Source organism: Muscardinus avellanarius (assembly GCF_963383645.1).
Source record: "Muscardinus avellanarius genome assembly, chromosome: 6".
Classification (NCBI taxonomy): Eukaryota; Metazoa; Chordata; class Mammalia; order Rodentia; family Gliridae; genus Muscardinus; species Muscardinus avellanarius.
The window spans coordinates 42,136,266-42,391,265 of NC_137791.1; the positions used below are offsets into that span (position 1 = coordinate 42,136,266).

General features: G+C 41.7%; 2 protein-coding genes and 1 pseudogene across 3 annotated transcripts in view; 2 read left to right on the forward strand and 1 right to left on the reverse strand.

Annotated features, from left to right (window-relative positions):
• Positions 1-29,467: 29,467 nt before the first annotated feature.
• Positions 29,468-146,997, forward strand: ELOVL6 (ELOVL fatty acid elongase 6; the record flags this gene model as incomplete). The annotated part of the gene is made up of 4 exons (XM_080697444.1): positions 29,468-29,556; positions 109,875-110,006; positions 139,794-139,945; positions 146,573-146,997. 4 exons carry the CDS (start codon positions 29,468-29,470, stop codon positions 146,995-146,997), a joined length of 798 nt encoding a protein of 265 aa, XP_080553570.1.
• A 38,964-nt stretch (positions 146,998-185,961) lies between these two features.
• Positions 185,962-255,000, reverse strand: part of EGF (epidermal growth factor) — a gene marked incomplete at both ends in the record, with an annotated part of 99,223 nt that continues 30,184 nt past the window's right edge. The window contains 14 exons of the mRNA XM_080697171.1: positions 185,962-186,000; positions 186,665-186,702; positions 210,567-210,672; positions 214,150-214,267; positions 215,534-215,701; positions 227,039-227,183; positions 228,659-228,781; positions 232,313-232,438; positions 233,796-233,912; positions 239,411-239,530; positions 242,898-243,047; positions 243,763-243,930; positions 246,817-247,040; positions 248,232-248,336. Coding sequence (XP_080553297.1) covers positions 185,962-186,000; positions 186,665-186,702; positions 210,567-210,672; positions 214,150-214,267; positions 215,534-215,701; positions 227,039-227,183; positions 228,659-228,781; positions 232,313-232,438; positions 233,796-233,912; positions 239,411-239,530; positions 242,898-243,047; positions 243,763-243,930; positions 246,817-247,040; positions 248,232-248,336 — 1,747 coding nt within the window. The remainder of the gene's footprint in view (positions 186,001-186,664; positions 186,703-210,566; positions 210,673-214,149; positions 214,268-215,533; positions 215,702-227,038; positions 227,184-228,658; positions 228,782-232,312; positions 232,439-233,795; positions 233,913-239,410; positions 239,531-242,897; positions 243,048-243,762; positions 243,931-246,816; positions 247,041-248,231; positions 248,337-255,000) is intronic.
• Positions 217,479-218,359, forward strand: LOC308264487 (small ribosomal subunit protein uS5-like; annotated as a pseudogene). The gene has a single exon. The product of its transcript is annotated as a small ribosomal subunit protein uS5-like (transcript).

Below are 255,000 nucleotides of genomic sequence, written 5' to 3' on the forward strand. Positions count from 1 at the left end.
AATTTAAAAAAAAAAAAGTTATAGCTGACTGCCTCAACAGCAGAAAGTTTCTGATCTTGAACACAGGTCCTTTGAAAGAATGCAATCAGGAAAAAAATGAATAAAAATGACAAAGGAAGGCTTTGAGACTTCTAGGTGCATTATGTTGCCTCAGAAGAAGGGGAGAGGTACAGCAAACATACCCAATCATCGCTCAAAAGCTTTCCAAATACTGGGAAGGACATGGCCGTTCAGAGGCAGGAAGCTCAAAGCAGCCCCAGTAGAGTTCACAACAACAACAACAACAAAATCTTCTCGGAGCATATTATAGGCAAACTGTCAAAAGTACGGGACAAAAAGAATTCTGAAGGCAGCAAGAGTAAAGCCAGTGCCGGCCACGGGCCAGGCGGCCCCGCTGCACTAACAGCAGACCTCTCAGCAGAGCCTCATAGGCCAGCACAGCGTTGGACGATGTATTCAAGTGAGGACTGCCAGATGATCTCTAAGATGAAAATTGCAAAACCTGCTGGAAGGAGCCAGAGAGGCCCCACACATGCACACACACAGAACCAGAAAGCCAAGATCGCATGCTCCTGGGCGGAAGAGCTAATACGGTGAAAATGTCCATCCTACCCAAAGTGAGCGGCATATCCAATGTAATGCCTGTCAAAGTACCAGTGAATTATTTGCAAAATAGAAAAAAATCCAATTTTGCATGGAACTTAAATAGCCAAATCTATCTATCTCTCTCTCTCTCTCTCTCTCTCTCTCTCTCTCTCTCTCTCTCTCTCTCTCTCTCTCTTTTCTTTGGGTCTGGAGATAGAATTCAGAGGCATTTCACCTCCAAGCTATACCCCCTGCCCTATTTTTTATTCTTTATTTTAAAACAGGGTCTCACAGCCGGGCGTGGTGGCGCACGCTTGTAATCCCCACACTTGGGAGGCAGAGACAGGAGGATCGCGCTGGTTTGAAGCCAGCACCGCTGACTTAAGAGACCCTGTTTCTTAAAAAAAAAAAAAAAAAGTATAAAATGGGTCTGGGAATGTATCCCGGAGGTAGAAGGGCTTCCAGGAACCCCAGTACCACCAAAAAAAAAAAAAAAAAACCAGAGTCTAAGTTGCAGAGGGCCTTACTAAGTAGCTGAGGCTGGCCGAATCAGTCTTAAGCAGAAAAAATAGAGCTGTAGGGTGTGTGTGTGTGTGTGTGTGTGTGTGTGTGTGTGTGTGTGTGTGTGTGTGTTACTGGGGATTGAACTCACCCAGCCCTTTTCTTACATTTTCTTTTCAAACAGGGTCTCACTAGGTTGCTGAGGACCTAAGTGTCTTAGGCTGGCCTCAAATCTGTGATCCTCCTGTCTCAAGCCTCCCAGAACTGGGATTACAGGCATGCATCACCATACCCAGATTCACTTCCTTTTTATATAGCCACGAGCGGTGAAGGGACTCCAGCTTGGTGACTTATGTAATCCCAATCACCTTTTAAAGGCCCCATCTCTAAACACCAGAGTCATATTAATTTATATCTTCATCATACCTACAATGTGCTACAGAATGGGGAGAAAACTGTAGATATTATATTATATGACAGATATTCATTAAATATCTAGATCATTTTCAAATAATATAGGTGTTATAGTTTGGATTTAATATGTCTCCTAATAAGCCAGGTGTGATAGCGCACGTTTGTAATCCCAGCATTTGGGAGGCTGAGACAGGAGGATCGCGGTTCGAGGACAGCCTCAGCTTGTTAGTGAGGCCCTTTGCAACTCAGTGAGACCCTGTTTCAAAATAAAGAATAAAAAATAGGACTGGGGGTGTAGGTTGGAGGTCGAATGCTTCTGGGTTCCATCCTCAGTACCATAATAAATAAAATAAAATAAAGTCTCCCAGGCCTCCTGTGGTAGACAAGGTTGCCTGTTGAAGGCAAGGCTTGGTTACTGGGGCCCTTGGGGCATGGCCCCCATGTTCCCGGGGCAGGCTGCTGAAGACTCCACCTTCTCTCTCCCGTGCTGCCACCATCTGTCCACCGTTCACCTCTCTCCCTGCTCCCTGTCAAGATGCTTCGAGGACTGGCAGCCCTGGTTCAGCCTAGCACTAGACTGAGCTCTCCAGAATCATGTGCTAATATATCTTCCTCTCTCTAGGTTTACTGTGTCAGCCGCTTGGATCTACGTAGTGAGAATGTTGACCAAAACAGTAATTTACTACACATTAATACCTGGACACAAGCTTAAGCCTATGCGTCTTGTGCCTCTTATTAAAGAGCGAGGAGAGATGGTTGGGTCCCGGGGCATTCCACCTCTGAGCTACACACCCAGGCCCATTTTATTTTTTACTTTGTAACAGGGTCTCCCTAAGTTTCTGAGGCCTCACTGAGTTGCCGAGGTTTCCTCAAACCTCTGGTCTTCCTGCCTCAGCTTCTCTAGTTCTGTGATTACAGAATATGCCACCACGCTCTGCTTATTTCTTTCATTAAGAGAAAAGGAGAGAGCCGGGCGTGGTGGCGCACGCTTGTAATCCGCGCGCTTGGGAGGCTGAGACGGGAGGATCGCACAGGTTCGAAGCCAGCCTCAGCTACTTAGTGAGGCTTTCAGCAACTTAGTGAGACCCTGTTTCCAAATAAATTATGAAATAGGGCTGAGGGTATAACCCAGAAGTAGAAAGCCCCTGGGTTCCACCCCTCCCCCCAGGTACCACACAATAAATAAATAAATAAATAAATAAACTAAAAAAAATAGAGCTGGGGGTACAATGGGGCTCGGAGGTACAATGCCTCTGGGTTCCATCCCCAGTACCACACACACAAAAAAAATTTAAACCTCTTAGCTGGGGATAGTGGTGTATGCCTGTAGTACTAGTAGTTGGGAGGTTGAAAGAGGAGGATCATAGATTCAAAGCCAAGCCACAGCAACTTAGTGAGAACTTGTTTTGAAATAAAAAGTACCCCTGCATTAAATTCCCCGTCACACACACACACACACACACACACACACACACACACACACCCATCTCAAAGGAATAGAGAAACAATGGCAAATTGCGTTCAAAGGGGAGTTTGGTAGCTATTTACATATTATCAGGAGTCGATCTTATTGATGTAGGAAGAATGTAGTCTCTTTTCAATTAGTCCTTTTCCTTTCCAGCCTTATAGAGTTGGTTTTATAAAGCTCGGAGTTGTGTGCGAGTGCAAAAGCTAAATACTGTGTGTGTGCACATGTGCACATGTGCGGAACTGGGATAGAACCCAGGGGCAGTCTATGTCTGAACTGCACACCCAATCCTAATTTTTATTCTTTTTTTTCTTTTTTTTTTTTTTGCAGTACTGGGGATGGAACCCAGGGGCATTCTACCTCCAAGCTACACTCCCAGCCCTATTTTTTATTCTTCATTTTGCAACAGAGTCCCACCGAATTGCAGAGGGCCTCACCAAGTAGCTGAGGCTGGCTGCGAACTGTGATCCTTCTGTCTCAGCCTCCCAAATGCTGCGATTACAAGCGTGCACCACCACGCCCGTCCCCTAGTTTTTATTCTTTCTTTCTTTATTTATTGTGGTACTGGGAGGTAGAACCCATGGACTTTCTACCTCTGGGCTACACCCCCAGCCCTATTTTTTGGAAACAGGGTCTCACTAAGTTGCTGAGAGCCTCACTCAGTAGTTGTGGCTGGCTTCGAACTTCTGCGATCCTCCTGTCTCAGCCTCCCAAGCGCGGGGATTACAAGTGTGCTCCGCCATGCCCGGCTATTCTTAATTTTGAAATAGCCTCACTAAGTTGCTGAGTGCCTCACTAAGTATCTGAGGCTGGCCACGAACTTGTGATGCTCCTGACTCAGTCTCCCAAGCGCTGGGATTAGAAGCGTGTACACCATGTCCAGCTCCAAAAGTTCAATTCAACTGAAGCAGATACTCTGGTTCCTTTGAGGATCAAAATTTTAAGGAAAGTTGGTATTAAAGAGATTCAGATGAAAAAGGCAAGAGGTCAAAGAGATTAGTAGAGTCAGAATAATTGTTATTAGCCCACTGTAGAGGGCACTTTGGAGGGTACCGAGATTGAGCCCAGGGGCATGCTAACATTGCACTACACCCCCAGCCTTTTTAGTTTTTATTTGGGACTTGCAAATTTATTGCTCTCTGGCCTTAAACTTGAGATCCTCCTTTCTCAGCCTCTCAAGCACTAGTATTACAGGTGTATGCCACCACAGCCCATTCCTTAGGAGGTTATTTTAATTTTTAAAAGTCATTTTGTGTTTAAGAAGTTTCTGTATACCAAGCAAAATGTATTTCATTGTTTCTGAGGTATTCCGATATCCAATCTCTCTCCTTCCCTTCCCTGTTCTACCTGTCATGGATGAATAACTTCATCTAAAACAAAACCTCGGCATTGTGGCCACTGTGGCTGAAAATCATTTCTAGTGAGGTGCAGCCATTCCTCTAGAAAGACACAGCTTCCATTGTTCATAGTTCTGAACATAAACTTAATAGGTGTTCCAGATGAAGGATTCTGACATATAGCACCTTGTCCTCAATTATTGTTTTGAATTTTTTTTAACCTGAGGCCACCAATTGAACCCAGTCCAGTTCCTCTCAAACACCCACTTTGACCTCTGGATCTAGTTGGAAATAAAATAACTTGGATAAACTAAGAGAGCTTAAGGTGCTGAATGTAGGATTCAAAATCAGAAAGGGATTTAGCCACAACCTCCAAAAGTAAGAGGAAACCAGTGAGAGCCAGAGACAGTGGCACACGCCTGTAATTCCAGTACTTGGGAGCTGAGATAGGAGGATCACAGGTTCGAGGCCAGCCTTAGCAATTTAGCAAGATTTTATTTCCAAATAAGAAGGGCTGGGGCCGGGCGTGGTGGCGCACACTTGTAATCCCTGCGCTCGGGAGGCAGAGACAAGAGGATCGCGCAGGTTCGGAGCCAGCCGCGCTGGCTTAAGAGACCCTGTTTCCAAATAAAAAAAGTATGAAATAGATCTGGGAGTGTAGCCCAGAGGTAGAAGGGTTTCCAGGAACCCCAGTACCACTAAAAATAAATAAATAATAATAAGCAGGGCTGTGGGTGTAGATCAGTAACTGAACAACCTGAGCTCAATCCCAGTACCAAAAGGAAATCAAAGATCAAATAAGAAGAAAAGAAAGAAAAAGAGATGGTTGAACCCATCCATGATTGGCTGCTTGTGGCTCCTGAGGGTGTTTGAGGTCTTATTCACATTCTACTTTCCTGACACCAAATTGTTCAAAAAAAAGCAAACTGATGCACAGTAAATTTTTAAAGAATTTAGCAAGAAACAACTTTTGAGATGCATGCCTGAGGTCCCAGTACCTTGGAGAATGAGATAGAAAGACCACAGGTCTAAGGTCTAAGGCCAGCCTCAGCAACTAAACAAACCCTGTTTCAAAATAAGGGATAGAATACCCCTGGGTTCAATCACCAGCACCAAAAAAAAAAAAAAAAAAAAAAAAAAAAAAAAAGGTCTGATCCTCTTTCTAACGTAATTCCCATCACTCTACCTCCTACTCCCAAAACTCAAGGGCAACTGAAATTCCCAAGCAGGCAAAAACTTTACTCAGACTTGGACCCACATGCTTGTCTCGCTTACATAACTACAGCCAGCTCTCCTCATCGACATCTGTGAGTTCCACAGGCTCAAATTCAAGCAACCTCAGATTGAAAAGCTTTTTTAATTGCACCTGGACTGAACATGTATAGACATTTTTCTTGTCAGTATACAACTACTAGTTACAATACGGTATAACAACACAATACAGTATAATAACTATTTACATAGTGATTATATTTTATTAGGTATTTTAAGTAATCTAGAGATAATGAAAAGTATATAAGAGGATGAGTGTAGCTTATATGCAAGGACTGTGCCATTTTACACAAGGAACTTGAACATCTACAAGCCCCCATGGATACCAAGGAATCACAGTTTATTTATTTTTTATTTTATTTTATCAGTGGTACTGAGGTTCCTGGAAGCCCTTCTACCTCCGGCCTACACTTCCCGACCTATTTTATATTTTTTTTATTTGGAAACAGGGTCTCTTAAGCCAGCGAGGCTGACTTCAAACCTGCGGGATCCTCCCGTCTCCGCCTCCCAAGCGCGGGGATTACAAGCGTGTGCCACCACGCCCGGCTGGAATCACAGTTTATAAGAGGATATTACTCTGCCTTAAAAAAGAAGAAGGATCTGCCATTCCTACAACATGGATGGACCTGGAAGACATTATGCTAATTAGTAAAATAAGCCACAGAAAGAAAAAAATATTTCATGATCTCACATGTGTAATATAAAAAGACAAAGAGCTTATATACACAGACAGAGGAAATGAACAGTATTTGCTTTGTGTGAGGCGGGAAGAAATGGGGAGGTGTAGATCAAAGGATATGAAGTAGCAGATAGTAGGATAAACAATTTAGAAATCTAACATACAACACAAGGATTAAAATTAACAAAATTTAGCTGCCAGGCATGGTGGCACACACTTGTAATCCCAGTACTTGGAAGCCTGAGACAGGAGGATTGTAGGTTCATAGCCAACCTTAGGTATTTAACGAGGCCCTCTGCAACTTAAGGAGACCCTGTTTCAAAATGAAGAATAAAAATAAGGTCAGGAGCATAGCTCAGAGGTGGAATGTCCCTGGGTTTAATACCCAGTACCACAAAAAAAAAAAAAAAAGAAAAATTGATTTAAAAACTCAGTAAAATGGGTGTGGTAGCACAGCCCTGTAATTCTAATACTTAGGAGAAAGAGATAAGATGGTATAATGGTATAATTGCAGGTTTGAAGCCAGCTCCAGTAATTTAGCAAGACTCCCAGAAACTTAGCAAGACCTGTTTCAAAATAAAAAATAAAGCTGGGCCTGGCAGTACACACTTGTAATCCCAGTACTTTGAGAGGCTGCGACAGGAAGGTCAATGGTTCAAAACCAGCCTCATTAACCTGAAGAGACCCTATTTCAAATTAAAAAAATAAAATAGGGCTGGGGATGTAGCTTGGAGGTAGAATATCCCTGAGTTCAATCTCCAAAACCACACAAACAAACGAACAAATAAGGCTCACAGGTAGAATACCCCTGGGTTCAATTCCTAGTACAAAAAAAAAAAAAAGGGAAACTGTATTAGGCATTTTTGTAGATTTGAAGCTGGACGTGGTGGTACATACCTATAATCCCAGTGCTTGGGAAACTGAGACTGGAGGATCACAGGTTGGTACCCAGCCTTAGCAACTTAGTGAGAGCCTCACCAACTTGGGGAGACCCTGTTTACAAATAAAAAATAAAATAGGGCTGGGGGTATAGCCCAGAGGTAGCATACCCGCTGGGTTCTATCTCAAGCATAACAAAATAATAATAATAAAGAGGAGGAGAAGGAAGAGGAGGAGGAGGAGGAAGAGGAGGAGGAGGGGGAGGAAGAGGAGGAGTAGGAAGAGGGGGAGGGGGAGAAGGAGAAGAAGAAGAAGAAGAAGAAGAAGAAGAAGAAGAAGAAGAAGAAGAAGAAGAAGAAGAAGAAGAAGAAGAAGAAGAAGATTTGAGCTGCTTTTATCACAAAAGAAGATGGCTATATAAGATGATAGATGCAAATTGCCCCGTTATGGTAACAATTTTACAGTGCATGTGTATTCCACAATAACGTGTTGGAAACTTACATTCACTGTGAAATTTATTTTAAGAAATATAAGGGAATGTGATAGGTGCTCAAAGTTCAGTTGCACCTCGGGGCTTTCAGGGCACTGTGAGCATGCGCCTTCCATGCAATGACGTTTCTGTCTGGAACCCTGAGCGCTGTCACAGCTCTCCCTCTGACAGGGAATGACAGGGAGCAATCGAGGTCACGAGAAGGGCTCTGTCCTGGCTCCCGGGACTCGGACCTTTCTGAGAAAGGGAGTCAGCTAGAGGATGGGCTTCCATCTGTCTTGTGCTTGCCTTATTTCAGATGTATTCTGACAACATTCTCTTCAACCCACAAAATTATCCAGAAGTATGAACATTTATTTGGGATATACATGAAACCTAAAGAGAATGTGCTGATAATGAAAGAGAGTTCTCATTGCTCTAGTACCGTGCCACCTGTGTTTTTTTTTCCAGTACTGGGGATGGAACTCAGGGGCATTCTACCTCAGAGCTACACTCCCAGCCCTATTTTTAAATTCTTTATTTTGAAACAGGGTCTCACTGAGTTGCAAAGGACCTCACTAAGTAGCTGAGACTGGCAGTGAACCACGGTCTTCCTGTCTCGGCCTCCCAAGGTGCAGTGTCGAGCCCTTGGCCTGATGTCAGAAGGTGCAGGCTCTGTCATCACTCTGTCATCAATCCACTGGTAATCTTGGTCTATTAGTTGGTTGGCTCCAAGGTAAGAGAACCAATAAAACCTAAAGTATTGGCTACATGATTATGGAAACAAAGTTCCACAACCTGCCTTCTGCAAGCAGGAAACCCAGGAAGAGGTATGGTATAGTTTGAGGCCCCAGGAGCAGAGGGTGGGACTCCAGCTGGAGTCTGAAGGGCTGAGGACCAGGACTACGGAGAATAGGAGAAACCACTGACTCCACCTTCTCATTCTATTCTGGTTTTGTTGTTGTTGTTTGGTGTGTGTGTGTGTGTGTGTGTGTGTGTGTGTGTGTGTGTGTTACTGGAGACTGAACCCAGAGACTGTACCTCTGAGCTATACTCTCAGCCCTTTTTGAATTTTCATTTTGAAACAGGGTTGCTGAGAATCTCACTAAGTAGTTGAAGTTGTCCTCGAACTTGTGGCCCTCCTGTCTCAGCCCCCCAAATACTGGGATTACAGGCATGCGCCACCACGCTCTTGGTTCTGTTCCACTGTCGTGCTGGGGTGGGCCATCTGTTTCACTCAGTTTACAGATTCAAATGCCAATCTCCTCCAGAAATACCCTCACAGATATACATTAGAAATGTTCAATTATTGCCAGGCATGGAAGCGCATGCTTTAATCCTAGTGCTTGGGAGGCTGAGACAGGAGGATCACACGGGTTCTAAGCGGCTACTTAGTGAGACCCTGTTTTCAAATAAAGTATGAAATAGGTCTGGGAGTATAGTCTGGGAGTATAAGTCTGGAGGTAGAAAAGCCCCTGGGTTCTAACCCCGGTACCACACACACACACAAAAAAAAGTTTAATTATTGCATGGGTATCCCATGGCCCAGATGTTGACACATAAAATTAACTATCAAACTTGAGCAAATTTCCTTCATCTTTTTAGGCCTCAGTTTCTACCTTAAGAAATTAAGAAATTAAGTAGGGATGGTCAGATACGCCTATAACCCCAGTCCCTGGGAGGCTGAGACAGGAAGATCACAGGTTTGAGGCCAGCCTCTGCAGTTTAGTAAGACCCTCAGCAACTTAGCGAGAGCCTGTTTCAAAATAAAAATAAGTAAAAAGGGCTGGAGTTGTAGCTCAGAGGTAGAATACCTCTGGGTTCCATCCCCAGTACAGAAGGAAGGAGGGAGGACAAGGTGTGCAAGGTCTCCCGCAGCTTGAATGTCCTATGGCTCTTAGCACACAGGTAAGGAGGGGATGATAACTTGACCAACTCCACCTGACCACTCTGCCTCCCGCTGAGCCCACGCTCCTCCCGGCCACTCAAGGCTGTCAGTTAGACTGTGTGAAGAACTCTTGTGATCGCTTATGTAGAGAAAGGGCTTTGGAAGAGATGATGGCTATAAAATGATTTATGAGCTGCCATGTATTTGAGCGTGCTAGTCATTTCAGTCTTCAAATCTAAAATATCAGTCAGGATGTTTAGGAAGAAAAACCTGAATTACTAGAGATAAGATGGTAGGCAGGAGATTAGACACAAGTAGCAGGTGCCGCGTAGCTTGAAAACTGACTTGTAGTGTTGTGGGAAGAACAAGTCTGCAAAGCGAGGGTGGAGATTTGGAGAGATAAGCGAATCCTTGACTTAGAGGATGCAGTGCAGTTGGCGGCTGGTCGTGGTGGTGCACACCTATGATCCCAGCTGCTCCTGGGCCTGAGGCAGGAGGATCCCAAGTTTGAGGCCAGCCTGGGCAACTTAATAAAGCCCTGTCACAAAATAAAAAAAAAAATAGCTGGGGATATAGCTCAATGGTAGAGCTCCGCTGAGTTCAACCCCCAGCACAGAGGGTGAGGGAGAAAGGATTTAATTTGTAAACACCTCTAGAAAAAAAAAAAAGAAAAAACAGCCTGTACTCGTATTTCTTGCTATAGCAAAGTGGACATTTGCTCTGTTGTCTTCTGACAGTTACTGGTCCCACTAGAGAAATTTCCTAGAGCACACAGGGACCTGTCAGTTATAGCCCAGCCTTCATTCTCTCCAGCCATGGAGGTCAGCGGGCCTGGTAGCACCCCCACCAGGGACCAGCTAGTGTTCTAGAGACCATCACATGGCCACAGCAGAGCCCCAGTTTTCCTTAGGGTCACCTTGTGAACCACATCCAGTGGACTGGCACTCTGTTGAAGATTTGCTTTAGAGAGCTGCGCATGGTGACCTGAATCTTCTGACTTCTACTGATGGACAATTCATTTCTGCTAAGACAGACAGCCATCAACCCGGCATTTCTTTCTTCTTTTCTTTTTCTTCTTCTTTCTTCTTTTTGGTACTGGGTGTTGTACCCAGGGGCATTCTACCTCTCAGCTACACCCCCAAGATTTTTTAAATCCATTCAGTTAATTTTCATACAGGGTAGGGTCACGATAAATTGCCTAGGCTGGCCTCGAACCTTCCATCCTCCCATCTCGGCCTCCCAAGTACCAGGATGACAGGCCTGCCCTGCCATAACCTGCTACTTGGCATTAAGTTCTTTTTTTTTTTTTTTTGTGGTACTACGGGTGGAACCCAGGGGCTTTTCTACCCCCAGGCTATATCCCAGACCTATATTATACTTTATTTGGAAACAGGGTCTCACTAAGTTACTGATAGCCTCACTAAGTAGCTGAGGCTGGCTTTGAACCTGTGCGATCCTCCTGTCTCACCCTCCCAAACGCTGGGATTACAAGCATGTGCCACCACACCCAGCTGGCATTAAGTTCTTTTTGTGTATGTATGTGTGGTACTAGAAATTGAGCCCAGAGGCATTCTACCTGTGAGCTACACCTCCAGCCCTATTTTATTTTTTATTTGGAAACAGGGCCTCGCTAAGTTGTGGAGTCTCAGCCTCCCAAGTACTGGGATTACAAGCATGTACCACCACACCTGGCTAGTATTAATTTCTAAACCACTTATCTAGGTCTCTGAAGAATTCCAAAATAAGTTAATGACTCCTACATTTTCAAATCAGGATAAAAGCCTTTTGAGTGTCTCAGAAATCACTCTGGGGGGGTCTAAGGATTGGGAGAGCTTTGAGAATGAAAGAAAGATAAGGTTTAAGTCTAGGAGAGAAGTGAAATCAAAGAATTCTCCTCCGCAAGACAGTGGAGGAAAAATGTTGCCAAAGAAAAAGGCACTTCTTTTATCAGTTATACTGATAACTGTGCCCACCCAACATGCTGACAGGCACCTCTAATTCCAGCAGTAGGGTAGCTGAGACAGGAGGATCACTGGGCCCAGGAGTGTGAAGCCAGTCTGGGCAACATAATGAGACCTTGTCAGGTCAAGGGAACAAGATACCTATCTCAATCCCAGTTAAGAACCATTCTCTCTCCAGGATAATGAACATGACATTACTCATGAATCTCTGGGTGGATGGAGAAATCTTTTCACAGACAATGTCAGGAAGAGTGAAAGAGGGATTAGGAGGTTCGGTGAAACAGAACTTGCCTGAACTGAGCTGCTCACCAAGGAAAGGGCCCAGGTTTCTGAGGGAGCATTATGACTTGCACCCCTCACCCCATCGTCAACACTTCAGTTTAATTTCCCCTTCGTTTAACCCTAACCACTTCCTAGATTTTACCTTCAAAGATCTGCTATGTTGAGGAAGGGAGAAAATGTAGATTAATATAATCACAAATAATTTGAATGATGTGGAAATGGTAGATATTGAAGCCAGGCACCATGGCATAAGATATTATCTCAGCTATTCAAGAAACTGAGACAGGAGTTTACAAATTCAAGGCCAGCCTGGGCTATTTAACAAACTCTGTCTCAGAACTACAAGGCCAGGCAGGTTGGTGCACACTGTAATCCCCGTCCTTGGAAGACTGAGATAGGAGGATTGCAGGTTCAAAACCAGACTCAACAATTTAGTGAAACTGTCAGCAACCTAGCAAGACTGTTTTAAGATAAAAAAATAAAATAAATCATAGGAGCCAGGTGTGGTGGCACACGCTTGTAATCCCAGCATTTGGTAGGCTGAGACAGGAGGATCACAGTTCGTGGACAGCGTCAGCTACTTAGTGAGGCCCTTTGCAAATTAGTGCGTCTCTATTTCAGAATAAAAATAGGGATGGGGGTATAGCTTGGAGGTAGATTGCCTCTGGAGTCCATCCCCAGTATCACAAAAATAAATAAATAATAAATAATGATAAAATAAAATAGACCTGGAGATGAAGCTCAGGCATAAAATGCCCCTGGGTTCAATCCCCAGCACCACAAATAAAATAAAATAAAATATGAAAAAAAATAAAGAAAGGAAGGAAAGAAGGGAAGAAGGAAGGAAGGAAGGGAAAAAAGGAAATAAAGAAAAAAGCCTGTAATCTCAATATTTGGGAGGCTGAGACCGGATGATCACGGTTCACGGACAGCCTCAGCTACTAAGTGAAACCATCTGCAACTTAGTGAGAACTTGTTTCAAAATAAAAAATAGGGCTAGTGTAGTTGGAGGTAGAATGCCCCTGTGTTCCATCCCCAGTACCACAAAAAAGCAAGCAAGCAAGAAAAGAAAAGAAAAGAAGAAAGGAAAGAAAGAAGGAAGGAAGAAAGAATACAAGATATAATCTCAGTCTCCCTGAATTTGTTAACCCTCGTTTTGTGATGTCTGAGCCAGCATTCTCACTGCCCTGACTCAATGAGCAGAACCACACACAGCTTAGAGGAGGGGAGAGGGAGCAAGAAGGCTCTGCTCTCAAGTCCCAGGAGCAAGAGAGACAGACAATGTACAACTCCCCAGGGCCGCAGCCCCAGGGACCCCTTCTGAGCAACCACGTCCCACCTCCAATAAGGCTGCCTGATTCCCTGGAGGGTTGGGGAGGCATTCTAATCCAAACCACAGCAGTGGCCTAACATATGGTTCATCCTGGAAAATGTCCCTTCTGTGCTAGATTGTACAGTTTTCGCTGCTGTCAGGTGGAAAGTTCTACAGACATCATTAGGTCCATTTGGTCTTAGTGCTGTTCAAGTCTTGTATTTTCTTGTTTACTTTCTGTCTGAGTGATCTATCCATCCTTAAAAGTGGGATACTGAAGTTCTTTACTATTGTTGATTTTTCTTTTCTAAAGCAATAAGTAAATTTCTATGAGTTTTAAAATTTGCAATATTAGCCGGGTATGGTGGCTCACGCTTGTAATCCCAGCGCTTGGGAGGCTGAGACAGGAGGATCGCACGGGTTCAAAGCCAGAGTCAGCTACTTAGTGAAGCTCTCAGCAACTTAGTGAGACCCTGTTTCCAAATAAAATATAAAACAGGTCTGGGAGTGTAGCCCAGAGGTAGAAGGACCCTGGGTTCCATCCCCTGTACTATGAATAAATAAATAAATAAATAAATTAATTAAATTTGCAATGTTAAGAACGCAAAAAGAATTTTCCTTTTACAAAACAATATGGTGAGCTGGGTGTGGTGGTGCATGCTTTTAATCCCACTTCTTGGGAGGGTGAGACAGGAGAATTATAGGTTTAAGGACAGTCTCATCAAGTAGTGAGACTTTCATCAATCTAGCGAGACCTTGTTTCAAAATAAAAATAAAATGGGGTGATGTAGCTCAGAGGTAGAATGCCCCTGGGTTCTATCCCCAGTACAACAAACAAACAAACAAACAAACAAAACAATATGATGTCAAACTTTTAAAACATTTCTGCAATTAGGTGGATAGCAACGTTCAGTGGGGACGGAGTGGGGAGGACAGATGTGGTCCCTGTGTTGCCACCTTCCTCAGCGAGGATTAGAATGAGGTTGCCACTTGCAGCTCATTCAGAGTCGCTTTCCCTTTCCACGTGCACCCCTTGTCCAGATCTAATGTCAGCTCGGTGACACCAAAGATATATGAAGAAATCATGACTTAGATCACTACATTTCCCATAGGGTAAACACAGATCATCTGAATTAGAATGCGAGGAAAAATGGGTATTTCAGTTTAAAATCTCTACAACCGTGGAAACTCAGCCATGCCAGCCTAAGGGGACTGTGGTAGTTCGAGTCAGAACTCTCCAGTACAGACTTTGGTAGGTGTCTGAGTTCTAGTTCTTAAAGAACAGGGGCCAAGTGTCCTTTGTGTAACTGGGCCAGTAGTGTACCTACATACTGAAGGAACTTAAGGCTGGCTCTGTGCTCATTGTCATGACCAAGGGTTGCTGAATTTAGATTAGGACTTCACCAAATGATCTATGGGCCTAAGGATTCTGAGATAGCTTCAAGGGGTCCCTATATTCTTGTCAGAGATACAATGAGTGACAGACATCATAAATATATGCAATGGCATCTTCTATATGTAAAAAGATACTGCTCTAATAAAGAAACTCCAGGAGTGCCCCTGTTATTGAATTCACAGTGGCTGCTTGACTGTACGGGGCCAGTCTTTGGGGTAAGACCAGGATTAGAAATCTAACCAGTTGATGAGTAAGTTGAACAGAATCCTTAAATTTTTCAAACATCTTTCCTTGCCTCTAGAATGTTGAAATAATAAGGCCTCATTAAATTATTATAAGGATTAAATGAGATAGTTCATGTAAAGGTGTGTGTGTGTGTGTGTGTGTGTGTGTATGTGTGTGTGTGTGTGTGTGTGTGTGTGTGTGTGTGTGTGTGTGTGTTACTGGAGACTAAACTCAGGGGCATTATATCTCCGAGCTACACCCCCAGCATTATTTTTTATTCTTTATTTTGAAACAGTCTTACTAAGTTGCGGAGGGCCTCACTAAGTAGCTGATGCTGGCTGTGAACCTGCGATCTTCCTGTCTCAGCCTCCCAAGTACTGGGATTGCAAGCGTGTGCCACTACAGCCAGCTTTGTAAAGTTTTAACACAATGCTTGGCCCATAGCAAATACTCAATAATTATATCAATTAGTATTCCTATTAACATGTATTTTCTTTATTAACTGATGGTCTCATGTAAAAATCAATTTAAATTATTTTCATTCACCTGTTGAGATGGATTTCTTATGTACTTGCAGATGCTTTCCATTTACTTAAGACATCAATACTTATTTTTGTGTGTTATAAATATCCTATTTTCTAGCAAAATTTGTGTAGCCTCTACTAAGTCTACTCTATAGATATTCCAGAGTTAGAATCAAATGTAAAGCTGGGTGTTGGTGGTGCATGCATGTAATTGCAGTACTTGGGAGGCTGAGACAGAGGATCCCAAGTTCATGGCCAGCCTCAGCAACTTAGGCCCTCTGCAACTTAGTGATACCCTGTTTCAAAATAAAAAATAAAATAGGGCTGGGGGTATAGCTCAGAGGTGTATAAGCTCCTGGGCTTGTATATATATTATATGTAATATATATGTATATATATATTACATATATATATTATATATATATGGGACTGATATATGTATCAGATGTATAAACTAGTTGAGGAAATATGTATATATATAATATATATATATATATTTCTATCTTTATATAAAGTGATAAAGAAAAGCTCTTTACAAATCTCTAGCTGGTCAGTGCTCCCTGAGAGTAAGGGGGGGATTAGTGGCACATGTCTGGGATCCTAGTTCTTGAAAGGCTGAGACAAGAGGATTGAAAGTTTGAGGCCAGCATGCAGTAACCTAGTGAGATCCTGTGATGAAATTAAAAATAAAAAGGGACAATGGTTTAACTCAATGGTAGAATGTTCCTCGGTTCAATTTCCGGTACCATTACAAAGGAAGGAAGAAAGGAAGGAAGGAAGGAAGGAAGGAAGGAAGGAAGGAAGGAAGGAAGGAAGGAAGGAAAAAGGTAAACTATGTTAATTTGATTCACCCTGTCAAGTAGTCAAAAACTACTAAAATTGTCTCTTTGGGGATTAAAATGAACCCCTTCTGGCTGAGGAGAGGAGAGTGGTAATAAAATGAATCCAAAGTGTCTGGGCTCAAATTCTTTACAAGTGGAGTGTTGTGAGATCTTGGGCAGACTGCTTCACATCACGAGCTTCTGCTTCTGCCTAGGACTTCCAAGTTAACAGAATCATCCTTAAGTGGTTATCTTAGGTCAGGGAGGCAGCTGGGTCAGTGCAGAGGATTGAATAGTGCCCCCCCCCCTTCATCTTTCCACAAGAAAATTCATATCCAGCTGGGCATGGTGGCGCACACTTGTAATCCCAGTACTTGGGAGGCTGAGACAGTAAGATGGTGCAGGTTCAAAGCCAGGCTCAGCTACTTAGTGAGACCCTGTTTCCAAATAAAACATAAAATAGGTCTGAGAGTGTAGCCCGGAGGTAGAAAGCCCCTGGGTTCCACCCCCAGTACCACACACACACACACACACACACACACACACACACACACACACTATATTCACCTGGAACTTCAGAACACGACCTTATTTTGAAAGAAGGGTCTTCGTAGATATAACTAAAGTAAGGATTGAAATGATACCATATTACATTCCATAGGCCCCAAATCCATTAAAAATGAGATTGTAAGAGACAGAGGTAGGACGCAGAAACCCAGAGAAGAACGTGTTGTAAAGATGGAAAGAGACTGGAGCAACATGTCTACAAGCCAAAAAACGTCAGGAGTTGCCAGCAACCTACAGAAGCCAGGAGGAAGCATTGGAACCTCAGAGGGCGCCAACCATCCTGACACCTGGCTCAGAGATGTCTAACCTCTGAAATGAGAGAAACTACATTTTTAAAAATCATTTTAATGACCAAGTTTGTGGTCTGAAAGTTGTCAGAATAGATATGCAGTCATTTGTGTCAACTCCTAACAAAAATAACTAAGCAAAGCAGACAAGTCTTGGGGGGAATGATAGGCACCAATGTCTGAGCTACACCCCTAGCCCTATTTTATGTTTTATTTTGAATTTGGCCTCCCTAAGTTGCTGCGGCTGATCTCAAACCTGTGATCCTTCTGTCTCAGCCTCCCAAGTACTGGGATTACAAGTGTGTTACATAATGCCCAGCTCAGTAGCAATGTCTGTCACCAACAATTAGCACAAGAGATTCTGCCAGACCATGACCTTGCACAAAAACCACCACATCTCATGCAAGAAATGTCTGTGAGGTCATCTGCTCAGCAACTATCTAGCCAACCTGGGCTGATACCACCCTTGTTATCGATCCTTGTAACCAAAGATGACTGTTCCAAAACAATTTATGTAACCCTCCTCACTTTCCCTTTACAACCCTCTGCCTTCTGAATATACCTGTAGTTTACTATGGCATGTTTATTACACATGGCCTCTTTTTTTTAAATTGAACTCATTATCTCCACAGAATCTCTCTCTCTCTGTTGTTGTTTAGGGTGACAGTGGCGATTTGTTACAGTCGCCCTAAGAAACTAATATATAATCAGAAAGTCATTACCCCTGTGCTTAAGGGCATTTTTAATTTCTTTTTTGTTGTTAAGTAAATTTTTATTGGTGCATTGTAGTCATACATCTTAATGGGATAAAAAACTTGTGGAGATATACATGCACACATCACCCAATCAGCCCCTACCCAATCCCTAACCCTTCCCTTCCCCTCCTTCCTTCCCATGCTTGGTTTCCTGATTACCTTTGATATGTTTGTGTTTTTTTCTTCCATATATGGTCAAGTTATTTTTTTTTTTTTTTTTTTTAATTTATTGTGGTACTGGGGATGGAACCTAGGGGCATTCTACCTCCAAGCTACACCCCCTGCCCTATTTTATTTTATTTATTTTTATTTTTTTTATTTTTATTTTTTTTATTTTTTTTTAATTTTATTTTATTGGTGCACTGTATTCATACATCATAGTGGGATACAGACTTTTGTAGACATACATGCACACATCGCCCAGTCAGCCCCCACCCGATCCCCATCCCATTCTCTCCCCATCCCTCCCTCCCATGCTTGGCTTAGTGGTTGACATCTAGTATTATAGCAATTTATCCAAAATTAAAAATGATAATCTCACATAACAGTTTCATTTGTCTGATACCAAGCTTTTGATGACTTAAAGATAACATTTCAATATTTCTTTTTGCTTTCTTTCTTACCAGAGAATATTTTTTTCTTTTTTTTAGGTGAAACTATCATATATTTATTTTTCAGAAAAAAATCTATCCTGATATGGAATATGGACTCTAGATACCCAAAACAATCTCGAAGCAAAAACAAAGCTAGAAGATGTATATTTTCTGATTTCAAACCATATAAAGCTACAATAATTGAAACAGTGTAGTACTGTTCTAAAGGCAGATATATAGACCATTGGAGTTAAATACAAGCCTAGAGCTAACTTCTTCCCTATATTGTCAAGTTATTTTTGACAAGGTTTCCACGAAGATTTGGTGGTGGAAATAATAATCTTTTAACTAAATATTGTTGAAAAATAATAATTACATGGAAAAGAATAAAATTGGACCCTTACCTAATCCCACATACAAGTATTAACTCAAACTAGATAAAAGACCTAAATATAAATCTTAAGACTATAAACTTTTAGGAGAAAATCTGGGTCATAACACCTCACAACATTGAAATTGGCAGTGATTTCTTGGATATGATTTCAATGGCACAGGCAACAGAAGAATATACAAACTCCCTAAAAAATAAAAGAAAATATTGTATATCCAAAGACAATGTAAACAGAGTTAAAAGTTACTAATAGAATTGGATAAAATATTTCCAAATGCTATATCTGAAGGTATATTAATATTCCAACTAGAAATCCTAAAAATTAACAACAATAAAGGCAAACAATACAATTTAGAGATAGGTAAAAGACTAACATAAATAATGAATCTCCACAGATAACCAATCTTAGTTGTCTGTTGGATGGAAACTCTTGTTTCTCTGGTTCTGGTGAGTGTTACCTATTTCTTCTTTGTAGTTAATCTCTTTGAGTATTTTCTCTAGCGCTGGTTTTGAAGACATAAATTCCTTCAGTTTCTGTTTGTCATGGAAGCTTCTTATTTCTCCATCTAATTTGATAGAAAGTTTTGCTGGATAGGAAATTTTTGGCTGGAAGTTGTTTTCTTTCAGAGTTTGGAATATGTTACTCCAAGCCCTTCTGGCTCTCATCACTTGGTTTGGGAAGTCTGGAGTGATTCTAATTGGTTTGCCTCTGAATGTCACTTGGCCCTTTGTTTTTGTTGCCTTTAAGATTCTCTGCTTGGCTTCCACATTGGTCATTTTGACAATTATATGGCGTGGGGATCCTCTTCTCGGATCCTGTCTAAAGGGAGTTCTATAAGTTTCCTGGATCTGTGTATCAACCTCTTGCTCTATATTTGGAAAATTTTCTGCTATTACTTCCTTGAAGAGATTGTTGATCCCTTTGGTATTACTTTCTTTTCCCTCCTCTATTCCAATTATTCTTAGGTTAGCTCTCTTAAGATGGGCCCATATTTCTTCAATGTCAGATTCCTGCTGTTGGATATCTTTTTCTAGATTAGAAACTATGCATTCATTTTTGGATTGCTCATCTTCTAAGAGCGAGATTCTGTTCTCCATGTGGTCTAATCGGTTGTTTGTGCTTTGAATTGAGGCCTTTACTTCATTAATTGCATCCTTTATCTCTTTTTGGCTCTCTCTGAGTTCTTTTCGAAGCACCTCTATTATTTCTACAGTTATTTTCCTGATTTGATCTTCTAGAAATCTCTGATTTTCTGTTTTATCAGGTTCTGATGTTGTGGGGTTGTGCACATTCATTACTTCAGTGTTATTCCTCTTTCCCATGATTTCGGAGGTTTGTGCCTTCTCTGGGTTCTTCCCTTGGGTCACTATGGCTTCACTTAAGGTGCTCTGGATCTCGAGTCTGTATTATCTCAGACCCTACTACTCCTTTACTGGGTTGTATCACAGAGTCTCCGACCCAGGGAGTCGATAGAGGCTGCTTTAAACTATGGGGGGTGCCAGGTTGCACGCTCTCCTATGGTGTGATATCTCTGCCACCACCACTCCCTCACTGGGTCAAGTCCCAGGAGGCACAATACTGGGATTTCTCCTCTGTGGCCCGCAATTTGACTCACTGTTCTTGAGTACGTAGATGTAGCTGTACTGGACTCGGTGAATTCACTGCTGCTGCCACCGCCGGTGGCAATATGGCGCCTCTGCCACGCCCTCGGCCATGAGGCTGGCATATTTTTTCTTCTCTGGTTTTGATTTCCACGCTGAATCCCTGCAGCGTGTGCTGAGCTCAGCCACTGGGGGCTTTAAATGCTGTCTGCGCCGAAAGATCCCGCCTGGCTGTTCCGCATCGGCTCACCTCGGCTTGCTGTAGCCGTCCGCTGAGTTCGCCGCTGCCGCCGGCAGTATGGCGCTGCTGCCGCGTCCTCGGGCGCGTGTGTCTCCTCTGTGGCCCTGAGCTCTGTTCTCAGTTCGCTTTCTCTCTGGAGCCTGGTGGTTTTTTTGTTTTTCTGGTGATGGTGTTTTCTGGCTATGAAAGGCACTCTTTTTGTGGTAATGGAGATTGGTTGCTAGCGGGACTCTTAAGCCCCGCTTTTCTCGGTCGCCATCTTCCCGGAAGTCCCTCTGGTCAAGTTATTTTTGACAAGGTTTCCAAGAACATTTGGTGAAGGGAATAATAATCTTTTCACTAAATATTGTTGAAAAATAATAACTACATGAAAAAGAATAAAATTGGGCCTTTACCTAATACCTTATACAAATATTAACTCAAAATAGATAAGAGACCTAAATGTAAATCTTAAGACTATAAACTTTTAGAAGAAAACCAGGGTCATAAAACTTCACAACATTGAAGCTGGCAGTGATTTCTTGGATATGATTCCAAAGGCACAAGCAACAAAAGAATAAACAAACAAACTTCATAAAAATAGAAAAATATTGTACATCCAAAGACAATGTAAACAGAATTAAAAGTTACTGACAGAACAGGTTAAAATATTTCTAAATGCTATATCTGAAGTATATTAATATTCCAAATATAAATCCTAAAAAATTAGCAACAATAAAAGCAAACAATACAATTTAGAAATAGGTAAAAGACTAAAATAGATAATGAATCTCCAAAGATTTTTATATGACCAATAAAGACATGAATATCACTCATCGTTATCATAATATAACTAATCATTAAGGAAATACAAATAAAAACTATAGTGAAATACTACGTCACATTTGTTAGTATGGCTACTTAACATGAATTACCTTGCTCCAACCCTTTACCTTGAGTTTGTTACTATCTTTACTTGTAAAGTGTGTTTCTTGTAAGCAGCAGACGGATGGAGTCTGTTTTTGATCCATTTTGCCACTTTATGTCTTTTTATTGGGGAATTGAGGCCATTTACATTTTTTTTTTTTTGGTGATACTGGGGTTCCTGGAAGCCGTTCTACCACCGGGCTACACTCCCAGACCTTTTTTTTTTTTTAAATATATTTTTGTTTGGAACCTGTGTGATCCTCCTGTTTCCGCCTCCCAAGCACAGGGATTGCAAGCGTGCACCACCACTCCTGGCCTTGAGAGATAACTTTTAATTCCTAACATGCTAAAATTTTATTTCTGTTTGAAATACTGTTTATTTTTCTTTGCTTAGTTGTCTGCTGGATGGAAAATCTTTTTTCTCTGGTTCTGGTGTGTATTACCTATTTCTTCTTTATAGTTAATCTCTTTGAGTATTTTCTCTAGCGCTGGTTTTGAAGACACAAATTCCTTCAGTTTCTGTTTGTCATGGAAGCTTCTTATTTCCCCATCTAATTTGATAGATAGTTTTGCTGGGTAGGAAATTTTTGGCTGGAAGTTGTTTCTTTCAGAGTTTGGAATATGTTAGTCCAAGCCCTTCTGGCTTTCATGACTTGGTTTGGGAAGTCTGGAGTGATTCTAATTGGTTTGCCCTGAATGTCACTTGGCCTTTTTTTTTTTAATCACCTTTAAGATTTTCTGCTTGGCTTCCACATTTTGGCAATTATGTGGCGTGGGGAACCTTTTCTCTGATCCTGTCTAAAGGTAGTTCTGTAAGTTTCCTTGACCTTTGCATCGACCTCTTGCTCTATGTTTGAAAAATTTTCTGCTATTATTTCTTTGAAGATATTATTGATCCCTTTGGTTTCACCTTCTTTTCCCTCCTCTATTCCGATTATTCTTAGGTTAGCTCTCTTAAAATGGGCCCATATTTCTTCAATGTCAGATTCCTGCTGTCTGATTTTTTTTCTAAGTTATAAATTATGCATTTGTTTTTGGAGTGATCATCTTTAAGTAGCGATATTCTATTCTCCATGTGGTCTAATCAATTGTTTATAGTTTGAATTGATGCCTTTACTTCAATGATTGCATCCTTTATTTCTTTTAGACTCTCTCTAAATTCTTTTCAAAAGTCCTGTATTATTTCTACAGTTACAGTTATATTCCTGATTTGATCTTCTGGAGATCTCTGAATTTCTGTGCTATCAGGTTCTGATATTATGGGGTTGTGGGCATTCATTGCTCCATTGTCCATTGTTATTCCTCTTTCCCATGATTTCAGAAGTTTGTGCCTTCTCTTGGTTCTTCCCCAGGTCACCATGACTTTACTTGGGGTGCTCTGGATCTCGAGTTTGTTGTAATCTCAGCTGCCACTACTCCTTTACTGGGTTGTATCGTAAAGTCTCAGACCCAGAGAGTTAGTTGAGGCTGCACGAGACCATGGGGGTGCTGGGCTGGGCATTTTCCCATGGGGAGCTGCGACTAGGTGTGGTATCTTTGCCACCACTACTCCTTCACTGTGTTGGATTGCAAAATCTCAGACCCAGGGAGATTATCAAAACTGCGCCAAGTCCCTGGGGGTGCAGTGCTGGGTATTCTCTTGTAGGGAATTTCACTTACAGTTATTGTGCGCGCTGATCTGGAGCCGTCACGGGTGTGGTGAACTCCCGCCACTGCTAGCAATATGGTGCTGCTGCTACACCTTCGGCCTGTAGGCTGGCGTATTTCTTTTCTATTTTCGAGCTCCGTTCTGAGTCCCTGGAAGGCCTGATGAGCTTGGCCACTGGGAGTTTTAGATGTTCTTTGTGGTGAAAGAACTGCTGAATTACACCCGAATGATCTGCACTCAACTCAGCTCCTTGTGTACCTTTCCTCTCTGGAGCCTGGTGCTGTGAGGCGTGATGGCACCAATGTGGCTCGGCAATGTGGGCTGGTTTCTTTTCTGGTCTCTGGTTGTTCTAGTCTTCTTTTTCTCTGTCTCTTGTGTTTATATTTTTAATTTCTCTGCTGATAGTTGTTTCTGGCTATGAAAAGCACTGATTTTGTGGCAATAGAGAGCGAGTGTTAGTAGGACTTGTAAATGCTGCTTTTCTTGGTCGCCATCTTCTATAATTTCTTTTATAGGAGAGGATTAGCTAAGAGCCTTGATGGCTCAGCTAGCTACACCCCCCCCCCCGCCCTATTTTATTTTTTTCAATCTTTATTTTGAAACAAGGTCTCACTAAGTTTCGGAGGGCCTCACTAGCTAAGGCTGGCTGCAAACCTGCGATCCTTCTGTCAAAGCCAGCCTCAGCTACTCAGTGAGGCTCTCAGCAACTTAGTGAGACCCTGTTTCCAAATAAAATAGGTCTGGGAATGTAGCCCAGAGGTAGAAGGTCCCCAAGTTCCTTCTCCAGTACCACCGAAGAAGAAGAAGAAGAAGAAGAAGAAGAAGAAGAAGAAGAAGAAGAAGAAGAAGAAGAAGAAGAAGAAGAAGGTCCCAGAAACAATATATGTATGTATCTTTTAACATTTATGTATGCTAGAGAAATTCTGAGCTAGTAGGAAGATCATCCAGCTCAGTACTATTTTATTTTTTATTTTGTTTTATTTATTATTATTATTATTAGTAGTAGTAGTAGTAGTAGTAGTAGTAGTAGTGTGTGTGTGTGTGTGTGTGTGTGTGTGTGTATTACTAGGATTGAAATCCAGGAGCATTATATTTCTGAGCTACACTCCTAGTTTTATTTCATTTTTAAAAATTTGAAAGAGGGTCTAAGTTGCCAAGGGTCTTACTAAATTTCTGAGGCTGGTCTCAAACCCCCATCCTCCTGTCTCAGCCTCCCAGGTGCTGGGATTGCAGGCATGTGCTACCTTGCCGGCTCTAGTAATGTTAGTTTATAGAAAGAGAAAGAAAAGGACCAGTGTACTTGCCCTAAGGTACAGCAGCTCGGGCTGTAATAGGGCCTGGACTCATCTCTGGATCTTTCGTTTACGTAGTGTTCTTTGCAATAAATCTTTCTGTCTTTCAAAATGCTTTTTTTTTCTTCTGGCATACATTTGAAAAATTTTACTACTGAATATAAGTTAAGTGTTACCTTTGAGCCTCACTTCTATACTCAGTATTAGATACCGATCTGGTTATGGCGTACAAACACACAAAATAAATCTTTTCATAAAAACTTTTAGTGGTGTTGCTGGGCTCTCTTCCAGCATTGCCTTCCATCTTTCCTAACTTTAGTGTGTATCTCACAGTTTAAAACTAGCCTAGGAAAATCACCATTTTTAGTGTTTTATTTCTAATATTATGTTACATATTATGCTTTTCCAAATAGAAAAGTGATCCTTTATTTTATTGCTCAGCCAACTCCTGTTGACTTTTGCTTTTTAATAAGAAGTTAATGGTAAGAAAATTCAACAGTAAAAATTCACTGCAGAAAAATCAACAGTGTGAACAGTTAGAAACTCCTCTTAGTTTGTTCCTCAGTTTTTCCTCAAATGTATACATCGCCCACAAATCTTTTCCTGTCTTTTCAGAAAAAAGTATAATGTTGCATTTTTCTTAATGTAATACTATATGCAATGTCTTGTGCCTTGCTTTTTAATTCCTTAAACTATAGGAAGCTCTGTGGTATGTGTGCGTGCGTGCATGCTTGTGTTAGTTACTGGGGACTAAACTCAGGGGCATTCTACCTCTGAGCTATACCTCTAGCTTTATTTATTTATTTAGCTTTATTATTTATTTATGTATTTATTATTTATTTATTTATTTTGTTGTTGAAACAGGGTCTTGCTAAGTTGCTGAGGAAGGTCTTCAACGTGCCATCCTCCTGTCTCAGCCTCCTAAGTACTGGGATAACTGGTGTGTGCCACCATACCTGGCTTATAGAACCTTTAAAAAAAAAGATTTCATAATTTCATGATTAAAGTGTAACACCATTTGTTCAACCAGTCCTCTCTAATTTCCTGATTTTTTTCATTACAAATAGTGCTAAATATTGTACAGTATACTGTATCAAGAATGTTTCTGTGAATTTATCCATGCATTCCTAGCAGAATTACTGGAAATTAGCATACTATTCTGTATTTTACTACCCATTAATCCCCCCTCCACACACACCTCACTGCGATTAGAATAAAGTCTAAATACCTTATTTTGGTTTACTTGGGGCTTAGACCTGGTCCTTGAAAACTCACCAACTGAATTTTCTACCAGTTACTCCTTTATTACCACCTGGCTCTGTCCTTCGCTGTTGCCCTCAACCTGCAGACTCCCTCTCTATCTCAGGGCCTTTGCGCTTGACTTTCTTCTTTGGGACACCTTCCTGGAGCTGGCTGGCACAGCAGTGAAGTTTCAGCTCCAGTCACTTTGATGGAGGCCTTCCCCATGGTTATGTGCATTCTTTGCATTTAATTTCTGGTTAACCTAAAATTTTTTTTGGGGGGGTACTGGAAATTAAACTTAGGGGCATTCTATCTTTGACTTATGTCATTCTACCTTTGACCTATACCCCCAAACCCTATTTTATTCTTGTATTTTGAAGCAGGGTCTCCCTAACTTGTGGAGGGCCTTGCTAAGTTGCTGAGGCTGACTGCTGCAAGCATGTGATTCTCCTGTCTCATTCTCCAAAGTACTGGAATTACAGGCGTGTGTCACCATGCCCAGCTCTGTTTAATTTTAATTTTAGCATTTTACTCTATAAGAAATCATCTCTCTTTCCTCTTGGGAATGTGAGCTTCAAGCTAGAAGGAGTCCTAGCTCTCCTCTTCTCCACTGCATGCCAAGAGTTTAGATGAATATGTACTCAAGTAATATCTGCAAAATGAGTGGTGTGTGTTTAAAATTATCACATTGGCTGCAGAATTGCTTTCCAGCTAGGCACTGATCTTGCCCTCTTGAAAGGTCAAATAATAGGTTGTTGTTGTTGTTGCTGTTATTGTTTTGGTACTGGGGTTTGAACCCAGGGACATTATACCTCTGACTTATACCCCCAGCCCTAACTTTTTTTTTTTTGGTACTGAGGGTGGAACCCAGGGGCTTTTCTACCTTTAGGCTATACTCCCTGACCTATTTTATATTTTATTTGGAAACAGAGTCTCATTTAGTTGCTGAGAGCCTCACTCAGTAGCTGGGCTGGCTTCGAACCTGTGCGGTCCTCCTGTCTCAGCCTCCCAGGCACTTGGGTTACAAAGTGTGCACCACCACTCCCGCTGCCTAATTTTTATTCTTTATTTTGAAATAGGGTCTCACTAAGTGTTGAGGGCCTCACTAAGTAGCTGAGAAATCCTCCTGTTTCAGGATTCCAAGTACTGGGATTATAAGCATGCACCACCATGCCCAGTTCATACCCAGCCATATATATATATTTTTTTTTTTAATTTTTTTTTGCAGTACTAGGAGTTGAACCCAGTTGAACTCTGAGCTACACTCCCAACTCTATTTTTTAATTCTTTGTTTCTGAAACAGGGTCTCACTAAGGAGCTGAGGCTGACCACGAGCCCGCATTCTCCTGTCTCAGCTTCTCAAGTACTGGATTACAAGCATGTGCCACCAAGCCTGGCTTCTTTTTATATTTTATTTTGAAACTGAGTCTCACTAAGTTGCTGAGGTTGGTCTTAAATGTGGAATCCTCCTGTTTTAGCCTCCCAAGTACTGGGATTAGGGGTGTGGGCCACCACACCAGGCATGTGAATAAGAAACAGAGTAACCAAATGTGAATTTCTCATGTACTTTGAAATTTATGAGATGACTGGTAAGAATAATGAATTTAGCCGGGCGTGGTGGCGCGCACTTGTGATCCCAGCATTCGGGAGGCTGAGACGGGAGGATCACAGTTTGTGGACAGCCTCAGCTGCTTAGTGAGGCCCTCCGCAACTCAGTGAGACCCTGTTTCAAAATAAAGAATAAAAATAGGGCAGCGGATGTAGCTTGGAGGTCAAATATCCCTGGGTACCATCCCCAGACCTGCAAAAAAAAAAAAAAAAAAAAAAAAAAATTTAAAAACTGAATCTGTTCTAGAAAAAGTAAGACTATCCTTGCAACATACAATAAGGCCTTTCCTGGATTTTCTCAATCATGACTCCTTTCTCATTTCTCTACTTGCTTTTATTTATTTAACTAATCATTCATTCACTTTACAAATATTTATTGACTGTTCACAGGCCGGCCATTGTGCTAAAATCTCTCTCATCTGGCCACACCCATCTTTGAACCTAATTTTGCCATACGTTTTGACCTGGATCTTACCTTGGGGTTACTCGGATTTGTATTGCAGATGCTTCCGGAAGGGCAACCCCAACCAGAGATAAGCAAAGTCTGTACATGGGATTTGGGGGGAATGTCAATTTATATATTAATTTGCTAATCATCAACCAGTCCTGCCCTTTGATTCATATAACATTGTATTGGATTTCTTTTATTTTTTCTTTAAGTTATTCTACCTTTTTCTCTGACAGAGAAGATACCTATCCCAGTTCCCACTTTTCAGAATTTAGAGGCAACGAAGTTTGAATGAAATAACCTCAGAGAAAAGGAATTTTCTTCCTAGTTGTAATGTATACTTAATTTTATTTTATTTTTATTTTATTTTTGTAGTACTGGAGATGGAACCCAGGGGCATTCTACCTCTGAGCTACATCCCCAGCCCTATATTTTTATTCTTTATTCTGAAACAGGGTCTCACTAAGTTGTGAAGGGCCTCACTAACTAGTAGCTGAGGCTTTCCTCAAACCGTGATCCTCCTGTCTCAGCCTCCCAAATGCTGGGATTACAAGCATGTGCCACCATACTCGGCTATTTCATTTTTAAATTTAATTTATTTTTATTTTATCATTTTTGTGGTACTGGGGGTGGAACCCAGCGAATTTTCTACCCGTGGGCTATACTCCCAGACCTATTTTATACTTTATTTGGAAACTGGGTCTCACTAAGTTGCTGAGAGCCTCACTAAGTAGTTGAGGCTGGCTTCGAACCTGTGCAATCCTCCGGTCTCAACCTCCCAAAGCCCAAGTTGCTTATTGTTACTATCTTTTTTGTTTGCAGTTACTTCCAAAACATTAATTAGATACATTCATTTCTCATAGTTTTTTTTTCTTAACTTTGGCAGAAGAAATGAATTAAAGGGACCGAAAAAAGAAAGAGGGGACGTATGTGGAAATGCAGCGATTCGGGGCAAAGCATTCAGCCCTCTCCTCACACATTCTGTTCTACCTACATGTACAGTATATAAAGCGAAATTGCTCATGCATACAAATAAAGTTTTTGCATTGGACTTGTTGGTCCAGTTCTCTATGCTAAGTTCCTTTCGTCCTTTGTTGGCTAATTATCCCCCTTCCCGTACCCAAACGCTGCACCTAACCCCCTGGCCCTGCCCTCCACTTCCGGCTCCTAGTCTCCCTCCACGCTCCGCGTCCTCGGCCTCAGCATCCCAGGTCTGCACGTGATTGAGGAGCTCGGAGCCTCGGGGCCGGGCGAAGTGAGTCCAGGCCTGGGCCCGGGCCGGGTGGTCCCGGGGGGGGGGGGGGCGCTGCGCGGGCCGGGAGGCGGCAGCGCCCCCTTCACGTGCGGGCTCCGCGGATTCCCTGGAGCGCTGGGGCAGGCTTCAGGATTTCCCAATTGTTTACTCTCCCGGCTCCGGGCTCCACGCGCCTCGGGGCTGCGCCTGCAAGCCAGAACCTGGCCGGGCGGCGGGGCCGGGTTAGGATGACCTCCGGGCGGCTGCCCCGCGCCCGGCCCTCCCCGCGGCTCCCCGCCCACCTCGGGCTCGCCAACAGTGCCCTCGGGTGGGGGAGGTCCCGCGCGCAGCCCGCCCTCGCCAAGGGTTAATTTTCCGATCGCATGAGGGGGAGGAGATTTCCCCGTAGACGAGTCAAAAGCGTGATGGACAAACGTGCGGGCGCTAAGACCGCCAGGCAGCGGCGGCGGGGGGCGCGGAGCGGCGGCGCAGGCATGCTCGGCCGGGCGCGGAGGCTGGGAGGCGCCGCGGCGCGGCGGGCGGGCGGGCGGGCGGGCGAGCGCGCGCCGCCGGACCTAGCGCTTTACACATTATTTTATTTTGTGTAGGGAACACGTAGCGACTCCGAAGATCAGCCCCAATGAACATGTCAGTGTTGACTCTACAGGAATATGAATTCGAGAAGCAGTTCAACGAGAATGAAGCCATCCAGTGGATGCAGGAGAACTGGTAGGTGGTGTCTGCGCGCGGCCGCCGTGCCCGGGCGGGCGCGCCTCCCTGCGGCGCGTCGGGCGCGATCGGGGTCCGGGCGCGAGTGGAGCCGGCGGTGTAGACCCCCGCCCGGCCGCCCAGGCCCGGGCTGCGGGGGCCGCGGCCGCCCAGGTACCTTTGTTTGGATTATATAACACGCAGCAGAAACGTGCGCCCAGAGTGATGTCCGCGCCGCGGGCGGCGGGAGGGATGCCGCTGCCCAGGCTCCCCACCTGAGCGGCCTCCGGTTCGTCCGGGTTGCTTTTCGGCTCGGCCTCCTGCAGCCCGAGCTCCGGGCGCTGGAGGGCGGCCGGCCGGCGCCCCACCCTCGGGCCCCGCGCCCTTCCTTTCTCCTTGCTCCCCGCGCGCCGCCCCTGCCGCCCCCCGGCCGGGCGCCGCCTGGCCCGCGCCTTCTCCCCACGAGGATCCCTTTCCGGTTTCCTCAAGACCCGGGGATGGGGAGGAGGGGACAATGAGAACTGTAATAAAAATGAATGAACCCGAGCGAGTGGAGCCACGCCATTATCAAGTTTCTGGTTTACGGAAACGCCTTTTGGGCACTCACTTCGGACTCAGTGCGAAGCTGCAGAGGGGAGTTCGGGCACAGACCAGAGCCCCCTCCCTCTGCAGCGTGCCTGGGGGCTCTTCCCCCCGAAAAACTCCCAGGGGGGGGGGACGTCTTTCTTGTTTACGGTGCTCTTCCCCCAGCCCCCTTGGAAATCCCGGTGCGGGAGGCGATCCTGTGTCACCTTGCAGTGTCTAAGAGGGGCGCTGTGCCGGGCGGTGCGGACCCCCCACGCCCGGCGGTCGGCGGAGGGCCAGCCGCCATCGGCCGGGGCGCCCCGGCCCTCCAGCCTCGGCCGGGCCTGCGGGGGCGCCGCCAGCTCTCCGGGGCCCCCGGCGCCTGCACTTCTCCTCCCGCGCCGGGTGGCGCCGGGGGAGGGGCGCACCGCAGCCGGCGGCGGCTGGGGTCTCCCCGCGGCCGTCTGCCCCCAGTCCCTGCTCCGCAGCTCCGGGGGCGGTTTCCGGCGTCCGCCGCCCGGGGTCAGCTTTCCTTCGTTCTGCCGCCGACTGCTTGCGGCGTGGGGCCCTTCCGACACCCTCTGGGGGTACCTACTTGTTTGTTGCCCTTTCTCCAAGGCCACTGCCTGTGCCTGCCCTGGACGGGTTCCCGCGACTTCTCTCCATTCACCCAGAAAGTATTTCTGAGCCAGACAGGTCCTGGCCCTCGCGGGACTGCTGATGGCAAAAATGCACCAACTTCTCTCCTGTCTCTCCCAGCTCTTTATTTGCACCTGTCTTCTGTCATTATCCTTTCCTGGCTTTTATTTGTATACGTGGATATTTACATACATGCCTGTGCCCCTACCAGACTGTCTGCTCTCCAGGGCATGGTTCCTTGGCTCATTGCATTCGTGTGTGTGTGTGTGTGTGTGTGTGTGTGTGTGTGTGTGTGTGTGTGTGTGTGTAGGGGTAATGGCGATTGAATTCTGAGGAATTCTTCATCTGAGCTCCATCCCCAGGCCTTTTTATTTTTAACAAGGCCCTAGTAAGTTATGCAGCCTGATCTTGAGCCTCTGACCCCCCTGCCTCAGCCTCCCCCTTCCTCGACCTCCCAAGTAGTGGGTTCACAGGCTTGCACCACTGTTACTGGCTTCCTTTGTAATGCAAAGCAGCAGGCAAGGTGCTCTGTAGGAGGCAGATGCTTGGGAAGACACCTTCCCACTGGCACCACCCAAGGTTTAACCTGCTTGGCTGACTTCTGCATTTCGAACCCACATTATAATCACTGGTAGGTAGGATATGCTTTTCTTCCTGCTCTTCTTGGATCCCATGTTGCAGAGAGCCCTGCTGGCAGTTATACCTTCCTTGAAACTGTTTCTCATCCTAATCATCTTGCTTTCTTCTTTTACCCCAGTGCATTGCTTCTCAGTATCTTAGCACAAATTTAAAATTGTCCTCAACCCTCCAAACAACCAAAAAGTCTTGTAACAAGTTTGTAAGAAAATGGAGATTTTCTTTCTTTTGTTAACAGGAGGGCTTAACCCTTTTGAGGGGGGAGGGGAGACATTAAGAAACCACAAAATCTTAATTTTTGCAGACCCATTTGCTTAAAATGGTTTGAAGTAGTTTCTGGAGGAAAAAGATGTAACAAAGCTTTTGCCCTGGTCCTTTGAGAATTTATTTGTAATTGTCCTTAAAAATTCCTTAGATATAGCCTCAAACAAAAGTTGCGAATTTAGAGAATTAGATTATTTCTCTCAGAAATGAGGTACGAAGGCTTTTGAAGAATTGTGAGGAGGGCCAGGAATGCTGCTTCTCCAGCAGGCTGTCTGCCAACTAACATCATTTAGGAGGACCTAGAAGAAGGAGAGTTGGGTAAACATGCCCTGTAATCCTTACATGCGCCCTTAGCGCATATCCTTGGAATGGGGCCCCAGTTTTTGGAGTGGTGTCTGTAAAAACTCTAAAGGGATGGACTGAGACAAGTTTATCAAGTTTATTGCTACATTAAAGTTTAACCTATTACTCATTGGCCTAGAGTAAATACTGTAGACATTTTCACTTTTGTAGCAAATAGTTTTATATGTAATAGATAATGTAGCAATTGAAATGTAAAGTGACAAGTATATTTCCTTATATCATTCTGAGCCACATCCTTAACTGCAGGATGGGTTAAAAATATCCTGGATAACATCTGGTAAATGAGTTTCTCTATGAGGTAGAGGGTAATGCCTTCTTTTAGCGCCAACTAGCTTCTTTGAGTTCCAATTTTACACTGAAAAGCCCTGGTGATTTTACAGCTTCAAAAATAGAGACATTTTGTTCTTTTATGAGATGTCTGGTCTTTACCTGTTATTCTCACTAATAGCTGACTTATTTTTTTTATAAGTGCTGCTTGCAAAGGAGCAGAATCACCTAGTGACTGGTAAGGTGACATGAAATTCATTGAGTGAGAAGGAAGCCGGGCTCTGCCTTCTCCTCTTTCAGCAGCCTGCCAGGTTTGTGCTAACAACACTGGATGCTAGTTGCTCCGGTTGTAATTCTCTGACCAATGATGGTTATCTTCTGATGTCGGCTGACACCGTGTTCACCAATAGGAAAGCAGGAGGCCTGTGCTGACTGCTGTAACATTAGTATGTGAGGTGACGTCATCAGAGGGTTTGCCTAGAACCTCATGGAGCCCTGCCCCCCTCCTGGCATCCTTCACACATCCAGCCTTTCAATGCTTTGTATATTTTTCTGATTTTCTCCTCTCTCCTGTGGTGATGATTATAAGGGGCTTATTGTTTTTACATTTTGTATTTTGTATTATAGGGCTATGAGATAGGAATTTCTAGAATTAAATACTGTCCAGCAAAGGACACCTTTTATTCACAAATCACAAATTGGTTTTTACCAAAGTGGGGAGGGAAATAGAAAGAATTTAAATATATGTAATTTTTTTTTTTTTTTTTGCAGAATTAGAGATTGAATCCAGGGGCATTCTCCAAGCTGCCCCCTCAGCCCTCTTTTTTATTTTTTATTTGGAAACAGGGTCTCACTAAGTTGTGGAGAGATTCATGCAGTAGCTGAGGCTGGGCGTGAACCAGCAATCCGCCTGTCTCAGTCTCCCAAGTCCTGGGATTACAAGCTTGCGCCATGCCCAGCTATGTGTTCTTTCTTATATGCGAGGTTTAGAAAGTGATGCAATCAATGTACAGCTTTAGGATTAAAGAACATAAACAGCATTATAAACCTACATTAATATTCTCAATGTTAATAAGATCAGCCAGTCTCAGTCAATGGATTTATATATATATTTTTTTCCATATGGGGAAACTAGAGAGAAAATGAGAGATATAAGGGACTGTAAATAATGTGGAGAGGAACCTGTAGAATAGTGGAAGGGAATTGGAGGAGGGCAGATGGGGAGATGGAAGAGGAAGATTGAAAAAGATATTCAAAATAGTATTCAAATAATACAAAAAATAATTGGACCTGTTCAAATGACAGTTCAAGTAATAATCTGGCAACATAAGGAATTACTACCAACTTCAGTAACATGGAAAGGGAGGGAGGTGGGGGAGCATTAGAAGGAAATACACCAAGAGCTGTGTCCATGTGTGTTTGTGTCACATTGTACCTAGCTATGATGTACAATTACAATGTGCTAATAAGTGTGTTATTATCTTTTTTTTAAGATGATGTGAGTTATACTCAAAAATAGCAGCATATGGTGATGGAACTTTTAAAAAGAAGGCGTAGGTTTAGGCTATTTTTCCCGTAGTGAGAATTGCTTTGAATTGTTTACGAAAACTCTTGTCACCTGCCGCATACGTCTGTGAGAAATATGGCTGGAAAACAGTGCAGTCTATGGGGATGGGACAGAATAGGACAGTTTCATTTAGTTATTATTAGCTTTATAGGAAAAAATTTAGGCTACTTGTCTAGGAAAATGCCTTGCCCATATTGAATTTGTTATATTGTCTCTTATTTTGGAAAACCTAAGCGTGAAGAATTTAAGGTGTCAATCAGTAAACTTTAGAGAGCACTGGGACACTGGTGTCATACATGCTAGGAGAAGACAGAACGTGCATAGGAAAGAAAGTGGGATCTAGGCTATAATCCTAGAAAATAAGAAGTTGTGTGGGAATTTTGATCTGAACTTTCATTTATCTTCCAAGAAATTATATTTATGTAATCCTTGTTTAGGATTCCCCAGGATGAAAGCCAGCTTAATGCGGATTATTTTGATCATATTATCCAGTTATGTATTTGCATTAGTGAGTATATGGTGATGTACTACAAAGTTCCTTGCGGGAATGTGGTACCGTATAGTGATAAAATAATTAATCTTTGTATCAGTGATCTGGAATGTTTTAGGTCTAAGTATTTTCTCGAATTACTATCGCGATGATTCACTGAACTTTACACATGTTAGCACAGGTAAGATGTGCTGCCATTTTATGTACCCCAGCCTTATAAAAATTTTTTTTATTTTGAAAACGGTCTTGCTAAGTTGCTGAGACTGGCTTGGACCCTGTGATCCTCCTGTATCTGTTTTGATTCACTTCTCTATTGAGCATTCATGCTTTCTTTTTTTAAGGTCTTTATTCCTAATATATTGGAGTGACAACTACTTTTAAGAAGCCTTTTGTTTGGTCAGTAACTCACTGTGGACTTTTAAAATGTTAACTTTAAGCCTTTTGTACAAAAAAGTACAAGTGGAAAAGGCTTATACTTAACAGTTTTCTAATTTAAAAGTATAGTAGTACAGAATTCTTTTAACTTTCGGTTTTCAAATTTTGTTTTTCTTTCTAAAGCTTTTATGGTAGAGTTCCTGACTGCAGTATGACAGGGAGAATATCACCGATACAATGTATTTTCTGTATAAAGTTTGTGATCTTGTATATTTGTGTTTTACTTGGGAGTGAACTCAGGGACAGTATACCACAAAGCTACAACTCTAGCCCTATTTTCATTTGACCTCTGAGTTATACCCCCTGCCCTACTTTTTATTTTTTATTTTGAAACTGGGTCTCACTGAGTTGCAGAGGGCCTCACCAGTAAAACTACGACCTCCAGTTTCAGCCTCCCAAGTGCTGGGATTACAAATGTGTGCCACCACTCCCAGCTTTCTTTGGAATTTATGTGTAAAAAAAAATATTGGCGGTTAAATACAATCAGAGCTGGCATGGTGGCACATGCCTATAATCTCACTTTTAGTATATGTTATGTACTTATACATGCATGTATGTACATGTTCTTCCAGTACTTTGGTCTCAACCAGGTTGTTGAGGCTGACCTCAAAAGTGATCCTCCTGTTTCAGATTCCCACGTGTGTACCAGCACTCTTACCTCCTATTTTATTTTGAAACAGAGTCTTGCTAAATTGTCGAGGGTCTCCCTGAGGATGACTTCAAACTTACCATTTTCCTGTCTTAGCTTCTCAAATATTGGAATTACAGGTGTGCAGCACCACAGCTCCTGGCTTGTGATTACTTATTTTATTTATTTTTTGAGGTGCTGGGGATTGAACCCCCCAGGGGCATTCTGTCTCTGAGCTACACCTCAGCCCTATTTGTATTTTTTATTTTGAGACAAGGTCTCACTAAGTTGTGAAGAGCTTCACTAAGTAGCTGATGCTGGCAGAGAACCGGATCCTCCTCTCTCTGCCTCCCAAGTACTGGGATTACAAGCGTGCACCACCACGCCCCACCCAGAATCTTTTTTTGAAGACTGAAAAGATCAATGAAATGGTTATTTGGTATTTATCTTTGTTAGAATATGGATGTTTGCCTGGAGGATTACATGTATATGAATGAATACATACATACACGTACAGATGTATAGCATACTATAAATATCTTGAAAATAATAAAACTAATACTTATGAATAATCATTTCTTAGGTACTTCTTGCTACCATAAGAACATCTTGCTGAGGTAAACATAGTTTTTATAATTTGCTGCAATATAGGTCCTAATAACATTGACTATATCATTTTAAAAAAAACTAATTCATACGACTTTTTTGTACTGGGTAGTAAACCTGGGGGGTATTATGCTCCAAGCTACACTCCAGTTTCATTTTTTTGTTTTGAAGCAAGGTCATGCTAGGTTGCTGAGAGTCGCACCAAGTTGCTGAGGCTATTTTCGAACCTGCGACACTCCTGTCTCAGCCTCCAAGTACCAGGATTATAGGTGTGTGCCACCATGCCCAACAAATAATGTGATTTTAAGAAGCATTTTAAAGATACAAAATGAACATTTAGCATTTGGGTTTACCCCAATTATTACTAATTTTTAACAAGTCTTCAATCGATTAATATTCCTGAGACCCTCATATTTTCTTTTCTTTTTTTTAATTTAAGGCTAATTCCATACAGAATGATGTTAAGTAAAAGGTTTGAAGCTGCCGGGCCACCTTAACTGGGGTAATCGACTCCTAGGTGAAGTGAGTTCAGTAGAATTGAAAGCTTTGAAGATGCGAATTTCATAATCCTGTTTCTGGAGGCTTAATGAAAAAAAAAATTTAAATCTGATAAAAAGATTTGCTCCTGAAACTTTTCTAAGTACTTGAAACTTCTCTCAAAGTCTGTGGATGCCTTCAGCATTTAAGAGCTGGGCTAGCAGTGGTTCTCATTATAGGTAGAGGATAGGAAGTGCAGTAAAATGCATTTTACGATAAAAAAAAGTACCCTCAATATCACCCTCTGTAGTTTCCTTTCAAGTTTACCAACTTAGGGTGGATTTTCTTCATTCTGGAGCAATGACATTAATAATTCATAGTCATTCATACTTACATGGTTAAGTGATAGGAAGAATTTTAAAGAAATGTTTTAGGTATGTTAACAAATCCCCAGAGCCACCCTTCATTACCCTTTCTTTTTTTATTTATATTTTTACTTTTTGTGGTACTGAGGATTGGAGCCAGGAGCATTCCAGCTCAGCGCTACACCCCCAGCCCTTTTTATTTTTATTTATTTTTTTCATTTTGGAATAGGGTCTCCCTAAGTTGTTGAGGCTGGCCTCCCATCTCAGCCTCCCAAGTACTGGGATTACAGTACCACCACACCCAGCTCCCTTCTTTATCTTTTCCACCAAGAAAGGCTGTCTGGGCCCTTTCTGGGATTTGCCTGTAGGTACAAGAGGAGGAGAAATGGCCTCCAGGCCTGACTAAAACTGGAATGGGGTGGAATCACTCAGCCCGGTTTCCCCTCTATTTGAATATTAATAAATATTCAATAAGTAAAACAATGCACTTGAAAACTTGGCTGCCCTGAAACATTCCTGTGGTTTTAGTCACGTGTGTTTTGTCTTATAATTTTCACTAAGTGGATGCTGAACACTTAGGGCCAGAATAGCTACAGAAAGCGCCTATTAGCTTTACTGTGTGTAACAAACATTAAACTGTGTAAATACTTTAATCATTAAGAATTACTACTTTCTGAATATCGCTTGTTCAGTGTCTGTCAACACTTTTATCATCGCAGAAGCTCATCACACCTTTAATGATGTTTCTACCTTAGAACATTCACAGTTTCATGGAACGCAAAGTGCCGGGCACTGATTCCGAATGTTTCTCGCAAAGCTTTGCCTTACAGGACGCTTTCTGTCTGTTCTCAGCGCCCTCAGCGTGGGTCTAGTCTCTGGGAGTTTGCATCCCACCCGTCCCCACCCGTGCTGTGTGGCCAGGCTCCCGGGCAGGGCTCAGTGGTTGCCAGAACAGCCGCCCACCCCTGTTGACAGAAAAACGTGTGGGTTGGGAATCTCCCTCTTTAAGCTCAGCTTTTACAGTGTGAAGGCTTAAAGACTACTATTTGAGATTTTTTTTTTTTTTTGCTTCTAGTTTTTGTTCTTTTTCCAGGTTCTAAAGTTAAAATATTTGTTATAGGAAAAATAAATGAAGACATTAAAAATATGAATGTCCACTGGGTGTGGTGGGGCATGCCTGTAATCTCAGTACTTGGAAGGCTGAGACAGGAGGAACGCAGGTTAGAGGACAGCCTCAGCAAATAGTGAGACTTAACCTAGTGATGAAACCCTGTTTCAAAATAAAAATAAAAATAGGCCTAGTGGTGTAGATTGGAGGTAGAATGTCCCTGGGCTCAATCCCCAGTACCACCAAAAAAACCACACACACACACACACACACACACATGCCTCTCTCTCTATATATATAGAGGCATGTGTGTGTGTGTGTGTGTGTGTGTATATATCTACATGTACATATATATGTATGTACATCTACATATAAATATATATGTATGTATATATGTATGTCCAGGAAAGAAAGCTACCCTCAGTTTTTATCCAGAGGCAAACCGCTATTTTGCCACATCTTCAGCTTTTCTTCCAAGGCTTTTAATCTAATTTAATCATGTGTATGACACTGTATGGAGACTGCACTGGGCGCTCAGCAGTTCATACTGTTTCCAACACCTTTCTAGGTTGCTTTTTCCTCTTTATATATAAAATACATATTGTTTGCATCATTAAAACTTTAAACGTCAGTAGTTACTTAATATTATATTATTTATTTATTTCCTTGGTACTGGGAATTAAAGCCAGGGGCATTCTACCTCCAAGCTACATTTCCAGCCTTTTTATTTATTTTTTTTATTCTGAAACAGTCTCCCTAAAGCTTAGTACTGACCTTGAAAATGTTGAAAAATCTGTTCCAGCCTCTCAAGTACTGGGATTCCAAGTGTGTCCCACCACACGGGGCTATTTAATATTTTATTGTTTGGGCTTATTAAGTTAACTTAGGTGACCATTTTCAATGATGAATATTGTAATATATTGTTTTTAGAAATAATCCTCTGACATATACTAATCTTATGCATTAATCATTTACCTGATAATTTTTTTGTGACTATATTGACTAGGAGAACCTTTTTTAAAGGCTATGATATCTACAGCTAGATTAATACCTAGAAAAGTTGAACCAAGGTACACTTTTGCAAGAAAGGGGAGTATTCGTGCCCTCTGCAACACTGAAGATGGTCACATTCAAAAATCTTTGGCTGGGCATGGTGAACCTCTTGAGAGGCTGAGACAGGAGGACCGCACGTTTGAAGCCAGCCTCATCAACTTTGTGAGACCCTGTTTTAAAATAAAATACAGCTAGGAGTATAGAACCAGAGGTAGAATGTCCCTGGATTCAATAAATCCCCAGTACCAAAAAAACAAAACAAAACAAAACAAAAAAATCTTTGATAAGCTGTTAAGGAAAAAGTTAGATTTTTTTTTTTTCTTTTTTAATTGTGGCGTTAGGGATTGAACCCAGGAGCATTCCACCTCCCAGCTACATGCCCAGCCCTCTTTTATTTTTTATTTTGACAGAGCTTTGCTAGGTTGCTGAAAATCTCAGTATGTTTCTGAGGCTGTCCTTGAACCTGTGATCTTCCTGTTTCAGCCTCCCAAGTACTGAGATTGTTGACATGCACCATATGCCAGGCTGAAATCTCATTTTACTTTGTATTTATATGATTCCTAGAGAGATTCAGGAATTCTCTTTGTGTTTATTTTCCATTTGCTCTTTAAAATTGTGCCCATCCGTTTCTACTTATACCACATTAAGGCCCCAGCCCTTTGTCTAACATGAGTAGTTGCAAACACCATGTTTCTTCTCCAGGCTGGTTTCTGGGGCCTCTAGTTGGGGGCAGATCTAGCAATTTGCTCAGCGTTTGAGATAGAAATGTATTTATATCAAATTGAGAGATGCAATTGTACCTATCTGGATAAGTAACCTGTAGGTCAGTAGATATGAAGACGCCCTCTGACAGTTGATTCCTCCTACACAGGGTAGACAGAGAGGACCTTTTGGCTCCTTTGATATCCTGTCTACTTTGGGACTAGTTATTTTATTAGTTGCACTTAATGTTCAGGTTCCCACGGGTGGGGTGATGAGTGTCAGCTGTGGTATGATAGTGTAGTGGTTAAGCCCATGGACCGCAGAGCCAGCGTGGCTGGGTTCAAGTCCTCCTTCCATCAGGTAGGAGCTGAGGGATCTCTGGCAGGTTAATTAGCCTCTCTGCTTTAGTTCTCATCTCTAAATTGGAGGCGATTACAATACTATTAGGGATGATGAAGATGATGATAAGGAGTCAATCAACCTACTCTGGCAAGTTGTAAGGATTAAAATAAGATATTGTAACATTAAAAGCCTTTGGAACAGTGCCCAACACATAGACGTTTAATTTTTAATTTTTTTTTTTTGTGGTACTAGGGATTGAACCCAGAGGCATTCAACCTCCCAGTTAAACCCCCAGCCCGATTTTATTTCTCATTTGGAAATAGGGTTTCACTAAATTGCCGAGGCTGGCTGCAAACCTGTGATCTTCCTGTCTCAGTCTCTCACTTGTAACTAGGATTACAAGTGTGGACCACTGCGCTGGTCTAATTTTTCAACATTTTAATTCACATCAATTAAAATTCAACATTTTAATTGATGTGATGACTTGTGTAACTCTGCCTTGAAGGAGTCTGTAATCCACCTTGAAATGTCTCCATAACAAAACATTGTTAAAATAAATGTAGTTTAATAAAAAGTGGGGCAGCATTATTGTGCATATTTTTTGCATGTGTGGTGCTGGGAATTGAACCCGGGAGTGTTCTACCACTGAACTATACCCCAAACATTTTTATTTTTTATTTTTAGACAGTGTCATACTAAGTTGCCGATGCTGGTCTCGAACCTGCAATCTTCCTGTTTCAGCCTCCCATGTACTGGGATTACTGGTGTGTGCCACTGTGTCCTGCTTATTGTGCAAAACTTGAGATGTGTTCAAAGGCTATGTTCTATCTTCAGTCAACATAACAATAGTTAAGTCCACCAGCTCTGGTAATAGACACTATGATTGCTAGCTAATTTATTTTCTATAAAACATCCAAGACTCTCCCAAAAATTTTGACTCAGCAGAAGTATGCAGTCTCTGTATATGTTATACACAATGAAAATTAAAAATCACTTTCAATCATTGAAATGACAGTGGCTGAAAATTTTGGTTTTAGAGTTTGTAATTGTTTATTTTTTTATGTATGTCCTTGGTCACTATTCAGGTATTTAAAATTTCAGTTATAGGGGTCTGGTTGTTTTGTATTTTAGTGAAGTAAAGTAAGAGACAATCTCTCTCTCTCATGCTCTTTCTCATTCTCTCTCTCTCTCTCTCTCTCTCTCTCTCTCTCTCTCTCTCTCTCTCAGTCCAAGCTATATATCCCAGTATCCCAGCCCATTTTTTTTTTTGGAGGGGGGTCTTGCTAAGTTGCTAAGGCTGGCCTTGAACCTGTGATATTCCTCCTTCAGCACACCAACATTCCTGGGTAGATGTCTCAGGGAGGTGTTGCCGTCAGCTTATTCATTTCTCTACTGGCTGCTGGTCCGGGCCTGGGGCTGGTGTTCCAGTGGGCAACCTTCATAAACTCAACTCCTCTTCCTCAGCTACCCTGCTCTGCCTACTAAGTTATCTTCATGGAATGAAGGCATTATTCAGCACCCAGGCTAAAATCTTCCCTCTTTCCCTCCCCACCTGGAATCCACAGCCAGGGCCAGGTCCCGTGGTTCTCAGTTGCATCTCTGTCCACCCTGATGGCCATTGCCTCCTTCCTCCACGGCCTTTTGTCTCCTCCATCCTATTCCTGCCTGTATCATCTTCAGTCTTCAGCATTATCTGAGTCACAGATCTGATCATGCCAGCCCAGTGGTTAAAAACCTGCAGTGGTTTTCCATCATCCATGGGACCAATCTAAATTGTTTTGAAAAGTTAGCAAGTTAGCCAGGCGCGGTGACGCACACTTGTAATTCTGGTACTTGGGAGGCTCTGACAGGATGTAGGTTCAAGGACAGTCTCAGCTACTTAGTGAGGCCCTCTGCAACTTAGTGAGACCCTGTTTCGATAAAGAATATAAATAGGGCTGGGGGTGTAGCTTGGAGGAAGAATGCCCGAATGGCCTTGGGTTCAATCCCCAGTACCACCAAGGTAAAAAAAGAAAAAGAAAAGTTTGTGAGGCCATTTGATACCTGGCTGCAGATAACTTTCCTGGTGATACCTGTTGAAACAGCTTCTCCCCACACCTACTTACTCAAATTTCAATTCCAAAGCCTTGTTCCTTGCCAACTGTCAGAACCCTTCCTTGTGGTTTGCTGACACTTGGTTCATAAACAGATTTTCTCTTCTGCGTTGAAATCAGTGCTTACCACAGAGTATAGCCTGCTGAGCACACTCAGAGTGTGATGATGCAGGAACGCATGCGGCGTCACTTTCAAATTCAAGTGGATCTGATTGTATTATCCTATACATTATTTCCTCCAGTGAATCTTTAAAACACTGTCTAGTATCTTAGAAATACTTATTCTCTTAGCTAATCTTTTTTTTTCCCCCCCGAGGAAAGGCATAAATTTAGCATGCCTAGTTCCTAGTGAACTCTTGCTATTTGTCAGTCTAGTAGTTCTTTTCTAGGTACTCAAGCCGTTGACTCCAATCAGAAAGATGAGAATTTTTTGTGTGTTTTTGTTTGTGATTCTGGGGATTGAATTCAAGGGCATTCTACCCTAACCTACACCCCTTTTTAGTTTTTATTTTGAAACAGGGTATCACTATATTGCCTTTGCTGTCAAACTTGGGATCCTCCTGACTTAGCCTCCCAACTACTGGAATTACAGGAGTGTGTCACCATGTCCAGCTAAATAGTAACATTTTTTAAAAAGATTTCCCTGAGTATGGTGAGGTAGGGTAAAAATGCAAGCAAAGGGAAGAAAAAGGACTAGAAGAAAATATCAAAATGGTAAAAAGTAGCTGTGTCAAAGTGGCAAAATGTCAGTTACTATTTCTCCTTCTGGTGTTCCTGTTTTCTATAATCTATTTACATTATATTCTGGTTATGCGGTGGTGTGATATGCATATGGTCTTATTTTTATTAATATGTGCTTACTGTTTTCATAATAAAGATAAGCTTCATTTTACAAAAGTTTATATAGATAGATAGATATAGATATAGTATCTAGTGTCCAGGAACAAAATATTTTTCAAATAAGTATATTTTATTTTTTTATTTTTTTAATTTTAAAATTTTTTTTATTTATTTTTTTCGGGTCTGAGGATGGAACCCAGGGGCATTTGACCTCCAAGCCACACCCCCTGCCCTATTTTTTATTCTTTATTTTGAAACCAGGTCTACTGAGTTGCAGAGGGCCTCACTAAGTAGCGGAGGCTGTCCATGAACCGTGATCTTCCAGGTCTCAGCCTCCCAAATGCTGGGATTACAAGCGTGCACCACCACGCCCGGCTAAGTGCATTTTAAAATTAACAATACTAGCTGGGCGTGGTGGCGCACACTTGTAATCCTAGCACTTGGGAGGCTGAGACAGGAGGATCATGCAGGTTTGAAGCCAGCCTCAGCTACTTAGTGAGGCTCTATAAAATATAAAATAGGTCTGGAAGTGTAGCCCCGGGGTAGAAAGCCCCTGGGTTCCATCCCTAGTAACACACACACACACACACACACACACACACACACACACACAAGAATTAACAGTACAGTTGAATGTGTAAAGGCACTGTACATTCTTATTCCAATAAGAATGTGCTTTCTCAGATTAAGGTAGAGATGAGCCATGCTATTGACAAGTATGTTAAACTTTCTTCTCTAGTAATAAATTGTGTTTGTTTGCTTTTTTTAAGTAAAAAAGGGCCATAATTCTTAAGGGAGGGTGATAAGAGATATAATACAACATTTACCTTAGGAGCTCAGGAATGTTTCTAATGGGATAAAGATTCCCTAGGGACAACAGTCATCTAATCAAATAGAGATAAAAGATTAAACATAAACCTATCCCTAGAGAGATACAGTGAGTAGGATAATTGGCTCAGGGACCTGGTGGAACCTGGAGACAGATGTTGCCCACATACCTGGAATCCATCATTAGCAGATCTCTCTATCTAGTGCTGCAGAATGCCTGGGAGATTGGGTCTGATCTGACTAGGGAGCTAGGAGGATCTTGTCACCATCTGAAATGGCTCTCAGGGGCTGGTCTGTCCAGAGCAGAGGCCAGGCCTGTGCTTCAGAGCAGAGGCCAGGCCTGTGCGGTCTGGTCAGAGTCCTGGGAGTGTGCTGGGGGCAGCGAGCAGGCATTCACAGGGTGGCTATGTGGAGCAATCGCATCTGCCCTGAGTCTTGCTTTAGACACTTGCGTCATCCAGACTTCTCCTGGGAGAGAAGAGAGATGGAGGATAGCCTTGGAGTTTACAGAAAGTAAAGAGATTCTGCTTTGATTAAACTTAGTGATCCTGTAGCTGGTAAAGTTAGCCAGGCTCTAGGAAGTTAGACTAAATCTGGGACTTCAGTGTTGGTCCTTTTCTATCTATTGCCCATGATGAAAAGTGATACAGGAGAGGGGAAAAGTAGGTTAAAGGATAAGGTTCAAAATCACATTTTTAAACACCTCTGTACATGATTCAGCAATGATCTTTTGTTTCTGTTCTTTTTCTAGATTAATCAAAATTGTATTCTTTAGCTATAGACGACTTTCTTCCTAGATGCAAGAAAACATACTATTTGAGAATACTAGAGTACTATTATTATAGATATTTTTATTATAGAAGATAAATATTATAGAAAATTAGTATTAGCATGGTTAATATGCTAATAATTAAATGCCACTTTAATTAGCACACTACTATTTTAGGCATATTAGACTGATTGTGTGTATGTGTGTGTGTGTGAGTGATATGGGGGATGGAACTCAGGGGCATTCTACCTCCGAGCTACACCCCCAGCCTTATTTTTTATTCTTTATTTTGAAACAGGGTCTCACTGAGTTGTGGAGGGCCTCACTAAGTAGCTGAGGCTGGCTGTGAACCTGAAATCCTGTTTCAGCCTCCCAAGAACTGGGATTACAAGTGTGTGCCACCACGCCCTGCTGACTGATTTTTCTTGAAGAGCATTAAGATACTATTTCCTCAGCCAAGCATGGTGGCACACACCTGTAATCCCAGTACTTGGCAGGTTCAGACAGGAGGATTACAGGTTCCCTGCTAGGCAACTTAGTGAGGCCCTCTGCAATTTAGTGAGACCCAGTTTCAAAATATAAAGTAAAATAGGGTTGGGTATGTAACTCAGAGATAGAACACTCCCGAGTTCAATCCCTATTAAAACACACACACACACACACACACACACACACACAACAACAACAACAACAACAACAATTTTCTCACAAGAAAATTTTCTTTCTACAAATTTAATAATTTAATCTGCTAAACACTTTTGTACTCAAGTACTGTTTTTAAGGGAAGCATTTTCTTATTATAGAAATTTATTTAAAAAATTTTTAAGTTCACTACCCCAAAATAAAGCATAACAAATTTATACATAGTTTTGTATTCTCCATCCACATATTTATAGCTAATATTAAAATTAGAATTTACAAAATTATTATTTTTGTGGCACTGGGGATGGAACCCAGGGGCATTGTACCTCAAAGCAACACCCCCAGCTCTGTTTTTATTTATTTATTTATTTATTTATTTTTTGCGGGTCTGGGGATGAGACCCAGGGGCATTCTATCTCCAGGTTACACCCTCTGACCTATTTTTTATTCTTTATTTTGAAACAGGGTCTCACTAAGTTGAGGAGGGTCTCACTAAGTAGCTGAGGCTGTCTGTGAACCGCGATCCTCTGGTCTCGGCCTCCGGAATCCTGGGATTTCAGATGTCCGCCTCCATGCCCGGCTTTTATTCTTAATTTTGAAACAGGGTCTCACTGAGTTGCAAAGGGCCTCATGAAGTAGCTGAGGGTGTCCTTGAACCACGATCCTCCTGTCTCAGCCTCAAATGCTGGTATTAAAAGCGTGCACCACCATGCCTGGCCCCTAGAGAATTTTGATAGAGATGCAGCTCCTTCTAATAGAATAAAGAGAAGGAAAAGGTATATAGTTATAAATTTGATTTAATAACACCTTAAATAAATATTTAAATTAAGTGTTTTCTGGGGTTAGGGGAGTTCGAGGGACTGAACCCAGGGACATTCAACCTTGGAGCTATACTCCCAGCCATTTTTGTTTTGTGTTTTGAAATAGAGTCTTTTAAGTTCCCGAGGCTGTCCTTGTGTCCTTGAACCAACAGTCCTCCTGTCTCAGCTTCCCAAGTAGTGGGATTACTGGTATATGCCACCATGTCCAGCCAAACTTAAGTCTTTTAAAAATTTTTTTATTTTATTTTATTTTTATTGGACACAACTCATTTTGAAATTAACTTCAGTTTAATAATATTTAATATGAATATTGTAGTAATTTAAAAATAAAACCTATACTGATGATTTGGCTTATTTTTCAATCGAATACATGTTTAAACCCTAACCTTCAGTTTTGTTGCTTGTAACGAGAAGACATCCACACAGTCACTACTGTCTGCGCTTCGATTTGGGTATAATTTCATAAGCCCAAGATTTTTGTTGTTTTATTTGTATTTTATGGATGAAATCACACTCACAATGGAGAACTACACCAATCAATCAAACTAAAAAAAAAAAAAACTACAGTGTTTGGGGGGATTGGCTACTGTGGATAAAGAACAGAGACCTCCGCCTGGAGTTCCCGAGGTCACAGCTGACTTGCAGATTGGTGAGAATACTTCCCGCAAGGCGTTTGCGGGGTGGAGGACCAGGCTCCGAGCTCAGAGAAAAAGGCTGGTGCGGCGCCCATCTGCAGGATTCGCGTTTACCCGGTTAAACTACGTGCGTCCTTCGGCTTGTAACTTTTCATACCTGGGTGTGCAGTGAAGGATCTAAACTGCTTTCCGTAGGTAACAGCTCCACCTGTCCTGTGGAGGTTCAGCGCCAGAGGAGCGGTGCAGTGGTGGCAGCTGGTGGTGTTCTAAAGTATTGTTATAAATTGTGTTTTCATTTATCTTTGGTCTTTGGCCAGAGCATCAGTAGCTTGTCAGTTGTTTTCTGTAGTTTAAAATGTTAGGGATTTTTTGTGTGTGTCAAGTTTTTTCATTTGAAAATGAAAAGGTTTTTTTCTTGTTTTCTTGTGAATTTAGCTGGGTTTAATATTTTTACGCAATTTTCTGAAAAATTATGTATGTGTATCGTTATGCTTTATCAAATCACATGCAACTGTAGGACTAGGATTATGGAGATATAGATATAATAATTTTAAAAGATTTTACAAAAGTTGGTACTGGACTGGGAATCATTTTGATAAAGCAAATATATATATATATATACTGTCCCAGAAATATATTTAAAGAAATAAGCTTCTGTCTGTTACAGTTTCTGCTTTCTGTGAATAGATCTGAAGCAAGAACTTTAACACACTGTAGAACATTTAGGAAACAAAATTACACACACACACACAAAATAAATGTTATCTTGAGATAAACCCTTGCATTTTGGTATAAATCTTTTAAAAATCTTTCTGTCCATCTTTATCTTTCCTTCTTTTCTCTTTCTTTTCTTTCTTTTTTTTTTAGTTTTTTGTTTTTGGTATTGAGTGTTGAATGCAGGGGCATTCTACATCCAAGCTGCACCCTCAGCCCTTTTTATTTTTTATTTTGAAAGAAGATCCTGCTAAATTCTGAGGCTGGCTGTGAACCTGCTATACTCCTCTCAGCCTCCCAAGTACTTTGATTGCTGGCATGCATCATATTTTTTCTATTTTTAATACAAATATCACATTATTCACATGTATTTTTCTATAGCCTGACTTTTCTCTTAAAGTAGAATGATTATTTTTTCATGTTAAATAATTCATTCACCAAACTGTAAATGAAGGATTTATGTTTAATGTTCTAGCTGACACATTAAAAACTTGAGGAATGTATGTTACTATTTTACTTTTGTAAAATAGCATATTATCTGTCTTTCTAAAAGGCAGAAAAAAAGAAAACTAATAGCTTTTATAGAATGCAAGAATAGTGCCAGCCGTGGTGGCGCACACTTGTAATCCCAGTACTTGGGAGGCTGAGACAGGAGGATTGCAGGTTCTCAGCCAGCCTCAGCAACTTTTGTGAGGCCCCGTTTCAAAATAAAGAAAAACTCAGGACTGGGGATGTAGCCTGGAGGTAGAGTGCCCCTGGATTCAATCCCCAGTGTCACACACACAAAAAGGAATGCAAGAATATATTGAATACCAACATTAAAAAATGCTTTTAGTATTGACCAGTAAATACAAAATGCAATAAATTTCAGATTGTCTCTTTCATGGATTATGTCCTCTTTGGTTAATAGTCCTATATTTGCTCTGCAGAATATACTTGCTAATCAAGGAACTCCGTTGAAATACTTTCCACTGTAAGTAACAGACCTTAATTAACTGAGGCTTAAAACATACAGACATTTATTTATTCTGCATAATGATAAGTCTGGTTGGCAGCCTTTGGTTATTTCATGGTTTAATCATGTCAAAGATCCAGGTTCTCTGATTTTTTGTTTTGCCGCCCCTGGTGTGTCAACAGTTTTTCCTTACGGTCACAAGATGGCTGCCACGTCACCAGGTTTCTCCCGCCTTTCTTACCAGGCAGAAGGGGAGGAGCAGTGGCAAAGGAGCTTTCTTTTCATCTCTTCCTTATCAACACAACCTGTTCGCAGTAAGCTTATGTAGGGAGCTGTCCATATTGTTGGGCCGTGATCTCTGGCCTGGTCCCACGTCTGACTCTTGTACCACTCACTGGTAGACAGCTGGAGTTTTGTCGTCCATCCTTAGACCGTCCCCTGACAAAGAGACTATTGCCTTGAGACCCTCTTGCTTCATCTTTTCAAGCCCGACCTATTGCTGTCTGCACAGCTTGAGGTAGTCTTCCTGTTAGCAGAGGAGGGGAAATGGGTTGGTGTAAGGTTATCCTCTGTGCTAACCTAAGAACGTACGCCCGAGAAGAGAGAAAGGATTTACATTGCAGCAAAATCCATCTTGGTGTTGGGCATAGTGGTGCACGCTTGTAACCTCCCACTTGGGAGGCTGAAACAGGAGGATCACAGGTTCAAGGCCAGCCTCAGCAACTTAGTGAGGCCTCTGCAACTTAGTGACACCCTGTTTCCAAATAAAAAATAAAATAGGGCTAGAGGTATATAGCTCAGAGTCAGAATGCCCCTGGATTCAATCCTAGTATCACAAAAAATAAAATAAAATAAAAAGTAGATTTCTTTATGTTGATTTATTCCGGGTGAGGTTAAATTGTTAAATGCAAATTACTGTTTGCATTACTTTTTTTTTTTTGGTGGTTCGCATGACATGAGATCTTTAAACCGTGACCCAACATTGACAAGACACTGGGACTGCTAAGGGATTGCTAATAGCAGAATCTATCTTTTAACTTTAGTTAATGTTCTACCTCTGACCCACACCTCCATCCCTATTTTATTATTTTTTATATTTGGAAATAGGGTCTTATAATTGTGGAGGCTGGCCTTGATCCTGCAGTCCTCCAGTATCAGTCTCCCAAGTACTGGGATTACTAAATCTTGCTAAGTTGCTGAGGCAGGCCTTAATTCTGCAGTCCTCCAGCCCAAGCCTTCCAAGTACTAGGACCACACGTGTGTACCACCATGCCCAGAGTAAATTACTCTTTGATCTCTAAAGGTAGAACTGTAAGTACTATCTGTCTAGTGGAAATGGAAAAATAATGGCTACAAACAGAGTACAAACAAATAATTAAGAAAGAATAGTTTTCCACAGTACATGGAATGGGATTCTTAAAACTGACCCAGGGTTGACAAGGCCCTGGGACTGCTGATAGCAGAATCTTTCAACCGTAGTTATACCAGGGAGTATCTTGCCAACCTCAGTTATTATGTACCTTCATACAGATGTACTGTTTAATGTGCCGGTCTCTGTTGGGCCACAGGATGTAGGGTGCTAATAACATGCAGAGGGACATGTGATAATATGTTAATAGGTGGCGTGTGAAGGGCCGCCTGGCTTCTAATCCTTGTGGGACCATTTGCTAGCTCTGTGAACCTTAGTTTTCTCTTCTATAAAATGAGGCGCTATTATTGACCCAGTAGCATTCTTGCATTGTTTAAATAAATGAACATGTATAAAGCATTTACTAACACTATATATGTTTTAGTTATGTCACTAACATTGATGTTAAAACTGTCATTATTTAAAACTTTACAAGTTGCATTCACATGATCTTTTGCTTTTTTTTTTTGGTGGTACTGGGGTTCCTGGAAGCCCTTCTACCTCCGGGCTACACTCCCAGACCTATTTTTACATTTTTATTTGGAAACAGGGTCTCCTAAGCCAGCGCGCGCAGCTGGCTTCGAACCTGCGCGATCCTCCTGTCTCCGCCTCCCAAGCGCGGGGATTCCAAGCGTGCGCCACCACGCCCGGCCGATCTTTTGCTTTTCTAACTGCAATCCTGTGAAGTAGAAATTTTCATTCTACTTCAGAATTCTACTTCAGAGCTACACACTCAGCCCTATTTTTTTTTTTTTTTTGAGACAGTCTTGCCAGGTTGATGAGAGTCTCACTACATGTGCCACCACATCCCACTTTTCTTCCATTTTTTAGGTGAGCACTTTATACTTTCATATCCTGATCATGTATGAGACAAAAGATCAACTGATTCAGTTTGCCTTTTTCTTTCTTTTATTTTGGTCCTGGGGAATCAAACTCAGGGCATTATACCTGCTAGGTGAGTGTTCTGTCAATGAATTTTATCCCAACCCCCTTGGATAGTCTTTTTAGTTATTTATAAATTTTATTTATAGTGTAAGTAGGAAATATGTGGACTTTATACTCTCTTAGATTATATGGTCCATGAAATCACATGAGGAAGAGCTAATAAGTAGTAAGTTTCCTGGGAGGTCATTTATTCAAGAATGATTATGTTGATGCACCTTGTTGCATTCTTGGAATGGGTTTCGAGGCATTGATACATCATCTTGGAAGAGTAAAACCATGGATAAAGATCATGGCAAGATGTATGACAGCCTCCTGGGCTTAATATTTATCCTGTGCCTATGGATTTTGCATCTGTGTCTGGTAGGCATAATAGGATGAGGTTTGAACCAGATTCATTCTGGAGAATAGTTGTTGATGCTCTGGAAACATTACGCTCAGTGCATCAGGGAACCAAAGACTGCAGAAAGCTTAGTAAGTCCAACCTGATTCAGTAGGACCACAGGCGAAACATCATGGGCCTCTTTTAAAATAGAAATTCGTGTTTGCCGGGCATGGTGGCACAAACTTGTAATCCCAGTACTTGGGAGGCTGAAACAGGAGGATCGCAGGCTCACTGCTAGCCTCCGCTACTTAGTGAAGGCCTCCACAACTTAGTGAGACCCTGTTTTAAAATAAAGAATAAAATATAGGACTGAGCCTGTAGCTCAGAGGTAGAATGTCCCTAGGTTCAATCCTCAGTACTACACACACACACACACACACACACACACACACACACACACACTTTATGTTTCAAAGTAACAGCATTTGCTGTTATGAAAATATTTACTTAAGATGGTTGACTGGCTTCCCATACTGATATTTTAATAAAAAAAATTTGGAAGCCGGGCTTGCTGGTGCATGCTTGTAATCCCAGAATTTGGGAGGCTGAGAAAGGAGGATCGTGGTTCGAGGACAGCCTTAGCTACTTAGTGAGGCCCTTTGCAACTCAGACCCTGTTTCAAAATAAAGAATTAAAAAAATAAAGTGGGGATGTAGCTCAGAGGTAGAATGCCCCTGGGTTCCATCCTCAGTACCACACACACACACACACACACACACACACACACACGCACACACAAATTGCATTAAAGTAATGCTACTTTGCCTATTTTTTTGCTAGAGCATCTAGAGGAAAGACCGATTAATGAAGACATTTGTTAGTTCATTTTGGCAGTGTGCAGCAGGCCGAGTGGCATGGACTATCTAATAAAAGGGGAGATTACATTTCCAGTGACCTCCTGCACAGATATAGAAATCAGATAAAGAATCCAATCTCATCAGGTCTAATAAAATTGTATGTGATGGTCTGCAGTCTTCAGATATGCCGCATGTGCATTCTCCAGGATAAGGCAGTGGCTGGCTGAGGATGTCATTAGGGCCATGAACAGAGCTGGGGAGAGTTGTTGCCGTCCTGGGAGTAATCCCCGAGAGCACTCTGGTCTGCTGGGATCACGTTGGCCTGCTTCCTAGCACTGCCTATTCCCTGTGTGGCAGCGGAGCACAGCAGTCTCCGTGTTCCTTTTCATGACTCAGTAGGCCATGCCAGCAAGCTGACCTGTGCAGATGGAGAAGCAGGTCAGAGGTGCTTTTGGGATATGCAAACCTGCAGAGGAAGTCAGTTGATGAAAGACTGTAGGATCGTGGTGGTATACCGTGTGCTCTTGGCCTTTCTCGTACAAACCCGTAGGTTCACTTAGCACGGCATATTGGAAGGTGTCACTCAGCATGTGTGTTTGTGAGAAGTTGGAGTGGCTTTAAATTCTGCTTTTCCCTGTGCTTAGGACTTAAGGAAAAGCAAATTTGGGAGACTCAGAAAATGTTGATTTTTCCCATGCTCTGTACAATATATGACTTAGATAAAAAGTACCTATATGGCCAGGCGTGGTGGCGCACGCTTGCAATCCCCGCGCTTGGGAGCCTGAGACAGGAGGATCGCACAGGTTCGAAGCCAGCCTCAGCTACTTAGTGAGGCTCTCAGCAACTTAGTGAGACCCTGTTTCCAAATAAAATAGAAAATGGGTCTGGGAGTATAACCCGGAAGTAGAAAGCCTCTGGGTTCCACCCCCAGTACCACCAAAAAAAAAAAAAGTACCTATATGTCTTTTGTCTCTCTATAATAATACACCTCTAAAACCCCTTGCAGAGTCCACTATAAAATAATAATAAAAAAAAAAAGCCAGGAGCGGTGGTACATGCCTATAATCCTAGTACTTGGGAGGCTGAGACAGCAGGATTGCAGGTTTGAGGCCAGCTTCAGCAAATTAGTGAGGCCCTCAGCAACTTAGTGAGACCCTGTTTCAAAATAAAATAGGACTGGGGGTGTAGCCCAGAGGTAAAATACCCCTGGGTTCAGTCCCTCAGTACCAAATAAGTAAGTACATAAATAATAGCACCAGTACAGAATTTTAAGTTCTTGATCTGATGCAGGTATTTACTTGTTTTTGCAAGCATTTATTTTAAACAGCGTACTCCGTTCACTTGTCTTAAGAAGAAAAGTATTCACTAAACTAAGCAGCCAGTATTTGGCATAGTCTATCTTCCAGAAGGTTCTTCCTTCCCAGAGTCTCACCCATGTACCTGGGATGGGTTAGTATCGTCCACTGATAATCCTTGTATACCTATAGGAGCTGAGAACATCAAAGTAGCGGGCACTGAACCATCGCTCCCAGGAGAAACAGGAGGCTAGTTGCCTTCGACTTTGAGTCTTTGGGTACAACATTCGACAACTAATCAATAATGTGTGCTTTTATTTATTGATTTATTGATTTATTTAATTTGTAGTACTGGGGATGGAACCCAGGAGCATTCTACCTCTGAGCTACACCTCTAGCCCTATTTTTTCTTTATTTTGAAACAGGGTCTCGCTGAGTTGCAAAGGGCCTCACTAAGTAGCTGAGGCTGTCGGCAAATTGCGATCCTCCTGTCTCAGCCTCCTAAATGCTGGGATTACAAGGGTGCGCCACCACGCCCGGCTGTTCCGTGTGCTTCTGTAAAGACTCCTTACTTAATATATATTATTGGCTCATTAACATTGAACTCCTTGTCCTCAGTACTGTAACGTACCTAAATGAAACTTATTTAACGCCTGTATTTCTCGGTAAGGCATGTCACAGTCTTGTGCTTAGAACACTGCACAACATTCTAACACTGGGGGCTATTTTAAAAGGGCAAAATTCCAACAAAAACATGCAAAAATCTTGGGACTAAGAAGACTATCAAAAAGGACACTTGTTTATAGCGTGAGACGCAAAACAAGAAGGCAGAGCATCATCTCCTTTGACCTCAGCTGGGAATGGGCAGTCCCTGACAACCCAAATTTACAATGGCAGCAACCATTCAAAACACTTCCCAACAGAGCGCTGAGAAGGCAAGTTCCCTTTCACACAGAGAACTTGGCTTTTCAAATTTAAATCACAAAGCACACTTTTTAAGACTCGATTTAAAAAATTATTAAAAGAATTAAGTCAAAAAGTTGTTCTCATTTTCTCTAAGAGCGTCCAGAGAGAACTGGGAAGAGAACACACAGTCAGCCCTTTGCTACTGTGTTAATGGAAGGAGGAGCCAGGCTCAGTGGGCACACCTGTCATTCTAGTCCTTGGGAGACCAAGGCAGGAAGATCACGGGTTTGAGGCCGGAGTATGCAGTCACTTAATAAGACCCTGTTTCAAAATGAAAAAACAAAAATGAAATAGGGCCAGGGATGGAGCTCAGAAGTAGAAGACTCCTGGGTTCAATACACAGTGCCATACAAAAAAAATAAATTAATTAAAAATAAATTTAAGAAAAGGAAGAAGATGGGAGTGTGTTAACGGGAAATTAAGAGTAATGCTGACCTGGAGACTTCTATTGGGTATTTTCTGAGGATGTTAACTAATTATGGAAAGCTTTCTATGTGCCTGCTTTGAGCTTATGAACACTAATTCGACACTCCGTGCTATGAATTAGACATTGGGATTGAGTGTATCTTTGAAGTGAGAAATCTCAGGTACTGAGAGGTTATAGCTCCCTGAGTCTTGGGAACTCAGCACCTACCTGGAAAATCACAAGAAACCCTTTTCAAAAACGGTATTTTTAGAAGGGTAGAGTGGATGCTGGTGTGGGGGTTATTTTGGTAATGAAGCCTCAGACCAATGGGAAAAATGTATGAAATATGAGTTTTTGAAAAATTTCTAATTGTATCTATTGAATTGGACTCTTACTCTATTAACTTATAGCAATATAGTGCTTAAACTAAAAATAGTAGGAAATACTGATTCACTTTTGAAGAGTTTTAATTTTATTTGAATAGTCCCTTTTATATTTACTTAAATTCTGGTTCTATTCATACAGTGATACTATGCTGGGTGTGGTGGTGCACATGTGCAATCCCAGTACTTGGGAATGGGAGGCTGAAACAGGAGGGTCACAATTAGAAGCTCTCCTTAGCAAATTCATTAGGCTCCAAGGCACTTAGTGGAACCCTTTTTCCAAGTAGAAAATAAAATAGGGTCAGGGCTATAGCTTAGAGGTATAGGGGTATACACACACACACACACACACACACACACACACACACACACAGTGATAGGAAGGCAGGATTCTACTAAAGTTTTAATTTTGACTAATAAATACTGCCTAATTTGATCACCTGACTGGAATAAAGCACTCACTAAATCGAGAATTTCATACTAAGAGACAAGGAAGAAGGTCCTTACATGACCAGACTGCTTGTCTACTCCTCAGGGCCTCACAGAGTCTTATACAAAGCATGAGGCTAGCCTTAGACCTGGAGGTAGGCATTCTGCTCTCTAAAAAGATAAGAGAACTCTACATAGCTTAAAATGACATCATATATGAGCTATTTGTATGTTCTTGACAAGGATCAATTGTAGTCAGGAGGATAGAAATTCCCCGTTTCTGCTTCTTTGCCCCCTCAAGTCCTTTAGTAGACCCTTGTGTAATCACTTCAATCTAATTACAAAGAATATATTTTGATAGGAAATGTACATTATTGTTATGAGGAAAAATCTGCTTACAAACCAGTGTAATAATTAATACAAGATCAATTTATAATATACACAAATATGTGCTTGTGAATGAAAACAAATATTTTTACAGCATGTACCAAAATTCTGTGATTAGATTTTGAGGATAAGATTAAGTTTTTCTTCTGGGGAACCACGGCTTGTTTTAGTGCACCTAATACCTTGGCTGGGGGAGAGCGTGGGAACCCTTTGGCTTTCCAGCAGTATGAGCTCAGGTGGCCTCGTCTATTATTGAGTGAGCTCAGCTGGTGACCACTGAGCAATCAGGATTAGCCTGTCATTATACGATGGGCAAGAAGACAAAGAAGTAGAAGGTAGTGTCCTTCCATTGGTAGACAGACGCTCTGTATGCTTTTTATTTTGGGGGGGGGGTGTTAATTGGTGCTGAGGATTGAACCCAGGGTCATTCTACCTCCAAGCTACACCCCAGCCCTTTTTATGCTCTGTTTTGAAACAAGGTCTCTCTAGGTTGCTGAGAGTCTAAGTTTTTTTTTTAAGTTTCTTTTTTTTCCTTTCTTTCTTTTTTGTGGTACTGGGGATCGAACCCTGGGGCCTTCCACATCCAAACTACAGCCCCAGCCCAATTTTTTAATCTTTATTTTGAAAGAGAGTCTCACTAAGTTGTGGAAGGTCTCACTAAATAGCTGAGGCTGGCCTTGAACCCACTGACTCAACCTCCCAAGTACTGGGATTACAAGTGTGCACCACCATGCCTGGCCCTCTTGCCAAATTTTTGAGGCTGGTCTTGAACCTTTGATCCTGTTGTCTCAGCCTTCCCAGTATAGGGATTATTACAGGTGTGCGCCACCACACCCGGCTTTCTGTAAGCATTTCAACTTGAAGTACAATCCATTCAGAAGGCAAATAGATATGCAAAATATATGTAGTGTATTAGTCAGTTTTTCATTGCTGTAACAAAGTTCCAGAGAAAAATAACCTAAAGAGGAAAGAGCTGGATGTGGTGGCACACACTTGTAATTCCAGCATTTGGGAGGCTGAGACAGGAAGATTGCAGTTTGTGGACAGCCTCAGGTACTACTTAGTGAGGCCCTTTGCAACTCAGTGAGACCTTGTTTCAAAATAAAGAGTAAAAAATAGGGCTGGGGTTGTAGCTCAGAGGTAGAATGTCCCTGGGTTCCATCCCCAGTACGCGCGCACACACACATACACACATACACACACACACAAAAAGGAAAGATTTATTTTGGCTCATGGTTTCAAAGGTTCCAGTCCATGGGCAGCCTGCTTCACTATTTCTGGACCCAAGAAGGAAAGGAACATCAGGGTGGAGAGGTGTGATGGAGGAAGCAGAGAAGGGAGGGTGCCAGAGCCAGCCGGCAAAAGTATGGGTTCCGAAGAGAGGCGTGAGGATGAAGAATTCAACTCTTAAGAATTTTATTCCAAGAATTTTAAAATTCTAACATGGGGGGACCGCCAGCCTACTATCTCTACTGGCCAACCCCTGCTCCTGGGTCAATATCTTTACTGGTCGATGAATACTCCTGGGTCAGTATTCTCTATTGGGCCGACCTATTGGCCGACACTGGGTTTATTTTTCTTGAGGTATTTGTAGAGTTACAGGTCAATCAATATCCTTTGCTATCACCACCGGAATACAATACAGACCAATCCAAAGCACATACAAGTTGGTCAGTCAATGCCCTCGTGCCATCACCACCTAATCTTCTCTCAGACCTTTTACTTTGAACTTTCCATAACCCCAACCCTTGTTGACTCTGGGTGAAGGACAGTCAGCTGAGTCAGAAATACTCTTTTAGGGGACCACCTTAATGGCTTCCTACAGGAGGAGGAGGGAGAGAGAGAAAGAGGAGAGAAGAGAGGAAGGGGCTGGGGACAAGCTATACATGTCATCACAGGTCAGAGAAGTTCCCAAAGACCTCTGCTCAGAACAAGTGGGGTGCTTGGTCTACACGAAGGAAAAGAATTACAGCACATTCAAGTAGGGACATAGGCAGAGATTTATTTAGGAAGCAGATAAACATTCAAGGGAGGATTTGGGCCATCTCAAGTGTGAGAGATGATTTGAGGGGTTTGTTTTTTTGTTTTGTTTTTTTGTTTTTTTGTTTTTTGTTTTCTTAACGGAAACTCCTCCGTGAGGGGCGGGTAGGGGAAGGTGCGTGGGGCCGGCCTCATCTGATCACAAGGCCATTTGTACCGGTTTCTTTAGCTGCCATGATCTCTATCTGATCAATGCACAATGCTGGAAAGCCTTCTAAGCTATGGGTTTCTTTAAATATATCTTTCTTTGCTTAATTGATTTTTTGATGTGCTCAATAACCATGCACAAGGTAATTATCATAAGTGGATTTTCAGTAACTTTTTTTTTTTTCGGGTCTGGGGATGGAACCCAGGGGCATTTGACCTCCAAGCTACACTCCCTACCCTACTTTTTATTCTTTATTTTGAAACAGGGTGTCACTGAGTTGCAGAGGGCCTCACTAAGTAGCTGAGGCTGTCTGCGAACCACGATCCTTCAGTCTCAGCCTCCTGAATGCTGGGATTACAAGTGTGCACCACCATGCCCGGCTTCAGTTAAGATTTACAAATTTTCCACAAGTTTAGGAGTGTAGGCCCCGGGAGAGAAACTGGCTTAGGTAGTGACAGACTTTGAAAGGTATGTGAAAGCTTAAATTAAACTGGTATTTCCTTGCCTTCCTTTTGAGTTCTCTCTGCCTATTTTACTTATTTCGTCCCACCTCATCCCCTCCCAGGGCACGCCCCAGTCACCCATTTCCTCCAGGTATGCCCGCCTCCTGCAGCTTCCACCACCTCCCCACAATGCCTTCAAGCTATAAATCTAAACAGGGCGTGGTAAGGCACGCCTGGAAATCCCAGGACTTGGGAGGCTGCTACTGGAGGATCACAGGTTTGAGGCCAACCTCAGCAAGATAGCAAGTTTGAAAGAGCAGCTGGTTCAAGATAAAAAATAAAAAGGTGTCTATTATGAGGCAGGGACCTTGAGCTCAATAGTTGGATTAACAGAAACAAGGGAAGGTCATTGAGGCAGGGGCAGGGGAATGTGCACGCCCCTGACGGCTGACCACGAGGGCTGACCACGAGGGCCAGCCCTGCTGAGATGAAGAGACAGCTTTCTCTGTTGCTTTCTGTACGCCAGGGCCAAAGCAGAGAGGAGTTCTTGTTATCTGAAAAGAAAGGCAATGTGTAATTATGGCTTAAGAGCCAGATTCCTCTTCTGGCAGTGAATTAAGGACAAACCAAGGTCTTAGACCAAAGGCTTAGAGCAACCTTTGGGGGAAAGTCGAAGATGTAATTAATGTCAAGGAACACTACAGTCCAGGGGCTAAATTAATGTGGCCCTGGGCAGCCTCCCAGCCATCTGATCTCTCTTGATAGCGGACTAGAACTTAGAGTGCCCAAGAGAATAGATAGTGCTGACAGTGTGTCCCTAAAGATCAGCCCTGAGCAGAGCTTTTGTTGATAAGCTGTCCCAGGAGAGCTGGATTTCTGTCACCAGTAGAGGGGGAGGCCAGGTGCATCACAGGTGGTTTTTTGTTTGTTTGTTTGTTTTATACTGGGAATTGAACCCAAAGGCATTCTACCTCCAAACTATACCCTAGCCCTTTTATTATGTTGAATCGGATCTAAGTTGAGTGTCTCACTGAGTTGCTGAGGGTGTAGCTGGGTTCTAAGCTTGATTTACTCTGTGATTGCACTTCCATCCAGTGGTTAAACTTTGATTACTGGGGGCTTTTCATCCTAACAAAGCAAATTTACCCCAGCTAGGCAGGGAAACTTAGCAGGTCTTGAGCAAAGGTATTTACTGTCCCCCTCTCCCCAAGCCCAGCCCTCTCCAGAGAGCTGCTTGGACAAGGCAAAGGCAGTGGAAGAAATTATGTGTTAAGTGAGCTAGGGAAACTGCTAGTAGATGTTTTCTTAACAAGAAAACATCTCTTAGCAAGAGAACAGGAGGAAAGTGGCAACTTCAGTTTCTAGGAGAAGAAACTATTCATATAGTCATCCAAAATAACTATATTCAGGAAAATGGTTCATTACAGTCCCTTGAAACAGCCACATCAAAATCTTACTGAATCTGAGAAGATTAAGGGGGAAAATTTGCTATTTGGTTGTCTATTTCCTATAATTCTCTTGTGGTCCATCTCTCAAAACTGTTCAGTATTCAACTGTAAAAATCCTTTTGGTTTATTTGTTTAATTTTTTGTGGTACAGGGGATTGAACCCAGGAGTGTTCTACCTTTGAGTTACACCCCCAGTCTTATTTTTTAGTTTGAAATAGGGTCATACTAAGTTGCTGAGGCCAGTGTCAAACCTGTGATCCTCCTGTCTCTGCCTCCCAAATGCTGGGACAGGCACGTGCCACCATACCTGACCACATCACGGTTTTTCTTGTGCTTAGGGTACAGGATGGATAGTACCTGAGCATGAAACTTATGGGCCATTATAAGTGGTGACTTTCCCACAAAGCTCAAAAATAAGGAAAACATGGCTCTAAGTAAGACCTTGGAATGACACCTGCTTGTTGTATGAGGAGCAGAGCCAGAGGCAGAGCGCTGCCTGATCCCTCAGCCAGAAACGCTGACCGCAGGAAGCTCCAGTTGTTTGAAACACTGCGGGTCTGACAATGACCACGAATGCACTGAATGGATTCAGCATTGACAAATTTAGTTAGGAGGACAATTTTCAAATACAGAATTGATGAATAATGAGGATCATTTGTGCTATTATTTTTCTTCTCATTTGAGCGCACGTGATAACAGGTAACATGTTTTTTACTGTGTTATATTCACCCTGCATCTTAAAAGATACATTATGCTGGGCGTGGTGGCGCACGCTTGTAATCCCAGCATTCTGGAGGCTGAGACCTGAGGATCGCGGTTCGTGACAGCCTCAGCTACTTAGTGAGGCCCTCTGCAACTCAGTGAGACCCTGTTTCAAAATAAAATATAAAACTGGGCCTGGTGTTCAAATGCCTCTGAGTTCCATCACCAGACTCACAAAAACAAACAAAAAAACCCAAAACAAGATTATGCATATTCACACATATTCTTTTTTTTTTTTTTTTTTTTTTTTGGTGGTACTGGGGTTCCTGGAAGCCCTTCTACCTCTGGGCTACACTCCCCGACCTCTTTTATATTTTTTATTTATTTGGAAACAGGGTCTCTTAAGCCAGTGAGGCTGACTACGAACCTGCGCGATCCTGCTGTCTCCACCTCTCAAGCGCTGGGATTACAAGCGTGCGTCACCACTCCCGGCTAACATATTCATTTCTATTTATTTACTGGGGATGGAACCCAGGGGCATTTACCTCTGAGCTATAACCCAGTCCTGTTTTTTATTCTTCATTTTGAAACAGGGTCTCACAGAGTTCCAAAGGGCCTCACTAAGTAGATGAGGCTGACTACCAACCGTGATCCTCCAGTCTCAACCTCCTGAATGCTGGGATTATAAGCATGCGCCACCACGCCCGGCTACACACATACTCATTTCAACCAAGTAGAGCTTCTGAATTCTGCTTAGTTCTTGAGGCTACATATTCCTTTACTTTGTTTCCAACCTTGTGTTACTGCAGATAGTACTTATGTATATTTGTAGATATTCATAGTGAACATTGCTTTGGGAATGTTAATAGAGACTGTCAGATTGTGGCTCTGATATATTATGCATTCCTCCCCTTGTCACACATCACACATCGCTGCTTATACTGAGTAACGCCTCAGTCTATCTTTAGTAGTCATCTGCCCTATTGAAGGAATCAATAGACACGAGAATCCAGTGAAGAGAAAACAAAAGTTAAAAGTGGAGGCAGAAGCTGGGCGTGGTGGCGCACACTTGTAATCCCAGTCCTTGGGAGGCTGAGACAGGAGGATCGTGCAGGTTCGAAGCCAGCCTCAGCCACTTAGTGAGGCTTTCAGCAACTTTATGAGGCCCTGTTTGCAAACCAAATATAACATAGATCTGGGAGTGTAGCCTGGAGATAGAAGGCCCCTGGGTTCCACCTCCAGTACCACAAAAAATAAAATAAAATAAAATAAAAGTGGGGCAGTTGGAAGGAAGGTATGGTTTGCAGGACTTTTAAGGAAGATAATATTTGAGTAAAAACTATATGATAGGATGATCTTTGGGGGTTTGGGAAGTAGAGGCTAAGAGTGGGCCGGTGGGCAGGGCCTGTCTGGAATGAGCATATCTGACCAAGGGGAACAGGTGGCAGGAGCAGACGAATGAGGGGACACGTAGGAGCAGAAAGACTAGGTAAGGACAGGAGCTAGTTCATTAGCACATGAGAGCGTTTTGAAATTTGGTCAGTATCAGGGTATGGAGGGTATGGGAGAATGAGCGTCATATGTATTATTGGTTCAATTAATGACTGCAGCCTTCTTGGGAAACTTAAAGCAGTACTTGTCTAGAGGCTTCCCTCAAGCTGGGAGTGGTGCGCACACCTGCGATCCTAGTACTTGGAAGGCTGAGAGGAGGATGGAGGATCACAGGTGCAAAGCTAGCCTCAGTAAATTATCCAGACCTAGTGAGACTCTGTATCAAAATAAGTAAATAAATAAAATAAAATAGGGCTGAGGTGTACCTCAGAGGTAGAATACCCCTGGGTTCAATCTCAAGTAGGGTACATGAGTGCATGTGCCCGTGCGCACACGGGCACACACACATACACACCCCTTTCCCTCTTATTTGTTTACAGAAAGTTGTGAGAATAAGAATGTCCCTTGCAGCAGCATAGTTTGTAACAGCAAATAAAGACAATCTAAACACGTCCCAGTAGAGAACTAGTGTAATAAAGTATATTACATTCAAGCCATGTAACAGGATGTTGCTGTGGGAAAAAACAAGGTCAAATAAGGGCTAGGTGCTATTACGGAAAGGCGCTCGGGATGCATGGTTAGAGTCCAGACACTCAGTGAGTGGGCCCTTGTGTGTGGTGTTTGTGTGGTGTGCGTCTCACATATTGACTTTTTTTCAACACTTGAATGTTATTTATATATTTTTCTTTAGGTGACATAGCCCCTAATGTTAAAAGAGGATCCACAAACCCATAAGAAAAAGGTATGGGCTTGACTAGAAAGTTCACAGCCAAGAGAATTTATTTCTTAGCCATTTTTTTTCCTGATGACATGTGAAAAAAATATTTAAATATAGTCATAACTGAAGAAATAGAAGAAAATAGTGTGTGAGATACCACTCTCATCTTTTAGATTGTGAGATATGAACATTTTCAGTGTTTGAGGGAAAGTCAGGTGGTGGAAGTGTGAATTTCTGCACATTTTAGAGTCTTTGGACAGTGATTTGGCATTCTATTGTTTACTGTTAAAAATAACAAAATCTCATGTTAATGTAGAAGGCTTTCAAAAATACATTGTTGTAAGTAAAAGACATCAAGATTCACAATAGCATTCCTTTTTGTTATTATTTGTGGTCCTAGGGATTGAACTCAGGGAAATTCTATCTCTGAGTCACACACCCCATTCCTGTTTTTATTCTTTATTTTGAGACAGGGTCTCACTGAATCTCAGAGGGCCTCGCTAAGAGTAGTGTTTGGGGCCAGCTCTCTCTTCTACTGTATTTTCGTTTGGCTCTATAGCAGCCAGCTTAGTATCCCTTCTCTAAGCCAGCGACAGACCAGAGGTGGGACCCATGGTTAAAAGGTCATAACAGAAGCATTGTCCTCTGTCATCCCCTCTCCTGGTCCTTACATTGTCCTTTTCCTTCCATGTGAAGCACCCAAGCCACCTTCTCAGCCCCATGGGGACAGCCGTGTAAGGGAGAAGTTACAGCTGGTAAGAAATGAGGACCGTTTGAGTTTGATAACAGAGGTAGCTTAAAAAACAACTATGGAGAATAAGAAATTAGTACCAGCAACAAAGCCTTTCAAATCTCTTAATTGGCTAAATAAAAGAAGAATTGCGGGCAGGGTGTGGTGGTGCACACCTGTAATCCCAGTACTTGCGAGGCTGAGACAATAGTATCACAGATACCAGCCTCAGCAGTTTAGTTAAGTCCCAGTTTCAACATGAAAAAATAAAAAGAGATGGTAGTGTACCCTGGAGGTAGAATGGCCCCTGGGTTCAATCTCCAGTACCAATTGTCATGTTTAATAGAAAAAGTCTAGCCTGGGCGCATCCTTGTAATCCCAGCATTTGGGAGGCTGAGACAGGAGGATCCTGTTTCGCAGACAGCCTGAACTACTTAGTGAGGCCCTCCGCAACTTAGTGAGATCCTGTTTCAAAATAAAGAATAAAAATTAGGCCAGAGGTATAGCTCTGGATTCCATCCCCAGAAAGGGGGAAAAAAAAAAAAAAAAAAAAAGGTCTGCTTTGGTATAAAATCAAAGAGAAAGACTTGTTTCCTTGCAAATGAGGTAAGGAATGCCGTTAGGTTGGTGGAGGCAGCTAAGCCTTGGAAAGCTGCTTACGGTTGCATAAAGAAGCTACGAAGTGAGAAACAGTGCCATTATTCCATCTCTAAAGTTATTTCAGGAATGGCATTGGAAAGTTCAGTGGCTCTGCCTTAAAGATCTGTGAGCTTTGTTTAAATCTGTAAAACCACTGTTGAGATTTTAAGATTATAATAACTTGCCCGCTTCCTTGTTTATACTGAGACATGTCGTTTAAAAGTATGATTTTTAGAATGCCAAGAAGAAAACTATTTGAAGAATGGGATTAACATGGAGGATAAAATGTGTCAATGGCTGTTGACTCTTAAAGGAGCATTTATTCTTTTTTTTTTTTTTTTTTTTTTTTTTGCGGGTCTGAGGATGGAACCCAGGGGCATTCGACCTCTGAGCTACACCCCCTGCGCTATTTTTTTATTCTTTATTTTGAAACAGGGTCTCACTAAGTTGCAGAGGGCCTCACTAAGTAGTAGCTGAGGCTGGAGGCTGTCCCCGAATTGCTATCTTCCAGTCTCAGCCTCCCCGAATGCCGGGATTACAAGTGTGCGCCACCACACCCAGCTTATTATTATTTTTTTTTAACATGGTCTTTTTTACCTGACTACCCTTGTGAATTTTATATATCAGTGAGTTAATTTCTCATCCTCTATTACTGGCAATTCTTCAGGTGATGCACTATCAATTTTATCCCAGTCTATACCTACTTATTAAATTATCCTACTATTAAACTTGTGGTGTTGTTTTGTTTGTTTTTATGGTACTGGGAATTTAACCCAGGGTCAGTCTACATCGGAGGTATACTCCCAGCACCTTTTTAATTTTGTTATTTAAAAACAGGGTCTTGCTAAGTTCCTGAAGCCAGTCTGGAGCCTGTGCTCCTCCTGTCTCAGCCTCCCAAGTATTGGAGTTACAGGTGTGAGTCATTGTGCCCATCTGCTATTTTTTTTTTTCCTAGTACTAGGGATGGAATCCAGAAGCATTCTACCTTTGAGCTACACCCTCAACCCTGTTTTTTATTCTTTACTTTGAAACAGGATCTCACTGAGTTGCAAAGGGCCTCACTAAGTAGCTGAGGCTGTCCACGAACCATGAACCTCCTGTCTCAGCCTCCCAAATGCCTGATCTACTATTAAAGTTGAAAGCATTGAAAAGAAATTGGCAGGTGGTAAACACTGTCACTGGACTGAGAAGATGAGTAAGTAGAGTAAGAGATTAAAGAATACATAAGGCTCCAAAGTGACATTAGCACCTGGTCTGCTTTCAATAATTTGACTAACTATAATAATTCATTTTCATTGTGATTATTATATGGGGGGGGTCTAGGGATGGAACCCAGGTCCATTTGATCTCCAAGCTACACCTCCTATCCTATTTTTAAATTTTTATCTTGAAACAGGGTCTCACTGATTTGCAGAGGGCCTCGCTAAGTAGCTGAGGCTGTCCACAAACCGTGATCCTCCGGTCTCAGCCTTCGGAATGCCGGGATTACAAGCGTGCGCCACCATGCCCGGCTTCATGGTGATTATTATTAAACTTGAGACGTCCTGCCCAGGATACAGGGATCATATCCTTCTCTACATCCTGGCTGTGTCTGTGTCCTGGCCAACTACCCTCCATCCAACACAGGCCCTGTTCCTGCTCGCGACAAGAGATGGTGGCTCATCAGTTTCATAAGGAAGGCACATCAAGACAAGGCAGTTCCTCAACTGCTGAATCACTCCTGCTCCCCAGCGGACCAGTCTTTATTCATGGATGGGTCACAGAGATTTGACATCCCCATTTGGAGAGGAAAAAAAGATTATCTTTGGCAAATTAAAACAGCAAAAGTTCAAAAAATCAAATGTTCATTTTAAAATAAGGTTTCTGGGACAGTGCAGTGAGGTGCCTTCCCCTTCGTCATCTAAAATTTTTTGAAATATTTTTAGCCTTTTAACATATGTGTGCACGAACACATACACACACTGGGTGACCTAGTTGTCTCAGCCCTCGTTACTTCTTAGTGCGATGAGTGCGTGGCGGCAGCAGCACGGGAAGGTGGACAGAAGTGCAGGCTTCAGGCAGGCAGGCCCCCAGCCCGCGAGCCTGCCAGCCGCTTCCAGGCTCACACTGCAGCAGCTGCAGGTAGCACCTGGCAGAGGCAAGGCGTGGCTCTACCTGTGTTCATGGAACAATCTCTTACTGCTTCTGAGGAACCTTTCCTCATTTATTTACTTTTGTGTTACTAGAGATTGAACCCATGGGTGCTCTACCACTGAGTTACACCCCCAGCCCTTGTATGTATGTATGTATGTATGTATGTATGTATATATATATATGTGTATGTATTTACTTATTTATGGTGCTGGGTATTGAACCCAGGGCCATTCTACCTCTGAGCCACACTCCGAGCCTTATCTTTTATTCTTTATTTTGAAAGAGGGTCTCACTAAGTTGTAGAGGGTCTCACTAAGTAGCTGAGGCTGACTTTGAACCTGTGATTCTCGTGTCTCAGCCTCCCAAGTACTAGGATTACAAGCATGTAACACCACGCCCAAATCTATTTTTTTATTTTTGAGACCAGATCTTGCTGAATGGCCCAGGCTGGCTTCAAACCTGTGATCCTCCTGTCTCAGCCTCCCACATATAGGTTACCTAGTAGTCTTCCTGTGGCCCAGCCGTAGTATCTCTTAGTCATGTGAAATCTTTCCATTTTCACCTAAACTTGAAACAATTTGTTATAGGTGCATTATAACTGTCTACAATACTGGGTTTCATTGTTCTCTATTTGTACACGTACATAGCTAAGTTGGTTGATTTCCCACCAGTACCTCCTCTCGCTTGCCTCCTCCTTCCTCCTGATCCCCTTCCTCTACTCCTCCACTCTTTTTTTATGGAACTCAGGGACATTCTAACTGCCAAATTATACCCCCAGTCCTATTTTTAAATTTTTTATTTTGAAACAAGATCTAGCTAGGTTGATGAGAGTCTACTGGCAGAGTTTGTCCTCGATCCTGCGATCCTCCTGTCTCAGCCTCCAAAGTACTAGGATTACAAGCATGCGCCACCATGCCTGGCTCCTCCACTCTTTTGAAAACCCTGTGAAATTTTAGCATCATTATTACTCTAATTAATTAGAAGCCTTTTGGTAAATAATTACATCTACCTTTGACATACCCACACACCTATTCTATCAGTCACAATGAAATACTGATCTTATTGCTTATGAATATGCCAGTGATAGTAGAAGGCCTTAAACTCTAGATATGTGGAATTTATGCAGTTATGAGATATAGGCATTCAAGCCAAGTGTGAAGGCTCACATCTGTTATCCCAGTACTTGGGAGGCTAAGTCAGGGAGGTCATAGGCTTGAGGCCAGCCTCAGCAACTTAATGAGGCCTTCAGAAACCTAGCAAGATCCTGTTTCCAAATAAATAATAAAATAGGGTAGGGATATAGCTTAGAGGTACAACGCCCCTGGGTTTAATCCTCAGAAACACACACACACACACACACACACACACACACACACACACACACACTTACTTACTTAAAGTAGGCATTCAGTTAAACATTTTTTTCCCCGAGTACTTGGGATGGATATCAAGGGCATTCTACCTCCGAGCCACACCCCAGCCCTATTTTTTATTCTTTATTTTGAAACCAGGTCTCACTGAGTTCCAAAGGCCCCACTAAGTAGCTGAAGCAGTCCGTAAACCTCGATCCTCTGGTCTCAGCCTCCCAAATGCTGGGATTACAAGTGTGTGCACCATGCCCGGCTCAGTTAAACATTTTAAACTCAGATTAAAGTTTAATTTTAAAGAGTCATGTTTATTTTTGAAATACCCATTATGTATTATCATCAAGTAATAGAATTGAAGGGTGGAAATGAAAGAATCAAACAATGTAAGAGGATCCAAAATCATTTAAATGTCAAAAATAATGTTTTAAATATTCTGCTATATTATTTATTTAATTAGTTAATTAATTAATTTTGTGGTACTGGGGGTGGAACCAAGGGGCATTCTATCTCCGAGTTATACCCCCAGCCCTATTTTTTATTCTTTCTTTGAAACAGAGTCTCACTGAGTTGCAATGGGCCTCACTAAGTAGTAGCTGAGGCTGTCTGCACACCGGGATCTTCCAGTCTCAGCCTCCCAAATGCTGGGATTACAAGTGTGCGCCACCATATTCAGCTAAATATTCTGCTATTTAAAATTTTAAGCATTTTTAGGTTTTGTTTTGTTTTGTGGTACTGGGGCTTGAATCCAGAGGCATTCTACCTCTGAGCTACATCCCCAGCCCTATTTTTTATTCTTTCTTTTTAAAAAGGGTCTCACTAGCCGGGCGTGGTGGCTCACACTTGTAATTCCCGCGCTTGGGAGGCTGAGACAGGAGGATCACACAGGTAGGAGCCAGCCTCAGCTACTTAGTGAGGCTCTCAGCAACTTAGTGAGACCCTGTTTCCAAATAAAATATAAAAAAGAGGGGGTCTCACTAAGTTGCATAGGGGGTTACTAAATAGCTGAGGCTGTCCATGAACCTTTAAACCTCCTGCCTCCGCTTCCTAAATACTGAGATTACAATCGTGTGCCACCATGTCCAGCTACAAGACTTTAATTCTTGTTTCTTAAAGTTTGGCACTTTAGATAAGGAGACTGTTGTATAAACTTGAACATGGAAAATAAGTAAAAAATGGATTAAGAAGGCATTTAAGTTTTCTGAAGTCTATAGGATATGGTCTTTGAAAAAGAATAAATTTATTCACATCAATTCTTGTTGGGGTGCTGAGAGTATAGCTTCAAGGTAGAATGCCCATGGGTTCCATCCCCAGTGTGTGTGTGTGTGTGTGTGTGTGTGTGTGTGTGTATGCAAAAAATTGATGCTAGGTGGTATTTTTTAGCACGTCTTCCTTTATTATTCCTTCAGATTACAATTCTAGGAATAACTTATTAGCTCCACTTTACAGATGAAGGCAGACTAATCCTCCAAGATCAAAGGTGCAAAAGTGGTTCAGATAGAATTCAAACTCACATCTATTTTATTTCTAAAACTTCACAATCTTTAATAATTATCTATTTTCTGTTGCAGATTTCTTTCTCCCTTTCTTTCCTTCTTTCTCCTCTCTTTTCCTCTATCCATCAGGGCTGAAGCTACACTTCCCAGCCTTTTGCCGTGGTATATAATTACCTAGGTGTAGGTAAACCAGTTGCCCTCTTCTAGTACTAAATCTGACACCCTTCCTATGGTCAGATGCTCATTCGAAGATCTGGTCTTGGAAATGTACGTCCTCCCTCGTCTCTTCTGCCTGAATACCATGTAAATTCGAGTTTGTTAGTTTATGGAGCGGAGTTTTGGAAAATATGGAAAGGAAACAGTTCTTATCTTGGCCCCAGGAATCTGATTTTCCTATTCAATTCCTGCCAGCCCTATTTGCCAGGGGGTCAAGGGCTGGGTTCACTGATTTGAATCACCGTACACAGCCTGCTTGTTCACTCTCTCTGCTGTATTTCTGCGGTCTGATCTGCTTCCCCCATCAGACCTTCCATTCTGCCCTAAGCCATCTCAGTCCTCCTCCAGCTGTGTTGGCCATGATACACATTAGTCACTTCAGGCCCTGATGAGGATTTTACCACACTTCTGGGAGCTTATTTATGCCAGGGATGAGAGTGTAGACCAGATCAAAAGAAGAGAAGGGACTGCTTGATAACAAGAAAGAAAGGTTTCAAAAGTCCACTGTCTAGAGCATCTAAAATAAGATCTTTTGAAGTGCTGGAATCGTTATCTTTAACAATGTATTTCTCAGCAGACATCTTCTTTGTAGTGATTACAGTTGTTCCATTTGGAAGTAGATCAGGTCTTCAAAGCAAGGAAAGTCTGTTTAAGGAATTAGTTATAAGTTGTATTTCTCTTGGCAGTGGTCACTTCTGTATAACACCCACCCAGGAGACACCAACTGCATTCATCCCAGTTTATTATATTACATGTCAGGTCCTTTCTGCAGATTAGGTGCCAAGGCAAGGTTGGAACAGAGGAGTGTCACAACTGACCACTGAGGTAGGACCTCATGAGTCATCTGTACCCTGATGGGCTCATCAGCTTGCTAATGGTTATTCACATCCTGTTAACAAAAATTATATGTATATAAAATGTTCATATCCCTCATCAAAAAAACTGTAAATAGAGGTAAACAGATTTGATTTTATGTCAGTAGAGTATTACATAAATACACTGTAAGCATTAGGCCAAGTTTATTGATTTGCATTGGAAAATTGCCTTTCCAATATCTAAAATAATCATAATTACTCCTTGTGGCTCCCCATTTCTTACAAAAATAGCTACGTAAACTTTATGGATTGAAGTGGAATAAAAATACAAGGAACTACCTAGTTTTGTGGATTATGTTGGCTGCAATAGAAACCAACAGATGTCATGATTACCCATTGAGAAATAGAAACTGCTCCTGTGTGACCAGTTCAGTATTTTGACATTGAAATTGATTTGGAATTTTGAATTGTTGTCAGTGTCAGGCGTGGTGGTGCACACTTGTAATCCCAGTACTTAGGAGGCAGAGACAGGAGGATCCGAGAGTTCACGGCCATCCTTAGATACTTAGTGAGGCCCTCCAAAACTTAGTGAGACTCTATTCAAAATAAAGAATAAAAAGTCGGGATGGCGGTATAGCTAGGAGGTATGATGCCCCAGGGTTCCATCCCCAGAACCACCCCCTCCCAATCGAGCTGGGAGAGGAAGAATGCCCGTGGGTCCAATCTGCAGCATCACAGGGGAAGACGGAAATTGTCAGTTCTATGGCTTTTATTTTGTGAAGACCACTCCTCTTATATTATGAAAACAACTTATGCTGTTATTATTTTTTTGATAGAAAACTAATTTTATAATGCACTATTGCTCAAACTTTGGTATCTGTCTCAATCTCCTGGCGAATCCTATGTAAAGTGGTCTCTCTCTCTCTCTCTCTCTCTCTCTCTCTCTCTCTCTGTCTCTCTCTCTCTCTTTGGTGGTACTGGGGATGGAACCCAAGGGCCTTCTACCTCCGGGCTACACTCCCAGACCTATTTTTTTATATTTTATTTGGAAATAGGGTCTCTTAAGTCAGCTAAGGCTGGCTTCGAACCTGCATGATTCTCCTGTCTCTGCCTCCCAAGCACGGGGATTACAAGTGTGCACCACCACACCTGCCTTTTTTATTTTGAGTGTGTGTGTGGTACTGGGGGTGGAACCCAGAGGCATTCTACCTTAGCAATTTTATTTCTTATTTGGAAACAAGGTCTTACTAGGTTGATGAGAGTCTTACTGCTTGCTAAGGCTGTCCTTGAACCTGCGATCCTCCTGTCTCACCCTCCCAAGTACTGGGATTACAGGCATGCACCACCATATCCAGTGTTGAAAAGTAGATTCTTGAGTCTCTGAAAAAATGCAGATTCCTTTTTAGATAATGATGATGCTGGTTGTCACTGTCCTTTGAGTGGGTTATCATCTTAAAATGTTTCTTAGGATGGGATAGTTCTATACAAATTAATTTTTTTAAACCTGATTTGCATTTACTCCATAAGTGCAAAGAAAAGTTTTAAAATTTGAACTAATGAAGCAACTTGAAGATATGTATTATGCATAAAATATCTTCAAAGTATTCATAGAAGAAAAGTTTATTGCAAAGATAGTGAAAGAAAGAGCACCAGAGCCTGGCTTGTGGATGCCTCCCTTCTGTCTGTTTGAGCTAACATTGATGGGATCAGTCATTGATATTTAGCAATTCAAAGAGGTTTATTTATTTTTTCTTATTGATGGGTCCTTGTCAGTCCCAAAATCAGGAGTTTGATGCTTTTGATGTTCCACATACAATTTTGTAAGAGATTAAATGTTAACATATATTCTAGCCCACAATTCCTACATGATGGAGAGATGCTTTAGCTTTATTTGGGGGAGGGTATACTGGAGATTGAACCCAGGGTTGTTCTACCACCCCCCACATCCAGCTTTTTTTATTTCTTTATTTTGAAACAGGGTCTTTTTAAGTTAACTGAGGCTCTCACTAAGTTGCTGAGGCAAGCCACTAACCTTCATTTCTTCTGTCTCAACCTCCTGACTACTGGGATTATCTGCATGCACCACTGAGCCCAGCTGTGTTATCTTTTTTTTTTTTTTTTTTTTTTTTTTTTTGTGGTACTGGGGACAGAGCCCAGGGGCCTTCTATAGCCGGGCTATACTCCCAGAACTATTTTATACTTTATTTGGAAACAGTTTCACTAAGTTGCTGAGAGCCTCACTAAGTAACTGAGGCAGGCTTCGAACATGTGTGATCCTCCTGTCTCAGCCTCCCAAGCATGCGCCACCACACCTGTCTGTGTTATTAGCTTTTAAATGTTAGATTTAAGAATCTAAGGAACAAGCTATTATTTTTTCGTGGCACTGGGGGTAGAACCCAGGGGTTTTCTACCTCCAGGCTATACTCCCAGACCTATTTTATTTTTTATTTGGAAACAGGGTCTCACTAAGTTGCCGAGAGCCTCACTAAGTAGCTGAGGCTGGCTCGAACCTGACTGATCCTCCTTTCTCAGCCTCCCAAGCGCGGGGATTACAAGCGTGTGTCACATGCCCGGCTAATTAATACATTTTTGAAGAGGCAAAAACCATAGTTAAAAATGAATGTATTGAAGGATTGGTATATTGTAGGATTGATGATAGCTGGACAAAAATGGAAACAAAACCAACAAAGCTGCTAGCACAGGATACTAAAAGACACGAGAAAGAGTTAAGTACGTTGTTTGCCTGTTCATTTTGAGTTAGAAATGCATGATCCATCGCATGAAGAAGAACCAATTTGGTTACCAGTAGAGCAAGAGTTTAGTCTTACTGTTAAAGGTTTGAACTTCCTGGCTACAATGTTAATTAATGCATTTAACTGTATTGCCAAAAATTCCTTAGGTGAAATAAACGAATAGACGGGTTACACCAAATGGCAGCGACTCCACAGATCTGATGGGCAATAGAATGTAAGCCATATCTGTAGATTCTATTTAGAATGGGAGCAATATTAGCCCTATTAATATGTTAAAACAGGCCCTGCGAATTTCCTATAACCCTGGGATACTGTTAAAAGTTAGTGAAGGGTTAGAGGTCCATGATGAAGTTCCTTGGACCAAAAAGATCCCAGAAACAGGACATTGGGCAGGGCTGCAGGGAAGAGCGGCTTGGCAGTCAGACTTGAGACCACTCATGTCTTTTTGCATTCAGTCTCCTTACGTTGTAAAGTTTCCAGTTCTTGAGAGAAATGAGAAGGCCGGTCAGGGGCTGCCAATCTGGTGGGGCAGTCAGTTTCTCAGTGAGAGTCACCAGTAGACTTTTACCAAGTAATCTGCATGACAGATGGCTTTATAATTTTTTTTTTTTTTTTTTTTTTTGGTACTGGGGATTGAACCTGAGGACATTCTGCCTCTGAGCTACCCCCTCAGCCTTATTTTATATTTCGTATTTCAAAATAGTCTTGCTAAGTTGCTGAGACTGTCCTAGAATCTGCAATCCTCCTGTCTCAGCCTCCCAAGTACTGAGATTACAGGCATGTGAGATTACAGTCAATCAGCTCCAAGCCGATTTTCTGATAGGTAAAGCAGATAGAGGAGCATCTGGGTTATTGTATGATAAATTAAGGGATACTTGTTTGAGCAATGATACTTAAAAAAAACACAACAACACAATATGCATGTGAGCTATTTGTAGATCTAACATTTACAGTTTAGACTCTTTGTGTCCAACAATTTATTGTTTCCCTGGGGATGAAATTTTTCAGAATGATAAGACCATGTGCCCCGTAGGAAGCTACTTCCTGTAGAACAGCATGTAGCCAGCTCTGTAGCACCATCCCTCAACCCATTCAGAAGTGATTTTCCTGCTTGCCTAGCAGAAATAGGAACTCTCTGGGGGATGTGATAACTATTTTTGTAGTTTCCTTTTCCTTCCTTCCTTCCCTCCCTTCCTCCTCCTCCTCCTCCTCCTTTTTTCTCCTCCTCCTCCTCCTTTTCATACTGTAGATTGAATATAAGAGTATTTTACCTTGGAGCTATACTCCTAGAGCTTAAAAAAGTTTTTTTCTTTCTTTTAAATTTGAAACAGATTCTTACTAAGTTGCTGAGGCTGGCCTCGAACCTGTGATCCTATGTCAGACTCCTGAGTACTGAGTTTACAGGTGTGGTACTGCATCTGGGTATAAAGAATTAAAGAAGCCGGGCGTGGTGGCGCACGCTTGTAATCCCGCGCTTGGGAGGCAGAGACAGGAGGATCGCGCAGGTTCGAAGCCAGCCGGCACGCGCTGGCTTAGTAGACCCTGTTTCCAAATATAAAATGTAAAAAGAGGTCTGGGAGTGTAGCCTGGAGGTAGAAGGGCTTCCAGGAACCCCAGTACCACCAAAAAAAAAAAAAAAAAAAAAAAAAGAATTAAAGAAAATAAAACTTGTTAGCATTTGAATAGCAATCATTTGGGGGGAATTAAATCAGAAAGTATCCCTCTGAGTATCAAAGATTCTTTCTACGGGAGAGAATAGCTGCTTATTTTAGAATCAATAATTTCATTATAAATGAAGGAAAAAAGAACCATTCCACCAGTGAAGAAAATGGATAGGAAGCAAAGTGCTTCTCTTATCTTGTCGGGTTTCCTTTTTGATTGTCAGACTGCCAACTCCACTGAGCTGGGCTTGGTAAGAGGCCGCAGTGCCACCACAGCACGGAGGGATGAAGGATGGGGCAGAAGCTTGTGAGGGCTTTCCCACACCCCTACTGTGGCTGCTGCTGCTACCTTGGGTCACGCAGGAGATGTGAGCATATGGAGGGCTTGTTGTCGCTGAACAGTGGACAGACTTACCAGAAAAGCAGGACCAGTTTACGGAAAATGAATAAATGACAACACAAAAACAGGACTAAGCGAGCTCTGTTTACTCATTCTGTTTCTGGTGTATGGTCCCATACTGGCTGACTTTCTTGTATTTTAAGTTTTTGTGTAAAATTTCTAAACACCACAAGCTTCTTTATTTTATTTTTACATGTGTGGTATGGGGATACCGGAGATTGAACCAGGAGCATGCTACCGCTGAGCTACTCCCCTAGCTCTAGTTTATTTTTAATTTTGAAACAGGGTCTCACTAAGTTGCTGAGGCTGGCTTTGACCTGCAGTCCTTCTGTCTAAGTCTCCTGAGTACTGGAATTACAAGTGAGAGACACCACACCTGCTCACAAGGTCTTTTTATACTGATAAAATGCTAATTTCATAGTATCAAATAATTGTGCCTGGGGCGGGGTTTAGGCAAAGACTACTCATCCCTAGCAGGTTTGCCAGTCAGCTGTCCTGATGCCTCAGGCCTCCCATCCCTCAGGCCCCCAGATCTTTGACCCTTCTCTACCTGTGACCCAGTGAAGTGCTATTTCTGTTGTAGGTGTATGTGGGTGTCCTTCAGATGTTTAGGGACTGAGTTTTAGAGTTACCTAGGCAGCTTTTTGAAATAGCAATGCCCCCGGTTTTACTGCTGACAAATCAAATTCTCTGGGAGGTAGCCGTCGAATACGGCAGTCACCTGTTGCTTAGGATGGAGGTCGGCTCTGTGAACCACAGTCAGGTGAGGTCGTTGTGCAAACATCACAGGATGCCCTCTGCCAACCTAGAAGGTACAGGTCAAGCACTTCACATGGCTTCTTGATGCAATCAAATGACTAGTGAACACGAGAAGCACCAGGCTAATTTGCAAACCAGTTTATAATAAACTTTTTATACAAAGGAGGAGTGTGCTTAAATAATAGTAAAAAACATAGCATTGTAAATACATAAACCAGTAATACCTGTTCATTAAGTGTTCTATATTGTGCATAACTCTATGTGCTCCTTTTTTCTTTCTTTCTTTCTTTCTTTTTTTTTTTTTTTTTTTTGTGGGTCTGGGGATGGAACCTAGGGGAATTCGACCTCCGAGCTATAGCCCCTGCCCAATTTTTTATTCTTAATTTTGAAACAGGGTCTCATTGAATTGCAGAGGGCCTCACTAAGTAGCTGAGGCTGTCCGCGAACCGTGATCCTCCAGTCTCAGCCTCCCGAATGCTGGGATTACAAGCGTGCGCCACCACGCCCGGCTTCTTTTTTTGAAAGTGTCTCACTGAGTTGCAAAGGGCCTCATTAGGTAGTAGCTGAGGCTGTCCACAAACTGAGATCCTCTTGTCTTAGCCTCCCAAATGCTGGGATTACAAGCATGTGCCACCACGCCCAGCAATGTGCTCCTTTTTTCTACCCCTGGCAGCATACGTTTGTTTACCCTAGCATTACCATACCATAAAAATGTGAGAAATGTGTAGCTTTATGACTTTACTCTTGCTTCAGTGTCTACCGTGTCACATGGAGGATAGTAATTTTCCAGCTCTATTATTATCTTGTGAGATCATGATCAGACATAAACCGACAGTAGTAATCTGGCGCATGACCATGTTGTGCAGAATTCTAGGAGATTTTCATTTGTCCCTTTGGCTCTGCACCCTGCAGCTTTGCAGATTAGAAGTGAGACCTGTCGATAATTTATACCTCAGGGTGAGTTGGTTCTTATGAGCTTCCACGAACAGGAGTCGTGGGAGAATAAGTGAAGGAGAAATTTTAATAGTGGTGCTGGAGCAAGAGAAAATAAGCTTGTGGATTGGGAATAATAGGATTTAGTTTCAATTAATAGTTTGTTCAGATTAAATTGTAAGCTTTGCAACTGGGCTATAGACACTTGAAGAATGACAGCCTGAAGTTTTCTCTGCATTCTTTCTGGAGCGGGAGGGGAGGGGAAGATAGTATTGTTGCATACTCTCAAATTGTTAAATGTCCCTTTACCTATTATCTACTTGGATTGTGATAAAAGAGGTCAACCTAAGAAGCATTAGCAGGTAATTCTGGAAGAGTTTACTATGGCTGCTAGTATTTCTGCATTGCCCAAGAAGTCATTAAGTTGTTATTGAACACAGGTGGACAGTATGAAAAGCTTAATTATCACTAAGAGTTTGCTAGAAGTTTGAGTTAACCGTTTTTAAGAATTCATTAAAAACAACTCTGGTTGCAATTAAGAAGTACTTAAAATTAAAGGCAGAAAAGCATTAAAAATTAAAACAAAAGCTTCAGAGAGACTATTATTTTTGCCACTTTCATTTTTGTGTGTTTGTAATGGGAATGAAAGTCAGGGGCATTCTACCTCCGAGCTAGACCCCAGCCCGATTTTATTCTTTTATTTGAAACAGGGACTCACTAAGTTGCTAGGGCTGGTCATGAATTTGTGATCCTCCTGCCTCAGCCTTCCAAGTACTGAAATTAGAGCTGTGCACCAATATGCCGGACTTTTTGCCACTTTCTTTTAGAGTAAGTGGTAAGACTAGCAGGGCTAGGATCCTTGAGTGCATAAAAAGTTAGAAAGTGAGCAGCAGGAAGCAGCCTCCACAACTTTTAAATAATTTGGGGGGATACTGAGGACTTAAACCAGGGGGATTCTACCTAACCCAGGGGCATTCTATCTCTGAGCTACAACCCTAGCTCTTTTTTTTTTTTTAAATTTCTAAATGGGGTTTTATTAAGCTAACGATCTAAGTTGCTGAGTTTGGCCTTAAACCTGGGATCCTTCTGTCTCAACTCCCTAGCCCATCATTTATTTATTTATTTTTATTTATTTATTTTGCGGTACTGGGGGTGTAACCCAGGGGCATTCTACCTCCGAGCTACACCCCCAGTCCTATTTTTTTATTCTTTATTTTGAAACAGGGTCTCACTGAGTTGCAAATGGCCTAAGTAGTAGTTGAGGCTGTCTGTGAACCTCGATCGTGATCCTCCTGTCTTAACCTCCCAAATGCTGGGATTATAAGTGTGTGCCACTACACCTGCTAGCCCATTATTTTAACTGTAGAAATCATGTCTGAGCACATGTCCTATTTTTGTGGGAAGAAAAAGGGAAAAAATAGTCTCAACTTTTCTACCTTTCTGTGAGACACAAAATCAAGTTTGGGGCTTACAGAAAGGCCCTACCCCTGTTTTGTCGGCCAAGTGACAGTAAAGGAGAATAAGTCAGCAGCAACCCAGTAAGTTCGTGAGTCAGCCCAGCCCAGGCGAGTGAGCCAGTAGGTGAGTCAGCCCAGCCCCTGCTGCCAGGGATGAGGAAGCCCAGATCATCGCTTCCTGGCCAGAGTAGTCCGAGGTGCCACACTGGCCCTGGGGCCCTGGAAGTTAATCATTAGTTAGCATCAGGAGTAGGTCAGGTGTGAGAAGGCCTGTGATAGGGTGCCAAACACTTGGGATTGCAGAGCAGTTCATAACCAGGTGAAAAACTTCAACCCTTCAGTAATGGTAAAGGTTATTTCAGTTCTGTTAGATACAGTTACCTGCTGAGTGAAAGGTTTAAGTGGACTTGAGAAGGAGGGATAGTGTTAGGTAAAGGTCGGGGTTGGGGGGTCCCAAACAAACAAAACTCACTTCTGTGTAATAATTCTACGACAAACATTCTTTTTTTTTTGTGTGTGTGGGTCTGGGGATGGAACCCAGGGGCATTTGACCTCCGAGCCACACCCCCTGCCCTATTTTTTAGTTTTTATTTTGAAACCAGGTCTCACTGAGTTGCAGAGGGCCGATCCTCAAGGTCTCAGCCTCCCGAATGCTGGGATTACAAGCGTGCGCCGCCACTCCCGGCCCTCCAAACATTCTTTTTGATCGTGAGTGTATTTGTCCACTACACAGCAGTCTTCTTTACTTCCAAACAACTTCCAAAAAAAGAAATCCAGGTCCAGCAGAGCAAGGGGAAAGCATGATTTGAATGTGTTTATTTTCTAAAACAGTATTTGTAAGCCTCCCCAATCATCACCTCTAACAAGTATTAATTACTTTGGAAATAAAATAGATTTAAAGAAGAGTGGGTGATATTTTTGAGGTCTTATCATTATCTCTCTACATGTGTGTCTGCCCATCTCTGAAAAGTCAAAGGCTGACAGACCAGAGCCCCAAGCAGACAGAAATGCAGCCAGTTCTCCCTCGACTAAAAATGTAGTGGGCTCTGTTCCAGAGAACATTCTTGGGTGTGATTTTTTTTTTTTTTAGCTCCCTAAATTTAAACAGCTGAAATAATCCTTAAAACCAGGTTTTGTAAAAGAAAAAGGGTTTTCTTCCCATATTGTTGGTTATTTTCTTAACTTAAAAATACAAAAATGTAAGTCAATCATAATCTCATTTTTTCTTAAAATTTAAAAGAGAAAATTTTTCTATTCCCTAACTCTCTGAGAGATATGCTTTTACTGTGTGTGTGTGTGTGTGTGTGTGTGTGTGTGTGTGTGTGTGCGTGTGTGTGTGTGAGAGAGAGGGGGGGGGAGATATTCGGGCCTGAACCTAGTAGTATTCTACTTCCAAACTAGCCCTCGTTATTGTTTAATTTTGAAACAGGGTCTCAAGGCCAGGCATGGTGGCACATACTTGTAATCCCGGCATTTGGGAGGCTTAGACAGGAGCATTGCAGTTTGTTGACAGCTTCAGTTACTTAGTGAGGCCCTTTACAACTCAGTGAGACCCTGTTTCAAAATAAAGAATAAAAAAAAAAAAAAAGTAGTGCGGAGGTAGAATGCCCATGGGTTCTATCACCTGTACCGCAAAAACAAAAATCAAACAAGTTTCCAAGGGTTTTGCAAATTTGCTGATACTGGCCTCAAACCTGTGATCTTCCTGTCTCAGCTTCCCACGTACTGGGATTGGGCCTGCACCACTACGCCTGTGTTTAATATTCTTTTAAAAGTTTTGTTTTTAGCCAGCCGTGGTGACGCACGCTTGTAATTCCCGTGCTTGGGAGGCGGAGACAGGAGGATTGCACAGGTTCGAAGCCAGCTTCGCTGGCTTAAGAGACCCTGTTTCCAAATAAAAATATAAAAAATAGGTGTATGGGAGTGTAGCCCGGAGGTAGAAGGGCTTTCAGGAACCCCAGGACCACCAAAGAAAAAAAACAAAAGTCTTGTTTTCAGCTGGGTGTGGTGGCACATGCTTCCAAACCTGGCGGCCATTTCTCAGTTCCTGATCAATCTAAGTTAGAGATGGCCTTTGTGTGTGTGTACAGAAATACTGTTTTAGAGAATAAACATGCTCATTAAAATTTCTTCTTCTTCTGCTAGGCTCCGCTCTCCAGAGAAAGTTCTTCCACTCTTTTTAGATCATCCTCCCTTTTTTGTGATGCCAATTTCTTTGCCATCTCTTGAATGATATGTACTTCATCTAACTAAGAAAAACCCTGCAAACATGGTCTCTCTTGGCACTCTGATTAATTTCCTTTCAGAACGTGTCCTGCTGAGTTATCGTTATTTTGTTCATGTGTAGCTTCCGTCTCTTCCCTCTTTAGTAGAACCAGCGCACAGAGGCTCCTGTTAGCGCCCAGCTGGTTCAGCACTGTGGGTCCAGCACCCAGGTAGGGCCCAACAGTATTTGTTGAGTGAGGAGGCACATAGGATCTCGGTAGCACAGATCCGCAATGCCGTTAGCCTGCTTCCCAGCAGTGAGGCTGTGAGGAAGAGGCTGCCGGTTGAGTGGTAAGTAATACTCGTGTTTCACCAAAATAAATTACAATTGACGGTGAAGGAAAGTCAGCGATGAGCCAGGAGCTTATGATACTGCTCTAACCAGCCGCTGCTTTTCAGAAGCGTAAGCAATAAGGGGAAAGAGTTGCTCTCTGCATTTCTGTACTGACTTGAGCAGACGCCATGGGGGTGGAAGAAGGAATTGGACTTGCTGTGAACCTGGATCTGCAATTTGTTAGCCATTTATTAGTAAGTCCTTTTCTAGAACCTTAGTTGTCAGCAAAAGGCAGTGATTTTGTCTCAAGGATGTAGCTGGTGCATGGGATACAATTAAACTTTGCCATCACTGTGTAAATGAATGTTATTTTGAAATTCGTGAAAGGGGGACTTCCATGAAGCTAGCTGGCTGGGAGTACTGTGCACCTGTGAGCATAGTCAACCCTGTTACTTCCAGAAATTCTTTACTGTCTCAGTGTGGGTTGTCAAGGAATTCATTTAACATTAGTGAAAATGTTTTGACTTACAAAGGGCGATACAAATTTATGGTTTCATTTTACTATTACGGCTAATTTATGGGGAAAATTCATGGATTTTATTAAAATAAGTAAATTAACACTATTAGCTTTAATTTTTTTTTACCTTTTTAGTTTCAATAGACTTATTAAAAACATGCACTTAACTGATCTGGGTATAATAATAAGATCTATAGTAAAGTCCTAATAGTGTATAAAACCATAGAGGAGCCAGGCATGGTGGTGAACCCTATAACCCTAGTACTTTTTAGGCTGAGACAGGAGGATCCAAATTAGACAGGTTTAAGTCCAGTCTCAGTAACTTAGAGAGAGCCTCAGCTAGATCCTCTTTAGAGAATAAAACAGGGCTGGGGATGTAGCTGGTGGCAGAATGCCTCTGGGTTCACTCTCCTATACCCCGGAGTGAAAAACAAAGAAAGATCCTGGATGATGCTCAGACCTCACTAGGTTTATTTTTTATTTTGAAACAGGGTTTCACTAAGTTGCTGAGGCTGTCAACCCTCCTGTCTCAGCCCCGTGGTACCCAGCTCCTTTCTGCAGTTCTGACTTTGAGCTTCTCTTACCAGCTTTGCCCCAGAGAAAGTTAGTTAAAATGGATAACTTCTTCAGAGGAAGCAGCCATGGATTACAAAGGCAACCAGCTGATCACCCAAGTTTCTACTAAACCAAGAAAAATTGTCCAGGACAGGTCAAAGAATCACTCCTTCCTTCCTTCCTTCCTTCCTTCCTTCCTTCCTTCCTTCCTTCCCTCTCTCCCTCTCTTTTTTTCTGTGCTACTGAGGATTGAATACAGGTCATTCTACCTTCAAACTATACTTCCTACTTTATTTTTATTAATTGATTGATTGGGATACTGGGGATTGAACCCTGGGACAACTGCAGCCCTTTTTATTTTTTTATCTTGAGACAGAATCTAGCTAATTTGCTGAGGACCTCACTACGTTTCTGAGGCTGGCCTTAAATCTGTGATCCTTTTGTCTCAGCCTCACAAGTACTGGCATTACAAGTGTGCGTCACCACAGCTGGCCTAGTTTTATTTTTAATTTTGAAACAGTCTCACTAAGTTGTTAAGTTACAGGAAAGGCCACATGCCGGGTAGAGGATCATTGATTTCTAGTTCTGAAAAAATATATAATTTATTGAACTCTAAAGTCTAGCCTAAAGTTCTTTTGATTTCTAGTCTTAGAAGGACACCAAAGGAATTAGTTTTGTTATACTATTTTAACCATAATATTTCCAGAGGTGGTATTTAATTGTGTAGTACCCTTGGCCTTCTTACCAAAAGAGGGGAAAGGGAGCAATTCTACACTTAGCTGAGTTCCACAGTTGTATGACATTCACAGATGACATCTGGACACTTCTTCAGGCCTCTATTTGCCACCGTTCTCTCCCTTCCCCAACTCTCTGTGCTCTATATTAGGTTACAGGTAGACATGGGATGGTGGCCAATTAGTTGCTAATTTTTATAAAACCCATTGGCATTTTACCTCTGCGCTACACCGCCAGCCCTATTTTTTAAATTTCATTTCATATTTATTTATTTATTTATTTATTTATTTATTTTGGTGGTGCTGGGGGTGGAACCCAGAGGCTTCCTACCTTTGGGCTACACTCCCAGACCTATTTTAGCCTTTATTTGGAAACAGGGTCTCACTAAGTTGCTGAGAGCCTCACTAAGTAGCTGAGGCTGGCTTCGAAACCTGTGCAATCCTCCTGTCTCAGCCTCCCAAGCACAGGGATTACAAGCGTGCACCACCATGTCCAGCTTTTTTTTAAATTCTTTATTTTGAAACAGGGTCTAACTGAGTTGCAAAGGGCCTCACTAAGTAGTTGAGGCTGTCCACAAACTGCGATCCTCCTGTCCCAGCCTCCCAAATGCTGGGATTACAAGATAGCGCCACCACACTCGGCTGCTAAGTTTTATTAATTTATCTTCAAACAATAGCTTTTCGAAGAAATTAATATTTGAGGATCTAAGACATATATAAAAAAGTTATGAAACTCAGAAAGATATGGCTGGCCTGTGTTCACTGCAGCTGGTATTATTAGGGATAGCTGGAATATCATACAGAATGAGTTTTTCTGGTTAATATTTATAAGCAGGTGGGAAGACTACATCTCCAGTCTGTAATTCAGTTGGTAAGGAAGTTTGATCCCAGAGCCCCATGACTTAATCCTCCCATGAATTTGGGCAAGTTCCTTACCTAAGGTGCGTTGCGCTCCACCTTCTGAATGGGGGTGGCACACACAGCTGGTGGAGCTGGTGTGAAGAGGGAAGAAAGAAAGAGCATCCAGCTCTCAGCCTAGTGCCTCAGAGGCCCCAAGGAACACTGGACTTGGTACTAAAGGATTTGCACCAAGTTTTAGAAATCGCATTTGTTAAGCAACCTCAGACTTTTGTTTTAGCCTTAGTATTATCCACTCAACTTCAACTAGTTGTACATGGACATAATAAAGATGTATCCTAGGTTCTGTTTTCCAGATCCAGTGCTATAAATAAAAAGAATAACCTCGTTTGTTTTGTTTTGTACCGAGGGCTGAACCTGGAGCCTCACACATGCCAAACAAGCTCTACCACTGACTGGGCTACGCCTCCAGCCCTCTTCATTTTCATATTTCAAAACAGGGTCTCACTAAGTTGCCTGAAACTAAACTTGCGACCCTCCTGCCTCAGCATCCTGGGATTGCAGGCCTCAGAGCCGCACCCTTTTAGCCTGGAGTTGAAGACCCTCTACCATCTCTTGCACACTCCTTCTTCCATCTTTTCTCCCATGTCGTACTGTTCTGATATGGAGCACATCTGCAAACTGGAGTAGTCCTCACTCTCTGGACAAAGTTTCTCTAATCCTGGCTTCATACTGTTCCTTTCTGGAAAGGTGGTATTTCTTCTCAGTCCTTTCCGTTCCCACTCTGCAACGATCCTTATCCTAGCAAAGGACTTATTTTCCTACAGGTTGAAATAATCCTTCTGGCAGCTGATTTAGCATAACTTTATTAATTGATTTGTTAGACCTTATTGGCTACGTTGTAATTATACACCATAGTGAGATTCAAAATACACATTCATACATGCACACCACACTTGAGAATAATTAAGGAAGCATCTTCTTTCTGATCGATCATATTCTTACTTGTGTTGTGGTTGCTTCTGAGGACGGGCAAGGCTGATGCTCCCACCTCCCTACTGTGCTTAGATTGGTGCTTGGCAACGGAGGAGTTTCAGTGATAGAATAGCTGAAGAAAGAATATGTCTTGGGGATCAGAACTAAATATCAATTTTGAAATCCAATATATTTTTTCTCATCCTTTCAAACATTTGCATTCAGTTACTACTACTCACTAGGGCCTTTCCCTGATCACCGTACCTAAGGAAATCTGTTTCCGGTCCACTTGTTCTGTTTTATTTTTGTATGCAACACTTTGTATTACAAAATTATTACAGGTCCTCAGGGGTATCAGTTTATTTCTGTCTCCCACTAGAATGTAGGCTTCATGAGCTCAAGAATTTTATCTTTGTTTTTTTGTTTTGTTTTGTTGCTTTTTGTTACTAGGGATTGAACTCAGGCATTCTACTTCTGAGCTACACCCCAGCTCTATGTTTTTATTTTGAAACAGGGTCTCACTAAGCTGCCGAGAATCTTTCTTGTTGCTGAGGCTGGATTCTGACCTGTGATCCTCCTGTCTTGCCCTCCCAAGTACTGAGATTACAGGTATATGGCCCCACATCTGGGTAAGGACTTTATCTTAACATTTATAAGCCATAGCAAAAACTTCATAAATATTCATTGAACAAATGAATGGGTAAATGAAATAATCATAGTAATTATGGATGTTATCATTAATTCTAGTTTTATAAAGGCATGTATACAGGCTATCTTGTGATTGTCATTTTGAATGTTTTGAGGTTATATTTTGAGAATAATTTTAAGAAACAGACATTTAATTGTGGCTTAGCTAAGTAAGTAGCAGAAAAGCTATTTTTATAAATTATATTCTGAGCCTAGAAACATGTTAGTTTAATTGGGTAAGCTTCTCATAACCACCTTAATAGAGTGTATTGGGAAATCATTGAAACGGAGTTCCTAAACTCCCTCATGCTGAGAACAGAAACTACCCTCTGGCTGGGCTGATGCTACTGACTGTTCCTCAGGCCCGCGCAGCCCAACTAAATCGACACTCGTATATCCACCTGGCTTCTGTTTCTATAAACAAAACAGTCTTGCTTCTTGCCAGTTCGGTCAAACTGCATAAAATTCTCTTTTCCTTTTTACGTGGTTTATTTCTTTATGGGCCGATGGCCAAATCTGGCCAGCCAGGATCAAGACAGGTGCCTTGGCTTGGCTTCCAGTAACACGGTGCCTTGTCTTGCTGCCTAAGCAGATCTGGGAGTTAAGGTTCAGAGGGTGAGAAGCCCTGAGCCCACGCCTTCACTTCCCTCCTGTCTTCTCAGGCTGCTACAGTCCCCAGAGCCCCACCTTCCCAAAGCTTCCCCTCCACCGCTTCCTTGTTTGCCCAAGTGCAGCACCAACAGTACTTTACATGTAAATTCATTTCTCAGGGTTGATCAGGTTTAACACACCACGTTATATAAGTCACGGTTCACCTATTTTACATAGTGCACCATTTGTAGGGAAATGCAAAAGCCTTTGCCATGCTTTCCAAGTAAGACATGTTGCTAGGCTGCACTTGAGGTTTATCTCTGCGGCACCTGGCAGCCCGGTGGCTTCATCAAATACCTGTTGAAGAAACAAGTGACCCAGGCACAGACTGATGAAGGTGGAGCGCCCTCCTCGCTAGGACTTGCCCACCCTCGGCACCGTGACGCTCGGCCCCTTTCTGTTCTTGACCATTTCCCATGGCACTTTGGCTTTCTTCGTACCTTTTGGCTGTATCTTCTCTTCTCTGTTCTTCCTGCTTACCTGCTGTGCCCCGCTCCCCCACCCAATCAGGCTGGACCTTGACCTTCAGAACATTAGCCTTGAATGACCTCATTCCTCTCCATATCTTCAACCACCGCCCCAGACCTGGCTGCCTTCCAAGTAGATATTGTTAAACCTGCTGTCTCTAAGTCCCATGCCCTGTAGACTTCTTTCCATCTCTGAGTGAGTTCTCCCATCCTACTCACTTGTCTCTACTAATGAACACCAAAAGGTGACTGGTATGGCGGTACACACCTGTATTCCCGGTAATTGGGAGGCTAAGAGAGGAGGACTGTAGTTTCCAGGCCAGCCTCAGCAGCTTAGCAAGATCTTATTACAAAATAAAAAATAAAAAAGGGCTGGGGGTATAACTCAGAGGTAGAATGCCCTTGGGTCAAATCTCCAGTACCATAATAAATAAATAAAAATATAGGTAAATAATAAAAAGAGGTTGAAGTTATATCTCAGAGGTAGAATGCCCCTGGGTTCCAGCCCCAATATATTATATACATATACATATACATAACACACACATACACATATGTATACACACATGTTATATATAATATTTATCCTAAATATATAATATATTATTATAGTATATAATATATGATATATAATATGTATTATATATATATATATATATATATATATATATAAATTATATATCTATTTATCCTAGATGTCCCTTCTTTACTCTCCATTCACTAGCTACCCAGGCAGACAAAGCAGAAGCCAAGGATTACCTTTGCATCTTTTCTCACATTAAATCAGTCTCTCCCTGCTACCTCCCTTATGGATTTGACTTTAGTAAACAGAATCAGTCGCCCTGTTACTGTTCTTCCAGCCTGTCACCTGTCTGCCGCCCCATCACTGGCATCCCCTCTCTGTGCGAGCTGCCTGGCCTGTGTGTCCATCACGTTACATACATGTCTTTCATCCTCCCCTGGTTACTGCTGCAGAGCAGGACTTCTAAAAATGTGGTCTAACACAGAAGACCCGCAGTGACTCCTGCACCTTCAGGATGAACTTCAACTGACCTCATTCGGCCATAAATGACCCAAGCTCATCTTCATTCTCCAGACTCATCTCCAACTTTTGTCAACTCATTTTCCCATCATTCAAACTCTGTCACACCCTCGGGGTGACGGTGCTCCCCGCTGCCCTGGCCCAGAGTGCATCGCCTTTAAAGTTGGGTGTTTAGGGACACTCTCTGATCACTCACACTGCATTATCTAAACTATAGGTAACGTGAGATTTGTGTTCCCAGCATCCAGAATGGTGTAGACCAGTGTTTCTCCAAGTGGGGGCCCCAGGTCCTTCTGGAGGATGCCAGAATCATTTGTCTGTTTTTATTCCCCACCCTATTGCAAATTAGAAACACAGTGCAAAGCAGACAGTGCAAAGGAACCAGCAGTTTGTAGGAGCTAGAACGTTGTGTGTTAAGTACTTTATAAAAGCCTCATTATATTCAATTTAGTGTCCAAGGTATAGATCCTATACATAAGTATTATTGAGTTAGGAAGCTTTCTTAAAATACATGATTTTGGGGGGCTCAGGGCTGCTGGGGATCAAATCCAGTGTGTGATAGGCAAGCATTCTAGTACTGGGCTATATTCCTAGTCCTCTGTTATTTTTAAATAACACACACAAAAATTCCAAAACAATGTAGCCAGAGCTGTATAGGAGTAGGAGTTAGCCAAGTCTCTAATGACTGTTATACTATGTTTAGCACACATACTATTTGCTTGAAGAAAAGTATGTACTCACCTGTATTTATATGCACACTCTCACACAGAAACAAATTTGTTGTCTTTGATATACTGAAATGATTGAGATCATGGCATTAAACCTGGACCCGGACAGACAAAGTTGTGCCTCTGAATAAGTATGTTCAGTGATTGAAGTCTTTATCATGAAACATTTTGTTTAGAGTGAACTATCGAGCCCCGGGCTGGCTGGGTGATAGACTCATGGGTGGCTCCTAAGCTGCTTGTTACTGTGTTAGTTTAATTTGCTTAAAACTGCTCATAGAACATTTTGTCCTTCTGTTTTTATGTAAAGTTACTTTTTCTTTGGCTGTTTTGTTAGTGCTGCGTCAGCATCCTGGGTTCCCTCATTTTTAATACATGACCAGTCATGTGTAACTAAATGAGAATAATTGTGGCCAGGAAATGTGAGGAGAGGTTTTTTTTTTTTTTTTTTTTTTTTGCTCAATTTTCCTGCTGTCTTCCACAGACCAGGCAACTCAATATCTTTACAGAAGAAGGCTATGCATGCAGCGTGTGATCCTCCGGTCTCAGCCTCGTAAGCGCTAGGATTACAAGCGTGCGCCACCACACCCGGCGATATTCAGCAATTTAGGAAGACCCTGTTACAAAATACAAAATAACAATGGCTGGGGATACACATCAGAGCTAGAATGGCCCTGGGTTAAAGCCCTCGCACTAAATATGCTATCTTTGGGGTTTTAAATAAACAACCATACTTTATTATTGAAATGTTTGCTTACTTGGTGACTTCCTAAAGTCGTGATCAGATCATAATGTATGCAGTGTTATTACTTAGTTGAAAATCAAGAGCTTCTTCTCAAGCCCCTTAAGCCCTTTAAGAGTAACAGGCTTAATTTTTAAAATGGAAGTAGGTAGTTGTTAGAGTATATATTTTTTTCAAAGAATCACTTAGCTTCTTTTTTTAGATTGAAAGTCATGTTTTATTCATTCTCTCCTGCCTTTTTTTTAAGGTTCTGCAATGCTGTTAAGCTTTGGTTCTTAACAGACATTTAGAAAAATGTACATTAAAAAGTCATTCGTGTCCTTTCCTCCTCGCTGACTCATGAAGAAAACAGAAAGCCTATTTTCTTGGTCTTGTCAGGAATCATACTTTCCTGTAGCTTAGATCTAAAAACAGATTACCAATGAAGCAGAATTAATGTGCTTGCAGAAAATCAAAATTTGTCTAATTGAGAAATAATCTTGCCATTTACAGAGCCAGGTTTTGCTTTTGTTTGGTCAGGTTTGGGTTTGCAAGAGGAAATCCTGAAAGAACAAAGCACATATTCTTTATGAAGAAAGATTAAATAAATTCACCTTTAGCATCAGGCTAAAGGTGAATTTATTTAATCTGTTTTAATTTAAGACAGTACCATGGTGCCTTTTAATTATCTGTGGGCAGACTAACTGAATTCACAAGAATTGGGCAGCAACTCTGCTTTTCATGTGAATACCACTGTATGAATAGAATTACAGATACATGTATTACGGATACATGCCCAGAAGATATATCAGTATGCTTAGTTGTTCAAAGACAAAATTAGCAGAATCTGGTATCTATGGTTCTCATCTTTGCATTTTCCTTCTTTGTGGTGCCTTCTCCCTGCGAGGCTTCCAGTCACCTCTGATGCACCACCCTGTTTACAGTAGTGATCTGGCCTTCACCTTCCACTCCCATTTCCCCCCTCCCACTGCTTGATTCCTCCTTCCATAGTGTTTTTAAGCTGCTAACCTATTAGTTGCTCTCTGTTTCCAGGCTCAAAACCCCACAGTGGCAGGCGTGGCTGCATGTGTTGCCCACTAATGTATTTATTCCCAGAGCCTACAATTGTGCTTGGTACTTAGAAGGTGCTCAGTCAGTACTTGCTGATGGAATAATTCAAACCGTTTCAAGACTCAAAAACTCTAGCATAATAAAAATTTAAGAGAACAACAACCAAAAAAAAAAAAAAAAACCCCTATCTTTCTTCAATCTATGAAATGTGTCTATAGGCAAGTGGAAGGTTGCTGGAATTGAAAAGGAAACTTGTTCAAACATCTATCTTTTCTTCTTTGGAACAGATTTCAACACCAGACACAAGAACTAGGGATTGAACCCAGAGGCATTCATTCTACCTCCAAACTACACCTCCAGCCCTATTTTTTTAGTCATTATTTTGAAACAGGGTCTCACTAAGTTGTGGAGGACCTCACTAAATAGCTGAGGCTGACTGAGAGCCTGCAGTCCTCCTGTCTCAGCCTCCCAGGTACTCAGATTACAAGCAGGTAGCATCACACCCGGCTAGGGCACAGGTTTGCTCTGAATATGTTCTCATATACATTTCAGTGTGTACAGAACACAAGTGATTAGATTTAGTTCATTTTACCCAAGATAACTCATTGACTTTTTTGTTTTGTTTTGTTTTGTTTTTGTTTTTGTTTTTGTTTTTGTTTTTGTTTTTTTTGGTGGTACTGGGGTTCATGGAAGCCCTTCTACCTCCGGGATACACTCCCACGGGCTACACTCCCAGACCTATTATTTAACTTTTTTATGTGGAAACAGGGTCTTTTAAGCCAGCAAGGCTGGCTCTGAACCAGCACCATCCTCCTGTCTCCGCCTCCCAAGTGTGGGGATTACAAGCGTGCACCACCACGCCCGGCCTCAATGACTTTTTGAAAAAAAAGAATTGAGTTAGTTATCTTGATAGCATTTAGGTTTACACTTCAGCTTTGGTTTTATTATCATACACAGGGATCATAATTTTTTTTTTTTTGATACTAGGGATTGAAGTTAGGGACATTCTGCCTACAAGATATACCCCCACCAACCCTCTTTATTTTTTTTATTTGAAACAGGGTCGTGCTAAGATGTGGTCCTCCTGTCTCAGCCATGCTGGGCTCATGGTGAGGGATTCTTAAGCATAAAACTCAGTCAGGCAAAGGTACCTTTGTCCATAGTTGCAGCCACACCAAATGTTGACAGAATTTTACAGACTGATGCACCTCAGAATGAATCTAGCCAAAAAGTTTGTAACAAGGTAAAAGACTTCATTGTAATAGTCGAAGTAAACTTTTTGACACTTGCTGCAACTCTTGACATCACAACTCTCTGCCATAGCTATTGTGCACACAGGTCTCTGGTTCACATTGTTGGTGGGGCATTGGTTGCACACTGCCTCATGGGAAACACTGGGTTTCTCTTGAGCTTAGTTCTCTGCCTCAAATACCCAAAAGGAGAGAAATGTGGATTTGGGGGAGAGTGGATCTTTCTAGAACCCCTTTCATACTTTCAGCCCATTTGTCCTGTGCCCTAGATTCCCTCAGGAACTCCTTTTCATGTAGATACCCATGAGCGATCACGGGCAAAGGGCAGAAGTTCAGAACTGATTACCTTACCATCAGCACTTGTAGGCCAAAAGTGAAGGGTCTACTTCAGGTTAAAGAGCTGTATTGCTCAGGGTCGCTGGGTTTGCCCTGTGGCCTGGTATGTGGAATTGAGGTTAGGTTTTCAGCCAGTAGCTACTTGGGAATATCTGGTGATTGGGTGATTGTGCCTTGTCTGTATCCTGCAGCTTTTGATACCCTTTGAACATTTGCTGATACCAAAGAAATGATGCCAGTTCTGAAAATCTGAGTTTACCTTAGCCCTGTGACGAAGCTTGTTTTTGACTTCTCACCTCCCACAAAGAGCAGTGACCTCCTTACAGCACAGTTCAGGCACTATTGTCCCCACCCTCATAGCCAATCTGATCTCAGCTCATACTTGCTGACCCCGAAACTGACCTGCGATCATCATTTTTGAGTGTAAAGTTTTTAAAAGAATGAGCAGTGCACAAGTGCAGTGACGTGATTGCCAGAAGTGTTGGTAATTACTGATGTGCCATGGGACTTTCAACTGTAGCATCGATCAGCCAAATGGAAGCTGGGCGCCTCCTTGGCGCACGCCTGTAATCCCAGTAGTTGGGAGGTTGAGACAGGAGGATTGCAGATTCAAAGGCAGCTTCAGCAACTTAATGAGACCTATTGCAAAACTTAACAAAGCGTTGGGGATGTAGCTCAGAGGTACAGAGTTGCTGGGTTCAATCCCTAAGTAGTTCGGAAGTAAGTAAGTAAGTAAGTAAGTAAGTAAATAAATAAATAAATAAATAAATAAATAAATCCACCAAGTGGAAAAATTTAATTTCTTTCTCTACTGCCACCTAATAAGTAAATGAATATAAATGGGACCTGCTTCCTCCTACCAGAAATAGGTTAGGAAAAAAGAGCTACCTACCTCTAGCAACTTTGTTCTTATTTTCTTTTGGAAACCTCTCCCATGGAAGACATATGGGTAGCCATTTTTGGTTGTTACTTCTATATCCTGCTTTCAGATTGACCAGGACTTCCAGTTCAGTTCAAGCACAATCTGGACATGTTTTCTCAGAATCTTAGGACTTGTGCCCTGTATTGGGAATTTTTAAAAGAATAAAATATGTGGATTATTGTTGCACAATATCACCACTCTCCACTTTGGAGCAGAGAATAGCTTGCTCTCAGGAAAACTTTTGCTTACATGGGCCATGATGTTTTGCTTGTTTATTTATTTTAAACTTTATGTAAAAGGACAATATCAAGTTCATAAGAGTTCTGGTGTCACTTATACCTTTACAGTGACTAAATGGGAATGCCTTTGATCCTAAAGACCCAGCTAGCTTGCCTTTGCTTTAATTATATACGTGTTTATATGTAGTCATTTAAAAATCAACTGCTATTGCAGTTTCACTACTACGAGTGCATATGACTTGTCAGTGTGTTTTCAAAATCTAAGAAGTGGGGACTTAACCGGGCTTGGTGGCACACACTTGTAATCCCAGCATTTGTGAGGCTGAGACTGGAGGATCGAGGTTCCTGGACAGCCTCAGCTACTTGTGAGGCCCTCTGCAACTCACTGAGACCCTGTTTCAAAGTAAAGAATAAAATAGAGCTGGGGGTATAACTCAAAAGTAGAATGCCCTTGGGTTCCATCCCCAGTACCCCCCACCCCCAAAAAAGTAGGGACTTTTCAGTGAGAAAGCTAAAGCTGACAAGACATAATTTATCCAAGATCACACAGGTAATTGCAGAGCCAGGATTAGAACCCAGGTCTTTGCTGTACTTAAAACAAACCAACATAGCCAGGCATGGTGGCACCTGCCTATAATCCCAAGACTTTGGGATGCTGAGACAGGAGGATCACAGGTTTGAAACCAGCCTTAGCCACTTACCAAGGCCCTCAACAACTTAGTGAGACCTTGTTTCAAAATAAAACTAAAATAGGGCTGTGGCTTTAGCTCAGAGATAGAATGCTCTTGAGTTCATTTCCCAGTAAAACACACACACACACACACACACACACACACACACACACACAGCAATTTTTTAAAGTTTAATATATACATTTTTTATTTTTCATTATTAATTAGTAGAAAAATTTAAGCACATAAAAGAATGTGCCTGGCCCTTCACAGAATGTGTCTGGAGGCTTGTCAGTGGTGGCAAAGAGGAGGCTATAGCTCTCAGGACAAGGTGGTGGTGTGATAGCACGAGTAGACAGGCTCACCTTCTTCCTCTCTATTCCGTCTTTGGCTTACTTCATGCAACTAATTACAATGAAAAAGTAATACCTGATCTCTGGTTAGCAGGAAGTAAAGAACCAGGAGATACTTTCCCTCAGTGTTGCCGGTAGAGTAGTCCTGTAGCCTGCTTCGCTAAAACATGCTCATCTTTCCAAAGAGGTAAAAAGACAAAGCCAATAGAATTGAGTCTAGACTCATTTATAGGATTCTTTTAGCTTCTAAGGGAAAAGGCTATAATAAAATCCTTCACCTGATAAGATTTAGAATCAAGTGAGTTTGAAGCATAGGGTCAGACATGACTCTAACATAAGTTATTTATTTTTTCTCCTGGAGATTGAACCCAGGGACATTCTACCTCTGAGCTATAACCCCTAACCCTATATTTTGAAACAAGGTATCATCTGGGTGTGATGGGTATATTTGTAATCCCAGTACTTGAGAGGCTGAGACAGAAGGTTCACTGCCAGCCTCAGCTACTTAGTGAGGCCCTCCCCAACGTAATGAGATTTTTTTTTTTTTTTTTTTTTTTGTGGTACTAGGGATGGAACCCAGGGGCATTCTATCTCTGAGCCATGCCTCTAGCCCTATATTTTTATTCTCTATTTTGAAACAGGGTCTCAATGAATTGTAGAGGTCCTTACTAAGTACCTAAGGCTGGCCTCGAACCACAATCCTTCTGTCTCAGCCAAGTGTGTGCCACCACGCCCTGTTAACTTAGGGAGATTCTATTTCAAAATAAAGAATAAAAATAGGGCTGGGGGTGTAGCTCAGAGGTAGAATGATCCTTCTATTTCAGCTTTCCATGTACTGGGATTACAAGCATATACCATGCCTGGCTGAGTATCAGTTATTCTTTTGTCTCCCAGTAATATATTTTTCTTTTAAAGTATGTTCCAAACATAATGGTTTATGTCCAATATGCCATTCATTCATTCATATGTTAGAAAGTCATTTAAGGTCACTGGGCATAAATCAGAATTGAATTTCAAAGAGGAGACAGACATGCTAACTTCTTTGTCAACATAAGAGATAAGCACTATAATAGATATGTAAAAGATAAATAGTGCAGTGGTGATGAAGAAAGGAGTCAGCAATTCTAGCTAGGAGGAGTAAAGGACGATCTTCACAGAGATCAACAAAAACAAACGGCCAGGTTAGGGAGGGCATTCCATGTGGGGAGAACAGCATGTGCACTGCGAGACGGCTGCTGCAAGGCACGGTATGATGGCTGGGGAATGACAGGAGACCATAGGATGCTCGCGGGGAAGTCAGGACGTGACTTAGAGACGTAGATAGAGGCCACATCATTTGAACCATGTGCAAATATTTTGGACATCTTAGAGACACTGTAAAATCTGTTAGGAGCCTATTTTCTTAGAGGCTATAATTCACTTTATGACATCAATACTTACACAAAGCATTGTTTCACTGTATTGGCTAACAGTGAAAATTATATATTACATGCAAAAATATAAAAATCTTTGTGTGATTCCATGTTTACATTTCTTAGTATACAGTCCTGTGCATTTGTGTTCTGAACAACTTTTCTATGTTAGATTCTCGAATCCTAAAGCGCCGAAACAATGTGTGTCCTTTTGGACAGCTAGAACTACAGAATAAGTCAGTTCAAGTGGGTAGACACAGGCAGAACCGCGGGATATATCAGACATATCTAGTGCGCCTGGTCATAAAGTCAGGCAATATGGCTGCCAGCATACAAAACAGGCCAAGAGCAGGGGGGAAAGCAGCTGTCCTCAGTCACTCAGCAACTCTCAGGGAGGTATTCTCTGTGAAGTCTTTAACTTCTTAAGCAGGTGCACTGTTTTTGTTTTTCTTTTTGTAGTTTTTTCTCCCTATTAAAACCAATAGCCTTGTGAATATGACTAAAAGAATGAAATTCTTTATTGGAGCAAAAGTGGATTTGTGGGGGGGGGGCAAGGGGTGGAACCCAAGGGCATGCAACCTCCGAGCTACACCCTCTGCTGTATTTTTGATTCTTTATTTTGAAACAGGGTCTCACTACATTGCAGAGGGTCTCACCAAATAGCTGAGGCTGTCCGCGAACCGCGATCCTCCTGTCTCAGTCTCTCAAATGCTGGGATTACAAGCGTGTGCCACCACGCCCGGCTGCAAAAGTGGATTTGAAGTGTATGTGGTTTACATTTTCAATGTCAGAAATGGTGATGAGGTATGACAGGGAGCTGGAAAAAGAGATGAGAAAAATCAGAAAAAGAGATGAGAAAAATCATTGCTGTTGAAAGGATCAACTGAGACCTTTATGTGATTCAGATGATCTTGCCTGTGTTTCCTCTGGGATCATGGAATAACCTCACATGGAAGCTCTCCTGTCACCCCAGAACATCATGGCCTCTTGTACCATTCTTCTGTAAAATTCTAGCCAAGAATAATTCAGTATAGTGGTCGAGAGCATAGCACTGATATCCCTGCCGTGAGTGCTGTCCCACCACTGTCTCTTAAAAGCTCTGGGTTTTGTACAAAGTTGCTTAACCCTCTTCCTTAGTAGTTGTGCATAATGGAGATAATGATGCTTTGTCATGGTTTTGGTTTGTACTGTTTGGGTACAGGAGATTGAACATTAAGTTTTATCGCTGAACTTTACCTTCTGCTCTTTTTATTTTGAAATGTGGTCTTGCTAAGTTGCTGAGACTGCCTTTGAAACTGCAATCCTCCTATCTCAGCTTTCCAAGTACTGGGATTATAGGCATGTATGACCATGCCAGGCCTTTTTTAAATTTTTTATTTTATTTTGAAGAAGAGTCTTGGCCTTTAATCTATAATCCTCTTGTCTCAGCCTCCCAAGTACTGGGATTACATTTTATGCCACCATGCCCAGATAACAATTTTTTTTCCCCCAAGTATAAGTGAGATATTGTTTGGGAGGCTGAGACCAGAGGATCTTGGTTCATGGAAAGCCTCAGCTACCTAGCAAGGCCCTTTGCAACTCAGTGAGACTTTGTTTAAAAAAGTTAAAAGACAAAAAAATAGGGCTGGGGGTGTAGGTTGGAAGTACAATGTCCCTGGGTTCCATCCCCAGTACTGTAAATAAAATAAAACGACAAAAAAATAGGGCCGGGAGTGTAGCTCAGAGGTAGAATGCCCCTGGGTTCTATCCCCAGTGCCACAAAAATATTTTAAAAATAAGAAATAAATGAAGCCGGGCATGGTGGCACATGCTTGTAATCCCCGCGCTTGGGAGGCTGAGACAGGAGGATCGCGCAGGTTCGAAGCCAGCCGTGCTGGCTTAACAGACTCTGTTTCCAAATAAAAAACTATAAAATAGGTCTGGGAGTGTAGCCCGGAGGTAGAAGGGTTTCCAGGAACTCCAGTACCACCAAAAAAGAAATGAGATATTGTTTATATGAAGTGTTTCCAATACTCTGAGCAGTGTTCAGAATGTAATTACTCAATTTAAAAAGTTATTACATTAGCCAGGCGTGGTGGCACACACTTGTAATCGCCGCGCTTGGGAGGCGGAGACAGGAGGATCGCGCAGGTTTGAAGCCAGCCGTGCTGGTTTAAGAGACCCTGTTTCCAAATAAAACTATAAAATAGGTCTGGAGTGTAGCCCGGAGGTAGAAGGGTTTCCAGGAACTCCAGTACCACACACACACACACACACACACAAAGTTATTACTTTGGTCAAATTGAAGCACATCCTATTTTAGTGGCCTGGAGCAATGTCCCATGTGTTTGCTACGTCAGGCCTCAACCCTTGTGTCTTTTAATGGAGCAGGACATCCCCATTTGAGAAACTCCGGATGTTTATAAGTACTTTTTAGCTGTTGTGAAAGCACTTAGGCATCTAGAATCCTCAATAAGTTTAAAAAATGCTTTAGACCCAAGGAAATATCTTTAAGTCAACACTTGTCAAATTCTTTTTTTTTTTCTTCTTCCCCTTGTAGTAGGGAAGCTCTCTCTGCCAGCATAGCTCAGTAAAGAGTATTGCTACTCTCAAATCTTGGTGCTTAGTAAACCAGTCCTGACAGTAAGCAAAGTAGGAAAGAGACAAGTGCAGACAGTGCTGGGCTTGTTGTGGGCGTGGTGTCAACGCAGGGCGAGGAGGCTGCGGGCTCCTTCAGGGACCCCTCAGAGAAGGCAGTCACCTCGACTTCAGGGATGACGGGCACATGTGCGCTTTTTTCTTAAGCCTCATTTGCTTCCTTCTTAAAACTGGTCGAAAAGGAAAAGGATGCTGGGGGCACTGGTATTTTGAGACTCTTTTCTTGGAACCCATGCTTGATAGGTCCCAGCCATACATACCTTCGCCACACCCAGGAATCACCCGACAGGCGCATGAAAGAGGTATTATCCTATCTCATAACTTAGCAGGTAAAAACACATTTAAAAATAAAACACACCTCCCCTTCATTTTCTGAAGGAATGGGAGCTGCCTGTGTCCTTGTTTTCTGAGAGATCTTGAGATTTGCCATTCAGAACTCTCAAACCCAGGATGTTTTGGGTTTTTTAAAGTCATTTTTCTAGGCTATGAACCTGTACATAGAGGGGAGAGGGTAGAACAGCAAAATTCTTAGTGGAAAAAGATGTAAATAGATATGAAGATAAAAGTCTTCTGAAGCATAAAGATACAGGCTCCCAAGCCGGCGGGCACTGCCTGACAGGTTTTGCTTGTGATGCCAAGAGGGAGTGAGCTTCCTGCTGGACGGCTCTAGCTCCTGGCTTCCTCACCCAGGGGAACCGCGCGGAGCTAAGGCCTCTGGGTAGCTGCAGACATCGTGGATGACTGGTTCTGAGATTAGAAAACAGTGTAATTGAATTTGTTCATTACGACTGGCTTACTTTACCATGTGATAGCACCTACTTTCTTCATAATTTCAGATCTTAGAAAAATAGAGATGTTCCCACACTTGACTTTGGAAAAAATGTATGTCATGGAAACTTGTTTTTGTTTTGGCAGTACTTAGTTGCTAGGTTGAATTGCCTAGGCTGGTCTTAAACTTGGGTTCTTCCTGCTTTAGTCTCCTGGGTAGCAGGGGCTTTCTACCACTGAGCCACACCCCCAGTCCTGTTTTGTCTTTTTATTTTTAAATCAGGTTTCACTAAGTTGCAGAGGGACTTAAAGTAGCTGAGGCTGGCCACAAACTTGTGATCCTCCTGTTTCAGCATCCCAAGTACTGGGATTACTGGAGTGTGCCACCATGCCCAGCTCACGCATGCCTTCTTTGTTATCAGATATTTATACTTTCATTATGAGCGCATCGTGAGTTCACTGTATCCATTCACAATAACCAGGACACAGGATCTACCTAAGTGTCTATTAGCAAATGAAGGGACAAAAAACTATGGTATAATTATTTACTAGAATATCATTAATCGTTAGGAAGGAAATTCTGCCATTTGCACGCATGGATGAAACTGGAAGATGTTATGCTAAATGAAATAATCCAGACACAGAAAGAAAAAATAATGGACTACTTTTCATCTATAAGGAGGGATCTATGAAAGTTGACTACAGAGAAACATTTATTTATTTATTTTGCAGTACTGGGGATAGAACTCAGGGGCATTCTACCTCTGAGCTACAACCTCAGCCATATATATATATATATATTTTTTTTTTAATTATTATTTTGAAGTGGGGTCTCACTGAGTTGCAAAGGGCCTCACTAAGTAGCTGAGGCTGTCCTCGAACCACAGTTCTCCTGTCTCAGCCTCCCAAATGCTGGGATTATAAGCCAAACCCGGCTCTGGAGATTATTTTTATATTTTTATTTATTTGCGGGTCTGGGGATGGAACCCAGAGGCATTTGACCTCTGAGCTACACCCCCTGCCCAATTTTTTATTCTTTAGTTTGAAACAGGGTCTCAGCTGAGTTATGGAGGGCCTCACTAAATAGCTGAGGCTGTCCACAAACTGCGATCCTCTGGTCTCAGCCTCCCAAATGCTGGGATTTCAAGCGTGTGCCACCACGCCCGGCTTGAGATGATGATGATGATGATGATGATGATGATGATGATTTGGTGGACCTGGGGTTCCTGGAAGCCCTTCTACCTCCAGGCTACACTCCCAGACCTATTTTATACTTATTTGGAAACTGGGTCTCTTAAGCCCGCACGGCTGGCTTCAAACCTGTGCGATCCTCCTGTTTCCGCCTCCCAAGTGCGGGGATTACAAGCGTGCGCCACCACGCCTGGCGTTTGATATTATTTTTTAAATGCAGTTCTAGATGCCCTTAATGGAGGATCATTGCCAGAGAACACTTGGTAAGACTTGAATCCTCTGGCCTTTGTGGGCAGCTGGACCATGGTGCCATGCTAGTTGGAAGTGAAACTAGTTCTAGAATAGTGAAAGGAGGAATATATGGATCCAAGTGAGTTGTTTTATTTTCTTTTCAGTTTTTTTAATTCATTTTTTATTTTATCTTTAATTGACCAATAATTATTGTATATATTTATGGAGTAGTATAATGCCATGACACAGGAATATAATGTGGGAAAATTAAATTACCCGTGATCTCATGTGCTTATCGTTTCTTTGTGACAACTTTGGAATATACCTTATTAAAAATTGTCATTCCCGTGCTATGCAGTAGATCACAAAAACTTATCCCTTCTCTCTAACAGGAAGTTTGAACTCTTTGGCTGACTGGCTGACTTCTGCTCTTTTTTTGTTTTGTTTTGTTTGTTTTTGTTTTTGTTACTGGGGATGAAACCCAGGGGCTTTTACTTCTAAGCTACACCCCCCATCCCTATTTTTTAATTTTTATTTTGAAACAGTGTCTCACGGGGTTGAGCGTCTCACTACTTGCTGAGGCTGTCCTCAAAGCTGCAGTATTCCTGTCTCAGCCTCCCAAGTCCAGGGATTACAAGCGTATGCCACCGTGCCCAGCTTGTTCTTTTGATTTTTACGGAGGAGAGATGAGCTCTAATTTACATTTTTAAAAGATTGAACTGAATTACTGCTTGGAAACCAGGGAGAACTTGCTTTATTTACTCTGTGCTTGGACTCACCGTGAAGCAATTTAGCTCAGTGTGCCTGAGCACTAGGTGAGTTCACCGAAGCCGGTGAATATATATTTGAAGCCATATTACATTTCAAAGCTACGTGTTCTTGCTGGGCATGGTGGCTCGCGCTTGTAATCCCAGTACTTGGGAGGCCGAGAAAGGAGGATTGCAGGTTCACGGCCAGCCTCAGCTGCTTAGGCCCTCCACAACTTAGTGAGATCCTGTTTCAAAATAAAGAATAAAAAATAGGGCTGGAAGGTGTAGCTCAGAGGTACACTGCCTCTGCGTTCAATCCCCAGTAAAACACACACACACACACACACACACACACACACACACACACACTCACTCTCTCTCTCTCTCTCTCTCCCTCTCTCTCTTGCATTTTCTGATTTTGTTTTTCTCTTGTCCCAGCTTTTGAATCTTGGCACTATTGCTATTTTAGGCTGAATAATGGTGTGTGTGTGTGTGTGTGTGTGTGTGTGTGTGTGTGTGTGTGTGTGTGTGTGGTGTGGTTGTGTACTGGGTATGGAACTCAGGGACATTCTACCTACAAGCTATCCCCCAGCCCTACTTTTTTTTTTTTCTTTTACTTTGAAATGGTCTCACTCAGTTGTTGAGGCTGCCTTCAGATCTGCAGCCCTCCTGTCTCAGCTTCCCAAGTATTGAGATTACAGACGTGCGCCACCAGACCTGGCTCTCTTACTACTATTTTCAAGAGTAAAATGGGGTGTTCTTTTCTTGGGTAATTGAGCGATCGTGTTAGGGGTGAAAATAATGTTTAAGTTATTTTTTCTTTGTGAATAATGATATTACTTCTTGTTCTTGCCAGTTTTTAACTCAAGGTTAATTTCTTATGTAAATTTGATTTTGCTGGCAAAGACAATCCGAGCTATATACCAGAGAATAATGTTCGTCGCTGTTGAGCAGTTTTTTCTCTAATCCAGAAATAGCACTTGGGGGTCTATTTTTTTTTATGGCTCCCCCAGTTTTCTTTCAAATTTTATACTGATGAGTTTATTTACCCATCTCATAATATAAAAACATTATTTTTTCGCTTGGTTTTATTTTCTAGCTTCTTTGGCTGTGGGGCTATAAGTGTAAAGAAAAGCCCTATACAAACATAAGGTCATAGTAAACTGCAACTGCAACAGAAATGGGTCACCTTTCAAATGAAATGTTCAGCCCTCAGAGACATGGATGTGTTTATGACTGTTTATATAATTGTCTGCACCTCCGTTATTTTTCTCAGTTTTAAGTCTAGGAAAATTCTGTGTCTGAAGTGGACTTAGTTTTGTAAACTTAAAATCCAGTTTTCATTCCATTGTGAATAATCATAGCATTTTCATAGCATTCATTTCTGGTTTTAGCGTTCAGCTCCTAAATAAATCTTTTATGTGTTTATCTATAAAACATTCAAGGCTTCTTCAACATAAAGAAACCTAGGAAACAAACATTTATATTTGGCTCTTAAGTGGCGCCTGTGTGTGTAAAAGGTTGCTGTTCCATGGGAGAAGGATGAGTGGCATTCTTATTTGGCTTTTTTTCCTTTTCTTTTAAGAAGCCTATATCACTGCATGACTACAAGCCAGTGAATGCCAGATTCCATTTATTAATATAATTTCTACATTCAGCAGAAACGGGGGGGCTCTCAGCTAGCCGCTTTATTTTTTAAACAAAGAATTCCTAAGTTGAGAAATTTAGAATAGAAGAGCTCTAAGATCTAGTCACCGTCTTCCAATTATATTTCTATGGTCAGCACTTTTGTATATTTCTGTGGTCAGCTGGCCATCGAAATGGATGAGAAAATTTACAAAAAAGTTTGCAACAGGAACACGCAAGCTCATAATTAAGATTTTCACAAGCAGCTTTGGGATTTCCCCCTCCAGCAACAGCCTGCTATAGTTCAGCCCAGTGTTCTTGCAAAACAAATGAAAATATCTAGACAAAATATAGAAAACATCTTATTTTTACTATTACTATTTTTTTTGTGTGTGTGTGTGGTGGTATTGGTGGCACTGGTGATGGTTTTGGTGGTTTGGTGGTGGATTGAACCCAGGAGCTTTCTACGTCTGAGCTACCCCTTTCTATTTTATTTTTAAACAGGGTTACTAAGTTGAGGAGGGCCTCACTAAGTTGGTGAGGCTGGCTGCAAACCTGTGGTCCTCCTTTCTCAGCCTCCCAAGTACTAGGATTCCAAGTGTGTGCCACAACACCCATTATATAGTAGATTTTAAGACTATAAAGTTTAGCCTGGTGACAAGAGGAAAACTGACCATTTTTAAAAGGCATTTCAGGCCGGGCGTGGTGGCGCACGCTTGTAATCCCAGTGCTTGGGAGGCTGAGACAGAAGGGTTGCACAGGTTCGAAGCCAGTCTTAGCTACTTAGTGAGGCTCTCAGCAACTTAGTGAGACCCTGTTTCCAAATAAAATAAATAAATAAAAATTGGTCTGGGAGTATAGCCAAAGGTAGAAAAGCCCCTGGGTTCCACTCCCAGTACCACAAGGAAAAATACATAAATAAGTAGCATTTCAGAATCATAGCATGCTTTCTGTATTATCATCTTTTATTATTCCACTGTAAAATAATCTTAACAAGTGAGCATGGTCTCATTGGAAATTCAGATGGTAGCTTCTCTTTCTTAGAACAGAGGGTGTTTTCTTTAAGGAAATTAATGCAATGGAATTGACTGCTGTTAGAACCATTTTCTGGATTCTATTTCTGCAATGCTGCCTTTCTTATTCAGATCTTGTTATTTTGAATGATCACTAGACTTTAATTTTTTTATTTATTTTGTGTGTGTATGTTTGTGTGGTACTGGGGTTTGAACCCAGGGGCATTCTACCTCTGAGCTACACCCCTAGCCTGACTTTTTTATTCTTTATTTTAAAACAGGATCTCACTAAGTTGCAGAGGTCCTCACTAAGTAGCTGAGGCTGTACCCAGACCCAGATCCTCCTGTCTCAGTCTCCCATGTACTGGGATTACAAGCGTGTGCCACCATGCCCGGCTAGACTTTAATTTTTAACTATGAAAAGTATCTACATTTGATGCATTATATGAGACATTTACCTGAAAAATCTAGCCTGAAGTGAATCATTACCTAAAAAGCAAAATGGGAATCCAAGCCAGTCATTACTGTGTAATTATAGGCCTTAATCCCAGTACTTGGGAGGCTGATAGAGAAGGATCAGAAGTTGGAGGCAGCCGCAGCAATTTAGCAAGACCCTATTTCTTGGCCAGCCTTAGCTACTTAGGCCCTTTGCACAACTCAGTGAGACCCTGTTTCAAAATAAAGAATAAAAAATAGGGGTGGGGGTATAATTCGGAGGTAGAATGCCCCCTGGGTTCCATCCCCAATACTGCAAATAAATAAATAAATAAATAAAGGAGCTGAGGGTATAGGTTGTAGATAGAATGTCCTTGGGTTCAATTTCCAGTTTAAAAAAAAACCAGTTCATATATTTTGGATGGGTGAATGTCTACATTTTTAATCAGCAACTGAAGAACAATTATCTAAGGGACAAAGGGAAATTAGTGGGGCCCTGTCAATATAAATATTACACAGATGGCAATTTTAACATTCAAGATATATTTGGAGAGCATTTCCTCCCCCAAGATATTCTTTTCAGTTGTAACAGGAAACACCAAGGTTTTTCAAAAGGTAATGGGTTAAAAAAAAAAAAGTTCATCCAGGTAGACAAGCCATTTTCTATACCAGATCTAAGAGGAAGATACTTTAATGGAAAGGGAAATATAGCCATGTTACCTAGTCAGTTTTACTAAATGTAACTTGACTTTGATCATGGCCTACTTCAAGGATAAAAAATTAGTTATAAAAAATGGCTTTCTTACCTGTTTTTATTTTTTATTGTTTTTATTTTTATTTGTTTAAAAAATATGGAATGCTTCACGAATTTACGTGCCATCCTTGTGCAGGGGCCATGCTAATCTTCTGTGTATTGTTCCAGTTTTAGTATGTGTGCTGCCGAAGTGAGCACTCTTACCTGTTTTTAAAAATAGACAAGGAGTAACTGTGATCTCTAAATTAGCATCCAAGGAGGGCAAAATGAGAAAGAGGTGTTTGCAGCTAGAGAGAACTCAGAAATCACACTTTTTTTTTTTTAAGTTCCTGGGTCAAACATAGCAGAAGAGAATAACCTCCTTTTAATTAGTTATAGCTTTATCTTGCAATTTTAAAGCCACCATTCATTTTATATTAGTCTGGACATAATACATTATTATTCACAAAATTATTCTTTGCCAGAATTTCTGGGTTTACAGTTAATTTCTAGATATAAGTGAGCTTATCACGCTGGGTGTGGTGATGCACACTGGAAATTCTAGTACTTGGCAGGCTGAGACAAGAGGATTGTGGGATCGAGGCCTGCCTCAGCAACTTAGAGAGACCTCTGTTTCAAAATTAATAGGGGAAGTGGACTGGAAATGTAGCATGGAGATCAATATCCCTGATTGCAATCTACCGTACCAACACACACACACACACACACACACACACACACACACACACACAATAGATAGATACATAAATAAATAAAAAAGGACTGGGGATGTAGCTCAGAGGTATAGAATGGTCCTAGATTCAATCTCTAGTTCTGTATATACACATATATGTGGTATATACACATATTGCTTATGAATAAAATATGCTGAAAATTTATTACTCTTAATATTTTAAAAATGCCTATCTTGAAGATTGGGAAGTTGTCGAGAATGTGACAGAATCCAGCCTCGGCTGGAACTCCCAAGAACACAGCCTCAGGCTCCCTCTTGAGAAAACTTTCTTTTATATCCTTAGCAAATTAGAACTACCATAGACCTCCACCGCAGCCGAACACTGAATGTGCTATTGGCTATTGGCAAACGCAGTATCCTTCTGTCTTTGCACCCCACGTTCTCTGTGCCCTTAAGATCAGTTTCAGGTGGCGCGCGCTTATAATCCCCGCGCTTGGGAGGCAGAGACAGGAGGATCGCGCAGGTTCGAAGCCAGCCGCGCGCGCTGGCTTAGGAGACCCTGTTTCCAAATAAAAATGTAAAAATAGGTCTGAGAGTGTAGCCTGGAGGTAGAAGGGCTTCCAGGAACCCCAGTACCACCAAAAAAAGACCAATTTCAGAATCATTCATTGTTTCCCGAATTGAATCGGCACCTGAGATAGAGGAGAAACCATGGCTCCTCACTTAGTGTCTGTCAGCTTCAGACTTTTCAACTCCAGCAAGAAAGCTTCCTGTGCCCTTGGGAGACGTCAGCAAGATGGGAGGTGCTTGTAGGTTTCTTTCTTTTTCCCTATCTGCTTGATATTCACCCTTGCACCTTGGCAGGCATGGCAGCCATAAACAAGGCCATTTAGATACAACATGAAAGAGCAGGAAAGAACTCCAGCCATCTTCCCAAGGTGTCATTAGCAATTACTCTGTGTTGAAATACTACCCACATAAAAGTTTCTTCACTAGCAAATAAACTTGTCTGACTTCTGAAAGAGTCAAAATAGCTGTCAGGGATTTTGACGTGAGTGCTAAGGAGACTTGAGCTAAGTGCTGGTTTCAGGAAAATCCTGCAAGTTGAAAAAATGCATTTGAACTGATAACGCGATCTTTCAGAAGTGTTCCTAATAGAGCAATAAATTAAAACCATAAACACGGACCTGTTCTTGGGAATGTTCTGGAACAAGGAAGTATGATAGAGAAACCCAGATCTCCGAGGATAAAGCCACTATTTGTTTTTATTAATCATGGACTAATTTCCATTATTCACTTTCTTATTAATGACAGAGATGGGAGGGAGGAGAGTTAAATACAAGCACAAAAAACTCAAAACACCACTATTTCAGAGCTGGGAACAATGACAAAAACAGAAAGGGACCGGGAGTGTCATTTGGAGATAGAATGCCCCTGGGTTTCATCTCTAGTACAAACCCAAAAAAATTCACATTAATATTTTATTTGAGTTATTTTCATTTGGTTGGTCACCTAGTAATCAACTCCAGAATTACCATTCTGAATAGTACTTATTAAGAACCTATAGTTATGGGTTGTGCTGTATGATGTACATGTAAGATTTATTAAGCAAGATGAGCCCGTGACATCTAAAAATTACTAATTATCTGGTAATAAGACAGTGTAGCATTACCATTATTTCCAGCTCTGGCTGCTAGCCAGAATATGAAGTATTATTGGATTACTATTGAAGCATTAGGGAAATAATCTATTCACATTAAAGACTAAATAGGCCAGCACTAAGGCATTACTCATCTCGAAGATAATTGAACTTTACCAGAGAGATGCCAGACAGGAAAGGCAATTTTCATCCACTTAAATTGCCCAGTTTGCTAACAAAATTCTTGTCTTCTAAGCAAATGGGAAAGATAATAATACACCCAACCATAACTGGTTCATTCGATTACTTGGTTGAAGAGAGCAGAGTTAATGACTGACCAAGGAAGCCTAACTTTACTTCTAAACTAACCCAAGCTCTTCTTTGGATTTCATACAGTAGAAAACTTGCATAGCATACAAGGAACAACTTATTTTTATTAAATTTTATTTGGTGCTTGGAATTAAACCTAGGGGCAGTCTACCTCTGAACTATGCCCCTAGTCCTTTTTTTAAACAAGGTCTTACCGACTGGCCGAGGGTCTCCTTAAGTTGCTGTGGTTGGCATCAAACCTGTGATCCTCCTGTCTCAGTCTCTCAAGTACTGGGATTACAGGTGTGGGCCACCATGCCCAGCTGCAATTTACTGTTGTGAGAACCCGTAAGCAAGTATCTTTCTCATTATTGACTGACTGGGACCCACATCTAGCTCATCCAGTTAATTTCTGTTTGCCTATCTGCTCGATCACAACCATGGCAATTTTGGGTGGTCTTGAGTTACAGACAGTAAATCTACCTTACTCACTCGGCATCAGATTCTTTCTTCTGCAAAATGAGGAACTAAGCTCTTTTGCTTAGGTCACTTGTACTTGTTCTCAAATTCTGTACAACTGTTTTGGTTGCCCTAGCTGTTGATTGATGGTTTTAAAGAGAGTCTGTACTTGGGAACCTGGATAGGAAGATCACAGGCTTAGGGCTACCCCCAGCAATTTAATAGGACCCTGTTTCAAAATTTAAAAAAATCAAAAGGGCTGGGGATGTAGCTCAGGGGTGGAATGCTCCAGGTTTAATTCCCAGTAAGATCTCTTGTGAGTCAGCAACACTGCCAGTAGTTAGAGAAATAAAATATGAAACATTTTACAAATAATACTCTTTAAGTTAACACATTTTGCTTTGGGGATTAATTAAGTCTTGTGACTTATTTTTCAACTCTTTCTCTATTGATCGAATTGTGTGGGGAATAGAAACATTGCTTTCTCATGGAGTGCGCTCAAATGTTTAAATTATTCACAAGGTCTGTATTGCTTTATATTTAATTAGAGTTCTATAGAAGCTTGATGATTTTTGGGGGTGGGGTATTATCAATATGTTGTTCACTTTTTACTGGGTACAGTAATACATCAGCCGACCCATAGGGACCTGGAGAATTCGGCTTTTTCTTGCTAATGTATTTCTAACCAGTGGTCTCTTTAAAACCTAACTACCAAAGTCTGTGGGTCAGAGCAGCAGTTTCAGTGGTGAATGTCTTGAGATGTTGCCCCATTAGATACTTCAAATATCTGCTCATGTAGATATTTTCTTCCACAATAAATCTCCCATTTTTTCCTGTTACTGGGCACTGAACTCAGGAGCATCCTCCCTTGGGTTTAAAAACACTTACTATAGAATATTTTAAAATGTGTTCGTGTATACGCGCATGCTCCTAAGTGTGAAAGTATGTTGAGCCTCCACTGTCCATTACCCCCTTTGTTAATCTTATTTAATCTCTGCACCATTAATACTTTTTTGGTATTACTCGTTTCTTAGGGTATTGTAAAGCAAATCTAAGATGTGTACTTTTATTCAAGTATTTTAGTATGTATCAATATCTAATCAAATACCTTTAAAACTATGCTTAGCATTATTTTATTACAAATATCATTTTTACAATAGTTTATTCATTTCTGGATCCTAGAAAGTTCTGCATATCATATTTGCTTTTTGTGTCTCTCGAGTTGGTCTTACTCTAGAACATTCCCAGACTCTATACCATATTACTGACTTGAAGAACTAAGTTCTGTTGTCCTGCAAAATGTCTCACAGTTTAGACTTATCTCTTATATTTTCTATAGACAGGTAGTTAGATCAGAAATTTGGTTAAATTTGGGTCCAAGCTTTTGGGCAAGTGAGCCATCTCTGTCTCTGTGTCTCCTATGGCATCGTGTGTCTGGTCAGTGCACCTCTGGCTGAGGATAAATAATACTCTGATTTAATACCAGCCTTCTTTCAGGAGTCCATGCCAGGGGAGTCATGTAGTTTACATTTGAGTGTTTTAAATCTATAGTTATTACTTGGACGTTATTTTTTTAGTACCATAATTCTGCTGGAAGGTACAGTTCTTTTTGTGTGTGTGTGTTTTGTTTTTTGTTTTTGGTGGTACTGGGGTTCCTGGAAACCCTTCTACCTCCAGGCTACACTCCCAGACCTATTTTTATACGGAAACGGTCTCTGAAGCCAGTGCGGCTGGCTTCGAACCTGCACGATCCTCCTGTCCTCCGCCTTCCAAGCGTGGGGATTATAAGTGTGCGCCACCACGCCCAGGTGGAAGGTACAGTAAATGGTCTTGCCCCAATATACAACTGTGTTACCAAATATTTTCAATAAAAATTATTTTATCTAAGCCAGGCATGGTGGCGCACGCTTATAATCCCAGTACTTGGGAGGCTGAGACAGGAGGATCACAGGCTCAAAGCCAGCCTCAGCAGCTTAGTGAGGCTCTCAGCAATTTAGTGAGATCCTGTTTCCAAATAAAATATAAGTCTGGGGTTATAGTCCAGAGATAGAAGCCCCCTGGGTTCCATCCCCAGTACCACACACACACAAACAAAAATTCATTTATCCAAACTGGCTCAAAAAACCAAGATCAACCTCATCAACCTAGTGAAATTCTAAACAATAAAAGGCTGAGGTATCTCTGGGGGGTAGAATGCCTCTGTATTCACTTCTCTATACAAAAAAAAAAAAAAATTTGTTCAGTGAAAAGGTTTTTTGCTCTTCAATGCTATATTGTTGAAGTGTTTAGTCACAGAACCTCAAAATAAAATGTCTGTGTTGACAGGCTGCTTACTATGTCAGCCAGTCTTCTAGGTGACCAGTTTGTCAAGGGACGTGCTACAGAACACTGGGACCCCAGGTGGACTTTGGGGAAGGGGCCACCTTTCTAAAAATATCTTTAGTGCTTAGAAAGAAGGAACTGGTAAGACGTTAATGTTTCCTAATGAATACAGATACATTGGTCTCGCGTCTCTGTTTGCAGGAAGAAGTCTTTCCTGTTCTCTGCTCTGTATGCTGCCTTTATATTTGGTGGTCGGCACCTAATGAACAAGCGGGCGAAGTTTGAGCTGAGGAAGCCGCTAGTGCTCTGGTCTCTGACCCTCGCTGTCTTCAGGTAGGATTCTTTTTGTTTTCATAATAAAATCCACCAAATTCATCAGACTTACTGAAAGAAAACAATAATTGAGCATTTCCTTTTATATCTGATGTGTTTTTATTACTGAATACATTGTGGACATAAAGCCGTGTCCAGAGGGAAGGTCTTCATGGCAACATTGGCCAAGATATATCCATCGCTCTTTTGTAGAGTTCTCGGGCCATTTCTTTTCCTGTCCAAACTGATCATGCAATAGTTTGCTTTGTTTATAAGGACTGGAAGATGGGCCTCGTTTCTAGTATTTTGTTGTTAGTATAATGAAGGGCCACATGGAAATCCCATTGGAGGGCACGGTTCAAATGCCACAGTAGAGCTGTCCCTGGTACCTGATCGAGAGGTGGCACTCAGACACCGGACCTGCGTCTCCATCAGCATCGCTCGACCAGAGGCTGCGTTCGCTCTGCATCCCCAGGCGCCTCCACCTCATTCCCTGAACTGACTCACGGCTTCTGTCTGTATAGCAGGTTCTTACTTTGTGTCTGGCCGAACTCGGCTCAGAGGCTGCGGGAAAGAGCTGGTCTGGGGGGGGGGGGGTGTCTGTTGGCCAGCAAGCAGACTCTGGAAGCTTCAAGGCATATTTCCAGTCTTGTGCTCTTTGGTAATGTAGGCTATCACAAGACTAATTAGCACACAGCTGGTGGCTGAGCAGGTGCCAGAATTTACCTACAACAGAGCTAACAAAGGCACCTGTTCTATTTGTGATTTGCTTGTCAAAACCAGCAGGCCTGTGCTGGGCTTGGGAGGAGGTGGGCAGGGGCAAACCAGATGTAGATTTTTACTATGAAACACAAAACCATCCATTCTGGTACTTATTCATTTGTATTTTTTCAAAGTGTCTATTAACTGTTCTAGCAGTAAGCAGAAAAGGGTGGTATCATTAAGCCTCGTTAGTCACTCAGGGCTTATGAAGAATGATTGGGCAGGAAGTCCTTTTCCCACAAAGCTCTTTGGGTTGGGCCTATACATGGCCGCTACGTTGGGTCCCAGCATCTGAAACGCCTATTCTCCCTGCGCCTCAGTGTACTTCCATTTCAGTGCATTTTGTGAGGCAAGAGGTTTGAAGAACTCTCATTTGGATCTGTCAGTAGAAACTCCTTCCAGTTCAGTCTGAATGAGGTCATGACTTATCTGTAATATAAAGTGGCATTTCATTTTTACCTATAAGGTTGACCGCGTATAACCCACCTAAAGTATTTTTATAATTGAAGGGTAAATGATCCCTATTCTAATAAGGTTTTTCAGCATCTGACCAATATTTCAATATTCCCTGAGCTATGATTATTTCTTGTTTTAAACTTGAACATGTATAACCAGAGAAAAGAGTCCATGGTTCCCATGTACCAGGGACCATGCCTAAAGGATTACTAGTGCCTGGCTAGTCTTGTCTCATCTGTACACCTAGCGGAACTTAGCTCCAAATAATTTGGAGTAATGCAGTCTGGAATGATAATGTAGCTAAAAGATAGGTTATCTGTTTAAAAAATTGAACACAGTGTCATTAAGATAAATTAATAATAATTCTTTTTTGCTAAATGATCAGATCTTTCCAGTTATCTTTTAAATGACTTCCTTTTCATAGTTTGTTTTTTAAAATCTGGGTCAAATTGATCTGTGCATTGCCATTTATTGACGTTTTAATGCTAGGTCTCTAGGTTTCTACCTTCCTCTCTTTTTTCTCTCTTTTCTGTCCCTTTCTCCCCCGTCTCCACTTCCATCTTCTTCCTCTCCTAATCCATCCTTTGACAGAACCAGATCATTTGCCCCATAGGGTTCCCTTAACTGGGTCTGCCTGGTTTCTTCTTCAGTAACCTACATTTCTTATAAGTTGGTAGTTAGATATAGAAGATTGATTTTATTCCAGTTTAATATTTGAGAAGACTTCTATGAGAAGAAACTTGCCTTCTTCAGTTATCTGAGTATATACAATTAGTTATCTTGAAATACATAGCTACATTAGCAAAAGCAAGATAAATGTTGGGGTTTTTTTGCCTATATGTACAAGTTTAATAAAAACCTGATTACCTGAACATGACCAACAAGTTTTTTTTTTTTTAGACATTATGAGCTCACAGGTTGTTTTTTATGTGCCAGTGGTCTGGACATAACCGATTTTAATGTGTTTTAGGCCAGTGCTATTCTTTTTGATGCCAGTAGCTGTACTTGTCTTCTGTGCAACAGCACATTCCAGGCCAGGCATGTTGTACAGTCCTGGTCCAGAGCTAGGTCAGCCATCTCCAAACAGCCTTAGTTCTTGGAGGTAAGGAGATATTCAGAAACCACAATCTGAGTATTAAAAGTGGTTGTGCTGCTAAGTTAGTTCCTATATCTAGGCCTTTCAGAAACCAAAAATAGGGAAAAAAAATATAAATATGTCCAGAGTTAGTATGGATGTTTCCAATTCAAATTTAGTATTGGAGAGTTTTTGTTTAACTTTTTTTTGGTCCTTCCTTCAATGCCAAAAATCCAAGTTCTTATGTTTATCAGCAATTACTCATTTACTTTATCCTACAAGGTATTTGCAATAATCATTATATATATATATATATATATATATATATATATATATATATATATATAGCCTGACAACTATGTAGAAGAATCCAAGCCTGGGCAGTCTAGAGTTTTATCCTAAGCAGAAATTTTGAAAGCATTGATATTGGAATCTTTTGATTGTATCAACTAATAATGGCTTCAGTGTTGGAAAGAATATTTCTAGATTTCTCTATGTTTAAAGAATACTGGTCGCTAATACAAAATGAAAAAATAAATATGAAGATATTTTTAGTATAATCGTTATATAAATTTTACTCCTAGTAAGCATCTACATATTGTTCATCAAGATATTTAATTTAAATATTTATTATTATATTTAAAGAGATACTGGAAAATAATTATTATCTTTATTTTTATTTATTAAATGCCTACTATTTGCTAGAAATTAAAACAAGCTGGATATGGTGGTACATGCATGCAGTCCTAGTACTTGAGAGGCTATGATAGGAGGGTTGCAGGTTTGAGGGCTGCCTCAGAAATTTACTAAGCATCTCAGCAATGTAGCAAGACTCTGTTTCAAAATAAAAAAGTATAAAGGACTGGAGATATAGCTAAGAAATAGAATTCCCCTCCAATCCCCAAAACCAAAAAGAAAAGAAAAAACAAAATTAAGTGCTGAGAGCTTGGTGAAATAAAATATTTAAATAAAAATAAAAAATAAAAAGATCTAGAAATAAAATATTTAAATTTTTCTGTGATATGTTACTTTGTTCAAATGAAAGCATATATCTTCAACTCTTGAAGGTAGTATGTATAAAAGTTTTTTGTTTTTTTTCAGAATCCGATTTTTCTCAAAGCTAAATTACTAAAACATTTTTTTGGGGGGTCTGGGGATAGAACCCAGGGGGATTCGACCTCCGAGCTACAGCCCCTGCCCTATTTTTTATTCTTTATTTTGAAATTGTGTCTCACTTGGCCAGGTGTGGTGGCTCACGCTTGTAATCCCCGCGCTTGGGAGGCTGAGACAGGAGGATCGCACAGGTTTGAAGCCAGCCTCAGCTACTTAGTGAGGCTCTCAACAACTTAGTGAGACCCTGTTTCCAAATAAAATATAAAATAGGCCTGGGAGTGTAGCCCAGATGTAGAAAGCCCCTGGGTTCCACCCCTAGTACCACCCCGCCCCCCCAAAAAAAGAAAAGAAATTGTGTCTCACTGAGTTGCAGAGGGCCTCACTAAGTAGCTGAGGCTGTCTGTGAACCACAGTTCTCTGGTCTCAGCCTCCCTAATGCTGGGATTACAAGCGTGCACCACCAACACCTGGCCTAAAACATTTCCTGAGGCACATAATAAACGAAGATTAGGAAGAACAGTTGACCTGAGACACACTGGTGTTTCAAAGGTCAGGTCACAAAATGAAACCAAGAACTTCCCTCTTTACCAAGAGAAATGTGATCCATCTATACTACATAAAAAGTCCAATAAATCGCAAAGGGGAAAAAAGAATAGGAAGGGCAAAATACTGCTATGGGAAAAATACCCCCCCAACCCCACTTTTTGGCACTCCTAGAATCGATGGACACATTTTCATAACAGCATGTAGTTGAAGATAGTCTTGTTTAGCCTTTTGCATTGTGTGTGAATCCCTTTCACCCCGAGAGCTGCAAGACTCCCCTCTAGCATCCCGCTCAGTTTTGTTTTAATATCAATTTTGTTTTCTATTGCCTATACACCCAGAAGCAAGCTTCGAAACAAATTGCACCTAAGGGGTAAAGGAAATCCTTTCCCAACCATCCCCTTGCTGGCACGCGTGCGCCTTGGGGGCCACGAGCGTCCCTTATGTACTCCTCCCACTTCTCAGAAATGTGTTCTGCCTTGTCTTCAGAGACAACTCTGGTCAAATGCTCTTAAGCTGGGACCTTAACGTCAGAAGTTGGGGCTCTACCATGGCCTGTAGGCTGCCACCACATTTGAGCTGGGCAGCTTCGTTGGCATTCTCTTTGTTTTTCAGATGTCTAAAACTGGATCCAGTTACACTAAAGTGTGATCACTAATTCAATCACTTGACCCCTTATAAAAAAAAAACAGGAATAATAATAAAAGTAAGAAATGGCAACTTTCCATCTTTTAAAAATAACCAAGAGTTTATAAACTAGGGGCTAAACATCCTGGTCTGCTTTGCACTGCTTTAGTTTTATACCCAATGTCCTGGTGTCATTATTAATAGCTCCCATTCACTCTCAAAAAGTCCCAATTTAAATGATAAATGGCATTCTATTTTTAACCCACTGAGAAATTGTTTTGGCTCAGTAAAAAAAAAAAAAAAAGAATACCAAGATCAACTGCCAATTTACAGGCAACTCTTCTTTATTTTTAGTATTGACTTCTCACCTGCGACTTGCTCGCCTATCTGCGGTATTTCCAAATGTTGGACACATCATCACTCAAATTTAAAATAAAATATTCAAATTGGATAAAATATTCAAATTGGATTTCTCCTCTCCCTCCCCCTCCTCCTTCTCTGTCCCTTCACACTATCCCCTCCTCCTCCTCTTTTGTAGTACTGGGGATTGAACCTAGAAGCATTCTACCTCCTAGCTATACCTCCAACTCCCTTTTTAAATTTAATTTCTGTTTTGAAACTGGGTCTTACTAGGTTTCGGAGAGTCTTCCATAATTTGCTGAAGCTGGTTGAACCTATAATCCTCCTGTCTCAGCCTCCCAAGTATTGGGATTATAGGCATATGTTACCACGGCCAGTTTGGGTCCCCTTTTGATATCTATTTGTTTATAAAATTTATGCTTGGTCCTTTTTTGTATTCTTTTGTTTGTATATCCTAATGAATACAAGTAATTTTTTCAACTAGTTACCAGACAGTCTACATTTTTGTTTTAATGTTTTAGATGACACCTGTCCATCTTTAGAGACACTGGTCAGTCTTCACCACTACACGTCTTAGGTATTACAGACAGAGGTTGGTTCCCTTTAAATGTTTGTCTATCCAAGGTGCTCTCCACACCATATCATCTTCCTGTGTGTTTGTTTGTTTATTGTGGTACTAGGAGTGGAACCCAGGGGCTTTTCTACCTCTGGGATACACTCCCAGACCTCTTTTTTTTTTTCGTTTCTTTTTTCTTTTTTCTTTTTTTTTTTTTTTCGGTGGTACTGGGGGTGGAACCCAGGGGCTTTCTACCTCCGGGCTATATTCCCAGCCCTATTTTAAACTTTATTTGGAAACAGGGTCTCACTGTGTTGCTGAGAGCTTCACTCAGTAGCTGAAGCTGGCTTCGAACCTGTGCGATCCTCCTGTCTCAGCCTCCCAAGCTCTGGGATTACACGCGTGCGCCACCACGCCCAGCTATCTTTCTGTTTAAACACTGAGACTTTTTTTGCCAATAGGTTAACATCCTCAGTCTAGCCATAAAACCTTTTCTCTGTCCACTTTTCCGCCTAGCCTTGTTCAAGTGTTTTCATCCAAGCCAACATGATACATCTGGTCACTGCCCACAAAACTTTGCTTGCTCCTGTTTGAACACAGTGTACATCATTTTCTTTCTCCATTCTCCATCCTTATGTCTAAACCAAGCCATCGCTTAGACAGCTTCTCTGATCGTCTCAGTCTCTCTCTCCGCCTCGCCTGCCTGGGTAAGCACACCAAGGACATACTCCTGGGAGCCTGCACCTTGCTGGAGGCAGGAACTGCTCCTGCCATTCCTGGAACAGCTACAGCACAGACTTGTTGAATTAACACATGCGACTCTTACACTAGGCCAGTGGTCCAGTCCCATGTTACTGATGTTTTTAGTCATTTCATTGTTTACTCTTTTTAATCAGGTATTCAGATGTACCCCAGGTCAGCTTGCCTGGCTTGACCTGTGAACATAAAGACAGGCTTCAAGACATCAGAGCTCAATGTCATATGCTGTGGCCACCCCATAGCCGCCATGCTGCTTCTCTCTGGCCTTGCTTCTCGTCCTCCCTTGCTAGGCACACTCGGCTCCTCACAGCCTCACACACACTGGCCTTGGTAAGGCTCTCCATGCTTGAATCAAGATTCTCCATCCACACTTCTTTTCAGTTCTGTGATACTGAAAAGTATCTGGGGATTGGGCCCAAGGGCAGTCTGCCCTGTAGCTATATCCCCAGCTCTTTTTATTTTTTACTTTGAAACAGGGTCTCACGAAGTTACTAAGCCTGGCCTGGAACCTATGATCCTCCTGGCTCTGCCTCCCAAGCACTGAGATGACAGGTGTGCACCCCGTGCCTGGCTCTGTCTTTCCTTTTTATGCCCTTTCCTGACCTACATTTTTCCTTGGCATTTACCTCCTTCCACCACACTCTGTATTACTTACCTTCTTCACTGTCTCCTCCCACTGGCCCCTCAGCCCCACAAAGGAAAGGCTTTTTTATGATTGCCTACTTTGATTCTAGAGCTCAAATAAGTGCCTAATAAATCATTTTGTTTTGTTTTTTTAATAAGGGCCAAAAGTAGTGATGCATGCTTGTAATCCCAGTGTAATCTCAGCTTGGAAAGCTTAGAAAGAAGGATTTCAGGTTCTCGGCTAGCCTCAACTACTTCATGAGGCCCTCTACAACTTAGACCCTGTTTCAAATTTTAGAATAAAAAATAGGCTGGGGTGTAGCTAATAGGTAGAATGCCCCTGGGTTCAATCCCTAGTACTACCAAAAAAAAAAAAAAAAAAAAAAAACAAAAACTTTTAAAAGGGAAATGAAGAGGAAAAAAAAAAAAAAACAATAGTATACAGTTCTTCCTAAAGGGTTAAGACATGAAGACAATGTTCTGCTTTTCTCTCAAATCCAGGAACTAACACCAAGAATTTCAAGTATTTCTAAGGAAGTAATAATTAAATTAAGTAAATACATGATATTTTGTATTTCTTTTTAATGCATATGTCTCAGAGTGAAGGAGAATGCTGAGCTGCTGTGCGAGGGGACTCTGATGAGGAGTCAGGAGACTATTCACCCGGCTTTGCCAGTGGCACAGAGGACTCTGGCCATGTGTGGGCAGGCTGGGCTCCTGACTCTAGCTGGGTGTCTGATAGACAGTGCTGCAGCCACTCCCCCTCTTCAGACTTGTCTAGACCACATCACTTGATGCATGGAAGGATGACAAAGAGCTACGTAGTCAGACCCACGCAGCAGATCATCTCATGATGGCCTCTCCAGCTCCCAGGAGCTGCAGTCGGTAGATGACATTTGCCTACTTACCATAGGAAAAGCTATCCAGTAGTTCTGTTTAGTTTTGCTTTATAATTAAATAATTTTCTTTTTTGGGCATAAAAGTGTGGATTTTCTGTGCATAAAAACTAAAAAAACACAAGAAAGCATACACACAGTCTTTAATCTCAGGGCTAGGGACTTTGTTCAGGGGTAGAATGCCAACCGTGCACAAGGCCCTGGATTCAATTCCCAGTACCTCAGAAAACAAATACATTATCTAATTACCCACACACATTTGCTTTTAGTACTTTTGTGTATGCCTTTCTGATAATTTAATGTAAAACTTGAAGTTTTCCTACCATAATTTTAATTCTGTCATGCAGTTAATACATTTGAGTCTGGACAAAAATACGACATCCATAATATCTTTGTATTACAGGTACTAAAACAACTTGAAGCAGCTGACATCTTAGATGCTTTAAATCATTTTACTAAAATGAATTAGTTTTTCAATACCCAGGCGTGGTGGTGTATACCTGTAATCCTAGTACTTGGGAGGCTGAGACAGGAAGGTTCAGGGTCAGCCTCAGCAATTTAGCAAGGCCCTCGGCAACATAGTGAGACCCTTTATTCAAAAACAAGAAATAAAATAGGGCTAAGAGTATAGGTCAGAACTGCCAAAATAAATAAATAGCCAAAATACTTTAGCTCTTCTGAAACTTGAAGTAAAATGGCATGTACATTCTAGAAGCTAGACTGCATGGTTGGCAATTCAGAATGTACATATAATAATACCTCCAGTGCTTATTGGGTTCTTTTCAACTCAGATTGAGTTAAATATCACAGTGTTTATAAACTTCCTGTGTTACCTCACAGAGCCTTCAAGGCTCTTTCTTGTTTGGCAGGATTTAGAGGGGTGTGTATGTGTGTGTGTGTTTAATGACAAGATTTTGAATCCTTAAGGAATCCATCAGACCCGAGGAATAGACTCGTTGTAAAATTACCTAATCTCGTAATCGGGAATGCGTCCAATGATGCTGATGTAGATTGGCAAAAGAAAACTTAGTGAGTCACATTGAAGAGTTCTAGAAGTTGCTGTGTCAGAGATTGCCATTACACAGCAGAAAATCGACTGAAACATTGAGAGCTCAGCCTTTCTTCCCCAGATAGCAAAAGACTGTAGAAAAGAAATGGATATGAGTTTGGTATAAAAAAAATTGCTCAGCAGGCGTGGTGGCGCACACTTGTAATCCCTGCGCTTGGGAGGCTGAGACAGGAGGATCACACAGGTTCGAAGCCAGCCTCAGCTACTTAGTGAGGCTCTCGGCAACTTAGTGAGACCCTGTTTCCAAATAAAGTATAAAATAGGTCTGAGAGTATAGCCCGGAGGTAGAAAGCCCCTGTGTTCCACACTCAGTACCACCAATTATAAAAACCCCCCAAAACAAAAAAAAAAAATTGCTCACCCATCCACACTACTGCTACTGTTACTTCAGTGACAGTTATTTTCCTATTTATGATGCTTTTACCATAGGAAACAACTTTTGCAAGCTTCTTAAAACCCCATTCTTAAATATTGGCAGTCCTTCCATTAAATTTTCCATTTGTATTCTCTGCATTTCAGTCAAAAGCTCCAAATAGTAACCACCTAGTTCTGATGATGCTGTGTTATGGACAGGGAGCCTGGGTTTCTCCCTTATAACCAGCGATTCTTTTAGCCAGTACTGCTAGTAGATGGATTTGTGTTATTGGTAGCCAGTTCTCCTTGGAACTCTTTTCCTACCATTTGTTGCAAAAAAAAAAAAAAAAAAAAGAAGAAGAAAAAAAAAGAAAAAGAAAAGGAAAATAATAAGCAAGAACGGGTACAATTATTTGATCTCTTCTTAGGTCATTTACCACTAGATTTTTCTGCTTGCGAAAGGCTGCGATACCCAAACAGTCCTTACTGAATCCACTGTCATCTGAGATCATTCTCACAGTGCTTGGGTTTAGAATCGAGTTATAAAAATGATTGATCTGAGGCATAATAGTCCACGGCTTGCACACTGCAATTTCCTAGAGGGTAATGAAGCAGTGATTTTCTTTTACTCCTTTCATACCATTTCTAATGACATGATGGTAGACAATGAAATGGCTTTTTAAGGTTGTTGTTGTTGTTGTTGTTTTTGTCCTGAGATGTGGGTGAATGTCAACGACTTAACAGTGGATATGCCAGCTGACTAAAGTACTAGGAGAGCCTGGTCACCGATTCTCACTTTCTGTGTTAACCCAGAGCTGGAGCAGAAATAGTCAGTGCATCTTAATAGAATTGCTTATGATTTGAAGACAGTAGGAATCATTAGATATTCAGAGTTGTGCAGCAGGCAGGGATTTGAACTCTCTGGAAAGGGTTTAGCTTTTTTAAACTGGAGTTTATACTGGACAGCTGGGCCTCCACACCCACTCAAACTTCTTCCACATGCATATATGATGTAGCAGTGTTTTGTGGAATTAAGAGGTAAAAAGTTTGAGAAAATGTTTATCTTTGACCTAACACAGACCGTTGACGACCTAACATTGACATTGTTTGTTGAGTGATTAGTAGGTAACTGGCACTATATTAAGCTCTCTTTACATATAGTATTTTACTTAACTTCTAAGACTGGCTGAAAGGTATGTACTTTATTTTCATTTTACAAATGAGAAGCCCTAGGTTTAGAGAGGTTTAGGGAAACTTCTTTACAATAAAATCCAGTCAAAGAACCCTAATGCTGCTACAAAAAGACAATAGCTCAAACACAGTTATCCACTATAGAACTGTGTGCCCTCCAAATACCTAAGTACTGTTGTCAACGTCCTCCTCCTCCTTCTCCTTTCCTTCCTCCTCTTCCTCCTCTTCTCCTCTTCCTCCTCTTCTCCTTCCTCCGCTCCCTCCTCCTCCTCCTCCCCCTCCTCCTCTTTCTTCTTCCTCTTCATCATCATGACTGTGCTCACCATGCAGCCCTGAGGTCTTTGGGGACAGGAACATTGCACATGTAACACTTAATTGTTTGCTGCCTTCATATGACAATGACACTTTTTAAATAATGAGCTGCTTAGATAAGGGGAAAAGTTGGCCCATCTGTCTACTCTGGGGTTCTCATTGGGCAAGGATCCATAGACAGTGTTAGCAGTTAGTGTCCCAAATTTCTGCTCGCATCTCCAAAAAGGCATGGGCTCTTTTATGAATGTGTTTCGATTAGGAAATCCAGAAGTTTGGCATTGACCCACACTTCTGAAACTGTCTATGAAATCAATTCCAGTCTGAATATAACTGTATTCAGCTAAATGAATGTTTTCATATACCACTATCTTTATACTTGTTCATGAAGACTGAACCGCAATTTCACCACTAACTTTACCCATTTAAGCATTTTATCCTAACTTAAATATACAGTTATCATCTCATAGTTATCAAAGTAACATTTGCTGGGGATGAACACCCAAATAAAGTACTTGGAGGTTCGTGGTCAGCCTCAGCTACTTAGTGAAGCCTTCCACAACTTAGATCCTGTTTCAAGATAAAATAATAAAATAGGACTGGGAATGTAGCTCAGAGGTAGAGTACCCCTGGGTTCAATCCTTAGTACTGTAGTAGTAGTAGCAGTAGTAGTAGTAATAATAACAGTAGATCTGTTGCCAACATTCTAAGCACTTACATTGTAATCTCTACATGAAAACACTAGAATGTCCAAGTATTTCCTCATGGTTTCACTTTCTGTTCCCAGTGCTTTGATAGCAATAGCGTTCGTTCTTTTTTGGCTCCCATAAAATACACAAGCTCACCACCCTAAAGAGTGCCCTGTGCTTGGATCCCGTGAAAACAAGCCACGCACAGTTTCACTGCAGCCTTTGAGTGGGAAATGCCTTCAGGGCGTGGAAGTTTCCACATTGAGGGTCAGGTCCCCTAGCCTGGCCATCCATTATCTCTTGTTTTCTTGAACAGGCAAAACCCTGTGAGATGTTCTATAAATCCCAAGGAGGTTTATAAAACACTCCAAATTTTAATAAAATCGTGTTATTTGTAACTTTTTAGCCAAAAGAAATAACAACCAAAAGCTACTAAAATCTCTTTGCTTAGAAGTATTTTATGCTGAGAATCAATTAGAAAATGAGAGCTATTTATTTTTATTTGTGTGTGTGTGTGTGTGTGTGTGTGTTACTGGGGTTCCTGGGAGCCCTTCTACCTCCGGGCTACACTCCCAGACCTAGTTTTTATATTTTTATTTGGAAACAGGGTCTCCTAAGCCAGCGCACGCGGCTGGCTTCGAACCTGCGCGATCCTCCTGTCTCCACCTCCCAAGCGTGGGGATTACAAGCGTGCGCCACCACGCCCAGCAAAAAATGAGGGCTATTTAAAAAAAACACAAACTCTCTTCTTTCATTCCACCAGAAGTTTTAAATGATTGTTTCTTCATGTAAAACTGTAGATGTAGTTTAAATAGCTATATGAATGAGGTAAGGGCAGGACTCTCTGCTGTGACATTAACAGATAAGAAACTCTTTTAAGTATTTTTATAGAATGAGAAGTGGTGTCAGAGACAGCTGGGCTTGGAAACCTTCCAGAAGCCTTTCATTGTTTCCTGTATTGACTCAAATCCAAGAGTGAGAATAATTGCCTTTTCAAGCTGCCAAGTTTTCAGCCCATTCAGCTGACACTGGTCTCGTAGTTAGAAAAAAACAACCTGAGTCAAGGTGCAAGAATAGTGACTGAATTTTATAGGAATTTCCCTAGAGCAGCAGCATCTGCAGAAGTGGTGTGCTTGCCCTGACTAATGGAATGCCAGGCAGAGGACTGTTCACACTAAATCAGTTCGAACAAAACCACAGAAAATAAAGGAAAAGAATAACCAGATCTAGGAGTTGAGGATTCAGTTGGGCACCTGGAAGGAGTGTGTGTGTGTAAGTGGGCTCTTCAAAGCCATTGGGAGAGGAGGGGACAGGAAGATTCCTTCAATGTCAGATGGAAAATGTTATTCTTCTAAAAACCTTACCTTTTGAAAATCTGTCAGGATACCACCCTGATTTTTTTTTTTTTTTTTTTTTTTTAGTGACTCTGGGGTTCCTGGAAACCCTTCTACCTCCGGGCTACACTCCCAGACCCATTTTTATATTTTTTATTTGGAAACAGGGTCTTTTAAGCCAGCAAGGCTGGCTTCAAATCTGCGCGATCCTCCTGTCTTCGCCTCCCAAAGGCGGGGATTACAAGCGTGTGCCACCACGCCTGGCTGAGATTATGTGATTCTTGAATATAATTTAGATGTAGGGGATTCATTGTCCTTCAGATTTTACATATAAAGTATATCCTTATTCTATAGCGTGATATTGTAAAATGCCATGATTTGAATACATATAAAATGTGACCAGGTCCATCTTTGGAGGGTTTAGGAATGCTTATTGTGCTGAGGACTTTCTTCAAGGACACACACACAGAGCTGGTGGCAGGATCAGATTCAGTCGACCTGACTTTATCTCTTTGCTGAACACCATGCTACTTGTATGACTGGGTGGTCAAAGGTAAGGAGGGCCAAGTTCAGAAAGTCTTGGGGAGCAGCTTCAGTTGGAGAGGAATAAGATTTTATGAGCCTGGCAAGGAGGAAAAAACCCTTGGTATGGATTTGTCAGACTGAACTGAGGGCCATTTGCATCATTCCATCTGGAACGTTTATTAAAATTTCTCATATCTAGCCAGGCATGGTGGTGCACACCTGTAATCTCAATACTTGGGAGGCTAAGACAGGAAGATCACAAGTTTGAGGATGGCATCAGCAAGTCCTGACACTCTTATCAACCTAGCGAGGCCCTATTTCCAAATAAGAAATAAAATCGGGCTGGAGGTGTAGTACGGAGGTTAAATGCCTCTGAATTCAATTCCCAGTACCACACACACACACATTTCCCCCATTTCATCATTCTCTCACAAAGTATGCACATAGAGCCTCTAGTGTTTTGGCTTAGAAATCTGCATTTATAACAATCTCTAGCTGCGTGTCTGGAATCCCAGTAATTGGGAGGCTGAGACAGAAGGATCACAGGTTCAAGCCCAGCCTCAGTAAGTAGTGAGACTATCATCAACCTAGCAAGACCCTGTTTCAAAATAAAAAATAAAATAGGGCAGGAGTTGTACCTCGGAGGTAGAATGTTCCTGGGTTCAATCCCCAGCACCACAATATAAACAAACACAAATGGCTTATTGCAGTTAAAATCTCTACATACTTTTTTGGGCTAGCATGCCTTTAGACTTATCCCTTTCTCCTCATGTCAGAATCCAGGGGCCCCTGCACAACTGTCCCCCTACTGAGCAACCGAGGGCTGTAGGGAGATGCCAGGCCCTGAGAAAGCCAGTCCTCGGTGGGCTGCTCTGGGAGGTGTCAGGCTGTGCCAGTCTTGGCCCACTTGGCATGCCCGGTTCTTGCTCATGCGTTTCTTATTATGCCTCTGAACTTTCTACAGCCATTTTTTCCAGCTTCATGGACTATTTACTAGCTGGTTGCACCTGTGATAACATCGATGTTCTGGCAACCTTTCACTTGAGGAAGTTGCTGTCTCAAGTCAGCTTCCCAGTCGGCCTACTGCCATCTTTGCAGAGCTCAGAAAGGGGAGGCAGCCCCAGGTAGCGACTCGTCCTTCTTATGGCTTCCTGCGAAGGGAACCCCCACCCCTACATCCTTCCCAACCCATACACATGTTATTTGCCAAATCTCTCGTGTCTGCTTCCTATCAGTTGGCCAGTCTGCATTTCCTTTCTTGGGTGACACAGCCTACCTCAAACTCTACATGGTCTACGAGAATTATATAAAAATGTTTATAGCTGGTCTTATCCCCCCCCCCCACTACAACTTAATTAATTGGCATGACATAGTTATTGATGGAGCCCATTCCTCCATCACAGTCCCTGGTGTCATCCACTTTTTCCCAAGCAGGAACCTTGAGCATCCTTTCCTTGCTGGAGCGTGGCATCCATGCTGTGTTGCAGGCAGCCTGGTCAGCTGTACTGCTGAAATCAACACAAACGTGTCTCTTTCTTCTATGTCCATTGTTACCATGTACCAGCTGTCTCCATCCCCTCCTTTGGAAATCAGAGCGATGATATCCTTCGTTTTTTTATTTTTTATTTATTAAATTTTGTGTGTGTGGTACTGGGGGTGGAACGCAGGGGCTTTTCTACCTCTGGGCTATACTCCGAGACCTATTTTTTATACTTTATTTTGGAAACAGCTTTGATTGGCTAATTATATACTGACAAGAGTAAATATTCTTTATTAATAGCTATAGTGTATATACTAATTATTAATAGTATGGTAACTATATCTAATGTTACAGTTTATTCTCCAGATGACAGCCTGCATTGTCAATAAAAAGAGAAACATATGCCACTCTCCTGTTTTCACCAGTGAGTAGCTGGGCGTGGTGGCACATGCTTGTAATCCCCACGCTTGGGAGGCTGAGACTGGAGGATTGCGCAGGTTCAAGGCCAGCCTCAGCTACTTAGTGAGTCTCTCAGCAAGTTAGCGAGACCCTGTTTCCAAATAAAATATAAAATAGATCTGGGAGTGTAGCCCAGAGGTAGAAGGACTCTGGGTTCCATCCCCAGTACCACTGGGGGGAGGGAGGGAGGCATAAATTCACCAATGTTCTGAGCATGGTGGCACATACCCATAATCCCAATACTTGGGAGGCTGAGACAGGATGATCGCAAGTTCAAGGCCAGCCTCAGAAACTTAGCAAGACCCTGATTAAGAAAGAACAGCAACAAAAACAAACAAACAAAAAAAACATAAGGTTGGGTTTGTAGCTCAGACCCTGGGTTCAATCCTCCATCACCACAAGAAAATTAAAATAAATAAAACCTACTAATGCCTGAACAATGAAGTGAGAGTAAAATGACATGACTTTGTTTTTGTGAATTATCAGTGTTCCTGTTGTTGCCCTGTCAGGTCCTCAAAGGCCCTGCAAGCACCATCCTTGCTGCCTCTCATCCCTCCCAGCACGGCGGCCTCTCTGGCGTTGCACACCAGCACACCCGGCTCCGGGTGCTCTGCAGCTCACAGGCCAGCTCTTCTGAGACACTCCTCATCCCCGTAGAAGCCCTCTCCTCCCCATCCCCATCCATCACCTCTGATCATCTTTATGGAACTTACCACCACCTGAAAACGAGCAACTTCTAGGTGTTTGACAACCTCCCCCACTAAAGTACAGGCTTGGTGAAAATAGATTTCTTACCTTTTTCTCTTTTCTTAATCCCTTGATACTAAATATGTATGTAGTAGGCATAGAATAAGTTTTTCAAAGAAAAGAAGCCCTGAGAGAAACAATCTAGTTAAACTAAAGTTTTCTAGAGGAGGGATATCTGTCCTTTCCGGTCTTGCTCATGATTAGGTACTAGAATCTTGTCTAAATCGTCAGGTAAGATGAACTGGTTTTGATATTTATATGCACCTGAAGCAGTTCCTTCATTTGCAGTGTCTGTGGAGTTATAAAGGATCTGTGGGTAATGGCTGTGTCCATAGTCTATAGTGAAAACTTGGTAAAGTTTATCATATGTGGTTATAGCAAATTAGAGAAAAGAATTCTGGCCACTTTGTGGTGTTCTCTTCCCAAGACATGTGTGCTAATGTTTCTCTCTTTCATTGGCACCCATCACATTTTTTGGGTGGGGGATTGGGAATGGAACCCAGGGGCTTTCTTCCTCCAGGCTATGCTCCCAGACCTATTTTATATTTGGAAAGAGGCTCTCACTATGTTGTGGAGGGTCACACTAAGTGTGATCCTCCTGTCTCAGCCCCCCCACACAAGTGTGCGCCACCACACCCAGCTCATCACAATTTTTTCTTTCATTCTCTTCTCCTTTCTTTTCTTTCTTTTTTTAAAGTGTGTATGTGGTACTGCAGATTGAACCCAGGGGCATTCTACCTCTGAGCTACACTCTCCCCAGCCCCCCGCCTTTTTTTTGCGGTACTGGGGATGGAACCCAGGGGCATTGTACCTCTGAGCTACACCCCCAGTCCTATTTTTCAAGTTTTGTTTTTATTTTTATTTTTGAAACAGGGTTTCACTGAGTTGCAAAGGGCCTCACTAAATAGCTGAGGCTGTCCGTGAACCGCGATCCTCCGGTCTCCACAACCCGAATGCTGGGATTACAAGTGTGCACCTCCACATCCGACTATTTTTATATTTTTCTTTTGAAATGGCCTTACTAAGTTTCAGAGGGCACCACTAAATTGCTGCGGCTATCTTCAAACCTGTGATCTTCCTGTCTGAGCTTCTCAAGTACTAAGATTTGGGGCATGTACCACCATACCCTATAAATTCTTCATTTTTACTCAAACAGATCAATTTGTAGATTCAAATGCTGAGTCATTATCCTAAGATGTCCAGCAGGATGCCGGCCCCACTCAGCTTCCTGTTCTGTTTTTCTAATCTGCTGGCTGTGAATTACCTATTCTATGACTTAATACTTTCGTGTAACACCATGACTAATGTAGTTTTGAGAAAGTGATCTTTCAGGCTCTTACCTTTCCATTGTTAGAACCTTTGATTTCTTTCAGGAAGTTATTTTAGCATTTTAATAGAAGGCACATGTCTCCTACATTTGGACTTTTTGAATTTTGTTCTTTTTTAATATTTCAAACCTCATTATCTAGGAAATCTAATTAACTGGCATGGTGGAATTGATTCCTCAGAGTATTGAAGTTTAAACTTGGAGACATCTAGAGACTTCTTCCAGCATTCTTTATTTTGATGGGGGGAAAAAACTACAAAATTTACCATCTCAACCACTTTTATGTTTTTATTTCAGTAGAATTAAGTGCATTCATTGTTGTGCTGCCACATTTAGAACCTTTCATCTTGCAAAACTAAACTTCTGTACCCATTAAAAGACAATTTCCCGTTTGTCTTCTGCCCCCAGCCACTGACAGCCTTCTATTTTCTGTATCTACAAATTTGACTCTTGAATAGCTCATAAGGGGAATCATACGGTGCTTATCTTTCTGTGATGAGCATATTTCACTGAACAAAATGTCCTCAAGGGTCATCGCTGTTGGGTCAGAAGGCTGACTTCCACTGTATGTATATACCATGTTTTGTTTATCCATTTATTCATTGATGGGGTCATGGGTAGCTTCTTCATCTTGTTTATTGTGAATATTGCTGCTAGAACACGCATGGGCATGAGCCTGTTTTCAGTTCTTTTTAAATAAACTGTGTGCCCTGAGGTGGTTTGCTGAATCATGGTGATTCTGTTTTTGATTTTTAAGCTTAATGAAAGCATATGAACTGCCATGCTATTTTCCATAGCTTCTGTACCATTTTGTATTCATTCCATCTGTAAACGAGTCCAGTTTCTCTACATCCTGGCCAGCAGGATTCATTTGTCTGGATTTTTGCTGGTAACCAGCCTAATGGCTGTGAGGTGATTTTCCATTGTTTGCATTTTCCTAGTGTTGAGTGAGGTTCAGCATCTTTTCAGTTGCTTGTTGACCATTTATATATCATCCCCATAGAAATGTATATTCAAGTCCGTTGTTCATTTTGTCAAGTTACTTGTTTAATTATAGGCACTCAGCTGGGCGTGGTGGCTCACACTTGGAATCTCACTGCTTGGGAGGCAGAGACAGGAAGTTCACCGCCAGCCTCAGCAACTTAGTGAGACTTTATTTCAAAATAAAAAGTAAAATAGGGCTGGGGGTGTAGCTTGGAGGTAGAATGCCCCGGGTTCAATTTCCAGTACAGAAAAAAAAAATTGTAGGTATTCTTTATATAGTATAGCTATTACCCTTATTAGATAGATGAGTTTTCTGTTTTCTCCTATTCTGTGCATTCGCTCCTGGATAACGTTTTAGGTGACATAGGGGACCCAGGTCACCTGATGGGTCGGCTGCAGTTCCATCTTCAGGAGGTAAAGGCTCAGGGTACAGTTTGACACAGGGATCGAGGGCCGCCAGGCCGACCGTGGAAGCGGGACAGCACAGTGCTTCCCTTGCTTCCTTCAGGTCTCTTCTTAAATGTCACCATATTACTGAATTTTCTCTGCCCATATATAAAAATATATATGTGTTATGTAATAAAGCAGCACGCCACACCCTTACCCAGCACTCTCTATCATCTTTATCATCATGTGGCATGGTATAGGTTTCCTGATGTTCTATCTATCTCCTTTAAATGTAAGGTCCATGTGGGCGTAGTGGCGCACACCTGTAGGTCCCAGGACTTGGAGCTGAGACAGGAGAATCCCAGGTTTGTAGCAAGCCTTGGCAACTCAGGCAAGACCCTGTTTTGAAATAAAATAGGACTGCGGTTGTGGCTTGGAGTTGGAATGCCCCAGAATTCAATCCTCAGCTTAATTTTTTTTAATTTAGAAGTTAAATAAAAATGTAAGTTCCAAGAAATGTGGTTCCCGTTGTTAACTGTTATCACCCCAGTACCTAAGGCCTTACTACACATTCTAAATGTCCTCAGGTCCTCAAACTCCAAGTCTCTCCTTTACCCAAATATAGTGCCTGGCACATATAAAGCATTTGGGTTAAATTCTGAGTAATTAAAATCTGACCTTCACCTGTCAGAAATTATCTAGAATCTGGACCATATCTGTAGTTGTATAAGTTAATTTTACCTGCTCCTCAGGAAAAATAAGGAGATTTCTGTCATTCCTCCCTCTGGCTGAGTGCCTCATCTTAACCTGTTTTTGAGAAGTGATGGAAATGTCCTGCAGAGATGGAGAAGGGTTTGGGGGAAAGAGCTAAGGAAGAATGAGGGAGGAGGGCAGAAAGCAATGCGCACAATTCAGCCATCTTCCAGTGGTGTGCGAACCGTGTCTTCCGCTCTCAGCCCTCAGGTGGTAACGGGCTTCTCTTTCAGAAGAAAAGACAGCCTGACAGCCCTCACACATGCTCTTCAGCAGGGCAGAGGCTGAGGGAATTTCTTAATGCTTACATTGAATGAAGAGAGGACAAGACATTGTCCCGCAGGGAAATTTACATTAGCCTCAAGAGTTCAGCTGTGCGTGGTGAGGCCATTTGGAAAATGCAGTCAGCTGGGAACTTGGGGAGCGAGCAAAATCAAGATCCCCGGACTTTCAGGAACCTTTTCTGGTGGTACCTCGTCCTGTGATAGTCATAAATGTCAGAGCTGACTCCTGACTCCTGGGTGCAAGGGGCCCAGGGCGACGCCACCAGCACAGCTCACATCCAAACCTTTTCCTCAGAGATATTTAAGATAGTTTGTGAGATCATGCTTATTGGCATTTGAAGCTTTTTTCACCTTGAAAGTTTTTTTTTTTTAATGCCTTTATGGAAAGAAAAGGAAACTGTTCTGAGATAGGACTGGTAGAGTGTTGATATAGTCCAAAGTGTACCAAGCATCAGATAGAAACACTTTTTTTAAACTGAGAGATAAGTTAACATAGATGTCTCATTTTGAAAGTTGGCAGAATTGTGTCATTAAAGTCTTAACAGCTGACCTTCAAAAACAAAATTCATAGCCGGGCGTGGTGGCGCACCCTTGTAATCCCAGCTCAGAGGTAGGATGCCCCTGGTTTCAACCCCCAGTACAGAAACAAAATTTTAAGCAGGTCATAGTGGTACACCTTTGTAATCCCAGCATTTGGGAGGCTGAGACAGGAGGATCGCGGTTCGTGGACAGACAGCCTTAGCAACCTAGTGAGGCCCTTTGCAACTCAATGAGACCCTGTTTCAAAATAAAGAATAAAAAATAGGGCTAGGGGTGTAGCTCAGAAGTAGAATGCCCCTGCGTTCTATCCCAGTACTACAAATAAGTAAGTAAGTAAGTAAATAAATAAGTAAATAAAATTCCTGAGGAAGAAAGCAACTTCCTCATGTGAGAGTGGAAAGCTTTTCCTTACTCTTATGAATTAACAGACCATAGAATGGGTTTTTCTTATAGACTTTTATATCCAAGCATTTTTTAATTGTGTGTGTGTGTGTGTGTGTGTGTGTGTGTGTGTGTGTGTGAATTGAACCCAGAGGCATTCTACTTCCAAGCTATACCCCCAGACTGGTTTTATTTCTTATTTAGAAACAGGGTCTCACTAGGTTGCTGAGGCTGTCTTCAAACCTGTGATCCTTCTGTCTCAGACTCCCAAGCACTGGGATTACAAAGGTGTACCACTATGGCCTGCTTAAAATTTTGTTTTGGTACTGGGGGTGGAACCCAGGGGCATCCTACCTCTGAGCCCCACCCCCACACCCGCCCCCATCCCCTTTTTGTTTGTTTTGTTTGGAAACATTGTCTCCCTAAGTTGCTGAGCCTGGCCTCAAACCTGAGATCTTCCTGTCTCAGACTTTGCAGTTGCTGGGATTACAGGCATCATCGTGCCCAACACACAAACCTATTTAAATGAGCTTATCTGTGCTGTGATTTTTCATTTCCAAAATGATTTTGTGATTAAATTCAGGCCATAAGTTCTTATTGTCTTATAGGGCAATGGAAAGTTGGTCTGGATTCTGAAGTTGTAGGAAAGTAAGAGTTCTTGGGTGGGCTTTCTTGAGAGACCCGTAGGGTGCCAGAGCATTTGGAAAAGTGTCAGGGCAGCCATGCTAACATCCCGAAGAGAATACAATAGGAGATTCTGAACCGTCCACAGTTCAGAGATAAAAGTGCCACCGTGGTGTTTTGCTGGGACCTCTCTTGGAGGAGCAGCTGCACAGAAACTCAGCCGCTGCCAGCTCTTGCTCAGGGGACAGTTTGAATGGTGACCCATCAGAGTGCCATCTGCAAACGCCTTGCAACCAAAGAGCTTAATCATGAGTTTCACTTGGGAGATAAATTCTCTGATTCCTAGAAGCAAAAGTACAAAGGGTTTGTACAGATGCCCCTTTGGTTCTTTCTTTACACCTGCAGATTCAGTGTTGGAGTGATCGCTGGTCAGACACTCTTTCCAGCAACCTCACCTGTCTATCCCTGTAATCTCATGGTGGTGAATTGATTTCTCTCAAGAACCACTGTATTTGTGATGTAAAGGACCAGGTGGTGGGGTCCTAACTTTCTAAATTTCACCTGTCAAAGACCCTACCAGATGTTTCAGGCCCAAGAATCCATTGGAAACTCCCTTTAAGCTTCCTATATTTCTGTGTATTCCTTTCTTTTAAAAAACGAAATCAACAAGAGATGTGATTCTTTTCCTATCATTTCTTCTCAAAAAGATATTTGACCAATCTCTTAAAAAACAAAATCTCCTTGCTGCAAGGTTCTGTAGAGGAACTCAGGCTGCTGGCATCCTTTCCAGGAGATGGATCCTCATTAGTTTTCTGAGGAAGAACAGTGAAAGAAACCATGGAGGGAGCGCTGGTGGCAAGAGGCAAAAAAAAGAAAGAAAAGGTGGTTAAAACCGGGCATGGTGGCTCACGCTTGTAATCCCAGCATTTGGGAGGCTGAGACAGGAGGGTTGCAGTTCGGACAGCTGTAGCTACTCATAAGGTCCTCTGCAACAGTGAGACCCTGTTTCAAAATAAAGAATAAAAAATAGGACAGGGGATGTAGCTCAGAGGTAGAATGCCCCTGAGTTCCATCCCCAGATCCCAGTGGGTGGGGAGGCCATGGTCAAAACAGTTGGAGATACAGTTCAACAGTAGAATGCTTGCCTCGCATGCCTGAGACCCTGGGTTCAATCCCCAGTAATGCAAAAAAAAAAAAAAAATGTGTTTTACATGTAAAAGGTGATCAAGACCTAATGAGTCTTTTGCCTAATACGCCCACAGGAGGAAACAATACATCAAAAAGCAGAAACTTGATCGCTTACATTTTCTTTCTTTCATTCATTCTTTTCATTTGGTACTGGGGATTGAACCCAGAGGCATTCTACCTCTGAGCCCTTTTTATTTTTAATTTGGAAACTGTGTCTCACTAAGTTGCTGAGGCTGACCTCGAACCTGCAATCCTTCTATCCTAGCCTCCGAGTACAGGGATTAGAGGTGTGCGCCCCCACACCCAGCTTCCTTTCTTATAGTCAGAACATACGTTCATTAAAGTTAGAGCCGGGTATTTAAAGGACATTTCCAGGCCCCTCATTTGAAGAATGTGAACAACAGAGGATTAAGATGTCTTTTTCTCCCTCCCTCCCTTCTTTCCTCCCTTCCTTTTGCTCCTTGCTTGTTCTTGGGACTGAGTTAAGGGAAGAGACTATACAGATATTGTTACATATCATGATTCAAGTCCTCTCCCAATTAAATTCTCATTAATCTTCCTGAGGCAGAGGGGAATTGGTTTCCTCCTGTGGCCATGGCACCTTGTTAAACCCATGGGGTAGAACAAACAGGGGAAAGCTACTCGTCTTGGCACTGGAATTGATGCCATCCTCATGATCTGGTACCATTCCAAAAGAGATGAAGAATTTTCCCAGAGGACAAAGTTTTCTGTAGAAGCAAGATGACTGAGCACTGTTGTAATCTCGGCACAATTCTTGGCTTTGACGTTCGTGTTCACGGGTCCACATTGATTTCAAATTCAAATTATCTTGAATTCATAGAATTCTCATTTCAACTTTTTGCCATGCTTACTTAACTAGCATCACTAATGATAGCACTTTATCTCTTTGTTCTCATTATGAAAGTCCAGAAACCTGCACATTGTGCTTTGCATGCAAAATTGAGAGTAAAAATTCTTTAGGACTGCATTAGAGGGCATATACACACAATGGAATTTTACTCAGCCATAAAGAAGAACAAAACTCTGTCATTTGCAGGAAAATGGATGGAACTAGAGACTGTTGTGAGATCAGGCGGTCTCAGAGAATCAAGGGGCATAAGTTTCCCCTTATCTGTAGAAGCTAGAGAGAAAATAGGAAACACAGAGGACTTCAGATAAATGAGAAAGACCAGTAGGATAATGGAAGCGTTCTGGGAGAAAATTGAGAGGGAGGGAAAAATGAGGCTAGAGACAGGAAGAAGAGTTCAAGTAATGCGGTGTCCATATATGAAGGTAACGTGGGTGGGGTGTGGAGGGAAGTCCACGAGAGCCGTGTGCATCTATGAATGTGTCAGTCTGAACCTCACCATGATGTATAATTACAGTGCACCAATAAAAGTGTAAAAAAGCATAGAGGGCATCTATCTCATCAGTGGTTGAGTGAAGATGGTAAGACAAAGGAAGAAGGCACCTCCTCCAGAAAGCATTAATTTCATAAAATTTAGCAGAACGCCAAGGCATACACTTCAGGAAGAAGGTGCTTATCTAGGGTGTTTCACAGAGAGGCAACCTTCCCCATCTCTTGCCTGACCAACTTCTTCCCATCCAGGAACCATTGGGTGGGTCCCCAAGTCAGCCGGCAGGGAGGCATCTGATAGGGCCAAGTCTCCAGGACCCTGTGCTCCCAGGCCAAGCTTTGGCCCCATTGCTTTGGGATGGGTCCTGGGCATTTGGTTGTTGCATCTTCAAGGAGACTGTCACATGTAGCCAGGCTGAGAATCATGACCCTGAATGGAGACCTGGTAGGGACTTTTCAGGAGTAGCAACTCTTGGGTAAAAGGCAGAGGGCCGAGCTGTAGACAGAAGATTCTGCCACAAAGAAACTGTGAGTCCTCGGGCCAGTATACTGCCCATTCTGTGGTCTTTTTCTTTGTCTCTAACACAGGGATAATGATGCCCCAGGAAGTTGTGGGGAGAATCAAATGTCATCCTCTCTGTTTGCTCAGTGAATTGATAGGAATGGGAAACACCCTGCGACTGTTTGGTGCAGCGCCCACAGAGCCAACACCCACGGGCGCGGGCCTGAGTGTGGGATGGGAGCTGGGGCGTCTCCACTCTGGCCCCAGTGGTTCCAGAAACCAGAGGTGTCAAGGAGGCGAAATCCCTATAACTCACCCTAATACCCAGTGATTGATAGCTCACATTGCATGGAATCCTGCTTGGTTTATGAAACAGTATAAAGTCGTAATCAGGATCTCAAACCAAGATGTTATAAATTCTATAGCCAAATATTGTTTTTCTTTGGAGACATAATGGAGATCGATCTCAAGTAGTTGGATTATAAGTGTACGCCACTGTGCCCAGATCATGACTATTATTACTTAAGTAGATTGGGTTTTGTGTTGTTTTGTTTGTTTGTTTGTTTGTTTGTTTGTTTGGGGTACCAGGGATTGAACCAAGGGACATTTTACCTCTGAACCACGCCTCCAGTCCTATTTTGTTTGTGTTTGTGTGGGTTTTTTTTAAAAAACAGGTTTAAGCTGGGCCTGGTGGCGCACGCTTGTAATCCTGGTACTTGGGAGGTGGAGACAGAAGTATCACACAGGTTCGAAGCCAGCCTCAGCTACTTAGTGAGGCTCATGGCAACTTAGTGAGACCTTGTTTCAAAATAAAATATAAAATAGGTCAGGGGTGTAGCCCAGAGGTAGAGGCCCCTGGGTTCCATCCCCAGGACCACACACACACTAATAATAATAATAGTAATAATAAAAACATGTTTAAGTTGCTGCCCTTGTTAAGCACAGTGGCCCTGACTCTTGGCTTCTGTAAGGCTCTAGATTTAGAATAAACTTTATCATCTGATCAAAAGATACCTCGCACATGAAACAATTGCTTTTCTATAACAGCAGTCTCTCCTTTGAGACACACTATGGAAAAAATGTCCATCTCATACCCTACCTGCAATATAAGGAAACCTGCAGCTGTCACTTAAATTATGCAGAGTTGATGAATGACTAGCTTCTGTGGCAATGAGAGTCAGGATAGGAGACAGACAGAGACAGCCATGTGTGGAGCCACCTGCCTGTCCTGGTCCAAGGCTCTCGCTGCCCTCTGTGGGAAGCAGCCTACTTAGGCCTCAGGAACCCTCTGGAAGGCTCCAGGAGAACACGGGGCCACAGCTCCCTCTGGAGACTGGGGGCCAGACCTTTACAGACCATGGGTGTGGACAGAATGTTTATTTATAAAAAAGACCACTGATGTCATCCACTGAATAGAAGGCAGCTGCCAGGCCAGGAGGGAGGAAGGAGATCCAGGCAGACCTGGGTGCATTGCACCGGGAGCATTGACCAGGAATAACCCCAGCATTGCTGACAGGGTGAGGGTGTGTGTGTGTGTGTGTGTGTGTGTGTGTGTGTGTGTGTGTTCTCATAGAAATAGCAATAATATCACAACAGAGAGGGTGTGTGTGTGTGTGTGTGTGTGTGTGTGTGTGTTCTCATAGAAATAGCAATAATATCACCAGTATGTTCACAAATCAAATTCTCTGTAAATGAACTTTCTTCACTTTCAAGGTAATTTTCAAAATTGAGGGACAAAAATAAAGCAGCAATAATAACAAAAAGTCATAGAGTACGGACAGTAATATAATAAAAACTTTATTGAACACCTGTATATCAAAGGTGATAGCACTTTATAAAATTGATAGAATTTTCATGTTAGATATTATAATTCTCATTTTGGATGAGAAAACTTCTCCAGCTATGACACGAGCAGGTGGCTGGGCTGTGACTGGAGCCTCGTGTAGCAGGCTTTGCTGTGCACCTCTGTCTATCACTGCTGATTGAGAGTAGTTGAAAACTTCAGTGCTACCTCCAGAGTAGCCAGAAGGAGTTTGGAGACCGATTAGCAGCGGCTGCCATCAGCATAGATAAGGACTGGGGTTTGGGAGGAGTGCAGAAAATAGGCCGCTGCCTTGCACTGCCTCTCAAGGTAATGTCAATAGGGAGATTTTGTCTACTCATCTTAAGGCCTATTTTGCTAGTGCGTTACAGTATGATGCTATTATAATAAAAGCCACCTGATTCCAAGTGTGCAGAAGCTGAGATGTGCCAGGGGCAGAGCTGGTGGCTTCCCACAAATAACAATCACCCTGCTGGCCCTGCAGCTCCCAGCGGCAGCACTGGCACATCACAATGCGCCTTTGCCCACAGACACATGGGCCCAAGGGCTGCACTGACGGTTTCCCTGAAAAGTGCCACTGTCCTCTGTTCTGAGTCAGCCTTATTGTTCAGAGCTTAGGGAATGGGACAATAATATGTGCTATACACTTGTCAGCATTATTGTGGGTCGCCATGATACGAAAGCCTTCAGTTCTACAGCGCTCTGGAGTGACCTCTCCATCCTCGAACCCTCTAACTCGGGAATGGCAGATACCACTTCCTCTGAAGTCTTGCAGGAGCGCCACCAGCAGCCAGCTCTTACCTTACTGGTTTCTGTCACTTCAGCATCTGAAACTATGCCATTAGGTTTCCTCAAAAGAATAGGAATGGAAACGCCGTATGACCTAGCTACACCACTCCTCCGTATCTTTCCAAAAGAAAGTCACCATACTATAGTGATGCGTGCATGTCAGTGTTCATAGCAGCACAGTTCACAATAGCCAAGTTATGGCACCAACCTAGATGTCCATCAACAGACGAGTGGATAAAGAGAATGTGGTATATATGCACACATGTTGTTTTATTCAGAAAAATATGATGTCATTTGTAGGAAAATGGATTGAACTTGAGCATTATTTTCTATTATTTTTGTGTGAGTGTGTGTGGCACTGGGAATGGAACCCAGGCGCATTCTACCTCTGAGCTACACCCCCAGCCCTGTATTTTATTTTTCTATTTTGAAACAGGGTCTCACTGAGTTGCAGTGGGCCTTACTAAGTAGCTGAGGCTGTCCGCGAACCACGATCCTCTTATCTCAGCCTCCCGAATGCTGGGATTACAAGCGTGCGCCACCACTCCCGGCGAACTTGAGCATTATTTTAAATAAAATAAGCCAGATTCAGAAAGTCACATGTGGAAGCTAGAGAGAAGAAAGAGTGGAGAGCGCCTATGAAAATAGAAGGGAGACCAGCGGAGTAGAAAAAGAGGAATGGGGGAGGCAAGAGGGGAGGAGAAGGGGTCATACTAGGGAATGAAATCGACCAATTACATAACATGCACATATGATTATGTAACCGTGAATCTCACTCTTAGGTGTAACTACAGTGCACCAGTACAGACAATAAAGGAATACATTAAAATAAAAATATGCCATTAAAAATTTAACAACTGAGAGGGTAAATTGTATTGCTACCTCAGAAATGAGGAATGAACAGCAATGATTTTGAGACCAGGAAGATAAAAGGAACGTAGCTATTCCGAAGGTAGTTCCTCTCATCTGCTCTAATCACTTACAAAGCACAGGTGTAGCCGCAGGTGCAGTTGAGAAGGGGGCCCCTGGGCTGTGTGATTCCTGGGTGTGGTGGGCCAGGATTAAGGGGAAGGGGATATATGTTTGGTGACTAAAGTCTGAGTCTAATGAGCAAAGACCAATACGTTTGAAAGTGTGCATTTGTGTTAACTTGTCTTTGGCTTACATGAAAATCATTGTCATCACCCTCACTAGTCTATGAAGAGAAGATACTGATGTAGTAGGTAATTCACCAGTGGTATCTACAACTAGATACATTTCATAGCCACAGAGGAAATTTCTGCACAAAATGCTACTAGTGTCCAAAACTCTACTGAAAAGCAGATATTGTGTCCACCAGGATGCTTAGGGCTGTAGGTAATAGAAAGCAAAACTCCAGATAGCTTATACAATAAGGAAGATTTATTAAGTTAAAAGCATGAAGTTGAGCCAAGTGTGGTGGTTGCACGCCTGCAATCTCAGTACTTGGAAGGCCGAGACAAGAGGATTGCAGGTTCAAGACCAGCCTCAGCAACTTAGACCAATTTCAAAATTTAAAAAATTAAGTAAAATAGGGCTGAGGGCGTAGCACATAGGTAGAATGTTCCTGGGTTCTACCCCCTGTACCAAACTGGTGGAAAAGGGCAAGAAGTCTTGAGACGGAGTCACTCTAGGGTTGGCTAATTCACCAGCTTATTAGACCTTGAGCTCTTTTGCTCTCCACTAGTTTGTCCTCAAGGTGTCTCTCTCGTGGTCAAAAGATGGCTGCTAATGTTCAGACAAGGCATCTTAAAGGGTAGGGAAGCCATCGCCAGTACCCAGTAGTCCTCTCATACGACATTGACACTGGCTAGAACGGGGCCCCATGCCCAGCCTCACAAATCACTTGAAAGGAAAATTCAGATCTTGTATTCAGAACCCCAGGATTCAATCCCCAGTAACCCCCACCCCCCAGACACACGGGCACGCGCGCACACACACACGCTGCCACCGCTGCCACCACCACCACACAAGATAAAACAGGAAAAGCAATCCAGATAAGAAAGGAAAATCTTCTTAATCTGACTTGACCAATGAAATCCAACTCTCCATTCCCACAGCAGGGTGACTGCAGTGGCATTCACTTGTTCCAGTGCACGGTCTTTCATGCTTGAGGTTGCATTTTTGAGCCAACATTCCAGACCTCTCCTGATTTCTTAGCAGGTCCTTGATTTTCTTAAACAAAACAAAACAAAACACATGTGTAAGGGTTTTGCTTTTGATTTTTCAACAGTCTTTCCCTTTTACAACAATCTTGATGGAACATGTCTCTATGCAGGCAAATACACAGAAGAGGCAGTGGGAGAGGTGTTAGCACGCAGATCTAGGGTGCTCAGAGGTGAATTTTCATCTCTGCCTGGGGTGAGCTTCCTGGAGGAGATGGCAGCAAAACTAAGGAGTGAAGAAGGCTCCTTCTGGCCCCCGTGAGAAGGGGGCTCACTGGGGACAGTGTAGGTCCTGCTGCAGGAGTCCAGCATGAGGCCAAGTAGCCCATCCAGGCATAGAGGAAGAGCTGGCCCAAAGAGAGGACAGATATTCAGGGATTTGGAAAATGACTGGACGGAGAAGAGAATGGAGACAGTGCTGTGCCTTTGCAGCTGTCCCGTCCCCTGTGCAAGGGCCATCCCCTGGGCTGAAGCACAGACCCAGCAGAGGTCCTCAGGAGGGCCTGTGCTGGCTCTGCCCCTCCTCCAGGATGCCCTCTGAACAGCGGTGAAGACCAGGTGCATCGTGTGTGGTCTTCAGAATTGAGCACTGGGACTTTGATAACCCTTGTTTGCAGAACATATAAAGATGCTTCTACATTAATGCAAACTACTGTGATTGAACGCCTCTTTCTTGCCAGTAGCCTTCAAGACATGGTTGATATCAAGAGGTGACATTTTTCTTCTGACTGTTGTTTCCTTTCTCTTTTCTTTGTGAAGTATATTCGGTGCTCTTCGAACTGGTGCTTACATGGTGTACATTTTGATGACCAAAGGCGTGAAGCAGTCAGTTTGTGACCAGAGTTTTTACAATGGACCTGTCAGCAAATTCTGGGCGTACGCGTTTGTGCTAAGCAAAGCACCCGAACTAGGTGAGTCTCTTCTCTCCCTCCTCTTCCTCCCCATCTCTTTGTCTCTCCCTACATGTTCATAGTATAGATTAAAATATATGAACAGAGGAAGCAGTTTGAAGGTCTTGTTTTGTCAGCTGCAGTTAAGTTATAATGAATGAATTTGAGGCTTTGGCTTATCTGCACTTTCTCCACTCCCTCCTTTTAAATAATCGTACCTTGTGTATATTAACAGCAAAATAGTTTACATAGAACATGCAGATTTACAAGCACCACTAAAAATATATTTCCAGGGGCTTATAAAATATACCCGACCCTCTCTCTGAGGCCCATTACCAGCTGAGCTAATATTAGAATAAGAGGTGGTGGGGCAGGGGGGCAGCAGGGTGATTTCCAAGTCCCATATCTAAGCATACTTTCATCTCTTGAGTTAGGATTCAGTTTAGAAAATTAAGCTTTTTGTTTGGGTATCTTATGTTCTCATTAGCAAATGCTAATGTTGGTCTCCAAAGCCGTTTGATTTTAATTGTTAATGAGACTAGCCCTGGGGAAGGAGAAGACAGTTTACCTTCATAAAGTTAATACAAAAATATTGGCCCTATTTGTAGATTTCCAAGGTTTTACTTCGTCTCCTTAAGGTCCTAAAGAAAAGGGTGGTAGAAACTCCAAGAAATTAAGTGGCAAGGATTTGAGATAGGCACAGGTCTCTAGGAAATGTCATTATTGCCCAAGAAAGGACCTACTGGTGACAATAAGCTCTGAGTGTGACCATGAGCTACCACCCCACAAACTGGTATATATTCTCAAGGAAAAGTAGCCATCTCACACTCTTGAGTTTCTCCTTTTTATTTATTTATTTATTTTTTATTTATTTTTAGTGTGTGTGTGTGTGTGTGTGTGTGTGTGTGTGTGTGTATTACTGGGGGTAGAACCCAGGGGCTTTCTACCTCCAGACCATACTCCCAGACCTATTTTATATATTTTATTTGGAAACAGGGTCTCACTAATTGTTGAGATCCTCACTAAGTAGCCGAGGCTGGCTTCAAACCTGTGTGATCCTCCTGTCTCAGCCTCCCAAGAGCAGGGATTACAAGCCTGGGTTTTTCCTTTTATTTTATTTTTTTTAACCCACAATTGAAAACCCTATATATTCAAGTGTCTTAATTCTGAAATTAAAAAGTGCCTACAGTGTGCTAAAAAGATATATTGCTCCCTTTCCTATTTCCCTTTAGAAAGGAGTTAGAAGTTTTAATTCCATCACAAGCCTTTAATAGGGACAATATCAGCAGTCTTGTGAGGGACCTCTAGTTCACACCCCTTTGTCCATCACAGGTCTCTGTGGGTCAGTAGCGAAGCTCCTACTGCCAGCATGTTACTGGCACCCGGTTTGATGACTATCTTTCTAAGTCAAAGACAAGAAAAGAGCAACAGAAGAAAGCTTGTTCTAAAAACCTTTTAAGAGAGGCAGAGGTACAAAGGTCCACTACATGGTCCGAAGTAACTAAAACTGTGTGTGTACATGCTTGTACACACACACAGCACCTGTGAAGAGTCTTACAGGGAATGCATCAGCATGGATTCACTCATTCAATAAATTAATTAATAAGCTAATTAATCAATGTATTTATATGGTACTGGGGATTAAGCCCAGGAGTATTATTTTTTATTTGGAAACAGGGTCTTGCCAAGTTGCTGAGGTTGGCCTCGAACTTGCAATCCTCCTATCTCAGCCTTTCAAGAATTGGGATTACAAGCATGTCCCACCACACCTGGCCCATTCTATAAATTTATATTAAGCCCATTCCATGTAGTAGGAGGTAAAATAGAATGGCTACCTTATATGAAAATAATTTTTTAATATAAATTTTATCAACCAGGCCGTAGGAAACTACTTTTATGCTTGTATGGAGACCACAACGTCTTAGGCTAGAAAAATGTTTTTCAAGAGTTATCTGCAGCTAGTGCCTGAAAGTCTACAGGTGTACTTTTAGAATGTTTTGATTCTATGTGAATGTTTGAATTTTGTATTTTCATTCATGGATGAAATATATCCTACTAGATATATTTCTCTCACTGATGTTTTTTCTACTTTCATTCTTAAGTTTCTGAGCCAGAGCACTTGTCCTCAAATCAGAGTTGGTCTGAGTCTGTGAGCATGTATACTTTGGGGTTTCATGATTTTTTTCTCTATAAAAATAAATTCCTACATTAAAGTTTGAGAATGATTCAAGTTGAAAAGAAGAATATCACCCTGGCTTTTCTTTTATCTTGCATAAGTGTCTGTATAAATACTCTTACTCCTTTTTTTTTTTTTTTTTTTTGTATTGGTGATTGAACCCAGAGGCATTCTACCTCTGAGTTATACCCCCAGCCCTATTTTGTTTTTTATTTGGAAACAGGGTCTCACTAATTTGCTGAGGCAGTCCTCAGATCTGCAATCATCCTTCTCAGCCTCCTAACTGCCAGGATTACAGGCCTCTACCACCATGCCTGGCTCAATTTCCAGAACTTTTACTTCTCCTCCAAAGCCTCGCCCAGTTTCACACTGACTCCCCGTTGTTCCTTTGCTAAACCCTTAATAATAGCAAAAAGGATTCTCTGCTTTAGCAAGAGTGAGCTGTTTCAGTGGCTATTTAGATTACCCTCTATAAAAAAAAAGTGAGAGGAAGAGCCCCCTCCCCACTTTGAGTGCCAATTCTTTAGCGCCTACTATTTGAGTTATTAAAACCTGCTGAGATTTGCTTTTGTTAGAACTTGGAAACATCTGCTCTGAGTCTCGGTGCTTGCTCAGTTGAGCTTGTCATTGTTTGTGAAACTCTGACGGCAGCACTGCAGCTAACTCTGTGAAGAGCAGCCCAGCCAGCTGTGAAGAGCCACACGCACCCTGTTTCTCTTGTGAGTGCCCTGGGGGCTTCCACATGCTGACGGATCTCTCCAGAGATACCCAGAGATCTGCACTTAGCAGATGCAGGGACAGAAGGTAACGCTCAGGAGGGGCCTCTAGGTAAAAAAGACACTGTCCTCTGCCTGGAAGTTACCTCTTGACCTAAAAAGTGCCAGGACCAAAGGTTAGAGAGAGCCCGAGAAAGAGACCATGAACCAAGTGGTAGATAAAATAGGTGACACGACAAAACCTTCAAGAGTCCAAAGTCCCCTTGTATTTGGCCAAAATCCATTCCCTCATGCCGACTGGTCTTTTGGCCAAGAAAGACCGGTTGGCCAACATCAGATAGATGAACAGTCCCTGGGATACTTTATGTTCCTGGGTCCTTCGGCAGCTCTGGCAAGCCTGTAAATGGCACAACTTGCATGACTCTGGCTGGTGACAAATGAGATGTTACCATCTGTACCTGTTAGGATAGCAATGGCTGATACATCTTAGCTGTACTGCCTAAGGTCATGAAAGGTCTTAGCTGGCTTATCTGGAAGCCCCCACCAGTTTCCCCTCATCCAAGGGAAAGCACCATTCTCTGGATCCATGGGCTTTGGAACCGTAATTCTTGATATGGCTTTGGAGAGGTGCTGTGGAGCAGCTCGAGAGCCATTATTCGGAGATACTCACCTTTATTACTCTATCATCTTGCATATTAGTTCTGGTCAGGAAAATCTTAAATTAATTCAAACTCACTTTGTTTTCAAGATTTCCATGATATATCCTCTCTCCATTCCAACCCCTCCCCAAAGTAACTAGAAACATCTAATGTATCTCCAGTCAAGCCTGAGACACCACAACCTCACCCCCAGACAGCAAAAGCATAAATCAATCCTTAGCTCTAGAATTACAGGTTCTACTCTCCCTGCACATTAGCACATTCCAGTAGGATCTGTATTGGCTGTAATTTTTTTTTCTTTTGGTACTGGGGATCGAACCAAGGAGCATTCTACTTCTAAGCTACACCCCCAGCCCTATATTTTATTCTCTATTTGAAACAGGATCTCAGTAAGTTGCAGAGGGCTTCACTACGTAGCTAAGGCTGACCATGAACCTGTGATCCACCTGTCTCAGCCTCCCAAATACTGGAATTATAGGTGTACACCACATTGCCTACCTGGACAATAAAACTTGAGTGTAAGAGTGATGACCTGGTCATGGTGGCACATGCTTGTAATCCCAGTACTTGGGAGGCTGAGATGGGAAGACTGCAACTTCAGAGACAACCTCAGCGAGTAGACTTTCATCAACCTGGTGAGACCCTGTTTCAAAACAAAAATAAAATAGGGCTGGGGGTGTAGCTCAGAGGGAGAATGTCCCTGGGCTCAATCCCCAGTACCACTACCCCCCCCCCAAAAAAAAAAGAGAGTGACGATTGATTTAGAGTAAGGAACTAGACAGGATGAAGTACGTGTTACTTGATAGTGCAGCTTTGGATATATATTGTGGTTGATGCTAAGAGATTCAGGGAAAAAATCTTTTAACCTTCAACTCCTTGGACTTCTATCTTCTTCCTATTATGAACAAAGTTGGGCAGGAATTATTATGTCTACATTATAGTGTACAGAGGGGAGGGAGACACAACAGTAACTACGCGGAAGTAGTGGGTCTTTGACATGCCACAATAGCATAGTTTAACGCTGAGAAGTAGACCCCAGGTCTCCTGACACCATTTTTGGCTCTTAAGTAAACACATGAGAGTGACCAGCATACTCTGTCATTATCAGCCTGTCTGGCATTTATAGACATAATAAAAAATCAGGCATCTCACAAGAGAGAAAAAGATTTCAGTGGTAATTTTACAAGTGGTTCAGAAATGTAGTGACTGGCAACTTTGCTTTACTGTTCTAAGTAAATATGGAAAAGTGATGTTTAATAATTCGGTCAGGACACAAACTAATCACTCCTGATGGATGAACTGGGTTGGACTCCAGCCACAGCCATCGAATCCTTACAATCTTTCCCAGAGCCCAGCATTTTTTGACCTTGTCTAATGCCCAGAGTTTTTTTTATCATCCAGAAAAGGATAAGTACTAGTTCCCTTTGTGCTTCATCAAATTTCAAAACAAGAATAAGGACCTTCTAGTAATACCACCTTCTGGTAATACCACACCCCCCCACCCCAAAAAAAAAAGCCAGGCGTGGTGGCCCACACTTGTAATCCAAGCGTTTGGGGGCTGAGATAGGAGGATCACAGTTTGTGGCCAGCTTCAGCTATTTAGTGAGGCCTTTTGCAACTCAATGAGACCCTATTTCAAAATAAGAATAAAAAAAAAAAAATAGGGCTAGGGTTGTAGCTCACAGGTAGAATGCCCCTGGGCCCTGGGTTCCATCTCCAGTGCCACACACACACACACACACACACACACGCCAAGTTTGAGTTCAACCAGGGATATGAATGGTGTTGGTTTTGTCCATGTCTGATAAACACAGAGATGGGACAGCGAAGGAAGTGTTTACCTGCGTAAATTGTTTCTGTCCCACATCCCAGTCTCATCCCTTTTATATTATTTGTTAATGGAATTGGGTTATCTTGTTAATAGGCTTGCTCTCCATCCATCACCACAGAAACATTCTACATTCAGTAGTTTTAGGATTATGGAGAGAGAGAAAGTCATTGCAGATAAAGAGCTTCTGAAACCTACCCATGCATAATTAATTAAATAAATTATCTAAGAAGTAGTTACCTGTTTATTCACAGTGATGTTGCTAGAGAAATTTTTGGTGGATTCTGGAGAGCTTTTTCACAATTAATTTCATAAAATGAAAACTTATTTTCAGGTCTTCCTCATTTGATTCACAGTTATAAAGTATTCCCTTTGCCCTGGCCAGCAAATTTTTTTTCCCTCCTTTTCCATCTTTGCTTTCTGTTTAAAATTTGCTTTTTTTTTAACTGCCATATTACCAGGTCTTTACATTTTTATGGAGAACTCACAAAGATATGTGCTCGAAGAGGTACCTTTTGTATCCTTTCAAAGTACCAAAGAAAAATTATAATTTAGTTGGGCATGGTGGCCCACACCTATAATCCCAGTGTTTGGGAGGCTGAAACAAGAGCCTCCTGAGGCTCTCCACAACTTAGTGAGATTCTGGCTCCAAGTAAAAATTAAAATAAGGCTAGGAGTGTAGCTTGGAAGTAGAGTGCCTCTGGATTCAATCCCCAGTACCACAAATACACAAAAAAATATGGTTTCACAACTTTAGAGGAGACTAAGAACATTTTGCTGGGTACTTGGATTTGCATCCCGGTCTATTCCTCTTGTCTATTAAATGGTGTGAGACATGTCACCTGTTCCCTCCACATGACATTTTCTAAGGTATATGGTTGAGTTGATAATCGAGCATCCTGGATGGTAATATCCATTCTAATTTTTTTAATTAGTAGGATTTTGTAAAAAATACATTGAAAGGTATATTTGTTGCTTGCTTATTAACCATGTATGAAGAGGGCATGGTGTTTATCTTATTTAATCCTCAGATAATTCCAAACTACTATTACTTATTATCCCATTTTATAAGTGAGAATACTAGAAAATACTGAGGATAAGTAGCGTGCCCGAGTTCAGAGAGCCAGTAAGTACCAGTTCATGGTTCTCATCCACGCCACCTAACTGCCCACCCATAGTGCAAGATGTCTGCCCTCCTGTAAAGCCATCCGTCATCACCGCGTGTGGTCAGGGGCCTCATATACCTTCTCTCCCATCTTTGTCTTCCAGGAGATACAATATTCATCATCCTGAGGAAGCAGAAGCTGATCTTCCTGCATTGGTACCACCACATCACTGTGCTCCTGTACTCTTGGTACTCCTACAAAGACATGATTGCCGGGGGTGGTTGGTTCATGACCATGAACTACGGCGTGCACGCCGTGATGTACTCTTACTATGCCTTGCGGGCCGCGGGCTTCCGAGTGTCCCGGAAGTTTGCCATGTTCATCACCTTGTCCCAGATCACTCAGATGCTGGTAGGCTGTGTCGTTAACTACCTGGTCTTCAACTGGATGCAGCAAGACCAGTGTCACTCTCACTTTCAGAACATCTTCTGGTCCTCACTCATGTACCTCAGCTACCTTGTGCTCTTCTGCCATTTCTTCTTTGAGGCCTACATTGGCAAAATTAGGAAGATCTCAAAGGATGAATAGTGTTGGGACTGAGGAAGAAGCCGTAGCTCAGGGTCATCAAGAAAAACAATAGACAAAAGAAAATGGCACAAGGAATCACATATGGTGCAGCTAAAACAAAACATTCGAGCAGACACAAAACCCCAGGCAGCTGAGGGATGTTAGGTTGACTTAACCCAGTAAGTTTATGATCCTTTTCGGGTGAGGACTCACTGAGTGCACGTCCATCTCAAAGCTCTGCTGCTGGAGGACCCCATTCCCTCTTACCTGTCGCCTTTAGGACACACGAGAACAGAAGCGAGCCGAAGCAGAGAGACTGTAGGAAGCCCGCAAAGCCCGTTAACACTACAGGAAAAAAGGCTCTTACTAAGTGTTATATTTCTCTAAGGATGAAAGAATCTTACTTTAAAAAACATGCGAGCACACACACAATCCTTTCTAATCTTTTTCGACAGGAAACCAGAGCCAGTAGAAAAGATAAAAGTGGAAGAGACGCAGGGTCCATATTTAGAACAATAATGCTATTGCAGAAATTAAAGCCTTTTAAAGAAAGGTTAGCTGTTGTCGCCCCCATGAAAAAAGATATCTTCATTTTTTATTCCCACTAAAAATATAGATGAATATTTTTTCCTTCCCTATGTAGCCTCAAGCCTAGTGAGTTTGCCAAAACCAAACCAGGCCCAGTTCCTTTCCAGGGTTCTTTCTGGGAGGATGGAAAGAGTCTGGCCTGGGTCTGAGGGGCAGGCAGCACTTCTGAGAGCCGAACTGTACTTTCTGCTCTTCGCTGAGTATGGAACATTATCTTTTGTTTAGTTGCCCAGACTTTTGGACAGCAAATACAGGCTCAAAAAATGAAAACAACCAGAGGCCTTGAAAATGGAAATGTCCTATCTGTAAAAAGGCTTAGCCCAGTATCGGTGAGCTGGAAAAGGGAAAAGACAGTGGTGAGCTGAAGATCATTCCAGACAGCCAGCATGTACGCACCTCCCTACTTGACGTCACACTTACACCTGACTTTCCAAATAAAGCCCTGTGGGACGCTCCATGTTTTCTATATATCTTCTTGTGTGTGTGGATTTTCAAAACAAATCTGCAGGGCTTTGCCTGATTTTTTTTTGAGGAACAGCTCCATCATCTGCATCAGCTCCGCAAGCAGTGCGGGGTGTTGAGAGTGCCCTCTGCTGGCCAAGTGGAGGCTCAGCAACACTTCATGACAAGCTTGGCTGAAAACAATTGACCACAAAGGGCCCCATACATGAATCCTTTAGATTTTAAATGATATCAAATACCTGTCGAATTTTTGGCCAAATGAGAAGACATCCTTCCTGCTTCAAGTCAGCTTCAGAAAATTTTTAAAAGGGACTTTCACTTTGGAACTCAGAAAATCAATTCATTAAGAGCCATATTCTTTGGGGGGGGAGCTAGATAATATTATCTGTACTATTTCAGTCCTCTACAAGCCAAATAAATGTGTCAATGTTCCTAGTATTTTAAAGAATCAACTATGTAAAGTTGCTCAATGTGATATAATAGTATCCTAATTGGTTAAGTAGCTTAATGATTAGGCAAACTAGATGAAGAGATTAGGGGCTGCTGCACAGCACACACACGTAACCACACATGCACACGAATGTGGGGCACACCAGACTTCAAAGCCCAAGTGAGCAGTAACTCTGTTTCTGGCTAGCAGAAACTCTTGTTCATCTTCCTCGCTTTATTTGAAAGTGTACAGTAAGAGGGACTTTTTTCAAATTATTTTTATATTATTTTAGCTTTAATTGTGCTGTCATCTGTGAAACAGAGCTCCTCTGCTTCTCTGTCAGAGATGGCAAGGACTTTTTCAGCATCTTGTTTATGTGTGGAATTTACAAAGAATAAAGTTATATCCCATTCTGTGTGAATGGCTTGAACAATGAACAAAGAATCCACGCAAACCAGGCCATGTTGAGAAGAACAGGGAGGGGACTGTGCAGGGGAGGGTAGCTGTTACGTCCGTGTTAAATTATTGTCAACAGTCTGTGGTGTCGGGCTTGGTTCATAGACGAGACAGGATTTATGGAGACACCTATGGTTACTAGGGCAAAAATTGATGTGAGCTGAAAAGATAGGTCCTACTGCAACACAACTAAGATGCTTAGGAACTACAAATGTATTTTGAGCTTTGCAGATATATAATCCTGTGCAATATGCCTTTTTTTCTTAGAACAGAAAATGAGCAGAGTATAAAGTGAGGAAAAGGCTACACATTTGACTTGAATTGAAGGACCAGTTAAAGACTCCTCTGGTAGATTTAGCTTATTTAATTCAGTGATTTATCATAGACTTTTAATGAGGGGTAGAATAAGGAAATGAGCAAAAGCCTTACAAAGATATAAAAGATGTTTCCAAAGCACGCTCATCTTGATATTAGGTTTCTGCTTGTGCTCACTTGTGAAATAACTTAGAATTTTTGTTTACAAGATACATGTCTAATAAACAGTTTTTAAACTAAGTATATCTTAAAGTATTTCTGATAAGTGAGCCACACACTTTTTAAGCAAAAATCTGGTATTACAGGTTCAGTCTGCTGTTTTTAACATCTCAGCTTAGCTGCTTTAATTATACCAAGATACGAGGCTGGATCACTAGCCCATGACAAATCTGAAACGTACCAGAGAATTGACTGCCACACAGATAATCCTGCTGTCAGTTAACATTCCAGAAAAACTTGGGCAGGCAAGTTTTTATAGCTGCCCCACTGTGCTGCAATAGAGTATCTTTAATTAAGGATTTTTCATTGCATTCCAATCCCAAAATGGTGAAAATATAATTCCTGGATTGAATCCTTGATTTCACCTATGTATTTATGAAATAATTACATAATTTTATTAGTCCTGAAAATCAACCTAAGTGTTCAAGAGTGTGCAAGGAAATTCTAGTGAAAAAGTTTCCATTCGTACAGCAGGGGATTTTACCCAAACCTTCTAGTATTACTAAAGAATATCTATTATTATTTATTATATTTATATCTAATGCCAGGCCAAAGTAACAAAATCATGGATTGCAATTATTGCTACAGATTATTTATTCCCGTTTTTCTAGTCATACTATACTAAAAAAAATTAATGGGGGAGGAAATACACACATTTGTGTTGCTTGAAGAGAATGAGAGGGTTGATCACGCCCCCATCCCTTCTCCAGCTCTCTACTTACATAAAGAGACTGGGTAGTCCAGTGATTAACATCTTGACTCAGAAGCTTTATCTGAGTTGCTTTTTGTAGAATTGTGTTTAAATAAAAAAAAAAAAAAAAAAAAAAAACAAGCAAAACAGTAGGAAGCCAGGCACATACCTGCAATCCCTGTACAAAACAAAAAGGATTGGGAATGTAGCTCAGAGGTAGAATGCCCCTGGGTTCAAACCCCAGTACCACCAAAAGAATTTTGAAAAGCAAACAAACAGTAGAAACCTAGGTGGACACATCTAGGAAAGAGACCCATGGAGTTTTTTTTTTTTTTTTTTTTTAATCAGATGTATCTTTATGATAAGATGAAGCCTATAACATCAGAGCACCCAGAGTCGATTACAGAAGTCTGGTCATATCCCCATACTGCTGAATTACCTGGGTGAGCCTTCGTGTTCGAGTTCAGCTCTTTTTTGTACTCTGAGGGAACCCGTCCTTCTCAGAGACGTGTGTGTCACGTACCAAGTTGGCAGTAGCACATTCTGATGGCTTTTTCCAGTTTAGATCATGATTTTTTGCAGTTGTGCCATGTGCTGATTCTAGAAGAAAACCAAGTTGATTTTGCCTCCCAGAGTTTAGAGCTCTGAGTTGTGTGTTTGTGACCCATGTCCAAATTTCTTATTACATTTCCTGGAAAAAGTAATACTGTGTGAGAATACTTTTTCCAATCTTTTGGTTTTCAATAATAAATATTTTGCTATCAACTTGGGATGATAGAGCCTATGTTTGCGCTGTGAGTCATTGTCTTCTGCAGCTATTGAAAGTTGTTTCTCTCTCCCTTCTACATTTGTACACAATACACAGTTCTTTACACCACAGACCCGCTGCCATTGGGGAGAGAATTTGCTAAGAATGCACCATAGCATTTGACCTGTTGCATCTGCACATTAAAATGCCAGCTGCTGAAGCAGTGCTGCCCTGTCTAGTCCTGACAATCAGTATGAAGTGCTAGGTCCCAGGTTGCCTCAGTGTGACCTGACAGCCATGCAAAACAGATGACAGCGAAGTTTCTGGAACATCTGTCATAAGTCTGCAGTTACAAGCGCCTGCCAGTCGTATAGCAGAATCCATAGCTGACAGGGCCAGTTAAGTTCACCCACACAGAGCACTGAAGAATATTCATAAGCCTCTTGAGTCATCAAGTTATTTTCCTTATCCCCAGACCCTTTGAAAATTCAGAGCTCACAAAAGAGGGCATCGTGAGGCAGGTGTCCCCAGATTTACCTTCCTTCTGCATTATACTTTTTAAAGTGACACAGAAGCTGTTCTGGCAGCTGGACAGTGGGCACATGTTGCCAGTGGGTTTGGGGAGGCCTTGTTGATAGCACTGTGACTTTAAGTCAGGCAGGCAAAAGTCTCATCATCAGACAGACTTCAGTGGAAGTTCACACCCACAAGTGCACTGCAGAAAACTGAAGTAGTTGTTCCCATAAATCCAAGTCAGGCCCCATCTGCAACCATTTAGGGCCCAACCGAAAGGTCCTGGCCTGTGCTGCTATTTAAGCTCTTTTTTTTTTTTTTCCCCAATGCTTGGTGGCAGTCAAGATTTTTCTCCCAGCGGACAAAAATCAAGAGGGCTACCAAGGTAGCCTACCAGTGCTTCCCAGCCACCTGCTCCTGCTCATTTTGGTATGTCTGCGTGGGTCTGGGGGTATTGGGCAGTAGGCTGCTGGCTTCTACACTGAGTGCTTCTTAGGGGCTCTTGAGCCTGCGCGTTTTGAGGCAAGCCCACCCACTCAAGCGTCACAGAGCTAATCACAGCAATGTTGGAATTGTTATTTTCAAGTGCTTATTTCACAACATTAAAAGAAGTATTTTTTTGATGTATTAAGATTAAAAATAAAATCATAACTTTTGATTTAAAATCAAACTATGCTTTTGGTTTCATTTATCGCTCATTCTGGACAGTTGAAAGCAGGGCGTCAGACAGGCTACTAGGAATTCTCAAAGGCCATTCCCACACTTTACACCCTGTTCCCTGGCAGAGCTGGTGATGGTGTAGTCAATATTAAGACACACTCACTGGAGGCCTGCAGGTGCCTAACTCTTCAGTAAGTCCCATGGACATGCCATTTTACACGTTTCCACATCTCCTAGGTCACTAGAGCAGTCTTTTTTTTTTCCCTGTGGTGGGCGGTGGTGCTGGGGATTGAACCTAGGAGCACTCGACCTTCAAGCTATACCCCAGGCCTTCTTACTTTTTATTTTAAATTAGGATCTTGCAGCCAGGCACGGTGGTGCATGCCTTTAATCTCAATACTTGGGAGGCTGAAACATGAGAGTTGTAGGTTCAAGGACAGCTTCAGCCGTATAGTGAGACTCAACGACCTAGCAAGACCCTGTTTCAAAATAAAAAAAAATAAGATGAGCTGGAAGTGTAGCTCAGAGGTAAAATGCTCCTAGGCTCAAACCTCAGCACCAAAAAAAAAAAAAAAAAAAACAATAAATAAAACAGGGTCTTGCTAAATTGCTGAGGCTGTCCTTGAATATAGGATCCTCCTGCCCAAATACTAGGATTACAGGTGTGCACCACCACACCTGGTATACCAGAGCATTCTTTTTTTTCTTTTTTTTTCTTTTTTTTTTTTTTTTTGCGGGTTTGGGGATGGAAGTCAGGGGCATTTGACCTCCAAGCTACATCTTCTGCCCTATTGTTTTTATTTTGAAACAGGGTCTCACTAAGTTGCAGAGGGCCTCAGTAAGAGCTGAGGCTGTCAGTGAACCGCGATCCTCCTGTCTCAGCCTTCCAAATGCTGGGATTCCAAGCATGCACCACCACTCCCGGCTTACCAGGGCATTCTTGTGTGTGTGTGTGTGTGTGTGTGTGTGTGTGTGTGTGTGTGTGTGAGTATGCACGCGCGATACTGAGGTTCCTGGAAGCCCTTCTATCTCCGGGCTACACTTCCAGACCTATTTTATACTTTTTATTTGGAAAAAGGGTCTCTTAATCGTAAACCAGCACGGCTGGCTTCAAACCTGCGCGATCCTCCTGTCTCCGCCTCCCAAGCGCGGGGATTACAGGCGTGTGCCACCACGCCTGGCGTTACCGGGGCATTCTTAATAGAACAGTGTAAACCAGGTGATACTGCGGGTTAAGATGTGCCCCAGCATGACAGGCAGAAGGAATGAGATCTGAACACAAATCTCCTTAACATTAAACCTACAGCAGCCATTCAATCCTTTGAAGAGCAACGTAAAAATGAATAAAAATTCCAGTACTGCACTGAATGCTGCCATGCCATTGGACAAAGTATTTCCGGGGAAAAACATGTCGTGGGAAGGGGGAAGGAATTTAGCAAGCTCAGAACCTCCTCCTCGTGGCTCCAGATGTCACAGGCCGACCGGCGACACAGCAGAGCCGTCCAGATCGCTCACTCCCCGGTCCTAACATAATCTGGCCTTCCATCCTAATGTTTGGTGTGTTCCGTTACATATTTTTCAGGTTCAATGCTTTATGTCAATCTTCACACAGTTTTTTGTTTCATTTTGTTTTGTTACTGGGGTTTGAGCTCAGGGCATTCTACCTCTAAGATGCACCCCTAGCCTTTTTTAGTTTTTGTTTTGAAACCGGTTCTCACTGAATTGCTGAGGGTCTTGCTAAACTGCTGAGGCTGGCCAAGAGCCTTGAAATCCTCCTGTCTCGGCCTCCCAAGTACTGAGATGACAGGTGTGTGCCACTGCACCTGGCTTTTTGAAGCTTCCACATGATGTACAATAGCACTTTCGCTGTAATGCTCATACCTTAAAACCCAACAACCAGATGTTTGTGGGGATTCCCCACAGCCAAATGATTTTTTATTTCATCTAATCTCTGAATATATTGTTAAGATGGAACTTTTTCTTCCTTTTGAAATATGTTTAATGTATTTTCTTAACCCAGGGGAAAATGTTGGTAGGTGGTTGGGGGCAAATCCATACTGCCTCCAAAATCTTGTGTGTATGTACTTCTTGCGTATGTTTCCTGTGTGGTATTGGAAATTGAACCCAAGGATGTGTCTGTGTGGTATTGGAGATTGAACTCAAACCTGGGATCCTCTTGTCTGAGCCTCCAAAGTCCTGGGATTACAGGCATGTGTCACCATGCCTGGATCACAAAATATTTTTAACTTCTAGGGAGCAATGAGAGAAACCTTAGGGAGGTCTCTGTTTCAATAGCAAAGTTCCAGAAACTGAATACAAATGATAGTGCTGTCACAAAGCCTCTGTTATCTGTCTCAAGATACAGAAGCATCAGAAACAAGCAAAGCACCCCCTAGAGCACACAGCCTTTATTCCACTGTCCAGCTAATGAAAACACCGCTTACGTAGAACAAGGAGTGTCGTATAGCAGGCTTCCTGCGATAGAAAACAAGAACAAGATCAGAACACTAATAGTATTTCAGTAACATGGAAGCCCTTGGCTGTTAGTCTTTGCTTTTAAAATGAGTAAAATTAATTGGGTGTCTTAAGCCAGTGGTCACAGTGGGTGTCCTGAATCAATGGTCAGGACAGCTGAAATGACTGCACTGGCCCTCAATGGTCCACCCATGTGCAGCTGGTTAATCTCCAGGCTTTGTAGATCTGCAGTGGAGTCTGTTATTTTCCAGACACCTCTCTCTCTGAGACCAAATGAGCACAGCGTTTCGTGTGTGTGTGTGTGTGTGTGTGTGTGTGTGTGTGTGTGTGTGTGTAAGGGGAAGATGTTCCCTCAGCTCACAACACAGAATTACACATGAACCTTCTGCTTCTCGGTTCATACATTCTCTAACATCACTAAGCAAAAGAAGCCAGGCAAGATGAGATGCTCTGAGTCAGGAAGTGTTTGGGCTCTATTGATTTAAAAGAGATCCTTCTCTAATTCACCATTCCATTTTTTTATCATTGCTTTATAGTTGGGATCTTAAATGTCCCCCACCCCACCCATGTGTTAAATGTTTGGTCCCCAGAGTGGTGCTCCTGGAAGCTGGTAGAATCTTTGAGAGGTGACACCTAGTGAGAAGTCCTGTGTCTCTAGGGGCATGCCCTTCAAAAGGATTGTGGGACTCTGGCCTCTTTGTTCTTCTCTCTTTTGATTCTTGGCCATCATGATTTTACTTCACCATGAGTTCTCCTTCTTTTCATAGGCCCAAAATAATGGGCTCAAATGTGCATGGACTGGAACCTCCAAAATTGAGCCAAAGCAAACATTTGGTTACTTGCAGATTATCTCAGGTATTTGGTATAGTAACAAAAATCCAAGGATTCAAGATGGTGGATTTTAGGCAACCATACCCACCTGCTTCTCCACAAATATACTCATAACAACTGGAGAGCAGCTGTGTATCAATATGAGTGGCTTTGGGAGAATGCTGAAGTTCAGTAGGGAACTGAGAGACGCAGAGAAATGGACTTTGGGTAGTAGAACAAACGGTGAAATGGCGTGTCCCAACAATGATCACATGGTGGAGTGTCAGAGGATGGAGGTAGAGGACCACTAGCCCAGGAATCACCACCTTGCAGAAATACAGTCCTAACAGACGCCAGATGTAGGATCCACATAACAAAGTGGCTTTGGAGAAGTTCTCTACATTTTCCAGTACGTTTTCATGGTGTTGTAACAAAGCCATCTTGAGAAGGTCTTGTCTAAGGTTACTAAAAGTCAAAGGTCCCTGGATTTTCCTGTCTCCAGATCGCCACAGTAAAATCCCTACATCCCTGTGGGACGCTGCCTTGAAAGTCAGCTTGGCCCTAGGGGAGAATTCTGACACAAACCTAATGAGAATTGTATGTGGTAGGAAACTGGACCACAATGTAAAAATGGAAAGAAGGGCACATCCATCCCCTTTAAAACTGGTGGTTCAGCCAGGCGTGGTGGCGCACGCTTGTAATCCCCACGCTTGGGAGGTGGAGACAGGAGGATCGTGTAGATTCGAAGTATAAAATAGGTCTGGGAGTGTAGCCCGGAGGTAGACGGGCTTCCAGGAACCCCAGTACCACCACATAATAATAATAATAATAATAATAATAATAATAATAATAATAATAATAAACAAATGAATAAAACTGGTGGTTCAGAAGCCAGTTCAAAGAGCAGGGATCCAGGAGTCCCCTCTGATTTCACATGGAATCCATTTGGAACACCAGGGTTCTGGGAGATGGATTGCCACCACCCCCACCCAGCACAGATAATGGTGATTCCATAGCCTCTCCTTACTCTTAGAGTGGGAAGTACACAAAGCACCAGAGGAAATGCAGTGGTCTTTCCAGCTCTTGGAGCACGTAGCCCATGTAACACTGGAGTAAACCATGGCCTGGGAAGCTGAGTTCCACTCCAGTTTAGCTTTATTTTTTTTTAAATAAAGTAAGAATTAGGAAAAATCAAACATTATTAATAAAGACAGCCATCAAACTTCTAAGATGAATAAGGGAGAAAGAAACAACATTCAAAACAACCAAAAGAAAAATAACAAAATGACATAAACAAGTACATACCTTTCAATAACATCTCTGTATGTAAATGATGCTGTCAATTAAAAGATGCTGTCAGATTGTATAAAAGTAAGACCCAACAATGTGCTTCCTGCAAGAAACTACCTCACTGGCAAAGACACAAAGAATGAAAAAGAAAGAATAGAAAATAATATTCTAAGAAAATGGAATCCAAAAGCATGTAGGAGTAGCTATGCTGATACATTAAAAAACAGACTTTAAGCCCGACTCAGGTGAGTCAAAGAAGGTCACTACATATTGATCAATTGGACAATTCATCAAGAAGATATAATGATTAAATATATATGCACCACACATCAGAGCACCCAACTTTAGAGAATGAACACTAGTGAGCTTTAAAAGATACATAGGCCTCAGTACAATAATAGTAGGTGACATTGATACTGCACTCTTAGCAATAGCTCATCCAGACAAAAAATAAGCAAAGAAACAGCTGAGCTAATTATTCTGTAACTTAAGTGGACTTAACAGACATCTACAGAATATTCCATCAAACAACTGCAAAGTACACATTTTTTTTATCAGTGCCCAGAACTTTTCCCCAAATAGATAATATATTAGGTCATCAAGTGAGTCTTAACAAATTTTTTTAAAAAGTAATCTATTGGATATTATCAAATCATAACAGAATAAAACTAGAAGTGAAGAGCAAGAGTACAGAAAATATACAACTCATAGATATTTTAAAAAGCTTTTGAATGAACAATGGATTTTGAATGAATTTCATTGAAGAAACTGGGGGTGGGGATTTAAGAGTTCCTAGAATCAAATGAAAATGAAAACACAATACATCAGAATCTACGATATAGTGAAAATAGTACTAAGTAGGAAATTTTTAGCTACACATGCCTACATTAAAACAAAACATAAGTCCGGCGTGGTGGCGCACGTTTGTAATCCCAGCATTTCGGAGGCTGAGACAGGAGGATCATAGTTCACAGCCAACCTCAACTACTTAGTGAGGCCCTTTGCAACTCAGTGAGACCCTCTTTGAAGCTAAAGAATAAAAAATAGGGCTGGGATCCAGGCGTGGTGGTGCACGCTTGTAATCCCAGTATTCAGGATGCTTAGACTGGAGGATCATGGTTTGTGGACAGTCTCAGCTACTTATTGAAGCCCTCTACAACTTAGTGAGACCCTGTTTCAAAATAAAGAATAAAAAATAGGGCAGGGGGTGTAGCCTAAAAGGTCAAATGCCCCTGGGTTCCATCCCCAGACACACACACACACACACACACACACACACACACACACACACACACACACAGAGCTGGGGTGTAGTTTGGAGGTAGAATGCCCCTGGGTTCCAACCCAAGTACCGCAAAAGAGAAAAAAAATTAAAAAAAAAAACCAGAGGGCTCTCAAATAAATAACCTAATGATGCAATCTCAAGGTCTTAGAAGAAGAAATAATAAATATCAGGGAAGAAATAAATGAAATGGAGACTTAAGAAAAATAGGAATAAAAACTTATTTGAAAAGATAAACAAAATTGAGAAACACTTAGCTAAACCAATGAAAAGAGAGAAAAAGCCAGGCAAGGCAACACATACCTCAGCAACACAGCAAGGCTCTCAGAAACCTGGTACTGTGTTCAATCCCCAGTACCAGAAAAGGAGAGACAGACAGACAGATAGAAAGGACCTAAATAAATAAAATTTGGAGGTGAATTGGGGATATGATACCAGATATCACTGAAATTTATAGGCCCAGTAAGGGATGTTTTGAGAAACTTTAAACTGAAAAATACACGAAATAAATTTCTAGAGCCCTGACCTATCAAAACCGAACCAATATTCGAGCACACCAATACTCCCAGTACGTGAGAGGTTAAGACTAGTGGATCACATATGCAAGGCCAGCCTCAGCAACGTGGCAAGGTGCTGTTTTGTAATTAAAAATAAAATAGGCCTGGGGTGTAGCTCAGAGGTAGAACACACTTGTACTCAATTACCAGTACCTCCACACTGGACCAAGAAAATATGAAAAACCTAAATAGCTCAATTATAAGCAATGATATTAAAGCTAAAAGAAAATGTTCTTCAATGAAGAAAAGCCCAGGACCACATGAATTTACTGCTGACTTTCAAAGAACTCCTTAGACTACTCCATAAACTAGGGAAGGAGCCTCTCTCAACTTACTCCACAAAGCCAGTGCGACTCTGCTACTAAAACCTGCCAAAGACACAACAAAGTAAAGATGCTATAGACCAATACCCTTGATAAACACTGATGCAAAACTTCTCAGTAAAATTATTGCAAATCAAATTCAGCATCACATTAAAAAGATCATATATACTATAATCAAGTTTGTTTCATTCCAGGGACACAAAGGAGCTTAAATACATACACATCAATAAATGTAATGCAGCACATAAATAGAATCGAGATAAAAATCACATGACCATCTTGTATAATTTAAAAATCAGAAAAGGCCTTTGATAAAATTTAACCTCTCTGAATAAGTTAGGTCTAAAAGGATCATACATCTATATAATAAGTACAGGACAAGCCCATAGTCAACATCATACTGAGTGAAAAAAATTGAAAGCATTTCTTTAAAACCAGGAACAAGACAAGGTTGTTCAATCTCACCACTTGTATTTAATATAGTATTTGAAATTCTAACCAGAGCAATGAGGCAAAAGAAAGAAATAAAATGGATACAAATAGGAAAGGAGGAAGTCAAATTATCTCTGTTTGCAGATAATATGATTCTATACTTAGAAACCCTTAGAGAGCCGGGCGTGGTGGCACACGCTTGTAATCCCCACACTTGGGAGGCAGAGACAGGAGGATCAGGATTGCGCAGGTTCGAAGCCAGCTGCACTGGCTTAAGAGACCCTGTTTCCAAATAAAAATATAAAAAGTAGGTCTGGGAGTGTAGCCCAGAGGTAGAAGTATTTCCAGGAACCCCAGTACCACAAAAAAAAAAAAAAAAAAAAAAGAAGGAAAAAGAAAAAAGAAAGAAAAGAAAAAGAAAAGAAAAAGAAAGAAACCCTTAAAGACTATTTGAATCTTTGAACTGACTAAAAATTCAGCAAAGTGGCAGGATATAAATCAGTATACTGGGTCTAAACCCAGCCAAAGATAACGACACAACAACATAATTTCCACTGTAATTTATATTTTTTTCTGAGGGAGAAAATGAAGAGTGCTCTAAAATCCACTGTTAACCTTTGTGGAAAGTGTCTGTGCAAACATTCTTGTATAAAGGGAATAGGAAATTTCAAAATAAAAATTAAGTGTGTTCTGTATTTTTATTTCAAGAGTAAGCCAACATACAAAAATCAATAAGTTTTTTTTGTAAACCAATAAGAACATTCTGAGAAAGAAATGAGGAAAGCAATCTCATTCACAATAGATTAAAAAATAACTTAGAAATAAACCTAGCCAAAGAGGTAAATGTCTTCTACAGTAGAAATATAGAACACTGAAGAAAGAATTGGAGAAGATTGAGACACCAGAAGATAGACTTTCCATGTTCATGGATGGGGAGAAATAATATCATTCATTGTTTTTTTGTTTTTGTTGGTTTTTTTGTTTTTTGTTTTTTGGGGGGGTTTGTTTGTTTGTTTGTTTGTTTTTTGGTGGTACTGGGGTTCCTGGAAACCCTTCTACCTCTGGGCTACACTCCCAGACCTATTTTATATTTTTATTTGGAAACAAAGTCTCTTAAGCCAGCGCAGCTGGCTTCGAACCTGCGCGATCCTCCTGTCTCTGCCTCCCAAGCGCAGGGATTACAAGTGGGCACCACCATGCCCAGCGAATTAATATCATTTAAAGGACCATACTACTTGCCGGGAGGCGGAGACAGGAGGATCGCGCAGGTTCGGAGCCAGCTGTGCTGGCGTAAGAGACCCTGTTTCCAAATAAAAAAAGGTATAAAAATAGGTCTGAGAGTGTAGCCCAGAGGTAGAAGGGCTTCCAGGAACACAAATAATAATAATAATAATAATTAATAATAATAATAATAATAATATACCACCAAATAATAATAATAATAATATAAAAAAATAAATGACCATACTACCAAAAGCAATTTACAAATCCAATTCAATCCCCATCAAAATAATAATACCATTCTTCATAGAACTAGAAAAAAATTCCAAAACTCATATGGAGCACAAAAGACCCCCAAAGAACCCAAGCAATCCTGAGCATAATGAGCATTGATAGAGACATCGCATTACCTGATTTCAAAATATACTGCAGAGCCATAGTAACAAAAACGGCATGGTGTTGACCAAAAAGAAAAAAATCAGACATATAGAAGAATGGAATAGAATAGAGGATCCAGCAATAGAGCCATGCATCTAGAGCCAGCTGACTGAACCCAGGGCCTCACATGTGCTAGGCAAGTGCTCTACCATTGAGCTACATTCCTAACCCAGGTAAGGATTTTTGAACAGAACTGTAATACTTCAGGAGTCAAAAGCAAGAATGAACAAGTGGGATCACATGGAATTAAAAGGTTCAGTTCACAGCAAAGGAAATAATCAATAGCGTGAAGAGACAAGCCTACAAAATGGGAGAAAATCTTTCTAGCTACTTATCTGACCAAGAATTAGCACTCAGAATACATAAAGAATTCACAAAATGTAACAACAAGAGAAAAAATAACTCAATCAAAACATGAGCAAATTATCAGAACAGACACTTCTACAAAAATAAATACAAAGGGCCAATAAATATATGAAAAACTGCTCAACATCTTTATCTATCAGGGAAATGGAACTGAAAACTGCAAGTCGCCCAAGTCAGAATGGCTATCATCAAACAACAAATAAAAATAACAAATGCCAGAAAAAATATGGATAAAAAGGAATACATACCACACACACACACACACACACACACACACACACACACACACACACCTGAACCTGAACCCAGGCTGGGGAAAAGTTTATTTTATTTTTTTTATTTTGCAGTACTGGGGATGGAACCAGGGACATTCTGCCTCTGAGCTATACATTTTTATTCTTTATTTTGAAAAAGGGTCTCACTGAGTTGCAAAGAGCCTCGCTTTAGAAGCTAAGGCTGTCATCTAACTGCGATCCTCCTGTCTCAGCCTCCCAAATGCTCGGATTACAAGTGTGTGCCACCACACTCAGCTTAAAAAATTCTTAAAAAAAAAAAAAAAAAACCAGCCAGGCATGGTGTCGCAGGCTTATAATCTCACATTTGGGAGCCTGAGACAGGAGGATCTCGGTTCGCTGGCAGCTTCAGCTACTTAGTGAGGCCCTTCACAACTCAGTGAGACCCTGTTTCAAAATAAAGAATAAAGAATAGGGCTGGGGGTATAGCTTGGAGGTAGAATGTTCCTGGGTTCCATCCCCAGTACTGCAAAAAAAATTAAAAAATAAAAAGCCTAAGAAGAGAAATACACACACACACACACACACACACACCCTGGATAGGATATAGATATATCTATATCGTGTGTGTGTGTGTGTGTGTGTGTGTGTGTGTGTGTGTGTGGTGTGTGTACAGTGTGTATGCATTCCCTTTTCCTCCATTTTTTTCTAGTATTTGTTAGTTTTGTTTGTTTATATAGATAAATATTCTGTGTATATATATGTATATATATGATATTGCTTTTTATTTGTGTGTGTGTGTGTGTGTGTGTGTGTGTGTGTGTTACCAGGGAGTGAACCCAGGGGTGTTCTACCTCTGATATACATCTCCAACCCTTTTTATTTTTTATTTTGAAATAAGATCTCACTAAGTTACCAAGTGCTGGCCTCCAACTTGCTGACCTCCTGTCTCAGCCTCCCATTTTTAGGGTTATACCACGCCCAGCTAACAGTATTGCTTTTTGATCACCAGTAATATTTTCGCCAAATTTATAATCTGTATGCATGAGCAGAGGTTTTCCAATACCCTAAACATCAGAGAAGCAGGGCAGAAAAGATGGGGACATTTAATAGGGAAGGCTTGTGTCAGCATATATCCAATCACTGACACATTTCAAAGAGCAATGCTACATGGAAACCAAAGGTGAGCATGTTATCCAAGGAAAGCCATGCCCGAAAAGAAAGAACACAGCTCTTTCTTATGATACAAGACTTCAAAATACAGTTAACAACTGTGGAGCTGCCAGTTTTCATGGAGGGCCTCCGTGCAATAGCCGCAATCTACTCCTGTAGGATTACCTGTTTTTTTTTTTTTTCTTTTTTTAGTACTGAGGATTGAACCCAGGAGCATTCTACCTCCGAGCTATACCTCTAGCCCTATGTTTTATTCTTTATTTTGAAACAGGGTCTCACTAAGTTGCAGAGGGCCTTACAAAGTAGCTGAGGCTGGCTGCAAACCTGTGATCCTCCTGTCTCAGCCTGCCAAGTACTGGGATTACAAGCGTGTGCCACCATATTCGGCAACACTTTTTATATGTGAATTTTTCTCCTTGAATTTTTTTTCTTTATAACAATTTTTTTGGCCGGGCGTGGTGGCGCACACTTGTAATCCCCGCGCTTGGGAGGCGGAGACAGGAGGATCCCGCAGTTTCGAAGTCAGCCGCTCTGGCTTAAGAGACCCTGTTTCCAAATAAAAATATAAAATAGGTCTGGGAGTGTAGCCCAGAGGTAGAAGGGCTTCCAGGAACCCCAGTACCGCAAAAAAAAAAAAAAAAAAAAAAATTCTTTTAAGTTTTTCCCAGCCTGGGTTCAATCCCAGTATCAAGGAGGGGGATATATTTCCAGTATTTCAAATAGCTGGCATTATATTCTACAATTTGCTCTGCTCTACATTTCATCTTTGCATCGTTTCCAATACTGAAGGTGTAAATTCTATAAACGCTTTTAATAGAATTTGTATTCTTTTTATGCTTTTTTAAAATAAAAATATGATTCTGCAAAAGTGCAATATCGCAGCACTGACTCTGTGTATAAGAATTGCACTTGTATGTAAAAACTCTAAAACATCTTCAATAAGTGAAGCGATGTCCTTTTTGTGGGTCAGCGCTTGAGCACGGCTCTTTGGACAACTGCACGTACAGTGGTAACCCATTATGGTTTTTCATATTTGTTTTTTGTTACTGGGGATTCAATCTAAGGGCATTCTACCTCTGAGCTATACCCTCAGATCAATTTTATTTTTAATTTGGAAACAAGGTCTCACTAAGTGGCTGAGAGCCTCGCTAAGTTGCTGAGGCTGGCTTCAGCAATTTAGAGATCCTCCTATCTCAGCCTCCGAAGGCCTAGGATGACAGACGTGCGCCACCGGGCCTGGCCCAGCATGGCTTCTGCCTGATCTCATCAAAAGACCTAGGCTGTCCATCCAGGCATTCCAGGAGACTGGAGCGATAAAGCCGGCTGCACACAATTAGTTACCAAGCACGGTAGATGAGTCCCCGGTTCTGCCTTTTGGCTTCTTTCTTTATGAGTTTCTGTTCCTGTTACACTAGTTCAGCTGTTGTTAGTTTACCTGAGTGCTTACGCTGAAAAAAACATTTGCTATTATTGCCAACAGAAGGGAATGCGGCCTATGAAGGATTCTGTCGCGTTTTATGTTTCTTGAATAAATTTCTCTCTGAAAATGTTAAGGAAAAGAAAGAAAAGAGAGCTAACATGTCTCTTTTACCTTTTTTATATCCCTTTTATGTTTTCTGTTTTTCACTGTTTTCCTCTAAGAGTTGAACGAAGCTGCCTTTGAGATTTTGCCTTATTTACTTCTGCATTACAGAGTATGTATTTATATAAAAAGGATTATGCGTACAAGGAAGCACCTGGCAGCCTAAGGGTTGAACACACGTGACATCCCCTCCTGCTGCCCCTCTCCCTACTGGATCCTGTAATCTCTGGTATATTCAGCCCTCCCAGGGAGAAAACTCTGCACTACCCTCTGGGGTTTCACACACAGCTTCCTTTTCTATTGACTACACTAATTCCTTTCATACTAGAGGGAAAATCTACCACCACCCCACCCCCCGGTTTTTCTCTGTATGTTTTATTTATGAAAACCTGAGTGGGCGTTTCTTAAGGCAGCCGGCATCTCTCTGTGTAGGGAAGGAAAACAAGATTCTCTCTTCTGCGTCCTCCACCGCTCACCTTACACCTGAGCTGCTGCGAGACACCAGAGCATCTCTGCAAAGCGAGCGCTCAGTCTCGGAATTAGAAGCAGTTCTTATTTCCACCAGGTTTTAGAATGATAAAATCAATGGCACATAGATAAACCTACTGAGCCTCCGAACTGCCTTAGGCAGTCATGCCAACTCTTACAAACATCCTGAATTTCCCCAGGACCCACTAGCATAGCGAGGCCTTTTATTTTTTTTTAAGGGCAGTGGTTATAAGCCCCACTCATGCATGATCTCTGACTTCCTGCCAAGCCACGGGCTGTCTCCCACACTCTCTACTGGGCATTTTTGTGAGGCAGTCCTCTACTCCACCTCCCTGCCGCTGATTCCTCCAGGCCTGGCTAATACATCTCTCCACTGGGCCCTAGACTACCTCTTTGCACAGGGCGGTTCTCAACAGTTCCCAGCAGGCATCCCTGCCTCTGCAGTGGGACAAGATGTCTCATTAACCTTAGATAGATGCCAGTCCAGCATCCAGAGACCAGGGGATAGAGTGGGGTCTCTGTTCCCTCAGCTGCCTGGCAGAGCTTTGCCCTGGGCTGACCTCGCAGGCCTGGTTTCTTCTGTGTGTCCTCCTGTGACATCTCAGACCTAAAGCAAAAGTGCCCTGTGGCTCCCACTCCAGTTCCCCAGGCACCTGCCCCACAGATACAAAAGTGCAAACATACTTAAACCCATGCAAGTCCATGCCTTTTCAGTGCAAATTGACTTTTTAAATTAAAAGACTGCAGAAAGTCACAATAATTACTTAGATTGTCTGCACTTATTCGAAACATATGGCCTTCACGTGTGCCCAGTTCCTTCATCTGGGAAAGTTCAGGTTAGGGCGCCTTGCTGTGCTCCTACAGCTCTGTGCTTTCCTACCTCACACAACTAATTCTGCAGTGAGTATGCAATCAGTTATTTGAACACCATCTAGCTGATGTCTGTCATCTTCAAGAGATTACAAGCTCTGCAAGGCAGAACTTTGTTCTTCCCCAACTTCAGAGTCTAAAGAATGAATGAATGTCCACGTGCCAAGCCAAGTGTGATGGTGCACACCTGGAATCTCAGTGCTTAGGAAGCTGAGATAGGAAAGGCTAGCTCAAACAATTTAGCAAGACCCCGTTTCAAAGTAGAAAATATAAAAGGGCTGGGAGAGTAGCTCAGAGGTATTATGTTCCTGGGTTCCCTCCCCAGCACCTGGCCCCCAAAAAGAAAAGAAAAAAATTTAATGTGTGTTTATGAATATAATCAGTACCATCAGAGATCTCTTTCTTCTCCTTTATGTCATGTCTATGTATTTATCATGTGTGTGTGTGTGTGGGGGGGAAACCCTATGCTTATTTCACTGTATACCGTGTGTGTGTGTGTGTGTGTGTGTGTGTGTGTGTGTGTGGTGTGTTACTGGGGATTGAACCCAGGGACTTTCTACCTCCAAGTTACACCCTCAGCCCTATTTTATTCTTTTATTTTGAAACAGGGTCTCACTTAAGTCGTAGAGGGCCTCACAGGTTGCTGAGGCTGTCCTCAAACCTGCAATTCTTCTGTCTCAGCTTTCCAAGTATGGGGATTATAAACATGTACCACCATACCTGGCTTTATTGTGTGTGTGTGTGTGTGTGTGTGTGTGTGTGTGTGTGTGTGTATATATATATATATATATATATATATATATATATGGTGGTACTGGGGTTCCTGGAAGCCCTTCTACCTCTGGGCTACACTCCCAGACCTATGTTACATTTTTATTTGGAAACAGGGTCTCCTAAGCCAGCGTGTGCAGCTGGCTTCGAACCTGCGCCATCCTCCTGTCTCTGCCTCCCAAGCACGGGGATTACAAGCGTGCACCACCATGCCCGGCCTATTGTATACTTTTAAACAGGAAGAGCTGTTTAAGCCTGGAGATTATGAATATTTGCTTATTCCATAGGAAATTTTTACAGTTTCTTGTAGTATGCTGGACACTTGTTTAAGACTTTGAAAGGTAGACTCTGGAATTCAACTACCATCTGCTCAGGGTCCTATTTGACCACTCTGTGCCTCAGTTTCTCTATCTGTACAAAAGGGATAATGACGGTAACTACTGCATCAAGTTATTGCAAAGATTAAATTACATAGCATTAGCCAGATGTGGTGGTGCACAACTGTAATCTTAGTACTTGGGAGATGGAGACAAGAGATATCTCAGGTTTGTGTCCAGTCTCAGCAACTTAGCCAGGCCCTCCACAACTTAGTGAGACTCTGTTTCAAAATACAAAATAAAACAGGGCCAGAGGTGTAGCTCAGAGGTAGAATGCCTCTGGGTTCAATCCCCAGTACTGCAAATAAACTACATAGTACTTGTAAACCCCTCAACATAGGACTTGGTACATGGTAATTGCTCAATAAATGTTAGCTAACATTACTACTACTACAACAACTACTACTATTTCTCTTTTCTAGGTGTTCTACACATGACTCTCTGTTTATTCATTACCATGATACTCTAGAAATATGTCCATAGACCTTTTCTCTCCGCTTTGTTTATAATACAAACTATAAACAAAGAAAACACCTTTTCCAGACTTTGAGATATAAGCAAAAATAAATAAATAAGCAACAACAAAAACTCTGTATTTCATTTTGGGCAAATGTAATGTTCTGCTTACGCACTTGTAGTTTGTTATTGTTTGCTGCTTTTGGTATTCATTCATGATGGATTAGCCTAGACCTATGAAAGAAGAAACTCTTCCCTCTGAGGGCCCACTACATAAGCTGAGATATTGTACCAACCTATCCTAAGAGGTCGTTCTGCACTGCAGGCCCACTTCCAGCATGAATATTGTGAAAAATAATAATTGTTAAAGCAATTTAGGTGAATTTCTGCATCTGATAGTTTGAACAACAAAAATTCTGCATAATGAAATTTGAAATTGCCAGGTATCATATAAACATAAACACTTCCATTTAAAATAGAATGGCCTTCACCGGGAGTGGTGGCGCACGCTTGTAATCCCCGCACTTGGGAGGCGGAGACAGGAGGATCGCGCAGGTTCGAAGCCAGCCGCGCTGGCGTAAGAGACCCTATTTCAAAATATAAAAAAAATAGGTCTGGGAGTGTAGCCCGGAGGTAGAAGGGCTTCTAGGAACCCCAGTACCACCAAAAATAAAAATAAAAATAAAAAAATAAAATAAAATAGAATGGCCTTCTTGTATCATTGTTTTCATGAACAAGAATTTGTGCAACTTACAATGTTTTCTGTTAAAAGAAATTTGACTCTAGAAACCTAGCCAACTCCCAGCTGATTATTATATCAAAATGCCCTACAACTCTGGAGTGTTCGTATAAAAGTCTAAGCTAACTAAATACGCAATTGTTATTCAAAAGTAGTATCTTCAAATGTAGACTATTCACTTATGCTTAAACTCACAAACAATCCTTTAATTGAAAAACATCTGTAGGAAATCATGGGAAGAAAACCGCAAGAGCTGTCAGAAGCTGCACCTGGGCTGAGGAAGCACGTTGGCATTTGTCCATTTAAACTAAATTAAGGGCATCTGGAATTTTTAGGTTCGCGTTTTGCTTTAACTATAGGGATTATGTAAAGCTCCTTTCATTCAGGGTAATGCCACTTTGGGCTCTCTGGTAGGATTTGGGCGCACTTTACACTTCTGTGTTTGTTTGCAATTTTATTACAGTAACTTCATTTAATTGTAACAGCACATTTTTCCAAACTGCATTTCTAGTGGTGCTAATGGATTTCAGCTTATATTCAATATCCATCTCTTAGGCTAGAATATAGTATTCCCAAATAATAGAATACTACAGTCTATTTACTTCCCCTTTTTATTACATAGAGGTTGTTTATCAAGAAAACCCCATATTACATCAACAAACCTATTTTAGTAGGTACCAAAATTTCATATTTACAAATATAAGTGTACATAAAAAATTTTGAAGTTTTGAACTGCCCCTGAGAATTTAACTCCTAAATAACTTTATTGTACCCCTAACCACTGGTTATATTTTTAATTAAGAGAACTTTAAATCATATGTAAATGCAGAGAGAATAATGTAGAGCCTTTGTACTTTTTTTTTTATTTTTGCGGGTTTGGGGATGGAACCCAGGGTCATTTGACCTCTGAGCTATACCCTCTTTCCTATTTTTTATTCTTTATTTTGAAACAGGGTCTCACTAAGTTGCGGAGGGCCTCACTAAGTAGCTGAGGCTTTCCACGAACCGCGATCCTCCTGTCTCAGCCTCCCGAATGCTGGGATTACAAGTGTGCGCCACCACGCCCAGCTAGCCTTTGTATTTCAACAGCTAATGTAATACTTATTAACATTTTATCATGTTTGTTTTCAAACAAACTTCAGGTATTATAACATTCATTCTGAACTGCTTCAGAAAGCACTGCTAAAAACAGAATAGTCTCTGTTATATAACTACAATATTTATATAAACACAATTCTATTGTATGTATATACCATAATATAAAATCAAGCAAAATGAATAAGTTCCATCATTGAATATCCTGTCCATTTTTAAAATTTTCATGATTATCTCTAAAATGTCATTTTACAAAGTGATCGATCCTGATTTTTTCCATGCCAAGAGATTTATTTATATTTGTGTGTGTTTTAATTTAAATATTTATTTTTATACTTTTATTTGTGCATGATACTTTCACATCACAATGTAAATCATAGTGACAGTAACATACATGCACTTGGTGGGCTTTCCCCTGGCTCGCTCCCCATTCTCCTCCCCATACAGGGTATTGATTGACATTGATATCCTTACATACATACAATGTCAATGGAAGTGATTCCTTCATTAATTATCCCTCTCTTTCACCCCTCCTCTTCCCCTAGACCACCTCCTTGGCTCCACTGGAGTTTCTTCTTCATGATCTAAAGTTTCTCTTGTAATCCCAGCATTTTGGGAGGCCGAGACCAAATTATCACGGTTCGCGGACAGCCTCAGCTACTTAGGGAGGCCCTCTGAAACTTAGTAAGACCTGTTTCAAAATAAAGAATAAAAAGTAGGGCAAGGGGTATAGCTCAGAGGTCAAATGCCCCTGGGTTCCATCCCCAGACCTGCAAAAAAATTAAGTCCCTCTTGTATTCCAATTAGCCCCTTGCTTTCAAATATGAGACAAAACATAAGCCTTCACTTTCTGTGACTGGCTAATCTCACTCAACATAATGTTCTCCAGGCCCATCCATTTTCCTGCAAAGGGCATAATTTTTTCTTCTTGATTGCTGAGCAAAATTCTACTATGTGTATATCTCATAATTTTGTAATTCATTCATCTGTTGATGAACATTTAGGTTGGTTCCATAATTTTGCTATTGTAGATTGTGCTGCTATAAACATGGATATGCATGTATTACTATAATATCCTAATTTCAGTCTCTTTGGAAAGATACCCAGGAGTAATATAGCTGAATCATATGGTAGATCAATTCCCAGTTTTCTGAGTATATCCAGACTGATCTCCATAGTGGCTATACTAATTTTCAATCCCACCATGGATTAAAGACCAGGATATTAAACCAGAGACTTTGAAATTACTAGAGAAGGGCATTTAGGTCTAACACTTGAACATATGAGCACAGGTAGGAATTCCTCAATAAGACTCCCAAAGCTCAAGGTGTTAAAATAAAAATTAATTAATGGAATGGAATTAAACTAAAATGTTTCTGTTCATCAAAGGAAATCAAGAGTCTAAGAGAGAGCCTACAGAATGGGAGAAGATCTTTGCCAGCTGTTCCTCTGATCAAGGACTTATAACTAGAATATACAAAGTATTCAAAAGACTTAACACTAAAAAGTAACCCAATCAAGAAATGGGCAATTGAACTAAATAGAAACTTCACACACAAAAAAAGAAACACAAATGGCCAATTATATACATAAAATTGTTCAATATCATTAGCAATCAGGGAGATGCAAATCAAAACTACACTGAGATTCCCTTTAACCCCAGTTGGAATAGTAATCATCAAGAAGTCAAACAATAATAAATGCTGTTGAGGATGCATGGAAATAGAAACTTTTCTACCTGTCGGCGGGATTGCAAATTAGTCTAAAAGGTTTATTAGAGAAACAGAGTCAATGGTCCTAGGAAATGTCACATATTCTGAATTTTTCTTATTATTAGCTTGTGGTATCATTTAACTAATTTCTCTGACTTCGTATTGCGCATAAATGACAATTTAGATAGTAAAGCTCAGTGAGAGCCATGCATAAGGTTTTTACAAGAATACTTTAGGGGGTGCTCTGAACTTCATCTTGCTTCTCCCAGGAGGCACAGGACTTGTGCTGCCCCCCTTTCAGGGTGGTAGGGTCCATCATTTGGTGCAGACAGAACCCCTCTCACTGTAAAATCAACTTCTTCCCTTGTATTATGAATGAGTACTTTGACACCTTTCAACTATCAGTTTTCTGTAGCCCTTTTTCTCAATCCCTTAGCACCTATTTTGATAATAGTTGCCTTAATCATTGATTTCCTTGGAAGATGAAAAACAATGTTATCATTTTGTTATTTCTATATTAGATAAAATTATTTTTGCCTTTTTCTAAAGGAACTTTTCATCAAATCAGGCATCCTGAAAGACAATTCATATAAGCAAGATAGAGAAATCCTTAATTCTTTGCACAACTAACCAATTTTCTGCGTAATAAGTTCTTAACTTATTTTTAAGGGGGTTCTTTTTTTATCATTTTGGAACCGAGGATCGAACTCAGAGTGCCACACCCGCAAAGCAGGTGCTTTGCTACTGAGCTACATCCCGGCCCTTCAGTGTAGTAAGTCAGTGCATCATCCACTTCTAATGGTGTCAAATGAGAATTTTTTCTTTCATTCATTTTTTTCCATGATCTTCATGAACTCATATAATTTTCTAGAATTGATATATTCCAATCGATTGCAGTCATTGTCTCAGATTCTCCCCCTTCTTGGCGGTGGAGCCTCCAGCACAGTTTCCACATTCTTTTGTGATGTCTTAGTGGCCTTGAACAGCTTCCTCCCTTCCTGTTCTTTTTCTTTTCTTTTTTTTTTTCTTGTGGCACTGGGGATTCAACCCAGGGGTGTTCTACCTCTGAGCCACATTCCCAGCCCTATTTTATTTATTATTGTGAAACAGGGTCTTGCCAAGTTGCTGAAACTGTCTTTGAACCTGCAACCCTGTCCTGTTCCAAGTGGTAGGATCAGAGACATGCGCCATTGTACTCAGCTAGCTTCCTTTCTTTTTGGCACAACAGCATGTCTAAGGCTCACCTTGTCTTTTGTAAACCCATACATAGGATCAACCAATTTTCCAAGGAGTAATAGTTTTTATAGTGGGAAAAATCATAACTACTTTTTTCCTCCTCTGAAATACTTCTATTTCAATATGACTCTAACCCTAACTATATTGTCAAGTAAAAAAGATCAACTTTTCAGTTTAAAAAACCGAAAATCCTCATCTGTACTGCTCGCAGAAAATATTTCAATTAATATAATTAACAGGCATAGGCTAGTAAGATCATCAAAGAGTGATGCGCATTCGCCCTTGGTTGTACAATATTCCCATACATTCCTACACGACTAATTTGTCCCCATTTAATAAGATGAGCTGAATAGAAAAGCAGAAGTTTAATTGTAGAGAATATTAGATGCACGTGAGCCTTAAGGTATCCCTCCTGTTCTCTCACTATTACAAAAGCTAGTCACGGCTTGAAGGAACTTGCATAAAACAGTCCACAAGTATTCCACAAACAATATCAACAAATATTGGATTCGATTTCAGTAAGGAATTAAGTGTTTTGATCATAATTTTAATATTTTACTTCACATAAACATTGGTGCAGATTTACCTGAGCTGAAACACTCTGACCAGGGTAAAAATGTATTTATTTACTGTTATATTAATTTATGTGTCTGGAGATATGAGGCACCAATATTTAGTTTTTATAGTTGTGAGATTTCAAATGATTTTCTAAAATAAAAAAACATTTAAGGGGGATGTAAATAAATCATAGTAGAGACAGTTCCACACTGTTAAGGCAGGATATGTCCTTAACATATCCTGAAGAAAAAATTGGCCTGATTTCCCCAGACAGCAAATCCCCAAGGTCCTTAGCACTCAGTCCTCATTTTCACTGTGGTTTGGGTGAAGTTTTCAAGCTATAAATCTGCTCTAGTTCTGTTTCCAGTTACCAGCTTTTCATTGTCACCCTCCTAACCAGCCCCTGATACCCCTGCTGGGCAACCAGCAGAGCAAAGTGGAACTCTCCATGACTGAAGGGCCAAGAGACTTCCAGTGGGGATGTTTCTCCATTTGCTCATGCCTCTCCGTCAGTAAACACATTGTCACCAGAGCTATCTATATCAGCTCTGTGTGTGTGTGTATTTTTGATGATACTGGGAAGGAACCCAGGGGCTTTCTACCTCCGGGCTACACTCCCAGATGTATTTTATATTTTATTTGGAAATGGGAAAGGTCTTGTTAAGTTGCTGAGAGCCTCATTAAGTAACTGAGGCTGGCTTTGAACCTGTGTGATCCTCCTGTCTCAGCATTCTAAGTACTAGGATTACAAGCATGCGCCACCACGCCCAGCTTCAAATATATATATATAAAATATATTATATATATTATACATATATTATATATACTATAATATATATATATATATATATATATATATATATATATATCCCTTTCCCTCCTGTAGCTTGAAGGTAGAATACCCAGAGGCATTCTACCTTCAAGCTACACTCCAGATGTTTTTATTTTGAAACACGATTTTTTCTTACTAAGTTGCTGAGGCTGGCCTTGAACCTGCGATCCTTCTCCCTCAGCCTCTCAAGTACTGGGATTACAGGCCCGTATTATTGCAACCTAATTACACATAAAAGTGATAGACACACCCACATATCACTTGCTGTCTTTCCCTCTGCATCCTAGTCTGCCCCTCCTCCTCTTTTCTCTTCCCGTACATTTCAGTGAGATTGGCAGTGATACCTTTATATATGGACCCAACATTATTTGAACTGTTTTCTTCCTCAAGTCTCACTTTCTCCCTCCTCCACCTTCTTCCAAGCCCCTTCCACTATCCTACTGGTCTGTCTCCTCATTTATCTGAAGTCTCTTTTGTTTCCTGTTTTCACTGTAGCTTCTGCATATGAGAAAATGTACAACCCTTGGCTGTCTGAGACAGTCTGCTCACACTTGGTATTCTCCTCGCTGTTACTTTTCAAGTGTTCCCTGATTGCAGCTTCTGTCATTCAAAAGACACACTTTGGAAGTGGAACACTCTGTTCCACTAACATCCTTGACTCACTCCCAGCATCCCCCGGAACCCATCTGTCTGAAGCTGACCAAGTACTGGCCTTCAGTCGGCTTCCGTTTCCCTGCTTCCAGGTGGTCTCTGAGCATCATGATGGCCCCAACCCTTCTTCCCAACTAGAGTTGCACATGTCTCCAAAATCCTCCCATAATCCCACATTTTGACCAGAGAGGCAAATTTAAGTCACTTTCTTCATTTGTAGCACCATACTTGAGCTCTGTTTAATTGATATAGACTTAGATAACATTCAGTGGAGAACTGACAAAAGTTGAGTAAAGCCGGGCGTGGTGGCGCACGCTTGTAATCCTCGCGCTTGGGAGGCGGAGACAGGAGGATCGCGCAGGTTCGAAGCCAGTCGCGCTGGCATAAGAGACCCTGTTTCAAAAATATAAAATAGGTCTGGGAGTGTAGCCCGGAGGTAGAAGGGCTTCCAGGAACCCCAGTACCACCAAAAAAAAAAAAATTGAATAAAGAAAATATCATTTGGGGACTCAGAAACTGCCACTGCCAACTGGACTTTTTCAAAGTAGAAGGGCTGCAAAACAGAATGGATGGAATTCATTAGACAACAACTGAGCTCTCATTAACCTTTGCCAGGACACTGCCTTGTTTTGAATAACCTATGTGACACAGGCCTGTTTGGGGTTATACCCTGGAGACTGTGTAGTAAAACAGAGATCCGCTCTGCAGTCAATCTATTCAGATTTAAATCTTACTCCATCACCAATCTGCTCTGTGGTTTGGGGCAAGTTACTTATTCTCTGTTGTCTCAATTCCTTTACCTGTCAAATGTGGACGGTCATAGTACTCAGCTCATAAATAAGTAAAGTTCTTTGATCGAGCCTTAGTCCTCAATGAATACTAGCTAGGATGCACCATACCAAGCCACTAGTCCTGAGCAAAAAGGACAAGATTTGATTTCGTTTGACACATCACCCTTCATTGCACACCTCCCAAGGTTCAGAGTCACTGCATTTTTTACTGATCATATAGCACCTGAAGGGACACGTATTGAACTTTCAAGGCAGCCTAAGAGAAAGATTGTAACTTCCAAATATTTCTTTAACACTTTTTTCAAGTTAATACTTAGACAGTTGCAAATCAATCAAACCTCTGCTGAGCCATCGTTGGTGTCCCAATAGCTGCTCAAAAATGCCTTCTCCTTGCCGGGTGTGGTGGCGCACGTTTGTAATCCCCGCGCTTGTGAGGCAGAGACAGGACGATCGAGCAGGTTCGAAGCCAACCTCGCTGGAGACCCTGTTTCCAATATAAAATATAAAATAGGTCTGGGAGTGTAGCCTGGAGGTAGAAGGGTTCCATCCCCAGTACCACCAAAAAAAAAAAAAAAAAAAAAAAGTCTTCTCCTGCAAGAGAAGCGAAACACCACTTCTGCATTTTTTCCCCTGAAAGGTCATAACTAATTGTGGGCTCATGGAAGCTGAAGTGTGTAAGTCCTTCCTTGTAACAAGATCCTTCAGCCAACTCCCCTCCACCGGATTCCAGTGTTCATAGCCATGGCCTGGGCGCAGATCGAGGGCTTCCTGACCCCAGGACTGCAGCTAGTGGTTCTACTATTCCCATAAGAACACCTTATCAATGGGTTTCACTAGATGCAAGATTTCCCCAAATTCCTTCATGTATGCTGAATTTGGGGAGAAAATTAGAGTCACCTTCAAAAAGTACTTCTCCTTCTTTCCTGCTATGAGGATTAGCCAGAGAAGTCTGGAACTGTAAAAACATGCCCAAGGTTTATTTGCTTGTAAATTATCAGGAGGTTCACATTTAGAGTTCAATAGATAGCTCGCGAACTTTCCCAGCAGCTTTCAGAAAAACAAATTTTCAGGTGCTTTCATGAAATGATTAAGGCAAATGGATTTTTCTGGGCTTACAATTAATTAATTCTGGGTCATATATTAAAGAATGTGTTTTTGTGTGTACACACTATGATACTATAGCCTTCGGAGCAAGTTGTAAGCAGGACACAGTGGATTAATTCATCAACTTGGAAACTCTTGCCTGGATGACAGTTGAAAAAAATAAAATTAAAAATATTTTGGGCTTCCCTAGAAGCCCAAACAGTCCCACTTTGGAGAGCATTATGTGGGTGTGTATGAAGGGCCTTTAGGAGACTGGGAAGACAACATTACTACAAGAATCATTCTTATTAACCCTCTGTTTAATAAATTGTTACATTCTCCTTCCAAATTAACAGGCTTTCTCGTTTAGACACAGTTTAACATTAATGAAGGCATAACCCTTTGTAGAAGGAAAAAATAGCATCAGTTTCACAACCACCACTAAAATAAATAAATCAAACCTTTTCTCAGCTGGGCTTGGTGGCCCAGTACTTCTGAGCCTGAGACAGGATAATCATAAGTTCAAGGCCAGCCTCTGTAAGGCCCTCTGCAACTTAGTGAGGCCCTGCTTCAAAATAAAAAAATAATAATAATAAAATAGGACTTGGGGAGGGGTGTGGCTCAGAGGCAGAAGAATGTGCCTGCTTTCAATCACCAGTACCATCAACAACGACAACGTTTTTCAGTAGCGAGCATGTAAAGTGCCCTTTCGTGATTTAGTGAGTCAAGACAAAGGCAGCGAGGGCTGTGGTTGGGCCCCGCTGTCCTGTTCTTGGAGCACTGGCCCTCAACTGCCATGCACTGGCTGATAACAGCTCAGTGGAGAAATGTTCCAGGGGTGAGGAGGGCAGCAGTGAGCGCAGACCACAGGCAACTGCTGACTGCTGCCTCCTTACCTCCTGTGGGCTGAGCGATTCCTGCTGGGATCCCCCAGGGCAGCCACACTGTTCAGCTCCCCTCCCCGACCTCTGCTTCTCTCACCCTCTTTTCCTGGGAGCTCACCCCCAATAGTAACTTGGACGCAAACCAAAAACAAAGCAAATTAAACAAGAATGAGACAAAAACAAAAGCCACACCTGCCTCTGCATCCAGGGACTCCAACCTAAGAGTTGATACAGGAGATGGTCTTAGGAAGCCACGCTATGGGCAGGACCCCTGGCTGGACTGCTTGCCTCCTGGATGCAAGGAGGATTGTTCTGATTTGGACTTAGAATGTCTCCCTAGACTGCAAGTGTAGGGGGCAGCCATGTTGGAGGCGGGGCTTGGAGGGTCCCTTGGGGTGAGGCCGCGGGGACTGTCTGTGGTCCCTCTTCCTCTTGCTCACGTTGCTCTTGGTGTCACTTCTCAGAAGTCTGCTGTTTTGCTTGAGGTACTGTGGACTGCACCCAGGGCTTTGTACCTGCTAGGTAAGTGCTCTACCTCTAAGTCTCATCAAGTTGCTCAGGCTAGCCTCAAACTTTCCATTAGCCTGCCTCAGCCTTCTGAGGAGCCGGGATTATAGGCATTTGCCACCAACCCTGGCTTGGCACGTATTTATATAAAATGATATATGAGACAATACACGTGGCATTTCCCATGATCTATTTTAGTAGGAAAAGATCATTTTCTTATAAAAATTTTTAATGTATTATTAATTAGTGATTGATTGCATACTATTTTATTTACCAGTCACCTTGCTTAAATGCCTTATTTCATAGTCCTCAGATTTACTTATTTAGCAGTTAATATTGTCTCTGTTGTGTAGATAAGAGAAAATAAGAAAAAGGGTGTTAATTAACATGTTCAGTGTCACACATGTAGTGGTTGACAAAGCCAGGTGTGATCTTGACGCAGAGCTCCAGATTTTATTTATTTATTTATTTATTTATTTATTTTTGCGGGTCTGGGGATGGAACCCAGGGGCATTTGACCTCTGAGCTACATCCCCTGCCCCATTTTTTATTCTTTATTTTGAAACAGGGTCTCACTAAGTTGCAGAGGGCCTCACTAAGTAGCTGAGGCTGTCTGCGAACCACGATCCTCCAGGCTTGGCCTCCCAAATGCTGGGATTACAAGCGTGCGGCACCACGCTCAGCAGAGCTCCAGCTTTGAACTGCACATGGTTCTGCCACTGCAGCCGCTGACTCAACAAACATGGGCTCATCCTACAACAGATTCTTACATCTTAGTTATAGCCTTACATTTTACTGAGGTTTGGAAAGACAACAACTTCACAGAATGGCTGCATAGTTTTTATTGCTATTTTCCAAAACACACAAATAAATCAAAAGGGGTGGAGAACTAAATTTCTAAAATAATACAAGGGAACAAAGAAAATTCACAGCCCCTCTCTTTTAAGTTCACTATCCTTGTTGACCTATGTATGAATTCTCTTCACTAAATTCCTCTGCCTCACTCCTCCCCCCACAGTGATTAAAACTACAAACGGACATGGTGGCACACAACTATAATCCCAGGATTTAGGAGACTGAGAAAGGAGGATTGAAGGTTCAAGGCCAGCTTTGGCAAATTAGTGAGACCTTCAGCAACTTAGCGAGAACCTGTTTCAAAATTTAAGTTTTTAAAAAGGGCTGGGAGTATATCTCAAAAGTAGAATGCCTCTGAGTTCAATCTCTAGTACCAAAATATTAATAATTTTTTTGGTGGTACTGGGGGTGGAACCCAGGGGCTTTTCTACCTTTAGGCTATACTCCCAGACCTATTTTGTACTTTATTTGGAAATAGTGTCTCACTAAGTTGCTGAGAGCCTCACTAAGTAGCCAAGGCTGGCTTCGAACCTGTGCGATCCTCCTGTCTCAGCCTCCCAAGTGCTGGGATTACAAGCGTGCGCCACCACACCTGGCAAAATAATAATAATAATAATACAAAATGAAATAAGTCTCAAGTATATCTGAAACCACTTAACTGCCAACCATAGAAAATGTGAAGTTTCCAGTCAAATCCGTCAGTATTATGGCACTGATGGTTTTCAGAAAAAGTTTAGGCTTTTTTCCAGGACCAAACGCTCATCTGACAGCTCCAGCTGACATCTCAGGTATTCTCTCTGTACTCCCTCCACCACTCCAGCGGCTCCCCATCTGAGTGCCACTGCTGCCACTGCCATCTCCTCCTCCTCTTCCTCCTTCTCCTCTTCTTCCTCCTCCTCCTTCTTATCTTAGCTGCATTATCAGTTCTTCAGGGATGTCCATCCTGACCCCTACAGACCACTTGTAGTTTAGCATTTGTCTCTCCAAACAAACTACAGTCTCATTGTATATTCAGTACTTCATAGAGTCCTAGCAATGTAAATAGAGTCTCTTGAATGAGTAAAGGAGTTTAGAGAGGATGGTCCAGAGCCAAAAAGTTTAGTTTTACTAGCTCTCTCTCTCTCTCTCTCTCTCTCTCTCTCTCTCTCTCTCTCTCACACACACACACACACACACGTGTGTGTGTGTGTGCGCGCGCATGCACCTACCCTCCCTTAGCAAAGGCAGGCAGTAGCATCAGCCCTCTGTGATTAACCCATGTGATACCTCTCATGCACTCTCCATTCATTGTCCAGTAACAGGTGTAAACCTTTGAACCTTTAATGTTCTCATTATCTGTAATTACTCTTGGAGGCACATAAGATGGTAACAAGAATAAGTACAATTACCCAGCTTTGCAATATGATGCAATATTTATTGATGCTGTGCTGAGAAAGTCACTAAATATAGATGTGGTCATCTCAGGCTTAGTTCCAGGCAACCAGATGATTGAAAGGCCCCTTTTCCAGACGGCAGGGACAATCGAAGTCAGTTGATTACAGTATCTTCTATGAATTGTGTAGCCCAGGGCCATGCGGCAGGGTTATTGTTGTCATTATTAGAAGTGTTATCAGAGATTCAGACCAAGAGGCAGAGGCAGAGGTTCTGCAAGTCTCAGTGGCAACAATCAAAAAGGGAAGACTTGAAATTGAAGAGAAGCCAAGCAGCATATCTCTTTCATCCCCGCCTCATTTGCAGCACCAGGGCAATAGCTGCAAAGGAATCCTGCGCTCCTCAGACCAGGGAATCCAGAAGACCCTGGGGATTAATGAGTCTCCTCCTCTCTCCTGCAGGCTGCTTCACAATAAACTGAGTGGCATCACTTCCCTCCAAACCTGCCTCCTGATCTGTTGGGGCATTTTATAACTGGTTTGGCCAATGTCTATGTAACCAATACAAAGCACCTACAGAAGTTCAGCGGAACTGCACCTTGACACAAACACATCAGAGCTCTTGCAACTTAAGTCAAGGAGCTTCTGTACCAATGTGCCCTGGATTATTAAAAAAAAAAAAAAAAAAGCAAGGTGTGGTGGCACACGATCGTAATCCCAGCATTTGGGAGGCTGAGACAGAAGGGTCATGGTTCGAGGACAGCATCAGCTACTTAGTGAGGCCCTTTGCAACTCAGTGAGACCCATTTTCAAAATAAAGAATAAAAAATAGGGCTGGGGGTGTAGCTCAAAGGTAGAATGTTCCTGGGTTCCATCCCCAGTACCACACTAAATAAATAAGTAAATAAATAAATAAATAAATAAATAAATGTACTCATCAAGATCTTAGTTACAAATGACAGAAACTAAACTCAAAATGAGTAAGGCAGAAAAAGGCTATAGATGAGTTCACAGCTGGAAAGGTCAGATCACCTCAGCTCAAGCCAGCTGGCCAATGATGTCAGTAGACCAGTCTCCCTCCCGCCCTTCCCTCTCTCTCCTTCCTCCTCACTCTCCTCCTCCCAATCTTCCTTTTGCTCTTTCTCTGTGTCTCTAGCTCTGTGTTTCTCTCTTTGAGGTTCAGTCAGAGGCAGCCTTTCCTTCAGGGGTGCAGAATGTCTTTCAGAAATAGCATTATTACATTTTAGAAACTTAGCAGCTACAGCAAAAGAGTTGTCCTTTCTCAATAGCACTAGCAGAAATCCCATGATTGAACATTATTTTTCTGGCTGAAGTCAAGATCTTTTGGGAAGATTAGTGTGGATATAGGAATGGAAAATGTTGACTGGCCAGACCTAAATCACATGGTCAAGAAACAGGATCAGCCTCGAACTGACAATCAGAAAGGCTGTTGCCCAGAGGAAGAGCACATTTCTAACCAGGTGTGGTAGTACATGCCTGTAATCCCAGTAATTGGGAGGCTGTGATGGGAAGGTCCCAGGTTTGAGGACAGCCTCAGCAACTTAGAGGTCCTGGACAACGTAGTGAGACCCTGTTTCAAATAAAAAAATTTTAAAAAGGGTTGGGGGTATAGCTCAGAAGTAGAATGCCCTTGAGTTCAATCTCCAGTTTAAAAAAAATCATATTGCTACACTCAGAGAAAAGGCAAAAATGCCAGTGAGATCTGCCCGTTGCAGAAGCTGTAAGCCTTTCTGCTGCTCTCTAGATATATTTATTCCCACCTTTTTCTGCAATCGAACACCTTGGCAATGATTGGCTACCTGCAACAAGAGAAATAGTAGCTTGCCCTTCCTGTGTGTGTGTGTGTGGGGGGGGGTTCTATGTGCTGTCTACTTGTTTTTATTCGTGTTCTCCTGACAGCCCCATATGAAGTTTGTACTGTCATTAGCTACGTTTGTTGGAGAGAAAACTGAAGAAGTGAAGGCGATGCCAGGCGAGTGGTGGGCGCGAGCATCCTGCCCAGCAGGCTCACTCCAGAGCCACACTGCCACCTTGCCTTCAGAATATCGTTCTCTTTTGTTTGAGTTTCATACAGCCAGACTGCTTAAATTTGCTTCTTCAAGTAGGCTGATGGGTAAAATCTTTTTCTCCCCAGGGTTACGTATGTTAAATGCAATTTGTAGGATGCTATTGAGTTGGAGTAGATCCCTATGCTGGGCCCAGTAGGCCAAAACAAGAGAGTTTAGTCAGAGTGCCCCAGCTGTAGTTAATTGCAAAGGGCCCTGTAACCGTTAATCAACTGAACTAAACCAGTAATGCTGCTCTACACTCCTGCTTCCTATATATGCTGTCAGATCCTGTTGCTAGTGATAATTCTGAAAACTTGTTCTGGTGCTGAGACTTCCAATTCACAGATCATTTTTCTTTTCCTCCCCCTCTTCCTCCTCTTTCTCCTCCTCCTCTTTCTCCTCCTCCTCTTTCTCCTCCTCTGCCTCCTCCTCTTCTGCCTCCTCCTTCTCCACCTCGTCCTCCTCCTTGTCCTCCTTGTCCTCCTCCTCCTCCTTCTTCTCTACCTTGTCCACCTCCTCTTCCTGCTCCTCCTCTTCCTCCTCCTCCTTTTCCTCCTCCTTCTCCTTCTCCTCCTCCTATTTCTTCTCTTCTTGTTTTTTTACTCCTTTGTACTAGAAATTAAACCCAGTGGCACTCTACAACTGAGATATACCCCTAGCCCTTTTTATTTTTTATTTCGGAACAGGGTCTTGCCAAGTTGCCCAGGCTGGTCTTGAATCTGTGATCCTCCTGTCTCAGCCTCTCAATTACTGGGATTACAGGCATGTGCCACCATGGCTGGCTTAATTTGTTTTTCTTAAGTCAGATAAACTCTGCTTGATGTAATTGGTGTGAGGAATTTTTCTTTTTAACATATAGAATCTTAATCTCAGAGCATGACTCTAATGAATGATGACAAATGGCATGTCTAAAGTATTTTTACATGTTAAGTTTTAAAACTTGATTTTAAAAAGCCATAGAAATAAGGAGAAGTTTGAAAAGTTACCTCCCCTGTAAATATTTTCTGAAAACTTTATGTATTCATTGATCACTTTTACAAACTTCACTATATCCTTATACCACCTCTATTATTTATCTGGTACTTTAATTTAACTTTATCTTAAATGGACTTACATTTTCTTTGGCCCAGCAATCATGGGCTTGCTATTCAAAATGACACTTTTTAAAAATTATATTAAAACTAAAATACCTGGGAAATGCAAATTGATCACAATGAGATGCCACCCACATTGCCAGGATAGGTAATACTCAAAAGACTGTACTACTAGTAGAAATATAAAATGATACAAGTATTTCAGGAACAATTCTGTATGTTTCTCATAAAATTGTAAAATACTCCTATCCTATGACCCTACAATTACAATTCTACTCATGGAATGATAATGTATTCAAACAAAAAGAGTATTCACAATATTCCTATTAATGTTTATAATCGCCTAAAACTAGAAACAGACCAGGAAATGGATAAACAATCTGTGCTATGTTCACATAATGGGATAGTATTCAGACATAGGGAGGAATGAGTTACTTGTGTGTAGAACAGGGAGGAAGAAGGAAATGGGACTGAGTGAAAGACCTACAGAGCAGGCTGCATGTCATCTGATTCTATTCGTTTGAAGTTCTAGAATAGGCAAATTTATCTGTGATTTTATAAAAAAAAAAAAAAAAAACAGAAGAATGAGATTAAGGAGAAAGCCAGGGAGTTTTCTGGGGTGATGGTACTATTCCATATGTCGACAGGAGTTTGGGTTACACATGTGTATGCATCTGTTTTGTCAAACTCAGTACATTTTACTCCAAAGGAAAACACAAACTATAAACAAATATTGAGCTCATTAGTGGTCCCACGCTGAAGGATTTGGGGGACAATTAGTGTCATCTGCAATTTAGCATGAAATGCATTAAAACTTAGATTGATGGTTGGATCAAGGGATGGAGAGAAGGTTAAACATGTAAAGGTCTTTCTACCTGGCTGTATTTTGAAAATTTTCATAATAAAACATTGTTCTAAAAATAAACAATCATTAGAATAAACTGTTCATATGGGTACCACTTAAAACTCCTCTCTCCCCACTCCTGCAGAGGTACATGCTCGCGGTGTGCAGATGCTGCCGTAGCCAACACGCTTCTTGATGTCTAGAATTGCAAAAGAACATAATCCCAGCTCTACGTAAGCCTAGAAAAGCAAATGAAAGACTTATGATTTGGGATCACATCCATCTCTCAGCTTTTCATGTCAAGAATTGTACATTTCTAGCCGGATGTGATGGCGCACATCTGAATCTCAGTACTTGGGAGATTGACACAGGAGAATTGCAGGTTTGAGGCCAGGCTCAGCAACTTAGTGAGACCATGTTTCAAAATAGTAAAGTAAAAGGAGTGGGGGTGTAGCTAGAAAGTAGAATGCCCCTGGGTTTAATCCCTAGTGATATATAGATGGATGTAACACATAATATGTTATATTTTTATAATATATGTACATATTTCTTCTAATTTGTCTCAGTTCCAAGCTTTTCTGAAACAAAGGAACAACTGGTTTGAATTGGTAAATGGGTTCTATTCTTCAGAAATATTGTTCTTTCAGAAAAGAGGGATTTGGCTTCTGGAAGTCTTCTTCATCACTGTACAAATATGTCTTCAATTTAATGGCATTGTGAAAAAAATCAGAACTGACAATTATGGAACCCTGTAAATTTCCCAAGTGCTGCCACTTAAAACATGGCCTGAGACACTGTGCAAGTCCCGCAGGAAAGATTCAATTGTAGTTTAAACTATCAGATATTTAAATCTAATGACAACCTAAATCAATAGTGATTTGGACCAAAATATTTCTTCTAACAAATAATGACTACTATTCACAAGATTTAAACAACAGTGTTTAATGGGAATGAATTGAGAAATCTAGGAACAGCAGAACAAGCAATATAAAACAAATAAAAAGAGGAGATTTGGCATACAGACAGAATAAACAAAATGAAAAAAATATTTTTAAATCAGTGGCCATTACTATCTTGGCCAAAAAAAAAAGCCCTACAGACAAACATTCAACACTCTGGAAAACTTTGAGTAGCTGTTAGCACAGATTAAATCTGGAAGAAAAGAAAAATAGCACATGCGTTTTCTACTTGCTATGGCATCCAACAATCCAGGGCCCAGCAAATGCAGAAATCGTTCTAATTAGGCAAACATAATGCCTGTTTATTGGAACTCTAATTCAAATGCAAACTTCCATTCTACAAACAAGAAGCATTAAAATTAACAAATTGCTATTCAAAAACCCTGTGGTGTTAACTGCTTTATGTCTGGTACTGCTTGCAGAGAATAGGAATCAGATTTTTGGATGATAGTTTTTTTTCTTATAACATCAACATTAGAGTTATATTTTTAATTAGGTGAAATCTACTTTTTGACAGTTCAATAATAACAAATATTTGAAAATTTTAAGACAAAGACAGTGATGCAAAAAGAAAAATTATCAAGCAATATTAAGACAAGAGTGAGGTCTAACAGCTATCAAAACAGCCCCTAAGGGAATAGCCCAAAACTCCATGGATAGTCAAACTCCAAAGGTAAATTACAGATAGAAAAAGAAGAAAGAAAGAAAGAAAGAAAGAAAGAAAGAAAGAAAGAAAGAAAGAAAGAAAGAAGGAAAGAAAAAAGAGACAAGTACAGAACAGAGCAGCTCCTGCCAAGAAAACTGGAGTGAGGAAACTATGTTTGGTATTGACATGTACCATTGACAAAAACGGAAAAACTTTGCTGAACAACAGGGTGAACAGAGGCGCTGTGCGCATGGTGAGGGCCATGTGCAGCACGGTGGTATGGATGCTAAATGGAAGCACAAGACGCTTCCATTTATTTTTCATGGGCTTTGAAAACTGAGCTCTAAAGTGGTCCCCTGTGAGCATCTCCTTGGCCCAGCAAATCTCTGAGAGTGCTTTGATTTTCTTTGCATCCACGATGAATCCATCCATTGTGGCTATGCCTCTTAATTGACAAAGTGAAGAGATGGAAATGAAGCCAATCTCTTGATTAAATTAATGTACCAGAACTCTGAATTATGGAAGACCTCTTGCAAACCCCAAATGGATCACAGGATTTTTCTAGGACTAGATGGGGGGAGGGAAGCGAGTACACAACAGGACCAACTCAAACACTGGAGCTGAAACAAATTGCTGTAGGATTTCTTTCTGAGCTCCCCTAGCAGGATCATGCCAGAAAACTTTCTCATTACCCTGCCCCATTCATCCCTGTCAACTCCTCTCTGTCACACACCCCTTTAAATACTTCCATCCTCAGAAACGACCTAGGAATTTGAAACTAAAACACACTGGAGTTCTTGGGAGTTGGGGAGGAAGGCATCTAGAGGCAGGAGTCAGGCTGCATCCTTGAAAACGACTCTCAGGCTAAAAGCCTAGGGACAAGATAGGAGAATAAAGATTTCTTCACAGGCGCCCCCATTGAAGTAAACAAAGCAGGGCCTCTCATGGCAGCTAAGACCACAAGATAAAGTATCTAAATCTAGCAAGATGGCACTGCCCAGTCCCAGCCACATGGGGTCCAAGATGCCGCCGCCTAGTCTAGGCCATACGTCCAGGAAATCTAGCTCAGAAAGCAGAAATGAAACTTGTTCCAGCCAGGTGTGGTGCCGCACGCTTGTAATCCCAACATTTGGGAGGCTGAGACAGAAGGATTGCAGTTCACAGACAGTCTCAGCTGATACTTAGTGAGGCCCTTTGCAACTCAGTGAGACCCTGTTTCAAAATAAAGAATTAAAAATAGAGCTCATAGGTAGAATGCCCCTGGGTTCCACCACCAATACCAAAAAAAAAAAAGAAAAAAGAAAGAAAAGAAAAAAGAAAGAAAAGAAAAAAGAAAAAAGAAAAAAGAAAAAAAGATAAAAGAAAGAAATAAAACGTGTCCAAGGCCCTCATACTGGTACCCCTGCCTGTTACTGATCCAATTAAAACCTGTCTCTCTGAGATTATATAATCTGTATGATGACACCATTCAAGACTCAGACCTGGAGCTTTGCATACTAGGCCTCCACTGGTGAAAAGAGACCTGCTTTACCTTACCCTGGCCTCTGTCTCTTGTTCTCTGGACACCAAGCCTCCTGCAACCAATCAGGGGGTAAAGGTAAAGGGCTACCTTTAGTCCCCAAGCTGAGGAAATCATCCTGCCACATGGCGTGTATGTAGGGGTGTGGCAGAAGGTGGAGAGTTAAGTTCTGGGCTTCTCCAATATTTCCCCGTGTACTTTAGTCACCCAATTTGGAAATCACACTCACAGACCCCAGGAAGGGCCATCTAAGCCCACCTAGAGTAGCTAATAAAAAGGAATATTTGCCCATCATAACTGCAAATTTTACATAAGTAAGGGGCTGGGTTGCACTGAGTTTAGGGTCTGAAACAAAGATTTTTTTTTTAAAGCAATATAAATTGTCCCATCCTTAGGATGGCTGAGAGGAAGCCTTTCCTTTCTTTCAAAAGCTCACAGAAATGACAGGAAAGAATCAAAATACAAAAACCTGTTTTAAGAGGATAATTCATATTACCTTTTTCCTTTCTGTAATATTTTTAATTTGACAGTGGGCTCACATAGACATCAGAAATGAATTTGATTTCACAGTGTGGACAGAGTTTAAAGGAAACCCAGAATGGTGCCAAGTGTGTTGCAAAATGGTAGTCTCCCTATCAGAAAACTGGTTTTATAAGCCGTTATATAAGTAATCAGGGAGTTTTATGACCCTTGCTGCAGGAATATTTTAGGTTTTGAATGACTCAACATACCTACAACTGCTGAAGGGGCCTTGTTCATATTACGTCCTCTGCCGATGGCTAATTGGATCAGACTCAGCACCTGACCAAGGGTGAGCAAATGCCAATACGGAATCAAGAGAATAAAATTTCTCTTCCCCAGAGGCTGGGAAGCTGGATCAGCTGCATCCTGATTTCTTTACTACTTAAAGTGTGAACTGCAAACTGGCAGCGTCCATGTGAGTCAGGAACCTGATAAAAATGTTGACTCCCCACGCCAGACCCACTGGATTATTATGCGAATTTTTTAAATTGGTGTATTGTAATCATACATCACATTGGAGTACAAGACTTGAGAGGATATACAAGCACACATCATCCAATTAGCCCTCATCCAGTCCCCATCCCATTCCCTCCCCTTCCCTCGATCCCATGCTTGTTTGGTGATTAACTTTGATACATTTGTTTATGTACCTCCTGAGGTTTTTTTTTTTTTTTTATTGGTGCACTGTATTCATACATCATAGTGGGATACAAAAACTTTTGTAGACATACATGCACACATCGCCTAGTCAGCCCCCACCTGATCCCCACCCCATTCTCTCCCCATCCCCCCTTCCCATGCTTGGCTTAGTGGTTGACATCTAGTATTATAGCAATTTATCCAAAATTAAAAATGATAATCTCACATAACAGTTTCATTTGTCTGATACCAAGCTTTTGATAACTTAAAGATAACATTTTAATATTTCTTTTTGCTTTTTTTCTTACCAGAGAATATTTTTTTCTTTTTTTTTTAGGTGAAACTATCATATATTTATATATTTATTTTCAGAAAAAAAATCTATCCTAATATGAAATATGGACTCTAGATACCCAAAATGATCTCGAAAAAGAACAAAGCTAGAAAATATATATTTTCTAATTTCAAACCATATAAAGCTACAATAATTGAAACAGTGTAGTACTGTTCTAAAGGCAGATATATAAACCATTGGAGTTAAATAAAAGCCTAGAGATACATTCTTCCATATACTGTCAAGTTATTTTTGACAAGGTTTCCATGAACATTTGGTGGAGGAAATAATAATCTTTTCACTAAATATTGTTGAAAAATAATAATTACATGAAAAAGAATAAAATTGGACCCTTACCTAATCCCATATACAAATATTAACTCAAATTAGATAAAAGACCTAAATAAAAATCTTAATACAAAAACTTTTAGAAGAAAATCTGGGTCATAAAACCTCACAACATTGAAATTGGCAGTGATTTCTTGGATATGATTTTAATGGCACAGGCAACAAAAGGGTATTCAAACTCCCTAAAAAATAAAATATTGTATATCCAAAGACAATGTAAACAGAGTTAAAAGTTACTGATAGAATGGGATAAAATATTTCCAAATGCTATATCTGAAGGTATATTAATATTCCAACTAGAAATCCTAAAAATTAACAATAAAAGCAAACAATACAATTTAGAGATAGGTATAAGACTAACATAAATAATGAATCTCCACAGATAACTAATCTTATTTGTCTTTTGAATGGAAAATCTTGTTTCTCTGGTTCTGCTGTGTGTTACCTATTTCTTCTTTGTAGTTAATCTCTTTGAGTATTTTCTCTAGTGCTGGTTTTGAAGACATATATTCCTTCAGTTTCTGTTTGTCATGGAAGCTTCTTATTTCCCCATCTAATTTGATAGAAAGTTTTGCTGGGTAGGAAATTTTTGGCTGGAAGTTGTTTTCTTTCAGAGTTTGGAATATGTTACTCCAAGCCCTTTTGGCTCTCATGACTTGGTTTGGGAAGTCTGGAGTGATTCTAATTGGTTTGCCTCTGAATGTCACTTGGCCCTTTGTTTTTGTTGCCTTTAAGATTCTCTGCTTGGCTTCCTTATTGGTCATTTTGACAATTATGTGGCATGGGGATCCTCTTCTCCAATCCTGTCTAAAGGGAGTTCTATAAGTTTCCTGGACCCGTGTATCGACCTCTTGCTCTATGTTTGGAAAATTTTCTATTACTTCCTTGAAGAGATTGTTGATCCCTTTGGTTTCACCTTCTTTTCCCTCCTCTCTTCCAATTATTCTTAGGTTGGCTCTCTTAAAATGGGCCCATATTTCTTCAATGTCAGATTCCTGCTGTCGGATATTTTTTTCTAGATTAGAAACTATTCGTTTATTTTTGGATTGCTCATCTTCTAAGAGCGAGATTTTGTTCTCCATGTGGTCTAATTGGTTGTTTGTGCTTTGAATTGAGGCCTTTACTTCATTAATTGCATCCTTTATCTCTTTTTGGCTCTCTCTGAGTTCTTTTCGAAGCACCTCTATTATTTCTACAGTTATTTTCCTGATTTGATCTTCTAGAAATCTCTGATTTTCTGTTTTATCGGGTTCTGATGTTGTGGGGTTGTGGGCATTCATTGCTCCATTGTTATTCCTCTTTCCCATGATTTCGGAAGTTTGTGCCTTCTCTGGGTTCTTCCCTTGGGTCACTATGACTTCACTTAAGGTGCTCTGGATCTCGAGTCTGTGGTATCTCAGTCACCACTACTCCTTTACTGGGTTGTATCGCAGAGTCTCAGACCCAGGGAGTCAATAGAGGCTGCTTTAGACTATGGAGGGTGCCAGGTTGGTCGTTCTCCTATGGTGTGATATCTCTGCCACCGCCACTCCCCCACTGGGTCAAGTCCCTGGGAGTCAGTACTGGGATTTCTCCTCTGGGGCCCGCAATTTGACTCACTGTTGTTGAATACACAGATGGAGCTGTAGTAGACTCGGTGAATTCGCTGCTGCTGCCACTGTTGCTGCCGCTGGTGGCAATATGGCACCGCTGCCACGCCCTCGGCTGTGAGGCTGGCATATTTCTTCTCTGTTTTTGAACTCCGCTCTGAGTCCCTGCATCGTGTGCTGAGCCCAGCCACTGGGAGCTTTAGATGCTCTCTGCACCAAAAAATCTGCCGAATCCCGCCGGGCTCTTCCGCAGCGGCCTACCTCGGCTCGCTGTCTGGGCTCTTCCGCAGCGGCTCACCTCATCTCACTGTCCGGTCTCTTCCGCAGTGGCTCGCCTCAGCTCGCTGTCCACCGCTCCTCTCTGGAGCCTGGTGGGCTGTTGAGTGCGTTGGTCTGTAGCCGTAGCCGTCCGGTGAGCTCGCCACTGCCACCGGCAGGAAGGCGCTGCTGCTGCCTTCTCGGCCGTGAGGCTGGCGTATCTTCTCTGTGGCTCTGAGCTCTGTTATGAGACCCCCCTCCTCTCTGGGGCTGGTGATTTTTTTGTTTCTCTGGTGATGGTGTTTTCTGGCTATGAAAGGCGCTAATTTTGTGGTAATAGAGATTGGTTGTTAGCGGGGCTCTTAAGCCCCGCTTTTCTTGGTCGCCATCTTCCTGGAAGTCTCCTGCAAACTTCCCTCCTGAGTTTTATAGAGGCTCCATCCTCCCCTATTCCATACCCTCTGATTGGTCACCTTAGTTGCTTCACTATAGGGCCTTTTCTATAGCTTGACCTCTTCCTGTTGCCCCTTTCCTCCTAGTTTTTGCTGATTAGGGGAAGCATCTGATTTTTATTTTCTGCGATATTTCTCTGTGCATGCCGCGTTGAAAGTACCGATCCCGCTCTTGACGGCCCCAGTAGTGGCCTGGCTACCCGGTGGACTGATCCAGACCTTGCTGTCTCAAGCAGCGGTCTTGCCTCATGGGAGGCCCCGATTCTGGACTCGCTGGCCCCGGCACCAGCCTAAACCCTCAGCTGGCTCCAATCCCGGCCCAGAGGCCCCAGTAGTGGCCTTGCCTCACGTCAGGCTCCGATGCCGGCCATTTGCCCCGGCACCAGCCAAACCCCTCAGCAGGCTCCTATCCCGGCCTCGCTGGCCCCAGCACTGGCCTTGCCTCATGGTGAGCTCCGATCCCAGCCTTGCTGGCCCTGGCACCGGCCTAACCCCTCAGCAGGCTCCGATCCCAGTCTCGGAGGCCCCAGTACTGGTCTAGCCTCACGGCAGGCTCCGAACCCGGCCTCACTGGCCCCAGCACCGGCCTAACCCCTCAGCAGGCTCTTATCCCAGCCTCAGAGGCCCCAGCACTGGCCTTGCCTCACGGCAGGCTCTGATGCGGGCCACTGGCCCCGGCATCAGCCTAAACCCTTGGCAGGCTCCAATCCCAGCCTCAGAGGCCCCAGTAGTGGCCTTGCCTCATGGTGAGCTCTGATCCCGGCCACGCTGGCCCTGGCACCGGCCTAACCCCTTGGCAGGCTCCAATCCCAGCCTCGGAGGCCCAGCACCAGCGTTGCCTCACAGCAGGCTCCGATGTCAGCCTCGCTAGCCCCAGCACCTGTCTAACCCCTCGGCAGGCTCCGATCCCGGCCTCGGAGGTCTCAGTAGCGGCCTTGCCTCACGGAAGGCTCCGATGCCAGCCATTGGCCCCGCAGCAGCAGCCTAACCCCTCAGCAGGCTCTTATCCCAGCCTCGGAGGCCCCAGAACCGGCCTTGCCTCATGTCAGGCTCTGATGCTGGCCGCTGGCTCCGGCATCAACCTAACCCCTTGGCAGGCTCCGATCCCAGCCTCGGAGGCCAAAGTAGCGGCCTTGCCTCATGGAAGGCTCTGATGCTGGCCATTGGCCCCGGCACCGGCCTAACCCCTCAGCAGGCTCTTATCCTGGCCTTGGAGGCCCCAGCACCAGCCTTGCCTCATGGAAGACTCCTATGCCAGCCTTGCTGGCCCCAGCACCGGCCTAACCCCTCGTCAGGCTCCAATCCTGGCCTCAGAGGCCTCAGTAGCAGCCTTGCCTCACAGAAGGCTCTGATGCTGGCTGCTGGCCCTGGCACCAGCCTAACCCCTTGGCAGGCTCCAATCCAGGCCTCGAAGGCCCCGGCACCGGCCTTTCCTCACAGTGAGCTCCAATCCTGGCCTTGCTGGCCCTGGCACCGGCCTAACCCCTTGGCAGGCTCCAATCCCAGCCTTGAAGGCCCCAGCACCGGCCTTGCCTCACGGCAGGCTCCGATCCCGGCCTCACTGGCCCCAACATCGGCCTAATCCCTCAGCAGGCTTCAGTCTCGGCCTCGGAGGCCCCAGTAGTGGCCTTGCCTCACGGCAGGCTCCAATTTCGGCCATTGGCCCCGGCACCAGCCTAACCCCTCAGCAGGCTCCAATCACTGTCTCGAAGCTCCAGCACTGGCCTTGCCTCATGGCAGGCTCCAATCCCAGCCTTGCTGGCCCCAGCACCGGCCTAACCCCTCAGCAGGCTCCGATCCCAGCCTCGGAGGCTCCAGCACCGGCCTCACCCCTCGGCAGGCTCCAATCCGAGCACCCTCTTTGCCCAACCAATTGTCCCACATTCTCGAGGGTGCGTGGTGGTAGCATTCTGCCTATGGGTTATTATTTCAAAGGTTCCAGGTGTAATGCATTAGAACTCTGCCTCCCCTGAGTACTGGCCACTGCCATTGCCACTGCCTCCACCATTTCAAATCCTTGCCAAGCTCTTTTTCCACTCTGAATGTTGTCCAGTGTTCCTAAGCGTGCATGACAGTAGCATTCGACATTTGGTGCAATTTCTCCAAAAAAATAAGGCTGGTAGGATCCGATTTCTGCTTCTGCTGAATACAAGTCTCCACTGCCATCGCGGAGACCGTTTTCAACACCGCCTTTCTTCCTGGTCTCCGCTAAACTCTCTCCTTATAGGTGATGTCCAAGATTCTTAACAATATAGAGAAACAGCAGTCCTCCTTCACGGGGAATTTTTCCATAAGTTCCAGTGCATTTGGATAAATTTTGTCTGCATCTCCAGTGTACTGGCATCTGCCACGGCCTTCTTAACCCCTCTCCAATATTTTTCTTTTTTCTTTTTTTTTTTTCTTAGTAAGAGAAGACAGTATATGTGGTTTGAGGAGGTAGTGGGATCAGGCACTCAGTAGCACTGTGATCCGGTCGGTTTCCACATGGGTCCAGCGTGCTCTACACTACTCTGCCTGGGGCCCAGAGTCCTGCAACCCAAGCCCTGGCTGTTCCGGCATCCAGCGTGCCCCACCCGACCCCTGCCCGGGACCCAGGGTACTGTGCCCGGTTTCTCCAGGGGTCTGGCATGCTATGCGTGGTCTGGCCTGGGGCCCAGAGTCCTGCAACCCGGGCCCTGGCTGGCGTGCCCCACGTGACCCCTGCCCGGGACCCAGCGTTTTACTGTGCCCAGCTTCTCCAGGGGGCTTGCGTGCCTATTATGCGAATTTTAACAAACTCTCCCTAGAGAATTTGTGGACATTAAAGTTTGAGAGATGCTGAGCTAAATGACGAGGGTAGGTTCCAGACACTGGAAATGAAAGGTGTTGTGGAGGTTGGTTTCAAGGCACCTGGAGCACAGAAAAACCGAAGTAATAAGGAAACGTGAATTCCACTAAAAGGTTGCTTTGCCAAGAGAGAAGGAGAGCAGAGCTGTGGAGAAAGCCCTGAGGCGAGAGGCTAGGAAAACAGCCCCAGATCTTCAGGCTCCTACTATCCCCGAGGACCCAGGGATATTTCATTCCACATCTTGGATGAATGCCTGGCAAGTTGGAGCAACTTTGCAACCACCATCTTTAGGGCAGCTAGCCCCAAGGGGGTGTTGATGCTAATCCCTGGTTATTTTTCTGTGATCTTCCAATGTCATGTATTTTCTACCCAAACTAAACAATCCCTCCTCAAAAAATTGGGAGGCTCAAAAAATTGCTTAATAATTCCCAGGATTTGGATGCTTTGGACTACATTTGGAGTCCATTGATCAGTTTGGAAATCAATCTCTCCTCTTTCTTTTTTCCTTTCTTTTTTCTATTTTATCTCTTTTCTCTCCTCTCTCTCCCCTCTTTCCTTTCTCTTCCTTCTCTCCCCTCTCTCCCTTCTCTCCTCTTCCTTTTCCCCTTCTCTCCTTCCTCTCTTCTCCCCTCCCCTCCCCTTCCCTCCTTTCTCTCTCTCTCTCTCCCTCTTCCTCCCTCCCTCCCTCCCTCTCCCTCTCTCTCTGGATTAAACCCAGGGGCATTTTAGCTCTGAGCTATACCTCCAGCCTTTTTTTAAATTATGACACAGGGTCTTGCTATGTTGCTAAGGATCTTGCTAAGTTCCTGAGACTGGCCTCCAACCGGTGACCCTCCTCAGTCTCAGATGACAGGCATGTGCCGCCATACTAGGCTTGGCCATCTCACTGCAAAATGGATATTCTATACTGAAGCCAGGCCTCCAAAGAAGGGATACTGGCTTAAAGTTCTGAAAACCTGATTAGTGAAGAAATGGGCAACAAAATCAGTGATCACTGACTTTTGGAAGAGAAGACTCCAGAGAAATGTCCTGAAATAAGGGGACACTATTTTAAATATTTTCAGAATTGTTCTCCTGGAGATTGGAGAACCCAATGGAGGGCTATAATAGCTCACTATAAGGAAGAAACTCTTTACAGTTCCAACAGCATCACCACTGTCTTCTGAAGTACTTAGGCTCCCTGTGTGGGCAAGGGCTAAGTCAGAGGCCCAAGGATGGAGGGAGAGGAAACTATTGCAAATAACTAGGTGACTTTGGCACATGTCATCTGTCAGAGCTCTCTGTCGCAGGTCAGAATCATAAAGGCGCTTCTCACTTCTGATCCTGAGCACTAGTCCAGATTTTCTTTTTGCCTTATTCTCTGAGAACTGTGCTGAGTTGAACAACAGTTTTTGAGCAAGAAGATAGTAAAATTGTGTGGGAAAAGTTACTTGAAACCCAAGGGACAAATTGAAAGAAAGCTTTGGTTTGGGAATGAAAGAGGAGCTAAGCCAGTTCTGAGAGTTGTGATTGGTAGAGGGTTTAAAAAGTTGTTAGAGGCCAGATTGTGGCAGCTTCTGCTTCCTGCCATTTGTGATCTTGAGTTTCTATTTTAATTCCTTAAAAAGCTGCCCCTGTCCATTATGTCATGAATACAGGATGTACAGACAGTTTCATTCTAATTCCACCTCAGGACATGCATTGATGTATGAATCAAAAAATCCCACAAATGCAGAATAGCTTGCACAAGGACTTGACAAACCACATTTAAAATGGAAAGCGAAGGGGGAAATCTAAACAATGGATTGTTGGAGGTCAGCTTAAAAATTAATGGAGGAAAAGAAATATAGATGGTCAGACAAAATCAAAGCACCAGAATTTTTTTCTTTATTGATGCATTGTAGTCATACATCTTAATGGAGTACAAGATGGTAGAGGCATACATGCACGCGTCACTCATTTAGCCCTTCCCCAATTCCCACCCCCATACCCTCCCCCTCCCTCCTCATGTCTGACTTAGTGATTGACTTTGATATGTTTATGAATGTACATCATGTACATTGGAGAACTGCCTTCTTCCCCCTCCCATCACCCTGAGTTAGGCCTCCTCATTGGTTCATCTGTGGCTTCTCCTTCTTTGTCTACAGGTCCTCCTATGACCCTTGTTCTCCCTACCTTCTGCATATTAGGGAAAGCAACTAATTTCTTACTTTTTGTGACCGACTAATCTCACTTAGCATAATGTTCTCCAGTTCCATCCATTTTCCTGTAAATGATGTAATTTTGTTATTCTTTTGGTTGAGTAAAATTCCATTGTGTACATGTCCCACAGCTTTGTAATCCATTCATCTGTTGATGGACATCTTGGCTGGTTCAATAGTTTGGCAATTGTGAATTGTGCAGCTATGAACATAAATACATATGTGTTAGTTTGGTATTTGGTTTCCAGTTTTTGGATAGATACCCAGAAGTAGTATTGCTGGATCATATTGTAGGTTTGTTCCTATTTTTCTGAGGATCCTCCATACTATTTTCCAAAGTGCTTGCACTAATTTGCAATCCCACCGGCAATGTATTAGAATTCCCACTTCTTGCTGGGCGTGGTGACACACACTTGTAATCCCAGTGCTTGGGAGACTGAGACAGGAGATTCACACAGGTGCAAAGCCAGCCTCTGCTATTTAGTGAGGCTCTCAGCAACTTAGTGAGACCTTGTTTCCAAATAAGACATAAAATAGGTCTGGGAGTATGGCCCAGAGGCAGAAAAGCCCCTGGATTCCACCTCTCAGTACCACACACACACACACACACACACACACACACACACACACACACAAAATAAATAAATAAAAATAAAGAATTCCCACTTCTCCATATCCTCACAAGCATTTGTTGTTGCTTGTGGGGTTTTTTGTTGTTTGTTTGTTTGTTTGTTTTTACAGAACTGAAGATCAAACCCAGGGCATTCTACTTCTGAGCTACACTCCCAGACCTCTTTTTTATTCTTTATTTTTTGAAACAGGGTCTCACTAAGTTTTGGAGGTCCTCACAAGTTGCTGAGGCTGGCTGTGAACCTGCAATCCTCTTGCCTCAGCCTCCCAAGTACTGGGATTACAAGCATCTGCCACCACGCCTGACTATGGTGTTTGTGTTTTTAATGGTTGCCATTCTAGTTGGAGTTAGATGAAATCTCAGGGTAGTTTTGATTTGCATCACTCTGATTGCTCATGATGTTGAACATTTTTTCATACATTTATTGGCTATTTCAATTTCTTCTTTTGTTAAGTGTCTATTGAGTTCACTTGCCCAATTTTGATTGAGTTATTTGTGAGTTAGTGCTGAGTTTCTTGAGTTCTCTGTATATTCTAGATATTAGTCCTCTATCAGAGGCAGAGCTGGCAAAATTTTTCTCCTGTTCTGTCAGCTCTCTGTTGAGCTTTTAAATAGTTTCCTTTGCTTTACAGATGCTCTTCAGATTAATGCAATCCCATGCATTGATCTGCCTTTTAGTTTCTTGTGCCTTTGGGGTCTTGTTGAGAAAGTTTTTACCTGTACCTATATGTTGAAGTGTCAGACCTATGCCCTCTTCAAGGAGCTTCAAGGTCTCTGGTCTAATTTCCAAGTTTTTGATGCATCTTGAATTGACTCTGGTGCTGAATGATGAAGTGGGGTTTATTTCCATTTTTCTGCATATGGTTAACCAATTTTGCCTAAACCATTTGTTGAAGAGGCTATGTTTTTCCAGTGTATGTTTTTGGCTCCTTTGTCAAAAGTCAATTGGCTGTAAGTGTACAGAATTGTTTCTGAGTCTTCTATTCTTCTCCATTGATCTATGTATCTGTTTTTGTGCCAGCACCATACTGTTTTTATTACTATGGCTTTGTAGTATAGTTTAAAGCCAGGTATTGTGATGCCTCCTGTATGGTTCATGTTGCTAAGAACTACTTTGGCTATTCTGGTTTTTTTGTTGTTCCAAATGAATTTAAGGATTGATTTTTCTATGCCTGTGAGAAATGACTTTGGTAATTTAATGGGTTTTGTGTTGAATCTGTAGATCACTTTTGAAAGAATGGCCATTTTGATGATATTTATTCTTTCTATCCAAGAACAGGGAAGACTTTTCCATCTCCTAAGGTCTTCTTCAATTGTTTTCAATGTTTCATAATTTTCTTTGTAGAGGTCTTTTACCTCCTTGGTTAGGTTTATTCCTAAGTCTTTTATTTTTATTTTTTTTATTTTTTGGTGATACTGGGGTTCCTGGAAGCCTGTCTATCTCCGGGCTACACTCCCAGACCTATTTTATTTTTGGAAACAGGGTCTCCTAAGCCAGCGCGGCTGGCTTCGAACCTGCGCAATCTTCCTGTCTGCCTCCCAAGTGTGGGGATTTATAAGTGTGCGCCACCACGCCCAGCGTCTTTTATTATTTTTAATGTGGGAGATCCTGAGTGTTTTCTGAATTTCTTTTTCAGAAAGCACCAGAATTTGAATGTTCCATTCCATCATAATTAGGGAAACTATTTTCCATCATCCCCAACCAAATAATTTCCTGTGAAACTCCAAGTATCGATTTTTAATTTTTCTATACACAGCTCTTTTTCCTCAGATTTTTATTATCTTGTCCTTTTTATTTTTAATTCCTCTATTTGTCAAAAGCATTCAAGGGGATGTGGCCAAGGGCATTTTCTGTGGTCTTGCAGGCTCTTCTAACTGTGGGGGAAATTCCCCAGCTCTGAAGCGTGCTAATCCAGCGTGCACATCAGCCCCAAGGCTTCAGGGATCCAGAGTTCAGCAGCCCCAGTGAATGCAAAGAATGTGAACAATTCTGCTTTGGAACCCATGAGCTGCTCGTTAGAATTCAAGGACAATTTCTTTTGTGATCTTTTTGCCCTTCCTTTGAAGTATAGACAAAAGAAGAAAAAAATAAGAGTATGTGGACAGTCCACAGAAAAATAATAGCACTCATGTGCCCACGACATAGAGGCAGTATGCTCCTAGGCCCTCCCATCAGAAGCTCTGGCGTGCAGGCCATTGAAAACCTCTCTAAAGTGAAAGAAAACTACCCAGGAGAATGTGTTGTCAGTGATTCTCTTGCTTTACCTTATAATTTACCATCCAAACTTGCATCAAGTAATATCTTATTTACTTTTCCCTGCTTATAAGCTATATCTAAATGAATTATTCAGTATATAAAAATTGATTCCTTTCTGTTCTTCTCATTAGCCCAGATTAACTTTTCTGTTTTTCACATTAACCCATTTTCAGCTACATAGCTCTAATTCACTCATTTTCATTCCATAATAAAACTATGCCACACTTTTATTCATGTTAATGCTGATGGATATTTGTGTGGTTTCCAGTTGTTGTTTGGTATTATGGACTCTCTTGTTTCTGCCTTGAGATATACAGATATTAAGAGTCTATCTAAGATATTTATCTCAGATTAGAATTGCTACATTGTAGAATCTGAACATGTTCAGCTATGCTAGGTAATGCCAGTGATTGCATCAATTCACACTCCCACCAGCAGCGTGTAAGAGCACTCTTATTGACTGTTGAAAATGTTTATTTATTCTGGATTTATATTCTTCTTCGTCAGTTAAATCTATTGAAATTTTATTTTCAAAATTTAAATCTTATATTGTTTCTCTCTTTATGGTATGGTAACAGAAGTTCTTGATTTTAATAAAAAAGTTATTGATATTTTTCTTTTCTGGGTCTTGATTAAGAAATTCCTCCTTACCCAAAGTTATACAATTGTGCACCAATAAATTCCTCTTAAAGCTTTAGAGTTTTGCCTCCCAATTTTAAATTTATATTCTATCGTGGACAGGTGTTTATATACAGGGTAAAGTAGGCATCTGTTTCCTTATTTTCTCAAGGGATAATCAGTCTTCTCAGCAGTGTATACTGATATTCTTGTCTCACTAATGTGTGTTGCTAACTCAATCATCTTTCAGGTTTCTGTGTAGGGTCTTTCTTTATCCCATTCATTGATTCATCTGTCCTGTAAGAATAACACACTTACTATTGCTCATAATAATTTCTGATATCTGGTAAATCAAGTGTTTTATTTAATTATTCACAATTTTGTATAGACTTTATATTAATTTACACTTGCCTGCATATTGGCCCTTTCAATTGTTCTTCATTTTTGCTATATTTGGTGTCATTTTATTTCTGCCTAAAAAATTCCCTTTGGTATTTGTATCGTTGCAGGTGTTCTAGTGAACTTTGGGATTTTGTTATCTGCTGTCTTTCTTTTGGCTTCACTTTTGAATAAAATTTTGACAAGCCAGAATTCTAGCTCTTTCTTAAACATATTACTCAAATTTCCTCTGGTCTCAGCATGGATCAGTCATCTGTCATATTATTCATTTGAAAGTCATGTTTCTTACTACTTTTCAATTCTCCCTACTTTCTTTGATTGGTATTCTGTTTGTTTTAATAGTATTTCTCAAATCTGCTTTATTACTTTTCACTTTTAGAGTATTCTTGTACATTTTCTCTTTAAATATTGCTAATACCTTCATTCCCTCTTCTCTCCTTTTAAAATTAAAAATACATTAAAATATTTTTGTGTCATGTAGCAATGCCTGTTCTGTTTTCATCCTTTTATTCTTTATGCCTCAATTCAGATGTTTTATGTTAATCTATTTTCTAGTTCAATAGGCTCTCTTCAGCTAAATTTAATCTGCTGTTAAACCCAATGGCTAAATTCTTAGTTATTGTATTTTCCAGTTGATTAGTTTCAAATTCTTACTAAAGTTATTTTTCTTATTCTGTGTATTCTTCAATATAGTATCCCTATGTCTGATCAATATGTAAGTTGATCTGAAATTCTGCTTATCTGACTCTTTCTTTTCTTCCTTTCTCTTGGTTTTTGGTTGTTTTGTTCTTCTGGCTCTTCTGGTAATTTTTAAAAATTGAACACCAGATGTTGTACATAAAAATTTGAAGAAATAATTAGAGATTGTAAGTGACATGTTCCTCCAGAGAGGGTTCCCTTTTGCTTGTAGCAAAATTAAAGACGGGGTCAAATAATCTTAACCCTATCTTGAAATGAGCTAATTTGAATCTACGTCTCCGTGAAGACCTAACTGAGGGGGATGGGAGGGGAGAAGAGGGAAATTCTCCAATGTACATGATGTACATTCCAAAGCCAATCACTAAGCCAAACATGAGACGGAGGGAGGGGGAGGGAGGGGGTGGGAACTGGAGAAGGGCTGAGTGATGTGTACTTGTATGCCTCCACCATCTTTAACTCCATTAAGATGTATGCCTACAATACACAAAAAAATTAAAAAATAAAATATAATACTAAAATAATTACTGAAAAAACCAGACTTCCTACCCACGAATATGATATCCTCTTCTAGGTCATATTTCTTTCCACTTTTAATTTTCTTGTTAATGGGCTTTGGACACCTGTTCGATTTATTCATGGTTTTTTATATTTATATAATTGTATTATATATAAGTCAGGTGTGGTGGTGCACGCTTGTAATCTCAGTACCTGTGAGGCTGAGACAGGAGGATCGCACAGGTTCGAAGCCAGCCTCAGCTACTTAGTGAGGCTCTCAGCAACTTAGTGAGACCCTGTTTCCAAATAAAGTATAAAATAGGTTTGGGAGTGTAGCCCGGAGGTAGAAGGCCCCTGGGTTCCATCCCCAGTACAACAACAACAACAACAATAATAATAATAATAATAATAATAATAATAATAATATAAGTATATTATATAATTAGTATAAGGAATAAAATATTGTTTAAATAGGTAAAACTAGAAAGTATTTTACTTTTCTTTGTAGTTTCTTTATATTTATCTATATTTTCTAAGAAATTTAATTATGATTTATTCTATTTTTTAATTTATTTTTTTGTGGTGCTGGGGATGGAACCTGGGTGCATTCTACCTCCAAGCTATATCCCAGCCCTATTTATTTTTTATTCTTTATTTTGAAACAGGGTCTCACTGAGTTGCGAAAGGCCTCGCTAAGTAGCTGAGGCTGTCTGCAAACCGTGATCCTCCAATCTTCACCTCCCAAATGCTGAGATTACAAGCGTGCATCACCATGCCTGGCTAATTATGATTAATTGTAATAAAAATAATTTAATTCTATTGAAATAATTTTTGCTTCTATTAAAATATGACATATGCTCTTTCTTGGTTACTGTGTTGAAATTACTGATTTTAAATATTTAACCAATCTTTCATTCGTTATATAAATTACAAATACTACATTTCTAATTAATATTACTCAAATATATTTATTTGGTGTTACAATTTGTAATTTAACCATGATTATTTTATATATTCTGTGAGCAACTGTATCATCTGAAAATAATGAGAATGTAATTTTCTTATTTTTATCTTTACATATTTTAAACATCTAATCTTACTGCTCTAGGATATTATTGTGCTGTCAGAATGTTATGTAAGGCATTCAGTACAACATTGAATAGATGCAATTATAGTTGAGGTATCCTTATCTTACCATTGATTATAAGGGGAATGCTTTCACCATCTCATTATTAGGTTTGATTTTTTTGAAGGATTTTGGTAGATTTATTTAATTAGGAAAATTTACTTTTCATTTTATTTTACCAAGAAGTTTTATCATTAATAGATGTTTATTTTATTTATTTATTTATTTATTTATTTATTTATTTATTTATTGTGGTACTGGGGTTCCTGGAAACCCTTCTACATCCAGGCTACACTCCCAGACCTATTTTATATATATTTTTTATTTGGAAACAGGGTCTCTCAAGCCAGCAAGACTGGCTTCAGACCTGCGCGATCCTCCTATCTCCACCTCCCAAGCGGGGGGATTACAAGTGTGTGCCACCACGGCCGGCTAATAGATGTTTAATTTTATTGAAAAAATTCTCCATTAAAAAATACCATGTGCTCACACTTTGTTACTGTGTTGAACTATACTTAAAGGTTTTAAATATTAGAACAATCTTTCTTTCTTGTGTTATACTTAATACTCTATAGAAACACGAGTTATACTAACCCCCTAGAAAGAGGGTTTTCCTTTTTCTGTGTAAGAATCTGTATAATATGAGAAGTATGTGTACTTAAAATATTTGCTTGCATTTCCTTGTTGTATTAGCCAGGGTTCAATCAAGGAAGCAAGTCCTGGTTATTATGCAATAGGTAATTTGCTATAGAAATTAAATCTTTCATAATGGTGAAAGGATCCGGGAAAGTAGTGTCTGGAAAGAGGATTTGGAGGATCAGAGTCGAGTCACTGATCCAGACCCGTGATGCAATGGGATGCGCGGACAAGTTGGAGTTGGCAGGGAGAGCTGCGAAGGCAGTCACACCCAGCTTCCCAAGTGAGAGCAGGTGGGGGAGTTGGCAGCAAAGCCTGTGGGATGTTGATCTCTGTGCCTGGCAGTGGGCCTGAGATCACTGGTGTGTACTGAGGCCGATAGTCAGGAAAAAGAGATACACACCAAGATATCACACCAAGGGTGATCTGCAGCCTGGAAGCCATCACCACATGAAAGAGAGGATTCTCTGACCACTGTGCCTCTGTCCGCATCTGATGGTTAGTATCATAGAAACATACAGGGATGAACTTCCAGGATGTGCTTGCAGCCTACCTGCCTGACTCGGAACAGTGCCAGGGAGTGGAGCCTGACATTTCCCTTGTTGCTTGCACAGTCCTCTAGCTACAGAAACCCTACTTCAGGCAGGCCTGGCTTGGAGCCCAGGAGCTCACAGCGAAATGGTCACAGGAAGCTTTCTCATTTGAGGACTTAAAAAATAGAAAACAAAAACACAAAGAGACACAGCAAAACATAAAATATTTCCTGTCACAGCTTCTTAAATTGACTAGGGTCGTTTTCGTTTTTCCCAGCCTGTTTCTTTGTTTGGGGTATGTTTGTTGTATACATCATGGGATACAAAACAACTTTAGAAACTCATAAACAACTTGTTTAGACATGTCCATTGTATACAGCATGGGGCATAAGCTCAGAAACTCATAAGCAACTTGTTTTGATGTGCCAGCATATGGTCCAGACCAACACACCTATGCTGCAATTGATACCCGACCCTTGGTTCATGAATCTCTTCCTGCATTTGATGGACTTAAATCATCAGTACATTTGTGGAAATGACAAGCATCTGGTAAGGTTTGAAAAGTCTGCCAAAGTCACTTGACAAGAACCCTATAAAAAGAGCAGCTTTTTTTTGACAAACAGCCCGCTGAGCTTTGTTCACACCGTGGCAAGTCTACCGTGAGTACAACTCTGATCTAGTGACATTGCTTCAGCCCAGCTCTTTGATGACCAAGGGTCAGTGTGACTCTTCAGCCTTGCCGTGCCTGGACCAGCTGCAGAATCTCTTCTTCCATTACTGGGCTTGGTTTGTTACATCCTCTTACCCTTACTTGTCTGTAGCTTGTTATTTAATCATTATTTAAAGTGTTCGAATGATAGAATTTGTATATTGTCCAGTATATTTGCCCATCTAAATTGTTAGAATTATTAATGTGAATGGTATCATTTGATGCTCATTTATAGCCAAAAGTCTTTGGCAAAGCAGCCACCAGCATCTGAAACTTGCTTAACCTCACTTATAGAATCTCCTAATAATTTCCTGCATGCTATAACCTTTGAGTGTTGAAAAAACCTTGTGACATTGTGGAAAGATACACATCATGTGTGACACGATTTACTGGCCCTGTGGTCCATTGATCACAGTGTGTGTGTGTGTGTGTGTGTGTGTGTGTGTGTGTGTGTGTTGAGGATTTATTTAGTATTGCCATCACATTTTCAATCATACAACAATCAATATTCACATTCAAAGGGCATTAGTTGGAAACCCAAGCTGATAGGTAGAACCAGAACCATATGGATTTGAAGAAATAGTGTACTCAGCCTTTACTGGGGGCTCCAGGAGCAACCAGACATTTAGTCACATAGAATTTTAATCCAGTATTGTATACCATGAGACCATGAGAGTTGGAAAGTAAAAATGTTCAGTCTGAAATATGCAAAATAAAATCTTAGATTAAAAACTATTATTTTTAAAATTTAGGTTTTTTAATATTTTTAGTGAAAATGTGAAGCTATGAGAAAGGAAGACCTCTCAGGATCTTACTGACTAAAAAACACAAGCTACATTTTTTCTGAAACACGACCAGGTTGCTGATGAGACAGCATGGCCTAGACATTGGTCCTAATTTCTAAGGTATCAGAGTTATTGAAAAGCTGTGAGGAAGCAGGGATTTCCTGTTGTGAGGATAATGGCATGTTATGGGTTATTGTGGTCTCTTGTCATTTCTTTGATTAGTACTGAAATTCTGAATGAAGTACACAAATATAATCCAGCCCTTTAAGCCTTCAAAAATGCTCCCTTCTACAGGAAAACAACAATACATTTGTGCTTAAGGAAAGAAGAACTTGGAGGAAATTATGGTTATTATTTTTCAGAAATAATAGTAATCAAAAATGGGCCTTTTGATCTTCTAAGATATCAACTGTCATTTAAAGCAAAATTAAATACTGAAGAAATATAAATTACTTTGAGAAAGGCATCATACTGAATAGTTAACTAATATTCATAAGCCTCAAGTCATATTCCCCAACAAGTCTTTACCAAAATTTCTATAAAATATCCAATTGAAAACATGTTCTTCAATTCCTTTTCTTCTGATTTCTAGTGTAACTAAGTCCACATAGTTGAGGAGAAATGAAAGAAAAAGATAAGCAAAGGGCTAGTTAAGGCAAAAACTATATAATCTAAAACCCTGAGCAATCCAACATTACTGTATCAGGTAAGTTGTGTTATCTGTTAGTGATAATGGCTTCAAGGAATATATTTCATTAGAATATCATGTAAAATGTTACTTTATAGAGTTAGAGATAGATTTCAACTTTTTGTATGTATGTGGTACCAGAGATGGAATCCAAGGGCATTCTACCTCTGAGCTACATCCCCAACCCTATTTTTATTTTTATTTTGAAGCAGTGTCTCACTGGGTTGATGAGTCTCACTACTTGCTCTGGCTGTCCTCAAACCTGTGATCTTCCTGTCTCAGCCTCCCAAGTATTGGGATTACAGGCATGTACCACCACATCTGACTTTTAACTTTTTAAGAAAAGAGATGAAGTGGCAAGCTGGGAAACTCACTTTAGTTCACCTCTAACATCCACTTCAACTAGAATTAACTACTTAACCAAGTGTACAAGCCGGTCATAGTGGCATATGCTTGTAATCCCAGTACCTGGGAGGCTGAGACAGGAGGATCACAAGTTCAAAGCCAGCCTCAGCAATGTAGTGAGGTTCATAAACTTAGACCCTGTTTGCGAATAAAAAAAATTTAAAAAATCAGGCTATGGCATAGCTTGGAGGTAGAATAATGCCTCTAGGTTCAATCCTCAGTACCAAAAAAAAACCCCAAAAAACAAAAAAAAACCAAGTGTAAAATAAAATGTTGATGTGTTCTGTGATTTTATTTAAATAATTAGAAGGAAATGATTGCTTTTCATAATGCAAATAAATCATTTAACAGCTTACAATCTCATATGTAAAAATAAGTAAAAATTCTGGAAAAACACAGAAAGGGAAACTTTACCACTTTTCATTGGGGAAAAGTGCTTTGAGGAAAAGGATAATGACTGAAAAACACTGAAGTCTTTAGGAAAATCTTTAAAAAGTCACTGTTTAAATCTTTAAAAACTAAATGTTCAAAGATTTTAAAATTAGTGATCTAATTCTGAAGCAATCCGTGTGTAAATGATTATCCTTTTCATTAATTTATCCCACTTGATTCTATTTCATTAATTATTCCCAGTTCATTCACTAGCATGGACCACACCAATGATAAATGATTTCAGTGTATATTAATAATGCTTATAATATTCCAGCCATTTCATGAAATTGATGCTAAAAGTTCTATTCAGATCAAAGAAATTACTTTGTAAGTCAGAAAACCAGTGATGATGGCCTTCTTTATCCCCAGAGTAGCCTGAGGTTGAAAAGGGGGGAGGGACCCAAATCTACCTGTATCAACTACTGAAGACAGTATATATTAACAATTTGAGTTTCTGATGAGTTACCGAGTGATTTGTCTGGTTGCTCTTATTTGAAAATCATCAGTGGGGTGGCTTGAAGGAAGAACAGAAGCAACCTCGCATCTGCCTCCAAGATACTGAGTAGGAGATGAGCTGTCCAGCTTGTGTACCCTTCCAATTCTTCAAAAAAAGCACACTGTCCATCCACATGGGTTGTTCCTTTTGACAGTCCTCTTAGTTCCAGTTTTAACTGAGTGGCTCTGTCTGGCTTGGTGGCTCTGGGATCCTCTGTTCCCACGATGTGCTAGCTGACTGGAGAGAATAGGGCTTCCCAGGTCCCACAGCAAGAGGCTCTGCCCCAGCGGAGGGTGGACTCAAGTTCTGCTTCATCGCCTGGGTACTGTTATCACAGGAGGGTGTGATCCGGCAGCCTTGCTCCAAGCCTGTTCCATATAGGTGGAGCTCCTGTGTCCACGAAGTTGGTAGCTCTGACCCTATACCAAAAAATAAAAAAAGGGAGAACATGAAAGGAGGAAGAAAGAAGAAGAAATTTCAGTATTCACACTATTCACAATATCCAAGAAAAGAGACCCTAGTAATAGTAGTTGAAGAATAGATCTGAAATATGAGATACAAAGGAAACCCAACCTCAAACTATGTAGACTGAATTTTTTTTAATTAAAAATGTCTTGGTTGGCTGGGTATGGTGGCGCATGCTTGTAATTCCAGGATTCAGGAGTCAGAGACTGGAGGATTGCGGTTTGTGGACAGCCTCAGCTACTTAGCAAGGCCCTTCGCAACTCAGTGAGACCTTGTTTCAAAAATAAAAAGACTAAAAAATAGGGCTGGGGGTATAGCTCAGAGGCACAATGGTCCTGGGTTCTATCCCCTGTACTGCAAAAAAAAAAAAAAATCTTGGTTGGTTGAGATGATTCAAATAACCTGAGATTTCTCTTTAGCATCTCTGTACTCCTGTCTCCCCATCTGACCATCACGACTTGGGAACAGAGCTGAGGTTTCTTTGTTTTTTGTTTTTTGGGGATTTTTTTTTGGGGGGGGGGTCCTGGGGGTGGAATCCAGAGGCTTTCTACCTCTGGGCTATATTCTCTGATCTATTTTATATTTTATTTGGTAACAGGGTCTCACTAAGTTGCTGAGATCCTCATTAAGTAGCCAAGGCTGGCTTCAAACCCATGCGATCCTCCTGTCTCAGCCTCCCAAGTGCTGGAATTACAAGCATGCACCACCACACCCGGCTGATGAGGTTTTTATTTATTTCATTGTCCTGGGAATCAAACCGAGGAACATTCTACCTATGAGCCACACTCCAAGCCCTTTAAATTTATTTTGAAACAGTGTCTTACTCAGTTGCTGAGGGCCTTGCTAAGTTGCTGAGGTGGACCTCCAACCTATCGATCCTACTGTCTCGACCTCCCAGGTACTGGAATTACAGGTGTGCACCACCACAACTGACTATAGCTCAGGTTTTAAATGCACCTGCATCCCTTTCTTCTAGTGTGGTTCTCTGTCCCTAACATGGTGCTCTGCATTTATTTATTTACTTATTTGGGAAGGGTTACTGAGGATTAAACCCAGAGACATTTGACCTCTGAGCTACACTCTCAGCCCTGTTTTTTTTTTTTTTAATTGTGAAACAGGGTCTCAATAAGTTACTGAGGCTGGCTGAGAAACTGTAACCCTCCTGTTTCAGCTTCCCAAGTACTGGGACCACAGGCCTGTGCGAACACACCTGGCGGATGCTCTGAATTTAACTTGTGCCAGTTGATATAGGCTTAGTCAATGAAAATGCCTCTATAGATCTTCACTAGGACTGTGTTTTCATGGGCCTTCCAAGAACAGAAAAGGGATTGGTTCTTTCATCATATTAATGATCAAAATTCTGAATTCTCCTTCTGTTATTTTCTGTACCTCTATATCAGTGACTTCCAAGGTCAGAGGTTATAAGGATCTATCATTGTCTTGGTGGCCTTTTTTCTCGTGTTCTCAGTGTTCTTAGATTTGCATCTCTGTTGTGTTGGTTTCATCTTTCTCTTTCTGTGAGAGTCTTATGTCTAATAGTTATGGGTCCCAGGCTGGGTGTATATTTTAGACTCAAATCATCTAGCTCATGTTCTCAAGACTTTTAGTATGGCTCCAAATATATCTTTAAAAGGATACGGTACCTGCAAATGACAATGGTAGTTTAAGAACAAAACATATTTTAACATACACCATATTCTACCATTCTATTTTTCAAAATTTTGTTAAGAGCAAAAATCATTCTTTTTTTTTTTCTTTTCCTTGTGCTACTGGGGATTGAACTCTGAAGCATTCTAGCTCTGAGCTATAACCCCAGCCCTATTTTACTTTCTTATTTTGAAACAGAGTCTCACTAAGGTGTGGAGGGCCTCAATAAGCAGCTGAGGATGGCTGCGAACCCATGAGCCTCCTGTCATGGCCTCCCAAATACCCAACTGCAAAGTCATTCTTTATCTCCTCCCCACCCTACCTCCCCACCAATCCCTAGCTACACTTTCACCCCAGGCACTTATGAGCCGGCTTGACAGGATCAGATTGTGACACTCACATTGAGAGACAGGTGAGCGGCCCCCAGAAAATGGGTCAAAATGTTCATAGCGGAGTACACAAAAAATAGACATTTTAATCTATCCCTGAGTACTGAGATAACTATGGGTCCTCAGTTGTTTTCTGAGTGTAACCACATTTTGTCAATCCATCAAGCTACTGATTGATTGCAAAATTATATATCTGCTCTAAAGCAGATTACCTTCAAAAGAATGATAGGCTTTTAGCTGCTTAGGAAAAAGCAGTTTGTAATTGTAAGATACGGTTACTTTCTAGTAGTGCTACCAAAGCAACTGTAGAAAATACTGAATTTTTAGATTATCCAAACAGCAATAACTATATATTTTAAAACCTCTATTATTTATTGTACTTTTTATACTTAATTCTTAAATGTATCTTAATATCCAGACCTGATTCAAATTTGGCAGTAAGGTTTTACTGAATTCAGTATTGGGGATTACATGGCAGCGGATGTACAAGAAGTGCACTTAGAGGGACGGTCCCAGAATTAGAAGCCTATGTTCTTTTTATAAAGAAATCTGAAAAGGAGGTGTGGTGATCAGCATCAAAAGCAAATGTCAGAAAACACAAGTAGAGCTGACGCCGAACTGGCTCCTTTCGTGAGCAGAGGAACAGCTTTGGCTAGCTCAGAGATCCTCAAAGACTCACGACAAAAGCGTGTCCAACAAGGTCTTCTGGTTTGGGAAGAGGCATGATGATATCTGAGATCCAAACCCAAGAGGTCTCTCATAATTCCACTCAGCAAACGTATCGTATGAACTGAGATTTAATTCCATGTCTACTTGAAGCACATTGAGTTTCAGAGCTGCCTAAGAACCTGCGTTAATCTTCTGCTCCCTCTGTGAGCCAAATGGACTTCAGAGACAGCTGGGATCTGGCTTATTGAAGTCTAGCCTTCAATAAGAACCAAACAACTAAAATCCCTGGGACAATGCCCAACTCAGCTTAGGTTCACAGAAACCTTTTCCATCAGAACACACATTTTCTTGGAGCCACGAACAATTTCACTGGATCTACAGCTATAGCTACAATATGGATCCCAACCCTTAAGAATGATCTTAAAACCCCTACCTAATTCAAAATAAGGAGCCACTCACTACACTCGCTCAAAGTGATCTGGCAGACTATTACAGGACTAGAGTTTTGAGTGGGCACAGTAACCTCATAGAAGACCTAAGTGCAGTCCAAATTTGTTTCTCTAAAGGTCCAAGATGTTTCAGTACAGTCTAGATGTCCACAGAGCTTATACAATTTTAACTACTGTTTTTGTGGTTAGATGAGACTTTTCCCTGGCAAACATTCAGGATCCAGGTAAAGAGAGCCATTCACCAGTCTCCAGGGAGGAAAGCTGGCCAGCATCTGTTGCCTGGCCATTCTTGCCAGCCAGAGGCAGACTCCCATTCTGCAGGTCTTGGTGTTCCTTTATTACCACAAACTGCAGGAAAGAAAAAGGAGAGAGGAACATGGTTATGGTTCACAAGTCCTCTGGGCATATGTTAACCCGTCTAGGGCTCTACCACATTCATCCCATGAAAGGTGGAGTTAGAAGGAAGGCTCTCTCAAGATTACATTTTTAATTAGAAACCTATGCTACTTTCTGTTCAAGAAATTAGGCACTACCAACAACTTCACTGAAGCATCCATCCTAATTCTGAAATCCCAACTTGGGTCACGGATCTCCAGAGGCTACCATTTCACTGTAAGTAATCTAAGAAGCTATAAGTATTCTAAGCATCGTTCACTGGTAAGACAAATAATATCACATACATATGTGCCACAACTGCCACATATATATTATTTATAATATATCATCTAATTATATAATATATCATATTATATACATGCTACGTAATATGTCCAGATCACACATCACATAATAAATTAAATATAATCCATTGATTTATATTTTATGATAAATGCATTATATATAATACAATAAATAATATAATTATGATTATATTATATATGTGTACATTACACATTATATATACACACAAATTCATCTCAATATGCTACCAAGTTCTGAGTAATTTGGGGTCATATATGATAACTAATAGTGAAGCTGCTATTTTGCAAGGATTCGTCAAATGTTTTCTCGTGGTTGAACAGGTTGCAATTCTAAACAGGAGGCTCAGGAAACCACTCCTCTTCGATCTACAAAATGATTGCTTTTGTCAATATTTGGATTGTCCAAAACTGAATGGGCACTTGGAATGCAGGTTGAGCAGAGTTCATGGGCTCACATTCAGGCTAGATCGATTAGATATTATAATAGATCAGAGATAAAGGGGGGAAGAAGTGGCCCGTGCTCTAGGGTAGGGGACAGAGTGGGTGAAATCCTTCCCTGTCAATCAGGAACCCAGCGGAAAGACGGTGCTGCACTGGTTCAGAAATGGAGCCCAGAACTCAGAGGAAAGGAGAGAGAAACAGAAACAAGGAAAACCTCTTTGCCCATGTTTCTCACTGAGAAAGTGTAGGAAGGGATGATGAGTGGAGTCAAATTAGGGAGAAAGGAAGGAAAAGCTGGCAATAAAAGAGTAAATCTCATGAACATATGTTTCCATTTTATTTTTTCACAACACAAATCACCCTTTGTCTCTCTCTCATTAGTGGTCTCTCTGCTGCGACACATTGCAAAGTCAACACAGGACCCACTGTTATGGACACAGGCCCATTATTTCTCACTCAGGTCAAAATCCAGCCCTGCACACTGCAAATGTTCCAATCATGTGCCTCTCTGCCAGACGAACACAGGCCCCAGGATTCTGGGCTGAGAGCGAAAGGCAGCTGAGAGAACCAGATTTGTTTCTGCTGCTTCTGCTCCCAGTTTGGGTGCTCAGCTCTCCCACTCCCACTGATCCCTGCAGCAGCAGCTGGTGTGGACGACAGTTACGACGGAGCCCAGCAGCCGGGCTTCCAAAGAGCCCCGAGCCAGCAAGCTGCTCATGCCAGCAAATGGTTTTGATCTTTTTCTTGTTTTAAAGACACACAGAGATTGTGTTTCTCCTTCTTTCTCATGATTTAAATGAGATGAATTAAGCTTGCAATCGAACACCTGAATGAAGTGCCCTATAGACTGCCAAGCACCATGTGGGTAATTTAGAAGTCCACAGTTGTAAGGCCTCAAAGAATGGAGCACACTCTGCAAATCCTCCTCGAATCACATGGCGTGGAATTTATAGACAGAGGAGCTCTTAGGGATCAGCTAACCCGAGCCCCATGTTGCTCAGAAGAGGAAGCAGAGGACCACAGAGGTTAGAAGACTCGCTGCAGATGAGTGGGGCAGGAAGACTAGGGCTCACATTTCTCATTTTATTTCTGTACTCAAGCTCAACCAAAAAAAAATAAGAGAACAGTGAAGGCTTGTAACAAGTAGGGAGAGACGATCACCTGTTAGTCAAAGGCACTGCCACAAGAGAGCTTGTCTCTGGGAATGCATGTGGAGTTAGGGGCAGGGGAGAGAGAGGGGGAAATAGCCTGGGAAGCATTCCAACTCTGCCCTTATCCTGCAAAACTTCTTCCTAAACGTTCTTCCCTAAAGTCTCAGTGCTCCAGGGTCCTGCTCCACATTCCAGCCTGCTGCACAACGTATGCCACAAACAATACCACCAGCACCCTCAATCAGTCAAGTAGCCTCTGACATTTAAACTGTGTTAACTGCATTCAGAGAGCCTCCCCTCTCCCAAGTCTGCCCTCTCGTGGTCCAAGATCAACATTGAAGTGGGTGATCTACTAAGCATCCTGAACTTTGGGATCCACTATTTTTTTTTTTTTAAGATTTAAAGAAGTTTATTAGAAAGATAGAAATACAGCCCATGCCAAAATGGCGTGAGGGGGTGACTCGAAATGAATACACCCACCACTATGCTTTTTAAAAAAATATTTAGAGTTGTTAAATAAGATACAGAGCATCCAAGCAGCAAACTCAAATTTGACTTTGAATTAAACTTGAACTTCTCACTATAAGTATAAATTTAAGCATTGGGTATTTATTTTGTTAAGTCTGGCAACCATTTTTGTTACTGAAGTTTAGGGACTTAAAATGTGGGTGAAAAAAGAAATATTTAAAAAACTAAGAGCATAATCTTGAATTTTAAAGGTATTCATCTGAAAGGAGTCCCCTCAAAGTTGGGGAAAACTTCACATAACACCAATATCTAAGTTATAGATACAAAGTATGTGGCGAAAAAAAAATCCCTACAGTTTGGCTGGGCGTGGTGGCGAACGCTTGTAATCCCCGCGCTTGGGAGGCGGAGACAGGAGGATCGCGCAGGTTCGAAGCCAGCCGCGCTGGCGTAAGAGACCCTGTTTCAAAAATATAAAATAGGTTTGGGAGTGTAGCCCGGAGGTAGAAGGGCTTCCAGGAACCCCAGTACCACCAAAAAAAAAAAAAAAAAATCCCTACAGTTCTTGTGACACTAAATTATAACACATTTGGTTTTATTTATTTATTATTATTATTATTATTATTATTATTATTATTATTATTATTATTAGTGGTGGTGGTGGTGGTGGTGGTACTTGGGTTCCTGGAAGCCCTTCTACTTCCGGGCTACACTCCCAGACCTATTTTATATATTTTTTTTTAATTTTTGGAAACAGGGTCTCTTAAGCCAGTGTGTCTGGCTTCGAATCTGCGCGATCCTCCTGTCTCCACCTCCCAAGCACGGGGATTACAAGCGTGCGCCACCACGCCCGGTCATTTGCTTTTATTTTAACTCATCAGATTCCCTTACTTTAGGACACAGCCTCCCCCTCCAGCTGCCCTGGCTGATGTGCTGTCAGCTAACACTGCCGCCAGCTGGAAGCCCTAACAGATTCCAGTAGCTCTGAGCTCAGTGCAGAATGAGGGGGAATGCATGAGGACGCACATCAGGCCGATTCCTAGCTTTCTCTACTTTGGTCACGTTACCCAAGGTTGAGGGCCAGAAGACATCCCAGCCTCGCTGTCAGCAGGCCCACCACTGCTCGCTACTCGGCTCGACTCTTCGTAAGGATTCTTTGGATTTTTCAGTAGCAGCTTCTGAGTCCTAAGAGAAAGCCAAAATCTGAGACAATCTCAAAATAAAACACTCATCCCACTCCCTGATGGGGAAATACCTTGTCAGAGGAAAACTAGCTACGGTAGCATTGTTAACTAGGCAGCCAGGAGCTGCTGCTCCCAGCAATGCCGACAGCCCTGGATGGAATTCAGTGAAAAGAAAAAGAAAAGGTTCTGACAAGTTTTACTCTTTTTTTTTTTTTTGGTGGTACGGGGGCCCTTCTACTTCCGGGCTACACTCCCAGACCTATTTTATATTTTTATTTGGAAACAGGGTCTCTTAAAGCCAGAGAGGCTGGCTTGGAACCTGCACGATCCTCCTGTCTCTGCCTCCCAAGCGCGGGGATTACAAGCATGCGCCACCACGCCCGGCTACTTTTTTTTTTTAAGAAATAGTTCTTTTGATTTTAGGCAAGTGCTCTGCCCTGAGCTATACTCCCAGACCTTCTTGTACATTTTATTTCAAGACAGAGTCTTGCTAAATTGTGCAGTTTGGCCTCAAACTTGTTATTCTCCTGCCTCAGCCTCCTGAGTAGCAAGAATAACAGCCCTGCACCACTGCACCCAGTAATGTCGTAGTCATCATCTCCTCCTCCTCCTCCTTCTCCTCCTCCTCCTCCTCCTCCTCCTCCTCCTCCTCCTCCTCCTCCTCCTCCTTCTTCTTCTTCTTCTTCTTCTTCTTCTTCTTCTTCTTCTTCGTCTTCTTCTTCTTTTTTTGTCTTCTTTTTGTACTGGTGTTTAAACTCAGGAGTTTTACCTCTTAGGGACACCCCCAGGCCTTTTTATTTTGAAACAGGGTCTCACAAAGTTTTTATGCCCTAGCTTGGAACCTGCAATCTTCCTGTCTCAGCCTCCCAAGCACTGGAATTACAGACAGGCGTCACCATGCCTGGCTTATTCCACTGCTTATGATTTAGTAAGTGAAGTTGGGGGTGGTGGCATATGCTTGTAATCCCAGCGCTTGTAAGGCTGAGACAGGAGGATCACACAAGTTCAAAGCCAGCCTCAGCTACTTAGTGAGGCTCTCAGCAACTTAGTAGACCGTGTTTCCAAATAAAGTATAAAATAGGTCTGGGAGTATAGCCTGGTGGTAGAAAAGCCCCTGGGTTTCACCCCAGTACCACACACACACACACACACACACACACACACACACACACAGATTTAGTAAGTGTAGAAATGAAATTCACCTCAAGGAAACAGGTGTGGGGGGGGACTTAGATAGAGGCTGATAGCAGTGTGAAGACAGTGTCACCTGTAGTAGCGAGCCCCCCACAGCCCCAGGAGGAGCAGCAGGACCAGTACGACCACGCAGACAGCCACCACGGTGATGTTCCGCTGCTGCCCGTGGCCAGCATGGCGCAGTTCCCACCATCTCAGGTCTCGGTGCTGACATCGCTCCCCGACATAGCCCACGACACAGCTGTGACAACACATAAATGAAAGCCATCAGAGAGCCCTGGCCAAGGCCGCTGGCTCTTTTCACACTCGGCACCGAGCCCCCACCCCACCCCGTCAGCCTCTGCACTGCCAGACTCCACTGAGGGCAGTCCATCAGGGGCAGTGGAAGGCGCTGCAGCCTATAAGCTAGCTAACGCAGCGTGGACTTCCCCTTCAGTCTGTTTGCCCTGGGATTGATGAGGGACTATTTGCATACCACCTCTATAAGGAATTACAGAACATCCATTAGAGATCAGTTGCTCTTGGGTGAAAATCCTGAGGAGCCACCTTTTAAAACCAACACAAAGCCCTTTCTGCCCCAAGAGCCAAGGGAGTTGTGGAAACAAATATTTGGCCAGATTGCAATGAGCATGGGTCACAGGAAAGAAGGGTTTGAAGACAGGCTCGCTGAGTTGAAATAAAGAGTGTGTGTAGTCCTAAACAGAGCACAGCAGCAGCTGCAGAGGAAATATTTTGTCCATTACACACACACACACACACACACACACACACACACACACACCCTGGCCCAAGAGAAAAGGTCACGATGGTAGCACATGAGAATTCACTTATTTTCTTCAAGAGGGCAACACCTATATGGAGAGGAAAGGGTCAGTCATTTACCCAGAAGCACCTGACTGTCTAATGAAATTGTTACTAGCACTATCAGTGACCAATTTATCTTTAAAGTAAATGAAACAATGCTGCCACCTGGTGGGAATGTTCGTTTCCAGAAAGTGTCCTGGGTAAACAATTGCATTCTATTATTCCTCCTAAGAGCATCGACTTTAAAAACCCACTATTATGAATCCCCTCCCCATGGTCCCTATCTATCCATCTGTGCCCCCACCTTCTACGCAGAGAACTGGTATTACCTTGTCACAGGTGCCTGGCAAGCTTTCTTTGAGAGGAAGGAGGAAAAGGAACAAGTATTTGACCAGCATCGTGTGTGCCTGACATCATAGCGAGGTGCTCGTACCCACTTTGTTTTGATGCCATTTTCCCATCTTACAGGTGAGGACATGAGGCCCAAAGACTTATGTAGCATGTATAGCATCACACAGCTAATGAGCAACAGGTTTCATTCAACTGATTCTCTGATGTCAAAGCCTATGTTCTTTCCCTTATATTATGTTGCTTCAAAAAAGGGCTTTTTTGTTCTGTTCATCTCCGAAAAACTTTTTGTCTAAAAGTGACCATGTAAGAGATGGCAGAATATGAGCGCAGGAGTATAAAGGTCCACCTTGTGATTCCTAGCTTTCTTGGACGTTGTTTTGATTGTAGCTATCTTTGGTTGTAACTATTTACTATCAATGCCTCTAACTAGGCACTTTAAAAATGTTACTGTGTTAATGGGCCACACCTCTGTGCCTCTCAGAGGTTTGGGGGTCTTGAGTATGACAATCTCATGGCCATGAGTCCTCAAAGTCTGAGTCAGGCTGCAACCCTATGGATCCTCAGAATAACCAGCAGTTTGCAAGGAAAGAGAGCATACGCACGGGTCCTCTGGCCACTCACTGGTCCTCCTGCTAAACCAAACGACATCTTTATTGGCCAATTAAGTTTGAGCTTATACATTCAAATAATTTTAAGCCACTCTAGAGTAAATAAAGGTAAAGAAGATTTTTTAATGCGCTGTGATATGCCATGTATTAAAACCTGAAGCCTAGATTCTGTACTACTTTTCAAACTGATTTGGACACACCACCTTATCTTTAACAAACATTTCACAGTCCTGGTGTGGGAGAATTGGTTTAAAGATGACTGCCACTTCTGGAAAACACCAAATGGCGTATGAGGCCCGTGGGTGGAAGGGCCAGGAGGGCCCATGCATGGGAGGCCGTGGCGGCTTCCGCGGAGACTTCAGCAGCGGACTATGGGGTCGCGGTCACCACCGGGGTCGCAGTCAGGGTCGTGGCCAGCTGAGGACAAGGAGTGGATTCTCGTCACCAAGTTGGGTCGCCTGGTTAAGGACATGAAGATCAAGTCCCTGAAGGAGATCTATTTCTTCTCCCTGCCCATCAAGGAGTCTGAGGTCAGCGACTTTTTCTTGGGTGCATCACTCAAGGATGAAGTTTTGAAGATCATGCCTGTGCAGAAGCAGACCCATGCTGGCCAGCACCACCAGGTTCAAAACATTTGTCGCTATTGGGGACTACAACGGTCACGTTGGCCTAGGTGTCAAGTGTTCTAAGGAGGTAGCCACGGCTGTCCAAGGGGCCATCATCTTGGCCAAGCTCTGCACCATCTCTGTGTGGAGAGGCTACTGGGGGAACAAGATCGGCAAGCCCCACACTGTCCCTTGCAAGGTGACAGGACGCCATGGCTCTGTACTGGTGCGCCTCATCCTACCCCCAGAGGCACTGGCATCATGTCAGCCCCTGTGCTCAAGAAGCTGCTACTGATGGCTGGGATTGATAACTGCTACACCTCCACTAGGGGCTGCACTGCCACTTTGGGCAACTTTGCCAAGGCCACCTTTGACGCCATCTCAAAGACCTACAGCTACCTGATGCCAGACCTCTGGAAAGAGACTGTGTTTACCAAATCTTCCTACCAGGAGTTCACAGACCATCTTGTAAAAACCAATACCAAAGTCTCTGTGCAGAGGACCCAAGCTCCAGCTGTGGCTATGACATAGGATTTTCATACCACAAAAATAAAGTGAATGGAACTTGGAAAAGAAAAATAAAGATGACTGCCAGAAGGGGGTGCAGCCAAAGCAAAACAAGAATCAATGAGGACCTCTTCTGAGCTCAAGACATTTCAAGCCTCCAGAGATCGTCCAGGCCAGGAAAGCTTGGAGGAATACTGCGGGCATGGGTGCTTCTGGGGATCACTCCCTGGCACCATCCTGGACAGCCTGCGTGCCACGTCTCTGAGAGGAACTTCCATGTCCTCCATGCAAGGAAGGAAGATCTAGTCCTTCAGGCACCTGCTCTGTGCAGGAAGATGCCTAGGAAGAGTTTCCTAACACACTGGACTGGCAAGCACTCCCTCAAAATGTGTTATTATGGAATTAATAAAACAAAAGGTGAAGTTTGCAGGGCAAGAAAAGGGAAGGAATGAATACTTGACTAAACCACATTTTTACTGAATGTACAATTCAAAAACAAAGTTATGCTCAAATTACTGTGCACACTGATTATACATATATATGTACATATACATATACATATACATATACATATAGTGTGTGTGTGTGGCACTGGGGATGGAACCCAGGGGCCTTCTACCTCTGGGCTACACTCCCAGACCTATGTTATATTTTATTCGGAAACAGGGTCTCTTAAGCCAGCAAGGCTGGCTTCGAACCTGCGTGATCCTCCTGTCTCCACCTCCCAAGCATGGGGATTACAAGCGTGTGCCACCACGCCTGGCCACTGATTATATTTTTAAATATTGCTTTTTGCTGGGCGTGGTGGTGCACACTTGTAATCCCAGCATTCAGGAGGCGGACAGCCTCAGCTATTTAGTGAGGCCCTCTGCAACTTAGTGAGAACCTATTTCAAAATAAAGAATAAAAAATAGGGCAGTGGGTGTAGCTCGGAGGTCAAATGCCCCTGGGTTCCATTCCCAGACCCCCACACAAAATATATATATACATATATATGTATATATATATATATATATATATATATATATCTTTTGATTAAAAGTCTTCAAATGTGAATGTTGCCTCTAGAGCATTTGTCATTTTGTAGAAACTAATGTTTAAAACATTATTAGCGATATATGATATTTTCATCAGGATCTTTTAATACTTTTATTTGTGCATTGTAATCATACATCATGCTAATGAATAGGATGACAGGAATACACGCGCACACAATACTTGGTGCATTTCCTTCTGGATCCCGCCCCTCTCCTCCCCCATTCATGCCACTGAGACTGGCCCTGGTGATTTTATATATGTACATAGAATTATTTATACTGTTACCCTCTTTATGTCTCTGTCCCCTCCTAGTAGTCTATTAAGAAAATTTGCATCTATGTTCATCAAAAATACTGGTTTGTAATTTTCTTCTCTTGAGGTAGCTATTTGGTTTTGGTATTAAGATGAGGCTGGCTTTGCAGAATGAGTTTGATAATATCCTTTCTTTTTCTATTTCATGGAATAACTTGAGAAGGATTGGGCTTAGTTATATAAAGGTCTTGTATAATTTAGCTGGGAATCCATCTGCACCTGGACTTTTCTTTGATGGAAGACTTTTTATTGCTGTTTTGATCTCTCTGCTTGCTATTGGTCTCTTTAGTTTGTCTCTAACCTCTTGGTTCAGTTTAGGTAGGTTGTAAGTGTCTAAAATTTGTCAAATTCTTCTGGGTTTTCCACTTTATTGGAGTATGAGTTTTCAAAATAGTTTCTAATAATTCTCTGAATTTCCATATTATTTATGGTGATGGCTCCTCTTTCATTTCTTATCCTAGAAATTTATTTATTTATTTATTTATTTATTTATTTATTTTTATTGGTGCAATGTATTCATACATCACAGTGGTATAAAGAAAATACTTTTGTAGACATACATGCACATATTGCCCAGTTAGCCCCTACCCGATCCCCACCCCGTTCCCTCCCCATCCCTCCTTCCCATGCTTGGCTTAGTGGTTGACATCTAGTATTATAGCAATTTATCCAATATTAACATTGATAATCTCACATAACAGTTTCATTTGTCTGATAGCAAGCTTTTGATGACTTAAAGATAACATTTCAATATTTCTTTTTGCTTTCTTTCTTACCAGAGAATATTTTTTCTTACCAGAGAATATTTTTTAGGTGAAACTATCATACATTTATTTATTTATTTTTCAGAAAAAATCTATCCTGATATGGAATATGAACTCTAGATACCCAAAACAATCTCGAAGAAGAACAAAGCTAGAAGATGTATATTTTCTGATTTCAAACCATATAAAGCTACAATAATTGAAACAGCGTAGTACTGTTCTAAAGGCAGATATATAAACCATTTAGGTTAAGTAAAAGCCTAGAGATAAATTCTTCCATACATTGTCAAGTTATTTTTGACAAGGTTTCCATGAACTTTTGGTGGAGGAAATACTAGTCTTTTAACTAAATATTGTTGAAAAATAATAATACATGAAAAAGCCATGAACATTTGGTGGTGGAAATAATAATCTTTTAACTAAATATTGTTGAAAACTAATAATTACATGGAAAAGAATAAAATTGGACCCTTACCTAATCCCATATACAAATATTAACTCAAAATAGATAAAAGACCTAAATATAAATCTTAAGACTATAAACTTTTAGGAGAGAATCTGGGTCATAAAACCTCACAACATTGAAATTGGCAATGATTTCTTGGATATGATTTCAATGGCACAGGCAACAGAAGAGTATACAAACTCCCTAAAAAATAAAAAATATATATATATTGTATATCCAAAGACAATGTAAACAGAGTTAAAAGTTACTAATAGAATGGGATAAAATATTTCCAAATGCTATAACTGAAGGTATATTAATATTCCAACTAGAAATCCTAAAATTTAACAACAATAAAGGCAAACAATACCATTTAGAGATAGGTAAAAGACTAACATAAGTAATGAATCTCCACAGATAACCAATCTTAGTTGTCTGTTGGATGGAAAATCTTGTTTCTCTGGTTCTGGTGTGTGTTACCTATTTCTTCTTTGTAGTTAATCTCTTTGAGTATTTTCTCTAGTGCTGGTTTTGAAGACATATATTCCTTTAGTTTCTGTTTGTCATGGAAGCTTCTTATTTCCCCATCTAATTTGATAGAAAGTTTTGCTGGGTAGGAAATTTTTGGCTGGAAGTTGTTTTCTTTCAGAGTTTGGAATATGTTACTCCAAGCCCTTCTGGCTCTCATGACTTGGTTTGGGAAGTCTGGAGTGATTCTAATTGGTTTGCCTCTAAATGTCACTTGGCCCTTTGCTTTTGTTGCTTTTAAGATTCTCTGTTTGGCTTCCTCATTGGTCATTTTGACAATTATGTGGCGTGGGGATCCTCTTCTCCGATCTTGTCTAAAGGGAGTTCTATAAGTTTCCTGGACCTGTGTATCGACCTCTTGCTCTATGTTTGGAAATTTTTCTGCTATTACTTCCTTGAAGAGATTGTTGATCCCTTTGGTTTCACCTTCTTTTCCCTCCTCTATTCCAATTATTCTTAGGTTAGCTCTCTTAAAATGGGCCCATATTTCTTCAATATCAGATTCCTGCTGTTGGATATGTTTTTCTAGATTAGAAACTATGCATTCATTTTTTGAATGATCATCTTCTAAGAGCGAGATTCTGTTCTCCATGTGGTCTAATTGGTTGGTTGTGCTTTGAATTGAGGCCTTTACTTCATTAATTGCATCCTTTATCTCTTTTTGGCTCTCTCTGAGTTCTTTTCGAAGCACCTCTATTATTTCTACAGTTATTTTCCTGATTTGATCTTCTAGAAATCTATGAATTTCTGTTTTATCGGGTTCTGATGTTGTGGGGTTGTGGGCATTCATTGCTCCATTGTTATTCCTCTTTCCCATGATTTCGGAAGTTTGTGCCTTCTCTGGGTTCTTCCCTTGGGTCACTATGACTTCACTTAAAGTGTTCTGGATCTCAAGTCAGTAGTATCTCAGACCCCACTACTCCTTTACTGGGTTGTATCACAGAGTCTCCAACCCAGGGAGTCGATAGAGGCTGCTTTAGACTGTGGAGGATGCCAGGTTGCACGGTCTCCTATGGTGTGATATCTCTGCCACCGCCCTCCCCCACTGGGTCAAGTCCCAGGGAGTACAGTACTGGGATTTCTCCTCTGTGGCCCGCAATTTGACTCACTGTTCTTGAGTACGCAGATGTAGCTGTACTGGCTTCGGTGAATTCGCTGCTGCTGCCGCTGGTGGCAATATGGCGCTGCTGCTACGCCCTCAGCCGTGAGGCTGGCATATTTCTTCTTGGTTTTGATTTCCACTCTGAATCCCTGCAGCGTGTGCTGAGCTCAGCCACTGGGAGCTTTAGATGCTCTCTGCGCCGAGAAATCCCACCCGGTTGTTCCGCAGCGTCTCACCTCGGCTTGCTCTAGCCATCTGGTGAACTCGCCGCTGCCTTCCGGCAGTATGGCGCTGCTGCCGCGTCCTCGGGCGTGAGGCCGGTGTATCTCCTCTGTGGCTCTGAGCTCTGTTCTCAATCTGCTTTCTCTCTGGAGCCTGGTGATTTTTTTGTTTCTCTGGTGATGATGTTTTCTGGCTATGAAAGGCACTGATTTTGTGGTAATGGAGATTGGTTGTTAGCGGGGCTCTTAAGCCCCACTTTTCTCGGTGGCCATCTTCCCAGAAGTCACCTAGAAATTTAGATCTGTTCTCTTCTTTTGGGTATGCTAAGAGCTTATCAATTATTTTTTAAAAAACCCAGCTTTTTGTTTTATTGATTCTTTGGGTTGTTTCATTTTGTTTTCTCTTTCATTAATTTCTGCTCTGATTTTAATTATTTCCTGCCTTCTGCTGACTTTGGGGTTAGTTTGTTCCTGTTTTCCAAGGGCCTTGAGGTGCATCGATAGAGTTTTGGGGAGCCTGTTTTTCTTATGTGGGCACTCAATACTATAAATTTGCCTCTTAACACCACCTTCAAGGTGTCCCATAGATTTTGGTAAGTTGTGTCTTAATTTTCAGTGGATTTTAAGAATTTGTAATCTCCCCCTTTGTTTTTTCTGTGATCCAGTCTTCATTTAGAAGTGTATCATTCGATCTCCATATATTTATGTGACTCCTCTGAATCTTCTTGTTGTCGATCTCTACTTTTAGTCTGTTATGATCTGGAAAATGCAAGGAATTTTTTTTAATTTGCTGGTACTTGCTCTATGGCTTAAAACTGGTCTATTTTGAAGAAGCTTCCATGAGCAGTTGGGAATAATGTGTATTCTGGTGTTGCTGGATGGTATTTTCTGTAAATGTCTGTTAGGTACAATTGATTTATCGTGTTGTTTAAGTCTGAAGTGTCTTTACTAATCTTTTGTCTAGAAGGTCAGTCTAATGGTGTGAGAGGTGTTTTGGAGTCTCCCAGAGTTGCTGTATTGGGGTCTATCTGGGTCTTCATGTCAAGAAGTATTTGTTTTATGTAGGTAGGTATGACAATACTTGCGACATAAATTTTACTATAGTTATATCTTCATATTGGATGGTTCCTATTATCAGTAAGAAGTGACCCTCTTTGTCTCTTCTGATAAGTTTTGGCTTGAAGGCTGCTTTGTCAGATATGAGGGCAGCTACCCTTGCTTGCTTTTAGTCTCCATTTGCTAGAATATCTTTTTTCATCTTTCCTTGATTCCAGTGTTTATTTTTTATTTTATCTTTGTGATTTATTTCTTTGCTTTCTCAAGTGCCAGTTGTTCATCATGAATTTGTTTAGCTTCTGCTTATCTTGGAAGGTGTTTATTTCTCCACCAATTTTGAAAGATTTAATGACAAAGAAGAGTAACATGCTAAAGAAAGCATCATTTGTGTGTGTGTGTGTGTGTGTGTGTGTGTGTGTGTGTGTGTGGTACTGGGGATGGAACCCAGGGACATTCTACCTCCAAACTACACCCCCAGCCCTATTTTTTATTCTTTATTTTGAAACATGTTCTCACTGAGTTGCAAAGAGCCTCAATAAGTAGCTGAGGCTGGTCATGAACCCAGATCCTCCTGTTTCAGACTCCCAAATGCTGGGATTACAAGCATGCGCCATCACACCCGGCTTAGCATCAATAATTTAATTAATTGAAACCATCAGATCCAAATGGAAATACTAAACTAAATGTAATATGTAACTCTAGAGTACCCTTTTTATTATTACAATGATTTTTGACCTAAAATTAAGTATATTAAGGAAAAACAACCACAACCTAATAAACTAGGTCATTTGTGTTTGTAATTTTGTTATTTGGGAAGATAAACAAGACAAAAATAATTTGATTCTTAATATTAAAAATATACTTACAAGGATAATCATTGTAAGTTATAGATTAATCTTAGTTTAGAAAATTATAGCATATAAATATGAAAATATAAACAGAATTTACTAGAATGCAGGTATTTTTACTAATACTCATGAACATTTTTCATTATGTCTGTTATGCTGACCTAATTTATAATGCAAGGCCATACACTTTATCACATTATACAACTTCTTTATTTTTTTTTTCTTTGCAGGTCTGGGGATGGAACCCAGAGTTGTTCTATTTCCGAGTTACAGCTTCTGCCCTATTTTTTATTCTTTATTTTGAAACAGGGTCTCACTAAGTTTTGGAGGGCCTCGCTAAGTAGCTGAGGCTTTCCATGAACCGCCGTCCTCCAGTCTCAGCCTCTGAATGCTGGGATGACAAGCATGTGCCACCATTTCTGGCCACATTATACAACTTCTTACTCTAATAATTTTGACAATGATTCTATTTATTCTTATCAGTAACCTCATAAAGCATCTGTTCATGATGATCAGAATATTTTATCATCTTTAACCAAGCACAGAAAAAATGATCAGTCAGCAGTCTAACCATGAAGGAATGACTGATTTCTCTCTGTATCTATCAGTTCCCTTATGTTGCCTTGAAAATATGAAATTAGCTAAAAGTACAATTTTCTGCAGCCCTAGGATTTAGTAAAGGCTCTCTGGGAAAGGATTTCTGAGTGAGCATCTGACAGTGCTTTGTTGCTCTGGGTCTTCCTCAAATCTCTTTTCTGGCCAACATTCTGCCCAGTGTGAGACCCTCATGGGGCAAAAAGCAAGAGCCACAGACCTCAGCAACTGTAAGCAAACAACAAAAACATCAAAATCAACTATGTGGAAGTATATATATATATAGTTTTAAAAATCACAGGTAACAATGCTAATGTGAATATGGATGACAGCTGGGTAAATCTACAAACATACTATAGATGCTCTATACCTATGTGATAAAAAATAAATAAAGGTCTTAAGAAATTTTCATTAACATGTTTTTAACCAGAATGAGAAATGTAATAACCATACCACATTACAGTCACATCAAATTATTTAAATAATAGCCAGGTGTGGTGGCACACACCTATAATTCCAGTACTTGGGAGGCTAAGACAGAAGGGTCACAAGTTCAAGACCAACCTCAGCAACTTTGCAAGACTCTGTTTCAAAGTAAGAACTAAGATAAAACTGGGAGTGTAGCTCAGAGGTATAATGCCCTTGTGTTCAATCTTCAGTGCCAAGAAAAAACAGCAAATTATTTAAATGAAAGGAAAATTATCAATTGAACCGAATAGATACTTCTCAAAAGAATAAATACAAAATGATGACCAAACATAAAAGAGTTCAACATAATTAGCAATCAGAAAAATGCAATCAAAATTACCTTGAGATTCCAGAATGGTAGTCATCAAGTATATGAACAATAATAAGTGGTGAGGAGGATGTGGGGAAATAGGAACTGCTATACACTGTTGTTGTACAACCTCTATGGAGATCAGGACAAAGATTCCTCAAAAGACTAGGAATGGAACCACCATATGACCCAGCTATACCACTCCTCAGCATCTTCCCAAAAGAATTAAAGTCAGAATACTGTATCGATACCTGCATATCCATGTCTATAGCAGCACAACTCAATATAGCCAAAATTATGGAACTAACCTAAGTATCTGTTAACAGATGAAAATATTATGTATATACACACAATAGAGTGTTTCTCAACCATAAGGGAGAACAAATATGTCATCTGCAGAAAAATGAACGGAACTAGAGAATATTTTGCTAAGTTGAGATCAGTCAATCTCATAAAAATTAAGGAAGTTAGAGAGAAAATAGAAAAGAAGGACTTCATGATAATAAAGAGAGAGACCAATAGAATAGTGGAAGGGGATTGAGGAAGGGAGGTGGGGAGGAGAAAAAGGAGGATGGAGGAAGGAAACAGCTCAAATAATGCAATGTCCGTATACGAAGGTATCACTACCAACCTTAGTAACATGTATTGGGGGGAGATATGGAGGGAAACATACCAAATTATGTGAGCATATTTGTATCTCGACTCTTACTATAATATATAATTATAGCAATAAAGGTATAAAAAAGAAAAATTATTTAAATAAAAGGAAAATTATCAATTACTTAGATTTATACTTACCACTGGTGACCGAGGGGAGGTGGTGATACACAAGGAGGAAGTGTACACACACACACACACACACACACACACACAAACACACACACACACAATTTATATATGCATATTTCCTAAGGAAAAGTCCAATTACAGAAAAATCTCCATATATCTATTTCAAATTAGCTGAAAGTCATGGACTACAACATTATCTCTGTGCTGTCAGGAGACAGCTGGACTTACTTGCACGCATAGCTGTCTAATGCTTCAACGTACATGCACACGCCTTCGTGGAGACAAAACCCGTCATGGGATGTGGGACATCCTGGCAAACTATTTCTGACCAGATGGTGGCCATTTTCCTCAAGGGGAGGAGGTGAAGTATAGTCTGGAAGAATCAAAGACATTACTGTCATTTTCTGGCATGATTAAGGCTTATCAGGTAGTAATTATCAGGAACTAGTCTCTATGAACAATTTGTGATACAGTGTCTCTTAGTGAAAGTAGAACTATATATAGCTCCAAGAATTTCACTTTCCTAACTAGAACTTATCACTCACTAAGAAAACCATGTTCATTTCTTTAGGCTCAGATTATCTGATATAAAGCATATTAGAGGCAAGTAAAAGAATGGCCCATCCTAAACTACCATATGAATTTAGTCACTGATCTGTCTTCTTTAGAACCAAATCTGTCTTCCAGAAACACACTAACCATGTGAAATGACAGCTAGCTTTAGAGTCTTTGTATGACTTAAAATTCCCACCAACACAGAGTACATTACTTCCAATATCCTGAGATTCCCAGGTTTATCGCTACACAATTCTCCTAAAAACTAACCTTCAGGGGAACTCTCAGTTCACTACTCCTTAAAAGAAAAACATTAGGATGTGTTACTAACTATATCGGTAGCCGGTGTTCGATAACTTTAAGATGAGCAAGTTATCTAAGAAAAACAACAGAGCGCTAACAACGGAGCCCGGAAAGAACAGAAGACGTTCTCCACCTGCAGAGGGAAGAGGCAAGCAGCTGGCAGTGATGGGAAGGACCCAGCCTGGTTTCCAGAGTCCACGTGAAACCAGCTGACGGTATGACAGTGCTATTAGGATACTACTGTGGGAAGCAAGTTCAGAAAGCAAAACTCAATCGTTATGGACACGTAAAAAGAAAGTGAGGTGGGCAGGGGGCTGATTTACATAAATAACTACTAACTTTTTGGGGTAAAGTTTTAAAGTTCTTGAAAGTGATTGCCCCCTTCCCCATTCTCCCCTTACTGTGCCATTTCTCTGAGATGCTGCCACGGCCCTCACTCCCGGCAGCTGTGCTGTCCAGTATGGCAGCCAGTGCAGCACCAGAGTACTAAACCTCAGAAGTGCACCTAGTCTATATTGAGATGTGCTGTAAGTATAAAATGCATATCACATCTGGAAGACTTAGTACCACAATTAACAAGAATATAAAATATCTCAATTTTTGTAGATTGCATATTAAAATGTTACTATTTGGATGCACTGGATTAAAACATACTATTAAAAGTTCAGGCTTACTTGAAATCTGCCCTGGCCCTGCAAAGTTTATCAGCAGCCACAGGCATCAACATTAAATGTTGCAGATAAGTCCCATAGTTAAAGGGAACCACCTGTGTGCCCACCTATCTTCAACTGTATAAAAGAGATGCTAATAAGTTAAGAAGGCCTGGACCATCTCAAATTCTCCAGTCCAGCTTTGACATGATGAGGAAAGCCAGCTCTCCAGCCTGACTGAATGGAAAGATTTCTAGATACTCTAACATAAATATATGGGGGCATAGAAGTTCGCTAAACCAAGGCCTTCCCCTTTGATCTAGACGACCCACCAACCTACCGGGGCAAGGCTGTCCGGGTTGAGCCAGGCGGCCCACACAGGTGCAGTTGTGGCCTCCCTCTGTGTTTGTACAGTTGGCATTCTCTCCACAGCCATGAATTCCCAGGTGGCACTCATCAATATCTGTCAGAAAAGCACAAATGAGGAAGAGAAACGTGGCATGGAGAAGAAAGAAGTTTACACAACTGGAAAGCCCACCATTCTAGAAGGCGTGTCTTCAGCTCCCGTCATACTGTGTCTTCTCAGAGCCCTACACATTTTTAGGGGTACCATCATGAATGCTGGCGAGGAGACAAACTGGATCCTGGGCTGCATGCCCAGGTAGGTGTTCTAGCCTCCTGAAAGAAAGCTGGAAAGGCTTTCCTCCTGCTTGGCAGGGAAGACTTCCCAATCTAGAGACTGGTGAGCAGCTGCAGGCAAACATTTAGAAGTTCAGAGCCTAAAATTCATACTAAATTTTTGCAAACTGACATCCAACTACCAACATAAATGTTATATCAAATACAAATGTTTGCTTTTCTATTTAAACATGAACCATATAAATAAACCATTCTTTCATCCCCAACTACTCACCCTTTTCTTTCTCCATGGCCACCACCCTGACATTTCGGTCTTTCCTTTCCCCCAGTTTTATGTTACACAGAATAGCCTCATTACGTTCCACCCCAGTGTCGCCCTGCTGCCTCCCATGCCCGCTCCAGGCCATGGAGCATCCGTGCTGGGTGACTTCTTAGACCACAGTGATGATGAGCCCATCATTGCACTTCACTGAAATGCCGCCAGCAGCTCTTGGTGTTCAATATGGCAGCCATCGCTGCCCAGGACTATTAAGCTCCTGCCGTGCACACAGGTGTGAACTGAGGTGTGTTGTGATTGTGAAATTACAGATTTAAAAGACTTAGTACCGCCAGGCGTGGTGGCGCACGCTTGTAATCCCCGCGCTTGGGAGGCGGAGACAGGAGGATCGCGCTGGTTCGAAGCCAGCCTCACTGGCTTAAGAGACCCTGTTTCCAAAATTAAAAAGTATAAAATAGGTCTGGGAGTGTATCCCGGAGGTATACCAAAAAAAAAAAAAAGACTTAGTACCAAAATGAAAATACAAACTATCCAACAATTTTCATATTGATTACATATTAAATATTAAACTGTGCATATGTTGGTTATATTGGAATAAGTAAATCATTAATTTCAACTCTTTCATTTTGCTTTTTGTAATGTGGCTGCTAGAAAATTTAACAACCCTGGTCCAGGAAATTAAAACCCCAATAGCTAGCTCTCAGGTTCTAGTCTTGCACAAATGTAACACCATCCATCTGTCAGGAACTGAATTGTATCTCCCCACAAAGTCAAGTTGAAGTTGTAACTCCCAGTATGATTGGATCTGGAGATGGGATCTGCAAAAAGGTAGCTAAAGGTATATTAGATCAGAAGGACAGGCCCTAATCCAATAGGATTGGGAACCCCACGAACAGAAAAAAGCACCAGCACTGTCTTTCTTTCTGCTCACAGCAAGAAGGAGGCCATCTGCAAGTGGGAAAGATAAAGAACTTCACCAGAACCAGGCCAGAACCGTGGGGAAACAAGCCTGTGTGGATGAGCGACACCACTGTACCCCCACCACCCACTAGTGCTAGTTTCTGCTCCCCAAGAGGATGTGTGCCTTGTTAGCTTGGAATACTCCCCACCCTGCACACTTCTGCTAATCAGCACTGCTCATCCCCAATGGTCCCTCTAAAATGACACTTCTTCCTTGAAATCGTTCCCAATGCCACCAATGCTTCTCTCCCAGTTCTAAACTTTATTGTGGTTTTTACTTCTCTTACAATGTGCCTCTTTCTTCACCACTCATCACGGACGCACTTCATTTAGGTCATGGTCTTTCTGGAGACAAAGGCTGGCCTCCTCATCTGCCCACTCCTCAGAGTTCTAGCAGCCTTGCACTACATATGGGCTGGTGACAATCACAGTGAGTCCCTATCCTGAATGGTTCAAATTGACCATTCCCAAAATTTAGCTTTCTGTTATAATATTAAGAGAGAGAGAGAGAGAGAGAGAGAGAGAGAGAGAGAGAGAGAGATTTTCCAAAAAGCAAAAATACAACTACTTTGTAATAAGAACACACTTTATATATTTCACTTATGTTCCAGGTGTCATGCAAAGTATTATATCTACAGATTTACATATCCACAAAGAGGGGGAAAGAGAGACAGAGACAGAGAACAAGGACAAACTCCCTCTCCATGGGGCCTGAGGACACCACACCCGCCAGGTGGGCAGGGCCATGACACCTCATGGCTGGTGCTTAAAAGAGTGTTTTTGATACTGTAAAGAGGTGGGTTAGTCATGGTAAGAACCCAGAGTCTAACAAGTTCAAGCATTTGAGAAAGTCTCCCTTCTTTTCTTTTTAAAGGAAATTAAATGTGAAGTCTGTCTAAATTATCTATGAGCCTGTTTAATTAGGGCAGTGACATGTTCCTGACTGACGGCCAAATATGTGATTAAAAGATTGTTTTCAGGTGTCTGTGGACTCCACCGAACTAACCCAAAAAAGGTGTGGTTTAAACCATCCAGAATGGGTAGTCATGATCGAGGTTTCATCTTTTAAACTTGACACATGGAAGAAAGCTTTAGGATTTGAATTTCTTATCAGGGCATCTGTCCCTTGCTGTGAAATATGTTTTCAGGACAAGAGGAGGAGAAGGAAGAGGTGGGGGGCACTGAAAAGGAAATTCTAAAGCCCTGCGAGGCCTCGGTTGACACTGTACTGGCACGGAGGGCTCAGACAGCCTTTCACTTGTATGATGATGCTATGCTACTGTCTCCTGGAAAGGGAAAAACCATCCACCAAGTGCACTCCCAACCAGGAGCCTCGCCCACACCTTGGCAGGGTGGTGATATGAAAGAGCTTTTAATCATTCTGTGTGTGTGTGTGTGTGTGTGTGTGTGTGTGTGTGTGTGAGAGAGAGAGAGAGTGGGGATTGAACCCAGAGGTGACCTTCCTCTGAGCTATATTCCTAGCCCTATTTTATTTGATCATTTTGAAATAGAGCTTCTCTAAGTTACTACATTCTGGCCTCCCACCTGAGATTCTCCTGTCTCAGCCCCCCAAGTACTAAGATTACAGATGTGCACCACTGCACCTGACTTGATCATTTTTCACTTATATCTAGATGTCAGCGGCTTGCATCTCCCATCTACCAGACATATGAAGAACCCCCCAATAACCTCTTTCACAAAAGTGCACCTCCTTTACTTTTGGCACACAGCAGTGACATCCACAAACCCACTACAGTTCACAGCAGTCCAGTTAACCAAATTCAGTGAAGAAGGAATGTCCAATTTGCCTGTGCTGGCTCAAGGCACAGAGTACTGAAGAGACAGTGATGTCACTCAAACCCCAAACCCCAGGGAAAAAAACTAAGCAAGCAGCGGGGAGTAAGCCACCCTGCAGGGTCTGGAGGCCGACGAGTGCACTTGGCACAAGGGCACAAATGTGACCTATTTACCAAGACGTCAGGCCAAGCAGGCCAAGCAAGTCCCACACCTCCTCTCGTCATGACCTGCATGCCAGCCCGATTATATATCCTGTGCTCCCCTGACCCACCGCACCCACCTCTGAGGCTTGCCCTGCTCTCCCGCCACACCCATTCTCACCAAGGCAGTCAACCCCATCTCCTCGGTAGCCTTCTGAGCACCTGCAGACATAGCCGCCTTCTGTATTGACGCACTCGGAGGCAGTGGGAGGGCAGACCGGGCCACCCGTCTCACATTCATTGACATCTGTGGGCGAAATCATGCACCAGTGAGATGGAGGGCAACACACTAGGGGTACTAGGAAAGAATAAGCATGATCTTATAGTCAGTCAGCCAGCCATGAGCAGGCACTGATTGCACATGTAACACAAACCCTGCTTCTTGGATGGGAAGTTCACCTGTGAGCTGATTTCTAGAGAGCCCCCGCCTCCCCCAGTTGCCACGTAGGTATCAGTAACCCAACACGTGCCGGAGTTTCAGATCATAAGCACCGACATGTTTTCTGTAATCATTAACTAATAATGTTGAGGCCATTGATATAAAATAGGACTTATCTATCACTATCAATTTGACTAAAACAAGATAATAGGCTTTGGGGGGAGAAAAATTTTGTTTTCATTACAATTTATAAGTTTGATGTGAATTCAAATCATGCTTCTGACACTAATTAGAAATTCTTCCTCTTAGTATCAACTACATTTATTGTGTAATTTTAATATACTCTAAATAAAATGTGTTATTATATGTAAATATACTTGTATGTCTCATATTTTTTCTTTTATTTATTTATTTACTTATTTATTTTGCAGTACTGAGGATGGAACCCAGGGGCATTCTACCTCTGAGCTACACCCCCAGCCCAATTTCTTTATTCTTTATTTCGAAACAAGGTCTCACTGAGTTGCAAAGGGCCTCACTAAGTAGCTGATGCTGTCTGTGAACTGTGATCCTCTTGTCTCAGCCTCCTGAATGCTGGGATTACAAGCATGTGCCACCACACCCAGTTCTACGTCTCATATTTTCTATGCATGTCTTTATAACGGTTTTTTTTTTTTAGTTAACTTTTTTGGCAGGGGCTACTGGGAATTGAAACCATTAACCCCTGTACTACTTCTGAACTATACCCACAACTATTTTTAATTTTTATTTTGAAACAAGGTCTTGCTCAATTTCTGAGACCGACCTTAAAGTTGCAATCCTCCTGTTTTAGCTTCCCAAGTATTGGGATTATAGGTGTTCACCACCATGCCCAGATCAAATGACTATTTAAATCCACTGATTACATGAATCCTTCTGCAGATATTGAGTCATTAAGAGTAAGAAGAGCCAGGTGTGGTGGCGCATGCTTATAATCCCAGTACTTAGGAGGCTGAGACAGGAGGATCACAGGTTCACAGCCGGCCTCAGCTACTTAGTAAGGTCCTCCCCAATTTAGTGAGACTCTATTTCAGAATAAAGAATAAAATAAGGCTGGGGGCATAGCTCAGAGGGGTTCAATCTCCAGTAACACACACACACACACACACACACACACACACACACACACGGATGAAGAATCTGCTTCACAATTTTTAAAATATGTGTATTTGACCTTTGCTCTTACCAGAACATTGCTTTCCATCCCCAGCAAATCCTTGCAAGCACTGACATGTGGCATTCTCTCCCTCTGATACACACTGAGCATGGCTGCCACATCTCACAGGGGCACAGTCATCTTGATCTGAAAACAGCAAGACCCCATGCAATTACTTCCCTAACATTCCAACACTTCCTTCCCCAGGCTTTGGGCTAACCCCCAGATACAAACACTTTGCTGACCTGTAAGCGTTATCTATAGTAAAGGATCTGTAGGACATATGTTTCTGTTTGTATGATCTCAACAAACTTTGGTCATATTTACACTTTTATTGGTACATTATAATTATATATACAGTGAGTTTCAATTATAATTATACATATAGTGAGTTTCAAAGTACAAATTTTAATCTTAATAAACTATTTGGAGCTGTGTGTTTGCAAATTTGAACTATAAAATTGCTAGAAATAAGTAGACTCAAATTTCAAAAGATTTTTTATTTATTTAAAATTTCCCAACCATTGTGGCATTCAAAGGGAATTGATCGATTCTTTTCCCCCAAAGACACACAGATTAATTAATATGTAACCAGTAGATTTGCTCACCAACATGGTAAAGAGGTTCAATCATAGACTTATTGTCAATTTACTGTCATGTTCCATACATAATAGAATACATATGTCATAAGATGTGTTCATTATCAAGATTTATGCACTGACTTGCAAACCTCCAGGCACTTCTACAAAGTCATGAACCATACAAGTTAAATGCTGTAAACGGATCATTTCATTTCATACTCCACTGAAATGCAAATGCCCCTGGGGACAGTTACAAGTTGAGCCAAAAACATGAGCAAGTTTTTCCTTTTTTCCTTAACTGTTTATGCATATAATCATTCTCCAAATGCCACCCACTCCTCCCTTTTTTGGAACTGAAGGATCTGACATACTACAGTAGGATATAAACAATCATCTGTCTATTCACCAGTAAGTTTGTTCATCTGAGTAAAGAAGAGATAAAAAAAAAAGCTCTCCAAATTTTTTTTTATAAATTTAAGGAGATTAAATGATGTAGGCAGGATTCAGCTGCCATGTGATTGCAGGCACTGGGTAATTGTGCTTGGTTTGCTTAGCTACTTGAGTGAAGAAGTTTTTCTTGTGGGAATGGCATGCCTTTGCTCAGCCATCACAGCCACTCACCACTCCTAGGATGGGCAGGTACAGATTAAATGGACTAACCATTTGATTTAGCATTTATTTGGAAGACTAGCTCCCAAATTACAAGGCTGTTCCACGTGTAGGGTGAACAGAATCCAATTACCGAAGACAGTTTAAATCACTTGCAGAATGATCTCAAAGTAGAGTATGATTCAAGATTTACTTGGAAGCGATCAAAACCTCAAGTCAGCCTTGCACAATGAAAGGTAATGACTACGTCGTGGCAGGAGGGATGGGCTAGAGCCAAAGTTCTTTCTGCCACAAATGAGGTCTGAACAGAATACCTACACTTATCTTCTTTAAAACACAAACGCGGATTGCTGCTCAGTCTGCTTCCCATGATTGTTTTAAGGGCCATAATAAAAATGATATTCTTAAAAATCCTCAGAGAATTTAACAATGTATACATATTTAAATAAAGATGATAATGAAGGAGAATATTGTGAGAAGTTGCATGAGAATTGGCCTCACTGGGGCTGAGGATGTGGTTTATGGTAGAACACTTGCCTACCATGTGCAAGGCCTTGGATTCAAGATCTAACACTGCCAAAATCAAACCAAAGTAAACAAACAAAAGCCTTACCCTCTACATACCAGAAGAGACTCTGGGGCCTCTTAGTTAAAATAAAGTGTATTTGAAAGTGTTTTCATTCTTAGTCTTTTTTTTTTTTTTTTTTTTTTTTTTTCCGGCACTGAGGATGGAATCCAAGGGCATGTTATCTCCAAGCTACACCCTGGCCCTATTTTTTTTATTCTTTATTTTGAAACAAGGTCTCACTGAGTTGTAAAGGGTCACACTAAGTAGCTGAGGCTGTCTGTGGACCACGATCCTCCTGTCTCAGCCTCCCAAATGCTGGGATTACAAGCGTGCGCCACCACGCCCGGCTCAATGGTGTACTTTTTAATATGCATTTCCCTGATTGCTAATAATGTTGAGCATTTTTTCATGTATTTGTTCGCCATTTGCATTTATTCTTTTGAGACCTTCAATAGCCCATTTAAAAAATTATATTACTTGCTTTTTTAGTGTTAAGGGGTTTTTTAGTTTTTTATACATTCTAGACATTAATCCTCTATCAGAGGAGTAGCTGGCAAAGAAATTCTCCCATTCTGTAGACTTTCTCTGCAGACTCTTGACTGTTCACTTTGCTGAACAGAAGCTTTCAATTTGATGCTATGTTAGGGATATTTTGCTAGCATGTATGGAAAGAAAGGAGGGGACAGTGGGGTGGGATGTGGAAGTACACCAAGAGCTATGTACACGTATGTTTATATCACATTGACCCTCACTATGATTTTTTTTATTGCAATGCACTAATAGAAGTATTTTTAAAAGTATCTCCTATCTCCTAGCCTACTTAGGGTCAAAATCTAGTCATGAAGAATATAGACAGGGGCTCTGCTGTCTAGAATAATTATTAAAGTATAAGTGTCACATAAGCTGGGTGTGGTGTCGCATGCTTGTTATCCCAGTACTTGGGAGGCTGAGACAGGAGGATCATGCAGGTTCAAAGCCAGCCTCAGCTACTTAGTGAGGTTCTCAGCAACTTAGTGAGACCCTGTTTCCAAATAAAGTATAAAATAGGTCTGGGAGTATAGCCCGGAGATAGAAAAGCTCCTGGGTTCTATCCCCAGTACCACCAAAAAAAAAAAAAAAAAAAAAAAGTGTCACATATATGATCAAGGGACTGGACTGGGTTCCAGAAGAGCTATGATAGGCAACTCTGCCTGGTCAAGGACTAGGAAGGCTTTCTGATTAAAAGCATTCTAGAGCCAGGTTTGGTGGCACATGCTTGTAATCCCCACGCTTGGGAAGCTGAGACAGGAGGATTGCACAGGTTCGAAGCCAGCCTCAGCTGGCTTAAGAGACCCTGTTTCCAAATAAAATATATGCAGGCAGGACTAGGGGGTGAAAAAGAGCACTTACAGGCCAAGAAAACACATGTGTGTCACCATCAAGGCCTGTGTGACTGAAGTGGGCGTAGCAAGTCAAGGACAGGAGGCTGATGAGCTTTTCTTGCTGAGTTCTGAGAGGTATCCAAGGAAAGCTGAATGCAGCCCAGTGGGCCACCCTTAAGAATATTAGATCTAGTGCTAAAATCTCAGTGTGGAGTTTTCAGACCTCTTTTTCCTCTCATATTCTTACTCATTCTCTCTCTCTCTCTCTCTCTCTCTCTCTCTCTCTCTCTCTCTCTCTCTCTCTCTCTCTTCTCTCCCCCTCCCCCTCTCCCTCTCCCTCTCCCTCTTTCTCTCTCCCCCTCTCTCTCTTTCTTTCTCTCTTCCCCATAGATACTTTGTTGACAATGTCACTCTGATTTTTTCACACATTAGGTTAACCTAGCAGGAACTAAAACTTCACAAGCTAAGACAAAAAGAACACATTCCAGGTATGGAGAGATGAGGTCTTTTCCTCCCCGACAATCAAGTAAGTCATCTCTTCTGGACCAGGCAGAGCATTGTCTCCAGATATGAGGCCAAATAGACTATTATTTATACATTCATATATCTCTGGCCAGGTTATAACCATCCCAACTGCATCAGATGCCTGTTACCATCTGGCATTAGTCTATGAATCCCTCAAACATTAGTCATATGTTCTATGAATCTCTAGGGACTCCTGGTGACTTTGAAAAGGTCTTGGTCCTGCTAATATTGATTGATAGTATTTTTTTCTATCATATTGTTTGTCCCACATCAGGCTATGGCCTTGTGGACTAGGACTGTATTTAGCTCATCTTACTGTCGCCAGCACTTAATATCACCTGTGCTGCTGGGCGTGGTGGTGCACTCTTGTAATCCTAGTACCTGGGAGGCTGAGACAGGAGGATTCAAGTTCACAGCCAGCCTCAGCTACTGAGTGAGGCCCTCTGCAACTTAGTGAGACCCTGTTTCAAAAAAAATAGGAATCAGTGTGTAGCTTGGAGGTAGAATGCCCCTGGGTTCAATCCCCAGTACCACACACACACACACACACACACACACACACACACACACGAATAAAATCATATGTGCCCAGTATATTGCTAAATGAAAAACATTCCTAATCAACTTCCTGACAAATTTTTCCAGTATTTATCTTAGCAAGGATTAATTATTTGGTCACAATTTTCAAAAACCTTTGGTAAAGTCACTAATTAATATATCTTTTTGTTGGGGGGGGGGTGGTACTGGGGTTCCTGGAAGCCCTTCTTCCTCCTAGCTACACTCCCAGACCTATTTTTATTTTTGGAAAAAGGGTCTCTTAAGCCAGCACAGCTGGCTTTGAACCTGCGCGATCCTCCTGTCTCCACCTCCCAAGCACGGGGATTACAAGCATGCGCCACCACGCCCGGCGTAAATTAATATATCTTAGTCTCAGTTTTTGCATCTGTAAAATAAAGGATTGCAGTAAGAATCAAAATAGAAAATATATTTAAAGTACATGGTAAATTCTGAAGCTGCATGTAAATGTTAGCTATTATAATTATTACTAAAAATTCACCTCTTTTTATCTTATCAAAAACCATACTGATAGCTGGGCATAGTGGCACACCTATAATCCCAGTACTTGGGAAGCTGAGACAGGAGGATTGCAGCTTGAAAGATCACTTCAGCAACTTGGTGAGACTCTCAGCAACCTAGTAAGACCCCCCCAAAAAAGGCTGGGGGTGTAACTTGAAAGCAGAATGCCCCTGGATTCAGTCCCCAGTACCCCCGCACATACACATTTTAAAAAGTACATTGATTAGGTGTAGGGCATGAGGTCCCCAGAGTTCTGTGTTATCTATACAGGGATAGATCACAAAGTCAGGGAAGAACTACCTTAAATATCTCAATGTGAAATGTTTTAACTTTTTTTTTTTTTTTAGCCATAGTTAAAATAAAATGGTACTTAGCAACTTAAAATGTTTCAAAGTCAAGGTGCCTTCTCTGATTGGAAGGCAAGGCCTAAAGAAAGCCTGGGGTTTGCAGAACTGCTGGGACTCGATGGGAAACCACTGGCTTCAAGAGTGAAGTCAGAGCACACAAGATGCAGGTGCCCACAGCTGTTAGGCAGGGAACGAATCCGCTGGCATCCTGGTGATAAATGTGCATCCTGGGAAGAATCCTGACTGCTTATCCAACTTACATTTGCTTAACAATGGTTATCACTTTTCATGGACCAAATATCCAGAAGTTGATGTGTAAATGAGCTTACACATAAGTCTGTCTGTCTCAATTTTTACCTTTGTGTCCAGGTTCCTCAGAAGACAGTGAGCCCTCTCAAAACCTACAGTTTACATTATTCTAATGTGGATCTGGATGCACCCTTCAGAATAGGAGGCCTTGAGTCCAGGGCTGGGCTCATCCATCAGCTTTGTGTAGACTCAGCCAGCATTTAGTTAGGGAGATGAGTTGGAGTTTCGCATCGGTACAGTGGACACTGTCAGAACTCACTATCCATACCTGACACCATGAGTTCAGCCACCAGCACCTGCTGGGAGTCTGCAGCGTTATCTTCTGATGCTCTGGGCCTAGGCAAGGCATCCGCTGGTGTTACCTGGGTACTTAGATTAGCTTCACCACCTGTCAAAGACCAGGAGATGCGGTTAACTTAGATTTTCTGTCCCAAGCAAATTTTTATTTAATTTCTATTTATGGCTATCTGTTGGTTTTGAATTCAGGTCATTTTTACCATAAAAGGCTTTCAGGGAAACGTCAGGGTTTAGAGGCTTAGTACACTGCACCCACTCTCTCACCCCATTCCAGTTTTATTCATGCCTTGGTGGTTTGGGGAATAGGAAGCCAGAGGGAAAGAAAGATGGGGCTCTAGTAGGTACTGGTGAAAACCAACAAGAGTGAAATACCAAAATCCTCACGAACACACTCAGTTCATAGTCACAGTCACATAGTACGGACATATTAGTGAGCTGATCTCCCAAACTGGCCTTCCATACACACTTCTTCCTTTGGGCTTATTGTATGCTTATTTTACCCAGACACTAAAATGTGGAAGTACATAAAACAGTCATAATTGAATGCAGGTAGGAATTTATCCACCCTCAAAGACAGCTTCTCTAAATCAGCAGCTGTCTTAATTGTGCTCCACAGAACCCCAGGGTCCTCTGTACAGGGCCCAGGAGGTGAAAACTCAGGTTCACAGCCAACCTCAGCTACTTAGTGAGACCCTCTGAAACTTAGTGAGACCCTGTTTCAAAATAAAAGAATAAAAAATAGGGCTGAGGGTATAGCTCAGAGGTAGAATGACCCTGGGATCAATCCCTAGTACTGCAATAGATAGATAGATAGATAGATAGATAGATAGATAGATAGATAGATAGATGATAGATAGATAAGATAGATAATTGGAAATACACACAAAATGCCTCCAATGCCTACTGAAATTATGATGGTAAACTGAGGAGAAAACACATTACTTGTCTTTGTTGAGAGCCAAAATTAGCTTCTTTAACGAACATGATTTTGTATTTGAAAAGATGACTGACAGGCAAACTGTGCTATGGAGACCTGGGTATTTGGGAGCATTTTCTCAAAAGCTAATACAGTAAGCCTGTCGCTTCAAGGAAAACAATTGGCAGTATTTGTTGTTGTCATCGAATTCCACACTGCAACACATTTTAAAAGCTACTCTCTGTTCAGTTCTGGTACAGTATTAAAAGAATAATACTCAAAAAAGGCATTTCAAAAGGTTCTTTAAAAAACATTTCCCTAAGCCGAGCGTGGTGGTGCACACTTGTAATCCCAGCATTTGGGAGGCTAAGACAAGAGGATCTCAGTTTGTGGGCAGCTCAGCTACTACCTAGTGAGGCCCTTTGCAACTCAGTGAGACTCTGTTTCAAAAAATAAAGAAGCCAGATGTGGTGGCACACGCTTGTAATCCCAGCATTTGGGGAGGCTGAGCCAGGAGGATCACGGTTCGTGGACAGTTTCAGCTACTACTTAGTGAGGCCCTTTGCAACTCAGTGAGACTCTGTTTCAAGGATAAAGAATAAAAAAATAGGGGTGGGGGTGTAGCTCGGAGATAGAATGCCCCTGGGTCCCATCCCCAGTACCACACACACACACACACACACACACACACACACACACACTCCCCTTTGCCAGGAAGAATGGCCTGCAATCCTAGTACTTGGGAGGTGAGGCAGGAAGATCACAGGCTCAAGGCCAGCTTCAGAAACTTAGTGAGCCCCTTGGCAATTTATCGAGACCCTGTTAAAAGAAAAAAACAGTACCACAAAAAAATACATATATACATACATACATACAAAGAGCTGAGGGTGTAATTCAGAAGTGGAACACCCCTGGGTTCAATCTCCAGTACCACACACATACACACAACCCACAATCATTCCCTTCCCCAACTTTATGTCCAACTCTGTGGGGCCAGCTTCTCCTCATGGTCTTCAACCAAAACAATATATATTACAGATTTTATACAGAAAGAGATAGGAGCATCCAGCTGTCCTCTCTTTAGCCACAACTTAAAGATATAACTATAAAACAATGCCACTATGATCACTATATATTTTATGCTTTGGAAAACATACTCAATTGTTATTATAAAATATATTAATAGATAATGGATTTATTGTTATACATTTAATAAAGATTTTAAATTCTGTTTTAATTTTAATATCAATATTGATAGTTTTAATCTATATAAACAAAAACTCTTTGGGATTCTCAGTATTTTTTAAGAGTGTAAAGGGGTCCTAAGAGTAAGAGGTATGAAACTGTTGCCCTCAGGGAACAAATTAATAGAATAGTCTGAAAATCCAAAATATCCAGCTTGGGTCCATGGATTGATGAATTCATTTATTTATTGTCAATCTGTCACTTAACTTATATTTATATACCATGCCTGCAAAATGCATATAAATTCTTCACAACATTTTAATAAAATTAATATAATCCTTTTTTTTTTTTGGTGGTACTGGGGGTGGAAGCCAGGGGCTTTCTACCTCCAGGCTATACTCCCAGACCTATTTTATATTTTATTTAGAAATAGGGTCTCACTAAGTTACTGAGACTGGCTTAGAACCTGTGCGATCCTCCTGTCTCAGCCTCCCAAACGCTGGGATTACAAGTGTGCGCCACCACGTATGGGATATTTTGGTAGAAAGTTATCTGAAGATTCTCAGGCCACACCCTGAAGAAGCCAAGTTCTTACTACTGGTTTCACTCTACTCTGCCTTCCTCTTCCTCAAAGTTATATTTAGTTTTTTAAAAATTGGGCCAAAGCTTTTTCAGGTTGAATTTCTCACAGTTATATGATAGTCCACAGTTATTTACAAAAGACTTTGCTTTTCCTATTAGACTTGTCATGTGGGAGGAAAAATGCATATTACTACCTCTAAAATTGAGGACATAAAACTTCTAAACAAAATGTCTCTAAGCATTTTTGAGAGGTGATAGAATACTGGCATTTATTTCTAAACTTGGGTCAACTCCACTGTAAGTGGAGAAGTTGGGGTGTGTGGCTTAAGACTTTGTAAAATACTTGGAGTACTGTAATTAAAGCAATAGCTTTACATGTGCACACAGCACTTGGTGTATTTCCTTCTACTTCTACCCACTGCCCACTCCCTCCTTGTGCATGCTAGTGAGACCAGCAGAGGTACCTTCACATATGAACATAATGCTATTTGAACTGTGTCATTCCTCAAGCCCTTGTTTTCCCCTCTCCAACGCCTTCCCCAACCCCTTCCACCATCTTACTACTATTATAAGTCAACTGAATTTAGTCTATAATTCAGTCAACTGAGTTTGAGAAGCTTATCTCAGGAAAGAAAACACAAATACACTCAGGACTCCTAAAAACAGGGGAGTTTTAATAATACAAAATCTTAAAAATCTGTAAAAGCAGAGAGAAAGAGTTCAGCTATATTCCTGAGCCCAGGTAAGAATTTAGCTACACGATCTACTCTGTTACCAGCCAGTATCTGATGACCTTTCAGAGCCAGACACATTTTCCCATCCGAGGCTTTCATAAAACCTTCACGACATATGCACTGAGCAGTTCCAAACCTCTCTTGGCAAATATGTTCGCAGCCTCCATTTTGATGTAAGCAGGGATCTGCGCCTAGTGGGGAAAAGAGGCGAGTCACAGATGGTTTCCAAAAGATGCTATCGTTGCAAATCACAGTCAGCAGCTTTGGGGGAGAGAAGCTCAAGGTATCTGTAGAGAAGATGTGTCAAGAGCTATTCCAGAAGAGCCCCCCCCCCCAGGAGCACGGATTCCATTCTCAGTCAGAAGGCTATCACTTCTGCTTATGACGATTTACTGAGCAGATGTGAGTCCTACTTCCTGACCCAAAATCTAGTCACTCTGATACAAGGCAATTGAGAAAGAAGAGCTACTGTAGACACTGGATGCCTCTATTTGATTATTCCTGGGCATCACTCACTCATTGACAGGTCAGGGGAAAGCCCACGTGTGGGAAGAAGCTTCCACTACAAGCATCGAAATTGTCTGTCTTTGCTGGCTTTCACCTGAGGATGTCTGAAATCTAGCAAGTAAGTAAAAGCTGTTCAGGGAAAGAAAAGACGAGGTTGGTGGGTTAAAGCCCAAATTACCAACATTACCAAACAAGGGAGAGAGGGATAAACCTAAATTACTAAACTGTCTTAATTTGAGTGAAGTCTAAATCTTAAAAAAAAAAAAAAAAACCTTAACATCTACACATCTACGCAGATGAGCACAGACTGCAAAATTCCCTCCACCCGCACTGTGGTCTATCGATAAGAAGAGTTACAGACTCCAGCCAAGGAAAGACTGCGGAACATCTCCGGTATACCTGGTTTTGCCAATGGATGAGCCACAACCAGTGAGGAGGGCTTCAGCATGCTGCCGCGGAGACGTACCCTGTTTTTGCCAGTCCTCTTGTTCACCCTTATTACCGATGGCATAGCCCAATCCGAGAACCACACGTGATCCTCAAACACAGCCACAGCAAATGGGTAACCTGGAAGCAATTCGGATTCGTTAAGTCCACCTTCACTGTCTCTGCAGTGAACACACACTAGGAGACACAGCTTGACACCTGCCTGATTCCCGCACAGGATCTGTTCTTTACACAGCTGCCTGGCGAGGTGCGGCCGCTGACCTCTGCCTGCACTGAGGAGAGCCCCTGTGGTGAGGGACCCTCATCTTAGAAGGGGAGCATGGTGGCATGAGGTCCTGGCACTAGCAGAGTGTGAGAATGTGGGCATCAAGAAGGAGGGGCCGAAGCAGGAACGTTCTATTCGTAGTACACCCACCATCACTCACAGGCTGAACTCGGGTAAGTGGTAGGTTTTGTGTAGTTTTGTTTTGATTTTGGTTTTGTTTTGCTGCTGTCTGCTTAGGTTCTTGTATTATGAATGGCTGTAGTAAGCAGCAAGCCAAACTCACAGGTTGCTGTATTTCTAAAAAGTTGAAGTCACTGAACAAGTTCTCTCAATTCCCATCACCACCAACGTATTTCCCTGCATTAGCCCCACGCGCTCTCCTCTCTCTCCTCTTATCTACTCAGTTCTGTGACTCCCGGAATGTCATCCTTCCTGCCTTAGAGCCTTGTTCCAGCAACAGTTACCCCTGTTTCCTGTATATCTGTTCTCGTCACCCCTCGGTCTATTAATATCCTCTCCTTGGTCTTAATTTCCTCTCCTCACTCATCTAGCTTTTGTCTACTGCCTTTATTTTCTTTTTTTAAAGAGTTATGTAGCCAGTGTGGTGGCATACACTTGTAATTTCAGCATTTGAGAGGCTGAGATCATGGCTCGCAGACAGCCTCAGCTACTTAGTGAGGCCCTCACAACTCAGTGAGACCCTGTTTCAAAATAAAGAATAAAAAATAGGGCTGGGGTGTAACTTGGAGGTAGAATGCCCCTGGGCACCACCCCTAGTATGGCAAAAAAAAAGCAAACCCAGAATTATGTATTTTCTGCTGTCTACACATTCATGGCTCCTGTTGACCCTTAATGGGCTTCTTCCTCAGCCCCCTCAACCAAGCAACCCCCTGGCCACCAAGACTATTTTGATAAGGTGTGCAAGTGCTTAATAAGCAGGGAAATATTGTCACAAACTATTGCACATAGTTAGACACTCAAGCTAAAGAGCCCCAAGTCTGGATGTTTGATTTTTGTCTACCCACATTCTCCAGGTCAGTCTTTTTGCAAATGAGCAATGGATTTTCAGAATTAGAGTGAATGCTTCCCTCTACTGGCCAAACACTCAAATGATCTCTCCTGGTGACAGTGCCTGGGATCATTAACATTCATTTCAATCTCTAGCCCTTGCCCCACATTAAATCCATAAATACAGCAAGGGATTTTCTGTTTGTTTGTTTGTTTGTTTGTTTGTTTGTTTGTCTGTCTGTCTGTTTGCATAGCCATGGGTTTTTTTGTTGTGGTAAAAAATGTATGACACAAAATTTACCACTTAACCATTTCTAAGTGTACAGTTCATTAGTATTAAGTATATTCATACATTGCTGTGCGACCAATCTCCATAACTTTTTCATCTTGTAAAAGTGAAACTCAAAACTCATTGAACAGCCCCCCTCTCCTTCTCCTCCAGTCCCTTGCAAATACCATTCTTCTGGGACCAGTATGAATTTGACTATTCCAGATACTTTTTAAGTGGGAAAGTAGAGTATTTGTCTTTTGGGGTCTGGCTTATTTCAGTGGCACAGCGTTCTCGAGGTTTGTCCTGGTTGAAGCATATATTAGAATTAGCGGTGTTTCAACAAGCACCCACAGCAGACATAATCTCCTTATTTTTGTTTATCAAAGAGCCACAATTAATTGCATTTTTAAAAAAAGTAAAGAATGAATTTATTCACTCTTTACATTAAAAGTCCTGAACTAGCAGTTGAGAAGCCATCGCATGAGTACCAGTAGATAGCACCGTAACGGTAAGAGCAGTTACGTAGAGAACGTGTGTGCATGCGCACGTTACTGAAGACTGAGCCCTGGGACATTCTACCTCTGAGCTACACCCCCAGCCATATTTTTTATTTATTTTGAAACAGGGTCTCACTAAGTTGCAGAGGGCCTCACTAAGTAGCTGGGGCTGGTTGCGAACCTGGATCCTCCTGTCTCAGCCTCCCAAGTACTGGGATTACAACTGTGCGCCACTACGCCTGGCTTTATATAGATAAAAAAATTTGATAATGATCTTCGGTGGGAAGTTGGGTTAGTGATAGATCACAGTACCAATTCAAATTACTCACAATATGTCTGCTGTGCTTTTTGGTCTAGAATATAATGTTTTTCCACTCTGGTTAGAAGTTTTCAAATCCTCCTCTACTCTTTACGTCAAAGCTATAATTTTAGCTGGGCATGGTGGCACATGTAATCCAAGTGCTGGAGGTTGAGACAGGAGGATCACAGATTTAAGGCCAGCCTCAGCAACTTATCAAGGCCCTAGGTAACTTAGCAAAGTTCTGTTTCAAAAAAAAAATAGAATAGTGGTAGGGGGTGTAGCTCAGAGGTAGAATGCCCCTGGAGTTCAGCCTCCAATGCCAGGAAGGAAGGAAGGATTAATTTTCTAAAATAAGAAAGATTACAGCTGAAACAATGTCTTATTCCTAAGGAAATTCTGAAAATCTGATATTTTTATTCTGATTTTGTGAAATCTTGGAAAAGAGAAATGATTGTACCATACTACTTTTCTCCAATATTCCAATGCTAAGATAATCCTTGCAGCTCATAATTCCCTGGAGAAGTCCATCTGTCTCTTTTCCTTTCTCACTGTGTGAGTGTGTGTGTGTGTGTGTGTGTGTGTGTGTGTGTGTGTGTGTGTGTGTACAATGTATACTGAACACTCAACACTTAGTCAAGATAAAATCACCCACCCAAAGTCTCACCTACATCGTTCTGGGCAAGTCTTCGGCGATTGGAGCCATCCAGATTGGCCATTTCGATCACAGACCGCTTGGCATCACACCAGTACAAGGTGTCTGTGAAGTAGTCGATTGTGATTCCACTGGGCTCAATGAGATCAGAGCTGGCGATAACCAGTCGGCCAGAACCTTGAAGGGAAGAACTTTCAATCCGTGGATTAGCCCCCATATCAGTCCAGAATAATTTCCTTTAATCAAGAGAGCACAGCAAACAAGATCTGCATGAAAAATTCTTCCATTCACCCATAACTGAGAATATTAATACAAACGACTTCAGGATACACCAGCATGGTGCCCTCGTGGGCCATGGAACACAGAAGGAAGAAATAGAACACTGCATGCCGAACAAATACTTTTTAAAAGCAAAACAATTATCTTGTGTACATAAAGCATCTTGGAAAAGAAATGTTGGAGTAAGGCTCAGGATGTTAGATTAAAAAGAAATCCGTTTAAAAATATATTACTAATTGAAAGTGTGCTTGAGTAATACTCTTAAATTACCTGCAAAATGCCACAAATCTTTCCAGCCTGTTCTGTTATGCATATGTAAAACTAAAACATAGAGGGAAGAGCATACAGTCTGGTATCTAGTTTTATACACTGCACTGTGTTTGCTCAGCTAATTTTAAGTTCCATAAATCAGGTGCTGCGCATGTATTTTTGAAGTCAATATGGCTCCATGTTTATTTATTGGTCCTTGTAGAGATGGTTACATTCTCGCTGTAAAAACAGCGAGATAAAATGATAAAAATCATTTGCCTGGCTCTAAATCAATTATCAGTTACTAAAAATGCATTATCTCCCATGGACCATTGTGAAGTTTCCATCATAAATAAAACGGGGTCAGTTTTTGCCATTCTTTTTCACAAGGAAGGAATTCCTTATTCTCTTTAATTCTCTAACTCCCAAACCAAAATATGATACTAATGCATAATTAACAACATAGAATCATTTAATCTTCTGTACTTTATATTTCTTATTGTCTAAATCTAGAAATGAACTATCATTTGAAGTTATTTTATGGTTTTTCTAAGTAAAATTCATAAATCAAAAAATTCAAATATTTTATGTTCAATAAACAATAATGTAGATTTTTACAGAAAGTAGATTAAGGAGGCTTAAGTCGAATTGGCTAATGTATTACAGACCACTTTTCTTCAAAAAGAATGAAAATTAAAATTCTCTTCAAAATAGAATTAAAATTAAAAAATCAAAAGGCATACTACTTTTTGAAGATTTGAATAAATTTCATCTATTTTCTTGGCTTCTGATTCCACTGAACACCCAAGTCTAAAGACAAATTTTGGACACTGGCATTAGCCGACCTGAACAGTCATGTGACTTCAGCAGAAAGATGTCTTATTTTCTCAAATACCTACTTGGCTATTGGGTGAACAGCAATTCCTCGTGGTTGAGATAGGTTTTTCTTAATGATTATTTGGCGATGTTTTCCATTTAAATCACTCCCTTCAATGAGAGATTTCCTAAAATGCATATAATATAGTTTGTTATATCAACTTTACTTTTCAAACAAAAAATATTCCTTTTTCTTATCCTTGTATGCAAAGACTGACATTCAAACCATCTTTCTCTCAATCTCTCTCTCTCTCTCTCTCTCTCTCTCTCTCTCTCTCTCTTTCTCTCATACACACACACACACACACACACACACACACACACACACAGCACCAACAAACTCATAAATTATATTGTTTTGTGGTTTGTTTTGAAGTACTGGGGGTTGAACCCAGGGGCACTCTGTCCTTTTTATTTCTTTTCTTTTTTTTTTTTTTTTTTTTTTTTTTTGCGGGTCTGGGGATGGAACCCAGGGGCATTGATTTCCGAGCTATACCCCCTGCCCTATTTTTTATTCTTTATTTTGAAACAGGGTCTCACTAAGTTGTGGAGGGCCTCACTGAGTAGCTGAGGCTGTCTGTGAACCATGATCCTCCAGTCTCAGCCTTCTGAATGCTGGGATTACAAACATGCGCCACCACGCCTGGCTCAAATTCTGTTTTTTTTTTTTTCAAACAGTTAATTAGTATCCCACTCTTGGTTCCAGGCAATTAAAATACACAGTGCCAGGTTAAGGTAAGGGGAACTCTGTCAGTGGCCCAGAAGAAGCATAAATACCCCCATCTCTTTCTGTTGGCAGCCCCCAACTTCCTGCTAAACTGAATGGAAGGCAGAAGCAAGGGTATTGTCACAGCCGTGGGAAGGGGGAGGACAGGAGGGAGCAACTATGCTGCTTAAAGTTCCTCCAGGATTCTAAGACCGATGGAAGTGCAGTAGTCCCCCTTACCCATGGTTCCACATCCTGGTTTCAGTTACCATTGGATCTGGAAATGCCAAATAAAATTCCAGAAATAAATAATGAAGATGTTTTAAATTGTGCACCATTTTCTGTCGTGTGAAATATTATGCTTTCTTGGACGTTTCCATTTTGTCCTGCCTGGAGAGCACATCTCCACTATCTCCACTTCCTGCCCGTTAGTCACTTGGTCACATCTTGTTATGGGATTGGCCGGCTCCAGATGGGCGTGGCAGTGACTGTGTTCAAGGGACCCTCATTGTACTTATAACAATGGCTCCAAAGCTGACAAGGAGCGATGCTGGCAATTCAAACACGCCAAAGGGAAGCCAGAAAGTGCTTCCTGTGAGTGAGAAGGTGAAAGTGCAAGAAGATATTTGAGAGCAACCACATTTACATCATTTTATTATAGTATATTGTTATAATTGTTCCATTTTGCTATTTATTGTTGTTTATAAGGACAGAGACCAGTTTTTTTATTATTATGTATCTTAAATGCTTAGGGCAATCTCAGGCACATAGTAATTGCTCAGTAAATAGTTGCTTGAAGATAAGTTTGCAAATAGAAAAAGTAGAAAGAATTTTCTACCCTGCCAGATGCCAAAGTGTTTTTTTTTTTTTAATGTCAGCATTCTCAAAAAATATGTTAGCACAGGGGTTCCTTTTGTAAAGCTAATAGTTCAACAGAACAGAGGACGAAGGAGCAGAGAGTGGAGCAGAAGGGAACAAAGTGGGCAGGAGGAGGAGGAGGGAAGGAGGGATTATCAGAGCAAGAGAAGATGTGCACTGAGAACAAGGATGTAGAAAAGTGGACCCAAGGATGGTGAGAGCCATGGACAGCCACAGGGGGAGCTAGAGGAGCTCTAGAGGTAATGGAGGCTAGGGTGGGAAGAAGACAGGCAGACAAAGGAGGGCATGGAGGGAGAGAGCACCCTCAGTGGAGGAACACGCACACACAAAGCCCTGGAGACCAAGCGTGTGGGGCGGCCACTTCACTTTACAAAGCTTTGTTTGTGGCTTTCATATGGAGAGGACCAGGCGGGAGGCTGGACACAGGCCCAGAGTGGGCAGGAAGGGGCCCTCCCCACATGTGCTGCCTGCTTACCCTGTTTCTCTAGGGAAATTTTGAAAATATAACCACCACTCAACAAACATCTGAGAAAGGCAGGTGGTCCACTTTCAGTGGCAAAGTCTGCATGAAGCGGGCCCGCCTGCAACACAGAGCGGGACACTCACAAGTCCCTGCCCCGTGAACTGCAGAGACCTTCTCCACGCAGCTTACTCAAGTTGCTTTTATCACTGTGGGAGGAATAGGCTATAAGCTAGAAAGAGAAAAGGGCACGAATGGCTCAGATCAACACGGGGTCAGGAGTGCTTTGCAAACTACCAACTCAGGGCAGTGGCTAAACCATTTATTTAAGCTTCAGCCCCATTTTTTAAAGATAATTTTATTCCCAGAAGTGCCCATACGAAGGAAACAGCTGTGTGGAAGATATTTTGAACTCAACATGTCAAATTCTGCCCTCACTCAGATACAGCTGTCTCTGTGTTCTTCTCTTCCTTTGGTGGGAGGACAGAATTGTGAGGCCACATTTGGCTTGTGACCAGGAGAGTTAAAACTGTCTGCTAGCTCTGGTCTAATTTCTACATCATTTGTAACCTCTGACTGTTTGGAACAGGTGCAAGGTAAAGACAACTGAATTTCCCAAGGTGTTCACCTAATAGCACATTTCTATTTGGTTTGCCCACACAACAAGCTCAGACTCTGGTAAAGAGAACGAGAGAATGAAGACCACTGAGACACTGAGACATCTGGGTTCCCTGGAGCACAAGCATGTTCCTTATTGGGGTAGAACATCCTTCTCTTTCTAACCACTGGAATTGTCCAAGAGGAAAGTCCACCTATTTCCATAGTAAGAGTTGTCCATAAAGAACCCCCAAAGAAGCTGGCGTCGTAGCACATGCTTGTAATCCCAGTACTTGGAAGGTTGAGACAGGAAGATTGCAGGTTCACAGGCAGCCTCAGGTACTTAGTGAGGCTCATCACAACTTAGACTCTATTTCAAAATAAAGAATAAAAAACAGAGCTGGGGATATAGCTCAGAGGTAGAATGCCCCTGGGTTCGATTCCCGAGAAAGAAAGAAAGAAAGAAAGAAAGAAAGAAAGAAAGAAAGAAAGAAAGAAAGAAAGAAAGAAAGAAAGAAGAAAGAAAGAAAGAAAGAAAGAAAGAAAGAAAAGAAAAGAAAGAAAGAAAGAAAGAGGAAAAAAACCAAAGAATAATTTTTATCTTACGGTGGTTTTTGGTACCTTAAAGAATGAGTAAAGCCAGACATATCGATACACACCTGAAATCCCAGTACTTGGGAGGCTGAGACAGGAGGATCTCAGGTTCAAGGTCAGTCTCAACAACTTAGCAAGACTCTGTCTCAAAATAGAAATAAAATAGGGCTGGGGGTGTAGCTCAGAGCTAGAACCTCCTAGGTTCAATCCCCAGTACCAAAACCAAAACAACAAAAAAAAGAGTGAGTAAGTAGGTAGCTTGTACTGTTACCTTCTTGATTCTCTTCTATAGGGCAATTGACTTTTGGAATCAAGAGGCCTCAATACTAAATAATAGCACTGGCAGTGGAGTTATCGATTCACTTCCTTCCTAGGCCTTGGAAGTTAATTTGAAACTGTCTTTTCCTTATCCAATATAGATCTCAACATCCCTCTTTGGCTCTTAATTAGCTAAGAGTTACCATGTAATCTATTATCATGAGATTGGAATCTCAGTTATTTAAATCCAATTTCTAGCCAATATCAAGGGTTTCAAACTATAAACCTCTCATTTGCCGACAAATTAAAGGTTTCCTTTTCGCAGCTGCCTCTGGAGGGGAGCGGACTTAGGAAAGACTTATTATCACTGAGGTCAATGAACCAGGGAATCTGAAGTCCAACTCATCACACGCGGTTCCTATCTCCCGAAGGCATTGCCTCTGCAGTGGAAACCATGGTGCTATTAATCAAACGCTGTCAAAATTAGAGGTGGCTTGCAAGTGTGAGGAAGTCTGAGAAAACCTGAAGCCTTAGAGGGTAGGAGAGCAGTTGACACCTGCCGTCCTGATAAATGTTTACTCCTCTGAGAACAACTAGGTATGAGCTCTGTTATTATGCATAGCTGACATTTAAAATGGCTTTTTAAGGACATTCGATGCAGAGGAGGCTATTATTATGATTTTCATAATTTTTACAACTGACTGTAATTTGTTAGATGTTTCTGGGTGACACACATTTTAAATCAACTGATTGGAGGAGGCAGAACATCTCTATGATTATTTTATTGTGCTGTGGATTAAACTCAGGGCATTGTGCACACGAAGCTCGCGCTCTATGACTGAGCTTCACTGCCAGCCTATCTCTATGATTATTTTTTTCAGTTGTTTTATTTTATTTTTATTGATTCAATTATTTATTTTATTTTTTATTGGTGCACTATAGTCTCACATCATAATGTGGATCATGTTGACAATGGCATATATTCACACAGTACTTGTTGCCCTCTCCCCTCGCCTTCTCCTTTTCCCTCTCTCCTGATACTGAGTGTTCAGGTTGACAATGTTATATTCACATCACATAGTTGCATGTAGCTTTTCCATTAATGAACCTCAGCCTTCTTCCTTCCCTACCCTTCCTCCCTGGCTTCACTGAGGTTCATCTCTATGATTATTAAGAGCATAAATCGTGGAAACGGTCATCTTTGACTTCCAACTCCAGATCTATTACTTATAAACTGTTTGACCTTTGGAACGTTATTTTTATCTCTTTAACTCTCAATTTCCTTAATCATTAAGTTAGAAGTAAGAAAACTTACCTCTTTGGGACTCCATTAAGATATGTGACTACAATACACCAATAAAAAATTTAAAAAAAGAAAGCTTGACTTCCGGGAAGATGGCGACCGAGAAAAGCGGGGCTTAAGAGTCCCGCTAACAACCAATCTCCATTACCACAAAAAGAGCGCCTTTCATAGCCAGAAAACACCATCACCAGAAAAACAAAAAAAAACCACCAAGCTCCAGAGAGAAAGCGGACTGAGAACAGAGCTCAGGGCCACAGAGGAGACACACGCGCCCGAGGACACGGCAGCAGCGCCATACTGCCGGCGGCAGCGGCGAACTCAACGGACGGCTACAGCAAGCCAGGTGAGCCGCTGCGGAACAGCCAGGCGGGATCTTTCGGCGCAGACAGCATTTAAAGCTCCCAGTGGCTGAGCTCAGCACAAGCTGCAGGGATTCAGAGCGGAAATCAAAACCAGAGAAGAAAAAATACGCCAGCCTCATGACCGAGGGCGTGGCAGAGGCGCCATATTGCCACCGGCAGCGGCAGCTGCAGTGAAATCACCGAGTCCAGTACAGCTACATCTGCGTACTCAAGAACAGTGAGTCAAATTGCGGGCCACAGAGGAGAAATCGCAGTATTGTGCCTCCTGGGACTTGACCCAGTGAGGGAGTGGTGGTGGCAGAGATATCACACCATAGGAGAACGTGCAACCTGGCACCCCCCATAGTTTAAAGCAGCCTCTATCGACTCCCTGGGTCGGAGACTCTGTGATACAACCCAGTAAAGGAGTAGTGGGGTCTGAGATAATACAGACTCGAGATCCAGAGCACCTTAAGTGAAGCCATAGTGACCCAAGGGAAGAACCCAGAGAAGGCACAAACCTCCGAAATCATGGGAAAGAGGAATAACATTGGAGTAATGAATGTGCACAACCCCACAACATCAGAACCTGATAAAACAGAAAATCAGAGATTTCTAGAAGATCAAATCAGGAAAATAACTGTAGAAATAATAGAGGTGCTTCGAAAAGAACTCAGAGAGAGCCAAAAAGAGATAAAGGATGCAATTAATGAAGTAAAGGCCTCAATTCAAAGCACAAACAACCGATTAGACCACATGGAGAACAGAATCTCGCTCTTAGAAGATGAGCAATCCAAAAATGAATGCATAGTTTCTAATCTAGAAAAAAATATCCAACAGCAGGAATCTGACATTGAAGAAATATGGGCCCATCTTACGAGAGCTAACCTAAGAATAATTGGAATAGAGGAGGGAAAAGAAAGTGATACCAAAGAGATCAACAATCTCTTCAAGGAAGTAATAGCAGAAAATTTTCCAAATATAGAGCAAGAGGTTGATACACAGATCCAGGAAACTTATAGAACTCCCTTTAGACAGGATCGGAGAAGAGGATCCCCACGCCATATAATTGTCAAAATGACCAATGTGGAAGCCAAGCAGAGAATCTTAAAGGCAACAAAAGCAAAGGGCCAACTGACATTCAGAGGCAAACCAATTAGAATCACTCCAGACTTCCCAAACCAAGTCATGAGAGCCAGAAGGGCTTGGAGTAACATATTCCAAACTCTGAAAGAAAACAACTTCCAGCCAAAAATTTCCTATCCAGCAAAACTTTCTATCAAATTAGATGGAGTAATAAGAAGCTTCCATGACAAACAGAAACTGAAGGAATTTATGTCTTCAAAACCAGCGCTAGAGAAAATACTCAAAGAGATTAACTACAAAGAAGAAATAGGTAACACTCACCAGAACCAGAGAAACAAGAGTTTCCATCCAACAGACAACTAAGATTGGTTATCTGTGGAGATTCATTATTTATGTTAGTCTTTTACCTATCTCTAAGTTGTATTGCTTGCCTTTATTGTTGTTAATTTTTAGGATTTCTAGTTAGAATATTAATATACCTTCAGATATAGCATTTGGAAATATTTTATCCAATTCTATTAGTAACTTTTAACTCTGTTTACATTGTCTTTGGATATACAATATTTTC